This window comes from Callorhinchus milii, unplaced genomic scaffold, assembly GCF_018977255.1.
Source record: "Callorhinchus milii isolate IMCB2004 unplaced genomic scaffold, IMCB_Cmil_1.0 Scaffold1, whole genome shotgun sequence".
Lineage (NCBI taxonomy): Eukaryota > Metazoa > Chordata > Chondrichthyes > Chimaeriformes > Callorhinchidae > Callorhinchus > Callorhinchus milii.
The window spans coordinates 101,691,701-101,923,661 of NW_024704742.1; the positions used below are offsets into that span (position 1 = coordinate 101,691,701).

The window sequence follows — 231,961 nt, forward strand, 5'->3', positions numbered from 1 at the left end:
GTCTATTAAGCAATCTTTGCATTTCATATAACTCTGATCATGTTAGCAAGATGTTTCAAAGCATTTTACAGGAATTTACGTCTCAGAGGGGACCTTATAGAGATCCCCTCTGAGATTATTTCTAATCCCATTTCAAATAAAATTTCAAATGGGATTATAATAATAATCCTTATGTTTGTTATAGTACCTTTCATGTCAGAAGGCCATCCCAAAGTGCTTCACAGGATATACGGTCAAGTGCAGTGACCATGTGTTTTGTGGGCAAATGTGGCAGCCACTTTTGCCCACAGCAATGTTCAAACAATTGTGAAATTGATGACCAACTTTATTTTAGGGAATTGTTGGCCAGAACATTGGGAGAAACTCCCTTCTCTTTTTGAATAGTGCCATGGGATTTATAATATCCACCTGAACAGGCAGATAGGGCCTCAGTTTTAACATCTCATCCAAAATACTGACCTACAACAATGCAGCACACCTCAACACTGCATTAGAGTGTCAGTTTAAGACGATGTGAGTTCCAAGTCCTGATCCAAGTTGTAGGTTTGAACAAGAGGATACATGTCACATAAAGGGCAATTTCGGAATGGACACCAGTATTTATTTACCCAGTGGTTAATTAACAACTAGAACAGCTTACCAGGAAGAGCGTTGAGGCCAGGATGATGGAGTCATTTTTAAAAAAACAAATAAAATGGGCAGAAATGCCTTCTTCATTCAAACCAATATAGTGATTTTGTGAGAAGCAATATTCATCTGGGTCAGAGAGTGCCTGGGTGAAAGGTGTGTGCTTTTGTACTTTTCTGCCCGATTATACTACAGTGGTTGTTTTACATTGCTTCCAGTAGCACAGTAATTTGAAGCAAGAAACCTGCTTATAACGCTCAGTTTGTAATGCTCTTGCTGGAACTGAGCTCAAAAGAAGCAGAGCTTCTGCACGCACGCAAATAAGAAGAAATCATTATCCTGAGCCAAGTTTCAGTTTATTTTCAATTATGAAAGAGTTGGGAGTGTGGCCAATTATGAAGTTGCCTTTTGAAGTTTGCTACTGTTCCCACCAGGCTGGTAAATGAAGGTGCTACCCAAACATCACAATCCAATAAAACTGTTTTAATCCTCAGCATGGTGTAATATTGTCCCCCTATATACCAATAAAGGTCACTGAGCAGAGCAGCAGGAAAACTTTAAGGAAACTGGCATTAGCAGTTTCAGGAAGTGGAGCCCTTGGAGACAGTGTAAATCACTCAGCAGTCAGATTTTATTGATTGACCTTTTTCAATGGAGATTCAGTCCATTGGAATTGACCGTCTCTGAGGTAAGTTTTTCTTTAATGAAAACAATATTTTGTGCCTGCAAGCAGCATTTTATTATTACACAGCTCATTACCTATTTGCTGCCAAGATTGACACAAAGAAACAGTGAGTTAGGAGAGCAAAGAACAAGTTATGAAAAAGTAAATCAACTCCATTATCCATTCATTTCAGCAGTGGCCGTTTTTCATAATATCAAAATAGTAATGTTAAAACTCTTTAAAATTACCTCAAAGATATTTCAATCAAAGCAGACTTCTGGCTTTGTGAAAAGAAACAAACGTGTGCGGAACATGAGGAATGGAAGAAATTAAAGAACTGAAGGAAACAGAGAAGTATTAGTCCATCAATGGCTGGCAAGTCCCCCCGATCAGAGCCTTTACCCTGCCCATTCTACCTGAAGCCCAAAAGCAACTACGCCCCAAACCTGTAGAACCAACTGCCTCAATCCCTCCACTTGCCCCCTCTTTGCCTATCTTTAGATCATACCTGGAACCTTTCCTCTTCGGCCATATCTTCAGTCACCTCCCCTTTCTCCCCTGCTCGGTGTCAAACTTCACCATTGTTCAGCACTCTGAGTCGTTGAAAATTAATTAGCTCAAAAGCAATCAAGCAAAAGTGAAGACTATGTATTCATCCCCACTATCTAATCGTGGTCTCCAGCCACCCATTCACACCATTCCCCTTCCAACCATTACAATAATCATTGTATCCCACAGTGTATTTTACAATCCTGGTCTGTTTCATACCATAGCATGTTTGGTGCACTTTTGACTACATGGACAGTTCACAGGAAATCCCGTTATAACTCCTCTTTGTTAAAGTGTGCTGAACTCACTCCCATAGCTCATTGGGGTGAACATAATGGGTTCCCTTTTACATTGTATCAGATGAAATCCATTTAACTCAGTCACCAATCATACCAACTCTGTAATGGATATCCCTGGAATGTGCAAGTTTGGGGTAAAAAGTGAGGATTGGCGGAAACTATAATGCCGCTGTGCAGACTATTGATCACGTTTGGCCTTTTGGAAGTCTGCAAATGAGAACCATTGCCCTCAATCTAGGCCGAGAACCCCCAACCTTGTTCCTAACCAAATGTTCATCCAGCTGCTTTTTGAAAGAATTAATCAACGGCATCCACTACATTTGTTGTGAAACTGTTTCATATTCCTTCTACACTCAGGACAATGGGTACTATTAATTTGCCTTATAGCATTTTTCAAACCCAATATTTATCACATTTTGTTACAATGATTTTGTTAAACAAGGATTATTAATAATGATCGATATCTTGATGTTTCATGCGGTGACAAAATGCAATCTACTATGTCTTCAACTTTATTCAATAAGAAAATGACTGAAAGACCCACACATTTTGTTGATACATTACTCCATGGTTGTTGCAAATTTATTCTTTGGTTTGCGACAAACAAATAATTTGCACACATTAAAATTTGTGAACAGCTGGTCAGAGAAGCAATAGCAGACATACTATGTAAATGCACATAGCACAATTGAACATGGTAAAATTGCAAGATATTTGGGAGTTCATCAAATTGCAAAAAAAAGATTTAAAAAGCAGCTAAAATTGATCAGATTGAGTTTCCAAGTAGCAAATCATATTCATTGATTCTTTGTACTTCAAATATCCCTCATATTCAGTCATAATCCAGACACCCTACTGTCTAGGAAAACTTCATTACAATAACTGTCAGGAAAAGCAGTCGCAAACAACTTCTGTGAAAAACAGTCCTGAAATGCCATCTGTGAATTTTCTCTACTTGGTCATAATACTGCAAGAATTTTTTTTGTCTGTATGAACTGTTCAACCTACTTTGCAGCAGTGATTCCAAAACAACATTGATACTGTGACATCAGTCTTGCTTTCTAATATTTTATTACTCTTTAGAATGTTTTGGAAATTTTTGCATTTAGAAAACTGTAAGAAAGGCACGTATTTTTCATAATAGTCCAGATGTTTGTTGGATTTCTTCCGCTCGTGTGAGTTCTTTAGCAGATTGATTCCAGAGACTGAGTTTGGGTATCCACTAAGGTTTTAGGAGCTAGGCATACAGCAGTTTATCTTTTGATGGGCAACAAGTAGCAGGCAGTAAGATCTAGACTACTTTGTGCATACTGATATAGAAATGGGAGCCAATTCTTTATAAAGAAAACGTCTTTTTTTGTTTTACAAAGGCATATTTTTCATGGCATTGTTGCTTCACATGTGAACAGTTTTCTATATTGTCAACAGAATGTTCAACATTAATTTGGAAGTGTACATTTGGCGGGCGTTTATATATTCCCATCGTCCAGCATTTTGTTCACACCATTACAAATTTTATGCAGATTATTTTTATAAAGTCCAAAAGGATTGTACAGTGCAGCCAAGAACTCACAATCCGCAAAGTGATTAAACACATGATTGATACGTCCGTGTGACTTGGCAGTCAAATGGCGCTGGATGACCTGGTGCAGCATGTCCCTGCATTCGTTCAAAAGTTTGGACAGAACATTGCGGTCAAAGGTAAAGTCAACCTGATGGAAACTGACAATTGTCATAGCTAGCTGGTGAAGCTTCTTCTTGAACTTCTCCATCAACATTGTCTCTTCATCATTGAACTGGTTATTTCGGAACAGGACTCCCAGTTTTATGACCATCTTGATGAGATTTTTGATGATCTTCTCTGCCTCCTTTTTGTTTTGAGTAAACTCCTTGGTTGTTTTATAAAGCTCATCTAAGACTTCACTGCTGTTGTCATCAACCAATGCTGTTGCTATTGACTTTGAAGCCATCTTCCCAAGTATTTTCTTCTGAGCCTGGACAGCCAGACTTTTGGAATTGAAGACCTCAGTGGCCACTGAAAAAGAAACACAGAAGGGATTAAACACACGATAGAAAACTATGATAAGACCAGGAATGCCTCCAGGTTTTTGTAAATTCAATCTAAATGTGTACAATACAATCTGCTCTTATTTCACAGCTTTTAGAAAATAGGACATAAGTTTGCGTTGTAAACCACAACAACCAAATTGCATTTGCATAGCACCTTTCACATTGGGAGGATGTCCAATCAGTGTTTCGGACCCGAGCTGATGGTCGGGATCGGGGAGTGGGGGAAAGTAGGTGACCGAAGACACGGTTGAAGAGGAGGGTCTTGAGATGGGTCTTGAAGGAGGCGAGGCGGAGGTACTGCGGGATGGAGTTCCAGAGGGTGTAAAGGGTAATTTCAGGACAGTCACTAGAAAGTTTTACTTTACCAAACGGGTAATCAATGACTAGAATAGATTGCCAAGAAGGGTGCTTGACATTGAAGGCTAGGGTACTGGACTCATTTAAAAAGCAGCTTAATGCAACCATGGGGAGAACGGTAGGGTGGGTTTTCTGGAGGGGTGCAATTGGATCGGCCAAAGGAACCTTCTTCATCTAAACCAATCTTGTGATCTTGTGTGATCTATTTTTTATTTTATTTTGCAGGTGTGCAACACCATTGACTCACCGCCACACATTGTGTTACACTACTCATTCAATTCTACAAAAACAGGCCACCTGGGTTAGTATCCTGCTGGGTTAATTCCTTTTCTGCCCATTTCCACTCCTGAAGATACTGACTCTTGGTGCTAATAGCAACTCCTCCGAGTTCATGTGTGAACCCAGGCAGTGAGTACAGTATGAGTATCAACTGTGGGAACACTTCAGCACAGCCAAATCTGATCCCTACCAAAAGTCAGCATCATTGGATCAGGAGCAGGAGTGGCTAACATCTCCCCTGCCGAACCCAGTGATGTTGAGTTCAATTGTTGTAACCCAAATGCTATTTCTGAGATGAGGTAACAGCACAAACTATCCGTCAGCACTTCAAAATGGTAGCCAATGTGGGAAAGGCAAAATAGCCGACTTCCAGGTTACTGCCAACATCATTTCATTTGCGCAAGTGCCATTGACCCCATGACATTTTCGTCAGGGGCTATACGGCACTCTGAAGATTCGAAAGATCTATTGCCCACTCTTTAGACTTATTGGGTTAGGTAAATGTGGAGGTCCACACCTCAATTGCGCTATAAGTCAACCTGTGTTATAATGAAGCACAAACCTAAGGTTCCCTGTAAACTCTATGTTACCAGTAGCTAAATGGGCAGAACTTGACTTCTGGTTTCCATTCTACCCATGCAGAATGTTGTGCTCACTGTGGAAAGATTACAGACTGGAATTATATTTCTTCGGTTAATGTGTACTTAAGGATAACTGTAACTCAACAAAACCTTATTTGCTAAATGGAACCTTAAATCCAACCTCAGGAAAAGGTCCCACAGCTGCAACTCAGATCAGTTTGAATGATCTTACAAATTGAGGAAGGATTTTACTTGCATAAACTTATTATAGTATAATCTCAGTTGCCAAATCTCATTTCACCTATCTTTACTTCCTGATATTCAGAAACGAAAGATGTAATACACATCAATCCTAGTCTTTACACACAACACTGTCAATTTTAGGCACCACAACAAGAATGTTCAATATATTTTCCTCCTTGCTTAAAGCTAAAGTATGTTTTTATTTAGCAGTTTGCTTGAAGTTGGTGCTATGCTGACAAAGGGAAATCAAGGGAGTTACATTGCATTCCACACACCTAATAATATTCCCTCCAAAACAAAACAATAATAATTTGGTCATTTTCAATCCACGACTGTTTGCGGGACACTGCTGTGCGCAATTGGCTGCTACATTTCACCCACAAATATATGGTCAATTCACTTTACAGCATATTCTGTGAAGCGCTTTGATAGGTTGAGAAGATGTGAAAAGCGCGATATCAAATGCAAGGATTATTATTAGTAGTAATAGTAGCTGTCTATTTCACCACTATTACTAGTGTCCAATGTTTTATAATTCTGTTCATGCACAGAACATCCAATGCCATTGTGTTACATACAGGAATGGCATCTTTGTGTGCAGAATGAGTATCATATATCATCAGGATTTATCAAACAGGAATAATGTACTTGGAGTGTGGTTCAGGCATCAACACCATCATGTAACCCCATAGTGCAGCAGGTAGCATAATATTACCAGTCATCTGTGCCTGGAGCAACTGCAGGCTGTTCAATTGGAATATCAGCCTGACCCTGTTGGCAGCACTTTCTCACCTCTGAGTCAGAAGGTTATGGCTTGAGCCTCATGTCAAGGTTTTGAGCTCGCAATCTATGCTGACATTCCAATACAGTGCTGGGAGAGAGTACATTTTTGGAGATGTTGTCCTTAAGACATTAAACCAAGGTCCTCTCTGCCTGTTCAGGTGGATGTTAAGAATCCAATGGCATTATTTGAAAAGAGAGGGGAGTTTCCCCAGGGAAGGGATATTCTACAGATTAAATTGATCATTCATACCTTCATAGCTGCTTATCAGATATTGCTGTGTGCAAATCGACTGCCACATTTGCCCACAAAATACACAGTTACTACACTTTACAGCAAATCCTGTGATACACTTTGAGACATCCTCCTAAAATGAAAAGCGCTATATCGATTGCAAGGATTATTAAATAGTTGTTACTAATGAAATAACCCAGAACACTACACACATCATCGATTGAGCAGAGTTTGTGGTGTTTCTAGCAATGTGACGAAAAGACACACTTTACAGATCTGAAAGCCTGTATTACAAAAAGGTAATTTGCGCAACTGCAAAACCATAGAAATTTACTGCACAGGGAAGGTCATTTGACCATCATGTTTGTGTTGGCTTTTTTAAGAGCAATCTTTTCAATTCCATTTACATATCCTTTCTTTAAACCCTTGCAGTTTACCATTTAACACAGTTTATTTGCAACTAGTGTCTGTGCAACATTAAAGACAGAAAGATAGGACCAGATAGGATATAAACTAGCTTTTATGAATCTAATCAGTAAATCAAACAGCATCTCGTACACAATAGTATCTTATTTATCATTTTCTGGCAAGGCTGGGGTCAATGGAGCACCTGGTCCCTCGACCCCATCCCTACCCCTCTCCTCACCTCCCAGCTCCACCACCTCACAGACATCATAAACCTGTTCACTGGCACCATTCCCGCCCCTCTAAAAATGGCTGTCACCACTCCTATCCTCCCTGGATCCATCCCTGCTCTCAAACTACCACCCCATCTCCAACCTCCCTTTTGTTTCCAAGGTCCTGGAACGAGTTGTTGCTTCTCAGCTTTGTTCCTTCTTCTCCCGCCACTCCCTTTACGGACCCCTCCAATCACGTTTCCATGCTGTCCAATGCACAGAAACAGCTTTGGTCAAAGTGACAAATTACATTTTGTCCATCTGTGACCAGAGCTCCCTCTGACTCCTCGTCCTCCTTGACCTCTCTGCTGCCTTTGATACGTTGAACATTCTATCCTCCTCCACCGCCTCTCCTCTCACCTCAACCTTCATGGTTTTATCTTGAAATGGTTCAGATCGTACCTCTCACACCATCTCAATTTCATTTCCACAAACGGTTTCTCCTCTAGTCCCCGCACCGTCTTGTGCGGCATTCTTCAGGGCTCTGTCCTTGGTCCCTTTTCAATATCTATATGCTCCCTCTTGGTGACATCATCCGCAGACATGGGGTCAACTTCCACATGTATGCGGATGACACCCAACTCTATCTCTGTGCCTCCACCCTTGACTCCAGGACCACTGTTGTCCTGAAAGAATGTCTGTCAGACATCAAGTCCTGGATGAGAGCTAACTTTCTACAGTTGAACGTCAACAAGACCGAAGCTCTCCTGATTGGCTCCTGTCAGAACCAGCACACCTCAGGAGCTGACAGCATCACCATCCAAGATGCACACTCCACCTTACTAAGCCAGTCGGGATCCTTGGCATCTTGTTTGACCAGCAAATATCCTTCCTATTACACATCCATGCCATGACCCGCTCTGCCTTCTCCCACCTCCGGAACATCACCCGGCTCCGCCACCGTCTCACACTGCAGGCCAGGCTCGACGATGCAAATTCCTTGCTTGTCAGCCTACCCAAGTCTTCCCTCCATGGCCTGTAGATCATCCAGAACTCTGCAGCCCATGTCCTCTCTCGCACCAGGCTCCACGACCCTATCACCCCCATCCTCGACGGACTCCATTGGCTTCCCATCACACAGAGCCTATATTTCAAGATCCTGGTCTTCACCTTCAATGCCGTCCAAGGTCTTGCTCCCCATTGCCTCTGCAACCTCCTAACCCCCTACCAATCTGCCCACTCCCTCTGCTCAGAGGGCTCCGGACTGCTTCTCGTCCCCCACCTCGCCCACCCCACCATTGAAGGTGGGCCTTCTGCCACCCAGACCCTACCCTCTGGAACTCCATCCCGCAGTCCCTCTGCCTCGCCCCCCTCCCTTGTCTCCTTCAAAACCATCTCAATATCCTCCTCTTCGACCGTGCCTTTGGTCACCCTCCACCCTCCCCAATCCCGACCCCTAGCTCGGATCCGAAACACTGATTGTCCAGCACCTTGGGATGTCCTCCCGACATGAAAGGCACTATACAAATGTAATTTTGTTGTAGTAATTTCTTTAGCTCTAGTTTATCGAAACTGGAGGTGAAGGGCAGGGAGGAGTTGGCAAGAGAGATTAGACAAGATTTTATTTAGGGAAAAGCACAAGCGTTAACTTGATTCTGGTTCTGTGCTGCAACATTCTAGGAGGAGAAATTTCACAAATCAGGGGAACTGCACTTGATACCAGTAAACCTGTCTTTTTTTAAAACTATTTTGTAGCTAATAATTCTAAAATTATTGGTCTCCAGGACACAATGAGCTCTTGTGGGTAAAATCTGTGACTGGGATATACGCCTGAATTCCTTTTCTATTGTCTGACTAGTCTGTGGTATGACACAATAGATGAATTTCACAATGGAGATTTTTGTTAAGAGAAAAACAAACACTTATTGATACACACGTCTTCAAAGTGGATGACCCGAAACCACACACAGAGTTTACACACCCCAGTGACTTATTTTGCATAACAATTTGTGGCAACATAATAGGTTTAAGGTTCCATTCCAACAATTTATCTCTAGAATTTCCATGTGTAGGTGGGATGCATGGAATTCTGTTTGCTTTGGATACTCTTAAGCATGGTGATGGGTGTCCTCATTTGTGTCCGGAATTAGGTAAACAGGATGCATCTCCCCAGGGAGAGAGTTCGCATTCAATTCTAATACATAGGTATTTCCATATATGTAGGTGGGGAACTCTCAGTTTGGTTTGGGTACTCTTAAATATAGTGATGGGTTTCTGGATGTGTCAGACACCCAGCTGACTAAAAAAAAACATAGATTTACCGATTCCAAACAAGATTCCTTAACAAGTTAAGCTTGTTTGCAAACTTCATTCTGTGGTGTCAGTTCCACCCCTTTCCCTTGAGTAGTAAAACAATCAGTGCAAAATGGGGAATCCTTCCAGTAAGCAGATTTACATTACACAACTCAACTCCAAAACAATCTACTCAGGAGAAGAGTTGACCATCATGATTTCTTTTTCTTATGGAATCCCATTAAAATTCTGCATTTTAAACCCCAATATGTGTGCAACTAGCTGCCGCTTTTCACCCACAAAATACAGTGTTTACTTTACAGAAGTTCCTGTGAAACACCTTGAGATGGCTCAATGACCTAATAAGGTACTATATCAAATGCAAGGATCTGTATTATTATATGTATGAAGTGTAGAACAAACTTATATTTTTCTTCTTCTCATTCCTCACACTACAGAAAGGGGTACTGATTTAATGCCTAACAGACAAACTGTGTTTAATCTGAAGTGCTAGTAGAAAGATAAAAAGAATAAAATTTGTAAGAGTACCAAAAATATGTCATGCATTTTCAATTACACGTGACCAATGTTACTGATCAAATTCTTTAATGGAAAAAGCATGATGCATACTTCTGTAACTGTATTTTCTTCCTCTGTGTCTATTTAGGATCTGTAGAATCCCATTTCAAGTAAATCAAAACAATATTTTAATGTGACCTTTATTCTCTGATAAAATACCCGACATTTCACAAGATCCCCAGCTCTTGAACATCTTAAAGCATTTTGCAATGTTTCTGTGACATGCAGTGATGATGTTTTTGCAGAAGCTTGTTGTATTCTGGAGAATTTCAGCACAGGTTAAAGCCAAGGTATGAGGACCACCGTGTGCCCTTAGGGATACTGTTTGAGTTTAATTAGCTAAAACCGCACAGCTTACCATTATAGAGCACTGCCGAGCTTCTGCTACTTGCCCAGCTAGGGCCATCCAACCCATTATAAGTACTCCAAAACGTTACTCCACATGAATAAATACAAGTTGTTGTTGTTAGGGCTTTGGCTCTCAGGGTTAATAAGAGCAAAGCAGGAAGAATCCCAGCCCTGAGTGGCTTATGTGCTTCTCAAAATTCTGCCAATGCGTCAAATTGGCTGGTCCATCATTAACTGATCCTGGAGTACTGCAGACCTGCTGAGCTCTGGTTCCATACCACAGAGATAGCTACCTACACAGGATTGACTTGAATTGCACTATGAAGCATATTATATTATGAACATTTGTTATACTGTACAGTTGATTCAACACTACTTTTTCCAGTCAATTGAAGAATGTGTGTGGCAGCTTGAATATGTATAAAAAATTTTAATTTAGAAATGACTACATTACATCTGTACCCATCTGATAACAGCTGTTACTAATCTCAACTAAGATCCTTCCTCACAGTTTCACGAAAAGCAGAAATGAGATTTACCACAAACCCTTGTGACTCAAGTGTCCCATTTGTCAGTTAAACATATCAATGGAATGACACTGTGACAGTCTGCCGCTGAAAGGTCAGTTTAACTAAAGTTTACAGATAATGCATTTCAAAAATGGGAAATGCTATTCAGCCTGTGGAGACAGTTTGCCAATTTATTTTATCATTCCAGATCTTTTAATTTTCCTATTTTCTCTATAAACAATAATAGTCTTACTACCCAAATATCTATCTGATGGAAACTGAGTTCTCATTCTCATTCACTATCCTCAAACACTGCTCAAAGTATGTTTGAACTCAGACCATGTGAACAAGCTTGACAATGATGCACACCTAATATTCCTTGTTCTGGCTGGCTAACAGCCACATGCTGACCATGCAATTGTGTTCCAGCACAAGTTGCAAGAGGAAAAGGGAAGTAGAGAAGGGGAAAGGGCAATATCCTCAGTTAAGTTTACATATGCAGAACAATCTTTTGAAATCATAGACCTCTAATGAGGAAAGGGTCCTGTGGTAAACTGGAAGTCTGTGGACGTCAACGTACATGTACGGTCTCCCTATTTACTTCCAGTTTCTAATTTAACAAGTTCCGCATTAGAGAAACAGAAATATTTATACAGGGGCAGTCAATTCTGAAGTATGAGAAAATAAACAAAAGGTAAAAGAGAAAGGAAAGCCTAAAGGAAGAAAACGGAGTCATAAAGAAGTACACATCTCACGCTCCTATTTACTGGGTGAGGGTGTCTTGTATTTCTGCAATCTTTGGGACTCATCTCTTCATACCCTCAGATGTTCCAGTGAAGTCTCTAATGGAGAGAAATGGGGTGGGGGTTGGAGGAGAGCATTGGGTCATGTATACTGGAATGCCCAGCTCAACAACAACAAGTTGCATTTCTATAGGATCCGTCACACAGGGTAGAGTCTTGGTTCGCTTATCAATATCATATTTCGACACCAAGCCAGGGAGGAAAGGGGAGGTGACCATACACACAATTAAGCTGAAGACGGGCAAAAAAGGGGCAGGATGACGTAATTGAGACAGGACGTTCCAGAGGTCTGTGTGTGGTGGCTGAAAGCATGCTTGCCGATGATGGAATTGAGTGGTTGAGGGACATGCAGCAGGCCCAAGCTAGTCGAGCAAAGAGGTAGGATAGAGGAGTAGGGTGTGAGCAGGTTTGAGAAGCAGGGAGAACAAGGGCATTACGTAATTTGTAGGTGAATGCTGATTCTCCATCCAGAATTATAGAATCATAGAATTTTACAACACAGAAGGAGGGCATTCGGCCCATCGTGCCTGTGCTGGGTCTTTGAAAAAGCTATCCAATTAGTCCCACTCCCCACTCTTTCCCCACAGCCTTGCAAATGTTTCCTTTTCAAGTATACATCCAATTCCTTTTTGAAAGTTGCTACTGAATCTGCTTCCACCAGGCTTTTAGGCAGTGCATTCCAGATCGTAACACCTTGCTGTGTAAAAAACTTTCCTTTCATCTTCCCTCTGGTTCTTTTGCCAGAGAAGGTACTTTAAACACAAATTAATCTCTCCAGACATTTCTGTAAGGTAATGGCTGGTCTGCTCTTTATTTGCCCTCCTTTTACTTGATGTTCTCCCGACGTGAAAAGCGCTATATCAAATGCATGGATTATTTGATTATTATGTTCAACAGTGAATGACAAAAGTTCCACTTCCACATCATTGACATCTTTCCCCTTGATAGCACAAAAACACTCGAGTTACTTTCAGAACAGCAAGTGAACACTTAAGTCACTTCTAGAACAGCAAGTGCTTTAAAACAATTTGACCAAGATGTGCTTTTATAGCAAAGTCCCACACTTGCCTCCCTGGCAACCACATATACATTTTCCCAGCAGGAGTAGCTAAAAGGCGATTAGAGATGAAAGCCTAGATGATTGTTCCCTCTGTAAACTAGCAGTAATGTGGCTTTATAGCTACACTACTCAGTGTCATATTTTGTAATGTTTTTACCCATTGAACCATCAGGGTGGTGGGGGAAAGAAAGGGCAACTGTATATTTAGTTTTTAAAGCTGCAACTGCTAGTAAAATGTTACATTTTTCAGTGAACTTGCTAATACAGTATCTGTCAGGAAGCCAAATGGATCAATGAACAAGCATGCTCAAGAAACTGGGTGCTAATTCATAACTAAAAATGAAAGGAAACACGGAAACAGCTGAAAGGATTCAGTGCACATGTGGGAACCAATAATAATTTAAATAAAATTAAATGTACTGTATATAGCGAACATCACAGTAATTTAATCTGCAAGTATCTGATGGAAGAGACTTAGTAATATCTATTCTAGATGATGGTTTTTGGTCTTGTGTTGGCTCAGTTGGTAGCACGCTCATTTCTGAGTCAGAAGGTTGTGAATTCAAGCACCACGTCAAGCACTTGGAGCTCATCTCCTAGACTGACACTCTGGTGCAGTAGTGAGTGAGTGCTGCCTTAAAGGAAGTGCTGTCCTTCGGATGAGATGTTTTTGGAGTCCTGTAGCTCAGTGGTTAGAGCACTCGCTTTGCAAGTGAGAGACCTGAGTTCAATTCCAGGCAGGGCGAAACCTTGGGCAAGTTTCCTTACTCCACACGCCTAATAATAAACCCTCCAAAACCAAAAACAATAATAAATTGGTCATTTTCAATCTACAACTGTTTGTGGGACATTGCTGTGCGCAATTGGCTGCCGCAGTCGCCCGCAAATATACAATCAATTCACTTTACAGTGTGTTCTGTGAAGCGCTTTGGGACGTCCTCCTGACGTGAAAAGCGCTATATCAAATGCAAGGATTATTATTATTATTAAACCAAAGTCCCAACTCCCTGTTCAGGTGGACATTAAAGATCACATGGTACAATTCAAAAAGAGAAAGGAGTTTCTCCTAGCTGAAATCCCCCAGATGAAATTGATCATTCGCTTCATGGCTATTTGTGGGACATTGCTGGGCACAGATTCAACATTTGCATACATTGACTGTATGACTGTCACATTCGCCTATAAATATACAGTCATTATATTTTACACTAAATCCTATCAAGTACTGTGAGACGTTTTGACAATGTGATAAGATACTATATTAAATTACTGTTTGAATGATATATTTTATATTTGTCAATCTATAATAATAAATAATAATAATCTATATGAAATATATTCTCTTTTTGGTTACAAAATGCATCAAACATACTGACCCATTTTTGAGAAATTTGGCCTCAAGTTCCACTGCGCGTTCCTGAGGTCCCACCCAAGTACAAAAGTGAGGTAGCTAAGTAACTTGTTTCCCATCTAAAGCGAGTCATAGATTGCAAGGCCTGGCTCACCAAACGCAAAACTCGATTCATATAACATAGAGCAACACTACCTACAAAATACCACATCTTCTTTTCTGCCTAATACCCTGAAGACTTCAAACATAATTTTATTTAACACCGACCACTTTTCTCAGCGCTGTGCCTACCTGCTGACATTTGCTGTACCAGTGCTGATGTAATTAACATGTACCTGCTCCTTCTGTAACCAATTCAGAGTTATTAATGTTCATTATGCGCTATGTGGTGTTAAACGTAAAGGAAATTATAGGTTCCCTTAATTATTTAAATGTAGAAAATGGGTTAATTCTACAATTAATAAATCTTTTTTATAGCTGTTACATTATTAAAGGAATTACACCTGGCATATAACAGAGTATTGCGAACAGTTTAATGTACTAAAATTATTACTGTAAAAAACACAAAAGGGGGTAGAAATTATGTTTTTGGTTGTGGTTTAATAAGGATCAAAGTGGGGAGAGGAGAAGGAGAGAATATGTTTCACATGAAATATTGTGTTGAAATTGGAAATGTACTTCAGGCACCTCAAGCCAAAGACAGTAAAAATCTGAACCAAATTCCCTTAGTATAGCAGGCTCTTTGTGACAAATATCCACCATAAACATTCATTACAAAAATCTTCAGCTAACTTGAACAACATTTAAGAAGGAGCAATCTATTTGAGACACGTCTGACAATGTGTTTCAAGCACCTCATAAAATTCCAGGCTGCAAATGAAGCAAAACTAAATGGGGTTGCCAGATACTTATCCCGTACTACATAAAATAAGTCTTTCTTCATTGACTATATTAAAGTCTTTTTCTTGGCTACTAATGTTTTATGAAATTATTCAGCATTGCCTATTTTTTTTCTTTTTGCACTCATACTTGTTTGTCAGCTCACTTCAGTTGGTAGCACTCTCGCTTCTTTTACCAGAAGCCCTACATCAGAACATGGAATGCATATAGTCTAAGCTGACACTCTAATGCAGTGCTGAGGTGGCTGCATTTTTGGAGGTACCATACTGTATGTAAGTCATTAAACAAAGGTCCCATTTGTCTGTCCAGGTGAATGCTAAAGATCCCATGGCACTATTCATAAAGAAAATAGAGTTTAACCTGGTGTCCTGACCAACAATCCCCCAAATAAAATTGGTCACTAACTTCATGTACAATTGCTGTGTGCAAATTGCCCACTGCACTTTATAGTATATCATGTGAAGTGCTTTGCGATGTCATGAAGACGTGATAAGGCATTATATAAAATGCAAAGATTATTATTATTATACTGACCCAGATTCCAACATGCTGCTTCAGGAGAGCAGGACAATTTGTAACAGATTTTCAGTGAGCCACCAGTAACATTGCAGCATTTCAGCTGACACTCTCATAGTCCAGAGTGAAAGACCGTCTCCTAAAGTTTCATTTGTCCTCCCTAATATCTCTTCCAAATATGAAACTATGGGAGGTAGAATAGAAAACACAAAACGGAATGTATTTTTTTGTGTGTTACCCAACAAACAAGCACGATTATGATCTTAGAAATTCTCTGTAAGAAAGGATTGCAAAATACTATTGTCAAAGCAAAGCCTTTGATTATGATGGATGGAGTTGTGAAGAGGTTAGAATTCCCGCAGCTAGAAGGCTGCAGCTGGTATTTTGTTCTTAATTTTAAATGTTCTCAGGAATACTTATTGAAAGGTTATCCATAGTCAACTGAATGAAGCAAAATCTTTATGCAATCTCATAAGCAATCATACTGGCAAATAGGGTTGCGTACTTGTTACACACTGCTGTCATACTGATATCCCCCATTGAAAGGCAATAACGTTCTGAATGTAGATGCATTTTTAGCCTCAATGGACACTTCTGATCATGCAGAAATTCTCAAACTGGCATTACATTCTGGTCATTGTGTGGTTATGTTGGAATATGGCTTGTGTTGATTAATTATTGTTCTATTCTGCTAAAGCTTTCCTGCATCAATTTCTGTCATAATTGTGACATTTAATTGCTTTTAGTAGAAACACAATACTGTATTGTGCAGTTCTGCTTCCACCCTCTGGAACTCCATCCTGGAATCCATTTGTCTCACCCCCTTCCCTTGCCACCTTTAAGGCCCATTTCAAGATCGACCTTTTGGACCGTGCCTTGGTCATCCTCCCACCTGCACCCCCCCTTGCCCACCACCCCTCTTGATTCCAATTCCCCCACTCAGATGTAAACTCTTGACTGTTCAGTGGCCTTGGGATGTCCTCCCAATGTGAAAGGCCCTATATAAATGCAGTTTGTTATTGTTGTTGTACATACATGCCACCCATTCAGAAGAGATCTGGCACATCCCATTGCTGATGAGGGATAAGTGAAATGTTCATGTTCATCTATCTAAAAATTAAATTGCATAATCCGCACTGTATTTTGCCAGTAAAACTATTTCATTGGAATTTGGTGCCCGGTGGATCAGAAACAGTAGGGAATTCAAGATTTACCATGGTATTTACTAATCTTTTTGCAAAGCTTGAAGTTAGACCCTATTCCCCTTGTTCCATTATTGGACTTTAATCACAAAGGAATTTTAAAATCATTGCCTACATATACCACACAAAACAACAACAACAAGATTTAATTTATAGAGCGCCTTTCACGTCGGGAGGATGTCCCAAGGTGCTGGACAGTTGGGTCAGGACCCGAGCAGGGGGGAAATGGTCAGGGTGATGGGAGTGAAGGGAGGAAGCGAGGACGGGGTAGAGAGTCGAGAGGGGAGCTGAAGGCACGGTCAAAGAGAAAGGTCTTGAGACCGGCCTTGAAGGAGGAAAGGGAGGAGGCGGCGAAGGCACTGGGGGATGGAGTTCCAGAGCCTGGGGGCTGAGAGGCTGAAGGCCCGGCCAACGATGTTAGGGCGGTTGGGGCGGGGGATGTGGAGCAGACCGGAGCCAGAGGAACGGAGGGTACGGGCAGGTAGGTAGGGGGATAGTAGGTCGGAGAGGTAGGAGGAAGCAAGGCCATGAATGGCCTTATAGGTGAGGATGAGGATCTTGAATTCGATCCTCTGGGGGATGGGAAGCCAGTGGAGGCGAGCGAGGGTGGGAGTGATGTGGTCGTGAAGCCTGGTGCGGGACAGTACACGAGCTGCAGAGTTCTGAATGACCTGCAGCTTGTGGAGGGAGGTGCCGGGAAGGCCGGCGAAGAGAGACTCGTTCACAAACTGTGGTGACTGGGTATCAAGGGCATGGACATGGATTCAGAATTGGTTGAAGGGAAGGAGGCAGAGAGTCATTGTTAAGCCAAAATGGGGGAAGAATTAAGTGTAGTCCCTCAATGATAACAACTTGCATTTAAATAGCATCCTTGATTCTTGTAACATCTTGGAGGACTAAAAAACCTCTTAGGGGTTTGTAATGGATCCCTTCCTGTTCCTTGAAAACATTAATTCATACTGGATTCACAGATGCAATCTATAGTTGAATTTGCAGATGAGACTACGTTAGGGGGATATGTGGCACCAAAGATCTTACAAAGGGTACACCACCAACCAACACTGAATTGGAGTGTCAGCCTAGACTATGAGTTTGCACCCCTGACGTTGGGCTTCGACTCACAACCTTCAGACTCAAAGGCGAGCCAGGCTGACACATAATTTTGAAGAGAGATGCCCGTGGACGTAAACAAGTGTCAGGGACCAAAAGTAGCAAGCAGAACCCAAAAGATGGAACCTCATGGAGCAGATCCTATGATGTTTAACATACTCAGAAAGGAGGACCTTTTATTTCTTCTCTAATACCACTGGTTTTACACATACTTTCCCAGAGAAGGCTGTGTCCATCTCCACCTAATGTAAGAACAGCTGAGATACCCATAGCATGAAGTTCACTTACGGACCTCAAGTTCCAGAAAGGAATGATTAGTGGTAGGGGGCTTCTGCAGCGAAAATGATGGCACTTACTTCGAACCTCTGGTACGAGGCAATGTTTTTCATTTCTCAATCTTCAACAAGTAGAACATATCCAGTTAAATTAAATCTTTGTGGAACATTCTTTTAATGTAAAATCAAGTCTGATTTAACACTGGATCAATCATTTATAAAACTATGTAAGAATGTCAGGAATCACTGACATTCTAGAAAATTTAAAAAAAGATAAATTATTTAATTTAAGCTCAACTAGTTTCACTTTTAATCAAAGGCAGCACTGAAGTCTGTGACTTCACTTTTCCTAAAAATCTTGTGGTTTTCATACCGTGGGGGCAACAACAAAACCCAGTTCTCAGCACTGTGAACAGAAAACAACTTCACACACACACACATGTGCATGAGTACTGCCGGTCTGCCTCTATGTTTCTTCTGATATGGAAGAGCAGATTGAACAGTCAGAAAACAAGATGAAAAGCAAGCCATTGTGTTCCCAAACTTTTAAACGCCTCTGTTGAAAAAGCCAAGTTAAAAAGCAGATTACACAGTGTTCTGGCACAATAGAAAGCACAGAATAAAGGACTGAATTCTGTAAGCATATCTCAAACCCATTTATAGAGTTCACTAGCATCAGAGGCACCACTTGATTACTTTTATTTTGCAGTTTTTCAGTATCTTCTCCATGGTTGCATTGTTCAGCAACACAAATTCATCATTTAAATAAACTTCTGCCAACTTCTTAACTATTCTTGCGGATTTCCTGTAAATCAAAGGAATTACTTGTATCTGCTATAATTCCTCTTAACTTAACAAACCCATATACAGTCATGTCCTGTGTCCCTTTCGCAACTCAGAAGTATGCAGTCATAGTGCATAGGCAGTACTGAACAACTTTTAGATGAATAGGCAAACTGAGGCCTGTCAGTCTATTCGGGTTGATGTTAAAGATCCCATGACACTATTTAAAAAGAGGAGTTTTTCCCAGTGTCCTGGCCAACAATCCCCTAATAAAATTGGTCATTCACTTCATGGCTCTTTGTTAGATATTACTGTGTGTGAATCGGCTGCTGTGATTCCCTAATTAAAAAACAGTTAGTGCACTTCATAGTAAATCCTCTGAAGTACTTTGGACACCTTTCCGACATGAAAGGCTCGATAACAAATGCAAGTATTATTATTGTTATCCTAAAATCATAGAAATAACAGCACAAATAGGTCATTCGGTCCATTGAGCCCAAACTGGTAAGTTCTAGTTTGTGCACTGGATATAACTGCTCTGATCCTAACTCCCTTCTCTTTCGTGGTGCTCTTTTCTATTCTTCCTCTTCGAACACTTATCCATCCTCTTTATTCCACAAATTACCAAGAAAAATAAAGAAAAACAATTCACTGAAAGTCCTGTCTGGCTGGTTGTTATTGGATTTTTTTTAATTTTAAAAGACTTTACAGAGCATTAAAAAGATTATCGTGTTACACAGCAACATTAGCTGAGTAAGAAAAGACTCAGTTGTTTTGTTAAATGCATCAAAAGATCTACACGAGTTCCTGAAAATAAATAGCCAGATTGTCAGAACACTTATATCTGAAAGGCTTTCTTATTTGTATTACTTTCACTGTACTCCATTTAAATACCAGCTGTAGGCATAACCCTTTTCCAGAGTTACAGGAAAAAAAGGCACTAAAACAAAAGACCTTTCATTTGGAACACTGCCATCACGACTCCAGGCTCGTAATACCAATCTCAAGTCTGACTCTTACTTAGCAGTGGCTACATAGGCACTTATTTTACCAACTGATCACAGACAATAAAATGTTCAAATGATTCCTGTGCAGAATCCAGCTCCCTTCACAACTATACCCGCTTATCCCCCTCCATGCACACATACTCACACACAGAAAAGCTGCCTCTCTATTAATTTCAGGTACTGTGGCTTAGCAGCAATAAATTTATCAGAAACAATTTCTTCTTTAAACCCTTTTGGTGCAGCCTATTTAAAGCAGAGAGGACATACCTTCTTTTGGTTCATCGGTCTCCAATCCCATTGTCGAACTGATATTACACTCAGTTGAGATATTCGCCATATCAACCTTGCAAGCTTGCTGCTATCACATCAATCTTTACATGTACACTCAGAGGAACAACTAAAATGACCAAAAGAAAATTCCTTTAACCAGTTTCTAAGGAAGTGGGCAAAGATGCAATGTTGCCTCAGTTATGTACGTCTGCTTCACTTCATGATTTTAAGCAATCATCCCTCCCTCTAACTCACACAGGGTGGAGTCAACTTGTCTCCTTTCCAAGTCCCCTTTCCAGCGAGCGATAAGACCGACAACTGTACAACAGAGGCCAGCAGGGGTATATACCAGTCATTGCTTTCCTTTAACAGTTCTCCTATTGCAGTACAAGATTCCAGGCGTCTGCAGTCACCAGGGGCAGGACTAGGGGAAATAAATCGCATTCTTTTACAGCTAACTCAAACCACACCTATAACCACCACAAACTATTTGGAAGGTATGCTGTGACTCCAGAGCACAGGAGCGTTCTCACACTGAATCAGGAAGATCTTGAGAACTAAAGCGCGGTTGGTTTTGTTGGCTTTAACATCCCAGAGGTTTTACTACAGAATGGTTACCAGTCCAAGATTTTTTTAAAAACAATACCTTAAACTATCTGCCCCAAATAGCATATTGTGGACATGCAGGAAAATAAAACGAAACACTGTCATATTTTCATCAGGGGAAAGGAGGGGTAAAAACGGTTGACTAGTAAAATAGCTCTTTTTTTAAGATCACTTACATCCTTAAAACTGAGGCTTCACTGTTGTAGCAGATTTGCAAAGTTCACAAAATCTAAATACCATAGTATTAATACAATCATACAATCACAAAATTCAGAGAAGTACGCCACGAATAAGCTTCAAACAGACAAATTCCTCAATAGAAAATTGAACATAACAAGTTTTTATGAATTGAAAAAAATGAAAGTTAGGATCTAAATGCCATGGACCAGTTGTTGAGTTTTCAGTAAGTTAGCCAGCGGCTATCATTACATTGATTACATTACATTACCGTAGTGTAGTAGTTAGCACGTTTGCCTCACAAGCGAGAGGACCCGGGTTCGTTTCCTGGGTGGGACGGGGCGAAACCTTAAGCAAGTTTCCTTATTCCACATGCCTCTGTTTACATAGCAGTAAATGGGAACCTGGTTGTTAGTCGATTGGTGCTTCACTTTCCGGGGGTAATAATTTCTCCAAAGAAAAAATTATAATTTGATCACTCAATCTACGACTGTTTGTGGGGCACTACTATGCACTATGCCTGCCGCGTTTTATTATTATTGTAATGATAAACATTAACCATTGACAGACCTTCAAGATAACTTATCAAAGCTCCACTTATTTTGGTACTAAATTAGCAAGTGGTTCAGCATGGATTCTGATTCATGGCACACACTTATTTGAGGACTTTTCAGGTTTTGTGAGGGACAAGAACAGGAATTAAAGGATTCAAGAAAAAAGAACTGCTATTGTACAAAAAAGACTTTGGAATTACAGACCTGGGAAAGATTTCTGGAGAAAAACAGGAGAAATTAAAATAACCTACAGAATACCAGCTTTAATTTTTAGACTGAGTTAAGAATGTAGTATGACTCGCTGCAAATCATAGGTAGCAAATCATACTAAATCATTAGTAGCTTCTTTATTTGTCAATCCAAACTCTCAGGAATCCACCACTCTGAAACACCTATTTTTTCCCACTCCCAGTATCCCTTTATACGTCCTGCCTGTCCTCTTATCGGCCCTTTGTTAATTGTCCATTTACTCTTAAATGAGTATCCAACAAAGAATTATCAAATTCTACATTCTCTGAAATGCTGCAATTTTTTTCCCCAGCAACACAGGGTTTCAAGTCAATGCAAAAATTATTGATAACTAAATCTAAATCAGACTGAATCCTTATCCTCTTTGCCATCCTTTAAAGATTGTCGCTGGCAAGTACCAGAGAGCGATACTTTGAATGACGCTGTGATTTCCGGTATCAAACTTAATCACTCAATAGGACAACCAGACAAGATAACTCAGCAATATCATTCTGAAGGTCAAACATTATGTCTTCCTATGACTCTGACTGACGAAAGTGAGAAATTCTACTTTGTTTTAGCATCATGTACCCTGCAGTGTAATAGAATAATTTGTGATTTTTGCGTAATAAATTCTATGTGTGAATTTCATGAGGGTTTTAGAAATTTAGTCCAGGAGAGAAAATGTCCCATTAAAAAAAAACTATTAAAATGTGGTCCATACACCTACCAGCGCAACAGAGAGCCATACAGCACACCACTGACACTTATATTAGCCGCAAGAACTAGTCATCAGGGCTGCTCCATAACATACTCAGCAAGGTGACTCCCTACCACAATACATTACTCATACCTTGCTGTGTGTACCATATACAGGGGAACCAACAAGTGAATGTTTGAGATTGTGTTGCAATGAAAATGCTGCAATAACTATAGAATTAAAAAAATAAGCACCTCACTGTGGAAATCTTAGGAAAGATTCAGACTATCGTTACAGCTGAACTGCTGTAGAGGAAATCCTGATGATAGGAGCCGGAAAGCCACAACTGTAATGTTCTACAAGAGGATGTTGAACTTGCCTCTTGTATCTGCAGCTCTGAGCTATACAGGCAAAACTTTGCTGAAAACTGGCCTCTCGACTCATTTGAAAACTATTAACTCTGTAGATTACCTTTACTCATTTTCTGACAAGAATTATTCATTGAAATAAATTTGTGGCAGACAAATACAGCAACCTCCTCCCTAAAATCTAAGTAGGTCAGTGAACAAGTGAATTCGAATTTTCTATCCCACGTGGGTTTTGATCATTTGTTACACCCAACTGTTCCAGTTTTTTCTCTTCATCCAACATTACTTTGCAAGGTAAGGTGAATGAGATAGCTTCAGAGGAGGAGCTAGTACCATCACAGACACAATTGGCTTCCTTTTTCTGCTATAAACAGTCCATGAGCCTATAATACTGGTCGCTCCTTCCCAAATGATGTAACACTTTGTCAATGACCTTACCAGCAGCCTCCCTGCAAATGGGAGGGGTAGGGAAATAATCTAATAAAGCCTTTCTGAAAGTAGAGTAAAAATCTCAAGAAAGTGAAGACGGTAGTAGATTGACAAAACACTTTAATCCAGATTTCACTACACCTTTCAGTTGGATGAGCAGTACTCCAGTAGATACATTTTATCCTGTCAATGAAATAGAGTAAGAGTAAGAGTAAGGCTGCAGATTGGAACACAGAGCAGTGGCTGTACAAATTGATGTGTGTTTGATGTCAAGGAACGACATTGCAGGTTAGAACTTCTGCTTCACTTTTGCAGGTTTGTGAAGACAGAAAAAGGTCCTATTCTAAAGCCTCAACCATTCTATATCCAGCCACCAGGAGGTGTACAATGTCCCTTTTTGTGCACACACACACACACACACACAGATAGTACAGAAGCAATCTGGTGAAACTTTGGTATATGATGTGATGATTATCAATTCAATGTAAAGAAAGCATTGTATTTTTACAGTATAATACAATACCTGAGTGAGAGGGTTTAGTTAATTGGAGAAAATTGAAAAGTTGAGACTGTTTTTATTGGAGTGGAGAAGATCTTACAGGTTTCAAAGTTATGAACGTTTGGTTAAGATAGAATAAATTTAAAAAGGCTTTTACCATTAATTGGTGAGTCAAATAGCTTCCTTTTGTCCTATGAACATAGCAATAGATACAGTGCCCTTCATGGGGTAGTATCTCGGGGGGGTTAACAGCAGTGTGGCTTGACATTGAGCTGGAAAACGATTTGTGGCAGACAAATACAGCAACCTCCTCTTTGACCGAAGGCACGGTCAAAGAGGAAAGTCTTCAGGTGTGATATGAAGAAAGGCAATGAGGAGAAAAAAAGGAGAATGAGGCAAGGGGTTACAGATATTCAACGCATAGTGGCTAAGAGCACAGCTGCCAAATGTGGAGCAGAGGGGATGAGGAAAGTATAGAAGATCCAAGCCAGTTAAGCAAAGACAGCAGATAATGGAGTGGGGTCTGAACAGATCTGAGAGGCAGGAAGGTGCCAGGGCATGAAATGATTTGAAGGTAAAACCGAGGTTGTGACCAGATTTGGTGAGTCTGAGGGATAAGCAGGGAAAGTTCAGGAGTTCAGAAACACAGGTGACAAGACATTGAGCCAAGGAGGGTGGCTTCCGTCATGTCCATGTTCAGCTGCACAAAGTCAGGATTCATGCGCTACATTTAAGATCACAAAAGAGTTCTTAAATTGAGAAAGATAACCAGGATAAACTGGATTATTTTTTAAACAGAAGATATTTCGAAAACAGAATACTCTACCTAAAAAGTCAACTGCAGGGGTATGGGGAAAGGGCAGATAAATGGGAGTGAAAGGATTGTTCTTAAAAGAGCCAGCGAGGACAAGATGGGCCAATTTGCCTTCTTTTGTGCTGTAAATTGTTATGGTTCTACCACAATTGGCTGCTGAAGCCGAACCCATAATACAATTAAGAAGGTTAATGGCAAAAGGACTGGACAAATGGGAATAGAGGAGATATCTCTAATGGAGGAGTTACACCAAACTCAGAAATGATGGACTAAATGGCTTCTTTCTGTGTTGTACATAATGTGTGATTCTATTCTACAAAGATAGATTTTTTAAAATAATTTATAGGAATTGGCCCATCATTTGTGGAAAAGTTTTAAGGTGTGGTCCGCAAAAGCTGTGCCCTTTTGACATAGAACGGTGTGTTTTAACAAGTTTTTAAAAGAATGTTATTTGGGAGTTACCGAGTTGAAGAACTCAGTGGTGGACAAAGGAACAGCTTGGATACTGAAGGTGTTTTCTACATCTGGAACTTTAGTAAAGCATCTTCTTGGTGGAGTGCGTGAACGATAACAGTGCAGAATCTGGTTACACTGTAACTTCACTTAACCCTTGATTCTCTGCCCTACTAATAAGGAATGTTAGAGGATGAGGTGCCCCCAGGCTTTTCATCAGCAATTAAGCCAGTTATTGAATTTTAGTTGGTAGGTGTTTTGGAAATGGTCAAATTCCTTGCTCCTTATTAAGCCACGTTTAAAAGGCCAAATTTGCAATAACATATCCGCGGGCCATTACTCAAGATGGTTTCAAGGGATTTGTTTGCAAATGTTAGAGAAAAAAATACTACAAAATATTTCATTTTGTTTCCAACTATACTATTACGACTTTCCATTAGTACCATTCACCTTAATTTTTTCAACCACAAAGCTTTTCGAAAATCCATATACACATCCACAGAATTACCTTTGCAATTCTCTTGGTTATTTTATCAAAGGTCTCTATTACATTTGTAATAATAATAATTCTTGCATTCGATATAGTGCCTCATCATGTCTTCGAGACATCTCAAAGCGCTTCACAGAATATACTGCAAAGTAATTTGACTGTACATTGTGTGGATGAAACGTGGCTGCCAATTGCACACAGAAATGTCCCACAAAGTCGTGAANTTTTTTTTGTGAAGGGATGCTTACCCCTGGAAAAGCAATCCGCCAACTGGGTTCCTAGTTACTGCTAGGTAAACAGAGGGGTGTGTAGTAGGTGACCAGGTGGAAGCGCGAACAAAAGCCATTTGCAAAAATGTAGTGCTGGCGGTTTGTAAGGTAGGACTCGAATCAAGCGAGTGTGTCCCACTGAGGTGGCTGATGGAGGACAGGCGGTGGAGGAGGACTGTGTCTGTATGATGGGAAGCCAATGGAGTAGGGTGAAGATAGGAGTGATAGGGTCAAGTTTCAAGTTTCCTTACTCCACACATCTCTGTTTACCTAGCGGTAAGTAAGAATCCGGTTGTTAGTTAATTGGTGGATCACTTTTCCGGGGGTAATAATTCCTTCAAAAAAAAAATAATAAATTGGTCACTCAATCCATGACTATTTGTGAGACACTGCTGTGTACAATTGGCTGCTGTGTTTCGCACACAAAATATGTTGTTTGTTGGGAGTGCTATTTGCAGACAAGGAAAGGTTTTCCATTCTTCCAGTGGGCAGTCTTATGGCTCTCTAAGTGGCAGAGGGTCAGAATGATGGTGCAGTTCCTCAGAGAGTCAGAGTGGAGAAACTGAAATTCTATCAGTCAACCATTGCAACATTGCTGGACTTTAGAAATTCCTGTACTTTGAAGTACAGTTAACACCACACAGAGTAATTTTGTTCATCAGTTGTTCAGTTGGTTTATGACACGCCAATGATTTTTATTACTGTCCAACCATGAAACCAGACTCCATGCTCTAGTGAGGCACAATATAAAAAAGGCTACTACTAACATAATTTCCTGTGTACAGCTATGTTCAGGAAGCACCAAAGGCACCACAAAAACTGTGCACTACTCAAACATCATACTGGAGGCCAACAATAACTCCAAAATCCTTTTCTCCACTGCCTACCACCTCCTCCGTGCACCCCCTCAAGCACACTCTATCATCACATCTAACGCCAAGTGCAAAGAGGTCATGGACTTCCTTACCTCTAAAATTGACAACATCCGCCTGGCTGCTTCATCACTCTGCTCCATGACGCCTACCACCACCGCCATTCCGTCACCCTCACCCACCCTGCCCTCAGCTCCTACCAGAGCCCTCATCCTACATTCATTTGCAGCCATCTCCCCTTCCTTCCTCTCATCCACCATCACCACAATGAAACCCACCATCTGCTGCCTCGACCCACTCCCCACCCAACCGATCACTCAGCTCCCCATCCTCTGCCCACCGCTGGCAGACACTATTAACCAGTCTCTCTCCTCAGAATCAGTCCCACTCGCCCTCAAACCCCAGTTATCACTCCCCCTCCTTAAAAAACCTACACTTGATCCTTCCAACCTCGGCCACTACCAGCCGGTCTCAAACCTGCCCTTTCTTGCCAAAGCTCTGGAATGCATTGTTGACAACTAACTTCACGCAAACCTCGCCCTCCACACCCTACTCGAACCCCCCTCCAGTCCAGTTTCCGCCCTGACAACAGTACAGAGATAGCGCTCGTGAAGGTCACAAATGATATCCTCTCTATCTGTGACCAGGGCTTCCTCTGCCTCCTCATCCTCCTGGATGGACCATCACACAGAGGATCAGAGGATACAGTTAAACAACAACAACTTGGATTTATATAGTGCCCTCCACGCCGGATGGCGTCTCAGAATGCTTCACAGTAACGGATCCCGGGGCCGAGCCAGGGGGAGGGGGAGGAAGGTGACCAAAGGCGCGGTCAAAAAGAAAGGTCTTCAGCCGAGACCTGAAAATGGGAAGAGAGGGGGCAAGGCGAAGGCAGTGAGGAAGAGAGTTCCAGAGCCTCGGGGCATAGTGGCTGAAGGCACAGACACCGAGGGTGGAGCGGAGGACTCGGGCGACAAGGAGGAGGCCTGACCAGTTCAAGATCCTGGACCTCACTGTCAAAACCCTCCATGGCTCCGATGAGCCTTCAGGCACTCTGCCCCCATCCTCTGGAACTCCATCCCGCAATCCTTCCACCTCACCCCCTCCCTTGCCTCCTTCAAGACCTATGTCAAAACCCTCCTCTTCGACCGTGCCTTCAATCACCCTCCTTCCCCCCCACCCTCCACCCTCCTCAATCCCAATCCCCAACTTGGGTCCAAAACACTGATTGCCCAGCACCTCCTGATGTGAAAAGTGCTATACAAATGTAATTTTGGTGTTGTTGTTGTTGCCCAACATTTCGCCCTGCCGGGAATTGAACCCAGGTCTCTCGCTTGTGAGATGAATGCTCTAATCACTGAGCTATAGGACTCCAGTCACTGTAGTCACTACATTTTGCAGTAAATCCTGTGAAGTGCTTTGAGACGTTCTCAAGACATGAAAGACGCTACATCAAGTGCAAGAATTTTTTTTAATTTTATTGTGTCCAACGATCCTTCAGATAAAATCGGCCATTCACTTCATAGCTGTTAATGGAACATTGTGTGCAAATAGGCTGTTGCATTCACTTACAAATATAGTTACAACACTTTACAATGAAAAACCTATGACAAGCTTTGAGACCTTTTGACAATGTGGTAAGGTGCTCTGTCAAATGTAAGGATTACTATTATTGTTAATTTTTATTATAATTTCTATTCTTATTTCCCCCAAATGTCAAACAATCTGCTCCAATACACCTCCAATGCAGTAAATCTGTCATTTAAGTAATGGGCAGATTTGAAAATCTAATTTTAATCAATTAATATAGATGGAAGTTACAGATTCCCTGCTTCGTTAATAATGTAAATTATATTACACGACCAATTCCACATTTACCCATTTGGCAAATGCTCCATGTTAAGACTTAAAAGCATAATGCAAAATAACACTACAGTTTTAATGGAGCTCCACATTTCAATGGATATTCTGAAGCAGGGCATTTCTTTTATGTACAGTTCACTCTTTATAAAGTGCTACAGAGCAGCTATAATTTGGCAATAAATAGCCAATAACCGCAACTGCTTGACATCATAAATCTCAATGTGGATTAGAATCCTGGCCATCTGCCATAAGTAACTGCTACAAAAGCATTCTTGCTCCAAGAGTTTCTGAATTTCAGAATCCAACTTATAAACCTTTCAAGAGCAGAATTCAATGGCAAGTCCCCACATCAAAACAAGCAAAAAATATTTCCTGGACTTGATTAACAGGACTCTGGGGCTTCACTGAGTGAGCATTTCCATATATTCTGTTCTCCAAATGTTAAATCTGAAGTGATATTTGCATACCTGTACATATGGTAGAGATTCACTCAGTCCCTCAGGAGTTTTTTTTAAGATCTCGGAAGAAATGCACCCTTTGCAAGACTCATGGGTTTCGGACGCATAAAATCAATGGGCGATAATGGCCACTGATGGCTCCTTTTTCAACATTGTAATGTTACGTTTCTGACTGCTTGGCACATTTGCAATGCAAAGCTATAAACCGTGTTATAAAGCAGACACTTTGCACAGCATGCACCTCACTCTGTCACCTATATAGAAACCCATTAAATCAAACTACATCATAATTGTATTACTTTTTGTTGCTTCCTTCGTAGATACAAATAAAAGTTTAATACCACTGGCAAAAAATATATATATTTAAAAAGTACACACTTTTTATATTTTTTATTGAAAACATGAATACACAAACTATTCGCTTACAGTAAGTGTGCCTAGTCATCATTGCAAGGACAAACTGAAGGAGGAATTTACAGACAGCTAAGTGAAAGCAACGGAAAGAAATTGGTCATGCTACTAAGTGCAGAGACGAATGGTATACGCCCCTATAATGGTCTTTTTCCTTTCTAACCACAACCCATCAAAGACCTCAACTCACTACAAGAGGAATTTCCTCTGTCTGCATTTTCTACCATACTCTAAGACAGCAAGCTTCATTTGCATCAAGTGTCACTTATTTGTAAGATTAAAGGAAATGCTCAACAGAAAATTATGCCACCATCTCTACACACACTCATGCTCCTTTTGTCTGTCCGCAAATTGACCAACACGTATCTGTATTATACTTCCAGCAATGATACAATCAAGCCATGTTTTCTAAGGCTATGTTGCATATTTAGTCGATTGAAAATTACCTTGGATTAAGCTCAATTAGGTTCCTACTTACTGCTAGGTAAACAGAGGCGTGTGGAGTAAGGAAACTTGCCTAATGAATTGTTTAACAGAATACTGAGTTCAACACTTAGAATGGTTCCCATTATTTTGGAAAAGTACACTGACAGCCAGATAAGAATCCACTGTTCCTCAGATTCATTAAGACTAAAAGCATTGAATCTGTACTTACTCAGAATTACAACTTGTACTTACTCAGAATTTCACATCAGCAGTTCAGCATAGTGAAGTGGTTAAATGCACAACACAACAACAAATTACAATTGTATAGCGCCTTTCATGTCAGGAGGACATCCTATGATGCAATGTTATGTTAAGCCATAAAGTCGAGTAAATTTTTGAGGGGGAAAGCGATGATAAAAGGGAAAAGTGGCAAGGCTGCTCACTCTTGGATTGCTATTCAGCAATACATGCTAGACTCGTGCATGATCGATTTCAAGACAGTATTTTCCTCAGATAAGATGCCTCCCTACAGATGAATAGCCTGCTGACCCTCAATGTCCAGCCTCAAGCATGAAGACTGCACCACTGGATGAGGTACAGTACCAAGTATGAGTTAGCACCATCAACAGAGAAGAGATAAGGAAGGAAAATAATGGAAGTTAAATTTGCTTTTTTGTTTGTTTAAGCATATTTTTGTGTACACTAATATATTAGGTTGAGTTCCATGGTGAAGCAAAGGCAAATGTAACAACGACAGATCCACTACACAAATGTGACTCTGGTGATAATGAGAGCGCAGAAAGACTGGAAGAAAGTGTTCTGAGGCATCAAATAACAAGTCAGATTTTCCATAATGAATCCAAAGTCCAGCAAAGATGATCTTGCCATTAGGGTAAGACTTGCTGACTTACACAAAATAAACCAAACCCACAAATAATAAATAAATGTCTTACTTTTTGGATCACGCAGATGTCCCTATAATAGTGCTATACGATGTCTGAAGGTCACATATAAATATCGATCTGTATTCGATGGTGGTGTAGCCTGGGACTGAAAGATAAAAAAAATGAACAAATTAGTTGCTAAATATCTGGTACAATATGTTATATTTGAAACTGCAATTTGGAATTGGAATGGAATCTCTCTCTTAATCTGGTACTCTTTGTGAGATTATTACTACACTTTGCTATAATTTTTCAAAATAAACAGTTGGAGGAGAAATAGCTAATTAAGATTTGAAACTTACATTTTGAAAGAAACAGCTGAAAATCAGAAATGAACAGTACAGTTAATATCCCCAAAGGCTTCCAACACTAGATGGCAACAACACCTTTGGTGCACTTCATGTCCCAAACAGCAGAGCAACATATTAATGGCACAATTATTTTGCAGAAAATACATTACAACATAATAATAAAATAATAATCCCTGCTTTTGATATAACGCCTTATCACGTCTTCGAGACATACCAAAGCGCTTCAGGAATTATTATCCCCAGAAAAGTGATCCCCCCAACAACTGGGTTCCTCTTACTGCTTGGTAAACAGAAGCATGTGGAGTAAGGAAACTTGCCCAACATTTCGCCCTGCCAGGAATCAAACCCAGGATTCTCACTTGCAAGATGAGTGCTCTAACCACTGAGCTACAGGACTCCACAAAGTACCATAAATTAGACAAAATTGAGCTTGAAATATTTGAAACTCGTTTCAAAAGAACCGTTTCACCCAAGTGCATTTTTATAGTGCCTTGCTATATGTGTGTCAGCCTGGCACTTTCGCCTCTGAGTTGTGAGGTTGTGGATTCAAGCCATGAGATGAATGATCAAGTTATCAGAAAACATATTAGCTAGGACTCCGGGAGAAACTCTTTCAAACAGGACGAAAATCCACATTAAATATTTGACTAATATACAAAGTTTTCCAAAGCATGCAAGGATACCATGCATCTTGTCACAGGATAGGGCAGGAGGCGGGGTGGGAGGCCTCCAACAGACCAGAGGCCTCTGCAATGCATCTGAACGTGGTGTCAGGTGTCAGGAGCGCAGACATGTATATTCTTACTAACTCATTGCCTTTCCATGCTTTTTTTTAATAACAGATCCAGAGAGATATGTACCCGTCGTCTGAGATGAAGTCAACGATTTTTTTAATACAACAGTTCAAAAACTTCAGAGAAAACAAAAAGAAGATATCACAATTGGGATTTAGTCTTTCTCTATATTAGCCAATACACTTAGCTTTAGCTTGGGAGGGAGAGGTGAAGGGTAAGCAAAAGTCCCTTGAGGCTGAGATGGTTACAATGTGATGTGCTTTAGTAATAGAATATCACATTCAATTTCATCTTCTAGCGGTCTCAGTAGTGGAGTTCTTGAGCACAGCAGTTGTACGGTGCTCTAAGGCAAAGTTGATAACAGAATGGACAGCCTAGTTTGTTGGCAGGATTTAGAGGGGATAGACAGGTCACTGGGTTAGGGATTCTTCCCACTCAACTCCTGTTAATCGTACCCTAACAAGCAAAATGGCCACAGCTTAACGAACGGTGAGAAATTTGCCAGACACTGTTTGCAACAGTAAATTGCGCAACTTTTGCTGGTTAAACTCCAGTAGTACCTCAACACACAATCTGAAAACCCAAGCTCTTGCCAACCTGCACCTAATACTTTCCAGAATTCTCCCCTTCAGGGAGATAGAGTACATTCAATTGGAGACAAATAGAAATGTCCATGCATAGGTGACATGAATATGTGGAACTATCAGTCTAGTTTGGATATTCTTAAGCACAGCAATGGGTTTCCACATGAGTCAGCCACCTGACCACCCCCCCAAATATTTGAATGTTGACAAGGTAGAAAAAAAATGGCATTTTGTCATCGCATATAACTATAATTACATTTTTTCATAACCAGTGTTAATAAATATATAAATAATAATAATTCTTGCATTTGGTATAGTGCCTTATCACATCGTTGAGCTGACTTCACCGAATACATTATAAAATGGATCGACTGTGAAATGCGGCAGCCAATTGCACACAGCAGTTGCCCACCAACAGTCGTGGATTGAGTGACCAAAATTTTAAAAAATTTAGAGAGATCCCTGGAAAATGATCTGCCAAGTGACTAACAATTGGGTTCCTACTTACTGCTAGGTAAACAGAGGCATGTGGAGTAAGGAAATTTGCCTAATGAATCAAATCCTGGTCCTCTTGCTTTCGAGGCAAGTGAGCTAACCACTCCATTATGGGACTCCACCGCAAATCTGAATCACCCAAGTGCAGTTTTAATAACATTGGATTCAAGAATAAAAACATATGTGGACCCATTCAGCCTTCACCTCTAGCTGTAGGATCCAGAGGGTGAGAGTGAAAGATGTTGAGTTAGTAAAGACTGAGGGTGAGCGAGATCTAAAAAGTGTAGAAGAAAATTAATTATTTGTTAATTTGCAATTTTATTCTGGTTTCAATGTAGAATACTATAGCTTGTACTTTATTAACTCAAACTCTAAAATGAAATCTACCCCCAAGGTGTGCTAAGCCCATGCTTACAGTGTATGAATGCAGCACCACAATACTGCACTATTTTCCCATGAATGATGAATGGCCGATGTCTTTAGTTTCACGAATGAGATCAGCAATACACTACATGCACCCCAGATTGCAATCATTCCTGCCAGTCTCCTCAAATTTCGATGTAAAATCAAGTTGCTTGTGGGATAATCATTGGTTATTCAATGGGTCACATTATTTCAGTAACACAATTGGAACACTGTAAAATGATTTCTTTCTACTCAGTGGCTAGCATACTCAATGCATTTCTTGAGGTTTTCCCAGTCGGCTCTATGAAGCACTTCCTCCCAATGTGAAAGGCGCTACAAATGTTAAATACTTGTTTTTTTGTCAATTATGTTTATACTCCATGGGCTTTTATTAAAAAAAGAATGGTTGAGGCGGTTAAGTGAGGTTTGCAATGGCAGATCTGTAACTGTAGGCAACAGAAGTCTCTTCTTCAAAAGTCCTGGGCCCTAATCCCAGATTTAAACTCTGCTACTCAACAGCTTCCTGGCCACGATTACTCATTGGAACCTCTTTAGTAAATTAAAAATAAAAGCAATTTCCAAACACCAGCCAATATAAACAGATGGCTATGGGACAAACTGTCACATTCTCCAAACATGAGATCTGCAGAGAAAGGAGTACTAGACTGACAAACCTTATTAATCCATTATATATACACAACACATATGCTGATACACATTATATCTAATGCCTTCTGTAGACCACGTATTGGTCGTTGATCACTGACCAAGTATTAACGTACATGGCTATTTGTGGGACATTGTTGTGACCAAGTTGGTCACCATTTCACAAGTAATTCCTATGAAATCCTTTTGAGACATCTTAACAATGTGATAAGACGCTTTAGCAAATGCAAGAATATTATTATTATTATGCAACTGGAATGGAAGACCTGGGGAATTTTTGCAGGGCCCCGACTGGGCAATTTAACATAATTTATCTGTAGTTCTGCACTTCCACAAAACAACAAAAGCCAAGGAATGGTGTCAAGCAACTAATTACATTGTCTACAACCCATTCATCGCTCATACTGGAATGCTTTTCAATACCTATTTATATTATGAAAATACAGAGTGAAATATTTAAAAGGGTTAGCAATTGATACATGACAAGTCTAATAACGTAAGGAATATACAGCACCTGAATATGTATAAAAGCTGCAACAAGAGGATACTATTCAGCCCAATCCTTTTGTGCAGTCAAACATATCACAAACTTTCATAGCTGCTTGTGGGACATTGCTGCGCACAATTAGGCTGCCGCGTTTGTCAAAAAACACACAATTACTACACTTTACAGGATATCCGAGCACTCCAAGACGCTGTCCAACATGAAGGCCACTGTATAAATGCAAGATTGTTGTTATTATCTGATGAAGCGCTTTGGAACATCCTCCCGACGTGAAAGGTGCGAAAGCAAATGCAAGAATTAATATTATAAACTCTAACCTTCTAGTTTCCCAGAGGGAAAGTTCAAAAAAAGTTCTCCCTGACAAAGATGATTGAAAAACCCTACAAAATACTAGGTATTAAAGTATTCAAAGTACAAAAGAATTCCACTGGAATTCCCCTGTGTGTTTGCATAAGGTTTACAACTGTTTTGACTGGCCAAGAGCACTCATTGCTGATGAACTATTCAAATTGTTGCAGAATGCAAACTGGCAATTCACAAAGGGAAAGTGCACAATGTTTTGCTTAAATGTTTAGAATTCCATTGGGGCTTTTTGCTATATGTTTTTTTGTGATCTTGTGAATAGAGGACCTGGACAGTGGTTAGTCAGTGTATGGTATTAAGCAGCTATAAATCACCACTAAAACATTTCAAATAATTATTTTCAGGACAATCTTACTCTCCCATTCAAACAAAGGAGCTCATTTACAACATCAACAACAACAACACATTACATTTGTATAGCGTCTTCACATCCTGGAAGTGGGAGAGAAACATGCTGATGTAGGCAAGATGATTATCCAAAGGGATACACTGACAGAGGGGAAAAAGAGAGAAAAATCTGAGGGAGAGCCAGCTCACATCAATAGAACTTTTACACAGCATTTTGTCAACTGAAAATGTTCATATCGGGGATAAAACAAAACTCTTTTTTAAAACATACAGAAAAAAGAAAGACAAACAGCAACAATATATACTTCATTACAACCAGGAAATGCAAATATCTGGGCACGTATTGATAATAACAACAACAACAACAAGATTACATTTGTATAGGGCCTTTCACGTCAGGAGGACATCCCAAGGCGCTGGACAGAGTACAGCATTTCAGACCTGAGTTGGGGTCAGGGAAGAGAAGGGAGGGGGAGGGGAAGTGGGGTAACCGATGGCATGGTCGAAGAGGAGGGTTTTGAGGTGGAACTTGAAGGATACTAAGGAGGGGGCGAGGCGGAGTGATTGGGGGATCGAGTTCCAGAGGTTGGGGGCAGAGTGGCTGAAGGCTCTCCTGCCAATGGTGGGGCGGGTGGGTCGGGGGACGTGGAGCAGCCGGAGCCGGCTGAGCGGAGGGGTTGGTAGGGGGTTAGGAAGTCACAGAGATAGGGTGGGGCGAGATCATTGAGGGCTTTGTAGGTGATTATAATAATAATAATAATAATGCTAAGGCAAAATGTTGCAGATGCTGGAAATCTAAAATAAAAACAGAAGCTGCTGAGAACACTCACAGGTCAGGCAGCATCTATGGAGAGAGGAAAGTGAATTAACATTTCAGGTCGATGACCTTTGAATGGTCACTTTGCTCTCTCCATAGATGCTGCCTGACCTGTGAGTGTTTCCAGTAACTTCTGCTTTTATTTTATAATAATAATGCTTAACTTAGTATAGTGGCTTTCATGTCAGGAGGCCATCTCAAAGCGCTTCACAGGATATTCTGTAAAGCGCATTGACCGTATGGGTTTTGTGGATGAATGCAGCAGACAATTCGTGCACAGCAATAGAATGAGTTCATCAGTTCATTCACCAGGCATCATACATACACATGCACTGTTTACCACTTAATAATCCTTTCCTTTGACATAACGTCTTATCATGTCGTTGAGACGTCTCGAAGCGCTTCACGGAATAAACTGTAAAGTGAATTGTAGGCGAAACGCGGCAGCCAATTGTGCACAGAAGTGTCACACAAACAGTCGTGGATTGAGTGACCACATTTTTTTAGTAACAGTTTTCAAAATTGAAACACATTTATAAAATAACAGTGATCATTCAGAAGCTTATTTGCTCACTTGGAAAGATCTGAGAAGTGCCATGCAATTGGCTTAAAATTAATACACACCATCCTTTTGTTTCATTATAACCGTACAATACCAACCTGTGAAGGTTTGTGGGCCCTAATTGCCAAAAGATCATAATTTCAACATGTGAATGTAATTTTTTTCTAGCTCCATTTTAGATTTCCCAGCTTAAAATGAACCGTTTGTGCATTTTACAGTCAATCCGCTTAATTTCAAATTCCTTTAAAGTCAGCATTGTATTTCTATTCAAAGATTTTGAATGAGCCCAGTATTTTTAAAGAGATGATTTACACAAATATCTTAAATCTATTCGCAAAGCCCTACATTTAGGGAATGTATTTGTAAGAGTATGTACGAAAGGTACATTGGAAAAAACATTTATAATAATAATCTTTGCATTTGATATAGTGGTGCCTTATCATGTCATCGAAACATACCAAAGCACTTCACAGGATTTATTGTAAAATGCAGCCATCGTGTAGCAAATGCTACTGCCAAATTGAGCACAATGACCATGACATGAACTCGCTTTACTTTTCAAGGAGTGTAACACGATCTTTAATGTGCACCTTTTATTGAAATGTTAACAATTTTATTGAAAGAAAAATCATCACAGAGAGTAAGCTTCAGTAGAGGTGGCGTTAAAAACTCCTGTATGTACTATAATTAATAGTCTGTAATAACCTCGAGTACCAGCAAATCAATTATCAAAGTTCATAAGCTTCTACCTCCTTCAAACTGTACAATTAGTCCAAAGTTTCTTTGGTTCTGTACTCCACTCACAGAAAAATCAGATCAGAACAGTGTAACACTGGGGAAAATTCTGGGGAAAAAACCTTCCTCAGTTATATTCTGCCCGTTGTTTGTGTTACCAATCTGATCATAATACTGGTTAATAAAGGTCACATACAGGCCCAGTGAGGCAAGTGAAAAAATATCCACTGGTCTTGTGACCTGGTCTCGGGCTGGATTTAAAGCTGATCAAGGACTTGATGTGAAACATCAGTCATTCAGAACAGTCACAGACGTAGAATTAAGGACAGTCATAGATGGGTAAAAGTAGGTATCATCAGCATTTGTTCACCTACAAAAAAAACAGTAACTACACTTTACTGTGTATCTGACAAAGCACTTTGAGACTCCTGACATGAAAGGTATTATGTCAAATGTAAGGATTATTTTTACTTATGAATTAATCATGAACATCTCTTTTTACTGGTAGGGGATTCAAGGAAAAATGCCATCAATTCATGATTGTGATACGGTGTGTAAAAGGAGAATTTCTGCTTTCACATCTCTGCTGTTAGAGCAGAGTCTATGGTTCTATCGTAATGGAAGCTAGTTCAATGTTTGCTGATGATGTAACCAAAGTGCAGCATGTAAATCAGAAACACAAAATGACAAAGGATAGAGCACTAATGTATTTATTATATGAGAAATGAGTTGGACAGTGAAATCAACACCTAATGAAGCCAAACTTACATTTACAACAGATGACTTTGGAGGCTCAAGTCAAGAAGTCATTAGAGGAGCTGTATTCATTAGAATAATAATAATATTTTCATTTGATATAGTACCTTTTACTATATGGGACACTGCTGTGCCTGATTGGCTGCATGTTTCGCCCACAAAATGTACAGTCTATTCACTTTACAGTATATTCTGTGAAGCGCTTTGAGACGTCTTGAAGACATGATAAAGTGCTATACAAAATGCAAAGATTATTATTATTACCTTTAACATTTCTCCTTTCTCTTTTCAAATAATTCCACAGGATCTTTAGCATCCATCTGAACAGGCAGAGAGGACTTTGGTTTAACGTCTTATCTGAAGGACAGCACCTCTAACAATTCAGCACACATCCAGACCTGCGTAGGGTCAAGGGTTTTCAACCAGTCGGCTACCGCTATGTGGCGCTCTCATGCACAATTAAAAAGACAACAGGAAGGAACGATAGAACTGCTATTGAGCCAAGTTGAATATGAAGCCAGGTGCTCAAAATATTTCTTGCATCTCAAAAAATATATGCACTTTAATGTTTAAACTGTGATAAATATCGTTGCCACCACTTATTTTTGAGCATGTGTGAGAATCTATCTAGAGGTGATCAACCAGTTGGAGACCTTTGACCTACAGATCATATGAGTTCAGAGTCCCAATGTGAGGCTTGAACTCAAAACCTTCTGACTCAGAAGCAAGAGTGCTTCCACTGATAAAGCTGACACACAGGCTGATTGTATTGACACAAATAGGAATGGAACTAGTAAACATGGTGCAATGGAGCTGGGCTATGAAAGTTAAGTAGGACAATGGAATTGTTAAAAATGTGAAACACAGTAGAGATCCAGGAAGAATTTGAGACACAGCAAGTCTAATTCAATCAGACAGGATGTCATTGTTGACTTTGTGTTTACTGGTGCATTGTACCACCAAACAGTATTGTACAGTAGAGTCAAAACAGAGCAACAGCATCTATACCAAAGAATGTAGAATGAAAATTCAATCCTGGACTGCGTTGATAAATCATTTAAGATCGAAATTTCCAAACATTCAGTACCTAGAGGTTGATGCCCTGGAACTGCAAGCAGAGATGTGCTTCATCTGCTGTAGCAATAGACAGCTTGGGTTTACAAAGGATGGTACACACTTCTGAAGGTCATTTAAGGTTTAAAGCTCCACCTAGTCCCTTCTATATACAGTCAATTCACTTTACAGTATGTTCTGTGAAACGCTTTGAGGCGTATCAAAGATGTGATACTGCATGAGAAACAGTTGTGGAGGCCAGGACATTGGATGTATTTAAGAAACAGATCAATGCTGTAATGTTAAGATGGTAGAGTTGATATTCTGCGATCATAAGAACAAACAGACTGAAGTCACGTCTCTTGTGATTCTGTATTGTAATGAGTGAAAAGAGATCTTTTCTGCTAGGAGCCATTATCAAATTATACACAGAAAATAAACAAAAGGGAGCAAAGAAACCCTTCAGCACGCAACACTGGCCTAACTCAAATCATGACACATTGCAAAGCCACCTCTAAACCTATTTTCACTCATTTATTAATTGTAAAAGAGCAACATACACAGGTGTCAGTGTCTCGTGGGGCAGTGCAGATCAGGATCCCAGCTGTAGCTCAGGGTTCGCAAATCCACAGACAAGTTTGTACATGTAGCACAAAAGAAGTTTCTAAAAGTCCCCAAGGACAAACTCTTAACACTTCAGTTTTCACTAAACGATAGCAACAATTCATAGCAATTGATAACACATAGCTATCTTAGGTCACCCAGTCAGTTGAGCACTGGACCTGGACCTGGAGCAATGCAAGGATTATTATTATTATTATTATATTATTATTTCCCCATTTCACCAAAACATGGCAGAATTTATAATCCCTTTCCCCATCTTTTCTCATCTCTCGATACCTTCCTTTCCAAGTCTCTAACTTTATGGCTGTCTGAAGCTACATTCCCATTGTACAACAATGTCTGTTGTGGTGCTAGCTCCCCCATTGGAACCTTCCAATCACATCCTGTTCCCTGCTTCATACAGGAACTGGTTTCATGCAGATGGTAGTCACTAAAATGGGAAGTATTCTTATAACATCTTTCAATCATACATACAAGTACCATAAAACAGCAACCAATAGATAATAATGTATGCAGTGGGTAGTCACTGTTATTTTATCGAGCATGGCCAGGTGGAAATGGGATTTGGGTGCCAACAGAAAAATTATTAAATTTTTAACATGCTTTTTTTTCAAAGAAACTTCTGCCAAAGAATTTTATGAGGTTAGTCAGACATTGAGCTGTGGTTGAAGCAAATAGCATCAATGTATTTAAGAAAAAGAATGCATACGTGAGGGAGAAGTGAATAGAAGGATATAAGAGAAGGGAATAGGAGGGGTGGTGTCCAGTGTGGAACAGTTGAGGTGAGTGGCCTATTTCGTTTGCATCACTCTATGTAACACAAAGCCTAAAGCTAACTTCAGAGAACTTAGATTTCACAAGTTTGCAAGACACGTAACATTGGTGATGCCAGTGCCAACCGAGTTTCATTCTTGTCAAGTTTCAGCAATTGTAATATAATAATAATCCTTGCATTTGATATCGTGTTTTATCACACCATCGAGGCATCTCAAAGCACTTCACAAGATATACTGTCAAGTGGAGTGACTGTGTGTTTTGTGGGCGAAACGCAGCAGTTAATTGCGCACAGCAGTGCCCCACAAACAGTCGTGGATTGAGTGACCAAATTATTTTTGTGAAATTTGAAGGGTTTATTACCCCCCGGAAAGTGATCGGCCAATCGAGTAGCAACTGGGTTCCTACTTAACACTAGATAAACAGAGGCGGTGTTCATTTTCTTTTTTTTTTTGAAGGGATTATGTTTCAAAGCGCTTCATTCACCTTGAGAGGATTTACTACAAAGAGTGCAATTGTCGGCGAAACGTGGCAGCCTGTTTTGCACCTGTCATTTGTCAAATAGACAATTAAAAAAACTGGAACTACTTGTACAATAAGCATTATGTCTCCTTCTGAAATGTGTATGTACACAGTTTATGTAAATCTTAAAATGCTTTTTTTGAAAGCAACAGTAAAGCCATAAATATTTCAACAGCAACTCAGTTGATTGCATGGAGGATAATACAGAACTAGCAGATGATGTACTCAATTCAGCTGAGGAAATTCTGGCACCATTATATCTGTGTACTGCTAAAGTAAGCTCCTCAATTGATCTACAGTACTACCCTATCATTTTCAGACTACATGCTTTAATCCCTTACATCCTGTTATTCTTTAGATATGACAAGTTGAATGCAAGGTACTGGCAGTATTTTGTAGTCAAGTCACAAAGATTTGATGAACAGCTTAAGCCCCCACTGTAGTTTGAATGACAAAAGTGAAAGAGTAATAATGATGGAATGACATAGATTTTAATGCATGGTATCAGATGTATAGGATTGCAGTTATAGTAGTTTGTTTTACTGCAATGGCATTGTAGAAATCAGGTGGTGTCTGATCTCTGGTCTGTTTTGAGTTAGCCAATTATGCCCAGGAGGCAGTGGGGCCCATTCAGTAACAGAAGAGAAAAAGTAAATAATAATAATAATAATCCTTGCATTTGATATAGCGCTTTTCACGTCTTCTAGACGTCCCAAAGCGCTTCACAGAATATACTGTAAAGTGAATTGACTGTATATTTGTGGGCGAACACGGCAGCCAATTGCGCACAGCAATGTCGCACAAACAGTCGTAGTTGAAAATGACCAATTTATTATTGTTTTTTTTGGAGGGATTATTATTAGGCGTGTGGAGTAAGGAAACTTGCCCAAGGTTTCGCCCTGCCTGGAATTGAACTCAGGTCTCTCACTTGCAAAGCGAGTGCTCTAACCACTGAGCTACAGGACTCCACATGTAAAGATATCTGCCAAGCTTCCTACTTCTGATTGATATTCAGTGCCCCCTGTCGGAAAGTGCTTGTTTAAATATTAGGTTTACCTGTGTAAAGTAACGTAAAGAACTGTAGGTTGGATGGAATCTGTAGAACCATACATAAGCCTGAGTCCCCTTCTTTTCCTTATTTACGTGCGCTCTCTTGGTGATGTTATCCACATACATAGGGTCAACTTCCACATGTATCGTGATGACACCCACATCTACTTCTCCTCCTCCAGCTACAACTCCAGGTCCACTGATGTTCTGTCAGCTTGCTTGTCAGATATCAAGGCCTGGATGAGAGCAAACTTCCAATAAATGCAATTTGCTGTTGTCGTTGTCAGCGAGCCCACCCAGAGGCAACGAGAATCACACTTTCTCCTGCTGCTTCTATTTCTGTTGCCACTGGAGATAGGATGAACACCCACCTCAGTGTGAATCATAGAATTTCTACAGCACATAAGGAGGTTGTTTTGCACTTTCACCTACAAATACATAGTCATTATACTTTCCAGTAAAGAGCAGCACTTTAAGGCATTGCGACCCGCGCCCAAGATGTTTCAACAAAGTGATAAGGCGCAATATCAAATGGAAGAATTATTATTATTTATTGTACTCATGCCGACTATGAAAGATTTATCTCTTCAGTCTCACTCCCTTGCTCTTTCCCCGTATGCATTCACATGTTTTCTTTTCCAAAGCTATTTAAAAGCTATTAATGGATTCTGTTTCAAGCACTGTTTTAGTAGGGATTTCTATGTTCAAAAAGTGTTTTAACCTCTTCCTTTGCTTTTATAATGATCTTGAATTCTTGTCCTCTAGTTACCTATCCATTCTGCGGTTTTCCACCCCAGCAAAATGCATTTAACTCAATAAACTATTTGGGGCAATGAACATCTTTGCAGCCTTATATAATGATATAATACCTTTTCTTATTGGCAACAAAACAGCAGGAAAATACAGAGCTTTTGCTTTTAAAAAACAGTAAAAAATCAGGCTGATTCAAGGGAAATTCAGCCTGGGTATAACACACTTTTTCAAGAATTACCTTCTGTGTTATTTCAACACAATCAATATGATTAGGGATGAAAAACTGAACTTTAATGGATGTAGAGGTTCCTGTCCAGGATGCAAACGTACCAATTTCCACTTGCATAAAAAGCTTTTACGGATCCTTTCAAAGGTACCCAAATACAATATGGCTTCAAATGCCTGGTCAATGCTCCTCTGTGTGTTCTGTACACAAAAGAAAAGACTTGATCAACATCTTGTGATCACGGAGGGGACGTTTCATAAGATACATTTCAGGTTATCATTTTAACTTGGGTTTGTTTCCTCAGTGAGCAAGATAATCTCTGAATTCTGAGTGCTATATCCTGGTACCAGTAATTGTGTTTATCCAAGTTTGTCTGTTGGAATTACAAAAACAATGCAAATAATTGATGGAAAATCTAGTTTCCTGATATAATGGCCACGGCCAAACAAATGCTGAAGGTGTGGGGGATGTCCTGTTTATTGCTAACCAGATCAAATTAAAGAACTTTCCTGCCAAAATAATTCCCAAGGCAATCGTTTCCAAATCTTGGAAGCTTTTGGCAACAGTAACATCCGAGCAGCGCACAATTTTCCTTGAATCTGTCTGATTATTTCAAATGACTTCATTGAAGTGCATTTGAGTAAAACTGTCCAATCCACTGGATAGTCAGTTTCATCATTAACCCCCAGTGTTACCTCAGCATATGATAACATTAGCATCTTTATTTAAAAAAAGTAAAAAATGGAAAATGCTGAAACTGAATAGGTTAATTGGTCAAGAAAAGAGAAAATTAAGTTAATAATTTGCAGGTGACCCTTTGTGAAGAATTCTCAATGAAGCGTTAACCTTCCTCTAAAATATGAACCCACTGTCTTTCAATGCTGCATTTAGCTTATGGACACTTGAGAAATAGTTCTTAAGTAGCCAAGACAAAGGGCCTTCTGCATCCAAACTAATCCTGGGGTCTTGCAAAGAGGTTGGGGGATTGGGGGAGTAAGCAAATCAAATGGGTAGGGAGGTGTTATGAAAACTGGTAAGGACTGTTGTGCTGGCGATACAGAGTTTTGTGCGAGTGAAAATCCAGGATCAGTCATTTATATTGCTGCACAGGTTCCAGTTGCTTCCATAACCATCTGCAGGGGCAGTGGCACAACCTAGGTTATCTGATGGTATTACATTATGATGGTATTGCATTAGCATGGCAAGGCTGGAATCAGGGCTGTGCTATCAGTTATGAGGTTGATCATCGGGTGATGCATTTTCCGATTTTGGTTCAATGTTCAATGTTCCAACATTCAGACTTTCTACATTCAGTTTAAATCACATAACCCAGCAGAATATAATAAAAACTTGTCTTTCACATTAACCACACAAACAAAAAGCTGTTTTCTATTCACAAGTAACAAAGGATCCTTGCATATGAGTATTACTTTCTGTACACATCCTCCTTTCACACACACTGCAAAAATAATCATCTCACTTGACAGTAATTACCTGTGAAGTGATTTGAGGCATTTTGACATGATTAGGCACAATGCAAAAGCTTATTCTTTCTCTATCACCATGATGAATGAACAACATGTGACAAATCACTGTAAGTCATAGCTGTTACAGGTAGAAAAGGTTCAAATTGTTTATTGGTGATCCATGCAATATTTTCTTTAAATTCCATGCTATCCAGGGTTTGGCAGTGTGTCTGATTGATGTGTAATTGATACTAGGACTTTGAACTCACATAGTTCAGGCCAATGGTTCTCAAAGACTCACTGGCGGCCACAGTGTGACTTTGTGTAATCTGTGTAATCACCTCTTTGAGCCAGCCAGCACGAGGAGAGAGGGAGAGAGCACACCCTGCCTGACCAGCCAGCACGAGGAGAGAGGGAGAGAGCACGCGCCTGCCTGACCAGCCAGCACGAGGAGAGAGGGAGAGAGCACACCCTGCCTGACCAGCCAGCACGAGGAGAGAAGGAGAGATCAAGCGCCTGCCTGACCAGCCAGCACGAGGAGAGAGGGAGAGAGCACGCGCCTGCCTGACCAGCCAGCACGAGGAGAGAGGGAGAGAGCACGTGCTTGCCCAACCAGCGGCCCGCGCTACCTTTGCGATGTTCCCTGGGAGCTGTCGTTTGGCAGCCGTCTCTGCAGAAATGGGTACAAGGCACGCTCAAACTACAAGGGCTGACATTTGCTCCGATCCACACAGGTACACACTCTCTCTCACCCCCAGGGCAGAGGGAGGAGGGCAGCCACATTTAAGAAACACTGACGCTGGAGGAACGCTGCATTGTCAGAGGTGCCGTTCTTTGGATGAGACATTATACCAGAGACGGTCATGTCTGCCTGTTCAGGTGGACAGTAATGATCCCATGAACTATTCGAAAAGAAAAGGGAGTTTCTCCCTGTGTCCGGGTCAATAATTCCGCAAATAAAATTGATTATTTACTATAAGGCCATTTATGGGATATTCTTGTGTGGACTGCTATGTTTGCCTACACTTTACAGTGTATCCTGTGAAGTACTTTGCGGTGTCTCCCAGTACGAAAGGCACTATACCAAAGGCAGACATTATTATTATAAAAACAGAAATTGCTTTTCACTCAGCAGGTCAGGCAGCATCTATGGAGAGAGGAAAGTGAGTTAACGTTTCAGGTTGATGACCTTTCGTCAGGCAGAGCTTATTATTGAGTACGGTTCAGAGCGATTGTGGCTATTCCTGGTAAAACTGGTTACAGAGTGGCTGCAACTTTGTTAAAGATTCCGGATAAGAACCACCACTGTTTAACCTTCACAGTTCTAAACATCATAATTTCCAGAGCCAAATTGTTGTCCATTTTGTTCTATGGTGGTAAAAAACCTAAATTACACATTCTGGTGGCTAAGTTCTGCAAAGAATATTGGTAGAGTTGGCAGGTCTTCAGAACACCAACCAGAATTGCTATTGCGTTATATATACTGTATAAATATTCCCAGAGAGTTGTTTGTATGTGGAATGTTTGGCCAAGTGGAGCTTTCAAGAAGGAAGTAGACTGGCGCATGAAGGAGAAAGGCTTGAAAGGGTACGGGGTAAAGCAGGTGGTGGGATTGAAGTGATCTCCTTGTTCTATGAGCCGGTGCAGACTCGATGGGCCAAATGGCCTCCTTCTGCGCTGTATATTTCTATGTTTCTATAGAGAGAGAGGCAGACAGAGAGAAAGAGAGCAGGCAAAATTATTAAGCATCATAAATGATGGCTGGGTGAGCCACAATTTCATGTCAGGTTTAAAATGATGGCTTTTAAACAACTTGAATTGTGTCCTCATGGTAAAGAATACCATACAAAAGCATAAGACGTAAGAGCAGGAGTAGGCCATTTGCCCCCCCAAGCCTGCCCCGCCATTTAATAATATCATGGTTGATCTTCTAACCTAATTCCATTTACCCGCCCTATCCCCATATCCTTTAATCCCTCTATCCTTTGGAAATCTATTAACCTCAGTCTTGAATATGTTCAAGGACTGAGCATCCACAGCCTCCTGGGGTAGAGAATTCCACAAATTCACTGAGTGAAGAAATGTTTCCTCAACTCAGTTCGAAACGGCTGACCCTTAATCTTGAAACTATGACCCCTAGTTTTAGATTCTCCAACCAGGGGAAACAGTCTCACACTGTCTACTCTTGTCAAGCCTCATAAGAATCTTATATGTCTCTATAAGATCACCCCTAATTCTTCTATGTTCTAGAGAATATAGGCCTTGTTTACTCAACCTATCCTCATAGGTCAGTCCCCTCATCCCAGGAACCAACCTAGTGAATCTACGCTGCACCCCCTCTAAGGCGAGTATGTCCTTTCTTAAATAAGGAGACCAAAACTACACACAATATTCTAGGTGCGATCTCACCAAGGTCTTATGCAACTGCAGCAAGATTTCCCTACTCTCGTATTCTAACCCTTTTGCAACAAATGTCAACATGGCATTAGCCTTCCTAGTTGCTTGCTGTACCTGCATACTAACTTTTTATGACTGGGGTACAAGGACACCCTCTGAACACCAACACTACCTGGTCTCTCCCCCTCCAGAAAATAATCCACTTTTCTATTTTTGCTACGTAGGTGAATAACTTCATGCTTCCCCACATTATACTCCATCTGCCAACTTCTTGCCCAGTCCCTAGCCTGTCTATTTCCCTTTGCATTCTTTGTTTGTCATCCTCACAGCTTACTCTCCCACCTATCTTTGTATCATTCGCAAATTTAGATATGTTAAGTTCTATATCCTCATCTAAAGCATTGATATAGACTGTAAATAATTTAGGCCCAAGCTCTGATCATTGTGGCACTCCACTAGTCACATCCTGACAATCTGAGAAGGACACGTTTATCCCTACTCTCTGTTTTCTTTGTGTTAGCCACTCTTTAATCCATGCTAATATATTACCTTTCATTCCATGGGCTCTAATCTTATGCAACAGTCTTTTATGTGGCACCTTGTCGAATGCCTTCTAGAAATCCAAATACACCATATCTACTGGATCCCCCCTATCTAACCTGCTAATTACATCCTCAAAAAGCTCTACAAGATTTGTTAAACATGATTCCCCTTTCGTAAAGCCATGTTCTGCCTAATCATGTTGTGATTTTCTAAGTACTCTACGACGACGTCCCTAATTAAGGACTCTAGAATTTTCCCTACCACCGATGTCAGACTAACTGGTCGATAGTTCCCCATTTTTGTCTCCCACCATTCTTAAATATCGGTGTTACGTTTGCGACCTTCCAATCACTGGGAACTATTCCAGAATCCAGGGAATTTAGGAAGACCAAAAATAAAGCATCCACTATCTCTGCAGCCATCTCTTTTAAAACCCTAGGATGCAGACCATCAGGTCCAGGGGATTTATCGGTTTTTAATCCTAATAATTTCTCTAGTCGTGAGAGATTACAGGCACTAATCTCATTATTATTCCCTACATAAATTCTTCCAAGAATAAAAAAGAATTACAGTGCTGCCATGAAAATAGGATTTATGTTGAGATGTATGTAGGGTACCATGTCAAACACTTGACAATAAACCCAAGTATAACATTAAACACCATTTATTCAGTAACCGATAGAAGACTGAATTACCATCTCATAAATTGAAGGCTAATAACCAGCTATACTTCTATCGTTTGCCAAAAAACAGGCATAAATTGTCCTAGTGGACTCATCATTTCATGTAAAGTACTGTGTGGACATTTGCAAGTCTGCCAAACGCCTTGCAATAGATGCATTGGAAATGTGGAATACTCAGTCTGGTTTGGATACTCTTAAGCGCAGTGATCCGTTTCTGCACGTGTCAGCCACCTGGCTGACCAAAAATAAATTTTAAAAATCTTATAATGAATAGTGTCAACCATACATCCCATGAAGGAAAACCACAGTTAACAGATTCCTCTAGATAGGAAACAGATCACAAACTGACACACTGGGCACATCCATGGAAGATAAATAAAGCTATCTCCTTGCTGGCAGAAAAGTGAAGGGGATAAAACGGAAACAATTATCTTTAATTATGAATCTATTAAAGACCTGAGACATCAATTGTACTGGATTGGGTCTTGGGCCAATTTTAAGTTTGTGTCGGAACTGTTCCTTCATATAATTGGCTCAAATAAATGGATCACTGATATTAACTACGACTCAGCCCTCAGCAATTTGTGAGACAAGTGAAGATTTGAACTAAACATTACATACAGACAAACAACACTAACTTTTCGGGTGACGTATTACCAATAGTCACAGTTATTAAGAGCATAACAGCAACAACAGCAACAAAATTACATTTGTAAAGTGCCTTTTACATCAGTAGGATGTCCCAAGGAGCTGAACAAAGTCTGAATGAAAATGGTACAGTCTTGCAGTGATCACCTTTTNAAAAAACTCTAGAAGTTCTTTGATTATGGTGAAATAGTGAAGGCAAAACATGTGATTATCAGTATGATGCAAATTAAATGTCACTGTGAAAAATATGATTGTTAATCTATTGACAGTGAGTTCCCAAGAGCTGCTGAAGCAGAGTTTCAAAACCTTTAAGTTACTGTCATTGCATTATTCAGAGACCTGAAATCTCCCCTAGTGTTAACCTAAGACCAATTGTGGAAAATTCTTCAATTCAATCTCAATTTGGAAACCGGTTCTGTCTAAGAAGTGCAGAAAACCGTCTTGCAAATTAAAACTATATGTAAGAATTTTCTGTAATTCTTTGTCATCTTAAACTGTATGAAAGAAATCATCAATTTGCACTTTTTGAAGTGCCTTTGACACAGGATCATGTCTTGAAGCACTTTACCAACACAGAATGGGAGCAAAGAAAATTGCCTGAAGACACAAAGAGTTGGTATTTAGAAGGGTTGTGAATGCAGAGAGGATGCTTGTGAGGCAGAACGATTTTGGAAGGGAATTGCAGAGAGCTTTTAAGTTAAGACAAGGTGATTTTGGAGGGATTTTGATAGCTGAGCACTGCAGTGATTCAGAATATTCAAATTGTGTATTTTATTATGGTCTGCTGTGCTGCAGATGAACCTGATCTATTCTTCATTTCCTTTATTCTCCAGTTATGATAAGGAGAGGTTTGTTAACAGATGCAGAATGGAAAATGCTGACAGAGATTTGGTTCCAAAGGAAATCTCCCCATACAACATAGATTAAGCCTATTGTTGAAGCAAATAATAAACTAATGTAACATCGAAATAACCCCAAATAAAATTGGTGACAAATGTAAAAAGAAATGTTGAGAGTAAAACTGACTGCCCAGACCAACTAGGTTTATTATGAAACCAGGAGTTGGGATGCAAAATTCTGGATCAGTTGAAGTCTGTGAAGGGTGAAACCACAGAGATCAGCAAGAAAGCTTGTATATTACTGATAAAGGGCATGGATAGGAGTTACAGAACTCACCAGCACCCTCCTGTACTGCACCCATCATTTCACCCTAGCCAAGCTGCTCTGATTTTCTGCCCTGCAAGTACATCAACATACACAACAACTTGTATCTTACAGCATCCTCCTTGTTTTTAAAGCCCGTCATGGTCTGTCTCTCGTCCCATTATATCAAGTGGGTGGTGGGAAGGCGAGGTGTGGTGGGAGAGAGATCAGGACACAGATGGATAAAGTGATGACTAAACTGGATTTAATTTCCAGCACTAGAATGATTCTGCACATCCTTAACGCAATAAACTCAGCAATAAGATAACTGTACAAAAAACACCTAAAATTCTCTGCTCTGTGTTTTTTACAAAAAAAGTGATCTAATTTTCTTGTCAAGATATTAGAGGTATAGCTTAATATATCAGGCACAGTTTTACTCATATGAGTGGGCAGCTTGCAGTGACTGTACACCAGATGGATCAGACATCAAATGAGTTTTTCTCTGCCTTTGCAGCAAATGTCTGCCGAATATTTTCTTTCTCTTCCAAGTAGTTGAACCCTGTGCACCAGATGACGATTAATATAAAATCTCACACATGTTAGCAATTACCTTATCTCTCCGGGGACTGAAATAGCCTCAGAAAGAAAGATACTGATAAACTGCACCATTTTAACGATGGGCTTTGGAGGTTTATTTTTTCAGCTGAATCCAAAGGCTGATTTTTAAATATATTTTTTCTTCCAAAACAATTTGCAGCGCAACATTGTATTTAAGCTTCACAATTCAATCCACAAGATGTTAGCAACATTTTCTGTGCACATTTAAAGGAAGATGGTGGAGCCCTGTAGCTCAGTGGTTAGAGCACTCACCTCGCAAGCGAGAGACCTGAGTTTGATTCCCAGCAGATCAAAACCCTGGCCAAGTTTCCTTACTCCACACGCCTGATAATAATCCCTCAAGAAAAAAGAATAATAAATTGGTCACTTCAATCCACGACTGTTTGTGGGATACTGCTGTGCGCAATTAACTGCCGCATTTCGCCCACAAATATACAGTCAATTCATTTTACAGTATATTCTGTGAAGCGCTTTGAGAAGATGTGAAAAGCGCTATACAAAAATGCAAGGATTATTATTTATTATAAGATGATCCCAATACAGATCAATGTGTCAAGATCGGGCTGTCATCCTTGACTGTGCAATGCAGCCTTGCAATAAATGTATTTGGAACATTAAGTCTGCATTACTTAGGAAGGTTTTTGTAATATAACCTGATCAACTGAAAGCTGAGATGCAACCATGTGCTAATCCAACGATTATACTCTTCTGGTCCACTAAACCCAATTTAAGCAACCTGACAATGACATCATAGTGCTGCAGACAGACTTTGAATTATGCTCCAGTTTATTCCTTTGGTGTTCAAATGGGAATTCCTGATTTTTAGCAATTAACAAGAATCTACAAAGAATTCACACAGCGCTGATGTTCCCTTTCACCCTGAGCTGAGTTTCAAACCCCAAACCCAATGGGCCAGTTGTGGAAAAAAATCTAGACCCAAAATTCCACCTGATCCTAGTCTGTAAAACCATTTTGTCACTTAAAATGTAAAATCATAAAGAGATGTAGAAAATTCTTAAATTTACTCTTAAATTGGAAGCTGATTTTCCACAATTCTTAAATAGAACCAGATTCCAAATTAAGGCAATTTGACAATTTTTTCACAATTGTGCAACATCTTAAGTTTTAAGACAAGAAGGCCTTATGGGCTACGATTAGGTAAAATTTCAGCTCTCTTATCCTCACCAATTCTTGGCAGAGTACTGGACCTTTCAACGCTTCTGGTAGGCAAAGTAAAAGTACAGTTTTAATTTCTTGGCAACCACAGCAGCAAAGAACTCAATGGTATTCATTCCTACAGGAAGCTGCAGGCTACATCAGCAGTCTGGACATTGAAACCTCACACTGAAGTAAATAAATAAATAAAATCTTTGTTTAAAAACTACACTGCTACATTCATGATCTAACGAGTAATGGTTTAATGTATACGTTGTTGGTTGGTGGCACTTGAATTACTGCGACAGTGTTGGTTAAGTCTGCGCACGGATGGAGCTCAAGCACTGTGATTGTCATCCCCAAAACAATACCAGGTCATTTGTTATCATTCTCATCGAATTAGTTCACCTGCAAATCTGATCTCAGATCAGATCCATTTTTCATCGCTCAAACCTTAAAAGCAGAAACTCAGCATTTCGAATCCTCAATTTGATTCTGTTTCTATGGAAAACAGTTTTATGGGAGGATTAAGCAGGCTTGGTTTCCCTCCCTGGGGGTGGGAGTGTGGTATTGGAGGCTCCACGTTTGAAAGAGGATACTGTACTCTGTACTCTGATATAGCGCCTTATCACATTGTCAAAACATCTTAGCTTCACCAGATTCACCAGATTCCACTGTAAGGTGTAGTGACTGTATACAGCAGCCAATTTGCACACAGCAATATCCACAAAGAGCCAAAACATAAATGACCAATTTTATCTGAAAGATTGTTGGTTAGGACACTATTCTCTTTTCAAGTATTACCATGGGATCTTTAACATCCACCTAAATAGGCAGACGGGAACTTCAGTTTAATATTTCAGCCAAAGGCTGGCACCTCACTCCGGGAGCTCTCCCCAGCACTGGAGTGTCAGCCTAGGCTGCTGAGTCGAGGACTTCAAAGTCCCACATCAAGCAATACTGGACAATTTAGAGTTGTTGGGTAGCTTTGCATTTCCTGAAGTATTTCAGAAGTAAAATATTACTGTATATGTAAAGTGAAGCATGATTGCAATATTATTACAAAAAGTACTACACGTGCAGATGAATGTTCTGGGATTGGCCTGGTCTCCAAAAGCTTTCCTTTTCAGGCTGTGACAGGCAAAACAGAAGATGTATGAAGAAGGGAAAATATGACTGACTGGTGATCCAGTGCAAAGCCTGAGAAACCACTCCGGAAAATATGTTCAAAATATGTGCTGTGAGTGAAAGAAAAGTACAGACTGAGGTGAGCAAATTCTCAATGAGACAGTGAGTGCTGTGCTACTTGGGTTGGAGATTGAATGAAATAATGAGGAGTGCTATTTATTGAGGGAGAGGCTAGTATTGTGGGGGTGGATGAATGTTTTGCTTCATCATGTTTGGGACTCAGTAGTTAAACAATACTTTAGAGATAATAGTCACCAAACTTTACAGTGAAGCCCTTTTGCGATAGCCAATTTAACCAAATGCAAATTTGTTACAATAATAATAATCCTTGCATTTGATAGTGCCTTATCACATCTTCAAGATGTCTCAAAGTGTTTCACAGAATATACTATAAAGTGAATTGACTGTATATTTTGTGGGTGAAATATGGCAGCCAATTGTGCACAAACAGTTGTGGATTGAGTGACCACATTTTTTTTCTGAAGGGATTATTACCCCCGGGAAAAGCAATCTGCCAATCGACTAACAACTGGGTTCCTCCTCACTGCTAGGTAAACAGAGGCGTTTGGAGTAAGGAAACTTGCCCAACCTTTCGCCCTGCTCAGGAAAATTGCGAATGTCACCCCTTTATTTATGAAGGGAGGGAGAAACCAGGAAACTATAGACCTGTCACTTTAACATCAGTCGTAGGGAAAATACTGGAATCCATCATCAGGGACAGAGTGACTGAACAGTTGGACAGGTATGAGCTAGTCAAAGAGAGTCAGCATGGGTTTGTGAAGGGTAGGTCGTGTCTGACTAATCTATTTGAATTTTTTGAGGATGTCATTAAAATGGTTGATAAGAGAGCGTCTATGGATGTCGCTTATATGGACTTTCAAAAGGCATTTGATAAGGTTCCACACAAAAGATTACTAGCGAAAATGGAAGAGCGTGGAGTTGGAGATAACCTTGTGACGTGGCTTGGTAATTGGTTGGGAGGCAGGAAACAGAGAGTAGGGATAAAGGGAACATTCTCTGATTGGCGGGATGTGACAAGTGGTGTCCCCCAGAGGTCTGTACTGGAACCTCAGCTATTCTCCATATATATATATAAATGACTTGGATGAAGGAATAGAAAGTTCTGTACCCAAGTTTGCAGACGACACTAAGCTAGGAGGTTGAGTAAGTTGTGTAGATGGGAGTAGGAAGTTACAAAGGGAATTAGACAGATTAAGTGTGTGGGCAAAGCTGTGGCAGATGGAGTTCAATGTAGGGAAGTGTGAGGTCATTTATTATGGACCTAAAAAAGATAAAGCAGAATATTTTCTTAAATGGGCAAAATTAAGAACTGTGGAGGAGCAAAGAGATTTGGGAGTCCATATCCACAAATCACTTAAAACTAGTTCCCAGGTGCAAAAAGTAATCAAAACGTGAATGGATTGGTGGCCTTTATCTCAAAGGGCCTGGAATAGAAAGGGAAAGAAATGATGCTTCAGCTGTACAGAGCGTTAATCAGACCCCATCTGGAGTACTGCGTTCAATTTAGGGCACCACACCTCAGGAAAGATAAATTAGCCCTGGAGGGGGTGCAGCGCAGGTTCACCAGAATGTTACCAGGCCTAAAAGGGTTAAGTTACGAGGAAAGGCTGCATAAACATGGATTGTATTCCCTTGAGTTTAGATGGTTGAGGGGTGATTTGATTGAAGTATTTAAGATGATAAAGGGATAGGGTAGATAGGCTAGATACAGAGAAGCTATTTTCTCTGGTGGGGAATCCAAAACAAGAGGGCATAGTCTTAAAATTAGAACTAGGCCATTTAAGAGTGAAATCAGGAAGCATTTTTTCACTCAAAGGATGGTAGAAGTCTGGAATTCTCTCCTCAAAAGGCTGTGGATGCTGGATCCATCCACACCTTCAAGAGTGAGGTTGATAGATTTTTGGTAGATCAGGGTTTCGAGGGATATAGGGAAAAGCGGGAAATTGGAATTGAAAGGATTAGTTGAGGTACAGATCAGTTATGATCTAATTAAATGGTGGAACAGGCTCGAAGGACTGAGTGGCCTACTCCTGTTCCTATGGAATCAAACCCAGGTCCTCCCGATTGCAAGGCGAGTGCTCTAACCACTACGCTACAAAGAATGACACCTCTGTGTGCAGATTGAGTATCCAGGTATCATCAGGATTTATCAAACAGAAATACTGCACAAGGGTTGTGGTTCAGGCATCAACACCATCAAGTAAGTATTCACTATAGTGCAGGAAGTAGCATAATATTATCAGTCATCAACAAGAATAGCTTCTTCCATAAGAGCTGGAATTAAATAATACAATTGCAGATGTTAGCAAATACATAAAACTGTGTTTTGGTCTTCTCTTCCAAATGGATTATTAGAAATAAACTTTCACTGTGATCTTTGTTCATTGGGATTTCCCCTGGAACTGCCCTGAAAGCTTCTGCAAATATGTGCGGTAAGACATGCTTCTGACAATCAATGCCAAACCATGCAGTGTGTTGTCTTGTAACACTTCGTAATCTCTGCGTGTTTAAACATCAAACCACTGACTACAACAACAACAACAAAATTCCATTTATAGAGTGCCTTTCACGTCGGGAGGACGTCCCAAGGCGAGGAACAGTTGGGTCAGGACCCGAGCAGGGGGGAAATGGTCAGGGTGAAGGGAGGGAAGGGAGGGAGCGAGGAGGGGGTAGAGAGTCGAGAGGGGAGCTGAAGGCACGGTCAAAGAGAAAGGTCTTGAGACCGGCCTTGAAGGAGGAAAGGGAGGAGGCGGCGAAGGCACTGGGGATAGAGTTCCAGAGCCTGGGGGCTGAGAGGCTGAAGGCCCGACCACCGATGGTAGGGCGGTTGGGGCGAGAGATGTGGAGCAGACCGGGGCCAGAGGAACGGAGGGTACGGGCAGGTAGGTAGGGGGATAGTAGGTCGGAGAGGTAGGAGGGAGCAAGGCCGTGAATGGCCTTGTAGGTGAGGATGAGGATCTTGAATTCGATCCTCTGGGGGATGGGGAGCCAGTGGAGGCGAGTGAGGGTGGGAGTGATGTGGTCCCGAAGCCTGGTGCGGGACAGTACACGAGCTGCAGAGTTCTGAATGACCTGCAGCTTGTGGAGGGAGGTGCCGGGAAGGCCGGCGAGGAGAGAGTTCCCATAGTCCAGCCTAGATTAGCCAAATGCTCCACTTTATACATTGATTTTAAAGACATTTCCTATAATCCTATATCTCACCCACTGTACATGCTAGGTACTGTCATTTTCCTGACATTTGTAAACAAGTGAAACTGACTGGAAAGAAGAGAATGCAGCAAAGCTTTGCAAAAATTCACGCAGTAAATAGCACAAGTCAGTCAGCCATAAGGGCTATCTTAATTTGTTTATAAGCTGTATATTCAGAGCTTGAGTGTTATCTAAATGATTTGTGGCTCACTTTAGGTAGACTTATCATACTTATCTTTACAGGGCTTGAGTGATCTCAAATGGTGAAGCCATATATCCACTAGCTGAGCATGAAACTATCGAATTTAAACACCTACCCTGTATTAAATGAATAAACTTTTTAAAAATAAGCACTAGATTGTTGTGTCAACCATACAAACCTGCCCTGCCCTGCCCCCAAGTAAATTAAACAACAAACAAAGAGGGGTGTGTGTGTGGAATTATTGTGGATTTTGCAACTCTGCAGTGTTTCAAAAAGCCTTCTCTTTCTGGCTTGTTGTCAGATGAGCCAATGCCCCTTTGGCGCATGATAATCGTGCAACTATTTAAGAGGCGTCATGTTGTCTTTCTTCTTCTTCGTTCTCTTACTGGAATCAACGCAGAACCTTGAACCTTCAGTCATTCAACAACAATAAACCAGCTGTCAGCCTGGCTTAGTTGGTAGTATAGTTGCCTCTGAGTCGGAAGGTTGTGGGTTCAAGTCCCATGTTGGGACACTGTGCTCACATAGTCTGTGCCGACACTCCAATGTGGTGCTGAGGGTGTGCTGCATTGTTAAAGGTGTGGTCCTTTGGATGAGACGTTAAACCAGGTGGGCATTAAAGACCATTCTCTATTCAAAAAGAGAAAGCAGTTTCTGCCCATGTCCTGGCCAACAATGCCTCAAATAAAATTGGTCATTCATTTCACAACTGTTTATGGCTTCCATTTACCTACAAAAATACAAACACTACTTCAAATGCAAGCATTAAGAATATTATAACTATTGCATCTTTCACGATAGAGGTTTGCCTCAAAGTGCTTCACACAGCCGACTGGGAGCCTGAGCTGGGAGAGAATGGTCCATAATTCACTACTAACGTAGATACTTTCAACTCATCTTAAGTGCCTTCAGACCTTTAAAGCTGAGTCCTGGGATATGAAGCAGCAATGTAAGAGTTTACAATTGTCATTCTCAGTGAGCAGCTTACCAGAAACCAGACACCTTTATTTCAAAGTTAAAATTACACTCACTACCTTTGAGGAACCCCACGTTAGTGGAACTGTCTACAATTCGTGTTTCACTTTAACCAGTTTTTTTACTGCAGGGCATTTGAATCAGAGACCTCAGTTTTGTACAAGGAGAAAATGTCGCATTTCTTCTTGAATTTCCTTTGAGGTGCTGTGTTTTGAGACCTACGGTTTGAACTTAATCAGATTCAGTGTTGCATAAACCGAAAGCCACAGATCATTCTCCTGAGCTAGGATCAAAACTACTTCAACAGAAGAGTGGGGGGGGAGGAGGTGGGCTGAGGGTGAAAGACATAATTACTAGAAGTATGATAGAACTGCACAATATACTGTGTAAAACTACACTATGTCAGATGTATAGTATAAGCTGTATAATCGAGCTGTAGTATACCTAAAACAAGTTTGACCATTGTATCAATTCAACTTTTCAAAATATCTTTTCTGAGCGGTCCATTTCCGTTCTAACTGCACTGTGCTATTTTTTTGCACATACAGTATCATGTATCCCTCACTGTTTTTAGGTTTCCAGCTGTTCTTATGACCATGCCACTCATACACACACCAGCCCCAAGTCAAAGGGCCACATACAGCACACCTCTGTAATGTACCCCAGAGGAGTCATGACTTTAGATTCACTGAAAATTGAAATTCGCTGTATGGTTAAGCAACCCTGTTGGTAGTCATGCTTGAGACTTGCTCCAGGCATTTCTAGATCCACTGAATTCCATTTTCAATACAAGTCTGCAGCTCACTATAAAACATTTGCTGTCGATCCTTGAACTGGTTTATAGCACACTTAACAATGACTGGAGTGTCAGGAGAGAAAACAAGATTGCAGTTTTCATGTTAAATGCTGTTTTAAAAACCGACACAAAAAAAGGAAGGAAGTGGCTGTCAGGAAATGTGCTGAACCACAACACATTTCCTACTGAAAACCCAAATCACACTGGAAAACTGGTTAACGGGTTATGTGGCTAAACCATACACAGTTTCCCTTTAAAATAAAAGCTGTTTCATATCTGTAAAGCAACAACAAAAAAATGACATTTGCAAAGCGCCTTTCACGTCGGGAGGCGCTGAACAGTTGGGGAACAGGACCATATTCAGGTTTTACAGCCAGTCGATTATGCACTGAAGTATTTAACCACAACTCATAATCCAGAATCTTCATGGGATTTTTAAAAAAAATGTTTGCAATTTTTTTGCGGAATGTACACCCTCTAGGTTTGAGATTGTGAGTTGTTGAATTGATGCAGTCGTAGTGAAGTTCAGATGTTCTGCTTGTTTTGTTTCTCTCCCACTTTAAAAAAAAGTCACATCTTCCCATTCAATCCTAAACTAAAGTTAGACCAGCAAAATCAGATTGCTTCAATATTCTATGAATTGGACATTTTTAAGGTACTTACTGATATGTTGAAAACCTCAGGAACATGTGGTTGATTTATACAGATAAAATGCACCAGTAGCAATGCAAATCTGCAAAATAAAGATGTTAGTAGGTGGCCTTTTCACATTAGTAAGGCACTGGGGGGTGGGGGGGAGGAAGGTTGAGAAGTGTTGCAAAACAGGAAGAGGTGTGCAAACAGAACAGGAAACAAAGATCCTTGCAGTTGGTATCAAACATCCAACCTCTCACTTTAATCACAATGTTAAAAGGATCAGTGCAATGCATATTTGCCAATCAATCTGTGAATAACAAGAACGCAAGAACTACAGTTCACACATTGTCACAGCTACTACTAAAGTTTATTCATCTCCTCAAACATAAACCATATTACATGTGCCTTCTTTTGTTTATGCACAATTTTAAAACATGCAGCTCTATAATAATAGTCATTGCATTTGATATAGTGCCTTATCACGTCATTGAAATGTCTCAAACCACTTCACAGAGTATACTACAAAATGAATTGACTGTATATTTTGTGGGCGAAACACGGCAGCCAATTGTGCACAGCAGTGTCCCACAAACAGTCATGAATTGAGTGACCAAATTATTATGATAAAAAGTACATTGTGACTTTATGATGCACTACTGGATAATTCTGAATGTGGAGACGACTACTGTATCATGATCAACAAAAGGTTCAAACATGATCAGCCACATTGTCTCTGTAAACCAGATTGACCAGAGGGTTCACAATAAAATATCTCACTTCCAACAATGGACATGTTCTGTTCATAGCACATTCACCAGTGTCATCTTAAAGAGTAAATTGATTACTTTCTTCCCACTGCATTTATTAATCTCAATAAGAAACAATCTTAAAAGCAGAAGGAATTCAATACTTTATTAGGTTTTGTGAACCTCCCTAACTCTCTGGAAGTATAGTTTATGGTTTGTGTGTGTGTTTTTTTTGACATATTTGACATTGATCCTATTACTCATTTCAAATGAACATATTACTCAGTCGGAAAGTTTTTAAATGGTTAAAAGAAAGTAAGTTATGTGACAGAAAAGATTCACTAAAAACACTGCTGCAGGAAGGGATAAAAGAAAGAAGTGTCCACACCCTATTTTGATGGTGACATGTTTTGAAACACACCTAGAACTGCAAGTTTCAGGTGAGTCACAAATATAAACGTCAGATTTAAGACGGTTTGGCAAAATATTATTTACCCATCAAAAGACTGAAAAGGGCCACAATCCTCATCCATTGGAAAAAGTCACAAAAGAACAGAACCATAAATATCACACAATTGTAACCAACCTTTCTCCTAAAATGCTTTTTTAAAGAAATAGTTTTTTTGAACAGTGAGCTCGGATGATATAAATGGGGAAGAACAGTAGATCGGGTTAAGAAAATAGGTCAGGCTTGGAGCAGGTTATGCAGTTACAGCACTAAAGAGTTAAAATGCAATGCACACAGATGGAGCCACACACTGTTGGGAGCCTCCTGGGTTAATGACCATCATTACCAATACAATTCTGTTTCCTCCCCAGCTTGGGCTCAAGAACTCACCCCAGACAGTTTCCCAGATGCAACATTACTACGCTAGCAATGTAAAAAGAGACCAAATTTATTAAATTGTTGTTTTATTCTTTTTATATGAAAAAAAACAGAAGAAATCAGCCAAAATTGAAGAAATGCACATAGTTAGAAGAAAACTAAAAAAAAAAGATTTTTTTCAACAAAACGACTGTAGAGGCAGAGCCACTGGAATGTTTACAAGGGAGATATTTGGGAAGTTAGGGTATGAAGGGACGTGGAGTAAAGGCAGTAAGAAAACAAAACAACAAAATTACATTCACATCGGAAGGACGTCCCAAAGCGCTGGACAGATAAAGGTTTGGACCCAAGTTGGGGGTTGGAATCCAGAGGGGAGGAGGGAAGGGGTGTGTGGCTGGGGGTGCAATACAATTTGAATGTATATAGTGCCTTTTATGTAATTGGGAGGACAGCTAAAGACAATTCTGACTGGACATCACTACTGAGGGTAGGAGTTGAGGGGAGTGACGAGAGGAAAGGTGAAAGCACATCCAAAGGGGTATATTTTGAGACATACCTTGAAACAGTGGAAGAGAAGGAGCAATTCTGAGGGACCAGGGAATGGGGTAACAAACAAGCAGCAAAGTGGCTGAAAACCTGCTTGACAACAGGTAGAACGAGTCGGGTAGAGTAAACCAGATTTGGCCGAGTGAAGGGAACGAACAGATTGGTAAGGGAGAAAGAAGTTGCAGAGATAGGGTAAGTCTAGACCACGGAGGGATTTAAAGGTGAGAACAAGGATCTGAAAGTCAATCCGCTGGGGGATGGAGAGCCAGTGGAGTTGAGCAAGGAAGGGGTGATAGGCTTGCAGACCTGGTATGGGAGAGAACACAGGCTGCAAGTTCTGGATAGTCTGTAGCTTGGGCTGGTAAGAGCTAGGGAGTTTGGCAAGCATATCGACCCTGGACCTGAAAAAGGCATGGACGAGGGTCTTGGCGGACCGGGATAAGAGGCAGAGTCGGGCAATGTTACGGAGGTGGGGGAAAACTGAGGCAGTGAGAGCACTGATATAGGGTTTGATTGACAATTGGGGGTCAAAGAAGACACCGAGGTTGCGGACAAACTCCTCCAGATGGAGTGTGCATTCATGAAGGTTGATGCTGTCAGCACCTGAGGTGAGAAAGCGCTGATGGGAGCCTAACAGGAGAACCTCTGTCTTGTGGCCAAATGGGATTAAGAGATCTGCCATGATCTAATAAACAGGTGCATCAGGCTAAATACCTCCCCCATTGCTATCTTCCTAACAAATCACTGATATAAGAAAATCAACATTGGTGAAAGGTATATAGTGAACTAATGATAATCCTTACATTTTATATCAGATTATTCAAACAGGCGAGTCAATATGTTACTCTCATCCTAAATTAAATATTTGGATATTTCCAATGCTGGGGGTGCACTGCATTGTCTGAGGTGCTGTCCTTCTGATGAGGTGTTACATTTAGATCTCAACTATCTGCCTGTTCAATCGGATTGTTAAAGAACCCACGGCTCTATTCAAAGAGAGAAGGAAGTTTCTCCTGGTGTCCTGGCCAACAACCCTCCACTGTCTGTTTATGGGAAATTTCTGTGCACACATTGGTTACGAATACACAGTCACTACACTCGACAGTAATTACCGTGAAGCACTTTGAGATATTTTAACATTGTGTATCAAATGAAAGGATTATTACTACATACACTCGTAACTCTGACCTCCAGCAGTTATGTTAAAAGAGCAACTCCTTGATATTAATATGTGTCATCTTATGTTTAAAAATGGAACAACTGTCGGAAGATTAAATATAAATATATAAATAGAATGAATAACTGTAATCATGATTTCCACATGCTGTCATTATAAGTACAAAGAACCACAAAGTATTAAAAACCATGTGTGTTGTAAACAAAAACTGAACCAAAAGATATATTTTAAGTAAAGTTAATATTTGGGTTTAAATGTCATGAAGTGTCCTCGGGGAATCCAGTTAAAAATCACTGCACAACAGACCAGAGTGTGGGGAAAAAAGAGGTAGTAAGCTTATTTTAAATAAGATTTCTAATGAACTTATTGATGTAATAATTTCAAATAGGTGGAGGCAGTTCTGGCTGACAGGCTCAAACACGCAGTAGAGATATTACTTTTTTTAAACTCATCCAGTCAGAAGATATGTGTTACACTGTTGTTTGGAAACTGTGCAGAGAGAAGAACAAAAATTCAGCAACTCTGACCACAGACCACACTGTCTCCTCTTTGCATTTTGACTCCTCTCTAAAATTTTAATTCAATCTGCAAATCTCCAGCATGCTAGAACACGCACAAAACGTGTTAGATAGGCTGTCAGTTAAACAGGACAAATTGGATAGATTTCTTTCAGGAAATAGTATCTTGGGATACAGTATATAGTTTAGGACATTACATGTGATTGCGACTACCAGGATGGTGGAAGGCGAACTGGATGGACCTTAGTCTTCTTTTGTCTACCAATTCTTATGGTCTTATGGCATCCTGGACCCATTTTCTGAATTTCACCTGGGTATCTTTAAAAGTCAGGATTTATCCTCCTTGAATAGTTTTAAAGAATATTTGGGAGCAGAAATAAAGTCTCATCGACCGGTTCATTAAAAAAGTATAGATTTAAAGATGAAATCATTATCTGAAGTAAAACCACTTGGAGCAGAGAAATATATCACCATGTGTAACACACACAAGTCCAATTTTGCAATAAAGCTCTTCAGTTAAATGAAATATTGATGATACATTTTGATTTAATCTGCTAGCGATCTGCACAATATCCCTGCAGATCATTTGATCTTGAATGAACAAGTGCCGACAGTGGTTACATGCTTGCCTTGGGCCTTATTTGACTGAAACCCCATTCAGAAATGTCAACAATTTAAATGCAACAGAACACCGAGGTGACAGAATAGAAACAGATTGCCAGTTTATAATGTTACATGTGAGTGATGTTATTCTGTGGTTCAGGACATTTAAATCTAGTTCCATCGGGTCCTACTTCCCAGATGTGGACAAAGCTACGTGGTGTCCTGTAGCTCAGTGGTTAGAGCATTTGCCTCACAAGTGAGATACCTGGGTTTGATTCCCGGTAGGGCGAAACCTTGGGCAAGTTTCCTTATTCCACACACCTGGTAATAATCCCTCAAAAAAACAATAATAATTTGGTCACTTCAATCCAGGACTGTTTGTGGGACACTGCAGTGGGTAACTGGCTGCCGCATTTCATCCACAAATATACAGTCAATTGTAAAGTGAATGCTTTGTGGGCGAAGTGTCACACAAGCATTGAGTGACTAAATTACTTTTTTTGAAGGATTATTACCTCCGGAAAAGCGATCTGTCAATCGACTAACAATCAGGTTCCTTCTTACTACTATGTAAACAGGCATATGGAATAAGGAAACTTACCCGTTTCATCCTGCCCAGGAATCGAATCCAGGTCCTCTCACTTGCCAGGCGAGTGCTCTAACCACTGAGCTACAGGACTTCAGAATACCCAAAATAACCATGATTGATGAAAACTAACAATTGCTCTAAATGAAAAACGAAACACTTGGCAAATATCAACGACAAATTACATTTGTTTCATACTTTTCACGTTGGGAGGACGTCCTAAGGCACTGGCATGTCCTCCCGATGTCTGAGCTCCAAATAGCCACACAATGATAACTCAAACACGGCAATGTTCAGGATCTTTGATGTTTCAGCCACTACAAAGAAGGGTAGCATGAAATCACACTGCCGAAGTTTAAGATCTATCCTTATTATTAACTAACGCAACCCACATCCAGAGTACATGAGAAGACAAAGTGAGTACATTCAGATCTGGTCCCAACCCATGTCCTCAATTTCCCAACTCCTCATTTGTGCTATTAGGATCCAACTGCAAAATTGGATAACAGTAGATAACAAGATCTTCACAGAAAATGTTGCTTTGAGCATGCGTCTAGCGTTGCAAACTACTGTCCCACATATGCAGGATTAATTGTGCCATGCACTGCATTGTACAAAACCACAACAATAGACACGATGAGTTTAGAGAGGTCTTATGGTTTCATTTCTCAGCCTCTGTGTGGTATAAAGCCCATACATGTCTGCTACCAGCAACCCAGCTTTCAAAAGCAAAATGTTTCCAATGGATGAAGCAAAAGAAAGCACTTCGACACACTGAATCAAATAAAGATTCCCAACTTGATTCAAAAAGCATGATGAGGGAAGAAACCCTGGCACGTGGTCATGTCATGATCAAGCACATAACTGGCCAAGAGCAACAGAAGTCACGTAGCACCTTCGCTAGAGTCCTTCTCTGTATCTGTTTCGCAATTAAAGACTGAAGCCTCCATTGTCTGCAGAGACAAAGATCTCATTCAGATGCACATGACATAGCTTCAAAAAAAAGCAGCTCTGATAGTCATTAACAAGCTCTGTCTCTATACAAAATTATAATCTTTTTATTACAAGCTCATTCAGGATGAATGTATAATGTATTTATCTTAATAAGAACATTGCCACTGCTTAATCCCTGGACTACAGACACCATCAAAGCTGCTTGTATCATATCATCAGCTCATCAAAACAAATGTGGAGGAGTAATGGCTGACTGTCATTCCTCGAGCGGGAACTGATATATTCCCTCGACTCTTAACTTAATGTTTTCTGAGCAAAAAATGTAGTCAGAACTGTAGTTTAGAGCTATCCTCCAATGGTTCGGTGGCAGAATGCACTACAATGCTGTAGTACTGAGCGACACACATAATTGTACACAACTCCTAAATTATTAAAAACTAAAATTCTGCTTGGAACGCATAAACTTCAGGAACAATCTTATCAAATACTCATGATTCATACATTAATGATGGGCCAGGGAATTACACAGAGATGAGACAGGGGATATGCATACATTCAGACCATTAAGGACCTGTCTTTGAGTTAGCTGATCACAGCCAGTGAGTGACAGATGGATGGCAAGTTATGTGGGTTTAATTAGTCAAACTCCAGCAGTACTGCAACACACCATTCTCTGGTCTTCAAGCCTTGACTCTTGCCAACACGCACCTCATACTCAACTGGATTTAAGTAATCAGAGTGCATCGTCTCGAGTCTCGATGATCATAAATGATAAGATAACAATACATATTTATATTGTGCCTTTTACACTGGGAGGTCATCTTAAAGTGCTTTAAATTCCTAAGATTCCTAAAATGGTAAAATTTGGAATGAGAAAAAGCCACTCGGGCCACCAGTCTTGTTTTTTTTCTCTGATCACCACATTCCATCTTCTGACTCTCCCACACAAACTCTCAACAAAATACTCAAGTGAAAATTCCAGAATTGTTATCTCACCTACAGGTACAGCACGCAGCACTGATAAATACATCGCCTCCCATGTCATGACATGTCCATGATCTCAGCTGCTCAGGGAGCAGGATGTTCCACACAGCCCTCGATCACAGTGACCTGAACTAACTCTCATAACTTTTATTCCCATTCCTAACCTTTACAGTATATTCTGTGAGGCGCTTTGAGACGTCTAGAAGACATGATAAGGTGCTACATCAAATGGAAGGATTATTATTATTATTATTATGATCCTTCTTAAAAGAATACAGTAGAATCTCCATTATAACGCAGTAGTTCGGGGTCCATAGAATCCCAATGAGCTTTGTAACGGTGTGTGATCGATGGTCAGTGCTTCTCCATTGTGACTGATCACATGAGTGTGGATGTCACTGCGTATGCCCTGTTCACTGTCTGACTTTGCCATTACTAAATGCCCAACTTCCAGGTTATCAGATCACCGTCGGTGTCACTTCCTGTGTGCTGCATGTGGCACGCAGGAAGTGTCATCTGTGATGCCCCAGTGACCCTGGACTTGGCCAATTTGTAGTGTGCAGGAAGCCAGTCAGTGAATATGAAGCTGGCTATCCCACACACTCAAGACAACACGGGTTCACAGGGCAATTGTCCAATAAGCCAACCAGCATTATAAGAGGGATCCTATAATGCCATTCTACTGTACTAACTGCTTTTGCTGGGAATCTATTCTAACTTTCTATACCACTAAGTGTGTCTATGGGGGAAGGGGGTGTGGGCGAGGGTGTGTGAGGGGGCGGAGGCTTGTGGATTTTTTCTCATTTGAAATAGTTTCGTAATTCTAGGCCCACATCCTCTTGCTCTGTGCTCACAATTCAAGTTAAAATAACCTTCTGCATTATTCAATAACCTTAGCATTTTGAAAACGTGGTATGCGTTTCCTGTACATTTCTGACAAAAACAATTTGATTTCTGCAAGTCTCCCCTCACAACTTAGAGCTCTAAATCATAGAATCACCTTACTGCTTTTCTAAGATCTCTCAAACATTTGAATGGTTTACAGTCTTCCATGTGTTCAAACAGTAAAAACATTTTATAGATCTAGAGATCAACATAACCCACTGATAAAAGATACTAATTTTGTATTTGGAAGTTGAGCATCACAAAGGATAGCACTGTATCGATGGGTTGTTGTAACCAGCAGACTGTTTATAGTTTCAAACAATGGACAGAGAACATAAGAGAAGTCTCGTTTCAGGAACACATTTAAATTGCCAGAAATGAACATAACAAGGTTTCCTAAGGATCAAACATTCAGTTCTTGAAAGAAAAACATTATTCTACGCTGTACGATTAGAGTGAGATTGGATTTTTTCATAAAAAGCAAATTACTAAAAACATGAAACTCACCGTGCAGTTCTCCTCTGGGGACAGACTAAACTGCAAGGAAATTAAATTTGGTTCTGCTGGTTTTAATTGCTGTGACACAGGGGTGGTGATGAATTGCCGTGCTGGTTTGCTCTGCTCAATGTTTATTTTTCATACACCTGCACAGTTTCAGTGTTATCATTCAGAGAGAAAGCAAGGGATCTCCATCAGCAACCAACAATTTATTAGATTATAGACTGGTGAGGTACTGCAGACCCAGCCACAATAATCTTACAGTCTGCATGCTGTCCACAACTTCTATTTGTTGAAAAATTCCCACCAAGGAGAGTAGGAACCTAAATAAAAGATCAATCATTTCCAGCAGTGAGTGTCCATCATTAAGTTTGCATCTAACCTGCCCTTCTCTTCCCTCCCCACCCTGGATAAAACACCCTGTGAAAGCGTAAATTCAGAGTTATGCAACCAAATATTGCATATGCGATTGTATAGATACAAAGTGTTGGGTAGATAAACTTAGTTTGTATCCAAATGCAAACTATAACATTTTATGTTGGTATGTAAAATCACTATAAAATCAAGAGGAGTACATATTGCAGTGTACCTTCCGAATGGCCAATTTTATCAATGGAATCAAGAAAGCAAGAGAAATTGGTGTGTATGAACTCTTCCCCTCAGTAACTGTTCTATTTCTCTAAACAATAGTTACAAGAAACCTCAAAGACTACTTTTCTGCTCAGGGACTATTTAAAAAGAGTCATTGACATTTTACTCCAGTCTTTGGAAAGTCTTTGGCTCTTTGGAAGAGCTTCATTTATTGTAATAAGCAAATCCACTAAAGAAAATCAACACTCATGAGATATCATGTAATAATAAAGTAATAATAATAAATAAATTAATAGTAATAAAGTCAATTCACTTTACAATATATTCTGTGAAGCGCTTTGATAAGGGATATCAAATGTAAGGATTATTATTATATGAAAGAAACAAAAATCAGATCTTTTAGACATTCACTTACAATTCAAAAGGGCTCCCTGTGGAGAAACATTATTTTACATCTTCCCAAGAACTTTAGCTGAGCCAATTGGAAGCCTCATTCAAAACTTCAAAATTGTATGTTTACTTTTCAAATATTATTTTTTTGTATAAACGACTCAGATTTAGTTTGTGGCCAATCAGATAATTCCTGCTGATAAACACAATCTACAATCACGTTTTGGTTGCCAGCTCTTCAGAAAGTAACAATAAAACGTAAAGAGATCATCAAAGCAATAACAACAATTTGCACTTACAACAGCAACAGCAAAAACAACTTGCATTTATATAGTACCCTTCATGGAGCATAATGTCTCAAGAGTCCCTTACAGTGGTGGAGCTGAATGCTGAGCAAGAGAAGTGGGGGAGGTGAACTGTAGGCGTAGTTGAAGAGGAAGGTTTTTAAAGACGGATAAGAGTGGGGACAGCAATAACTTGCATTTATATAGGGTCTTTCCCGCAGGATAGTGCCCCAGAGCGCTGCACACTCTGGATGAGACGGAGGGGTTCAGGGAGAGAGTTTAAGAGGTTAGGAGCATAGTTGCTGAAGGCTTAGTCATCAATGGTGCCATGAAGATGGCAGGGGATGGACAGCGGGCCTGAATAAGCTACGGTGTGTGGGGGGGGGGAGGGGGGTAGGGAGTAGAATGGGATAGGAGATCACATATATATAGTAATAATATATATATATAGGTGCTAGGACATGAAGGTATTTATTGGTGAGGGTGAGGACTTTGAAATCGATCCACTGGAAGACAGGGAGTTCCTTTCATGCAGGATGTACACCTCAAAGGGCTTTGCAAAGATTCTGGGGAAATCATTGAGCAAGGAAAGAGGGGCTATTTGGGATACTGATCAAAGATATCGGCAAATCAATGTCTTTAAGAGGGTTTTGAAGCCAGAGAGTGAAGACACAAGACAAAGGGATTTTGTGAGAGTTCCAGAGAACAGTAAGATGGGATACTACATAAATGCAAGTTGTTGTAATCCTACCTGATGTTGGTAGGATTAAGGACTGCAGAGTTTTGAAGGAGATGAAGACTTTTTGAATACAGAGTTTAGAACATGGTGCCATCACACTAAAAGGAGGTCACATCTGGCCAAAGAAATTTACAATACTCACAGATGAGAATAAGCAAGGAAAAGTGTATCTGAAAGATTTGACTGGTCACCAGCTTTAGCTCCTTTGTAAGTGCTTGACCTATGCTGAAAGGTTATGTTTGGTCTACCAGTATTTAATGTATACAGTAAATTAAATGCACATGTTGAATCCAGCAGAAAATTAAGTATGTTAATATTATTAATGAAATAAATCATTTCCTTATGAGCCATGCATACGATTGTCAAAGGGATAAAATATTGCAATGTTATTTAAACTAAACTAAAACAATTTAAACAAATGATACTGAAAATTTAATTAACCAATAAGTAAATAAGCCTTTGTCCAATAGCTCAGTGGGTTAAATGTACCATGTGGTGTGGTAAGAGATACACAAATCAGGAAGATTTCACATTCAATTCCTGGTCTGTGCTGAGTTAGTTGATCTCAGCAGGATAGCAGTGGGGGCACTAGATTTGGGCTGAGTGGCTCAGTTTAGTGGCGGGAGTGGGGGAGACAGAAAATTGCAGAGGACTCCTAGTCATGATCAATATCATGTGACTCCTCCCCTGCAAGGCAGTAGATGTCTTTGGACATAAAAGCAGTGCAAATATTAGCCTTGACTGTAATGCCTCCTCCCATAAGGAAATGTACGGGGGCAGATAACTAGTATTTTAGAGATTTTAGATTTTAGTGAATTGTTAAAAATAAATATATATAAAAATCAGTTTTGAAACTGGTTTTGATTAAGTTCCTTTTAAGAGCTACAGAAAACTAATTTTTTGTGAAGAAAGTTAAGACTCAATTCAATAACTGGCCCAATTCTGGTTGCTCTAAACAGATTAAATCAAGAACCAGGAAAAAATTCACTCCAGTAGTCTGCTGATGCTTATTGTCAAGGCTCAAACATTGATCGCCACTTAATAATAATCCTTGCATTTGATATAGTGCCTTGTCACATTGTTGAGACGTCTCAAAGCACATCACAGGATAAATTGTAAAGTAGATTGAGTGTATTTTGTGGGCAAAACTGGGTGAGGTATTGGAAAGCTGCTAGTACTTACTTGCCTTGCCAGACTGCAGTATGAAATATTCACACCGAGCAGAGGATTGGAATTTTTTAAAAATCTCAAAGGAATGGGTTTAATTGTTGATCTTCAGGATTCAGCTTCACTTAATGTCAAAATGATCTATTATGTGCTAACCCCCTTATATATAAACTGATATTAGTGAACATTCAACTGGTTTTACATTAATCAAAATGTTGCTGGGGCTCCAAATGTACTCTCCGTCTGATTCCCACTACCCCACAGGCAAAGTACCCCAGAGAATCTGATAGTGTAAATAACGAAACCAGGAACAAACCCAGTCTGCAAATACCACATTGGATTCAGCTCCAAACCTCGCTTGATCTTGAATGCAAACCTTTTAAAATTAATTGCGGACTTAATAATAATAATTCTTGCATTTGATATAGCAGCTTATCACCTCGTTGAGACAACTCAAAGTGTTTGACACAAAATATTGTAAAGTGGATTGACTGTTTATTTTACGGGCTAAATGTGGTAGCCCATTGCGCACGACAGTGTCCCACAAACAGTTGTGGACTGAGGGACCCAATGTTCTTTTTAAAAAAAAGGATTATTACCTCCAGAAAAGCAAATCGAAAAAGAAAATTCGAAAGAAACCAGAAAGGCATCTCCAAGATCTGTTTGGTGCCCATCGTGTGTGTGTGTGCGTGAAATGAAGGTGCTCTGAGGTGTTGGCTTACAGTACATACCCAGCGCCCGCAAAGTGTTAAAGGAGGGCACACCTCAGCCAGGTACCCCCCACTACCCACCACCCCCACCCCACACACCCTCAACATCTGTCACCTCAACAGCAGCCACACAGATCAGCACATATCCAGAGCAGCCCCCCAGCTCTCAGCCTCTAGCCCCCCAGTCCGCCCCCCAGCCCCCCCAGCCTCTAGCCTCCCAGCCCCCAGCCTCTAGCCCCCAGCCTCTAGCCCCCCAGCCCCCCCAGCCTCCAGCCCCCCAGCCTCTAGCCCCCCAGCCCTCAGCCTCCCAGCATCCCCCAGCCTCTAGCCCCCAGTCCGCCCCCCAGCCCCCCCAGCCTCTAGCCTCCCAGCCCCCCAGCCTCTAGCCCCCCAGCCCCCCCAGCCTCCAGCCCCCCAGCCTCTAGCCCCCCAGCCCCCCCCAGCCCCCCCAGCCTCTAGCCCCCAGCCCCCCCAGCCCTCCAGCCTCTAGCCCCCCAGTCTCTAGCCCCCCAGCCTCTAGCCCCCCAGCCCCCCCAGCCCCCAGCCTCTAGCCCCCCAGCCCCCCCAGCCCTCCAGTCTCTAGCTCCCCAGCCTCTAGCCCCCCAGCCTCTAGCCCCCCAGCCCTCCCCCGCCCCCCAGCCCCCCAGCCCCAGCCCCCAGCCTCCCCCAGCCCCGTCCTCAGCCCCCAGCCTCTAGCCCCCAGCCTCTAGCCCCCAGCCCCCCCTCCCCAGCCCCCCCCAGCCTCCAGCCCCCCCAACCCCTCAGCCCCCCCAGCCCCCCAGCCCCCCCCCCCGTCCCCAGGGCTGCAATTTACATTATCAATTTACATGATAACCCCGTCTGCCATTTACATTATCTATTTGCATGAAATAGAAAAAACATGAGAAGGAAACTGTGAGTGAGTGAGAGAGTGAGTGAGTGAGAGAGTGACCATAAGCAAAGCAACTTCTTGCACTTCACCTAAACGTATTATATAACTGCAAAGCGAGCCATGCCGGGGGGGGGGGGCATGCCGGGGGGGGGGGGGGGGGGGGGGAGCCATGCCGGGGGGGGGGGGGGGGGCCATGCCGGGGGGGGGGGGGGGGGGGGGCATGCCGGGGGGGGGGGGGGGGGCATGCCGGGGGGGGGGGGCATGCCGGGGGGGGGGGGGGGCATGCCGGGGGGGGGGGGGCATGCCGGGGGGGGGGGGGGGCATGCCGGGGGGGGGGGGGGCCATGCCGGGGGGGGGGTGGGGGGAGTTGTATTGCCGGATTGCTGCACTGGTGTGAGAGGGGGAAAGAATTGCTGAGACGGATCGTGCAATGAGTAAGTAAGTAAGTTAGTAAGTGGGGTTGAGTTTGGCTGCAATGTCAGACTGGGGTCTGAGGACAAGTCAAACAGTAAAGAACTTACACTGTGGTCGCTGTCTGCAGCTCTCTCTCTCTCTCTCTCTCTCTCTTTCCTTGTCTCTTTCTTCAGATCTGGACCAAAGTTCTCCCCTAACAACAAACCATTGCAAGTCAAACATCCACTGCAAACACAAAGCAACTTCAGAAAAAAAAAGGGAGAAACCAACACCCCCCAAAACACACACACACACACACATACACCAACACACACACACACCTCTCGTCACTCTGTAAAGTTTTGACAGCGGAAACTCAGTGCTGGGAACTGAGAGACACACAAGCAACCAGTCAGCAGGAGTTTGGTTTGAAAAGAGATTTAGGGAATGCCCAATGCGGTTTCTCAGGCGGGCCGATGGCCGGCAAATCAGAGGATGGGGTTTGAAGGTTTCGCCCCGATTTGCGAAATTTCTTTCACTTGAACCATCTCAGACCACAAACTTGAGCGCTTGTATTACTTATTCAGCTCACGCAGCCACCCGAGAGCGAGCGCGCTGACTGGAGACACGGAATCGGGATTTAAGCGATGTTTCGCTCGAAATTGAGCGAACTGAGTGCTTGGTTCAAGCAGGACGACTTGCTTTTGTGGAGCGGCCGTCACACAGGTTAGCGCCTCAGAGCGCTGAAGAGTGGTAGAGCTCGTAGCTGAGCCAGGGGGAGGGGGGAAGAGGGGAGGTGGCCCGTAGGCATGGCGGAAGAGGAAGGTCTTCAGGTGTGACCTGATGATAGACAAGGAGGAGGCAAGTGGAGGGATTGTTGAGGCAGAGAGTTAATAGTAATAATAATACTAATCCTTGCATTTGATATAGTGCTTTTCACGTCGGGAGGACGTCCCAAAGCGCTTCACAGAACACACTCTAAAGTGAATTGACTATATTTGTGGGCGAACGCGGCAGCCAATTGCGCACAGTAGTGTCCCATAAACAGTCGTAGATTGAAAATGACCAATTTATTATTGCTTTGTTTTGGAGGGATTATTATTAGGCTCTGTGTGGAGTAAGGAAACTTGCCCAAGGTTTCGCCCTGCCTGGAATTGAACTCAGGTCTCTCGCTTCCAAAGTGAGTCCTCTATCCACTGAGCTACAGGACTCCAGAGTTACCAAATCTAAGGGCGCAGTGGCTGAAAGCACGGCCGCTGATGGTGGAGCAGAGAGTATGAGGGATACACAGGAGGCCGGAGCCAGTTGAGTGAAGGGTGCAAATAGAGGAGCGGAGGTGTGAGCAGGTCAGAGAGTAGGGAGGTGCCAGGGCATAAAGTGATTTGTACTTGAGTGTGATGATCTTGAAATCCATTTTCCAATAGAGAGCCAGTGGGGCCTGGCAAGGACTGGGGTAATGGGGGTGCAGAGTTTAGTACAGGTGAGTATATAGGCGGTGGAGTTTTTAATTAATTGTATTTTATGAATGGTGGTGCTGGGGAGATCACCGAGAGGCACTAGAACCTGTCAATTGTTTTCAAACCAGTGACAGAAGAGACGTAGACAGACAGAGAGAGAGAGACGTACGCGCAGACAGAGAGAGAACTATACATTGACACAGAGAGTGAGAGAAAATATTCACACAGAGACAGGGATTTCATACAGTTACACAATTTAAAACAGGATGTCTATGTGAGTCTTACGGGTTGTTTCTGGATAGGAAACACAAAAATGTTACTTATGTGGCCCGGGAACGTTTCTCAAATCTGGCATCCAGCCTTCAGCAACCAAAAGGTTGGACCACCCTGACCGAGACCATGAATTCAATGTTTCAAACCAGTAACAGGAGAGACGAAGACAGACAGAGAGAGAGACATACATACAAACATATAGAGACAATCTTGAACCCACAACCTTTTGACTCTAAGGCGAGAGTGCTAACAACCGAAAGAAGGCAATACCCTAAAGATGTTTATAAATATATAGAGGGTGTTGAAATCAGTAGGCGATTCAGTAGCAAAAACGAGTGCTATAAAGCATCTAGCACTACAGACGTTTTTTTTTAAATCTTAATTTAAAGATTTCAAAACTCCATTGGCAGAATTTACTTACAGCTAATTTTCGAGTTGACTCTTCCAGCAACTCAAACTGCTGCTAAACCTCATCAACACAGCAACAAGTCATCTGAACTCAGAAAGGCGGCTGGTAATACGTTACACCCTAATCACACCTGTCAAACAACAGTATCATTTGAAGCACCAGCGGAAAATAATATATTCCACTTGCTAATCTGCCCTGAGTATGAACCCTTTGTTTACTCCTAAAACAAGTTTTAATCCAAAAATGCAAATAAAGGCAATAAAAATCTGTAAAAAAAATCTTAAGACAATCAGAGGAGACCACAACATCTTCCAGAAACAACTTGCATTTATATAACGCCCTTCTTGCTGGGTGGCATCTCAGAACACTTGACAATGGTGTAGTTTAACACCAAGATGGGAAGAAATAGGAGGTGACCGTAGACACAGAGAACAGTTGGGATCACAGCACAACTCCAAACATTTCCTTCACACCTGATTGCCAGCAACAAATGCAAGCGATCCTGCTGCCAGGTAACTTACGTGGGAACCAAGAACACATTCTGAAAGACATTATGGACATACAGCGCTGCTCTGGCTGTGAGGAGGTTGTGTCAATCGGCTGGACATTGTGTTACGGAAAGCATTCCAGAAGCCAAAAAGAGCAGAAGTAAGAGAATTTATTTTTTCCCCACTACTAGAAAAGAGAAGTGAATTTCTCTGGGTGTCCTGGTACCAATTCTCCAGATAAATTGATCATTTACCTCGTGGCTTATTTACCTCGTGGCTATGTACAAATTCGCTGTGTTTACCTGTAAAATTCACTACACATAATTACTGTAAAAAAAATTCTGGATAAGGTGCAATAAAATACATTTTCTCTATTTCGATTGTTTCACCCATCATAAGTTCATCATTGATTTGCTCCACTTACCTCAACTTCTTTACCCTGGGTGTCAGTCTCGTCATTGAGTTATTATTTTAACTCATCCTCACAGGAATCCACATATATCTGTTAAAAAGTTTTCACAGCATAGCCCCCTGCTGGAATAATTAAACTGCGCATTTGACACATATAGTACACCTGAAGTCAACAGTAATTGTCCATGTCAACACATGGTATATTGACTTCCTTGACAGGGAGTGTTGAGTGGGGAGGGGATTTGAAGGGATCTTTCACTCCCAAGTCTGGAGGTGGTGGTGGTTCAGCCTCCTTTATAAATGTCACTTTGCTGTTGAAGGCAGAGAAGTAGCAAAAACATGGTCACCAATGAGCTGAGTGACTCAAGGGTTCTCACCTGCTTCTGTACACGGTGATGAAGTAGTCTTGATACTACTGGCCTAAATTGACCCACTCATTGATAAAAATAATAACAACTTGCACTCCTATAGCACCCTCCCCCACACAGGATAGCATCTCATTGTGCTTAACACGGCGGAGCCTGACTCCGAGTGGGGGTGAGGGGGCCCTAAGCACGGTCGAACAGGAAAGTTTTCAGGTGGGACTTGAATGAGGAGAGAGAGGTCATAAGGCGGAGGGATTGAGGGAGAGTGTTCCAGAGTTTGGGGGTGTAGCGGCTGAAAGCACGATCTCCGATGGTGGGGCGGAGGGTGCGAGGGACGAGCAAGAAAAAAGAAGTAGTGTTGCTTTTGCAATGCAGCAGCTTAACATTTCAAAAGTTTTTGAGGCGATAAAGGGTATAGTCTACCTCCTACTCGTGTCCACAGCCACATTTCCTGCCTGCAGGTAGACTCAATGGTTAGCCTGTTCTACAGGCAATCAAATGCAATTTTCACATTGCTGGCCTCCAAAAAGCTTCCCTAATCATCAGAAAACCAACTCGCAAACAGAAAATGCAAGATTGCGAACAAGTTTAGAAATGTGCATGCACAACAACTTACAATGCCCTGACATATCAAGACATCTTCTCAAATGAAATTATCAACATACATAACAAAAGAATTAGAATGTCCACATCGTAATATCAAGGAGACGTGAGGTGGAGCAGTGTGCATAAAGGAGACACTAGTTTCTGGTTTCTTTGGCATTCTTCTAATTTACCACCCCCAAAATCCTCCCCCACCTTCATCTCTGACATTTCCACCCTTCTAGCTTCCCTGTGCCTCTGCTCTAACCGCCTCATCATCCTAGGCGACATCAACCTCCACTTCATCCCCCTTTGCTCCACCTCCTCAGACTTCTCCTCTCTCCTCTCCTCTTCCAGCCTCTCCCTCCACATCCACTCTGCTACCCACATACATGGCCACCCGCTCGACCTGGTGATCACCCAGAGCCTAAGCGTTTCGGATGTCACCATCACTGACAAGACCATTTCTGATCACCATTTCATTTCCCTCAACTCCCATATCTGTCTCTCCACTGCCTCCAAACCTACCACCATCTTCTACCGCTCAAGGAAGATCTCCCGCAATCCCTCTCCGCTGCCTGGAGTCCTCTGAACTCCTCCCCCTCTGGCCCACCTCCCGCACCAACCCATCCTCTGTGTTTACTCTCCTCCACAGCACCCTTTCCACCATACTCGATGCCCTTGTCCCCCTCACCTCCCGAACTGCCTCCTATTCCCGATCCTCACCCTGGTTCACCAGTCACCTCTGCTCGCTCAAGGGCCAGGTGTGGGCTGCTGAACACACTTGGCTCAAATCTGGCCTAACGGTCCACCAGTACATCTGGCTGGACCTCATCAAAACCTACCGCTCCGCTCTTGCCTCGGCCAAATCGTCCTTCTATCCCAGGTTAATCCTGGAGGCGAAGGGTAACCGCAGGCTCCTGTTCTCCACCACCAACCAGCTCTTCCGCCCTCCCTGCCACACCTCGCAGATTCTTTCCTCCTCTCTCACTGCGAGGAAGTGCTGGACTTCGACTCCAAAATCGAGGAAATCCGCTCAGCTGCCACTGCGCCCCCCCAACTTCCACCCCCTCCCTATCACTCCCCCACACTCCAAGCACTACACATCCCTCTTTCCACTGCTTTGAACCTGTCACCCCCTCCTCTGTCATCACCACCATATCCTCCATGAAGCTCACCACCTGCTCCCTGGAACCCATCCCCACTCCTCTCCTTAAATCCCAGCTCCACCTCCTTCCCCCACTTCTCGCCGACATCATCAACTTCTCCCTGTCATCTGGCACTGTTTCCTACCCCCCTCAAAACAGCCACTACTTTGAAGAAACCTTCGCTTGACCCATCACAGCTATCCAGCTAACGGTCCATCTGCCACCTCCCTTTTCTAAGGTACTTGAGAGAGCTGTCGCCTCCCAGCTTTGCTCTTTCCTCTCCTCCCTCTCCCTCCATGAACCCCTCCAATCGAGTTTCCGTGCTGGTGAAACTTCTCTGGTCAAGGTCACAAGTGACATCCTGACCAGGGCTCCTTCTCCCTCCTCAACCGCTCCGCTGCCTTTGATACTGTGGACCACTCAATCCTTCTCCACCGCCTCTCTTCCCACCTCAACCTTCAAGGTTTTGTCTTTGACTGGTTCAGGTCCTACCTTTCAGATTTGTCCTAACAGATTTGTAGAGTATGCTTGAGAGGCAATACAGCTCATCTATGGTGTCGAGACAGCTAATTGAATTTGTAGGTTTAAATCTTTATACATTAAAATCACAAGTGCAAAGTAATTAAAAATACTGTGATATTTGTAATGGGATGGGGAAGAAAGGGACAAACCAAAGACATCAAAATTTATGGTATTCATCAACAGATTTTTGTTTTATCTGATCATGATTGGAATTTGGAATTTTATAATTCATGTAACAATACGGCATAATTCAGGTTTTGTCCTGAAAGGTAAATCCAAGTCAACTTTTTCTTTTGATATCATGGAAGAAATAACTGGTAGTCATTCAGTTAGGATGTTATAATGAATGATTTGACCTTTTCTAAGATCATCAGTTTCAGTCCATCTTGTTTCCTGCTCTTTAATGTCAAGTTACAAAAGATATAAGTCTTACATTGAATGTTCAGATAATATCCCGATTAGAAAGATTGTACCAAACACTTTGCTTTTCTACTATAGACATTTTATTGTAACAATTATACACGTTAAATACAACATGATTAACATGATTTAAAAAAAAATTCACAAAGGCCAGCTACTGAGGATCTGCTCACTTAAGTGCAGTGTTCTTTCAAAGTGCAATGTAATGGGAAGTCCAATTCTACAGATTGAAAGATCCGCTTGGTGAATGAAGCCGAAAAATACCACAACATAAGCACAAAATGAGCACAAGTAATTTGTTACTTGGATTATACACGGGCTCTTCTATTATTTCAAGTAAAAAAAAGTTATTTTACTTGCCGAAGATGTTAAGTCCAAATACTCCTAGCATGTGGGAGTCTTAATTACCAGTTTGTGCAGTATTTTCTTTGTAGTTGGTTACTATGGTATACAGTATAATATAGGCAAGTAGGAAAATGGACAAAATAGGTTTCTTGTGAAGTTTCATCTATTTTCTTCTATAATAAAATATTAGCATATTTTATTGCACAATTAAAATGATCGAGATTTATTTCTTCAGTACTCTTCAATTGTTAGCACTTACACTGGTAACCCACTACTATTAAATACACACAAACTCTTGGTTATCTGAAGGATAAAATTAAATTTTCAGCGATAAATGTTTGTACGCAAACATCTTTAGCGACATAAAGATCAAGGAAAATATCCTGAGCATATAAACAAAAAAATTAACTAATACAAACCAATAAGTCCTTCTTCATGTGCAGACTAAAAATACTATTAATGCTTGCATGTAATGACCATTTACAAAAGTATCTGCAAAGCAAGAAATAGCTATGCATAGTCATTAAAATTTATAATGCAACATGAAATTATGATGATTACTAAAGTTACAATTACACTGACTTCATGCTTAGTCCTACTAATCCATACAAAGTGAATCCATTACAAAACCTAACATCGAATTTCAGTCCTCTTTGTTTAGCAATACATAAAATGTTTTATTGTTTCTATACCCAGGTTATCTCCCATAAAACAATGTGCTGCTATTCACAATAAGTGAACTTATTACAAATAGGAAATGTTTGCACATTTTCTTCTTTACATTAAATCATTCTCAGTTCTGCATGTACGTGACAAAACCAATCAATTTAGTGGATCTACAAAGCTTTGTTCTAAAGTATTTTTAAAATTATTTCTGTATTTTGGGCTGTACTATACAAGATTCAACTTGTATTTCTGTATACCTTCAATCAGGATTTGTAATTTGATGAGGAAATAGCTGCTGTTTAACCAGCAAAAGGTAAAATTATCAACGATTTCACAATATCCTTCTAAATACCTTTGATTAGCCAAATTTATTTTTGATTTTTAACAAATAATTATCTGATATAATATTCAATTTAACAAGGAACAAGACAGTTGGGATAAAACATGAGTTGTGATATTTCTGGACCTAACACAAAAATTGTCACAATGAAAGAGTGGCAAAATGTATGAATGCTCCACACAACAGACTGTACAAGTTTACATCTATGTTTCGAAGATATGCCCATTGCCTGATCTGAGCCACGTTTCTTGTAGGGTGAGGTAAGTGGGGTCTCCTTGGAGTTGAGTGGGCTCCAAGGTGACATGCTTGGTAATGGAATGTTGGAATCAAGTCAAAGTTCCTCAGCCCTGCAGGTCTGCAGGACCTCCGAGCACTGCTGATGGCAGTCCAGCCAGCCAGCCTCACCAGCAGAACTTGGGAATAGGGATCCTTCCCACATGGCTCCTGTTAACTTCCAAGGCAAAGCCCTAATGGATAGGGTGGTCCTAGCTGGACAGTAGCAGGCCAAACTATTGGGTTTTAGTTGATTCAACTCCAACAGTACCCCAACACACAATTGGGGGTCCCCAAGCCTTGGCTCTCACCAGCCTGCACCTAATGGAATGAAGTAAGCAGGATGTGTCTCTCAGGAAGAGGGTTCATTACAGACACAGGGAAATTCCTATGTGAAGATGCAATATGTACATGGCTCTCAGTCAGGTTTGGATACTTTTAAGCAAGGTAATGGGTTTCTGCATGTTCCAGACAAATTAACAAATATCAGAAAGGGATCAGGTTTCAGACTTGTTGGTCCTGGTGTGGAGCAAAGCAAAAAGAATATTTGGTTGGTAAGTATGCAGTTCACCAGTGTGAAGCCAGGCAACTATGATCAAACATGTCCAGCTGGGACCCTGCCTTTGTACCTCATAGGGCTGAGGACATTTCTACATTCCATTGTCTCCAACTATCGACAATGTCTGGTAGGTGGACCTACCAGGATTGAGTTAGATGTGTCCCTCTGATACTAGTCAACTCCAGAGAGACCACATTTTCCTTCTGCCCCCTCCCCAATTTAGACATGGTATTTATTTGATTGAGCTTGAGAAAATTAAGGCTGAATGGATCCACCTAGGTTCACATCCACAGACTTATGGTCCCCAAGATCAGTGTTCAACCAGTCCAACTGTCTGGTCAAGACAGCCAAAAAAGCAGTTTACTATCTTGTACATGTCATATGAGCTACAGGTAAAGCTCAGGTTGAGGATTTTGGTTCAGCGTTTACCAAAAAAAAAGTGATAACTTACTTATGCTATCTGCCTGTGGGGCGATGACTATATTATATCAGTTGTATAGATTACAAGGTTTTATTTGAACTGTTTAGCATTCAGAATGCCAAGCAACAATTTTAAATCCAGTGTGGCTTATTTTCCATCAAGCACTGCATTTAAAAAAAATCAGAAAACTGGTATAATTCTGAATATTTACAGTGAGCAACTCTGAATTTCTTTAACCCTTTCCATCCAAGGGGTGCCAAGATCATTCTTCAATGCAGAATTAATCTTCAATTTCATTTTTATTTGTCTGGTCTATTATTCAAAATAGAATAGATCAAAAGGTTTTCCAAGTCTCATGAATAATACATTCACATTCTTTTAAGAATTTTACATACATAATTTAGTAGACGTTTTCCCCAATTTGTGGTTGAACTGCCAAATGCATTGGAATGGCAAGGATGTAGTTTTGTGCTTGTAATTCCTTCCATGGAAACTTATCAATCTTGGCTAATATATAATATCAAGGTGCTGATTATGGGCTAGATGCTTCAATGCAAGGTGAAAAGTAAATTCAGACAGTGAGGAACAGCCCTGATGGGATGGTGTGATGGTTAGAGCTACAGCTAAAATCCCGTTCTGTGCTTAGTTTGCTGTCTCAGCCAGGGATAGGGAGAGGGAAATCTTCTAGGGTTTCTGCTCCTGGTCCATCTACAGCATCATTTACTGGTAGTGTACATAAATGTGACAGCTGAGGAGCAGAGGTCAGGCTTCACTGTGCCACTTCCAACATTCACTGCCAACACTCACTGCCAGTAATTGCCTTTTGGGCTGGGTGTCAGGAAGTGCCCATGGATATGCACTCAGTATGAAGATGGAAACAGGAGCAGAGATATATCAATGGGGAGAAAAATAGAAAAATAAGGACACTATTCTTTTTTAAAAAGATGGCTAATAACTCTAATCCTAGTTTGAGAACACTAATTAATGAACTGTTAGAGTGGCACTGGTAGAAGCTTGTGTGCAAGTTAACTGCTGTCTTTCTGGTTGGGAAATACTCTGATGATGTAGGAGAGAAAATAAAATTGGAGGTGCATGAGTAGTGCCCACAGTTTCCAACAATACTGGTTTCCCAACCTCAGATGTGAAGTAGGGAGCCAGGCACTTCCCTCTGGGAGAGAGAAAACCAGAGAGATGTAGCAGCCAGTAGTCAACTCAGAGCACCGATGGTTGAGGTATGGAAACAAGTGCTTGCTTTTCTGCTTAACTGTAGTTACAGCACTGCCTGCTTGTACTATTGGGTGCACAAACCGAAAACATGATTTTAATCATTTTAATGTTAAAGACTTGTTGGAAGAATTGTTCATTCTTAATTTTAGTGGATTTAAAATGGTTAAATCTGAATTACAGCTCTGGTTCATGGCAGAACAAATTTGTATATTTTTTACCTTCAACTTTATAGTAAAATGCTGTGCAAGATTTGTAATATTCTGACTTGCTGCCCAAACTCTTAGAACACTAGCTCACATGTTAAAAATAGAAGCAGAACCTAAATATTTATAGCTTGTATTTCAGGGGTTATCTACGGCAAATCAACAAGGAACGGTCACAGTTTCAAATATCATACAAACTCTAAGACGAGCGTAAAAAAGATAATTGTATTTTATACCTTTTGATTCTTCTTCTTAAAGCACTGTACATATTTTGACACTTCAAAAATACCATCAGCCTGTCTCAAGAAAGAAAAGCCTTTTAGCAGCAACATGTTTTACCTTCTTTGTACAATAAAATTACTTCATATATTTTGACACTTATTTAGATTCAACATTTCTTAGCTCTAATTATTCTTGAAAATTCATAAGCTGACAATCTTCTTAAGGCATCAGTGCATTAAGAATTAAAATATAAAGAAAAAAAAACACTTCAGCTCAAAAGGGATCCTCTTTATGTGGCACCAGTGCTCGATACACACCAATGTGTTACACAAAATATTTTATACAGGTATACCACTGAATATAAACTATAAGGGACTGTGCTGATAATGTCAATATCATAGTATAAATTTAACATCATTTTGCCAGATATCTAGTTTTCCACTCCCTGTGCTGAAGCGATCTGGCAGGATTCTCATCTTCATTGTCCCATCAGCTCCACAAGAGAACATATGATTGCTTGGTCCAATCTCGATTTGCATGACTCCTGTTCCTATGTTTCTGAAGATTGACTGGCGAGAGTGCTCGCTTGCAAATGTGTGAAGCACTTTTTGAGTGGAAAAATGCCAGACCTAAAAGTAATATCATCAAGTCAGCATAAACTAATAAGCAGCAAAGGTATACAACAAATATTCATTTTAAAAATTAGATTATAGCTCCTTTCTCCACTTTCTAAATATTTTTCTTCCTCTTATCTCGTTCCATAAATCAACCTTTTTTTGTATTCATCATAGGATGTGATCTCTACTCATCATGGGATTTTTTGCCCATCCCCAATTGCCTTGAGAAGGTAGTGGTGGGCTGTCTTTTTAAACTGCTTTAATCCTTACAACTGAATGGTTTGCTAAGCCACTTCAGGGGCCATTAAGAGTCAACCATGTATATTGGATGGAGTCACGTGTAGGCCAGCGTGGGGTAGGACATTAGTTTTTACAAGAATTGGGCAGCTTTTCAATCTCAAATTTAACTTAAATTACAGAAATGCCTTAGCGGGATTTGAGCTTTTAAAGTTTGGGTTATTGATCCAATAATACCAGTATCCTTCAGTCTCCGAAATGGGGCCAAGTTGCCTCTGTCTGATAGTACTGGTCTCAGTTTACAAGAAGGTGCAGAAGTGAGGCTTGTTCCAAGTCATCCATGTTTCTGTTGGAAAGTGCCTGGCCTATGCACAGCACTACTCCACAGTAATACTTCAGTGGTTGACATGGGGTCTGTGAGCACCATTTCATATTCCACTATTCCATGAAGTTTTTCATGAACAAAAAAACATTTTAGATTTTCTCTGATAACAAACGTTTATAAGTACTTCCATTGGGCAAAACAATGTGTGAGAAAACCAAACTGGGGGTGGGCGCAGCGGCATGGTAAACATAATTCATGGCATAAATCAATAAATATTCAATCAAGAGAATGTCTTTTATTGCCTGACCATGAAGGTCAGGCACCATTGGTCAAGATAGTAGAGAATTAAGAGGAGTAGGGGAGTAAAACAACCTGGGGATTCAGATCCACAAATCTCTAAAAGCAGCTATACAGGTAAATAATGCTATATATATATATATACACACATATACACACACACACACACACACACACGAGTCTTGAGCGTTATATCCAGAGGGATAGAATATAAAAGTGAGGTAAATTTATATAAAACCTTGGTTAAACCACATTTGTAGTTTTGTCCAATTCTGGGCTCCGCACGATAAAAATAATATAATAGCAACAGAAAGAGTATAGAAAGGGTACAGCATATGTTTACTAGGATGATACCAGGGCTGGCAGGTTACTGTTATCAGGATAGACTGGATAGGTTAGGTCTTTTTTCGCTGGAGAGAAAATGTTTAAAGGGGAACCTAATAGAAATATTAAAAATTATAATCGGGTTTGAGAAGGTTAACATAAATTGGCTGTTTGCACTAGTTGGGGAGTCTGTAAACGATGGACACAACTATAAGATAGTCATCGGGGGATCTAAAAGAGAATTTAGCAGGAATTACTTCACACAGAGGATTGTGAGATTTGGGATATTGCTCCCTGAAGTGGTGGTTGAATCAGATATTGTAGATACATTCAAGAGAAAGCTGGACCTTCACATGAGGGCGAGATCAAAAGAAGGGAGTATGGAAGGGAGTGAAGGAATTGTGAAGACTCTTGTGAAAATTAAACACCAGCACAGCCTAGTTGATCCACGTGGCCTGATTCTGTGCTGTACATTCTTTGTAAATCTTTGTACTCAGATTTGCAAACAATGAAAATGTGATGAAGTAAAATTAGTAAATGTTCCAAAATTCATTTGTGTTCTCAGGATAGACTGGATAGGTTAGGTTTTTTTTCGCTGGTGTGTATATATAGCATTATTTACCTGTATCGTGCAGAGCCCAGAATTGGACAATGTTCACATAAATGATGAAGCCAATATAAAAACTTTTTGTTATTAACTCAGTGAAAGCTTATAAAGGTGTAAAAGCTTGGCTGAATTTGTAGCTCAGCTGAATGCTGGAATGCAAAAATATAGATTAAATCACTCTCTTGCCTCTGGGTGCTAAGGTTGTGGGTTCAAGCTACCGGATGAGACATTTAACTTGAGGTCCCAACTACTTGTGTAGTCGTGGCTGGCAAAAATTCTATGACACTATTCAAAAAAAGTGTTTCTCTGGGTGTTCTGACTAGCAATTGGTCATTACAGCTGTCTGTGAGTTCAATTTGCTGCACTTGACTTAATTACCTGTGAAGCACTCTTATGGTTTCAAAAGGAATAAGGTAGATGAGGGGCTTGCAGTTTGGGGAACCAAAATAAAAATTGATGAATAAATGACAGATGACTAGCATGGTAGAAGCTTAATGGGTAAATGTACAACACAATATACATTTATATAGTGCCTTTCATGTCTTTCAGGGCAAAACCTTGGGCAAGTTTCCTTACTCCATATGCCTGATAATAATCCCTCAAGAAAAAAATAATAAATTGGTCACTTCAATCCACGACTGCTTGTGGGACACTATTTTGCGCAATTGGCTGCCGCGTTTCACCCACAAAAATGCAGTCAATTCACTTTACAGTATATTCTGTGAAGCGCTTTGAGACATCTAGAAGACGTGAAAAGCGCTAAATCAAATTCAAGGATTATTATTATATCAGGAGGATGCCCTGAAGCTCATTCAGAGCTGGAAGGGCCTGCACATGCAGGACATATAGAACCATAGAATCCTAGAAATGTATGGCACAGAAGAAGGCAGTTCAGCCCGTTGTGTCTGTGCCAGGATCCGGCACAAGTATAATGTAGCACATATCTTATATGGAGGACATATAATAATTCTTGCATTTGATTTAGCACCTCATCACATCTTTGAAACATCTCAAAGCTCTTCACAGAAGATACTGTAAAGTGAATGGACTGTATATTTTGTTGGTGAAACATGACAGCCAGTTGTACACAGCAGAGTCCCAAAAACAGTTGTGGATTGAGTGATCAAATTATTATTATTTTTTAATTAATTTTTTTTAAAAAGGAAAAATTACCCCCGGAAAAGCGATCGAACAATTGACTAACAACTGGGTTCCTATTTACTGCTAGGTAAACAGAGGCATGTGGAGTAAGGAAACTTGCTTAACGTTTCGCCTTGCCTGGGAATCGAACCCAGATTCTCTCGTTAGCGAGGCGAATGCCCTAACATTAAAGGACTCCAACATATGCAGGACACTTTTGACAAATATATGAAAAGAAAATCAAAAGGTATGGGAAGCTAGCACCTTTCTGCTAAAAGGTTACGCGCATAAAATTTAGGTTAAAGTTATTTCAGATGGGGTTATATTTTTGTTATTTCTAATAGATATTTCAAAAGTTAAACAAAATTATGCAGACCAAATCTTTTGCAATACTTAAGGAAAAACAATATGTATAGCTATGTTCCCAGCAACTTCTGTTTTTGTATAGCTATGCATATTCACTCAAGATATTCAGTTTCTGTGAAATCTGTAAATATGCTTTTCAATTTTCATACCTTCATGTCACCCTCAGAAGACCCAGTAATGAAATATTCCTCTGTTGGATCCACAGCAATTGCTTTGACAGGCGATTCGTGGGCATGTAAGGTCTGACAGAACTGTCGCTGACGTAGATCAAATATACAAATCAAACCTTTTCTTCCTCCAGATAGCAAAAATTGATGCTTTGGTGCATACACCAGCACTGTGGCTCCGCTGTCATGGCATATGAAAGCTGGAATGCAAATTCTTATATTAAAACACAGGGACTTCCAATTGACTTATTTTGTGTGTAGTCTGGTATTTATGTAATATAAGAAACCATGCAATGGCTCAGTTACCAACTGATTCTAATCTTCATTCTGGAATCTATATCCTTAGCAGCCTGCAATAGGTGCTTTGAGTAGACTGCATCAAAACTTTTGTAGACTTCAGAGCTGTATTCTATACTATTCTCTTGCCAAGTTGGATAAACGTGCATATGAGACCATATGGTCTCACCAACCGATAATTGGAGAACTACATCTATGTTGATTTGTCATCTTAAATTCAATTTTTAGAAAGACAAGTGGAAACCAAACTTGCATTATAAAATAATTTTTGAAAACAGGTTTTATTAAAACATCAAACTTTTGAACTTACCATGAACTAAGTTATTACTTTGTGGCACCAGCGTATCCCAAAGACAGACATTCCTAGAGGGGAAAAAAGTTTGAACAGCAATTCAATGAAATATCAAAAGCACCTCATAAATACCTAGATTCCTACTAATCTTTCAAACACTTGGATTTGTAAACCCTAAAGCTCCTTTCTCAGATACATGCTTAGCTGTGGAACTTAACACNTTTTTTTAACAATCACATGCTTTTTTGAAAGCAATTCAACCGTGGCTAACTAGAGCAGTTAGGGAAAGCATCAAATTAAAAGAAAAGGCTTATAAAACTGCCAAGAAAAGCAGCAAATCTGAAGATTGGGAGAGTTTTAGAAACCAGCAAAATAAAATTTAAAAAATTATTAAGAGTGAGAAAAAGGAGTATGAGGGTAAGCTAGCCAGGAACATTATGTCTAATTGTAAAAGTTTTTACAAATATATTAAGAGGAATAGGCTAGTGAGGGTAAATGTAGGTCCACTTCAGTCAGAGACGGGAGAAGTTGTAATGGGAGATAAGGACATGGCAGAGTCCCTAAATGGGTACTTTGCATCTGTCTTCACCCTAGAAGACACAACGTCTGCCAACAATAGAGATGCATCAAGGGGATAAGGACAGGGAGCAACTTTTTCATTAGTAGAGAATTGGTGCTAGGGAAACTGTTAGCACTAAAAAGTGACAAAATCTCCTGGTCCGGATGGCTTGCATCCCAGGGTTTTAAAAGAGGTAGCTTATGAGATAGTGGAGGCCTTATGTCTGATCTTCCAAAATTCCTTGGATTCTGGAACAGTCCACATGGATTGGAAGATCGCAAATGTCACACCACTATTTAAAAAAGGTGGAAAGGAAAAGATACGGAACTTTTGGCCAGTTAGTCTCACATCAGTGATAGGAAAAGTTTTAGAATCATTGATTAAGGATGTGGTAGTGCGGTATTTAGAGGAGCACAATATAATTAAGCCAAGTCAACATGGCTTTACAAAAGGGAAGTCATGTTTGACAAATCTCAAAGTTTTTTGAGGATATTTCCAGTAAACTAGATAAGGGTGAATCAGTGGATGTGGTCTATTTGGACTTCCAGAAGGCATTCGATAAGGTGCCACATAAAAGGTTAGTCCAAAAGATAAGGGGCCATGGAATTGGGGGGAGCATATTAACGTGGACTGGGGAATGGTTAACGGGTAGGAAACAAAGAGTAGGGATAAATGGGTCCTTTTCAGATTGGCGGGATGTGACTAGTGGAGTGCCACAAGGATCAGTCCTTGGGCCTCAGCTATTTACCATCTACATCAACGATCTAGATGAGGACATCGAAGTTAATATATCTAAATTCGCGGATGACACAAAACTAGGAGGAAGTGTCAACACAGAGGACGACATTAAAAAAATGCAGCGAGACATAGATAGGTTAGGTGATTGGGCAGGTAGGTGGCAGATGAAGTATAATGTAGGGAAGTGCGAAGTCATCCACCTCGGTAGCAAAAACAGTAGAGCGGGTTATTTTTTAGAAGGGGAGAGATTGGAATGTGTTAGTGTCCAGAGGGACTTGGGTGTCCTTGTACACCAATCACAGAAAGTTAGTCTGCAGGGGCAGCAGCAATTAGGAAGGCGAACGGTATGTTAGCATTCATTATGAAAGGATTAGAGTATAAGAGTAGGGAAGTCTTGCTGCAACTGTATAGGGCCCTGGTGAGACCACACCTGGAATACTGTGTGCAGTTTTGGTCTCCTTATTTAAGGAAGGATGTACTTGTCTTGGAGGGGGTGCAGCGTAGATTTACTAGGTTAGTACCAGGGATGAAGGGGATGAGTTACAAGGATAGACTGACCAATTTGGGCCTATATTCTCTAGAATATAGAAGAATCAGAGGGGATCTTATAGAAACCTATAAGATCATCAAAGGGCATGATAGAGTAGATAGTGGGAGATTGTTTCCCCTGGTTGGAGAAATTAAAACCAGGGGTCACAACCTTAAAATCAGAGGCCAGCCCTTTCGCACTGAGTTGAGGAAGAACTTCTTCACTCAAAGGGTGGTGAATGTATGGAACTTACTACCCCAAAGGGCTGTTGACGCTCAGTCCTTGAACATATTCAAGACTGAGACAGATTTCTTATTGCAAAAGGGATTAAGGGATATGGGGATAAGGCAGGGTCAGGTTATTAGCTGGAAGAAGTTACCCCCACAATCCCTAACCGCTGCCTTGGAGTCCTCTGAACTCCTCTCCCTCTGGCCTTCAACTCTCATTGACCCCTCTTCTCCTCTCACCCTCCTCCACAACACCCTCTCCTCCACACTCGATACTCTTGCCCCCATCACCTCCCGTACTGTCTCCTACTCTCGCCCCCCCACCCTGGTTCACCACCCACCTCCGCTCACTGAAGAGCCAGGTGCGGGCCGCTGAACGCACATGCGTCAAATCTGGCCTTACGGTCCACCGACAAATCTGGCTGGACCTCCTCAAAATCTACCACTCCACTCTAGCCTCGGCCAAGTTGTCCTTCTACTCCAGGATAATCCTGGAGGCGAAGAACAACCCCAGGCTACTGTTTTCTACCACATCTCGACTCCTCCGTCCCCCCCGCCACCTCGCGCAGGTCATCTCCTCCAACCTTCACTGCGAGGAGATGCTGGATTTCCTTGAATCCAAAATCAAGGGAATTCGCTCCGCGGTCACTTCCCCTCCAACATCCACCCACCCCCCACTCCCTCCGTCCCTACACACATTCGTACCCGTTTCCCCACCCTCTGTCACCAAACTCATCCTATCCCTGAAAACCACCACCTGCTCCCTTGACCCCATCCCCACTCCTTATCTCCCAGCTCCACCTCCTTGCCCCACATATCACAGACATCATCAACCTGTCCCTCTCCTCTGGCTCTGTTCCCATTCCCTTAAAAACTGCCACCATCACTCCCACCTTGAAAAAACCCTCCCTTGATGCGTCGCAGCTATCAAGCTACCGGCCCATCTCCAACCTCCCCTTCCTGTCCAAGGTCCTGGAACGAGTTGTCGCCTCCCAGCTGCGCTCTTTCCTCTCCACCCATTCATTATTCGAACCCCTTCAGTCGGGTTTCCGTGCTGCCCATAGCACAGAAACTGCCCTGGTCAAGGTCACCAATGACATCCTGACCATCTGTGACCAGGGCTCCCTCTGCCTCCTCGTCCTCCTCGACCTATCGGCAGCATTCGATACGGTCGACCACGCTATCCTCCTCCACCGCTTGTCCTCCCACCTCAACCTTCAAGGCCCTGTCCTTGAGTGGTTTAGGTCGCACCTCTCCCACCGTCTTCACTTTGTTTCCACGAATGGCTTTTCCTCCAGAACCCCGCACTGTCTCGTGCGGTGTCCCTCAGGGCTCTGTCCTCGGTTCTCTCCTCTTCACCCTCTATATGCTCCCCCTTGGTGACATCATCCGCAGACATGGGGTTAACTTCCACATGTATGCGGATGACACCCAACTCTACCTTTCCTCCTCTACCCTCAACTCCACGACCACCGATGTCCTGACAGCCTGCCTGTCCGACATCGAGTCCTGGACGAGAGACAACTTTCTTCAGCTCAACGTGCGAAAACCCGAGGCCCTCCTGATTGGCTCACGTCAGCGCCTCCGCACCTCAGGCGCTGACACCATCAGCATCCAAGGCTGCACTCTCCACCTCTCAAAGCCAGTCAGGAACCTCGGGTTCTGTTCGACCCTGAGCTGTCCTTTCTCCCTCATATCCGCGCCACAACTGGCACCGCCTTCCATCACCTCCGGAATATCGCCAGACTACGGCACTACCTCACCCCTCACGCTGCTGAAACTCTGGTCCACGCCTTTATCACCTCAAGGCTGGACTATGGGAACTCTCTCCTCGCCGGCCTTCCCGCACCTCCCTCCACAAGCTGCAGGTCATTCAGAACTCTGCAGCTCGTGTACTGTCCCGCACCAGGCTTCGCGACCACATCACTCCCACCCTCGCTCGCCTCCACTGGCTCCCCATCCCCCAGAGGATCGAATTCAAGATCCTCATCCTCACCTACAAGGCCATTCACGGCCTTGCTCCCTCCTACCTCTCTGACCTACTATCCCCCTACCTACCTGCCCGTACCCTCCGTTCCTCTGGCTCCGGTCTGCTCCACATCCCCCGCCCCAACCGCCCTACCATCGGTGGCCGGGCCTTCAGCCTCTCAGCCCCTAGGCTCTGGAACTCCATCCCCCAGTGCCTTCGCCGCCTCCTCCCTTTCCTCCTTCAAGGCCGGTCTCAAGACCTTTCTCTTTGACCGAGCCTTCAGCTCCCCTCTCGACTCTCTACCCCCTTCTCGCTCCCTTCCTTTCCTCCCCTCACCCTGACCATTTCCCCCCTGCTCGGGTCCTTACCCAACTGTATAGCACCTTGGGACGTCCTCCCGACGTGAAAGGCGCTCTATAAATGGAATCTTGTTGTTGTTGTTGAAGTTAGATTAGAAGATCAGCCATGATTGAATGGTGGGGCAGGATCAAAGGGCCGAATGGCCTACTCCTGCTCCTACGTGTTATGCTATGTTGATCGGCCTGTTAGCCAACATACGTGAAAATCCATCACCATGTTTTAAAGTATCCAATTAGACGGTTTTGGAGATATGCCATTTGCACCTAGAAATTTCCCGGTGTGTTGAATGGAACGTGCACTCTCTCCCTGGAGGGTCACACCCAGTTTACTTAATTCTGGAGAGTATTAGGTGCAGGTTGGCAAGAATCAAGTCATGGCAACTTCAGAGTGTTCATTGGGGCACTGCTGTAGTTTGTTCAGCTAATCAGCAGTGTCCTGGAGTGCTGGGGATCCGCCTGATTTGGGACCTGGATTACCAAAACCGCCAGAGGATTAATTCATTCTAACATTCCATTGCCAATTATATCACATGGAGTCAGTTCATCTCCCTGAACTGGACGCCTACTTTATGTCACATTCTTTTTTCCTATGGTAGAAATATATTTCTCTTCTAAAATGGATACATATCCAATATATGTATGACTAATCCATTTTAGAAGAGAAATATATTAGTGGCTCCATTATAATAACAAAAACGTGCATTTATGCAGCACCCTTCACGCAGGATTGCATCTTAAGAGCGCTGCACAATGGTGGGGTAGCATCTTGGAATGCTGCACGATGGCAGGTTTGGACACTGAACGAGGAAGAAGGGGGACGGGGAGGTGAGCATATGTACAGTCAAAGAGGTACTGCTATAGATATCAAGTCTAAATATTACTATGCTTGTTAGATTTACTTCTACAAATAGTGTATGTCTAAAGCAAAACATCAAAATCTAAGACAAAATCTCCAAGAAAGTGGCTTTTTATAGTTTCAAAATATTTTTTTAAAAATGGGTCAAGTATAAATGTAAAATCTTTTGTGTAACAAATTATTTAAGTAAATTTGTAAATAAGTATTTTCAGAACTTAGAGGGCTGAAAGAAAACAGTTGTGCACCACAGCAACTCCCGAGGGCAGCTTTTCAGGCATATACTTACTAGGGCGATTTCCTGTCCCTTGGTAATTTTAATGCCAACTTTCTGCCTTTTGTAAACAGTAGGCTTGGCTTCAAGAATACTTTGGATAGTGTTAATGCTGATTCAAAATACTGACATTTAATATGGTGTTAAATATTTTATGCCAGTGGTATAAGTCTCAAAAGTTACCAATATTTGGGAGAGGGGAGAAGAAAGTGGGTGGGGTTAATTCTAGACACTGTAAATTTCACCACACTACTGGAGATATTAACTCTCACCAGCCACCCTAAGGATAAATTAGTGCAAGCTGCTTTAACACCTCTCACATTCCTGCCAATTAAATTGCACAAACTATACTGATGTAAGTAAAAAGATTGTGTACTAACATGTAGTTTTCTCCAACAATGTGGTGGAATTTACAGTGTATCTGGAATTAATTCCATCCACCCACCACTTTCTTATCTCCCCTACACCAAAGATTGGCAACTTTTGAGACTTTTACCCCACTGGCATGAAATATTTATCACCATGCTGTACATAAAATGTTTTAAAGAAGCACCTTAACAATACACCATACAAGCTCAGTTGCAAGTTGTCTTACCTATTGTCACTGGATTGTCCCGCTGTTGCTATTAAAGTAGAAGAACTAACAAAAACAAAATCATTTGCAGTTTTGTTATGGCACTGCCAAGTCTGAAAAATAAAATATTATTCAAGAAATTAATACGCAACTTATTGTTAAATTGTGTTACATAAAGAAATAAAAAATGCACAAAAGATTAAGGCAATAAATTAGCACTCCGCTCACCAGGTAAGGTTTTGGCGTGACTCCCAGTGCAATTGTGTTTGATTGCCACAAACTCAAGAATCCATCTCCATCAACAATACCGAACTGGTAAAAAGATACAAGGGGTTTAATTTTATGCAGTCTTAAATAAGTCAAACATTAATTAGTTTTGCTTTACAATGAAATTTCTAATCCTCAATAGAAATAGATTATTAAATATGTCATAACATAATATGCTATTAAACAATTTAATTTCTTGAGACTCCAATCAAGACAATCAAAGGTCACATGCTAACGGCTCAGTGTGACGGAAACCATAAAGTTTTACTTTGTTAATCCACCAGACAAAACACACAAATGCACAAAAAAAACTAATCACAGCATATCTTTGAGTAAAAAGCATCAATGGAAAAAAACATGATCTCTTGGTCTCTTATGGTCTCATTTCTCATATATTTTACCTTGTTACCCTGATGATTAAATCGTATTCTGGTAACCCTGGAATTGCCAGAAGATCGGAAGCACGCTATCTGATGTGAGTGACCCCATTCAAACATCCGAACACTTCCATCTTGAGCACCCGTTAGATCTAAATCATTTCATAAAGGATTGTCAGTTCAACAATTAGCATTGTCCAATACTATTTTTAAACCCAATACAGAACAGGACTTGAACCAGAGACCTTCTGATTTGCATGGTTTAGTGAATGTACTAAACCAGCACTTTTACCCACTAGTTCTGGGGGAAGACATCAGCTTTACTATTAAAAGCTATTGACACGTCTTCATTTCACTGAAGCTAGTCTCGGTTACAAACATCTGAATTAATTTGAATAAAAAAAACATATAGCTCACTATTGTCCTTCATGTCATAAGAGCAGAGGAAATTACATTCAATTATCATGGAATCTGTGAATACAAGGCAGCAACATACTGAGGGTTTGAGATGATTTTATACATCGCAAAAGTAAAGGTTATCCCCTGTGGAAAACTGCCTGGCCTCCTATCCCCTGGTCCCGGCGGTGCGAGAAATTCTCAGGTGTCTGCCTGTACAACGTGTGCCATGGCCACGGTTGGGCAACTGTGCGGCGGTGAGAAGTCTCAGTTTCTTCAGGTGCGGAGACGCCACTTAAAAATCCCTCGCCTGAATAATGGCCAAATGTCGCTGCCGAGCGTCACTTCTGGGCGCCATTTTGAAACTTGTCCGGGCCAGGTAAATATACTGTAACATCACTTCTGGGCACCTGTTTCAAATCCACCAGGATAGGATAAGTACATGCAATTATCTTCTGCTACCTTGTTCTCCCTTCCCTCCTGGTCTCTGGCACCTAAGCCAAGACCACCATCCCACCTCTTCCCCCTCTCACCCCTGCGCTGTCTCCCGTGGCCTGATGCTGTCCTGCTGATCGCTCACTCCCGCTCTCTGCAGGTGCATTTTGGCTGCCACCCCGACCCAACCCGCTCCCCCTGGAAATGCTGCTTCTCCTAACCCCCTCAATCCGCTACTCGCACTCTGTCCTTCTCTCCCACTGCCCTCCCTGGATTCTCTCTCCTGGACTCCACCATTATCTCCAGCCTGGGCATGCTCCACTGGGACCATCGTGGCTCCCGGTGTCGGTTGTCCCAGAACAGCCACCCCAATTGTCCCATCGCTCGCTCTCTATGGACCAACCGCCTCCGAAAGACAAAACATCCCTTCACCTCGCTCATCCATACCCTCCGCAACACTGCCTGCTCCTCAAAATCCATGGTCACTTTCGCCACGACCTTAAGTCCTCTCTATAACACTCTCCCCATCACCCCCCCAGCAAACCTATCCGCATTTCCCTCCAAAAAGTCCGCTCCCTCTCTAATAAAGCCCTTACTATCCATGACTTCATCCTCGATGAGCACATTGATATTCTTGGGCGTATGGAAACCTGGCTCTCCCCTGGTGACCCCGTCCCCCTAGTTGAAGCCTCCCCTCCTGGCTACACCTTTCATCACACCCTCCGCCCCAACCAAAATGGCCACCTCCTCGACCTCGTCATCGCACATGGCCTCGACATTTCCAACCTGTGCATCACGGACTGGGCCATCTCGGACCAATTAATCATCTCCTTTTCCTCTCGCATCCCTCTCCCCTCCATCAAGCCCTCAATCATACTTTTCTGCCCATGGAAAAGGCTTCCTCCCAGGACCTGCACAAAGGCTCTCTCATCATCTTCAGATCTCCTATCCCCCTAGCCTTCCACCCGCAGCGACCCTGAAGCAGCCGTCAAGCTTTTCTTCTTGCTTCCACCTAGTCATCTGTGGGGTACCCCAAGGATCCATCCTTGGCCCCCTTCTCTTCCTCATCTATATGCTCCCGCTCGGTGATGTCATTTGCAGACACGGGGTTAACTTCCACATGTATGGGGATGACACTCAACTCTACTTTTCCACCTCCAGCTGTGACCTCCCTACCCTGATGATCTGTCAGCTTGCCTATCGGACATCAGGAGCTGGATGAGTGCAAATTTCCTGCAGTTAAATGTCAAGAAGCCATACTCTTTGGCTCCCGCCAACATCTTCTGTCCCATGTTTCCGACGTCCTCAACCTATCCGACCTGTCCTTAAAACTCTCCGAACCCGTGCGCAACTTAGGCGTCAGGTTCAATCCCCAGTTATCCTTCCTCCTCCACATCTGGACCCTGACCAGCACTACTTTCTTCCACCTCCGCCACATTGCCAGTCTCCTACAATATCACACCCCAAAAGCTGCCGAAACTCTTGTCCACGCTTTGTCACCTCTCGGCTGGACTACTCTAATGCCCTCCTCCCCTATTCACAAAATTCAGCTGATTCAAAACTCCGCCGCCCACATTCTCACCCGCACCAAACTTCATACCCCGATTGCTCCAGTCCTTGCCAAACTCCACTGGCTCCCAGTCACAGAGTGGATCGACTTCAAGATCCTCACTCTAGTGTTTAAATCCCTCCATTCCTTGGCACCCCCCTATCTTTCTAACTTCCTCTCTCCTCACAGCAGTACCCACTGCCTCCGCTCTACTGGGTCCGGTCTCCTCGGTGTCCCTGAATCCTCCGCTCCACCATCGGTGGCCGTGTCGTCAGCTACTATGCCCTGAAGCTTTAGAACTCCCTCCCTCAACCCCTTCGCCTCGCCTTCTCCTTCCCCATCTTCAGGTCGTGCCTGAAGACCTTCCTCTTCGACCGCGTCTACAGTCACCCTCCCCCTCCCCAGGCTCCGCCATTGTTAAGCGCTCTGAGATGCCGCCGGAGTGGAGGGTGCTATATAAATGCAAGTTGTTGTTGTCCCTCAAATGACATGGCTGAATTCGAGATTGAGAAATTGAGCTTGGAAACAAAATACATCCCATGATACTCACAGTAAGGTAATGTTGGATGGGAAGCCATCCTCCTGGCATTATTCATAGTCCGTTTGATCATCTGCCAAAGGGACAAGCAACATGTTATATTATTTCAGAGTTTTGATGTACAAAAAACATTTAAGATATGAACTATCAAAAAATGCCAAATGTGATCAATGATGAATGCCATGCGATATTTAGATCTGATATACAGAATATGAAGTTTCTTTGATAAATGGAAGCTAAACCTGATGAAAATGATTTTTGAAGAAGTTTTGTTGTGGTAAAATAATGCTGAAAGTACCAGCAGAAATAGTAAGTCATGCCTTACACCAGCCACTGAGCTGTGTACTGTCACTAAAACAAAAAGGATGATCTTGCTAATACAACCATTAACTACTTCCCACGCCACATCTCTGCACCTTCAAAGCTTCTAACCACCATGTTGCCACTCAACATTATCTTCAAAGAGAAATTACTACCATACTGCACCAAAACACCAGTACTGCACCAAAACATCAGTAGTTTTTGTTTAGAATTTATTAAAATAAATTATGAAACTGAAACACAGATGTTGAATGAAAAGGATAGAGCATAGGAAGCGGAATAGGTGGTTTGTTCCAAACATACAGAATCTGAATAACTTGACATTTGCAGTCTCCTTCACTCATGCAACAACACACTATATTTGAAGACTGCTAATTCAGTATTCTCCTGTTTATTGTACCAGTCTTTTTTTTCCCCAAAAGGAGTCATAGTGATTCAATAGATTATACAGAACTTTAATTTGTAGATTTTAAAAACAGTTAATAATAATAATAATCAGATCTATACAAATTCAATGTTGTCTAATTGTATTTGTAACCTATACATGGGTCAATTTTTTGAGATAAGAGAGGTTTCTCTATGTATATTAATTAAACTGAAAGACTGGGTCAAAACATGTTTTACAGGAGGGATTCAAATAAGAATGCATATATTGAACTGCCCATTAAAGACATCTGGTTAAGTAACCAAATAGCCCTAATGCAGGATTCATGACTTTTCTTGTTTGGGGTATTAAGAGGGCAGAACAACAGCCATACACAAGTGAAGGGAGTGCTGATACAAGACAGAATTCTGACTGAGACAAAACAGCAGAACAACTGTCTAAGATTAATTCAAAAGTGTTCTAACAGCTGGCACCTTACCTGCTTTTTTGAAAAATCCTTTCTGATTCCATTAAACTTAGCTGTTTTTTCCTTAACATTCAAAGATAAGCAACAGAGGGAGGAGCATGTAAATAAAGCAGAAGTGAACAGAATCTTATAACTGCTGTACAGTGGAGTGTTAGAATTGAAGGGAAGAAGCTCTTTAAAAGCTTTCAACTTCATAACTGAGAAGCCATCATTAGATTTAAGTTCAAATTTCAAACAGCATATTTCAAAGATGGTAGATATATAACTGAGTTGTGGGGGTCGGATACTGTTTTTATTGGATAGTTTTGCAGAAAAGGCAAGGAAAGAAGGCAAGAAAAGGAAAAGAATAAAAGGAAAAATAGATGAGCTTCTTAAATGCCAATTTACAGTGAGGTTCAAATGTATGCTTGGCATTGGCTGTTTTGTGGCTAAATTAATAATAATCCTTGCATTTTATATAGCACATTATCACATCTTTGAGACATCTCAAAACGCTTCACAAAATATACTGTAAAGTGAATTCCAAATTATTCAAAATTTTGAAGCAAAATTGGTCATAATAATTCCATATTTAAGTAGATTTTGATTGTTGCATTACCGTAAGTTAGCAAAAGGCCAATTTCAGTCCAAACAAGCAGGTATTTTCCCCACAAATTTAAAACGAGCTGAAATGTAAGCTCAATTTATTGGTCAGAGAATCCAACACTTCACTGAATTTCAATGCAATCAAGTACATTTAGGTTTATCTGACAGGAAGAGACAGGAACACTCAGAATGAAAACAAGAAAAACTGAATACTGGACATCTAAACTAAAATCAGAAATGTTGTATATCCACAAGTTAATCAGCATCTGAAGAAGAAAGATTTCCAGGTAAGATCCATTCACTTATTTGTCTCATTTAAGATGTTTATTGAACTGATCTGGATTTTCATCATTTCTGGTTTTACAACTTAAAACTGAATTCTTTCAAGCCTGAAAAAATGTAAGCAGCATTCAAACATAAGTGTACAACACAAATATTTTACTCCTTTTGCCTCAAGATTTTAATTGCAAAATTGAAGCTTTAAATGGCCAATTAAAGAATTAAAACTTGATTTTGCTGATATTTCGGTTACCAGTATGGTGTTTTGATGGAGCTGCCAGTGATTTCGTACAATTCCTTAAAGCATTCACTGTGTAGTTAGATATCAAATAGAACTTCAGCCTTTGATAATCATATTGATTACAGAAGTGAGCGAGAAAAGCAAGAGGCAGTCAGACGGTTTAGTAAGGTAGTCACATGTCCTTGCCCACTATGAAAGAAATGTACAGGAGTGAGGGCCAGTTATGATTGTGAGGCTGTGATTGAGCTCCTCACACAGATCACTGCATTAGTAGTTCATTCTGAAAACAATTATCCCAATAGATTCAGTGACAATAAATTGTGTGAACTGAATGGGAACAAGGTGCAAGAACAGAGAATCTCTCATGCGGAATCATCTCAATGACGCTACCAGAATCGTTTAGGCAAATGGATGAGCATGTCCATACAACATGCCATGAAAAATCTGAAATACCTTCGCTGTCAACTTAATAGCCTCCTTTACTCTTTCATTTGCAGACCTGATTTTCCAGGAAATGCATGCAGATTTTACGTAAACCTAATAACAAAGGAGACAGCTACCCGAGAACAGATGTTGACAATATGGCAAGCCACTTTCTGCAAGTATTGCCATAAAGCTTTTAAAATGCACCAATACTTTTAAAGGAAGAAAACAAAAACAAAATGAGTCCAAAAGGTGAAAAGATGCAGTATGTATCTGAAATTACATTGTTATGTGAGAGCACATAACAACAACAACAACTTGGATTTATATAGCGCCCTTCACGCCGAACAGTGTCTCAGAGTGCCTCACAGTAACGGATCCCGGGGCCGAGCTAGGGGGAGGGGGAGGAAGGTGACCAAAGGCGCAGTCAAAAAGAAAGATCTTCTGCAGGGACCTGAAAATAGGAAGAGAGGGGGCGAGGCAAAGGGAGTGAGGAAGGGAGTTCCAGAGCCTCGGGGCGTAGTGGCTGAAGGCACGGCTGCCAAGGGTGGAGTGGAGGATTCGGGGGACAAGGAGGAGGCCAGACCCAGAGGAACGAAGGCAACGGGCACTGTTTTGAGGAGAGAGGAGGTCAGAGAAGTAGGGGTGTGCAGAGGAGTGGAGGGATTTGAAGACAAGGGTGAGGATCTTGAAGTCGATAAATATAGCTAAAGGGAGAGAAAATAACTGAAAATGTCTCCCAGAGGTGCTCTCATACATAATGCAAAAATAGGTAAAATAGGCAAAAAAAATGGCGCGTTTCCACCCCAAATCACATATAGATTGTTTTCAGTTCTGACAGGCAGAAAAATCCTGAGTGGAGATTATAGAAATATTTGGAAAGTGAGAGTTTCTTACTCACTGCTATGGTCTTTTATGTTCAAAGCTCTAGTTCCACAAACCTCAGAGAAAGCTAAGGGAAAAATACTGGAACACTGATTTTTTTTGTAACATTATTCTTACATTAAACTCTCCCTCCCACTCACACTTTGACCTCTCCATCCATGGCCTCCAATGAGCCACAGCGCAAACTTGAGGAACTGCATCTCATTTATCTTACATCTCTCTGGCCTCAAAATTGATTTCAACAATTTCAAACCATAACAACTCACCTTCCCCCTCCCCCTGTTCTGTGACCATTACCACATCATCTGGGTCTCAGACCCACCTTTTCTCTCCTTGGTCTGCCTATTTTGTTGCAATTTTTGCCCCCATTTGTTTTTAGATTATTAATACCTCTTTAACCCATCATCCCCTGTCCTCTATCCCATTTTTTCCTTTGTCTTCCTTGCCCTGCCTCCCCACTCTCTGTTATAGCCCTTAAAAGCCTCTCCATTGCAACATGCCCCCAGTTCTGACAAAGGGTCGTGGACCCGAAACATCGACTCACTTTCCTTTCTCCATAGATGCTGCCTGACCTGCTGAGTGATCCCAGCGACTTCTGTTTTTGTTTCAGATTTCCAGCATCTACAGTATTTTGAGTTTTGATTATTTTCTATTTCTATTAAGAGTACTACCAATAAAAAGGAGTTGCATAAGATTTACTTTTTTAAAATCTGATGACTCGCCTGTGAAATGTTAATTCCAATATCACAAGTGATGTCCTGATATGCAATAGTTCTATATTTTTGTGTTCAGTCTGATATTGTGGAGTCCTGTAGTTTAGTGGCGAGAGCACTCGCCTCGTAAGCGAGAGGACCTGGGTTTGATTGCCGGCAGGGCGAAAAGTTGGGCAAGGTTCCTTACTCCACAAGCCTGTTTACCTAGCAGTAAGTTGGAACCCGGTTGTTAGTTGATTGGAGGATCGCTTTTCCGGTGATAATAATCCTTTTTAAAAAAAACATTTGGTCTTTCAATCTATGATCGTTTGTAGGACACTGCTGTGCGCAATTGGCTGCCGTGTTTCACCCACAATATATATGGTCAATTCACTTTACAGTATATTCTGTGAAGTGCTTTGAGATGTCTCAAAGACATGATAAGGCGCTATATCAAATGCAAAGATTATTATTATTAGCTCAAATCAGAAATCACCCTACGGCTCCACATTTAACCCAAAAGTGGCACAGACATTTACTCTCTCAAGCCTTGCTTTCTTTTTTAGGGCCACAAATTGCAGAGATTAGAATATAAGAACATAAGAATTAGGAGCAGGAGTAGGCCATTCGGCCCCTTGAGCCTGCCCCGCCATTCGATAAGATCATGGCTGATCTTCAGACCTAACTCTAAATACCTGCCCTATCCCCATATCCCTCTATTTTTTAAAAAATCTATCAGTCTCAGCCTTTTGAGGTAGTGAATTCCATAAAATGTTTCCTCAACTCTGTTCTAAAAGGCTGACCCCTGATTTTAAGACTGTGACCCCTGGTTATAGATTCTCCTACCAGGGGAAACAGATTGATGGGAGCTTGCCACTAATGAATCCTTATCAATCAGTAAGCTACAAATTTACCTTTTTTTCCAGCTGTTGGTAAACTTACCAACACTGGTAAAATAATCCATGTGGTTGGTATTCTAGTAGAAAAGTTAGTAGTAAAAATAACAATGCAGACTTCAGACTCACCACAGATGCCCCTCTACCGGTCTGTGTACTGCCTAGCCAAGGCATGTTTATGGGGGTACCAGGAACACTGGGAGTGTAAGGCGTGCTGCCCTGGATATCACTCAAATCATCTCGAGTATGAACCAGCAGGAAATCATCCAACCTTTGAGTAAGCAGGAAAGGATTTTTTTGTTTAAAATGAATATCTGTGTAATTTTTACAACTTTTCATAATTAGGGATAAACATTTTCCCACTGGATAGAAATCTTGCAGTGTTTTCTCATGTCGTACATAGTCAGTTATGATTGAGCCTTTGCAGTCTAAGCCAGAACACTCACGATTCGTGCATCATGTGGACCACTTCCTCTCAGTATTGACTTGCTCTGATATCAATCCTCTCTCTGGTCCATTACCAGAAGCTCCATCAACTTTCCAATACACCAATATTGTTCCTTTCCATCAGACCAAATTAATCATCTTTTTCTCACTCAGACAGCAGGGAATTAACTTGTTCTGATATACGTACTTTGATTCTTGATCCAAGTCGTCTTCCACCCATGTGTAGATCTGGGTAGCCAGGATTGCAGATATATCAAGCTCCTGGATATCATGACTAGTGGCTACTGCTATGCAATTCCGATTAGCCTAAAACAAACAGGACAGAATCGGTTAATCGTATTAGAACTCTGAGAATAGAAATAGATGACAATTTTTTAGCTTGCAGCAAAATAAATTGAGTTAAATTCACAGCAAAATAAGCATTTTAGGTATCATAAATATTATATCTTTATTTTTATGGTAAATGCTCATGTATATTTTACAGCAATCATTGGACAGACTATAATGTTTTGACATATTTATTTATCAAACTATATATTCACTTACTTTATTAATGGCAAATGCTGTAATTATGTCAGATTCCTTATGTACAATCCTTGTCCTCCCACCAGGGTAAGCAGAATCAGTTTCCATCTGCAGAAAACAGTGGAGAAAATAAATTAATTGGAATAACATTTGTTTCCCTACAGTGTCATGCTGTAGTCAAACATTAAAACTACACAACATATGATCTCAAAGATAATTGCTTAAAAAAAATCTACAGCAGCTTTTCATCTGCCTGCATAATGAGGATATAAATTTGCAATTTCCTGATTTTAAAAACGTTGTGTAGTTTTGATGTGAATACATTACAAATGTACAATACAGCGTAAAATTGATACCCAGCTCAATTTTACTTAGGAGCAATGCTATTTTTCACCCCATTTTTTTCAGTTCATTTCTGTGCAGCACCAAGTTTTTTCTTTAAAACTTTGCCTTAGTAGTGATAAAGCCATACTTTTGCCTCAATTGTCCAGCACCGTCATCTATAGTTTAATAAACTTGGCAGCTCTCCCAATTGGACAATATGATATGATACTGTCATTGAAATTACCCAATAAAATTTAAGCACCGTGTGCAAAATATATCCACATTACCAGAAAAAGGCAATGAACTATTTTCTGAATTAGAGGTGGCAGAAATTGAATTTGACTTCCCCCATATTCTTCTTAGCTAAATGATGCCTTTTTGTAAAACGTGAAGATCAAAACTGAATCTTTCTAAACATTGGACAACACATGTCATCTTTATAGTCTTTAGTACAATGTATCAGTTTATGACACAAAAGTTTTATGTTTGAATTATGGATTTCTCAGAATACCACCAGTCCAAATTGTGGCAATCCTGGATGGAAAATAGCAATTTTACACCATGGCAGGAATTCAAGAGCACTTGTGTCAAGATAAGTGCTTACACCAGAGAAGAGAAAATGAAGCCCACCATTTCTCCAATTTACACTCAGTGAACACTTCTCTAGGACACCAAGTAAGAACATTTACATTCTCAAATACACAATGGTGAAGTGGGACTCTGGCAGTTTGTGTATTTAATTTACTGTGTGGTCTCTCCAGGTACTTAAGCTTGGATCATTGAGATTTTAAATTTATGACTTTTTAAGAACATAAACAATTTATAGATCAATCGGATCAGACGGTATTTGCCCAGCTGCTGACGTTGTTCTACGACAGAACTGCACTTCCTGTGGAGATCACTATATTCAGTGCCAGAGCAAGCGTATGAACACAAGTTGTACCTTATTGGTGTTAGGTTGCTCCGTCATAGTATTTCTGACTGTTTCACTGGAGGTCTCTACTGACTACATCACACAGAACAACCACAAGACAAATGATTTAAAAAGAAAATGAATTAAGCATGAAAGAGAAAACATTTTCTTGGTTAAAGATTGATTGCTGTATATCAAACAGGAAGCTAAAATGATTAATGGTCCGGTAATAGATGCTAAGTACAGGCATCAACACTCTTCTCATTTTTGAAAATCCCATGGGGTACTTATTATACTTTTAATTCACATAAAGTAATCTACCAGATAAAGTCAGCTTTTTTAATATTGGATACATGTGTAGAATTCTGTAGCTTGAATTTTGCTTGGAAGGTTTGCAACTAATCAAAAACATTTTTAGGGTTCCCTAACCTTATCAATTCACATTATAAATTTGCCATTTAGTAATAACCAGACGAACGAGAATATTTGTATGTAATGACTATTTTAAAGTTGCAAGAATGTATTGTAATCAAAGGTGTTCATAATCTGCAAAGCAAAGCTCACTGGCTCCAAAGACATTTGAACACAAGGTTTTGATTCATTTTCTCAAAGGTTACTATATCTCATTTTATATATAAAAAAGTAAGTATTGCAACTTTAAAAGAAAGTGTAAGAAACAATTCTGTGTCATGGTTTTGATGTGCACAGCAGAGTATGAACTTCCCTTTCAATGCTACGATTACAACGCTCCCAAAAATACTTTGTTTTGATTAGAGAAATTATTTATACAGTACAAATCATACTTCGGACTCATTCAATAAGTACATTTTCCCTCTAATTTCCTGATTCTTCAGTTTTTCAACTTGTGCAATAGTTAGAACGTTTTCCAAATGGTAATCCTGAAACGTCCAGAAGGCTGAAGCTTCAGCATTTCAAACACAAGCTCATTATCTCCTTTTGCATTTTCCTTATAATAAATGGCTCCATATAACAAACTGCATTGATGCTGAAAACATGAATGCGTAATTTAACATGAGCGTGATTTATTCAACCACGAGTAACATTGAGGACCTAGATGAGAACTAAAACTATGATGAATGATTAGTAGATGGCAGAAATAAATTGAGTTTGAAACAGCACAGAACTTGTATTTACTGCAGCAATACAGACCTCATTTGGACCTCTTTTCTTTGTGAAAATGTTTCTAATGAAGGTGTCTTGAACTTCCTCCTGTTTCAAGAGGTATTGCCAAAGTCTCTTTACAGGAAGTGCAGAATGGTGCTTTGACCTACATAAGGAAAGTATTCACAGATATTTACCTAAGTATTAATGTTTCAGCAGATTTTTTTTAAGTGATTCTAGAACACAAATTCAAATGTATGCTTCTACCCCCTTTATCAGAATTACCTTGGATTTAATATATTTTATATACCAACTATATAATTTTCCAGCGACTTGGGACATCCTCCCGACGTGAAAGGCGCTATACAAATGTAATCTTGTTGTTGTTATAAATCGGTAAAATGTACATTCAAATAATAATGATAATAATCCTTGGTTTTGATATAGTGCCTTATCAAGTCGTTGAGACTCAAAAGCGCTTCAAAGAATATCATAGAATTATACAGCACAGAAGGAGGCCATTCGGCCCATCATGTCTGAGCTGGCTCTTTGAAAAGAGCTTTCCAATTCAATCCCACTCCCCCGCTCTCTCCCATAGCCCTGCAAACTTGTCCTCCCCAAATAATTATCTGTTTCTCTCTTAAAAGTTGTTATTGAATCGGCTTCCACCACCCTTTCAGGCATGCATCCAAACACATCACTGTGTGAAAAAATTTCTCCTCACCTCCCCTCTGTTTCTTGCAGCAACTATTTTAAATCGGTGTCCTCGGGTTACCAGCCAGCGGAAATAGTTTCTCTGTGTTCACCCTCGAATCCCCTCACTTCTATTAAATCTCCTCTAAACCTTCTCTGCTCCAAGAAGAAGAATCCTAGGTTCTCTAGCCTCTCCTGATAAATGAATTATCAGGTACCCTCATTCCTGGAATGATCCTGGTAAATCTCCTTTGCATCCTCTCCAATGCCTCGACATCCTTCCTAAAGTGTGGTGCCAGAACTGAACACAGTTCTATCAGAGGCCTAACTAGTGTTTTATAAAAGTTTATCATAATTTCCTGACTTTTGTATTCTATCCCCCTATTTATAAAGCCTAGTAACCTGCATGCTTGTTGTTTAAAAAAACAGCTTTATCTACCTGTTCTGCCACCTTCAAAGATTTATTTACATGAACACCCAGGTCTCTCTGTTCCATCACCCCCTTTAAGATTGTATCATCAGCTTATATTGCCTCTCCTCATTCTTCCTTCCAAAATGCATTACTTCGCATTTCTACACATTAAACTTCATCTGCCACATGTCTGCCCATTTTACCAGCCTGTCTGTCCATTTGCAGTCTGCTACTATCCTTCTCACTGTTTACTACTTTTCCTATCTTAATAATAATAATCCTTGCATTTGATATAGCGCTTTTCACGTCGGGAGGACGTCCCAAAGCGCTTCACAGAACATACTGTAAAGTGAATTGACTGTATATTTGTGGGCGAACGCGGCAGCCAATTGCGCACAGCAATGTCCCACAAACAGTCATGGATTAAAAATGACCAATTTAATTATTGTTTTTGGTTTTTTGAGGGATTATTATTAGGCGTGTGGAGTAAGGAAACTTGCCCAAGGTTTCGCCCTCTGCCTGGAATTGAACTCAGGTCTCTCACGTGCAAAGCGAGTGCTCTAACCACTGAGCTACAGGACTCCACAAATATCATCTACAAACTTGGAAATTGTATTCCCTATATCCAAATCCAGGTCATTTATATAGATCAAAAACAGCAGTGGTCCCAATACTGACCCCTGGGGGACACCACTGCACACTTCCTTCCAGTTAGAAAAACAACCAATTACCACCACTCTCTATTTTCTGTCTCCCAGCCAGTTCTGTATCCATGCTGCCGCTGTCCCTTTAATACCGTAGGCTTCTAATTTGCTTACAAGTCACTTTATCAAACGCCTTTTGAAAACCCATATAAACTACATCAACTGCATTTCCTTCACCCACCCTCTCCGTTACTGCATCAAAAAACCATCAGGTTTATTAGACATGAGTTGCCTTTAACAAATCCATGTTGGCTGCCCTTTATTAATCCATATTTTTCTAAGTGAAAATTTATTTTGTCCCGGATTATAGTCTCTAGAGGTTTCCCCACTACTAAACTTAGACTGACTGGCCTGTAGTTCCCAGGTTTATCCTTCTGCCCCTTTTTGTACAGGGAAGTAACATTTGCAACCCTTCAGTCTTCTGGCACCACCCCGATGTCCAAGGAGGACTGAAAGATTGTGGCCAGAACTTCCGTTATTTCCACCTTTACTTCCCTCAGTAACCTAGGATGCATCCCGTCTAGACCGGGTGACTTATCTGCCTTGAGCACTGATAACATTTTTAGTACCTCCTCTCGGTTTATTCTTACCTTATCCATTTCTCTTCCCTCTTCTCCGATATTGTGGTATTGGCTGCATCCTCTTCGTTTGTGAAGACAGATGCAAAGTACTCATTCAGTACGTCAGCCATGCCCTCTGCCTCCACAAGAAGATTTCCTCTTTGGTCTCTAATTGGACCCACCCTACGTTTGACTAACTTTTTATTTTTTATATGCTTTTATGCTTCCCTCCCCTCCCCCTCGCTCGCCTCCACTGGCTCCCCATCCCCCAGAGGATCGAATTCAAGATCCTCATCCTCACCTACAAGGCCATTCACGGCCTTGCTCCCTCCTACCTCTCCGACCTACTATCCCCCTACCTACCTGCCCGTACCCTCCGTTCCTCTGGCTCCGGTCTGCTCCACATCCCCCGCCCCAACTGCCCTTCCATTGGTGGCCGGGCCTTCAGCCTCTCAGCCCCCAGGCTCTGGAACTCTATCCCCCAGTGCCTTCGCCGCCTCCTTCCTTTCCTCCTTCAAGGCCGGTCTCAAGACCTTTCTCTTTGACCGTGCCTTCAGCTCCCTTCTCGACTCTCTACCCCCTCCTCGCTCTCTCCCTTCCCTCCCCTCACCCTGACCATTTCCCCCCTGCTCGGGTCCTGACCCCACTGTACAGCGCCTTGGGACATCCTCCCGACGTGAAAGGCGCTTAATAAATGGAATCTTGTTGTTGTTGTTGTTGTTGTTATAAAATATCTTAGGGCTCCCTTTTATGTTACCTGCTAATCTTTTCTCATACAATCTCTTTGGCCCACTTATTACCTTTTTCAGTTCTCCTCTGTACTTCCTACAGTGGTAGCTCAGTGGTTAGAGCACTTGCCTTACAAGAGAGACACCTGGGTTCAATTCCAAGCAGGGCGAAACCTTGGGCAAGTTTCCTTACTCCACACGTCTAATAATAATCCCTCCAAAACAAAATAATAAAACATCCTGGAGTTCCAACATGGCAAACATTGTGTATGCAACAGGTCTCAGTTGCCCTGCCATATTTCCAGACATGTTTTATTTTATTTTAATATAACTATTATATATTTTATAATTATATACCTCTTTCCCCCTCTGCACAGAATTCCCACTCTCACCAAATTCCTTAACAAAGTTCTCACTCTGTTGCACTTCATGCTGCTAGGCTCTCTGCTTAAGCATACTGTAAAGTGTATTGACTTGTTTATTTTGTGGGGGGAACACAGCAGTCAATTGCGCACAGCAGTTTTCCACAAACAGTCATGGATTGAGTGACCACCCTTTTTTAAGGAATTATAACCCCAGAAAGCGATCTAATATACAATAAAGAATATGATTTGGACTTGAAATGCATGCTTACTTGAAGGGTGTATTTGAGGGCTCCAGCAGCATTTTATGGAGTAGAATAGCAGGTCCAGCAGACACTGTGCCATGCAGGGTGATGAAGTCTGGAGGAGGGCCACCAAACAATTCAAGCCGCCGAAGCAACACTTGCTCCCAACGCTGAAGAGTCTTCAAAATAATGTGGCAAATTGGGGAGCAAACAGGAAGCTCTAAATGTGAATCATAAAAAAAGATTATTAGAACATCCCCAATTGAATGTGGAAAAGTTAGTAGAGGTAAAGTTGTTTAACTGAATCAACACAGAGTCTGCCAGACCCCAGCACAACTTTCAACACTTCGAATTCACCCACTCCATCAGACTGAAATTTAATTGTACAAATATTTGTGCATTATTCAGATTACAACCCATTATGTTGTGAATTCACAATATGAGGCTAGATTATGGAATTTGCTCTCTTCTGTCATTCAACAATAACAACAATAACTTGGATTTATATAGAGCCCTCCACACTGGACGGTGTCTCAGAGCGCTGTACAGTAATGGATCCTGGGGCCGAGCCAGGGGGAGGGGGAGGAAGGTGACCAAAGGCGCGGTCGAAAAGAAAGGTCTTCAGCAGAGACCTAAAATGGGAAGGGAGGGAGCGAGGCAAAGGGGGTGAGGAAAGCAGTTCCAGAGCCTCGGGGCATAGTGGCTGAAGGCACGGCCGCCGAGGGTGGAGCGGAGGACTCGGGGGACGAGGAGAAGGCCAGACCCGGAGGAGCGAAGGCAGTGGGTACTGTTTTGAGGAGAGAGGAGGTCAGAGAGGTAGAGGGGTGCAGAGGAGTGGAGGGATTTGAATACAAGGGTGAGGATCTTGAAATCGATCCTCTCTGGGACAGGCAGCCAGTGCAGTCTGGCAAGGACTGGGGTGATTGGGGAGCGAAGTTTCGTGCGGGTGAGAATGCGGGCGGCAGAGTTTTGAATGATTTGGATTTTATGAATGGCAGTGGATGGGAGACTGGTGAGGAGGGCGTCAGAGTAGTCCAGCCGAGAGGTGACAAAAGCATGGACCAGGGTTTCAGCGGCTTTTGGGGAGAGGTATTGGCGTAGACGGATGATGCGTCGGAGGTGGAAGAAACCAGTGCTGGTGAGGGACCGGATGTGGGGGAGGAAGGACATTCGTCACTACCTTCAGAAGAGGATGGCTGAAGAGAAAGATTCGATTTCCTATTGTGCATCAACATATACAAATGCAGACTCTTACCTGAAAGCTCCAGCCCTGCCATTGGGTAAAAGTTTTTGATATTGCGTAACACCAATTGCACCATAGCAAATCGCATCAGTGACCAGCTGAACATAACAAGAAATGAGTTAAAAAGAGTTAACCTTCCAAAGAAAATCACAACTAAAACAGATTTTTTTGTTACTTAGGATATAATTCGATTGAAAAGACAGCTTGTAACAGTATTGAAACATGCTTAAAATAGAAAGGCATATCTGTGCTGAGTATCTCAGACACGTTTGCAAGGGACGTCTAAATTGGTCCCTGCCTGCCCAGGGTTGTGGGGGGGGGGGGAATACCAATCATCGTTCTGGATTCTTGTCTCCTTTTAGCACCGTTTCGCCCACAAAATATACAGTCAATTCACTTTACAATATATTCTGTGAAGCGCTTTGAGATGTCTCAAAGATGTGATATATCAAATGCAAGGATGATTATTATAATTATTACTGGTTATGGAATGGTTAGACTTGACTGGTGCCCTCTACAGTTGAGTGGCCTGCTGACCCTGACCGTCAAGGCTCACATCTGAGCAAAGGCCACTTGGCTGGGTTAGGGTTAACCCTAAATGGAACTGCATCTCAGCATGAGGAAGCTGATAACCAGAGCAGAGAGGCAAATGCTAAATTTTAACCACTTCTATCCAGTCATTCATTGGTCTCCAAGTTTCCAGAAAAAAAACTGAGTGTGATCAATATTTTGTAACAGCTCTGACCATAAATACTGAAATTAATCCAATGGTTCATCTTTGCACTCTCAATTGAGCATCTTTTTTTGAAATAAGGAGTCTCAAATTCCATGCAGTACTCAGATGTGGTTTAATTATAGTCAGATACAATTTTCAAATTGTTTCTCAATACACATTACCCTCCTAAGCTATACAGTCCACCTATTTTTTGTTTGCTTCCTCAACTAACTGGGTACACTGCGCTAATTTTAGTATCCACCTACCAAAACTCCAATGCCATTTTTTTCCTGTTCTAATACCTGAATTAAATTTAAATTCATCCTATAAACCACCATTTCACTTGTCAAATCTTATAACTTTACATTTCCCATTCAAGTACCCAGGCTCTCCAGATCACTGAAGTTTTGCAACTGTTTGCCATTACTTTCCACTCATTCCAATTTGGTCTCACCTGCAATTTTACACCTGTGACAGAACAATAATCGCCAATTCATTTATAAAATTATCTTTCCATGTACACCACTATGTGTTGTTTCCACAAAATAGTTAATTGCCTTGAATACATTCCCATCTATTCCATGTGCCTGAACAGTAACTAGTAACTGATTAAGTGGAACAGCATCAATTTCTAAAATCCAAATAAAGATGGGAAAATATTTTCGATTATATCAAAGTCATTACTGTGATGAGTACCTGAAAGAATTAGGATTGGAGTGTTCCTGTAGTTGTGTGTCTGTAGCAAAAGCATCTTCTTCCTCTTCATCACTGTCTTGGCTATCTTCTGAGTCATACTCTATTATGCTTTGTAATGGGTGAACAAAGGGCTAGAAAAACAAAGTTAACCTGGTATAACAACTACAACAACTTGCATTTATATAGCACCCTTCATGTGAGGTAATGTCCTGGAGCGCTTGGAAATAATACTCTACAACTATTGAACAGGAATTTATTCTGAACGGAAATCAGAAGTACTGAAATATCTGGCTATTTTTACCTTATCTTCCTGGGTTTTCAGAAAATATTACATTTGGTAAAAAAAAACAATCAAAACTGATTTTTTTTTGTTACTACAAACCCTGCTTACTGATGGTAAAGCAAGTTAATGGATCAGTTAAATTATAAAATGAATGAGCGCACAAATTAAATACATGATCCTTCAGCAGTCATCCTCTGAAAAACATTTTGAATATAAAAGGCAGGAGAATTCTGAAATTTGGATGAGTGCTGTATTTATAAAATCTAAAAACTATCTCAATGTGAAATCAGAAATGTCAATTTCTGCATACAAAGTCAAAATTAAACAAGAGACAAAATATAAACATAAACATATTAACATATCCGATATCAATCTGTATTTGGTCAACACACACACAACTAAATTTCAGTATGGGTGGAATTACAAAATATCAAGGGGCAGAAAACACTAGTGGAAGTAGTTTATAGATCCCCGAACAGCAGTCACAATACTGCGCAAAGTATTAACCAGGAAATTAGAGGAGCATGTAGCAAAGGAAATACACTAATAGTGGAAGATTTTAATCTTCATATAGATTAGGAAAACCAAATTGGCAAAAGTAAGTTAGAGGAGTGTTTATAGAATGCATTAGAGATAGGTTTCTAGATCAATATGCTGAGGAACCAACCAGGGAACAGGCGATCCTGGATCTTGTTTTGAGTAATGAAATAGGGTTAATCAGCAATCAGGAAGTTAAGGCTCCTCTAGGGCAGAGTGACCATAACATGATGGAATTTAGCATTTTAAGTTAGAGAGTGATGTAGTTAAGTCTGAAGCAAGGGTCTTAAATTTAAATAGAGCCAACTTTATAGGTATCAGAGAGGAATTAGCTAAAATAGATTGGGGAATTAGATTAAAGGATATGACAATAGACCAGCAATGGCAAACCTTTAAAGATATAGTACATCATTCCCAGCGATCTCATATTCCTTTGAGGAATAAATATACCATAGGAAAAGTGGTTCAACCATGGCTAACTAGAGCAGTTAGGGCAAGTATAAAATTAAAAGAAGAGACCTATAATACTGCCAAAGAGAGCAATAAACCCAAGGTTTGGGAGGGCTTCAGAGACCAACAAAGAAAAACTAAGAAACTGATTAGGAGGGAGAAAATGGATTATGAGGGCACACTAGCTAGGAGGTAAAGACAGACTGCAAGAGTTTTTACAAATACATAAAGAGGAAGAGACTATCAAAGTGAATGTGGGTCCATTACGGGCAGAGACAGGAGGAATTATAATGGGGGATAAAGATATGGCAGAGTCATTAAACAAATACTTTGCTTCTGTCTTCACGTTAGAAGACACGGAAAACTTACCAAAAATAGAATCAAGAAGCTAATGTTAGTGAGCAACTTAGGGAAATTAAGATCAGTAAAGAATTAGTACTGGAGAAACTGTTGGAATCGAAATTGACAAATGCCCCGGACCTGAGGGCCTGCACCCTAGGGTTTTAAAAGAGGTGGATGCTGAGATAGTGGATGCCTTGTTTTTGATATTCCCAGTGATTGGAAGATCGCAAACATAACACCACTATTTAAGGAGGATGGGAGAGAGAAGATAGGGAACTATAGACCAGTCAATCTGATATCGGTGATAGGGAACATTCTAGAATCCTTATTTAGGGACGCTATAGTGGGGTACTTAGAAGACCATAACATGATTAGACAGAGTCAACATGGCTTTACAAAAGGGAAGTCATGCTTAACAAATCTTTTAGAGTTTTTTGAGGATGTAATTAGCAGGTTAGATAGGAGAGAACCAGTAGATGTGATGTATTTAGATTTTCAGAAGACATTCGACAAGGTGCCACATAAAAGGCTGCTACACAAGTTTAGGGCCCATGGAATTAAAGGCAATATATTAGCATGGATCGAAGAGTGGCTAACGGGAAGAAAAGAGAGTAGGGATAAACGGGTCCTTCTCAGATTGGCGGGATGTGACTAGTGCCACAAGGATCAGCGCTTGGGCCTCAACTATTTCGCTTTGGGATGTCCTCCCGATGTGAAAGGCGCTCTATAAATGTCATTTTGTTGTTGCTGTATTTACAATTTATATCAATGATCTACACGAGGACATAGAACTTAAAATATCTAAATTTGCAGATGATACTAAGCTAGGTGGGAGAGTAAGCTCTGAGGATGACACAAAAATATTGCAAAGGGATATTGATAGGCTAGATTAGTCGGCAAGAAGGTGGCAGATGGAATATAATGTGGGGAAGTGTGAAGTTATTCACCTAGGTAGTAATAACAGAAAAGCAGATTATTTTCTGGAGGGGGAGAGACTAGATAATGTCAGTGTTCAGAGAGAATTGGGTGTCCTTGTATACCAGTCACAACAAGTTAGTATGCAGGTACACAAGCAACTAGGAAGGCTAATGGCATGTTGGCGTTTATTGCAAAAGGGTTAAAATACAAGATTAGGGAAGTCTTGCTGCAACTGTATAAGGCCTTGGTGGGATCGCAGCTAGAATATTGTGTGCAGTTTTGGTCTCCTTATTAAAGAAAGGACATACGCGCCTTAGAGGGGGTTCACTAAGTAGGTTCACTAAGTTGGTTCCTGGGATGAGGGGGCTGACCTATGAGGATAGGTTGAGTAAACTAGGCCTATATTCTCCAGAATATAGAAGAATTAGTGGTGATCTTATAGAAACCTATAAGATTCTTAAGGGTCTTGACAGGGTAGATGCCGTGTGACTGTTTTCCCTGGTTGGAGAATCTAAAACTAGGGGTCATAGTCTCAAGATTAAGGGACAGCCTTTTCGAACTGAATTGAGGAAACATTTCTTCACTCAGAATTTATGGAATTCTCTACCCCAGAAGGCTGTAGATGCTCCTTGAGCATATTCAAGACTGATATTGATAGATTTCTAAAGGATAGAGAGATTAAAGGATAAGGCGAGCAGATGGAGTTAGGTTAGAAGATCAGCCATGATCTTACTGAATGGCAGGGCAGGCTCGAGGGGCCGAATGGCCTACTACTGCTCCTAATTCCTATACATACATACAGACACACACAGTGAATATATGGAGTGGCTGCCAAGCTTTTTATTTTCAATGTAGGGAAAGGTACATCAATGATTTTTTTTGAAAAAAGGAAGTCATTACCTTTGCTATAAAATAATCCCAGATACTGAGCTCGGGTGGGATGAACTTCTCTTTATAATTTGGAAGCTCCTGGTTGACAATGGGAGAGGCAGATACCTCAGGTGCTTTGAACTCTCTGCTTTCTGATTGGGACGTCAAGAGTTTGAAGCGACTGTGACGTTTATCTTCAGGAGGAGCAGCAACCACTGTAAATGAAGCATTGAATGAAAAATGTGTAATGTGTTCCTTCAGTTATTGGCCTTCTTATACTGAGAACCATTTACATCACAAAACAGGCAGAATTTATGGATCTAATTCCGTAATATAGTAATCCATTTTTCTTTTTAAACAGACAGGCTCTCATTAACAATAATATTAATGAAGGCATACGTGAGTAATAACAGTTTAAAAGATTTCTCCAGTTTTCTAAATCAAACACATGAAAACTCCTTATGCATACAGCACAATAAATGTACAGCCTAAGGTGAAGCTCATTCATAGCCAAACCTGTTAATTTGAGGTAAATGCAAGCACATTGGATATAAACTCCATTCCACAGCAGACAGAAACACAGTCTTGATTGTATACCATTTAACATATGTTTATGGATTACAGTTAATTTTATAATCAGAATAATATTCACAAACAGGAACATAGGAAAACAGGAGAAGGCTATTTAACCAGTTGAGCACATTCTACCAGTTTATCAGATCTTGGCAGATCTTCTAATCCCAATAACCATTCTTTCATCACACCACTCAATACCTCTAATACCCAAGTGTCTATGTGTCCTTTAAATATCTCTATTGATTCCACCTGTGCAGCTTTCTGGGGCAGAGCATTCCATACCTTTACATAAGAACATAAGAAATGCGAGATGAAAAAAAGACTAAGGTCCATCTAGTTCACCTTCAGGTGGTTGTAAAGGCAGTTTACAACACTCTGTGTGAAGAAACACTTCTTAACTGCAATTCCAGGAGTCTTGGTTCTGTTTTTATGGTTATTTCTCTATGTAGTGGTCCTACTACCAAAGGGAAGAACTGACCTCAAGACATACCTCTTTGACCATGGTTTTGGTCATTCTTCTCTCACCCACAGCTTGAATGACAGCCAGCAATCGGAAGGGCTTTGAGACATCCTCCTGATGTGAAAGTCTCTATGTAAACTGTATAGAGTAAGTCACCCAATACCTAACTATCAATTCCTTTTCTGATGAAGGGTCGTGGACCCAAAATGTTGACTGAATGAAATTGAGGTATTTAAAATATCTCAATTTATATTTATGGGGTTATACGCCTCTGCTCCAAGGAATATAATCCCACACTATCCAGCCTATCACAGTCAAACCCTTCCCTCCCAGTCTAGTTAAAATTAAACTAGTTGGTCTTAGATACTTTCTAAGACTAATGAATCCTTCCTAAGTTTGGATGTCTAAAAATAAACATATGAAGTTGGATAAGAGCACTGTATAACTGGAGAAGTAACAATGATTAGGTCCTGATAATAATACAAACCAACATCCCATTTGTGTTATTGTCTGCGGTTCCCCACCATCAAATTAGATTTTAATAATCGAAACTTGAACCCCAAGATCTGTCTGTTCATTTACGCTTCCTAGTGCTTTTCCATTTAGAAAATCCTCCCAATCTTTATTCTTCTGCTCCAATTGTACTCCCTCATACTTTTCAAAGTAAACCTCTTTCATTGTTCTGTGGCGGGAGAGCCTTCAGCCACGCTGCCCCCAACCTCTCGAATTCCATTTCCCAATCACCCCACCTCAACCCCTCCTTAGCCTCCTTCAAGTCCCGCGTCAAGACCCTCCTCTTCGACCATTCCATCGCCCACCCCCTTCCCCTCCCTTCTCCCCCCCTGACCCCAGCTCAGGTCTGAAATGCTGTACCCTGTCCAGGCCTTGGAACGTCCTCCTGACATGAAAGGTGCTACACAAATGTAATCTTGTTGTTGCTTAATCAATCAACATTTCTTTGCAATTTTCCCCTGATCTCTTCACATCAAGAAAAAAAATAAGCAATGTTGTGTGATAATACTAAGTCCTATTTTTTAAGCAGCTTTCATCACTCAATCATTGTTCCATTAAAGACTCTTAAGTGAAAGCATCAGTGACAAGACACAAAATATGCTATTGAAGTGTTGACAGTACATGTGCAAAATATGCTGAAATGATACCATGCACCAAGTCCTTTTTATTTGACATTCAGCTAACATGGTTTCTATAATCTATTTTCGGTTTAAAGAGAACTTCCTTGCATGCGAACAAATGGCAAACCTTTTACAATTTCCACTGTCTAAATAACCAGTCAGCTTTACCTGGAGATCTTGAGTTAGTGAAATATATATTTTTTCAACGTGTTAGTTGAAAATTAAACCAATCCTTTCCAAGCTGCAGACATGCCTAGTATTTACTTTGCAATGCAACTACTGCAGCTGTAACACAAATATAGTAGGCATTAGTACTTACTCACCAACCTCACCAGTAACCTGAGCTATATCAGACTCAGATACACTGAATTGATAGGGATCAAGCTGGAGCTCTGGGTGAGAAAATTCCCTTACCGTATCTTTATCTTTGTTGGGAAAGCAATGAAAAGGGTGTGAAAGTGAAGAAATATATAAAACAAACAAAACTAGAATCAGAAACAAAATAATTTTTCTTTGAAAGCAGGCAATACAATATCCACTTTAAAAAGTGCATGCAAATTATAATACCCTAGTAGTTTAAAATCAGCATTCTTCCCACTTTGGGATATTTTCTGACCATTGAGTCTGGCAGCCAAAAAAGAGAGATGAGTTAGTGCCCTGCACAATCTGATGAGTGTCTATCCTGCTCTAACAGTCAGCAGAAACTCTTCGTACATTCAACCTAGTTTTAGGACATAAGAATTTGCTAGGTGAAAGTAGATCAAGGTCCATCTAGTTTGCCTTCCATCATCCTAACAGTCGCTTGACATGTCGTGTAGCAAACTATATGCTTTGTCCCGAGATATTATTTTCTAGCAGAAATCTACAAAAAAACATTTTCTGCTTCCACTGTCTCCCAAGGAAGCCTGTTCCATAAGTTTACTATTTGCTCACTGAAGTAGTGTTTCTGCAGATTTGTTCTGAATTTACCCCTTAAATCATAGGCCATGTCCTCTGGTTTTACTGTTGAGTACGAGATAAAACGTATGGTTTTATGATGTTCTACATTATCTATTCCCTTTAGAATCTTAAATCATAATCGTATCAAGCATCAACCTTTTCTTCTCAGTGTGAATATGTCCACCTTATCTAATCGCTCCTCATAGTCCAGTCGCTCCATCTCCTCAATCATTTTGGTTGCCCTTCTCTGTATCTATCCTCTCAATTGCTGCAATATCCTTTTTATATTCCAGTGACCAGAACTGCACACTGTAGTTCAAGTGCAGTGATTTATAAAGTGACAGGAATACCCCACTATTTTGGTTCAATAATGCCCTTTTAATACAGCCCAGCATCTGGTTCGCCTTATTCACTCCTACCGAGCACTGTTGCGATAGCTTCAATTTATTATCAATCAGGATCCCAGGTCCTTTTCATTTTCCATACAGATTATTTTCTAACCATTTAAATAATAGTCCCTTCCTGGATTTTTTTGTCCCAATGTGAAGCTCTTTCCATTCCTTCCTCTACATTAAATTTCATCTGCCATCGATCTGCCCAATTCCCAAGAATGTTCAAGTCCTCCAGTAACCTATCCTGTTCATCTTTGCAGTCGACCATAGCTTTGTGTCACCTGCAAATTTAGCCATTGTGCTTGTGACTCCTAGCTCCAGGTCATTTATGAAGATGCCAAATTAAAGAGGTACCAAAACAGACCCCTGTGGAACTTCACTGGTAACATTCTCCCAGCCTGATGACATTCCCTGTACCACTATCTTCTGGGTTCTATCAGTCAGCCAATTACAAATCAATTGTAAGATACTGCCTCTGATTCCCGCTTTCTTTATTTTCAGTACCAGCCTTTCATGAGGAACTATATCAAAGGCCTTACTGAAGTCCAGATATACAACATCCACTGTCTTAGCCTTATCAAGCTCCCTTGTCACACAGTAAAGAAAAACAGTAAATTAGTTTGGCAGGATCTCCCTTTCTTAAACCCATATTAGCTATCTTTTATCATATTATTACTGTCCAGATGCTCCATGGTCTTATTTTTAATAAAGAGTCTCCATAACTTGACCCAAAACAGACGTTAAACTCACTGGACTGTAGTTTCCTAGGTCATTTCTGCTACATTTTTAAAAAAAGGAGTAATATCTGCCTTACTCCAGTCCCCAGGCACCTCTCCAGTATCCAGTGCTTTCTGAAAGATTTGTGCCAGAGTTCCTGCAATTTCCTCCCTTGGTTCCTTAAAAATCCTCAAATGCAATTTATCCGCCCCCATGGGATTTTTTTACCTTATGTTTGCACAGCTGTTTGGCAACCATGTTGGTAGTTATACGTATTGTGTCACAAATTGCCTCTGCAACACAACTGAGTTCTCTTTCCAGATCCAATAAATTTCTTATCTTGTATTTACTAAAACCTGAGGCAAAAAACTTACTTAGTAACTTATTTTTAACACATGAATGCATTATTTCGGACCGACAGTTTTTTCTATGTTTGACAAATAAACTTTCTCACAGTATATGCCATCCAGGTAAGACATAAGACCAGAATACGAACAACTTTGTTTTTCTTTACTCCTGCACTTCAAATTGATTTGCCGAACTATCTTTTCTACTGGAAGTGAAATATCACATATTGGTAATTTTCAGTGCTCATCAACGTAAGGAATAATTACTTTCCCAGATTCCAGTACCCATTGTTAGATCTGTTACGTTCTTTAAAGCTAGCCCTAGTAAAGTCTCCTTTATTTATGCCTATTTCACAGACTATGAGTATACATGCTTCCATTTCCAATGTCAACTATTATCTCGTTGACACTGTTAATTTAGTACTAATATATGGCATTTTTTATGCAGTTTTGTGCTTTGTCCTTATTATCATTACAAACTAAGTTCAGATTGCCCCGCAACTCATTCCTGACTGATCGAGAAGTGCTGAGGCTTTCATTCCAAATAGTCTGTTTGGAACTAAATCTGATCCCAAAGATGAAAGGCCAGTATTTTTCCTCCTTCCTATCATATTACAAAATGAAATAGAGGCTTGAAGAGGTATGCGGATAAGGCAGAGTAGTGAACACCTTGCTTTAAAAGCTGGTGCAGACTTGAGTAGAATTGCTTCCTTTCTTTGCTGTAAATTTCTATGATTTAATGAAATAGTCCTTCTGGGCAGGACCCAAACAGCAAAATTAATACCTTTCAGCAGATGAATCCAATTTGATGGGCAATACAGAAACATTCAGTTAATATGTTAAAAAGGTGTCCAAATTTGCTCAGTAATAAGACGTTGTTTCAGAGAAAAATGACTGCATCTGTAGCCACGATATTCATAAAAGGAATACTTACAATGGACCAGGACTTCAGAAGTTAGACTTTTCAAATTCATTCATGGTTAGACTTTAGTTAAAAAATATATTTTGTATTTACCAGCTTAAATCAACTTGTTTTGCCTGTAACTAAGCGAAAACTATATATTTTTTCTGATAGATAAGCAGGAGCACAGAATCACAGCATCTACTTGCACAGAAATGAATCAGGAATGTTGGCTGAAGAGAATGCTAGAAATGAGATGGCGAAGAAATGACAGGAGAAGTACTTATATTATTCTCAATGATAGAAGTAAACAAAATCCATCAATATTTAACTCAGATCCCCATGATGATTCTAGAATTCTCATTGAAGGATTATCGATTTATTCAATTTCCCCTAACTCAATAAAAGAACTTGAAACAGAACCATATATCATCAGTTATAAATAGATTGAGCATGCTTTTCTTCCACTCTGTACACAGAGATTACATTATATCAAAACACTAGTCTAATGCAAAAGCCCATTAACTAACATGTAATGCTAACTCACAATGATATTAATAGAACTGGGTTAATTGTTTAAAAAAGCAATAGTTTTTTTTCAAATATTTTCCTTTCCTTAATTCAATTTGTTTCCTTGCAACTACAATAACTTCCCCATAAGGACTTGAAATGAAACATTTATCCTTTTTGACAGAAAGATTTATTTTTCATAAACTATTTCACCCTTAACTTCTTTCAATTAATCATTTTTCACAAGTATTGGATTCAGCAGATAAACTCATGAGAGAATATTATTGGTAGTAAACCAGGCATGTCTGTTCCTTTAAAGATATAGTATCTTTGCTTTTGCAATACCCACTTGCCCACTTTTCTTTTACATGTCCGATCAAACTTTCATACAGGGAATCAATTATGCACCATTTGTCCACCATGTGTAAAACATGCCCTTAATTATGTAATTAACCAACAAAAAGGATTGATTAAATTTATAGTTAATAAAAACTTTTTATTGGTCAAAACTATTATGGATCCCCAGATTTCCTGCTGTACATGTACATGGTGCATCATAGTGCAAATTACATCACCCTGTAAAATGGATTGGATAACTCGTTCTGTGACAGGATAGGGCAGGAAGCCACGGTGCAGCCCTTCAATAGATCAGAGACGTCTGGGATACATCTGAGCATGTGCCCCCAAGCTCCTCCGAGTGCCAGTCACAGTGCCCCCTTGTGGCTAGGGAAGACCTATGCCGAACGTGCCACTCCGGATAACTAGTCACTGAGGCTATTCCCCTTGGAGTGATGACTCCAGATTAACTGTAATAATATTAAGTCTAACAAATCTTCTGTGACATTTTTTCAATTAAATTTTAATTCCAGTCCTGAATCCCCCTATAACCAAATTTGTAGTTATGACACTGGGGTGTTCAATATTGTATTTTCAGATTAGCTTAACAAAGACTATTTTACCCATTTTAAATTGTAGGGCAACCTCTGGGATTCCATCCCCCAATCACTCCGCCTCGCCCCCTCCTTAACCTCCTTCAATTCCCTCCTCAAGACCCTCCTCTTTGACCATGCCATCGGCCATCCCCCTTCCCCTCCCCGACCCCATCTCAGGTCTTAAATGCTGTACACTGTCCAGCGCCTTGGGACGTCCTCCTGACGTGAAAGGCGCTATACAAATGTAATCTTGTTGTTGTTATTGTAGAATGACTTTTGTTACCATTGTTTGTATGGACCCAAACCAGTTCCTGAACCTGTTATTTTAAACCATCAGTTAAAACACCACTCTGGTGGGAATAATTTGTCGAGCAGCAATTCTTTAATGATTTCACATTGTGACCATGAAAGACTATTTAGCTCGTCAATCCTATTCTACCATTTTATTAGAACACGGCAGATCTTTTAATAATTTCCTGCTTTTCTCCATACCTCTTAATACTCTTCCCAAAAAACTATCAGTCCTTTCAAAAGCACAAATACTGCATTTATAGAATTCAAGGGCAAAACACCTCATTCTTACACCCTTTATATGAATAAATAATCCTCCTATTAACTGTTTTAGCTCTTACTTTAAGACTTTTCTGTTTTGAATCCATCCTGCAGAGGGAAGAGTAATTCTCTATTATGCTTATCAATTCCCTTTATGGTGTTAAACACCTCAATCAGATCACTCCTCAAATTCAACCTTCTCAACTCTAGAAAGTATAACTCCAGTCTACTCAGCCTATCATTATACTATTGCATTGAATTTAACTGAAGAAGTCTTTGGCTATATTTTTCAGTTCAGGACCAATTGTTTGGCAATTGCTCCCAACTTGTTGAACATACATTGAGATCCAGACATTAATTGGAAATACTGGAAGACTTTACTGAGCCATGAAGAGAACTGACATATCAGTAATAAATGTTGATGCCTTCAGCAAACTGATTCCCAGGTGCAACATTTACTGATCCCCTGATCACCAAACAGTTTAAATTTTTTGGTAAAATAGAAAAACATAGACCATAACCAGAATATTTTTCTGACCTTCTAAGTACCAGAAACGGCAAAGTTCATTGTTTAAATAAAACAAATCAAAACATTTCTAAAAAGGTTTGGTGCAGCTGATACATCTATCTTCTATATATATATAAAATATAAATAAAACAATAATGTCTGTGCTTCAAGGAGGATCTCAATAACCAATTGCCACAGAAACATGATTTATACCTCATCGGAAATATCTTGCACCTGGTAGTTGAGATGGGCATATTTGTTTTCCGGTATTTCCTATCGTTCATGAGTTATTTTCAGTTTGCATTTTTCGCTGCAGTTACACCTGCTGGCCACCGAGTTAAAGTGGGGCTGGGCAACGTACGTCACAGAGCATCGACATATGTACGCACACACTGCAGTTAGACTCGGCGGCTGCGCCGGCTGACCGTGGCGCTGTGGCATCCTGCATCACAGAGCACGCACATAGCCAAGCAGTGGAAACAAATAAAGAACACAGACGAAGCTAAGACATGGCAACAACAACAAAATTACATTTTTAAAGCGCCGAGTCCTCCCAAAAGGAGTCCTCCCAGATGAGTATAGATAAAGATGAAATGTCTGTCTGTGTGTCAATTTACATTCATACTGGATCCTTTGGTTGTAAGTGTAAATGCAAGAGGTGCAGCTAGTATATGTGCCGAAAACTATAAAACACCATTCTGTGTGTGGAATAGCAATCACACACATCACATGGACAAATGGTGCCATAGTTAGAATGCCTAGTCTATTATTTTATCAACAAGGGCATGTAAACTTACAAATTCTAATATTACAATAGGATTGTGTAGATGGGCAGGCAACTTAACTTTTTGTTTGCTTTGATTTTAAAAAAGCCAGTTACATTTAAGGCAAAACATGTTAGAAATTTAGGTTTAATTTCTCATAAGCACACCCAAACACAGATCAAAGCCAGCAAGGGATTATGAAAGACTAACAGAACCCAAAACTGTAAGGAGCTTTCGCAGTATTATTCTGGGTTCCTCGGTGCAGGCACTATATTAAACACTCAAGTTCCATTAGGCTTGCCTGCTGCACTTGCAGGAGAGTCAGGATTGAAGACTGACAGAGCTTTTGAAAAACGCACACAATCCATGGAGTACACTACTAGCTGCCGTGGGCTATGCTCAGGTGAGCACCTTCCTGTCAAAATAGATGAGCACAAGTGTCAAGACTTTACTACTGGACAATATATGAAGACAATACACTGAAATAAATATAAACACAAAAAAACACAAATTACTATGAAACTGCACCTTAAGCGTACTTCTGAGTTAGTGATACTCACAAGAGAAAACAGTTCAAAACTTAAGACCATTAAGTTGGAAGAATTTTTTTTAAAAAAACCTGAAAGACCAGAGTAAATGTGGAGCCAAGGCTTCAGTGATTTTTCATTTGTTTCATTCAGAGACATGCTAAATTAGAGAAAATAATAATGATCAATTGATGAAATGAAGGGCTTTAAGGAGATCATAAGAATCGGATATCTATAAAATCATTATTGGTCATTACTGCAATGATGTTGATGATTTGGTAAACACAACAGTCATTTGCATCATAAACATCATAAACAAACCTGGGGAACAGCCACAAGATGAACAGCCAATTTATCTGGAGAGTTATTGGTTAGGGCACCAGGAATTCCTTTCTTTTTTCAAGTAGTATCATAGGATTTTTCACAACAGGCAGATGGGAATTCAATTTAACATCTCATTCAAAAGTTGACACCCCCAACAATACAGTACTCCCCCATTAATGAACTGGACGGTTAGCTCAAGTCCTGATTGTAGGGTTGATTCCACAATCTTCTGGCCCAGAGTCAAAAGTGCTACCAACTGAGCCAAACAGACGCATTAAAAGACACATTTTAGGAACAGAATTTATCATTCTACAGATGCTACAAGAGAAAACTTGTAGATATATTAAAAAATCGCCATCAAGGCAATTTTTCATCCAGTAATACAATGAGATAGAAATTGTTTTCAGTTTTTTTTACTTTGTGTATAATATTGTCTTGATTATTGAGAAGTATACTTGCAGTTAATATATAATAAAACTGAAATTTTATACAAATACCAATCAGTGCATATTTTTTGGAAAAAAAGTTATGCCACACAAACCTGTACTATGTGTAGACTGGCTGTTGCTTTTCACAGGAACTTGGGCACCTCCACCAAATACTGCAGCCCACATGTTGCTGTTAAGAGGATGAGCTACAAGTCGGAAAAGCTCATTGCTGGCATGTGTTGCCAGGCCATGAGCAAAAAGACTGAAGTAAACTGCAGTCAAGACCTCACACAGCAGGACTGCTAATTTGGGCCTGTCTTCGTCCCCAGCAGAATTTAATAGGTGGATTAACTGCTTTATACCTGCGGATCAAAATATTGGGATTAAATACATACAGGGATCTCAAAACAAACAAAAAAATACATTATTGATCCTACTCTTTCACCCATTAATAATGCTCCTCAGACTCTTTTTTTGCCTTTCAACAACATGCATTTACGTAGCAATTTTCATGCAGGATAGTCCTGCAAACTCAGAGGAATCCTTAATCAAAAGAGTGAAAGGTAACAAGGAAGCTGGTGGATACATTGAATTGTAGGTCAAAACAGGGAATCTATGGAACCAATGTAGCAGGTTGAATTATTCTGTAAGTTCAAATTCCAGACAGAAGGCTTGAACCCACAACCTTTTGACTCAGTATTAAAATGGTATAATAAAACAGCAAAACTGCAAAATTAATCAGCCCCCAAAAAGCTTAAACAACAAACTGGTACTATAATGAAAGTAGCTGGGTACTCTTCCACAAAAAGGATCTATGTGCACTTTGAGTTGAAGAAATGTATATTATCTATAAATATATATATATATATGTGTGTGTATGTATATATGCATATATATATACATATATACACACACACACACACACACATGCATGCATATATATATATATATGCATATATATATATATATATATATATATATGGGTGGAAAACTGGGTTAAACTTTTAGAATAGTGCTATGGGATCTTTAATGTCCACCTGGACAGGCAGACTGGACCTCAGTTTAACATTCCATTTGAAGGACGGCATTTCCAACACCACATTGCACTGGACTGTTAGACTAAACAATAAGCTCAAAGTCCTGACTTGAGGCTTGAAGCCACAATTCACACACAAGAGGCCTCCAACTAAATTCAAATTGATAGTAGCTTGGTGGTCAACTTAATCAATTTAACTGACAAGCCATTTACGTTTATGTGGAGGTTGAATGAACTGTATTACCAGTATATTCAACTATATATTGGATTCCATACCAAACAAAATGATTAATAATGAATACCTGGCCACTGATGAGGGGATGTATTGGGAGACACTGTGCCATCTAAACTTGCTGCTCTGTGTGAGCGTTGCTGTGTAAAGAAAAAGCCCTGATAGACCATTCCAGTGAATCGGTTTGCATATGAAGAACTGAAAGAAAGGTGAGAAAGGTTTCTTCATTAGAATATCAACTGGTTTATTACTTCACATTGTTTACCCATCCATTACATCATTTTTGTTTTACTTAACAGCCTCTCCTTCATACAGAATATTCTGCTAAATTTGGAATTCAATTTCTTGGCACTAACTTTGTGAAGGAGGAGACATGCAGATATATGCAGAATGACAGAGTTCATATATGTGCAAAAAATTGTTTGGTGCAGAGGCCGTATATGCAAAATGAATTGTACACAAAGAAGGGCCAGAGAAGTGTGTATATATGTTTAAAAAAAGCTAAGAGAACAAGAAAGCACCTAAATAGGAATAGAAGTGGAGAATATGTAACACAATGAGAAAGAGCTTCATTATGCAATGCTGGGAGAGGGAGTGGAGGAAATAATGTTTTGGAAATATTTCCTGGAAACTAGACTTTCATTCTTGATTTCTCCATCATTGCATAGCACCAGCATTTCCACTTACCTGTAACTGTGGCCATTGCAAAGACACTGATAGAGGCATGCAGAAAGAGAAGCTGCTACAGTGTGCATTACGTATATCTAGAGAAGAAAAATTATTAAACATCAAATTCAGGTCAGATGAACCATGGAAGATATTCATTTTACTATAACATGAGCAAAACAAACTTCTACCTAAAATACATTACAACAACAACAAGATTACATTTGTATAGCGCCTTTCACGTCGGGAGGACGTCCCAAGGCACTGGACATTTCAGACCGGAGGTGGGGTTGGGTGGGGAAGGGAGGGGAGGGGCAGGGGGGTGGCCGATGGCATGGTCGAAGAGAAGGGTCTTGAGGCACAAAGCTTTAGTTACAAGATGTGTAGTGGTAATGCTGCTAACAGTTATTGATATGAATAAATACTAATAATGATGTTTCAAATACTATTATACTATTCGGTTATTTAGACGTTTATTACTTGGAATCTAATTTACAGATCTAGGTGCTAACTCTGAAAATAGATAACTGGCGAATGTGTAATATTTACACAGCAAAAGTAAGAGCTTGCTAAGAGCTTATAGCACCTTATAATAATATAATTATAGTTCTTGCATTTGATATAGCACCTTATCACATCATCAAGATGTCTCAAAGCTCTCTCTCTGCCTTAGCAAATTGGGAAAAAAAAGAGCTACAGTAGCTTTTCCACTGGTAACAATCTTTCAATACTGTGAAAACATGAATAAGGAAGTAATAATATAATCCTCGCATTAGATTAGCGCTTTTCACATCTTCTAGATGACTCAAAGCGCTTCACAGAATATGCTGTGAAGTGAATTGACCGTATATTTATGGGCGAAACACGGCGGCCAATTACACACAGCAGTGTCCTACAAACAGTAGTGGATTGAAAATGACCAGTTTATTATTGTTTGTTTTCGAGTGATTATTATGAGGTGTGTGGAGTAAGGAAACTTGCCCAAGGTTTCGCCCTCTGCCTGAAATTGAACCCAGGTGTCTCGCTTGCAAAGTGAGTGCTCCAACCACTGAGCTACAGGACTCCACAAATAAAGACTGTTCCAGATGTAGTAAAAGTGAGACTTTTGCCAACAGGACAAAAATGAGATTGTATACCAGAACTTAAATTTGGCACGAGGTAGTAAAAATAACGTAACTGACAAACAGTTAAGAGTTAACAGTTAAGCTTCTCACATTGTTCTCTGTTGAAACTGAATAGGCCCTAAATTGATGCACAAATGATTAATTGTTTTTTCTAAATCTATTTGTACAATACAGACCCTTCCATTCAACAACAATTCCAGCTCTTTGCTGGAGTTAACCCTAATAACAATATCATTCCAATATCTAAATGAAAATTCAACGCTATGTAGTTCGCTCTGTTAATGATTGTGAATTGGCAATTTTATGGAGATAATTATTGACAAGTTATTGAACACAAAGTGTGTGTCTGTATAACGGGAGTTTTTAAACCAAGCATTTTAAAAAAAAAGAACATTCTGCTTCACTCTGACAAAACTACCAGCAACACAACTTTGTCAAAATACACAGGATACATAATTTTGTCTTTGATCCTTGCTGTTAGATCTAATTTCTCAACAGCAATGCAATGACATTTCTCATTTTTACCTCAGATTGGGAATGTTATCTTGTTGTATGCAAAATGGCTGTTGTACTTTTCTACAAACAAAAACCCACCACACTTGACAGTAATTACTTGTGAAACACAGATATTTAGAGGCGATAGAGAGCTATCAAATCCAAAGAGCAAAACCATCTTTGAAATAAAGTTTAAACGTAAGATGACTGACATGAGCAATAGGCTTTACCTTTGTGTAAAAGTATACTAGAGGGCATAATTATAACTTGAAACAAATGCTCCGAGTGACTAAAATCATCAATAGATTTCTTTTTATAGCTAAATTTCATATCAAAAGTATTGCAAACAGTATAGCCATTATCCATTTGTCAAAAATATGTACATTTTTAAGTATGCAAAATATACTGTGATCAAATAAATACCAACCTGACTGTTTTTGATGTCTGGATGTGGAGGAGAATCAAACTCCACAATGGTGTGCAGGATGTCATGTGTAAGGTTACTCAGATGGAGTACAGGGTTGGCTACAACTATTTTTGCACTTGCCGTGCTAGCAAATAGGAGCGGTATAGATGCAGGTTGTAGCAAAGGATTAGCAAACTGCTTCACAGAATGTTCCTAAATGTAAAATATCAAAATAAGTGGTTAGTACTGAACTAGATACAATCTGAAAGCCTGCTCTCTGCTGTTCTTAAAAAGAACTGCAGAATAAATTAGGACAGAATTTGAGAACTTTTAAAAATTCTGCAAGATTTCATATTTTAAGAAGTGGGTCTTAAGGCTACAGCCACGACATTTTTCAGACTTCTGAAGTTTTGAAAACTGAATACCTCTTAATGCAGCAGAAGTATTCCACTTACAATTCTTCACATCTATCCCCATAGGATGGAGGAAAAAAAACTGGCAAGTCACCTGCATTATTCTAATTTAATTTGTAGCTGCTGGTTTAAGCGAATAGAGCATAAAGGCCCGGAAGCAAGTCCTCTGCTTACTTTCTCGGATTGGGAATAATGTATATTTAAATGTTATTTTTACAACACATGAATACCTGCTGTGATTCCTGTAAAAGAAGAATTAACTCCATCCTGACTGATGCAAGACCACCACCATGAGACCCATGAAGGCTGCAGTAGCTAAGAAACATTCGCAGAAGTGGCTGGTTTTTCCGCAGCCACAGCCGCTTCCGTTGCAAATAGTCTTGCTGTCGTATTGCTCTTTCCTGGTCATACATTTCATTTTCCGTCTGTTCATTGGTTGTCATTTTATCCAGGGTTTCTTCAAAACCATTTTTCAAACCATCCACATCAATATTATAATTACAGGTCTTCTGTAGAGCTAGAATTTCTCTCTCCAGCCAATCGTACAATTGGTAACGAAGTTTGCCACCATCAACCTCATAACCCGTGGATAATGTACGCAGCTCTGTTGTTAGTATCTTTAAGCAAGCTCCAAACTTGAGTTGTGCTGCTATTACATCTTTTGATGGACTTAAATAATCATCAGCATCACCATAAGAGGAGGAAAAATGTGTATTATTGTGATGTTCTTCTTTGGTTTTCTCTGCAACCGGGTATTGTAGCGTAATTTCCTTCATTGCTAAGCCAGGTTCTTCCTCTTCATCTTCCTTATCGCTGTCCCATTTTAGCTCCAAAGGCTCTTCTTCAATAGTCTGAGAGGAGCAACTCCAGTCAAAACTAAGAGACGAATCCGATTGTCCACTTGACATCCAATTTGAAGTGGCCTTATGTCCAAAACCATTTAAAACTGGAAGGGACCTGTCCAAATCAAAAGATTTTTGCTCCGATTCTTCCACTGAAGATGACAACTTAGTTAAACGAGAACTTCCTTTGTTCTGTGAAGCCTGCGACTTCATGTTGACTGCTGGCATTTTGGATAAGACTTCAAGGGCTAACATGGGACAGCCAGCTTTAAAATGTGCATTTGCAGTTGTAAAGAACAGTCTTCTTTCAACCAAACTGATCTTATCGGCCAGGCCACTTTCCATTGTTAAACCCATATGGGTGGCTGTCTTCTCAGAGGAAGCAAAGTGCCGTCGCATCAAAAGAGGATGGGTGCGCAAATAGTTGTAGAAATTAAATACTCCAGGGTTACATGACGCAGAGTTGTCGCACTCTTCTGAAAGAGACCAAAGGAATATTAATGGTTATATTAGTAGGTCATTAATGTTAGATTTAAACTCTTTTTTTAAAATCACGAATACAGTTCAGTTTAACAATTTTCAATAATGGCTAATGGCTTGTTCTGAATTTTTATTAATTTTAACATATATTCAATAAAAAGATTATTTCACTCCCAGCAGCACAGGATTATTTGATCACCATTTCACACCTCCAACCCCTCTATCTCACTCAAAGTTTCTCTAAACTTGTCTCTCCGTAACTCTCTCTCGCATTCTTGGTAACGTCACACTCATGTGTGCAATTTTGCAATTCTCATGCAAGCATGTAACTGCATTTTTGTCACTGTCGCTCAGGTTTTGACTAGTCTGCAATTATGAGACACATAGCAATTTTGAAACAATTTAGAGCAAAAAGTTCAAAATAATATATTTTCAATGAGTTAAATTAACAGCAACAAATGTTTTGTTGGAATATACTATGTTAGCAAAAACACAGTATAATGCAATACAAATTTAACAGAAAAAGTTACGTTTCTCTTTGCTCAGTACCTGTTGTTCCATTGCAGTCATCAGTTTCTCTCATTCCTTGCTCCAATAGAGTAGTCAGAGCATTTGTGTAATCTTCTAATATCCAATAAGCCATACTCCGAAGGACAGGATCAGGGTGCATGAAAGATGGGTTCAATTCTTTACTCTTCGTATCAAATCCCAGCAATCTTCGAAAGAGTATGGATTTGTAGGTGGATGAAACTTCAAATTCAGATTCATGCAAGCGGGATATTACAAGAGCTAGTTGAATATCATGAAGTCTTTCAAGACAAACCTAAGGGAAAAAAGTCGATTTCATCCTTAACTATGTGAAAATTCAGATAAGGTGATTATTTCTTTAGTTGTACAATACTGAACTGATATCACACACAAGAGGAACAATATTCCTGATAAACTATGCATGTGTTCATGTGTACACAAAACTTTGTATTTGGCACTCTGTTCCCATGTTACCATTTTTAAACAGAAATACTCAAGATCACCACTAGTGGACCAGCTATCCCGAGTTAAACTGAAGCAGTCTGTGCTGAGGTAGCTGATCTCAAGTCACTGACAGTAGATGGTACAATTAGCTTTAGCGCCTTGAATTTAAAGAGGGGAGCTCGGGTTATTCTCCTGATTGATCAAGAGAGAGCAGGATTACGCTAAATTGCGATTCCTTGCTGTACCATGGTTAGTTTTATCCTCTCCCCTCAATCATAGTCAAACAGGTGGTCTTATTTCATACAATTCAAGAGTGTGAATGATTTGAACTATTGAAATCAATTTTACAGCGACTTATTTGAAAGAAGTTTAAGTGCAGACGTTGTGGAAAACAATACTAATCCTTACATTTGGTATGGCGCCGCCTTTCATGTCGGGGGACTCAAAGTGCTTCACAGGATATACTGTAAAGCTGACTGTGCATTTGCAGACAAATGTGACAAGCAATTCACCACAGCAATGTTTCACAAACAACCATGAAGTGAAAGAATTTTAGCTGGGGAATTGTTGACTGAGGAGAATTTCCCTTCCTTTTCAGGAGGCGTTATAGGATTGTTCACATCTGCTTGAGCAGGCAGAGAGGAGCTTGGTTTAACATCTCATCCGGAGGATAGCACCGTCAGCAATGCAGTGCACTCCCAGCACAGCATCTGAGTGTTCGCCTATCATATGCAAGTCCAACATTCCAACTTGGGGCTTAAGCCCAACTTCTGATTTAAGAGGCGAGAGTGCAACTAACTAAGCTAGACTGACATCTTAAGGGTCCATCTGGGCAAAGTCACAAATACTCAGCCTGATTCGAAGAAGTATGCAACTCATGACCTTACAGCTGGTATGAAACTACTCCTAACTATTCTAAGTAACTTATACAAATTTTAAAATTCCAATGGAAAATGTATAACCAGTTTGAAAATATTTTGTGTCAAGTTTTGAAGTTCAAATCCATCATGTTCCATTCTACAATTCAGTTTACCAGTGCCACAACCTTATCTTGCATTTTCTAGTACTTGTACTTGAATTAAGTTTAATACTTAACAGTAAGAAATTTCATGCTGGAATATAAAAATTGCATTTGTAAAACAAGGAACCTCAAGTAAGTTTGGAGTTTAAAGCTGGAATTATAGTTTAATTATTGTGCTAGCATTTCTTCGCTCATTTGTCTTTTCTTAACAAAAAAACTATCAACTTTTGCTGAGGTTTTTGTTCATCATGACCATAATTTTGGTGTGTTAATTCCATAAATTGCAATTTACTGTTGGTTTACCTCAACAGCATCCTTAAGAGAACCAGCCAAAAGGAAGAAAGCTGCTGACTGCTCAAATCGCTGTTTACCCAATAAAGCAAAGGCATTCTTCAATGCAGCCTTTCTCCATCTGTCATCGGTGAAATTCTTTCCAAAAAACTCTGTCATTTTTTTGTCTTGAAGAGACCTGCACAATAGCAAAACAAAACAATAATTATTAGTAGTATTAGGCTTCTAACCTAAGTACTGGTGAACTCCATGTATTCAATGCTTTGGTTGGTTTGCTTCGAGCCACTCCTCTTTATAGTATATTCCATGAAGCACTTTGAAACAAATCTCCTGACATGAAAGGTGCTATATTGATGTAAGAATTATAGTTTTTATTACTTGCTATGAATTTCTCTCTCACACACATGCACACACACACTATGTATATATATATATAATAATAATAATCCTTGCATTTGATATAGCGCTTTTCACGTCAGGAGGACGTCCCAAAGCGCTGCACAGAACACACTGTAAAGTGAATTGACTGTATATTTGTGGGCGAACGCAGCAGCCAATTGCACACAGCAATGTCCCACAAACAGTCGTAGATTGAAAATGACCAATTTATTATTGTTTTTGGTTTTGGAGGGATTATTATGAGGCGTGTGGAGTAAGGAAACTTGCCCAAGGTTTTGCTCTGTCTGGAATTGAACTCAGGTCTCTCGCTTGCAAAACGAGTGCTCTAACCACTGAGCTACAGGACTCTGTATATAGATACAGAGAATAAAAGATTATCAGGAAGATTCATCAATTGATGTATGTTATTTGAAATGACAGAAAATTATTCTCAGAAAAAATGTGCACTTAACATTGTACTTTGAATAGATTGTAGACTAGAGTGAGGTGGCTATGAGGTCACAAGTGACTCCTGTTCACAGTACATAAATGACCTGGATTTGTAGATTCAGCGCAATGTAGTTAAATTTGTGGAAAACTGTGGAATCAGAAGCGGCAACCAAGATCTTGTGAAGAGAGCTTGATAAGGGTACGCAGCTGGGCTGATCACTGGCAAATGAAGATCAATTCAGATAATTCCAACATATAGCATTTAGGATATAAAAATAAGAGGTATATTGACCTCCTTGTATGGGATACAACTTGCCTAGGAGGAAAATAATAGTACCTAATGATAGTAGTTGACTTGTCACTCATAGCACATGTGGCAACAGTAAATAAGGCAAACAGGATGTACTATAATCCTCTAAAGTCATAGTACAGCTCTCAAACTGCACCTGGAACATGAAATACTGGGTAGAATTTGTGTTGCAAAATGCAATTTTGCTGCCCAGTTGGGAGCAACCAGGTTGATCCCCACTTAGACAACAAGCTAAAAGAAATAACTGGATCAGATAGGCTTCTTTAGCATTGAGAAGAGATGCATCAGAGGAAATTTATAGAGATATAAGATGGGAAATATTTTAGAGTAAAGTATGCAGCGGCAGCAGGACAAGAGATCACAAGTTCAAGATAGTCAATGGCAATATCAAGACAGACTGCAAAAAGTATTTCTTTACATAGAAGGTAGCTGGGATTATTACTGGAAAGGTTAATAGAGACTATGTTGCTGGACACATTTAAGACCCAGCTTCAGGTTATTCTGGAAATATAAGATAAATGAACCAAGGGGCATCCTTCATCCACAACTCATCCAATCACATACTTACTCCCTTGTCACTCCACCTAGCAAGATGAGTGGATTTAGCATGTGGATTATATTATTCATTTGTAAGACTATTTTGATGGAGAAATTCTCTTAACTAATATTTGTGCTTTTCCTTTTCTCATCATTTACTATGCTTCCACAATCTGTAAATGAGAGCCCCTGCTCCCAAACAATACTACTATGACTTGACTGCTGATACGTGCCAAGAACAGGCTGTTATTTGAAATGATACCACAAGTTTTCAGAGGTTTAATATATTGGACAATGAACCGCCCACTAATACTGGTCATGAAAATATGATTGATGAGAAGACATGAAAGCACTTCATCTCTAAAAAAAAGTTGATTCATCAATTCCAGGACCCAGCACAACTGGAATTTATTTTCAAAAATACTTACACTGTTTGCTAATATAAAGTACAAAATACTTCTTACCATCAATGCCTTCAGCTACAAAAAAACACAGGCAAAACATATTTATGCTGCTGAGGAACTTGACAAACTCCTATGATATTGCTGAGGAACAAAACTCAGCTGTATGATTCACATAAAACAAACTCACCTGAAAAGACCCCACAATATAGCCTTTTTCTTCATTGCAAGATAAAATATGGCTGCATCTAAGGGATCATTATTTCTTTGGAAAGCGGCTTTGGCAACCTACATTAAAGAAAAACATACATTTACGTTACTGTAATTGTTACTGAATAGTAATATGTACTCAAGTTCCACAGAAGATTTAGGTATAATAAAAACACACAAATAAAATGTTAACTTCACTGTTGATCCCTTACAAATGTATTTTGAAACCCATAGTCAAATTACGTCAGAAACAACTCCCGTTTCTCAGTCCAAACAACTGCAAATCCGAAAGGTTTCAGATCTCTAGATCTTCAGATTTATAACACCCTTATAAATAACTTTCATCTACTAGTGCCTTTCACATAAGCTAACTTCCAAAAAATGCTTTACAGAGATGGTGCTGGACAATGAGCAGGGAGGGTAGAGAAGGAAAAGGTAATCACAGACATAGTTGAAGAAATGATAATTAATAACATATATACACACACACATTTATGTTAACTTAAATGTCTTAAAGTGCTTTACCAAATATAAATGATAACAAAAAAAAGAACGTTTGAGGCAAAATAGGGCAACTAATCTGCCCCGCAACATCCCATGGACAATAAGATGCGTAGTCAATTCATTTGAATTTGGAGCAAATTGGTTTCAGGAAGAGAATAAGCCAGATACAAGTTTCCTTGCTTCTTTGAAAAGAGTAAGAATAACAGTTTTTCACTCCACTTTATGGGGTGAAAGTCAAATCAGTCAAAAAAAGTCATCCAAATTTCATTGTTAAAAACTGAATGTCATTGATTTTTTTCATGGTGTGTATCCCAGAACCCACCTTGTTGCACTGTCAGTACCAGGAGTACAAAAAAAATTCTATCAGATTTGCTGTCTCAAATTGTAAAAGTTCAAAAAAAAGTTTTTGTATTTTCCACCCCCTTCAATTCTCCACCCTCAACCAATTTGCTATGTTTTTCGCCAGAAAAAATAGACCCCTTAGAAAAGAACACAAACCTAAATTTAATAACAGCATCAAGAAGTGAATGAGATTATACATAATACAAAATGTTATTTACAACAACAAAATTACATTTGTGTCGCGCCTTTCACGTTGGGAAGACGTCCCAAGGTGCTGGACAGAGAGTTTTAGACCCGAGCTACGGGTCGGGATCGGGGAGGGTGGAGGGCAGGGTGATTGAAAGCACAGTTGAAGTGGAGGGTCTTGCAGGAAGCAAGGGAGGGTCGATGCGGAGGGACTGGGGGATGGAGTTCCAGAGGGTGGAGGCAGAGTGGCAGAAGGCCCGCCCGTTAATAATGGCGCGAGCGAGGAGGGGGATGTGAAGCAGGCAGGAGTTCGCTGACGGAGGGAGTGAGCAGGATGGTAGGGGGTTAGGAGGTCACAGAGGTAAGGGGGAGCAAGACCATGGAGGGCTTTGAAGGTGAGGACCAGGATCTTGAACTGTATCCTCTGTGTGATGGGAAGCCAGTGGAGTTGGGGGAGGATGGGGGTGATAGGGTCGTGGAAACAAGTGTGGGAGAGGACACGGAGACACATGCATTTTAAGGAGGGACAAGTTGGGGAGGTCGACAAGCAAGGAGTTTACATAGTCAAGCCTCGATGTAATGAAAGTGTGTATGAGGGTTTCGGTGGCCTGCGGAGTGAGACAGTGTTGGAGCCAGGCGACGTTGCGGAGGTGGGGGAAGGCAGAGCAGTTCATGGTGCAGATGTGGGGTAAAAAGGATAGTTGAGGGTCAAACAAGACCCCAAGGTTCCAGACTGGCTTAGCAAGGTGGAATGTGCAACCATGGATGGTGAGGCTGTCAGTGTATGAGGTGTGGAGGCACTGACGGGAGCCAATCAGGAGAGCCTCGGTCTTGTTGATGTTCAACTGAAGAAAGTTAGCTCTCATCCAGGACTTGATGTCTGACAAACATTCTGACAGGAAAGCAGTGGTCCTGTGTCAAGGGTGGAGGCAGAGAGGTAGTGTTGGGTGTCATCCACATACATGTGGAAGTTGATCCCATGTATGCAGATGATGTCACCAAGAGGGAGCATATAAATATTGAAGAGGAAGGGACCAAGGACAGAGCCCTGAGGAACGCCGCATGAGATGGTCCAGGGGCTAGAGAAGAAACCCCTAGTGGAAATGAAGTGGAGTCGGTGGGAGAGGTATGATTTGGACTAGTCAAGGACAGAGCCATGAAGGTTGAGGTGAGAGGAGAGGCGGTGGATGAGGATAAAGTGGTTGACATTGCTGAAGGCAGCAGAGAGGTCAAGGAGGACGAGGAGGAAGAGGGAGCCCTCGTCGCAGATGGACAGAATCTCATTTGTCACTTTGACCAGGGCTGTTTCTGTGCTGTGGGCGGCACAGAAACCTGATTGGAGGGATTTGTGAAAGGCGTGGCAGAAGAGGAAGGAGCGAAGCTGGGAAGCAACAACTCTTTCCAGTTCCTTGGAAAGGAAATGGAGATTGGAGATGGGGCGGTAGTTTGACAGTAGACATGGGTCCAAGGAGGGTTTTTTTTAAGGATAGAAGTGATGACGGCCATTCTTAATGGGGGCCATTCTCAATACCAGTGGAAAGGGAGAGGTTTATGATGTCTGTGAGTAGAGAGGCAAGGAGGTGAAACTGGGAGGTAAGGAGAGTGGTAGGTATGGGGTCGAGGGAGCAGGTGGTCGGTTTCATGCAGGTTACAGTGGTGGGGAGAGGAGTGGGAGACAAGTTCAAAGGTGTGGAGGGAGGGATGGGTAGGAGCTGGGGAGGGAGGGGGAGATGGGGAGGGTGTAACAGATGGGGAGGGTGTAACAGATGGAATGGCAGTGGCAGCTGAGCGGATCCCCTCGACTTTGAATTCGAGGAAGTCCAGCATCACCTTGCAGTTGGCATTTGAGGTGAGTATGGGCGAGGCATGAGATTGTGGGCAGAGAAGCTGGTTGGTGATGGAGAAGAAGAGCCTGGGGCTGTCATTGGCCTCCAAGATTATCTTGGATTAGAATGACGATTTAGAGGACGTGAGGGGGGGAGCAGTAAGATTTGATAAAGTCCGGCCAGATATACCGATGGACCGTTAAGTTTGATTTAAGTGGTCAGCGGCACACACCTGTACTTTAAGGGAGGGGAGGTGGCTGGTGTACCATGGTGACATTCGTGATTAGGAGACAGTTTGGGAAGAGACGGGAGCAAGGGAATTGAGAAAGGAGGAGAGGGAGATGTGGAGAAGAGTGACCGAGGACTGGGGTCATTGCAGGAGGAAGCCCAGAGGGGAAGGCATTCAGATGACTCCAAGGCAGCAGAGAAGGAGGGGGGGGGGGAAGATTTTTTTCCAGGGGCAGTAGGAGATTGAGGTGGGCTGGGTGGTGGTCGGAAGAGGGATTGAGGAGTTAAGGAAGATGAAGTGATGGTCCGAGATCACTTTGTCGATGATGGTGAGATCCAAGACGGTGAGGCCCCGAGTGATCACAGATCGAGGGGATGACCGTGGATGTGGGTTGCTGAGTGGATGTGGAGGGAGAGGTTGAGGGAGGAGATAAGGGAGGAAAAATCAGTAGAGGCAGAGCAGGAGGGGGTGGTGAAGGTTGAAGTCGCCTAGGATGTGTTCGGAGCAGAGGAAGAGGGAAGATAGGAGGGTAGAGATGTCAGGGATGAAGGTAGGGGAGGGCTTTGGGGGGGCGATAGATAAGGAGAATTTTGAGGGAAAGATTGGAGCGGGGTAAAGGATAAGGTGCACAACGGAGGGGAAAGCTGCAGAAGAGAAAGATAGGCCGAGCAGGGAACGGGAGATGAGAGGCACCCGGCCACCACAGAAGTAGGTCAAGTGATATAATGGAAGGTGTAGCCGGGTGGTGTGGCCTCTATCAGAGGGAAGGTGTCGCCTGGAGTGATCCAGGTTTCAGTGAGGCCGAGAATGTTGATGTTTTCATCGACAATGAGGTCTTGGATGGTGAGTGTTTTATTGGAGAGGGAGCGGACATTTTGTAGGGCGATGTGGAGGGGACAGTTGGTTGCGGAATGTGGGTGCGAGGGGGTGGTGAGAGGGAGGACTGACAGGGAGGGTGGGGATGTGGATGAAGGAGGAGAGGTTGGCCCCGGTGGTCAGGGACCGATGGGACTTGCGGCGAGAATGGGGATCGGGGCAGTCAGAGTGGCTGCTGTTAGACATCCAGCGGCGACTCCCATGGTGGGCCCGACGGAGGATTTGCAGGCTGGAGCAGAGGCAGGCTGTGGGACGGTGGAGCAGGGATAGGAGTTGGGGAGTGTGGCAGGAGAGGACTGAGGGGGAATAATGGAGAGTGGAGGACAGGGATGGGAGCATTATGGAGAAGCAGCTCGGGTCAGTGGCAGCAGCCAAAATGCACACACCGAGACTAAAAGCGAACGGAGGAGGGGGTCAGAGAGGCATGGTTAGCCTGCTGGTGTGGATCATTATGGGGAGCGGGGACAAAGTTATTGTCCCAGTGAGGCGAAGTAAGTTGTTATGAATACTCACACATTAGTATGTTGTCAACACAAACAAAATGCAAAAGCAGTTATTTCTATCATTTTAAACTTCTAAAAAAAAGTACACAGTACCTTCTCAATGCATTTGCGAAGTGTATTGTTGCTGCGCACCCACCAACCGACTCCCATGGCTCTAAGCTCTGACCAGTGAGGATCTCCTCTCTGTATTGCAGGGATCATGCTTAATAGCTCTTCCTCAGCTTCTGAATGAAAGGCCCAGGCAAAATGACAAGTAGACAAACCTGTGATAAGGAAGAGGTGATCATTATCCCATGTTCATTCACTGAAGGAATTCAACTCTAATTTGAATTATTTTCAAACCATTGTTTCAAAAAACAATTGTATTCCATACTAATACTGCAGACGATTTTAAACTAAAATCTTTCACTATAGAACAACAATAAAAGGTCCACAAAGTTAACAACAGAAATAAGGCACTAGAGTTATGGTTTAAAGCTGAACATGAACAGTTCTGTTTTGATCACCTTTCAAGGAGCTTGGTTATCAATTCCATTGTTCACAAAAGATCTTTTGAAATGCTGAAATAGGAAACCAAATACTGTACCTTTTTTATGAAATAGAAACTGTTCCTTCTGATGGAAACAGAAATTTTACAGTAGTACAAATCATTATTACTTTTCTAACTGTCAGCACTTTTGGATTTCAGATTCCTTTTGGTATAGGAATTCCCATAGTGTCCGTTATAAAAATAATTGGATTTCAGCAGAGCTGTCATTTAGCACTATGATCAATTTACCTTGCCGAAGAAGTTGTGCCCGATATACTGGAGGGAGTGATGTTGAAAGGAATGTATGCAATCGCATGGCTAGGAGAAATCTCAATCCACATTCATCAAGAGTCTCTCCACCTGAATACACAAGATAGAAAATATTTTAATCTTTATTAGTGAATGAAATAATTTGATCAAAGAAGCATTGTGAAGGAGATATACATCAGCTAACATTGCCAGATTTGACATTAAGTATTTTAGATTGAACATACCTAGCAATGCACGCTCCCACAAAATATAGTCAATTCACTTTACAGTATATTCTGTGAAGTGCTTTGAGACGTCTCAAAGACGTGATAAGGCACTATATGCAAGGATTATTATTATTTTTCCTAGTTTTTATAGTTAATAGGGGATTAAAAAGGAAAAAGAGATTCACAAACTTGAAATATATTTTACAAAATATTACATGCATTTAAAATAGAATTTTGTAGCTTTTATTTAAAGGTTGATACATTACAGTATTCTATAAATATTTATATGAATTGCCCAAGCAGGTTAAATATAACTGAAAAGAATGTAAAACGGAACAGTTTTGATCCATTTCCATGAAGTAAATACAATGCAGTCCCATAGCAGATTTAACTGAAACTGCCTAATTTCTGCAATAAAATAATAAAAAAAAGCGAATTTCCAGGTCACCTCAACATCGTTTTCTACTTTGCTGTGCATGCGCTCTTTGGTTTGTAGGTGACATTAGCGGCAACCTGATGACCCAGAAATTGACTTTTTTTTAAAGAGAATAAGAATCTTTTTCACTGGTCACTGGTGACATCACTTCCTACTTTTCGTAACAAAGCATTCAGTGGAGTTGACAGTGACCAGGAAGTTGGCCATTTTAGCGTGAAAAAATGTAGTTTAAAATTTTAATTTCCTTAAATAAAAAAAATGCACTGCATCAAAAAAAGCTTACCTTGGGCTCTTTCTCGGCTTTCTCCGATATCTGTGCTGATGGTTGCAACAGTATCTGCTAGTGCCATCAAAAACATCTGCTCCATACTGGTAAGTCCAGGTAGACTGGAATGAAGCAAATGGCTAGATAGTACTCGAGCATGTTCGGGTCCAAAATAGGTAGGACTGTACTGAGAAAGATCAATAATTTTGGATGCATAGACATCGCCAAAGACATCTAAGAGACTTAAATCTTCTGTACCAACAGAGGTCTCAAAGAGTTCATCATAGTTGTTTCCTGTTGACTGATATTTATTTTTCTTCCTAAAATTAGTTCTTTTGCTAGGTTTTTCAAAGGTGGTATGAGAAGTATCTTCATCAGCAGCTAGAAGTGCACACAGAGGAAGAGGAGGAACAGAATCTATTTCCGTGTAATCAGGATTTTCATTTTTATTAGCAGTTAAGGGATCTCTTGCGGTGCTGCCACTTGCACTGATGGTCAAAGATCTAAGACGACGCTCATGGCTAGTTTGAACGTCACGAGGAGTGATTACTTCTCCTGCAATACATTTGACCAGATGAGACAAAATGGCTTTGGCTCGTCTGACCTTGCCCAAATCCATCAACTCCAAAAGCTGCAAAGGATGATATTGAGGCAGAGTGGGGGATAAATTATGAGATGCTTCAAAGAGGCCAGAGTCCTCCATCTCAACACTCCAGTTATATGGAATCTTTTTGCCACAAAATTTCTGAGCAAGCCCAGTCATCGATCTGGTCAGTGTTCTTTTGTACAGGCTAGGATTGGAACCACTAGCACAACTGTATTTTGCAAGGCTAGCTATTGAAGGAGTGCTACCAATATCAACATCAGTGACTGTTGTGTCCAATTTATCAGGTGGTTGCCATTGTGAATAAACATGCATTTCACAATCCATCCCCACCACAAGAATGCCGTCACGCACCCAGGAGAGGGAAACAGGCAGTGATAAAGATCCGTCTACTGAGGACACCAGGTCCACGCTCCTGAGAAGCACCCATCTAGATCGAGAGACTTCCTTGGCACTGTCCCACAAAGATAATGCAACAAAAGCTGGTGCTTCTTTCTTTGTCTGATCTTGTACTAATCCAGACATCTGTCCGTACATTATAAGCTTGGATCCAATTCCTATAGTTAAGATATGAGATCCATCTTCTTTGGAGACCCAATCTAAGTGAACCAAAGGTTTTGAGTCAAAAGCCACATGACTGTCATTGATCAAATGCAAATCTTCTTTATTATAAACCACTAAATTGCTATCTATACTGACTCTTGGGTCCAACGTTGTACAACTATGGCTAAAGTCATCCAAGTGGATTGTCTGCTCATGAATCCACTGAGAGCCTCCAGTGGACTCGCATTCAAATATTCCAACATGCATGGTGAAGTGCTTACTGGAATGACCATTAACTGGTATTGTCTGTTTGTAAGCCACAGCCAGCCGGCTTGTGTATGAACAGCTTACATCCACTGGCCTCCCTGGTACATACACGGCACTGCTGCTATGAAGTCCTTCCTCAATAAGCAGTGGCCATTCTTCCCAGGAATAAGCCAAGCCACTCTCCCCAGTGTCCCCTGCTGCAGAAGATACCAGTTGTGAAGAGGCTCGACAGCGCCAGAATCGAACCTTTCCGTCTGAGCAGGAAGTTGCTAAAAGATATGGTGCTAAGCAAGATGGATGAACTGACGAAGAACTGAGGTGTCCTGCATATAAAAAAAAGCAATGAAAGAAAATCATTACAAAATGAAACTTTTTAAAAATCTCTGACCATCAGTTTCAGCACTACAAGTGGTTAATAAAACCTTGATGGCTAATAAAAATGAAAATGAGGTATCAGGCTTACTCAACACCAACTGTTTAATCCAGGTCTTCAAGTGCAGGGCCTTGGTAAAGAGACAGGCTCACCATGAAGCCGTCATGACCTTCGGGGTGCTGAGAAACATTCAGTGAAAGCTGGAGCCTTCCTTCCTCTAACTGGGAAAGCTACTTCGCTTTTTTTAAACAACAAAACCACCTCACTTCTTGCTCCTAAACTTTGCAAACGATACAAAAGAAACCCTTCCATTGCATACCCAGGAGCTCGAAACCATGAAGGTAAGTGTGTTAGGGGGTCTTCCACACCACAAGCTTAACCTGCATTGGGACTTTCCTATCATAGGAGAAAGGAACTGCCAGAGTGCCCTTCACCCTTCTTGTGTGGTTCCGAAGTGTCTAATTAAGTCAGTGTATACTGCAACCTCCTAGATACAGATATGTCAACAATTGGGAGAGATATCTCTTGTATCTTTCAATCAACATCTTCACTGTCCCATCTCAAGCTGTATATTTATAATGCTACATGGTGAAAACTACACACAGATTGTCCAGGATCTCCACAATGAGGTCTAAATGTGGTCAGGCCAGTCTAAAACTGTTAACCCACTAAACTCAATGAATGGAGCTGCTCCAGCTCCTGCCTGTGTTCGAGAGGTTTGGTTGGTTTCAATACAACTACAAATCATTTTATACAAACTATACAAATTCTATTTTAGCAGGAGTAATACGGGAAAAGGTACTCTCAAATCTTTAAAAATAACTTTAAATACTGTAGATTTAAATAAGAAATGTGTACAAATGATTCCTACCATATTGAAATTTCAGAGTTGCATAGTCACTTGCAAAATACAAAAAAGACACAGATGCCACACTTTGACTATTATGTTCAAACTAACCTGCAGATGGAGTACATCTAATAATCTCCACTCCTTCTGGAAGAGGTAATTCTTGACTGTAAACTCTTTCTGAGGTAAGAGTCAGTCTACTGGCACTTTGTAAATTTGCTTTGCAAGCTTGATATTTTTTAAGAAAAGGAGATGGTGATTTTTCAGGGATGGAGCTATCTGGTTCTGCTGCAGGTGTCGGCGAGGTTTCAGGTGTGTTACCTGAGGTTAGGGGTGGGAGAAAGAGAAACACATTTTCATCCATCAATAATGCTACTGTATTGATCAATTGCATTCCATCATAAATGAAGTAACATTATACTCCCACAGTTAAATAACATACTCGCTTGTACATTTAACACTTTATATGGAATCTCCACATACACGACATATCCCATGAACTGCTACTCTGGAGGAATGGGTCAAGGGATAAAGTAAGTTTTGTTCTTTAACTCTGAAATAATTTTGATTATTTTTTCTTCCTCTTTCTTCCTTTTTACTAAAACCACTATAACACCGAATAATAAAACATTCATTTCTCCATTTCTGTTAATGGGAATATAACCTGCACATATGAGCTATTAGTGATATGGTAGGGGTATGAAATGCTCAAATAGTTCTTGGGATACTTAGCTTCTGGACTGAATAAAGGAGAGATTCGTATAGAAAACATTTTGGAAATTCTCTCAGTTGAGTTTGTGGGTCAGGGGAAAATTATGTTAAAATTGCCCCCCCAAGAGGTTAAATAGTTGGAGTTCATAATAGGGGTGATTGTATTTGGTATGTGAAAGAAATTAGCCAAATGAATTAAATGGCCTTTTCTAAAACTATAAACTATTTTTATTCACTTGGCAATTTTTGCAACTCTTTGGGAGATGTTTGATTCCCTTTTGCTTCTGGAACTAAGGGAGGAAGTCGCAAAAAAAATCTTTCAAAAATCCCTGAATAATGGAGAGGTGCCAGGGGACTGGAGAAAGGCAGATGTTACTCCTATTTTTAAGAAGATAACAAAAGTGATCCAGTTAACTACAAACCAGCAAGTTTGATGTCCATTATGGGTAAAATTATGGAGACTCTTATTAAAGATAAAATCATGGACAGAAATGAAATCATAAATGATAGCCACTGTGGGTTCATGAAGGGAAGGTCCTGCCAATCTAATTTACTGTTTTTTCTTTGCTGGTGTGACATGGCAGCTTGATAAGGGTAAGGCTGTGGATGGTGTATATCTGGATTTCAGTAAGGCCTTTGATACATTTCCTCTTGAGAGGCTGGTATTTAAAGTACAGAAAGCGGGAATCAATGGAGGTATATTACAATGGATACGCAATTGGTTGACTGGATGAATCCAGAGGGTGGTGGTACAGGGAATGTCATCAGACTGGGAAAATGTTACCAGTGGAGTTCTATAAGGGTCTGTTTTGGGACTTCTTTTGTTTAATATTTTTATAAATGATCTGGAACTAGGAATTGCAAGCACAGTGGCTAAGTTTGTAGATGACCAAGCTAATGAAGGTGGTAGATTGTGAAGCTGAACAAGATAGGTTACAGGAGGATTGAACATATTTGGGAATTTGGCAGATCGATGTTAGATAGAATTCAATGCGGAGAAATGTAAAGTTACTTCATATGGGGACAAAAAATCCTGGAAGTGACTATTACTTGAATGGAAGGAAAACAATATGTATGGAAAATGAAAAGGACCCGGGGGTCCTGATTGACAATAAATGTTCATGCTGTAAAATATTAGGTCTTTTTTAATATGGAGAACAACTTCTCAACACAATAATACAGAGCACCACCAAGTGACAGAAAACAAATACGACATATTGTTATGTAATATCTTTGAAACAGTATTCCTTTTAGTAGCTCCAAAATAAACTACCAGCCCTTCAACTTCTTTAAAGTTTTGACCATGATCAATGCACATATTAGGACTGTTTGCAAACTCTGAACAAAGTAGGAAAAGCTACAAAAACATAAAAACATAGAATAAGAAAATGAAATCTCCCCCGAACACAGACCAGGTACAATGTACAAATTTTATTTGATCGATTTAATCTCGAGAAAGGTTATCATCCAAAACACTTCCATAAAACCCAGTGTTCTTTTTGCGCTGCTACAAATACTGGAACGGAGATGGTGGGTATGATAAAGAAGTTCCATATCTAACAGAACTGCTCTGCCACATTAGCCATAATGAGTTCAGTACCTTTAGATGTGGATTATTGGATGGCTACATTTTGTTTCTAGTTTCCACTCAGGGTTTGCTAGATTAATTTAAATGAAAGCAGTAAAACCAAGACAGACTCTTTGAATGTACCTTCTCCTTTAGATCCTTCTCCGTGGAACTTTCTAAAAGGAATGGGTTAAAAGCAGTTACACTACTTTCTGACTCAGAGATGAGAGTGCCACCAAATGAGCTCCGTCTTCCATACAAATTTAAAACACATTTAAAATTTTTTAAACACAAGAAAATTTCACTGAATTTATATAAAGTGCAATTTGTCACAAAAATAGGTCTTACCCACAGAGACCTGAACAGATTTCAGGTGTAGATGCCACATGTGCAGGGCTGAACGATTATTCTGTTTATGCTCTATTACCACCAAAAAGAATTTCTCTGAAAATCCTTCCTGCGGCTCTCCTGAAAAGAAATAACATTTTCAACAATAGAATAACATGTTGGATATTGTAGAATGTATGCGGTTAATAATCCTTTAAAAAAATAAGTTTGATCACTCAATTCACAACGGTTTATGGGACCCTTCTGTGTGCAATTGGCTGCCGCATTTTGCCCAAAAATATAGTCAATATACAGTATATTTCGTAAAGCACTTTAAGACATCTCAATGCAGCAATAAGGTGCTATATCAAATGCAAGGATTATCATTATTCAGTAATTATTGCATATATCATGAGTGTGAAAGACCTATTTCAGTTTTTTTTTCTCCAAATTGTATACCAGTCGATATTCTACTGTATGGCCATTAATTCAGACTTAAAATAAACATTTTACTTATAATACACACAATGTACTTTTTAAAAAATCTGTACAAATTGATATTTGATTTAAGCATGAAGCAGCTGTACCATTCATGCTCTGTTTGAAGTTTACTGTCAGCAATGCTAATATATCACAGTGTTTCTAGCATGCTGCACATAGGTGCAAATAAAAGCAATGTCATTTTCAAATTTATACAACTTTTATGAAATATCGCCAGAGGCTTTAAAAAAAAGGTATCTGGAGAGAATAAACCACTTTACTATGGATTTTCTGCTCTATTCATTTTGTCATTTTTTCTCCTGGAACACACTGAACTTTCTTCAGCTCAACGTGCGAAAAACCGAGGCCCTCCTGATTGGCTCACGTCAGCGCCTCCGCACCTCAGGCGCTGACACCATCAGCATCCAAGGCTGCACTCTCCACCTCTCAAAGCCAGTCAGGAACCTCGGGGTTCTGTTCGACCCTGAGCTGTCCTTTCTCCCTCACATCCGCACCACAACTGGCACCGCCTTCCATCACCTCCGGAATATCGCCAGACTACGGCACTACCTCACCCCTCACGCTGCTGAAACCCTGGTTCACGCCTTTGTCACCTCAAGGCTGGACTATGGGAACTCTCTCCTCGCCGGCCTTCCCGCCACCTCCCTCCACACTGCAGGTCATTCAGAACTCTGCAGCTCGTGTACTGTCCCGCACCAGGCTTCGGGACCACATCACTCCCACCCTCGCTCGCCTCCACTGGCTCCCCATCCCCAGAGGATTGATTTCAAGATCCTCATCCTCACCTACAAGGCCATTCACGGCCTTGCTCCCTCCTACCTCTACGACTTACTATCCCCCTACTTACCTGCCCGTACCCTCCGTTCCTCTGGCTCTGGTCTGCTCCACGTCCCCCGCCCCAACCGCCCTACTATCGGTGGTCGGGCCTTCAGCCTCTCAGCCCCCAGGCTCTGGAACTCCATCCCCCAGTGCCTTCGCCGCCTCCTCACTTTCCTCCTTCAAGGCCGGTCTCAAAACCTTTCTCTTTGACCGTGCCTTCAGCTCCCCTCTCGACTCTCTTCCTCCTCCTCGCTCCCTCCCTTCCCTCCCCTCACCCTGACCATTTCCCCCCTCCTCTCTCCCTCCCTTCCTTCCCCTCACCCTGACCATTTCCCCCCTGCTCGGGTCATGACCCAACTGTGCAGCGCCTTGGGACGTCCTCCTGACGTGAAAGGCGCTCTATAAATGGAATCTTGTTCTTGTTGTTGTTGTTGTTGAACCAAATGGACAGAATTCCATAAGCAATGGCCACTCTCCAGTACCACAATGTCACAAAAGAGGTTCAGATGAAGAAAGTCCTTTGGTCCATTTGATGGCATTCTTCCAGAATAACTATTCTATTGTCCTCTCATACAGCATCAAGCTGCTTCTTCAATAAGTCCATTGTTGTATCACCGTTCCAGCTGATTTTGTTTGGTCAGCTGGGTGTCTAACTCATGCATTAGAGATAGTTTTCTAGTTTTCTAAAACAATATGCTGAGGAACCAACCAGGGAACAGGCTATCTTAGATCTTGTGTAACGAAATAGGGCTAATCAGCAATCTGGAAGTTAAGGCTCCTCTAGGGCCGAGTGACCATAACACGATGGAAGTTAACATTAAGTTAGAGAGTGATATAGTGGAATCCGAAGTTTAAACATATAATACATAATTCCCAGCCCAGCGATCACATATTCCCTTGAAAAATAAAAATACCTCGGGAAAAGTGGTTCAACCTTGCCTAACTAGAGAAGTTAGGGAAAGCATAAAATTAAAAGAAGAGGCCTATAATACTGCCAAAAAGAGCATTAAACCGGAGGATTGGGAGGGCTTTAGAGAACATCTAGGGAAAACAAAGAAACTGATTAAGAGAGAGAAAATGGAATATGAGGGTAAACTAGCTAGGAACATAAAGACAGAATTGTAAGAGTTTTTACAAGTACATAAAGAAAAGACTATCAAAAATGAATGTGGGTCCATTGCAGGCAGAGACAGGAGAAATTATAATGGGGAATAAAGAAATGGCAGAGTCATTAACAAATATTTTGCTTCTGTCTTCACGTTAGAGGACACTGAAAACTTACCGAAAATAGAGGGGAACCTTGAGGCTTATGTTAGTGAGGAACTTAAAGAAATGAACATCAGTAAAGCAATAGTACTAGAGAAATTGATAGGATTAAAAAACGACAAATCCCCTGGACCTGATGGTCTGCATCCTAGGGTTTTAAAAGAGATGGCTGCAGAGATAGTGGATGCTTTATTTTTGGTCTTCCTAAATTCCCTGGATTCTGGAATGGTTCCCAGTGATTGGAAGGTCGCAAACGTAACACCGATATTTAAGAAGGGTGGGAGACAAAAATGGGGAACTATTGACCAGTTAGTCTGACATCGGTGGTAGGGAAAATTCTAGCGGCCTTAATTAGGGACGTCGTCGTAGGGTACTTAGAAAATCATACCATGATTAGGCAGAGTCAACATGGCTTTACCAAAGAGAAATTATGTTTACCAAATCTTATAATAGTTTTTTGAGGATGTAACTAGCAGGTTAGATAGGGGGGAACCAGTAGATATGGTGTATTTGGATTTCCAGAAGTCATTCGACAAGGTGCCACATAAAAGGCTGTTGCATAAGATTAGAGCCCATGGAATTAAAGGTAATATATTAGCATGGATTAGAGAGTGCTAACAGAAAGAAAACAGAGAATACGGATAAATGGGTCCTTCTCTAATTGGCAGGATGTGACTAGTGGAGTGCTACAAGGATCAGTGCTTGGACCTCAATTATTTACAGTCTATATCAATGATTTAGATGAGGAAATAGAACTTAACATGTCTAAACGTGCAGACGATACGAAGATAGGTGGGAGAGTAAGCTGTGACGATGACAAACAAAGAATGCAAAGGGAAATAGACGGGCTAGGTGAGTGGACAAGAAGTTGGCAGATGGAGTATAACGTGGGGAAGCGTGAAGTTATTCACCTCAGTAGTAAAAATAGAAAAGTGGATTCTTTTCTAGAGGGGGAGAGGCCAGATAGTGTTAGTGTTCAGAGGGTTTTGGGTGTCCTTGTATACCAGTCACAAAAGGTTAGTTTGCAGATACAGCAAGCAACTTGGAAGGCTAATGCCATGTTGACATTCGTTGCAAAAGGGTTAGAGTACAAGAGTAGGGAAGTCTTGCTGCAGTTGTATAAGGCCTTGGTAAGACCGCACGTAGAATATTGTGTGCAGTTTTGGTCTCCTTATTTAAGAAAGGACATACTGGCCTTAGAGGGGGTGCAGCGTAGGTTCACTAGGTTGGTTCCTGGGATGAGGGGGTTGACCTATGAGGATAGTTGAGTAAACTAGGCCTATATTCTCTAGAATATAGAAGAATTAGTGGTGATCTTATAGAAACCTATAAGATTCTTAAGGGGTCTTGACAGGGTAGATGCCGTGAGACTGTTTTCCCTGGTTGGAGAATCTAAAACTAGGGGTCATAGTCTCAAGATTAAGGGACAGCCTTTTCGAACTGAATTAAGAAAACATTTCTTCACTCAGAGGGTAGTGAACTTGTGGAATTTTCTACCCCAGAAGGTTGTGGTTGCTCAGTCCTTGAACATATTCAAGACTGAGGTTGATAGATTTCTAAAGGATAAAGGATTTGGGGATAGGATGGGTAAATGGAATTAGGTTAGACGATCAGCCACGATCTTATTAAATAGTGGGGCAAGTGGCCTACTCCTGCTCCTACATTTCATTGTCTGAAATAATATCTCGATATAATATACAGTTTGGAACATGACACGTCATGCGACCACCAGGATGGTGAAAAGCAAACTAGATGGACCTTCATCTTCTTTCGCCTAGCAAATTCTTATATACAGAAATTCATCACTTTGCTTAAGAGTATCCAAACCAGGCATGACAGCTTCACGTGGAAATTCCCGTGTATGGAATGTGCACTCTCCCTGGAGGTATCTAATTCAAGAGAGTATTTGCCCCGGCTGGCATGAATCAGGTTTGGGGACACCAGAGTGTGCGTCAAGGTGGTGCTGGTGACTAACTAGCTAAAACCACATAGCTTGCCATTGAAAGCACTGTCTGGCAATTTTCTAGCTGCTTCCAGCTGATGATTACTTTAGGTGGAAAGAAATATTTCCTCTTCCCCGTCTTAAACTTGCCCATCACAACACTGAACCTGTCGTGAACACTGAACACTGAACCACCTCTTGCATTGGCTTCAATTACCCTCTGTTCATTTACCCATTTTATATACAGTACACTCTGATAACTCGACCCTGGCTTAACTTGTCACTACCACTTAAGTCATTATACGGTCGATATCTTGGTCACCTTTATTCATTTATAATACACCTTACTCAGGACTTCAGATACCTGGTCATTGAGCGTTTTTACCTTGGAGTGACGGGTTACTAGGAGTTTTAAGGTTGACTTCTGAGATGGCTAAAGGCTGATGAGTCCTAGTTTACCAGGTTATCGCAGGAAATAGATCTGCAGTACTCTTGGTGCAGGCTACCCAGATTACTGTGGATTTAACAATATAGCTCGCTTATCTTCTTTATTGCCTACTAACACTGTATGAACATGGTGAGTAATGAATCAATTACTACCCCACTAGCTCTGAGACACTACCCTGCATGAAAAGTGCTATATAAATGCAAGTTGTGGTTGTTGTACCCCAAGTCTCTATCAGTTTGTAAGCTCTAACCTATCAATGAGATGTTTGTGCCTTCAATTTGAAACAAAACACAAGTAAAAAAGTTTTTCCAAAACAATAAAAATGTTGCAAGATAAACAATAAAAGCACTAAAGTAAGCATGTTAAACCAGTTTATAATTGTTTTTGATTGTAAGAGAAAATTAGGTACCTGAAAAAGATCTCACATTATTGAAACGTGATAGAATTACGTAAATTAAAGTAAATCTAAAGATATCCTACCTATGACATGCCATGAATGATGGAAGGCGTAAAGTCAACATGTATAAAGGAACAGCAACAAAAGCATATAAATAAAGGCATGGTTGACATTTATTCTTATAATTTATAGCAATGTATGCATAATAATCATGCACTTATTTGTAAATTGCAAATTTATACAGCCAAAACCTTCGTACCTGCTTGCGGCTGTGGGTCTGTTTCCTGAGAGGGATTTCTTTTATTATGCTGCATGCTGTTGTTTTGATTAACTAGAATGAAGTCTTCCTTAAAGACATGAAGCAACTGTGTCTCCTTTCCATACTAAAATAAGAACAATGTCATGTAAGGGATGCACAACAGCAATTTCAAATACGGTATCATCAAAAATCAAGCTTCAATTAAATGAAAGGTTGTATATCCACACATTACACAAGCAAAATTAAACTTCAAACAATATGTTTATCTAATATTCTAGTGTCAAATTCCTTCCATGACAAGTGATGGACATGTAATCACTGGAATATCATCTTGGTGGTATAAAGTTCAAAATACTCTCTGTGTACAGGCTCATTTTATTTTTCTGACAATTTTCTCCTGCTCTACTAAAGACATTCAACTCCTTTTTCTTTTTTCTGGGATAGTAATAATAATCTTTGCTTTTAATATAGCATCTTAAGATGACATCGCGATGTCTCAAAGCGCTTCACAGGATATACTGCAAAGTATATTTTGTATTTTGTGGGCGAATGCGGAAGCCAGTTGCGCACAGCCATGTCCTGCAAACAGCCATAGAATGAGTTACCAATTTTATTTAGGGGATTTACTGGCCAGGACACCTAGAGAAACTCCCTTGTCTTTTCAAATAGTTGGCAATGGTATCTTTAACATCTACCTGAACAAGCAGACCGGATCTCTGCTTAACCTCTCATCTGAAGGACAGCACTTACGACACTGTATTGGAGTGTCACCTATGTGAGCTCAAATCCCAATGTGGGGCTTGAACCCACAATTCTGTCTCAAGAGGCGAGAGTGCTACCAAGCCGACACAAGTAGCGCTCCACGGGCATTTGGTGTTCTAGAATACCTTGCTTAAATGGCCATTATGTATTTGCGAGCTTTAACAGTAAAACAGCTGGGCACTGCAGCAAGTCAAGTGGCATCCAACTTCCAGAGGTGTTCAACTTCCAGCAAGATACCAATCAATAGCAAATAATGTTTAGGGAAGCTTGGCCAATTTTCTCAGGCTGAAGCCAATTACAACACCCTCAAATTCTGTCCACTTAAGAACAGACTGGCATTTGAACTTGCAGTTTTCTGGTCTGCATGGTTTTGTGCTCCACTACACCTTTGTCCACCTAAGCCGTGGGAAGCGGAGGGGAAAAAGTAGAACAATTTTGAAAGGATATGAAAGTATCATATCCACAATTGTGCTTTATTAAAACTAAAATGTCAAAAAAAAAAGCCAGGCTAACATTATATTTTATTGAAGTCCTGGTGACAACACAAACTGGGATTTAGATCATTTACATTCGCAAGTGTCAGAAATCAGTGAATCAAATAGAATCAAATAGGATGTGAATACTGGATACCTCAGTTTTGCAGTTATTGATGGAATGAATGATTAACACAAAAATCTTTCAGATAGTTACATTAGAGTTGGATAATAAATTACTTACAAGCTCAGTGATGGCATTTAGCTCTATAATACAGCCCGGTCTTGCTGTCGACTGCTGGCTAACGATGTTGAAAACCTCTCCAACAAACCTCTGCAGTGAAATATTAAAAAGGATGAATTGCTGTTCAAATATATTACACTAAAACTTGCACTGATGCTCCAAACTGAAAGGAAACTAAATACAAGCAATATTTGGAATTAGGTTCACAGAGATAATTCTGCCAGCTGTCAAGTATTTACTAGATTTACATCATGCACAAATTACCATAAACTGGTGGTGTGAGATGATCGGCATCTTAATAGCAAACATCAGTAACAGACTTCTGCAGGAATCTTAGTCTACTGTCTAGAATTTGTTTCTCCCTCTAATTTTCTTCCGGTCTCTGAAAGATAGACTCTTGGGGCATTATTCCAACTGTTTCGTAATCCTGGTTTCCATGATACTGCGAGTATCAAATCACATTTGAGCACTTTCTAGCATGGATTAAGAGAGTAGAACCTCTCTTAATTATTAACTTTCAAAGCATTGCTAAATGCTGCAATTTATAATTTGGCCAAGACCCAGCACAAAGAATTGTAAAAACATTAATGGCCATAGAACAAATATACCAAAATTGTCTCACAATTAAAACAACAATTCACAAGATTAGTTAAAGTCAATTGCTTTAAGAATACCTGAACATCTCTGCTCTCACTCTTTCTTTGATCCCTCAAGCTCTTGAGACATAATTACAGAACAACTCCCTGTCAGATATATATGATAAATAGTACATTTTAATATTCTTCCTTTATAAATGTGTCTGAGATCAGGATGAGTTCAGATGTGTTGCTTTCAGGGAAAGAATGACTTCACGAATTGCTGAAGGCGTAAAACACCCAGCAGATATCGTAGCATTCAGTGATATTTTTTAAAAAAACTATGAAAATTCTTGATATTTAACTGCAAATCATATCATGATAAATTTGCAATAAAGATATCATAAATCATTTGTACTTCAGTGCAAATAATGTGCATCAATGGGAGTGTATAAGTGATTTCTAGGAACAGACCAACTGATGTTAGCACACGCATAGTAAGCCAAATAATGAACCCATCAAATATAAACAAAAGTATTGCAATGCTTTAATCTAGAATTACCAGAATTAGCAATTGCATTAGTGTGCTTGTAAATCACATGATTAATGTACAACAGTGCAACTAATTTACAACAACAAAATTACATTTGTAAAGTGGCTTTCATGTTGGGAGGATGTCCCAAGACACTGAACAGTTAGGGATCCAGACCCAGGCGTGGGAACAAGGTTGGGATGAGGAAGAGGTGGTAGGAGGGCGGCTGAAGGCACGGACAAAAAGGAGGGTCTTGAGTCGTGCTTTGAAGAAGACAAGAGAGGGAGCAAGGCGACGGGATTGTGGGATGGAGTTCCAGAGGGTGGGGGCAGAGAGGCTGAAAGCCCAGCCACTGATGGTAGGGTGGGAGACCTGGAGCAGACCTGAGCCTGCTGAGCGGAGGGAGAGCACAGGTTGATACGGGGTCATCAGGTCAGAGATGTAGGAGGCAGCAAGGCCGTGGAGGGCCTTGAAAGTGAGGACGAGGATTTTGAATTCTATCCTCTGAGGGATGGGGAGCCAGGCGAGTATGGGGGTGATGGGGTCACGGAACCTGGTGCAGGAGAGGACACGAGCTGCAGAGTTCTGGATGATCTACAGCTTGTGGAGGAAATAATTTATTTCTGCATTCAGCCTGAGTGCAAGGAAAATAAGATATATATACTAAATATCAAAATGAATAGTTATTCAAGCAATGTTAAAAATAATTAAGATTTTACTTACAGAAATTTCTGGATTAGAAAGCTCACTTAAAAGTTTTTTAGCATCAATAACAGATTGGTATAATCGTAAATAACGGCCATCACTTGCCACAAAGCAAGCACTTGGAGAGTTGCAGTATGCACCTAAAAACAACAAATATTTTGTCACAACATGCAGCTGGGCACTTATACTTTCTGGAAATTTATTCTTCAATGCAACAAACATATAGTTCTACATTAGTTTTTATTATTCCTATGTGTACATCGACCTGCATGATCAAATGGTCTAAAAATGAGTGACAATGGGTTTCAGCAAATGGAATCATTTTAACATTTTTGGGGTCAGCTGGGTGTTTGATATAACAATAACAAATTGCAAGAGGGGGTGGAGGTGGGAAGATGACTGAAGGCACATTTGAAGAAGAAAGTCTTGAGGCAGAAATGCATCATAATAATAATTCTTGCATTTGATATAGCGCCTTATCACATCAGTAATATGTCTCAAAGCATTTCACAGGATACACTGTAAATAATGCTTAAGAGCATCCAAACCAGGCTAAGAGTTCCACATTGGCATGCCACTTACATATGTCTGAATTCCACGTCTGAAATGGAATGCACATTCTCTTCCTGGGGAGTTGCTTCCTGCTTAACTAATTCTGGAAGCAATTGGACACAGTTTGGAAACCCCAGATGTGCATTGGGGGTATGACTGGAATTTAATCAGCTAAAACCACATATCTTGACATTGTCTGGAAAGGTTCCTGCTACTTGTCCATCTAGGACCATTACCCCATTAGGGCTTTGGCTTTCAGGATAACAGGAGTTGAGTGTGGAAAATCCCTTCCTCCAGTCTTGCCAATAAATCAGGCTGGCTGGACTGTCAGCAACAGTATCTTGGAGTTCTGCTGTTCCAGTTGAGATCAGCTATCTCAGGACACACTGGAAACATGTTTAACCTGGAGCTACACTGGCTGGAACCTTCACCAATTGAGAAAACGAGAAGCGACTTTTCAAGACCCGCAAAGCAATACGAATTGTGTAAGAAACTCTTACCAAGGCAGTAACTTGGGATGAGGGTAGGCAGCCAAGCCACATTTGAAAATGCTGAAATGTGAAGAGAATTGATTCGGGCAAGCTCAGATACTCCTCCAGAGTACGACAATGGCCCCACTGGATCAACTCTCCACAGAATTAGTTCACTGTATATAGAACTAGAATCCTGGAATGTAGTCAATGTATTGCTCTGTCTCTGGTATCTCGACTGTGAACCACTGAGCCTTAGGCAGTCAAAACTCCTGTTCTCGTGCAGACTCTCACCATCCGGTGTTCGCAGTGCATTGTGATACGACGTTGTCAGGAGCAATGGCAGAACTGAATGACAAGCTAAATCATTGAGGTGAAAGCGATGACCACAGTATCGCGATTTGTGAGACACACTGAGAACAGTTGAAAATGCAGACTCCTCTGCAAAGCTGACAGTCCACTGGTTCAAGGACCCATCTGCATGCTTTGAGATCATAAGCACACTGGGTGTGAAAATGCTCAGTTTTAGACTACCAGATGATTTATTCTGGCCAGCAGAGATTAGCATGCCAGATGTAGAGTGGCTCAATCCAGCAGGCTTCTGTTTCCCTTGTTCGATAGCGAGGTCTACATTTTTGGTGCAGGCATACATCACTACACTCTTGCTGAGAGAGTTTGCATCACCAGTTGGGAATGCAACAGGAATTCTAGAGGCGAACGAAACCTAGAAAACACAATAGTGCAGATTTAAAACTATTCAACATCTCTACTTTTTTGCTGAATTTAAGGTACGGTTTATATCATTGATGGTTAAGTTCATCACCATTGAACAAACAAGCTGCACTACATCTGTCAAATCTTTACAATTCACCCTAATGGAAGGAATGCAATGAAGTCCAAGTTTCAGTGACAAGATGGCATAAAACTGGTTTTGTTTTAATGGGTAAAGTAGGCACAGTATTTTTAGGTTTGTCACACTCTTCTATTTTATACACTCAATTGCCTTATCGCCTACAAGGCAACACAAATGATGGCACTCAGAAATCATGTGCAGCTCATAAAAAATAGTTAAGGGAGTGACAACGAAAACTCAGAGGACAATCTTGAGCTTTGAGTTGTGGGTCCCTGAGAAAGAAGACTACTTACATGGATTGGATCCAGATCTCCCAGTTTATGACATGATTATTTTTAATACCAAACCTCCAATTTAGCTATTAGGCTACAGTATACAGTGTGAGATCCTGACAGCCTAAAGATTATATAAAAGGATTTAATTTGAGCCTTAAATTCCTCAAATTCCAGTAAAGGGATATTTTTAATTAAAAGGAGTAAAGAAGACTCGGTCTAAAATGCAGTCAAATTTCATTATTGAAATGATCTATAAATAATTAGGGCTCACAAATATTATGGACTGCTTAGCTCGGAAATGGCGTTTGCTGATTGATGAGGTCGACTCATATTCCTTTTGTAATCATCTTGCACTCAGACAGTAAAAAGATTAAAATGTTTTAATCAAATGACAGATTAAGTATTCATTTAGAGAAATGGAAATTGAACTCGAAGCAGAAACACAAAATAAACACAAAAAGATTAAAATAATGGTGGGTCAAGATATTTGGAACAATGAAAAAATGTAAATTTCAACACTCCACAGAAGAATTTTTTTTCTTGCAAATAAAGTATTTGGTTCATTAGAATATTGCCACTGAACCAAAAGAGAATGGATCACTTTGGACGCTGTGATTTCTTTCATGTTATAATGGTGCAAATGTATTGCGCACATCTTTATTAATGGGTTAATTAAGAAGAAACTGGTAATTCAATCATGCACAAGTATAATAAATTGTTGTTTTACCTGCACCTGTCGAAACATCCCAGGTTGGTATTCATCCAGCCAGTCCACATGCCACACTAATAAAGAACCATCCACGGGATGAATACTGAAAAGCATGTCTGCATTCTTATTCCATTCTGCGAGCAGCAATTCAATCTTATGATCAATCATGGCGGCTGGGAGAGGTGTAAGGCCTGACAAAGTCTTTTCTCCAGTATTTTTCTCTGAAGGTACAGGCCTCATAAATCCTTTAGGAGGCTCATTATTTTCATCATTTTCTATGGAAAAGAAATAACGAGTTAACACAAATTCTACCTAAAAGCATTCTTGAAACTTAAGTAATATATATTTATACATCCCATTGTACATTGAGTTTTAATGCACAGAAGGCAAATTATTATGGAAAGCTAAGATCTGCTTTTGATTTTTAAAATAAATGGATGAGTTTCCCAACGCTTAAAATTTGAGATATTCTCAACAAACTTTGAGGGAGTACTAAGGAAAGGTAGCACTACCTCAATAACCATAAACCAGCTTGAGGAGACGACATACAATAATTAAGTTCCAGTTGTAAAGCTGCTATACATATTTTAATTTTATAATAATTGTATATTTAAAAGGGATATTGATTGTTATTCTGGAAAATTCATTCAAGACCTTTACATTGTGACTATTCAATTTGTGACTGTTTGTGGGATATTGAGCTGTGCAACAATTTGCCCACAAAACAGTCATTCTGGAGTCCTCTAGCTCAGTGGTTTGAGCACTCGCCTCGCAAACGAGACAAGAGTTCGATTCCCGGCAGGGTGAAATATCCACACACCTCTGTTTACCTAGCAGTAAGTAGGAACCCAGTTGTTAGTTGATTGGCGGACCGCTTTTCCGGGGGTAATAATTCCTTCAAAAATAATAATAATTTGGTCACTCAATCCACGACTGTTTGTGGGACACTGCTGTGTGTAATTGGCTGCTGCATTGCGCCCACAAGATATATTGTCAATTCACTTTACAGTATATTCTGTGAAGCGCTCTGAGACGTTTCAAAGACGTGATAAGGCAATATATCAAATGCAAGTTATTATTATTATACTTTAATGTATATCCTGTGAAACCCTTTGGGAAGTCCTCCTGCCGTGAAAGACGCGTACAAAATATAAAGATTATTATTGTTAATTCCTAGGTAGGAGATTTTAGGTAAAAGTACTGCCTGATGCAGCACTAGGCCCCACAGACCCAAAACATGTAAAATCTATTCAGAATTCAGAATTCAGATTTGTTTTTTATTAGCTGACATTTAAAATTGTAAAAACAAAGTTGAAAGTGTTAGTTTGCGGAAAGCAGCACAGTACACAATACCTGTAACCTATAACTCAAGAACACTTGCTGCTGTTTCAATTGGACCTTAAATCAGATCCAAATTTTTGTTCCATATGTGGATTCTAAAAATACCAAAATTGATCTTAATAATGAGATTTACATTGTAAGATAAAAACTACAGGTTGTTTATTGTAGTTCGTTGTTGAAATGCAAATAGGGCTGAGTGTACACACTTCTTTCTGAGCACTGTGGTTAAATGCATCATTTAGTGTAAAGAAAAATCTAAAAACATGAGGAAGGAGCAGGGGAATGGGATTAAATAAATCAATCTTTCAAAGAGCAAATAAAGGCATGATTCGCCCCCCACTTCTCTCCATCCTCCCTAATCCCAACCCCCAGTTCGGATCCGAAATTCTGACTGTCCAGCGCCTTGGGACGTCCTCCGTGAAAGGCGCTATAAAATGTAATTTTGTTGTTGTTGTTGTTGTAGTAGTACAGAATTTTAAATCTCAGCGAGGTCCCAGGTTGATTTCTTGGTCTGAGTTAGCAAACCTCAGCGGGGTGATAGTGAGGGGGTGCAACAATTGGTTTGCAGGTGTGCATATTTGTGCACAGCAGAGAGAGGATTCCTGCTCTTGAGTGTGCAATTTAGTGACTTTTGCTGGAAGTGCATTGTGTACATTATGGAGATTGGGTAAGGATGAGTTTGACTCGACTAATGCTTCAACAATCTAAAAGCTGCTGATGCTCATTGCCCAGCTTGACGCATGAAGGAAAGTTAGTTTGCAAAGGTACAAGAGGGCTGCCAGTGCATAATCCAACACAAGTTACTGGCCATATAGAGGAGGGTTAAGAGTAGAAACCAGAGATAAAAAGATTCAAAAACAGCCTATATTATTTGGTAATGTATTTAATTATAAAAATGGATTAAAGTAATTAACATATATCTGACAAGTACATAACATCAATTCATCACAACTGCTTCGATCTCATCACAACACTGTATTGATTTGCCAGTGGTGCTAGAAGTTAGTTTAAGAGACAGTACAATGATCTCCCAGATTGTATTAAAATTAACGAACATGGGTATAAAAAAAAGTCCATTGGCATCTCTAAAAGATTTAGACAAAGGAATAACCATGATAGTGTTGAATATAACATAATTTCTAAAGTGTTGCTGTGTATTTATATGAAGGCTTGAATGCCAATTAGTTGAGTACATTGTAAATCTTAAACGCAACTTTCAGATTACATTATTGAACTTGTTAAGAAATTCACACTTGTCTGGTTCTACTAGTCATGATATATTTGGAGTGTAATGACGGATATTCATTTGAATGGAATGGTAGTGAGGAAGATTTTCCAACCCAAAACACATCATCTGAGCAGGTCTTGGCAGGACAGTCAGTCAATCTACAAAATGGGTTATCATCTGGACCAATAGAAAGTGCCGGCTTATTTCCAAAAACTTGCGGGGCAATGTGCAAATCCCTGGAAAATTGACGGGCGTTTTTGATAAATTTTGCAGAAAATGGCAGGGAGTTAATTGGTACTATTGAGGTACATATTTAATGCCAACCTACATTTTTTCACTTTATTGATAAAAACTAAACATGAGGAAATAACACATATTAGATTGTTACAAAAAAAAATTAATTGCTTCTTCAACAAAAACTGGGTGGCCTTTTTTTTTGGGTGTGGGTTGGAAAGGCGTGGACCAGCGAGGCTACAGGAGCTCTCAGGGCCCAGCACCGCACACAGATCCAGAGAGAAAGAAGCGCGCGCACACACACACACACACACAGAGGGAGAGACACACTTGCAGACACACAGAGAGACACACACTCACAAACACATGGAGAGACACACACAGACACACCCATAAATATACAGAGGAGAGGGAGAAATAGACATACACACAGACACTCATAAACAGAGAGAGACACTCACACACACACTCACAAATGCATAGAGACATATACACAGACAATCACACACACACTCACTCACACTCACACAATTACAAGCATGAGGCTTCCGAGTGAAGCTCATTTGCCTCTTGCGCTGCACCACTCATGTGCGTTCGGAGACGTTCCACCCACAGTGACATCAGGTAAAGAGCTGGGAGGCCCGCGGGCCACAAACTACATTTATAGCGAGTTTGTAGCGGAGGAGGGCGCCTGTGTTGGATTCCACGGAAAAAGTACTGACGCACTTTTCTATCGGCCCAAGTTATCATCCAATATAAATCATTCCAATACACCTCTAAAAATTCCATACATAATTCATGTTCTTTAAGTGAAATGAATGCTATACCTTCATCAGATTTGTTCTCCACTTGTCCAAAGTCCTCCGTCCCAGACTCTGGGGATTGTTGCTCCAAGCTTCTACGAAGCTGTTGTAAAAATACTTCCATGGACAGTGAGAAATGCAGCTCTTTGTTGTTCAACCAATGAACTACAAATGGTCCATTAGTTTCTTCATTCTCGCCTAAACTCAACGAAGTGATGGAGGGCAGCAGTGGAATGTCTGCACAATAGGGGAATTTAACAAGTTCAAAGGTTGAGTATCAATGCAATGAGTAATATTAATAAGCCATCTCCATTTTACCATTTAATTTTCACTTTTTCCTCTCTGACGACTCTCTGCAGAACAAGGCAAGGATAACCTCGTTCCAGGTTTCTGTCATTCCTAAAATTATTGGCTCCACTATTTTTAAACGGTTAACATCCAGAACTGAAGAATGTTTGGGATGCTGAACTGAAATTATAGTACGTGCACTGCTGTATTTAAATAACATCTTAGATCATGAATCATTCCCTACCTGTTGCTGGATTGATACTAGCCGCTATGTGAAAATGACACAGTGAATTTGCATGCACAGGTGCATTTCTATGAACTTCATGTGCATCTTGCTGGTGGGGTAAATACCCAGAATTTGCAACATGCCCAGATCTTCTTCTTCCTCTTCGAAGTTGTTTGATGTTCAACTATAAAAGCAGAGAAGCTGAAAGTTACAAAGAAATAAATGTGCACTATACATTTTAAACAGCTGATAACAAGCGATCAATGTGTTCCACATTTTTTTGGCAGAGGAGAAAACATTTACGATTAAAGGCAAATGCTCTTCCTTGCATACGATTGCAATTTGTACCTTATCCCGACTGGGAACATTTCTCGTGAGGTTGTTGGTTAAAATGATTGATTCAGAGCACTGAGTGTGGCCTTCTCCAGACAGCAAACTGTCACCCGGAAGTATAGTCTCCGCCCAAATCCGACAAACATTGTCCTTGCAGCAGGTCAACAAAACATCGCAGTTAGAACCTCTGCATTGGAAGAGAATACACATCTGAATTAATTGACTAATGATGAGCATTTCACTGAAGATTTAATCAATGCATTTGTAACTAAAATACTCTAAAACTCAGTAATCTTAATAATCAGTAATGTTTATATGATCTCCTAGATGCAGATGTAACAGTCACTTTTTCATTCCTAACAGATTTGAAAGATAATTGCATTTTTTGCTTTAGTAAAATCCATTTCTACTTTAGTTGTGCGCTGCCACATTTTGCCCACAATATATACAGTCAATTCACTTTACTGTACTATTCTGTGAAGTGCTTTGAGACGTCTCAAAGATGTGATAAGGCACTATATCAAAATGCAAGGATATAAATGCAAGCATTTACTTAAAACCAAACTAAATTTTGCTCAAGATGTTATAGGTTAAAATTCATTGGTTGTGCTTGAGAGAACATATTCAATAATGAAAGTTTTTAATGCAAGAACTTTAGAAAACTGTAGGTGCTGCTTTCTGGAATCAAACAGGCAGGTGCATCAAACATGAGGACCTTAGTTTAACTTCATCTAAGTTAGCACCTCTGATACGCAGCGCTCCCAGAGTTTTACATTGAAGCAACATTGTACACAATGAGCTCAAGTCCTGACACAGGAAGGCTCGAACCCGTAACACTTTAACCCGGAGACAACGATAAAGAAGGAAAAAAAGTTGGGCGCATTAAATAAATTTCATGGAAAGATAATATTTCAAAGCAGTTAAATCAGGGGAAAGGGTGCATGGAGAGATGTACATGCTCTGCTAATGTGTTGCTAAGTCTTGGAACCAGCACCTGCAGCAGACTCATTTTTTCTAGGAATTTTGCTAACCTTGGCATATACTTGCTGGTCTTCCGCCAGGAAATACCTGTCACAGCTCGAGGATGGGCTAAGTACACGAATGAAAAATCTATGTCTCCTTCCCGTTTGTCCACTGGAATGAAAGGCGTCATCATAGCTGACTGCCAGCTACTGGTATTGTACCACACCTTCACAAGACAATCATCCTGAGAAGAAAAGAATCACGATGACTGTCAAAAACAGCTTTCAATGGTGGTTATAAAATATACACCTCTTTTCTTCGGTGTTTTTTCTCAGAACAGCTGATTGCTCATTTGTCACCATTTTGAATTTACTACCTGCATTTAAACATTTAAATGTACTCAAACATTTAGTTAACATACGATGAAAGTTAACCTTTTTAATTAAAGGCTATTTTGTTTTGAATGGGTCCATTACTACAAAATATATTTTTTGGATATTTTTCAAACTCCTGCTGAATTGCAGAAAAATAGATAATACTTCTAGGTGAACAACTCTGGAGTTGAACACTGTAATAAGAGATTCATAAAATGTCAGGATACTTCTTTGATCATATGCATACTGGAAAACTGGATCTCCCAGTATCAAAGCAGAATTCTTGTGCTGTTCACTTTTTTTAGTCACACAATGTCATAGGTAAATTTGAGGGAGTTGGCCATAAACAGCATTGTACATTCATGCGCGGTGAAATTCCCGATGACAGAATACAATCATAATGCCACATTACAGAATCATTCACAATTAAATTCAACAACAACAACATGCATTTTTATAGCGCCTTCCACAGTGGGTGGTGTTTCAGAACGCTTAGCAATGGCAGAGCCCAAGGATGACCCGTGGGGGGTGGTGGTGGTGATGGGTTAAGGTGAACGTGGGCGCGGTCAAAGAGGAAGGTCTTCAGGCACGACCTGAAGATGGGAAAGGAGCGGGCGTGGGGAGGTGGTTGCTGGAGGGAATTCCAAAGTTTCGGGACGTAGTGGCCAAAGGCCCAGCCACTGATGGTGGAGCAGAGGATTCGGGGGACGCGGAGGAGGCCGGACCCAGAAAAGCGGGTACTGGTGTGGGGAGAGGTTAGAGAAATAGGGGGATGCCGAGGAATGGAGGGATTTAAACACTAGAGTGAGGATCTTGAAGTTGATCTGCTCTGTACGGAGCCAGTGGAGTTTGACAAGGACTGGAGTAATCGGGGTACGAAGTTTGGTGCGGGTGAGAATGTAGGCGGCGGAGTTTCGAATGAGCTGAATTTTGTGAATAGTGGAGGAGAGGAGACCGGCGAGGGGGGCGTTAGAGTAGTCCAGCCGAGAGGTGACAAAGGCATGGACATGGGTTTCAGCCGCTTTTGGGGTATATTGTTGGAGACGGGAAATGTGGCGGAGGTGGAAGAAAGTGTGGTTAGGGACCGGATGTGGGGGATGAAGGATAACTGGGGATTGAACCTGACACCTAAGTTGCGCACGGGTTCAGAGAGTTTTAAGGACAGGTCGGGTAGATTGAGGAGGTCAGAACCGTGGGACAGAAGACGTCGGCGGGAGCCAAAGAGTGGCTTCCTCTTGTTGACTTTTAACTGCAGGAAATTTGGGCTCATCCAGCTCCTGATGTCCGAAAGACAAGCTGACAGAACATCAGGGGATTGGGGGTCGCAGCTGGAGGTGGAAAGGTAGTGTTGAGTGTCATCCACATACATGTGGAAGTTAACCCTGTGTCTGCGGATGTCATCACCGAGAGGGAGCATATAGATGAGGAAGAGAAGAGGGCCAAGGATGGATCCTTGGGGCACCCCACAGGTGACCAGGTGAAAGTGCGAAGAAAAGCCATTTGCAGAAATGTAGTGCTGGCAGTTTGTAAGGTAGGACTTGAACTAAGCGAGTGAGATCCAACTGAGGTGGATGATGGAAGACAAGTAGGATGGCGTGATCAACTGTGACAAACTCGGCGGAGAGTTCCAGAAGGATGAGGAGGCAGAGGCAAACTCAGAATGGGAATAGCAAATGGAATGCAACTCCTCCATACAAACCCAATTTGCATGATTATGTTTGTTGTCGTACAAAATGTCAGTCTCACAGATCCCAATCAGTCTTTTACTAAAATATCTCTGTATATTCTTATAAACTCCTTCCATGTCTGGTCAATGACCCTCAAGCACTAAGCCAAAGAAAACATGCAAACTAGGAAACCAGGTGGTACTTTGAAGGAACAAAATACACATATTTTAAATAAAAACTACAGGGCCTTTTGCTTCAGTGGAGCGGAAAGGGCAGACACCACACTTCCTAAATACACGTAGAACATGTTTACTTTGCTGCTGCTGGGTTTGAAGTCACAAGCAAGTTGGCAAAATACATGAGACACATTGATATTGCTGGAAGTTGTTTCAAAAATAAATGGTTTAGCCTATGTTTTCAATGCATCATCAATCGAAAGCAGACAAGGATTTGGGGTTGGCAGCAGCTGAATGTATTATTGTATCACTGGGGAAGGTAATGGCGCCCTCTGGAAAATAACCCTGCAGTATATTTTTTTTAGAGACTGCAGAGATTTTTGATTGCTAAAAATTTGTGATATTGCATCACAGGTATAATATTCTTCATTACATACTGTTCAAAATCTGATTTATCTGCATCATGGGTGAACTTTATCCCATTTAGATATGTCATTTGCATTTCAGCTGAGTTGTGCATCAATTATGTTGGCGAGTGATTGACTCTGCAAATATGAAAGCTTATTCTCATAAATATCTATCTTTTGCAAATGTCATCCGCAATTTGCTCAGTTTTCTGTGGGAATATATTGAAGCAAAGCTTGTATCACATAAGGAGCAGAGCTCAAAATCTATTTTCACTGATTTACAACAACAAAATTACGTTTATATAGCGCATTCCACATCGGAGCTACATACCAAGACACGGGACAGTTAAGGGTTTTGCACCTGAGCTGGGGGTTGGAATCAAGAGGGTAGGGGGAGGGGGGCACGGAGGTGGGAGAGTGGCCAAAAACATAATCAAAGAGGAAAGAAAGAGGCAGAAAAGCTGAAGTTCCAACAGCCAATGGCGGGGGATATGAAGCAGACCAGAGGGAGGGAGGAGCGAGGCCGTATAGGGCTTCAAAGGTGAGGATAAGGATTTTAAACTTTAAACTTGATCCTCTGCAGGGTGCGGGGGGGGGGGGGGGTGAGTGGAACCGGCAAGGATGTGGTTGATCAGTTCACGGAGCTTGGCACAGGAGAGGACATAAGCTGCACAGTTCTGAATAATCTACAACTTGTGGAGGGAAGAGTCAGGAAGTCCGACAAGCAGGGAGATAGTGTTGTCAAGCCTGGATGTGATGAATTCATGAATGAATCTCGGTGGCCTGAGGAGAGAGGCAGTGGCAGAGGTGGGCATCGTTGCGGAGTTGGGCAAATTTGCAGAGGTGGGGGAAGGCAGAATGGGTCATTTCAGTCTTTCCACAAGCCAGAACAAGTATTTCATGTTTATAAAGATATATAAGAGCATACAAGCTCTCCAAGACATCACCCTACATGAGGGGCACTATGTAAATGCAAGTTGGTAGTGGTTTATTAAAGTTGTTTAATTTGAACAGACGCTAAATTAAAAATAAGCCCATCAAATCTAGCAATACTAAATTCCTGTTGGTGGCACTGCTGAGCTATTAACAGCATCATCAGTTGAATACTGTTAAAAATGTAATGCGTCTCTATTGACCCCAAAATTATTTTTTGATGATGCTAATACAGCAACCAAATACAGATTTGGTTTTATTTTTGACCCTCTGAAGGTGCTGCATTTACATAATTCTGAATCATGAAAGCTTCTACAGGCTAGATTTGGAAATTTCAGCAGCTGTCTGATGACTACTGCTTTATGAAACAAATATATAGAGAGAAAAGATGCTAAGTGGGAGAGGGAAGAGACGAAATATTGACAATTTGCTGTTCAGTCTTTTTGATAAATGTTCAAAGCATTTATACATAGTATAACGCAGATTTGCATTGCAAATTGCCAAAGTAGTCTTTTTAACTAAATCATTCACCACTATTCCAGGTGTTTCTTGCATTCCTATTTTAGATGTGGTTAAAAAATCTGTTTCATACAAATAAGCTCTCCTTGAAAACATCAAATAAAGCTCCCAGGCTTCAAAACCAAAGGTTTACTCGGTCCTGAACCAATACACGAAAGTAACAAATGCTTGAGGGACTAATGAACATTTTCTGCTTAGATCCAGTTAAAATCTAATTATTAAACAACCTTGGTTGCATTCCTTTTAACGACACAAGTGCTCAAATCTGTCCATTTACTCTAATGTCAATGTAGATTCACAATGTTGATGGTTAGTCAAGTCACAATGAGTTTTCAAATTTATGCTCAGGATTTCATTGACGATATCTTGTTATCCTATCATTAAACTCACAGGCGGTAGAGAGAGAGATCAGATGTGTCTGACAGATGCAGAAACTCATCATTCTTAAAAGAGTACCTAAACTAGACAGTGTTCCATGTAACCTATCTACAGATGGAAATTCCCATGATTAGAATTGAATGCACATTCTCTACCTGAAGGGACACATTGGGTTTACCTAATTCCAGAGTACTAACCAGCTGAAGCTGCACAACCTGCTTATCCAGCTAGGACCATCCTACCAAGAGGCTTTGGTTTGCAGAGATAAAAGAAGCCGAGTAGGAAGAATCTCTGCCTCTTGTGACAGGTCTTTCCAAGGTCTGCCAATGAGCCAGCCTGGCTGGTCTATCATCAGTAGTGCTCTGGAGTACTACACACCAGCCTGGCTCAGGAAATTGCTCAGCTCCAAGGAGACCCCGCCTCCCTCCCCGGAGATCCTGTTTACTTCCCCCAAGTAGGAGAGAGAAGCGCAAGGTTGAAGTATAAGAAAGCATGACTACAGATACTTCCAACTCTTGCAGCTTTCTTGCGAAGACATCAAGATTTAGTACTGATAAGATTAAAAAAAGTATGGGTGCTATTTCTGTAGATTTTACGAGAGCTATTGTAAAACTACCACAAATATAACCATGAATTTTAGTTAAGAGCAGTTAAAAATGCTGAGCGTGAGGATCAAAAGGGCAGGAGCTGAGGGCAACATTGTCACTAAATACTTTCGCACCCATACGTGGAGCAGACATGTTTCCAGGTAGATGTTCTTAAAAACTGCTTTAACTGCAGTTGGGAGAGAGAAATGGGAGGCAGGCAGGGAACACTAAATGTGGACATATTTAATGTGACTTTGTTAGTTTTCAGATTGAAAAACACTTACATATTTGAGTTCAAATACTGTAAAACCAAAGATGATTGAAAGAAAATGTAACTCTTTGTATCACTCTCAAGCTGTGAACATTTTTAAACCAATCAGTAATACGTGTGCCATTTAAGCTTCTTAAAATTTTCATCATAGCCGTTTCAATTTAAAGCAAATGCCAGTGAATCAGACATCTCAAGAAAAATGTCACATACCTTTCCTGCAGTAGCAAAAAATTCACCATCAGGAGAAACCTTTAGCAGGTGGATAGGTGATGCAGTTCTGCAAAAGTAGATAAAAACTTTTAAGCAAACCAATAGTTAAATGCTAGAGTTTTTTCCCTTCAAAAAATGTGAACACTATACTTAAGTATAGAACAGGTTGGCCCACAGACAGGAGTCTGCACAGACCTGCTGATAGCATAACGATTAAGCTCTATTTTCAATCAGTAAATGAGAATCAGTATTTTAAAACAATCTATTTCTTCCCTCTAAACCAAGAAGCACAGTAAATGAATTAACCTTCATTGCTTATATAATACTAGCATCGCACTAAATTTGACTGCAATGTAAATTTGTTAGTTGCTGGAAGCATTGATGCAGGAATGACTATGTATTCCTCCTTCCCATTTGCTTCCAAACAAATAATTACTATTGCAACATAAATGCATTTTAACCATGCTTGTGGTTAGGTAAATGACTTGATAAGTAAGATTCATAGAGAATGCAGTTAATGAATACATAATTACCAACCACAAAATAAATCCCTCCATTGATTATCAGACATGATTATGTACCCTATTGGTGTGGATTAAGTTCATAATCATATTTCCAAAAGTATTTGAGATATTCTTTTAGAATAAAATTTAATTAGTTGAACTAACCACAGTTCCTATTTTTCTACTGACTGTTTCGATAACTAACCCAAGAATGTCAAGAAAATAATCAAATTTTACGCTTAGAAATTTAGAGAAATAAAGTGGTAAAATCTGTGCTAGAACTAGCTGAATTCTAGTAAACCAAAATTGTCAAAAAGTTGGTATTGTGGTATCATTCCACTAACAATTTGCATCTGCAAATCCTTTTACATCAGGATGCATAAATGAATAGCTTTTGCTTGGTTTCCTTTTGCTTTCAAATAAATAACTATGACTATTGTGCTATAAATCAAACAGTGAAGCCTCCTCACTCCTCTTCTGTGAAAGGCGGCTGGAGTATACTCAATAATACTAATCCTTACATTTGGTATAGCACTTTTCAAATTTGGAATTACAAATGCTGAAGGAAAAAATGTTAAATTTTTTGTGAATTATTCTTTTAACATTATGCTGATCTTCATTTGTATGCCCCTTGAAAACACCTATTGATTCTAGTCAGAAAACACAGAATGTTAGCATGGTCCAAAAAAACCTGCACCTCAGCCTCCCTAGGTAGCCTTCTGGGGTATAATCTGAAAATGAAGCAGTATGTGGGCATTTCAAAATGAGAGATGATGCAATAATTTGGGAAGATGGAACCACATTTTTGATTAATAAATGCCCCTGGGAAAATATAAACTCTAACCTGGTCACATATTTGATTGATTGCAGAATAGCTAATTCTATTTTCTAAGGATTCCTTTTCCTCATATCATGTATGTGATGATGCTGTGTGTCATGTGGTAACTTAAAAGCCATTTTGAAAACCAAGGACAACATTGTGGCACAATGCTCTCTTACTTGGATTCCCAAATGCATCTCCAGTCACTGATTTCATTTGGATCAGTCTCATCTGCAGCCTCCTCTTCAGTCGCACACATTTCTAGATTCACATTGGACCAGAACTGTAAAGCGTTCGAACCAGTCAAGAGGCGAATTCCTAAAATATAAGAACATTAGTAGTTTCATCAGCTCTTTTTCCGTTGCATTCTATTCAAAACCAGAGTGCTATTCCAGGAGAAGGTTGAAAATTGTAATAGGGGGGGGAGGAGGTGGCCGGAAGCACGGTTGAAGAGGAAAATTTTCAAGCGGGACTTGAAGACAGGGGGCAAGGTGGAGGGATTGAGGGAGAGTGTTCCAGAGTTTTGGGGTGTAGTAGCTGAAAGCCCGACCTCCGATGGTGGGGCAAAAGGTGTGAGGGACGAGCAGGAGGCTGGTGCCAGTCGAGCGGAGGTGCCGGGTGGTGGATTGGGGAGCGAGGAGGTCGGAGAGATAAGGAGGTGCCAGAGAGTCAAGGGATTTGAACACGAGAGTGAGGATCTTGAAGTCGATCTGTTTGGTGATGGGGAGCCATTGGAACCTGGCCAGAACTGGTGAAATGTGGGTGCAGAGTTTGGGCCAGGTCAGTATGCGGCCGGCATAGTTCTGAATGAGTTGGATTTTGTTTGAATAGTGCAACTGGGGAGTACGTTTGAGTAATAACGCACTGTAGTTGGTTAACTGAGGATTAACAGGAAGCAAGGACTCAAACAGAATATTATCATTTCATTAAAATAGCACAATGAAATAGGGTAATTTATGCAACATTGGGGATGAAGTTCATGTATGCACTTGCCTCAGGCATTGCACATGCCTATGACTAGAGCAAACACCAAACTAAGGTAATTATAGTGGTAATTAAAAACAAGTTAAGTTGAGAAATTTTCTTTGTTGCATGTAACTCATGAACTAAATTGTTAATATAAAACTGATAGCATAATATATTTCTTACCTTGTGTATCCCATGCTAAATTGTGTGCCACCGACTGTAATAAAAGTTGGCCACTTTTTTGCCACTGGTGATTTGGCTGTTGTGAACAAACAAATGAAAGACATAAATATTCAACCCCCCCAGTTTAAAAGTTCACTGTTGGTTTTGCAATTTTTTTTAATGTTCAATTATTTTAAAATCCCTAGTAAAAATGTTAAAAACTTTAGTATGTCTTTAATGTTGTCTACTTTTTAATCTGAACTCTAAATAGACTTCCCTCACTAATGATTTCACAAGTTGAATTCCAGTCATGTTATAGATATTATATGGAAACACCATTGAACCAACTCAGAGGCCGCATTATAAGCAAAGTGCATTTAAATGGCCGATTTCCAGGCAGTCTGGTTGGTGCCGAATTCACTGTGAAATAACATCAACAGCACTGGGAGAAGCAAGCAGGAAGTCAAGAGATATACTCCTTGTTAACTCAGTCCTAATATATATTCTTGAACTTCTGTTTACACTGAGTCACACCTGCATTACCCATTGCCCTTTGGGCAAGTTCGCTCCCCTTTTTATATTGCGCTCATAGAAAGATTTACAAAGCATGGAAACAGGCCCCTCCGCCCAACTCTTCCTTGCGGGTGTTTATATACCCTCCCATACCCTTCTCCATCCTGTGTCAATCAAGTGTTTGCACCTCTGCTAATACCATAGGAAGTGATGCTGGGCAGTGCACGCACAGGAAGTGATGTCAGCAATGCTGCCCAAGCACAGCAAATAACACAAGTGGTGACCCAACAACACGGAAGCTGATCATTTTCTGCGTGGGAATCTAGCTCGTCAGTGCCAGAATCTGGATCCACAGGACACCGCGGATATAAGCAAAGCTATACTAAAACAGGGGTGACAGCATTATAATGGGGTTGCCCTGTATCTGTTTAATCCATAGTTGACAATAAAATCCACCTCAGTAGCTCACGTGATAAATGGGAGCAAGCTCAATTTGGCAACAACATTTATTATAATTTCTATAATTATAATAAATTAATTATAAACTGTTCACCATTGAGAGTGAAGGGTGAACATTTAGAAATTATGCTTATGCTGTCAATTTAACGATAGATGATGCTTGGTTCGAAAGAGACTATTTTAAGGGTATCTTTCCCTGTTTCTACCCTGAGAGCCTAAAATGGGGGAAAAGAATTACTTCTAGAGGTATCAAAGATAAAAATAGGTACATTGGTTGCTCTTTCAACATTACCTCTTCTAATAATAATTCTACATAAATGTCAAGAACTAAGAAGCTTAAAGTTCCAGATTTGCCAATTTGTCTCCTTCCCATAAGTCGATGATTAAAAATATTCATATAATATAGAAAGATTATCGTGTTGGGAATGTAATTGACCAAAGTTAATTGATCCTGAAGGTGCAGAGTAAAGTTGACTGACACTCAAAGTTCTACTCTGGTACTAGCCGAAGCTGAAGCTTGTATTGGTTGGCAAACACAGCTAAAATCCTTAATGTGATGTAAAATGTGAAGAAATATTCACAAATATTGAATCCTGTTAGCAACCAGATGTGTGCGTCGCCAATCGTTATGAACTCAGCTCCGACCTGCCAAGAAAGAGATCAAGTCGGAGCAAAGTATCCAAGGGTTTCCAAGTTGTACATTCAGTTTTTGGTAGTATTCAATACTTACAAATTTTTTGTGCCTCCTGTAATTTAGACTCCAAGTCCCACAATCTGTTACTGAGACCAAACCCTCCCTTTCAGGAAAAAGAAAATATTCAAAGAAAAAGTCTTCATCTGAGTTTTCTGCAGTCTCAATTATCAAAAATTTACAGACTTCAGAGTTGCCAATCCCTCAGCATGAAGCTGGCACATCAAAAACTTTCAAGACCATCTCAAGGGCCTCTAAATTATCATTTAATCCAAGTTCACTACCAAAGCAGAGACAATGACCAAATCTCTGATGTATTAAACCTCATCAGAGTTGTTGAAGTCCACGTTAGACTCTCAACTGTCTTTTCTTTCACACATCCAAGCCATGACCTGCTCTGCCTTCCCTCACCTCCGTAACATCGCCTGACTCCGTCACTACCTCACCCCTCAGGCCGCTGAAACTCTTGTTCATACCTTCATCACCTCCAGGTTCGACTATGCAAACGCCCTGCTTGTCAGCCTTCCCAACTCCTCCCTCCACAGGCTGCAGATAATCCAGAACTCTGCAGTCCGTGTCCTCTCCCGCACCAAACTCCGTGACCCCATCTCCCCCACTCTCGCCCGACTCCACTGGCTGCCTATCCTTCAAAGGCTTCAGTTCAAGATCCTGGTCCTCACCTACAAAGCCCTCCATGGCCTCACCCCACCTTACCTCTGCGACCTCCTAACCCCCTACCAACCCGCCTGTTCCCTCCGCTCAGCCGGCTCCGGCCTTCTCCATGTCCCCCAACCCATCTGCCCCACCATTGGCGGGAGAGCCTTCAGTCACTCTGCCCCCAACCTCTGGAATTCTATCCCACAATTACTCTGCCTTGCCCCCTCCTTAGCCTCCTTGAAGTCTCGCCTCAAGACCCTCCTCTTCAACCATGCCATCGGCCAACCCCTTCCCCTCTCCTCCCTTCTCCCTCCCAGACTCCAGCTCGGGTCTGAAATGCTGTACTGTCCAGCGCCTTGGGACGTCCTCCCGACGTGAAAGGCGCTATACAAATGTAATCTTGTTGTTGCTCCAGCACATAATGGTTGAGCAGAGGCATGAAGCGGATGAGACCTCCCAGGGTCACAAAACAAAAGTTCTGTGACAGGTGTTCGTGTGGAGGATTGGTCCTTTGGCTGACTATGACCTTTTTCTGTGGCAGCCCTTCCACCGATCTAAATTGCTTTACTCAGATTTGGACTGCAGGCTTAATCTTGAAATGTCATCTGTAGTCAGTGAAGGTACATCATGTTGGACCTTCACCCCCTCCCCTCCCAATGATTGGTTTCCATTACAGCACTTTAAGCATTTTGTGTAACCTTCCTGAGAAACAAGGACAGACTATACTCTCTTAAAATTGTGCATCAATAAACAGCTGCACATATAGTATGGGTTACCATCTACAGCTGGGACTATGCTTCAACTCAATATACAAACTTTAAAGCAGACTTTGTTCAGACCAAAATGCTCTGAAAGGTGAAAAAGAAACTCATTAATAGAATGAAATATTCTTCCTTCCCCCAAAAATCCACAAAGATTCAGGCTACACACTGAAGCCAAAATGATTTAAGCACAACTAATATTTTCCTATTAAATATTAAGAAGATACTTGCCAAGTAGAGAAAAGCTGTGGTTCTTATATAATGCAAGAACACAGAAAGATCATGTGGTCTCACATGGTGTCAGTCAACAATGATTTAAAAAAACAAGGTCTCATGATTTCCCACTCCTTTAGATGAGGAGTTTCATCTTAATGTGCATGAAGAATAAATGCATGAGAAAGATCTGATCTCTGAAAAAGATCTGTAACTGATGAGAAAAACAAGTTCATGATGACTGATACATCTATAGAGCGTGGGAATGTTAGCAATGCTGCGTATATTTGCATCTGCTTCCACAGAAATAGACTAAGTTTTATTGTCAACACAAATCACCCCTGAAGGACATTATTACTCTACATGTACACTAAGATTACTCCAATTACTCTAATTAATATATTGGCAATGCTGTGAACTATTACAAGATGCCTGGATGACATGACATGAAGTGTTCTTAAAGGACCATCTCTGCCCTCAAACTTTCAAATTAAATACGTTGGCTATGTGTGGAGCAAGTAGCCTTCATATTCTTCAATTAGAGCAATAGATGCCCAGAATTCTATTTATATACGGAGAAAATAAATTGTCTTGACCATATCTATAGAAAGATCTTATTCTGCAACTGCACATGCACATTTGCACATTGCTTTTAGCACCAACTATTTCTTGCATTGCTGAATTTACCAATTCTATTAACCCCATTCAATCAGATCCAAGGGAAGGCAGTCATCATTTTATAGCTTTTGTTAAATACGTCTCTCATTGCTTTCAATATGAAAGTCTGTGGTGAGCAGATTAAGTCACAAAATATTATCGAGACAAAAAATGCCATTTCTTTCAGACATGTCAGTAATGTTGGGTCAAAAATATAAAAATGCAGGAGCACAGGACTCGGTGCGAATAAAAAGACAAATTGCAGATACTTACTTTAGAATATTTACCTCTCCGATTTAAGAGAGGCACAGGCTCAAAAATGCAAACCACATTTCCATAGGAGGCTGCGATCTGTGGATGGAAAAAAACATTTAAATGACTATGATAATTAGTTATTGATGGCTATAATCCCACAAATGCTTTTGTTTCTTCCAAAAATGACCAAACTGAGATCAGATATCTAAATACAGTTGTTAGAAGGTTTATTCAAAGTCACTGGTCAAAGCAGGAGAAATAATTTTTTTTAAATAATCCATTTTTTGGGGGAGTTAGAATTTCCAGAGGACATGATCTTCAGGGAGCTTTGTATGCAACAAACATTCCTTCTGATATAGGTGAAAGGCAAATGGTAGTTAATACCCATAGCTATTAGCACAGAAGTGACAAATTACGGACACAACTCTGTCAGTCAGGTTTTCGATTTGACAGACCTAAACAGAAAGGCACACATTTTATTAGGTAATTTTCCATCTTCCTTTTGTTAAAAAAAGCATGAAAAACTGAATTCCATAGATTTATTTGCTTTTCTCTTCTCAATGCGAGCTGATATGAAAACAATGCAGCTGGTTACCAGCTTTCATGGATCAATACAAAGACTCAAATGTGCACAATTTTAATTTTCATTGAATTTAAAACGTGAAGCAGCATTATGTTTTGATCTTTAGATAGGCATCTCTGCCATATAGAAGTAATCTATTTAAACAAAAGGTGCTGAATTAGGATCAGGACAATGTGTTAGAAATATATGCATCAATTGACCATTTTAAACAGGATTTAGAAGAAATGGGATTAAGAAACAAATCATGAAATGTCAAAGTGAAGAGAGGCCATAAGACAAGATGCTCTGCTCCTACCGATCACAATTTTAGCCCAATCTTTAGTTTATTTAGTTTAATCATAAGAATTCACTCTCTTTTCAGCTGTATCTCATTCACTTAATGGCTACAGAGATTTCTTTTGATTTTAAAAACTAAAATTCTTTCAATTGTGGGAAAGCGGGAAAAACAGTAGTGAGTTTTATTAAGAAAAAAAGTAAAACTGAGAAGGACCATGGGAATGACTAGAGGTGTTATACTTCAGATGAAACTTTAAACAGAGCCTGTCTGTTCAGATGGATGTTAAAGATCCCATGGAAATATTCAAAAAGAGAAGGGAGTTTCTCTTGTTGTCCTGACTAACGATTCCCCAAATAAAACTAGTCAATTACTTCATGGAATTACGCACTTTGACACATCCTCCAGACATGAAAGGTATATAAATGTAAATTGTATTAAAATGTACATGGGACATTTCTGTACTCAAATGGGCAGTCGCATTTGCTTACAAATATTATCACATTTTACATTAAACTATGTGAAGCTCTTTGCATTGTTTCAACATGTTGAGGCATTATATCAAATGCAAGGATTGTGTAAGTGTTGAGGAAAGAAATTATAATAGTCTACTATTTTGTTGAAATGATTCATATCAATCACCAGAGCAATGCAAGACATACAGGGTGACCAAAAAGTTGTGATAACTACCCTATTATGTAAAATAAATATCATAATTTCTTGATGACGTATTAGAAAATATAATATCAAGCCTTTTTATCACCCTCTATTAGCCCTCAAAATCAATCTTGCTAGCCTGAAGATGCACAGCTCTTAATGCTAAAATCTTTAGGGGATCCTTAATTATATAAACTTACATTGAACTTTCAAAATTCTTCTGAAACTGCTGCAACATAAATCTGATTTATACTGCAAACAATGCATGAATTTAATTTCTGAAACCATGCTACCCGCAAATACTAAATGCACTGAAAACAAATGAAATATATTTGAGTTGAACTCTATGTTGCCAAAATCCAGGCTCAGCAATGTTGGTGGATTGACTAGTAGTGTTCCTTCTAACTGCTGGTCCACACCAAGAAGGTTTTTTTTTGCTCAAGTTTGTATATGCAGCAAATCTTTTTTTAAAAAAACTATATTTCAAAAATACACTGGCAAGAATGCATCACATGGGGTGGGGAAGGTTGAAGAAGTAAATGCGTTTCCATGGTCAGCAGGCATGTGTCTGAATTGGTATCAGCCTGAGTTTAATCAAAGGTCATATTAATTTGTAGAACTACTGTATACATAGAACACAATACTGCATATAATAAACTATGATTTTATACTGAAGACAGCATATGATAGGATAGATCTGATCATATGATAATATGATTTGCCAACCATCTGCAAATACTTTTAAAGTCATTAGCTTTTGACAGGAAATTTCTTCTAAAGGCTTCCTTAATAATCATGCCAATTTGAACTTGTGCTATCTTTATTTGGTCCATGTAAGAGTCAACATGCATACAATTATAGAAGCTACAGGAGGAACTACAAAGCACTTAGAATAAGTAAGCATGCTCGGTCTAAAGTTTTTTTTATAGGTCAAACATTGGCCTATTTATGAAATCTGTCAGCTTCATTACACAAAAGGAAATGCGTTGCACAAACCATGCATTGTGACCTCAAAACATTGAAAAAATCTTGCAATAATTTAGGTACCATCAGCAAAATGGATGCATCCTGTCAGAAAACAAACCACATCAGTGATGCTAGATTTTCAGCCTTTTTCATGGAGGAAAAATACTGAAAATAATTAATGCAATTAAACATTTGAAATACTTAAATCAGCTGCAAAATCACTGTAAGATCACAGAATCATAGGATGTTTACAGCTGAGGAACCCATTTGGCTCATTAGGTTTGTGCTCTCTCTCCACTGCAGCCATTTGCTCTTCTCTGTCGTCTTCCATATGATTTTTCTTCCAAGTAATTGTCCATGTAACAAGCTATTAAATGGTCAGTTTCAACTGACATTAATGGTACTGCATTCCACATTGTAATAAATCTCTGTGCAAAAACATTTCTACCCCCTTTTTTTTCTTGTGATGATCCTCAGTTCATACCTTTTTTTGTTATGAACTCAAAGATCAAAGTGAATGGTCTCTTATTAAATAAATCTGAGGACATCAACCTCGATTCTCCTTCACCTTGGCTTCAGCAAGAACAGTCAACTTTTCATATCTCACCACATTAACTCTCATTCTTAATATAACTCTTGTGAATCTCCACTGTACTTTTGCCACTCCTTCAATGCTCTTTTCTGTAATGTGGTGCTCAAAGCTGGACACAATATTGAAACTGCAGCCTAACTAACAACATGCATGTACATAATAATAATAATAATAATCCTTGCATTTGATATAGCGCTTTTCACGTCGGGAGGACGTCCCAAAGCGCTTCACAGAACATACTGCAAAGTGAATTGACTGTATATTTGTGGGCGAACGCGGCAGCCAATTGCGCACAGCAATGTCCCACAAACAGTCGTAGATTGAAAATGACCAATTATTATTGTTTTTGGTTTTTGAAGGGATTATTATTAGGCGTGTGGAGTAAGGAAACTTGCCCAAGGTTTCCCCTGCCTGGAAGTAGCACCCTTCACACCCGATAACGTCTCAGAGCACTGAATAATGCAGAGTTGGATGCCAAACTGGGGAGAAAGGGGAGATGCAATCTGAAGATGGGTAAAGAGGGAGCAAGGTGGAGGCATTGAGGCAGGGAATTCTGAGACGCTAACCTATGTGGAGGGCGCTGTATAAGTGCAAGTTGTTGTTGTAGCCACTGAATATACATTATTTTCTTGCAAACTGTATCCTTGTCCATTACAGCACTTGCCATCATCTTTATGTCCATCAAATGATAGAATCACCAGAATAGAGGATTCAACATCCTCCATTAGATAGTAGGCAACAAGCATTTGCACTAAACATTTTTCAAGTTTTACAAATTCCAGAGACAAATCTCACTAAATAGTACTGGAGTTCCAAGGGTTCAACAAGCTACAACTTTGTTTATAAATTATGGCATCTCCCGCCTCCGACTATACTTCACACCCAACATTGCTGAAACCCTCATCCATATTTTGTCATCTCCTGTCTTGAATCCAACGCATTCCTGATTCATAACCCTGCCACCTGTACCAAACTCTGCATCCCCATCACCCCAATCTTTACCAGGCTCTATTGACTTGCTATTGCAGAATGGTTCGATTTTCAAGATCATCACACTCGGCTACAAATCACTTCATTGCCTACTTACTCAGAAAGTAGTAAAATTGGAAAAATTCTGCAATAATAATAAGGCTATATTGTAACTTTATTCTATAGGAAGTCGCAAAACTTCCTTTTTTTAAAAAAAAGCTCATTATTTTGCTTGGCAGAAGGAGGGGGTAGAAAAATAATGTTCTACACTCATAAAAAATGTAGCACATAGTCCTGGGAAATCAAGCATATTAAAGTGAAAGATATTAAAACGTTCAATTTGAGCAACTAGCACTAAATCAAACACAGCAATGCAGTGTAAAACTCTCTCTGTTCTGCACTAACCTTAGAAGAATAACCTCAGGTGGCACCTGTGAGAAATTTTCATTAACACAAATCATATTTGTGGCCTCAGAGTAAAATTCAGAGTGAATTACGGATAGCTGGATGGCGTGAACTCTGAAACATGAGAAAGTAGGTTGAGAATAGGCTAATTAATTTTGCAGGGCCCTTGCAACTAGCTGAGTATTTCCAATCTGGGATGGATTCAAACTCAAAGTGATGAAAGGTCACGATCACTCAGGTTGACATCCTGATCAGGGACATCATTTTTCAATCAAACTCCAGTTTGCACCCAGTCTTAAGCATTGAAATACAATGTTCAATCAGGTCCATAGACAGGTCCAACCTTGGGCAAGTTTCCTTACTCTACACGCCTAATAATAATCCCTCCAAAAAACAAAAACAATAATAAATTGGTCATTTTCAATCCATGACTGTTTGTGGGACATTGCTGTGTGCAATTGGCTGCCGCGTTCATCCACAAATGTACAGTTAATTCACTTTACAGTGTGTTCTGTGAAGCGCTTTGGGACGTCCTCCCGACGTGAAAAGCGCAATATTAAATGCAAGGATTATTATTATTATTATCATTTCTCATGTTCCTGCCTTGAAAATTAAAATTGAGTTTTATATCTGTTTATGAAAAGCTAATGAATGGATTTTAAAAAAAATTCCTAAAACACATTTACAAAAAATATTATCCATAATCAATGTTAGAAAAAACTGCAAAGAATAGTATGTATTAAACTAATTCCGCCCAGTTAATTATTATTGTGGAACTTTTATGAATTTGCTTTTAGCCTGGAGTTTAGTCTCCTTGCCAGAATCCTGAATAGGAACCTTAAAATTACGGAAATACTGTTCTTGACCTGGGTATGTCCCATTTGACCAATACCAGTGTCAAAAAAATGAAAGATATTTCATTCTATGTAATCTGCATCTATCACTTCAATGGGCACAATAATTCAATGAAAATATATATTTTTTAATAACATACATGGTAAATGGGAACATTTTACATCAGTCAATTAAAGAAATTACACCACTGAAGGAGGCTGATTGACCGTCACTGGTGCTAGCTCATCCACTGGAGCTCACTTCTCTAATCACAATTCCTGGTTTCCCTATTCCCTTTAAATTATTATATCATTATTAACTATGCACATTCTTGACTTTCTCTATGACAATCGCAGCTAGTTACTTTGTTGTTTAATAGCTTGCAAGAAGTACTCTCATTCCATGAATCCCGTGTCTAATCTTCATGAAACAGTCAGTTGCAAAGCATTAATCCAAAATAAACAGCTCTGTATTTGATATCAGATTGTGCTGGACTTAGATCAGAGACAATTTAAAAATGTTAATAATAATAATCCTTGCATTTGATATAGCGCTTTTCAGTCTTCTGGACGTCTCAAAGCGCTTCACAGAATATACTGTAAAGTGAATTGACTGTATATTTGTTAAGATGACAACCAAGGTAATTTTCTCCTCACTTTCGCAACAAATACAAACCGAATATCAGAATTTTACAACAGAGACTGATGTAACAAGTTAGGATTTTATAAATATATGTGGATATAAGGTAAATATATATAATTCAGAGGATAATGAATCCACAACAAACTCTATTATGACAGAATAATTGTTAATGCATATAGACATTTTACTTGTGAGAACCAACCCCATAAGTGAGAAGTGAAAGGATTCCAAAAAGGAAGCATGTTACACAAGCAGAAAACTCAGGAAACTCAAAATGACTGGTTATAGGAAGGAAATGGAGGAGGGCATCCAATTTGATTTCCAATGGATGGGAAGATTGTGCTCTTAAAGAGATACATCTACATCCAAGAGATATCCTTCAACATCTACATGCTCCCTCTTAGTGACATAATCCGCAGACATGGGATCAACTTCCACATGTAAGCGGATGACACCCAACTCTATCTCTCTGCCTCCATTCTCGACTCTAGGACAACTGCTATCCTGACAGAATATCTGTCAGACATCAAGTCCTGGATGAGAGCCAACTTTTTCGAGTTGAACGTCAACAAGACCGAGGTCCTCTTGATTGGCTCTTGTCAGCGCCTCCACACCTCAAGTACTGGAAGAATCACTATCCATGGTTGCACGCTCCACCTCATTGAGCCAATCCTTAACCCAGATGTCTCAACTGCCCTTTTTCCCCACATCTGTGCCTTGACCCGCCTTACCTTTCTCCACCTCCGCAAAGTCACCCGCCTCCACCACTGCCTCGCCCTCAGGCCACTGAAACCCTCATTTCTTCACATCTAGAGTCAACTACGCCAACGCCCTGCTTGTCGGCCTTCCCAAATCTTCCCTCCAAAAGCTGCAGATCACCAAGAATTCTGCAGCTTGCGTTCTCTCCTGCACCGGGTTCTGTGACCCCATCACTCCCATCCTTGCCCGACTCCACTGGCTCCCATCCCCCAGAGGATAGAGTTCATAATCCTCGCTCTCGCTTTCAAGGCCCTCCACGACCTTGCCCCACCCTATCTCTGTGACCTGCTGACCCCATAATCAACCTGTCCGCTCCCTCTGCTCGGCAGCCTGTTCTATGTCCCCCAGTTAATCCATTCCACCATCAGCGGTCGGGCCTTCAGCCTCTTTGCGCCACCCTTTGGAACTCCATGCAACATTCCCTTCACCTCACTCCCTCGCTTCCTTCAAGGCACGTCTCAAGACCCTCCTCTTCGACAGCGCCTTTGGCCATCCTCCTATCCTCCATGCCCTCCACCCACCTGATCCCAACCACATGCCCCCTCCCCCGCTCAGGTCCAAATCCCTGACTCTGCAGCTCCTTGGGTCATGCTCCCGACGTGAAAGGCACCATACAAATGTAATTTTGTATTGTACATCAACTAACAGCAGTTCTTGTTTGAGAACAGCTCCCAAATGTGGAGCAGGTCAAAAGAACATACAATTTCTAAAGCGACACAAAATGTTCAGGACTGAAAGGACTATCGAACTTAATTACACAACTGTGCTGGATATCATAGGCAGCAGAAAATCAATTCACAGCTAAAATAGTAACAGATTGCTATATCCGACAAAAGTACTGTAACTGATACCAGAGGGCTGTGCTGGGCAACCTATTGCTCTCTGAGGTTGTACCAATATGAATAACTGGTGAATATTGTGGTCAAATTCAAAAACTGCTTAAAATTCTGAATTCAAAATTGCAATTGATAGGTTGAACTCTGCGCTGCCCAACTCAACTGAGGATACCCTATAAGACTCAGGTACCTCAGTCCGTCAACAGTGGGGATTGAGTCATCTCTACCATAATAATAATAATCCTTGCAACAAAAACAGAAGTCGTTGGGAACACTCAGCAGGTCAGGCAGCATCTAAGGAAAGTTTCTCCATAGATGCTTCCCTTTCTCCATAGATGCTGCCTGACCTGCTGAGTGTTCCCAGCAACTTCTGTTTTTCTTTCAGATTTCCAGTATCTGCAATATCCCAACATCTATCTGCAGCTATACAAATGTAATCTTGTTGTTGTTGTTATCACATCGTGGAGATGTCTCAAACGCTTCACAGAATATATTGTAAAGTGAATTAACTGTATTTTAGCTGGTGAAACAAGCCTAGTCGAACTTAGTCAAACAAAGCATTTTTTTCACATTTGGAAGGTGCTAGAAAATTGATTTAAAAAAACAATTATTTGTATTTAATTATGCGGCGGATTAAAAACTGTATTTACTAAAATGCTTTCAGAATAGCAAGATACATATTATCTACAATTTTAATGTGGAAAAATCTCCAAAATATTCAGTATTGGCACAACCATCAATTTCATACATTTGATTTGTTTCAGGGCTTCACTGTACAGCATTTACAAATTCTAATCACTTATTGCCCAATTGTAAGTTTAGTTTTCATCTTTTACAAAGTTTCCCTTCAATAAGCTTTTTTAGTAGTTTCAACACAGTTTACAATATACATAAGGCATAATTTTGCAGATCATATTTGATTTATTTTACAAAGCAGTTTTCAAAAGTGCTCATTAAAAACTAATCATGTGTACACAGATGCAGCTCCTACACAAGGTTTAACATATTATTGTTCTGCAACAGNTTTTTTAAATAGTAAAGGCTGCACAGTACGGATAAGGTCTCCAAACAGAAATACTCTTCAAAAACAAGGTATTTTGGGCTGCAGGTCATCTATCATGGATTCGATTTGCCTCACAAATACCATCCAAAGAATTTAATTTATTGAAGGAGCATTCAGTTCAAGTCAGTTATCTTCTGGTATTCTAACCTCTTCAAGTTGTAGAATTTGCAGATGTACAAGATTGCATATGCACAGTGATTTGAAAGCGACATACACGACTCCGGGACATCACCCCATATGAAGGGCGCAATAAAATGCATGTTGTTGTTGACTCTTTCTGGTCAGTAAACCATGCCCATTTGCAAGCAAAAGGCTGTCAGCTCAGCAGGTAATTTGAATGCCTGAACTGTATGACTGATACGAGTCCTTAATCTGTTGACGGCTAGAAATAATGGTACAATGTGCCATCAGAGGAACATTTTCTGTTGGTGCCATTCGGGGACATTACCATCACATTCAGGTCACAATTCTGCACTGCTACAAAATAAATGCACATTGAAGTAAAAAATATAGTGATCCTGGAAGTGGTAACAGAGCACAGGAAAATTTTAAGTTGCAAAACATTATAATTCTAGCATTGAACATCTGTTTATTTGAACTGAAGAAGTGTCTGGTAACCAAATAAAGCTCAGTTGCACTTCAAAGAAAATATTGAGGGGTAACTGAAGGTCACAATAACTACGAATTGCTCCATTCTACTTGACTCCAGTTAAAGGCGGAACTTCAGAAAAGGAGGCAGCATTTGGCTAGATACTAATACATTTTAGTCTACAATTTTGTTGTGGAAAGTTTACGATCAAAGCTAGACCGAGTCCTGCTGTTTTATAATAAGGTTGGAAAAACTGCAAGATCAGTTGTGGAGGAGAAGAGAAAAATTGAATGCCTGACTACAGAGCTCAACAAACTCACTCAAGTTGATGAGGCTAGAGTGGATTGAAAAAAAATCAGTTAATAGGATAATCAAGATACAGCTTCAAATTTAAGAAGCAAACAGAAGGATAATTTTCAAAAAGCATCAGCCATGAGAAACAGGCATTCTAATAATAATTGCAATTGATATGGCACCTTATCGCATCCTTGAGACGTTTCAAAGTGCTCCACAGAATATACCATAATATGGATTGACAGTATTTGGTGGGGGAAATACGGCAGTCAATTAAGCACAGCAGTGTTCCACAAAATGTTGTGGATACCAACTTACTGCTAGGTAAACAGAGCCGTGTGGAGTAAGGAAACTTGCGTAAGATTTTACCCCACGTAGGAATTGAACCCGGGTCCTCTTGCCTGCGAGGTGAGCGTGTTAACCACTACTCTTCGGGATTCCACAACATTACATATGTTACAAATTAACTCAGAGTGCTTAGAAGCAATTTTTTTTAGACAGACTACATACCTTTCCTTGCTGCAGGGAGCAATCAACACATCCGACTTGTATATTTCCATGTTTTGCGCCCGGTATAATCTGAAGTCTTTCAAAATCACTACCTAAAATCACAATATCACATCCTGAAGCGTAAGCCTGCAAAAAAGAGAAAGAATTGTTAACAAATGCTAACAAAAAACATTTTAAAAAACGAATTAAGAATATTCACAATCTGATAACCAAGGTTACCAAACTTGCCTCATCGTGTTGATGTAAAAATTAATTTGAGGCCTGATATATAGCTATATATATATATATACCGTACACAGCACAATAATTTACTTACTAGGCTCAGTCTTTACTTGCAGATAATTTTATGAAATGCTGCTGTAATGTTTTCACGGCACCACACAGCAGAGTATATGTGTGATACAGACTGTGCTGTACATGGATGTGGAGAGATCATAGAATCATAGAATCGTACAGCACAAAAATAGGCCATTCGGCCCATCGAGTTTTTTCGGTTCTTTGAATAGAGCAATTAACGTCAATCCCACTCCCCAGCCCTTTCCCCATAACCCTGCAAACCCGTCCTCCTCAAATACCCGTCCACGGCGTTTTTAAAAGTAGTTATCGAATCGGCCTCGACCACCCTTTCAGGCAATGCGTTCCAGATTCGAACAACTCGCTGCGTGAGATGTAATTTTAAAAGTAAACCATTCAACCTTTATTCTCTATATATTAAACATCTTCAAATTGTTTTATATTAAAATGTATTGTTTTTAAACAAAGCTGCAGTGTATTAAATGTTTACAACCTTTTTTAAGAAATACTTTGCATTAAAGTGGGCACAATAAGAAAACATACATTTTCTGCTAGTTTTGGACATCATTATTATCAATCAATACTACATTTAAAGGTTTCGAAGCCTACTATGTATAACCATTCATTCACTGTCACTATTTGCAAATGTTCAGCAAGTATTCAAAACTACCAGAGAAAAAAAATGTTTTGTATTTTGGAAATTGTGTGGTACTGAGCATTGCAACTAAATGAGAAGAGCAAAAGTAATGAATGTGTGCACTAGCTGAGAGTCTGAGATAAAAAAAAACAGTTAGGAGTCAAACAAGTTTAGCACTGGAAAGTCAGCCTAGTTTACAAGCTCAAGTCCTGATATAGGGTTCAAGAGTGAGGAAGCGAAGAACTGACCCAAATGAACACTGCAGAGTAAAACATTGAATGAGTAATTGGAACAACCACCTAAGGAGCTAAAGAAGAAAAGGTCTCCATGAAAAATGAGTGGGATGGAAATAGCTCAATTAGAAAAACAGTATCACAAGTGGCCACATACTGTAAGATATAAATCCATTCAAGCTTTGCAAAAAAAGATTCATAAACAAGATGGAAAACAGATTGCATCAAAGAAACAAACTTCAAGAAGTTTACCAGAACGAGGAAAAAAGGAAAACAAAATGACTAATTTAAAGATATTTCTTTGAATAAGGTTTATTTCGATATTAGGTAGAATATGGTGTATTTCCAAGAATGAACTTTAGAAAACAACAACAATAAAAACCACAACAACAACAACTTGCATTTATATAGCACCTTTCACAGTGGGAGAATATCCCAATCTTTCAAGACAGATCTGATTGAGATCATTCAGGAAATTCACCGAAGTTTCTTATTCTGGTTATTCTCAGGAAAAATTTGAATCCGATTACTACGGCACAGGATTGATCAGCTTTTACATCCACACGTTTGATTGCAACATAGATTCACTGAACATTGAAAAAGTGAAAAAGCAGAAACAGAACAGGAATCTGGACTGCATCCACTGTACCATAAATGGCAACCATGGCCACAGAAATTGATCACAAGACATGAGGATAGGATTTAAACTTCAACTTGAGCCAATCATGAACATGATTTTCTGGTGCCATGACATTAGCACCACTTTCTGATACATACTGACATTTTCTGGATTGGGTATACAGATATGAAGATATTAGACAGAGGTCAACCTGTGAAAATGCTCACTACAAAAATGTTCTGCATATAGAACCACTAAGTGTTTCAACTTGATACTCAGCTCGTGCTGGGTATAAAAATGATTTTGCTGAAGGTTTTTCCAGATAACAGAAGTGAAAGTTGGACTTTAGCATTTACTCAACTTGTTTGTCTGACATCTGATCGGGAGGAGGTAGAGAAAGACAGTGAAATGATTAATTAATTCAATCAATTCTTTAAAACATATTAATTCAAGAAGTTAAAAGAAAAAAATGAACTAATGCATTCAAATGTTGTAATGTCCACCCTCACGATGTGAAAGCGCTACATCACACAACAGATTATATAGTTATTATAATATGCAACACTTTCTCAACTCCATCAGAACGTTGCCTGACTATGGTATAATAATTGATTTGTAGGTGACCATGTGCTTGATGGAGAGGGATGTATAGGAGCCGGTTAAGCTGAATGGCTACATTTTTGTCTGCTTCAATTGGCTTGGAGATTGCACAACTTTTCACCCCAAAGGGCTGTACCTGGTGTGGTATTCTGTAGTTGATATAGGACCTGGAGTTGATGAACTTATCTTCGCCTTGTTGGGACACACCCTAAACTCTTCCCCCATTTGACTCGCAGCACAGGATGATCTTTTAATCACACCCAGCACAGATGTTACTGTATATATACACATGTTGTACTGTAAATGTCTTAAATCAAATGGCTGCAAATACTTTGTGTTGCTAAATTATCTGGGCATTAGTGCTAGTTCAAACAATTTTTAAAATGAGTGGAAATAGGTTACTCTTCTTTGGGAGATTTTTTCGCCCAGCACACCCGATGGGGTCTCAGAGCATCTTAAGTTGCCACATGGGGTTATGATGTAGTGGCAATAACGGAGACCTGGCTCAAACAACGGCAGGAATGGGAGCTGAATATTACTGGCTTACAATGTATTCAGGAGGGATACGGAAGGAAAAAAAGGAATATGGAAGTTACAGTTTATTCAATGCAAACAGACTAAGTTAAATATTTGTGCACCGTGTTTGAATTGAAAAGTTGATGGATGATGGTTTATTTTTAATTAAAATGCTGAAAATTTGAATCAATCAATTTTGTTTAAAACCAGAACCAAGTTGAAGTCTTTGTCTCTTCCTGTATTTGTGAACTCCATGCAAATTGTCTTAGTGTAGTATCTGAATCTACCATAGTCTGGTTGGTCATTTGTGTGGTTTAAATAGTGATGTCAAATCCTCAACAAGAAAAACATGATCATAATCTGGTGTCAGTAAGCATGGGCGCTTTCTGGCTTAGTGCCTGTTCAATAAAAGCAAGGGAGAGAAAGTGCTGCGCTGCATCCAATTCATGTTACCCAAACCCCTGAGGAGTACTCAATGGGGATGTTGACAAATTCACAAAATGTGGTAAAAGTTAATTTTCTCCAATTTTCCTATCCATCACCTTGAGGAATGTTATGGAATATAATGCTGAAAAGTGTGAGCCAGAGTTTTTCCTGTTTTTACTAAAACACTGTGTGTTCATGCTGAACTATAATTTGCATCTTCATGTCTGAAACCACAATAAGTTAAGACACATGACAGATTTTAACCAAACCCAACTACATTTAGTATTTCAGAGGTTACATGAATGTTACTACAAAACAAAATGAACAATAATGTCAATATTTTTTTAAAAAGAGCATTGCACAAAATCTGTGCGTTTACAAATTCTGTAGACACATTGATGGACTAAGATGATGACTGGCAATAAAATAATGCAATGATACAAATATCCCCACCCAAACATTTGTAAGAACCCAACAAATACAAGGATGTTTCACCCTACAATTTCTCATTTCTCCCTCCTCCCAGTAGGAACAAATGTATGTACAGTGTAAACTAGCTTGGTTCAATTGGCAGCATTCTTTGTTTGAGGGTCTGAAAGTTGTGGGTTCAAGCCCCATATCAGAATATAATAATAATCCTTGCATTTGATATAGCACTTTCACTTCTTCTAGACGTCTCAAAGTGCTTCACAGTTTAGACTGTAAAGTGAATTGACTGTATATTTGTGGGCAAAATGCGGCAGCCAATTGCGCACAGCAGTATCCCACAAACAGTTGTGGATTGAAAATCACCAATTTATTATTTTTTTTGAGGGATTATTATCAGGCGTGTGGAGTACGGAAACTTGCCCAAGGTTTTGCCCTGCCAGGAATTGAACCCAGGTCTCTCGCTTGCAAAGTGAGTGCTCTTAACCACTGAGCTGCAGGACTCGTTTAACATGTTTTATGAGACGAGTCTGGACTATCTGTACTGAGACCTTTATTAATTGTATTGCGAAGTCAGAGAGCAATCAGACACACCCTAAAGACAACACACCAAGACAGAGTATAAGTTACAAGAATGAGGTGGGATTTTGATTGATGGTGATTCATTAATCTAACCGAGAACACACTCCATTGTAAACCCAGCGAGAAATACGAGTGAATTCCTGCTCTGTTGGCATTGCTCCATTGTTGAGGCTCAGGTAGTTGGGTACCTGGCTACTCGAATGGCTTAGTTTGATGTTTTCTGGCAATGATCACACTTGAAGTTTGTATCATTGCTCGTACAACACACATGGATCGTTGTTTAGTGATGTGGAAGTCTTCAAATAAGATGGAAGACTTTGATTGGACCTGACCTGGGTAAGAGACTAATGAGTGATGGTGGAATAAAGCATATTGTCTTCAACAGGAAGGGTGACTTTCAGCTTCTTGCCCCCCCCCCCCCCACCCCGATTAAACACCATGCATCAAACACCTCTGTCACAAGTTTGAGCATCAAAGCCAAGGGTGAAATGGAAACTGTGGGCAAATTGTCTGTGTCTAAGACACCTAGGTAATGATTCTACTTCCATTCACCTGTGAATATGAGCTCAAATGAATGATTTACTCATGCCGGAGGCAGTGCTGAAGCATTCCTCCTTATTTTAGGAATCTATTTTAGGAAAGGAATCTGCAGCAATTTATTTCCAGGCAACTTCGATTTTGGCTCATTGGGTTAATGAATCACCCAGACGAGATCCCCAGTGTGTTCTGAGTACACCAATTTCAAATAAAACAATAGAAGAGTGGCATTATGCATTCACTGATTTGCAACTCTGGTGCTGTTTTCAAAACATCTTTGTTGGGAGTATTAACACTTCACTAGGAGGGTATTCAGAAATTCACTTCATTCCCTGCAGACAGCAAGTGGCAGTTGACACACAAATTTGTTCATGAGAGTGCTGTGTTGCAAGAGGTGCCATCCTTTCAATTAAATGTTAAATTAAGATCCCCAAAGTGTTTCAGCTAGATACAAAGGCACTATTTCAAAGAACAGACGTTCTCCATGTATGTCCAACATCATCCAAATTCACCCCCCAAAATTGTACATATTCAAGACTGAGATAGATTTCTTATTGCAAAAGGGATTAAGGGATATGGGGATAAGGCAGGGTCAGGTTATTAGCTGGAGTTAGATTAGAAGATCAGCCATGATTGAATGGCGGGGCAGGCTCGAAGGGCCAAATGGCCTACTCCTGCTCCTACATGTTATGTTATGCATCATTGTTAGTGGGGTTTCGCCGGCCCTCTTTCCGCTTCGGCATCAAGCTCCGCCACTGTTAAGTATTCTGAAACACAACCATGTGAAGTGCACTATATAAATACAAGTTGTCTTTATTGTCTCATAGATTAGTCACATTCTTTTAAATCCATTATGAGAAAAGGATTACGTTTACCATGATAAATGTCTGGTAATAATTAACTCCAGGAACCCAACAAAAACCTCTACAAAGTGGCTAAATACTACGTTGAAAGTAAGGAACTAATCATTATCCTATAAATTTCAGTACAACAAGATGTATCATTATTATCAGCACTAAATATTCATAGGCAGTATGAACTGATCTGTAATTAAAATCTGCACTGACAAATAAATCACTTGTTTCCTTCTCCAAGAAATCCAAGATGATGTTTTTTAGAATGTTTAAAAAATGTGCTTCATCTTTATTTATGCATTAAGTCTGCAATAGGTTGCTATTCCACAATAAATGGTTTTATTAATGGCAATGGCATAGTCATAATGCCAATCTCGCAGCACCAGCTTCAATGACAAATTCTCAAGGCATAAATAAAATAACCTGTGCATCAATATTCTCTACTCAGCATTTCACTTCCAAAAATAAGTGATTTTACTTTATCATTTACTTCATCTCCTGACCACTCTATCCTCTTCCACCGTCTCTCCTCTCACCTCAACCTTCATGGTTCTGTCCTTGTGTAGCTCAGATCTTACCTCTCACACTGTCTCCATTTCATCTCCACAAACAGCTTCTCCTCTAGCCCCCGCACCATCTTGTGTAGTGTTCCTCAGGGCTCCATCCTTGGTTCCCTCCTTTTCAACATCTACATGCTCGCTCTTGGTGATGTCAACCGCAGACATGGGGTCAACTTCCACATGTATGCGGATGATACCCAATTCTATCTCTCTGCCTCCACCCTCGACTCCAGGATCACTGCTGTCCTGACAGAATGTCTGTCAGACATCAAGTCCTGGATGAGAGCTAACTTTCTCCAGTTGAACGTCAACAAGACCGAGGCTCTCCTGATTGTCTCCCGTCAGCTCCTCCACGTCTCAGGCACTAACAGCATTACCATTCATGGCTGCAAACTCCACCTCACCAAGTCAGTCTGGAACCTCGGTGTCTTGTTTGACCCTCAACTGTCCTTTCTACCCCATATCCGTGACATGACCCGTTCTGCCTTCCCCCACCTCTGCAACATCACCCGGCTCCATCACTGCCTCACCCCTCAGGCTGCCGAAACCCTCATTTATCACATCTAGGCACAACTGCGCTAACTCCCTGCTTGTCAGCTTTTCCAACTCTTCCCTCCACAAACTGCAGCTCATCCAGAACTCTGCAGCTCGTGTCCTCTCCTGCATCACCCCCACCTTTGCCCGGCTCCACTGGCTCCCCATCCCCCAGAGGATAGAGTTCAAAATCTTCATCCTCGCCTTCAAGGCCCTCCACAGCTTTGCTCCTTCCTACTTCTTTGGCCTGCTGATCCCATATCAACCTGTCCGCTCCCTCTGCTCAGTAGACGGTGGCCTGCTCCACGTCCCCTGCCTAGCCTGTCCCACCATCAGTGGTCGGGCTTTCACCCTTTCTGCCCCCACCCATCCAACATTCCCTTTGCTTCCTCCCTTGCCTCTTTCAAAGCGTGTCTCAAAACCCTCCTCTTCGACCGCGCCTTCCGTCACCCTCCACGATCCTGAGCTCGGGTCCAAATCCCTGACAATCCAGTGCCTTGAAAGTTCTCTCTACTGAAAAAGTTTACAAATGATCTTCATTTGTGAATGGCACTTTGCCAAACTGCACCTATGAGCACACAATGTTCTCAACAGGACTGAAGCTTTCAAATGTTATCAAGCAAATAAATGAATTCACTGATATCATCATATAGCCGAAATGAAACTCGGAACATTTGTTGACCGACACCATAGCTCAGTCACACACTAATGTATTTATCTAGGGCAGTCCATGATGTACTTTAAATGTCGAATTTGCAAACATTTAAAGTTATCTGTTCTTGACACAAGGCTGTGACTGCTGCATTGTTGGGAGGTGACGGCTTTCAAATGAGAAGATAAACCACATTCACTAATTCAGAGATGAACCAGAGCAATGCAAGTCCCAAGTGATGCAAAATACATTTAGCTACATACTGTATATGCATGTAGAGAATATACAACCAAAAGTGCTCTCATACCAGCCTGAATCTCCCCGAGCAGCAAACTGATTAATTCTCACACCCTATTTATTCTATTTATTCTAATAAATAATAGAATAAATATTTATTCTATTTATTCTAGATTGCGCTCTTGCTTCTGCCAAATCCTCCTTCTACTCCAAGGTTATCTTGGAGGCAAAGGACAACCCTCGGCTTCTCTTTTCCACCACAAACCATCTCTTCCGCCCACCTTCCCATGCCTTGCCCATCCTCTCCTCAAACTCCAACTGTGAGGAGATGCTGGACTTCCTCGAATCTAAAATCGAGGGGATATGTTCAGCCAACTCTGCCCAGTCCACAGCCACCTCCACATCACATCTCCCTCATGACCCACCCTCCACCTATCCCCCCCTATACTCCTTCGACCCTATCTCTCCATCCTCCCTCAACACAACTGTCCGCAAACTCAAACCCACCACCTGCTCTCTCGATCCCATCCCCAACATCTCCTTGTCCACCGGATCAGTTCCCAGCCCCATCTTGAAAAAACCTTCCCTGGACCCATCCCTTCTCTCCAGCTACCGCCCCATCTCTAAACTCCCATTCCTCTCCAAGGTCCTGGAACGAGTCGTCGCGTCCCAGTTCTGCTCCTTTCTTGCTCGCCATTCCCTCTTTGAACCCCTCCAATCCGACTTCCACACTGCCCACAGCACGGAAACAGCGCTGGTCAAAGTCACTGATGACATTCTGAACATATGTGATCAGGGCTCCCTTTGCCTCCTTGTCCTCCTCGACCTCTCTGCCACCTTCGACACTGTCGACCACTCGATCCTCATACACTGCCTCTCCTCTTTACTTAACCTTCGTGGACCTGCCCTTGCCTGGTTCGATTCCTATCTCTCTCAGTCTCCGCTTTGTTGCCTCTAATGGTTTCTCCTCCAGTCTCCGCAATGTCACGTCTGGTATCCCCCAGGGCTCCCTATCCTTCAGAGGATCCAGTTCACAATCCTGGTCCTCACCTACAAAGTCCTCCACGGCCTCTCCCCACCCTACATCTGCGACCTCCTAACCCCCTATCAACCCGTCCGCTCCCTCTGCTCAGCCGGCTCCGGCCTGCTCCACGTCCCCCAACCCACCATTGGCGGAAGAGCGTTCAGCCACTCTGCCCCCAACCTCTGGAATTCTATCCCCCAATCACTCTTGCCCCCTCCTTAGCCTCTTTCAAGTCCCGCCTCAAGACCCTCCACTTCAACCATGCCATCGGCCACCCCTAAAGTGAAAGGCGCTGTACAAATGTTATCTTGATGTTGTTGTTGTTATGTAATCCTGGAGATGTCCACAATCAAGTCAAGTTTCTACCAGAAAGTTTGAGTAAAATTTACAACTGGATAAATTAACCTCTTTGTTCCGTCAACAGGGATAATTTATTGAATTTAGAATGAATCCTTAAAACAGGAATGTTCTCATCCTTAAATTTTGGGAGTAGTTTTATACAGTAATCTTGTACATAATTGATCATAAGGAAGTGAAGTAATTTCAATCTGAAAACTGGGAGAGTTTCCAACTGTGGATAAACTTCCCAAAGTATACAACACTTTAATTAGTGTTGTATAATCCTGGGATGCTATTTCAATGTTCGACATCATAATCTGGAATTTTGCATCTCAACTACATCATCTCACCAATTGAATTTTTTTTTAACTTCAAGCTTTGGTTTGCTCATAGCTGCTTCATTTTTGCACTCGTTGCCATTCACTTGGAATTTTATCTGTAAATCCGATCTTCACCATCTTGCAAAAATAAGATGTAGAAATTGTTGCATTCTTCTCTTCAGTCTTGGCCACTGACCAGATTTCAGTGTCATGTAGAAAGACATTGCTCAACAACAACACAGAGTAACCTCATAATAAAGTGCTTATCGGGTCTTGGATTATAATAATGACTGATTTCTTAGTCATTAGGTAGCCACTAAAGTCACTTCCAGCATATTACACACTAGCTTCCACGCAATGTCAGGAGTCAGTCATCATGTCTTGCACACTGTACATGGAAGTATGCCATATTTCCAAGTAACTGGGAGTCCACAGGAAACTCATATTCTCAGCGAACTCGTGCTTTAGTGAAGCACTGAATCACAGTCTTCCTATGTTTTCCAAACTAGTAGTTGCATTTAATGTTGCACCTTATGTCATCAAAATATCTCAAATTGCTTCACAGAATTTATAGTAATTACAACTGTAGTTTTGTAAGCAAACTGCAGCTCATTTGGGCTGATGCCAGTTTCTCCTTTAAGGCAGCAAATTTTAATGGGGCTTGAGCGTCATCTAATATAGAAGGTAAATTATATAATGGCTGCACACCTGAAATTTGTATAAGCATAAAATAGTAGTCAATTTTTCATGATCAACAATCTCCTGCTGGAGACCACACACCAGAGATGTATCTTGTTTTGTCACTTGAAAGCAGTAATGGTCAAAACTAGAGGCTGCTTTGCTAGATAAAAGTATCTTCCCAGCCAGGACCAGTTCAAGCTCACCCTTTAGAGAATGACTGACATTGAAACTGGATTCCAGAACAACAATATCTTATTTCAGTCTAAACCGAAGGGGTAAGATTTCCTTCTTTTTCCATGCTGCAGTAAAGTCCTGCTTGCTGCAGATCGGAAGTGAATACTGTAGCGGCAGTCTCCATCAGTATTAATTGAGATTATTTTCTGTTCCTTCGCTTCCTCTTAAGAGTACTTCACTTCCATTCCCCACAGCGAGCTGGAGTAAACCAACTCTCTGTAGAGAATTAAGTGGAAGGTAATACACTCTCCTATCTTGCCTGGACTTATTTGGAATCAACACTGACATCAGAAGATTGGGAACTGCCAGGACGTTTTTGATTTGCTTTCAGTTACCGTAAAATGCATAGCTACAGAACAATTGCCAAATTGGTACATTTGAAAAGGCATTGTACAAGTCACTAGATTTTTAAATCCCAAACTAGATTTTTAAAGTGCTAGCATTTTCTCGGATGGATTACGTGAGTACTCTTAACATTGCTGGTTTTAAAAAAAACTACAATGTAACTGCACTGATTGATTGTTGTGGTACTGATTTATCCAGAATATGAATAATAGAATAATCCTTGTAATAGATAGCAAAATGTTGCAGCAAAATTTTGGATTAACTGGAGTTTATGGATGGTAAAACTAGGAAATGTGAGTTCAAGTAAGGTCAGGCAGGATTAGAACCAGAAGAATGCAGTCTCATGGAGGTGGTGGTTGGAGAAGAGGCGATCAAGGAGAACGGAGTGGTCAACAGTGGCAAAAGTGTCAGAGAGGATGAGGAGGACAAAGTGGCAGAGGGAGCCCTGGTTACAGAGAGGGAAAACTTTGTTGATGACTGATGAGGGCCATTTCAATGCTACGGGCAGGACAGAAGCCAGACAGAAGGAGTTTAAGCAGGAGTGGAAGCAAAGTTGAGTGGCAATCCAGAATGTTGGATAGGAAAGGCAGGTCGGCGATAGGTTCGTTGTTAGACCGTTTGGAAGGATTGAGAGGCTTTTTTTTGAGGAAGGTGGTTATGATGGCAGTTTTCAAAGGGAGAAGGATAGGACAGAAAAGAGGTCAGGTGACTATAAATGATTGACTCTATTCAAATCAACCGGGATGAACTGAATGAAAATCCATTGTATAATACTCCATTTCTATTTGTTCTACAGTACACAAATGGGAAGCAATTCATCTGGAAAATAAACACACACACGACTTTAACTTGTTTACCAAGAAATTCTAAAGAAGGAAAAACAACCTGAATTTTGTTTTTCAGTAGAATACTGCGTATCTACAAACCGCGTAACAGTCCATTCACTTATCTATATCGGACATCAATACAGAAATTAACTCAAAGCTGCAATACCAGCAAAGAAAATCTAGTTCTGCGGAAGATTACAAGTACTGAGATATATGTGCTTAGTGCAATTTACAGGTATCGAGTTCACAAGATCACAGATTCGACCCATTTGATGTCATCCTTCCAGAATACCCACCCTACTTTCTCCCAGCACAGAATCGAGCTGTTTTTAAATTAGTCCAAAGTCTGGGCCCCAACCACCCTTCCTGGTAACCTGTTCCACGAGTTAATTATACATTCTAGTGCTGTTCTGAAATTCCCCTTAGAAGTCCTCAATTAGATACAGAGAGAGAGAGTCGGAAACAAAGGCAGAGAGAATTAAAGAATAGAAAAAGAGAAAGTCAGAGAAAAAGACAAGGCAGATACACAGAACGTTTGAGACCCAGTGAGACAGTTACCAGTATGGTACTATGGTGACAGTTTTTGGTTAGTACTGCAGCCAATTTGTATTGTGATGACCAATTATCTGCACTGTTTCCTTATCCACAGATACCAATTTGTGAGGGTAACCATCACTTTACTGTACTCTGAATTTTTGGTTAGCATGATCCAAACCTTAAAGCTCTATTCCATACAAATTCTCAATTGACAAGGCAGAGGTTCAGTAAGCTAAAAAGCCATTTTCACACTCAGTGCCCATTTGTTTCAATCATCTTCAGCAGTTGGTGATTTTACATTTTCTATCTAAATACCATAGATACATCTCCCAAAGCTGCGCGTACCTAGCATCTCGGGTCGATGACTTTTAAAATCAGCTTAAATAACTAATATATTTGTATTGCACACCAATGCAATCCAAATACTGTGCTGGCTTTCTGTAATCTATCTAAAGTATAGTATAATAGGATAACAGAATACCATCCAAAAGGTCCTGCTTTAGAAGACAAATGCCACAAACTGGTTGCAAGATCAATTTAATGTAAAAATGGCTCAATTCAGTATTCTAGCTACCATTTAAGAAGACACTAAATAGTCTTGAAATAAAGGTCATGAGTACAAAAAACATGATTTAATTAGAAGCATGATCATCACACTAACCAACACTATCTAAAATAATATTGGAGTCTAATACTTGTATGATTATGCTTTCTTAATTTTTATTGTGATTTGTTTTGCAATGGACTAACAATAATAACAACTTGCATTGATATCGCACCCTTCACGTGGGATAGGATCTGGGAGTACTTAATCGTACAACTGTGATGAACGAGGATTTTACTTAAGTATTTTATGTTCTTATTCTGCTAGAAAATAATCTCGGGATACAGTGTACAGTTTGGGACACGACATTTCAAGCGACTGCCAGGATGGTGGAAAGGGAGCTAGGCAGACCTTGGTCTTCATTCGCTGAGCAAATTCTTATGTGGCACAAGTCTCCCTGCAGGAGCTGGTCTTACCACCTGCAACTGGTGTAAAACCAAATTTTGAAATGTCAGTATGAAAGGCAGTTTGGTGGACTGACTGAATACATTTTAAACTTCAAAGTTTATAACCACAGAAAAGAGCTGAAAGGGAAATTTGCAATATCTGTTGATATATTCATTGACATTAAGATTAATGTATATTCAATATTCTGCATTAAACCCTAGCGAATGAAGAGTTAATGCAAGCAATAATTACCACTCATTTTAGTGCTGTTGCAGATATTGTAGCGCTAACAACAATGACTGATACAATAATGTTTACACAAACAAAGCATACACACCTCAATTCTACCTCTACACAAAGACCAGAACCAGTTCAGTCAGAAAATATTGTTTGCATAAGATCAGAACCTAGCTAAATCTAGTAAAATATACATTTCAAAACATCAAGGCAAAGCAAAGCCAGGGGCGATGCTTGTAACTATCATAGTTTCTCTGGGAAAACATGATATGATATTCTGTATGTATAAACACATACATTTATTTATATATGAGAGAGAGAAAGAGACCAGTCTTGCTGAAAACTAATACAATCTTCCTGTGATGTGAAAACATGCTGCTTCACACATCTGAAAACAAACCATTAATCTTCTAAGATCCCTTTCTTTCCAACAAAACACACTCCAATAGCAAAAGAAACCAGCTTCAAATCTGAACCAATTACAAACAATTTAGATACTGCAATAACTCACCAAATATCCTTGGGTTCATTATATAAAATCTCTGTGAACATCAAGCCCCATTTAAGTTCACAAGACACCGTTCAAAAAGAGGATTTTCAACAGCCAATAATTCTCCAGATATAGTGAAATTCAATTTGTGGTCACCAGTTGGACCACGCTGTTTTAGGTGCTATATAAAATACAAGAATAAGTTTTTTTTAACCAGTATTGTATAAACAACAACAACAAGATTCCATTTATAGAGCGCCTTTCACGTCGGGAGGACGTCCCAAGGCGCTGAAGTCTGTTGCCAACCTTTCAAAGATCAAGAATCAAAAAGGTAATGCATCTACTAATAAATAATCCTTTTATTTAATGTAATCACTTTCATGTCAGGACATCTCAAAATGCTGCAAAATACAGAGTCAACACGTCTCAACAGCATTATGAGGCGTTATATGAAATGCAAGGATTATTATTATAGAATTACAATGACTGTGTATTTTCGTAGGTGAACGTGGCAGACAATTTGTGCCCAGTAATGTGCCACAAACATTCATGAGTGATTGGCCAATTTTATCTTGGGGATCGTTGGCCAAGACACCAGGAAAAACTCTTCAAATAGTGCCATGACACCTTTAACATGCAGCTGAACAAGCAAACTAGACCTCAGTTTAACATCTCATCTGAACGACAGCATCTCAAACAAACTATAAAAAAACTATTTGTTGTTTCGGTATAAAATTAGAACCAGTACATCTAAAATTCATCATACATTTGAAAGATAAATTACTTTTTAGTTCCTAAATTATTTAACCTGGAGGTTTTAAAAGAGAATGATCAAAGAGAATGTTCAAAAATTAAGTGACATGACATTTCAGGATTTTTCAGACAGCCACTATTTCTAGGAAGCAATGCGAAGAGATCTGATAAGACAATGTCACAGCAACCATTACAGAGAATTAACCAGATCTTTGTCACTGCATCAACTACATCAAGTAACAGTGCTGGCCTCCTAACCAGATGGTTCTTCTGGGAAGATATAGTGAGTGAGGCTCCACAGGGTTTGCATTAGAGCTGGTCTTATTTATGAATGAATCTGCATTTTTATGGTGCCTATGAAGTTGAAATGTCTCAAAGTGCTTTGTATTAATTAGTCGTATGCAAAGAGTGACCTTTGTCAGCAAAAAAAGAGGCAGCTTTGGGAGAAGGACAACAAAGTACTGTTAAGTATCATAAAGATATTTATACAATCCTGTTCAGCTGAAGTGAGCAACCAATATACACATTACTAGAGGTACAGTGTAAGCCGTTTAAAGATTGCTCATTATTATAAAGATTGTTCAAAGCTTTGCAAAAAGAGCTTTGAAACTCATGCACTAGCCCTTCTACTGTAAGTTACTTTCTTCTTGCATCAGATAGTCACACCACTCTGTAGTTTATACTGTGAAGTGCTTCAAGACAATGACAATGTGATAAGATGCTCTATCAAAAGGAAGGATGATTATTATCTGTGATCCTGAGCTTCCCTCCTTTAACTATCTCTGATGCTCTGACCTTTTATGTTCACTCTACCCTTCTCATAACACTGAAAACCTTTTACTTTCTTCCTGCCATCCCTGGAATCACATGGAAATTCACACTGAATTAAATTGCATTTTGCCCATGTTCAATAATAATGGGGGAACATCTCAAAGCAGTGTAGGAAAAACATTTTCCCATCATACCTTTCCCCCAGCACTGGAATTAAAATTAGAAAAATGCCTCTAGAACAAGGGTGGGCTATTATTTTGGCTGGCGGACCACTTCACGAATTTTGGTAAGCTTCGCGGGCCACACACTTAATATAGATGCAAATGCTTAACAATAGCTCAAAATCAAGTCTTACACTTGTACATGCATAATAAAGTCTATATAATTGACATTCATTAAAAATAGGTTAAATAAACTCATTGAGCAGACATTTATTCAATATTTATTCATTTATTCACATATTGATGCGAATGTGAGGAGCTCACTCAATGGGAAGAATGAAAGCGCTGACAATTGAAATCAGGCATCGTCTCTGTTGTTGCAAATGCGGAGTACTGCTGCAAGTTGATCATCAGTCATCACAGTCCTATGTTTTGATTTATTGAATTTCATCACATAAAATGTCTCCTCGAATATGTATGTTGATCCAAACTGCACAAGCATCCTCTGGGCATGAGGCTTTATTTTTGAAAAGGTATATTCATTAAGAGAGGCGTGAAAACTGGGAAGTGGCACTGATTTGAATTGCTCCGCAAGCAATGGATCACATTGTAGGTCAATAAGCTCGAGTTGGAGGTAAATGGGGCTTTGTCAACATCAAATGAGAAAGGTGAAGAGACCAAGGACAAGTCATTTTCGATCAAACTGAAATCCTGGAATCGGCGAGAAAATTCGGCATGTAAGTCAAGTAGTGATGAAGTATACTTTTTAAGGCTTTGATCTCAATTAGTAATCTGCTGTAAAGTTGGAAAGTGGGTGAACAGCCTGTTTCCTATCTGGCGCAATAAAATAAATAATTTCGTCATAAATGACTCTTTTCAAGACCTTTCCTAAACTAAGTCATCTTACATTTGTGCGATACAGAACATCCGTGTGCTCGGATTCCAATTCCTCAAACAGAGTTACAAACTGCCTGTGGTTTAATCCTTTTGCTTGAATATAGTTGACCACTTTCGTAACTGTGTCCACAACATTGCTTAGTTTAAGAACATTCTTACAGAGGACCTCTTGGTGGATAATGCAGTGTAGAAAACCAATACTCTGTTCTGGATTTATTTCTTTGACTTGATCTTGGGACATCCTCCCGATGTGAAATGCGCGATACACATATAATCTTGTTGTTGTTGATCTTGAATTCTTTTCAGTAATCCAACATTTTTGCCTGTCAGATTTGGGCTTCCTTCGGTGGTCACATTCACCAATTTTTTCCCCTCCACCCCTTATGTTAAGATATACTTATTTACTGCCTCCAAAAAGTCTTCTCCAGTTGTCGTATCTTTCATTGACTGCATTGATGCCAATTCTTCTGTGAGCTCAAAATATTTGGTGATATCTTGTATAAAAATTATCAACTGGGCTGTGTCTTTGACATCCCAACTCTCATCGAGCACCAGTGAAAACATGCAAAATTGCTTACTTTATTTTGTAACTGCAGATACAGGTTCTCAGAGATATCCTCGACACGTCTCATAATAGTTCACCTTGACAAGCTAATGTTTTCGAACTGTTTTTTCTTGTCTGGGCATAAAATCGAGGCAGAGTCAACCATACATTCCTTTATAAATTCTCCTTCAGAGAATGGTTTGCTGTTCTTGGCAATTTTGTGTGTAATCACGTAACTCACTCCTGTAATCTCATCCTGGTACACAAAGTGTTTTGTGAAAACGCTTTGCTCTTTTTGCATTCGAACAATCATCTCATCAGCTTTCTTTCCTTTTTCTTCAGCAGAAACGTTCTTATATTTGCAAGCATGTTTGCTCTCAAAATGGCGATTCAAGTTGTAGTCTTTGAGCACTGCCACACTTTCTTTGCAAATTAAGCACACAGCTTTTCCACCCACACTAGTAAAAAAAATATTTAGAAGTCCATTCTCTTTTGAATATTCGGCCTTCAGGGTCCACTTTCCGCTTCTTTGATAAACTCATTTCGAATTAACGTCCTCTTCAGTGAAAAGTATGCCCACGGTTGCCACATGCGTGTTTGAAAATTTGCCAATCCGTACATTTCTGACGTCAGCCTGATTCAACGGTTATGGGATCGTGCAAACAACTAAGCAGTGTGATTGACTGATGTTCTCGGTCAGATTCAAATGTGAAATTTGTGCGACTTTCTGGGACTGAACGAACTATAATTTTTTCTGTCGCTAGACACAATGACGGGCCGGATAGAATCATTTGGCGGGCCATATTTTGCCCATCCCTGCTCTAGAAGAACAAATAGAAAAATAAAGCTAATCTTTGGATGCGTATTACAGACACATTGTAGTCCTATCTTCAAAGAGTTACATTTCAGTCAGTTGACTATCATTTGGGTTACTAATTACTTTTATATTTACCCATAAATTACAGTCCCTAAACAGAGCAAACTAACCAGCCCTAAATCTTGCATGAAATTTGAGTACTTTTTCGTCCTATGAAATAGTCAGAGAAAAACAGGACCCCAATATGTATATATGTTACGTTAAAGTTGGGAAACCGGGGATTTTATGAAATCCCTGAATTTTTTTAGTAAAATTGTGAAACCATGGAATCACTGAAATTAGGAGTCAGAAAGTGACATTTCATTCAATGATGAGTCAAATGCTCATTTATTAACACAAATGAGCTTCTATGACACCAGGAATTACATTTTCGCTTTGCTTTGAAGCATTTACATTGATTGGTCTGACATTTCTTCTGACCATTGCAGTTACACTTCATAAAGCCTTGTCCACCACAAGCAGACTGTGCAATGACAGCTTCACGGAGTGACACTGACTTTTCCTGGTTGACCCAGGTCTCTGTTAAGAATCGTTGTGGCCAGAGGTCAAATTAGTTCCTGGAATAGTGACCCCTCAGGATGTCGGCTTTCACTGCTATCCTGTACTGATCAGTATCTAAATCTCTATTCATAATAACACCCAGGATCACCATCCTCTCTGCTTGGGCTACTTGTGCCATTACAAGAAAGAACAGCCAGGAGATCAAGCTCATTTTCCAGTGCAGAAATCACCTCTGTTGGCAGTAATGAATATGTTTGCCAACACAAGCCTCATTGACAAACATAGCAGCACGACAGGAGCAATTTATTCCTGAATGGTGAGCAGAGTTGTAAATGCCTCAAAGCAAAGCAAAAATGTAACTCCCAGTGTCAAGAAGTCTCACTTGTGTTAATAAATGAACATTTGACTCATCAGTGAATGAAATGTCACTGGTTAACTCCTAATTTCAGTGATTTAATGGTTTCACAATTTTACTAAAAATTGTTGGGATTTCATGAAATCCTGGGTTACATAACTTTACTGTAACCCAGGCTGCTAAAGCTGTTCCAAGCATGTTTTACCTTTAAGCGACAGAACTGACAGATTCTTACTTCCTATAGAATAGTTACATCATGTTTAAACCTCATATATATTTAATTTTCCAGGCACGAATGGGGAGCACATCTGTATGCTTGCCTTTTGCCCTATCTGGAATGTTACTATATTTGAAAGAATTGTTAAATCCATGAATCGGATCATGATGGAACAAGAACACTGCTACTCCTCTCCAGCTCCCACTTCTACTTCCTCTCTTAACCTAGTATCCCAAAGACCCCAAGGTACCAGCCCAATATGAGCCACCCAGGTCATTTGCCCACATACTACCTAGCTATAGGCCAACTTCCCCCTTTCCCAGCTCAACTCTCCCACTGACTTCAGATATAGTTTAAGATAGTCTGCTGCATGTGAGCATTGTATAAATTCTTCCATATTTGGCACTACACGTTCAAATGCTACATCAGCAACTCATAAAATGAGCTGCTCTTAATCAATGCCAAATATGCATTCACCAATACCTACCATATATTCAGCAACGTTGAAATGAATCAGAATATTGAGGCATTATAACACCCCCCCCTGCACCATACAAACCAGTAAACCACTTATTAAAAAATCCAAAAAGGAATAAATACAGATGCTTCGCATTATTTAGTATTACATATTTTCTTCAGATGATCAGAGCCAACCAAGTACAACCAAGGTTGATCATTGGCAAATAAGATTAATTCTTGCATTTGATATAGCGCCTTATAAAGTGGACAAACGCGGCAGCCAATTGCACATAGCAGTGTCCCACAAACAGTCATGGATTGAAGTGACAATTCATTATTATTTTGGGGGGGAAGGAATTATTATCCCTGGAAAAGTGATCCGCTAATCGACTAACAACCAGGTTCCTACTTACTGCTAGGTAAACAGAGGTGTGTGGAGTAAGGAAACTTGCCCAACATTTCCCCGACGGGAATCGAATCCAGGACTCTCGCTTGCGAGGCAAGTGCTCTAACTACTGAGCTAAAGGACTCCACAGATCAAATTCAACTAAGTATAAGATAGTAAAAACAGAATGCACATATATTCCATGAACAGGTTAGAAATTTCCAGGGGGAAAAGTTGAAAAAGACCTAGAGTATTAGTGAACTTGTCACTCACCACGGGAAACTGTAAAGCAGCAATAAGCAAAGCAACAACAACAACAAGATTCCATTTATAAAGCGCCTTTCACGTCAGGAGGACGTCCCAAGCCGCTGCACAGTTGGGTCAGGACCCGAGCAGGGGGGAAATGGTCAGGGTGAGGGGAGGGAAGGGAGGGAGCGAGGAGGGGGGAAATGGTCAGGGTGAGGGGAGGGAAGGGAGGGAGCGAGGAGGGGGGAAATGGTCAGGGTGAGGGGAGGGAAGGGAGGGAGCGAGGAGGGGGAAGAGAGTCGAGAGGGGAGCTGAAGGCTCGGTCAAAGAGAAAAGTTTTGAGACCGGCCTTGAAGGAGGAGAGGGAGGAAGCGGCGAAGGCACTGGGGGATAGAGTTCCAGAGCCTCGGGGCTGAGAGGCTGAAGGCTCGACCACCGATGGTAGGGCGGTTGGGGCGGGGGACGTGGAGCAGACCAGAGCCGGAGGAACGGAGGGTACGGGCAGGTAGGTAGGGGAAGCAAGGAGATTGCCAGGCTATATTACCCTATCAATTGAGTTCAAATATGTTCATACTGTGGAAGATTCTGGTTAGTTTGGTTCCAAAAGTACTAAGTACAGGTTTAAGGACTTTTTAAGGTATAAAAGATATGAACTGGATTGATATAGTAAAAATAATAATAAAATCAATATTTCCAAATATACCAATGCAATGTGCACAGGGTTGTGAAGGGCACTTTCAGGACAATCACCAGGAAGTATTTCTTTCCACAGAGGGTAATTGACAGCCGAATTGGGTTACCATGATTGGCGATGGAGGTCATTGAACTCATTTAAGAAACAGATACTGTAACGGAAAGACAGCAGGTAGGTATTACGGAAAGATGAAATCAAAGGGACCTATGCATTTTCTTCATCTGATCTCTTATGATCTTGTTTCTTGGATAGAAACGTCTTAATCTTAATTACAACACTCATCCAGCAATAAATATTCCAGTCAGGATTTGGCATACACTCACTTTAATGGTTTCTATAACCCAATTATATCTTTTGTCATAGACGGAGATCCCACCAATCAATATATTACAGTATATTCTGTGAAGCAATTTAAGACGGCTCGAAGACATGATAAGGCGCAATATCAAATGCAAGGATTATCATCATTGTCCTTGCACTTGACAGTGCCTTATCACATCATTGAGAAACTCAATGTGCTTCACAGGAAATATTGTAAAGTGGATTGACTGAATATTTTGTGGACGAAACATAGCAGCTCGAGGCACACAGGAATATCAAACAAACAGCCATGGATCAGCGCCTTGGGACGTCCTCCCGACGTGGAAGGCGCTCAATAAATGGAATCTTGTTGTTGTTGTTGTTGATTGAGTGGCCAATTTTATTTGGGGAATTGTTGGCCAGGAGACCGGGAGAAACTCCCTTCTCTTTTCGAACAGTGTCTTTAACGTCCACCTGAACAGGCAGTTGGGACCCTGGTTTCACTTCACCTATGACATTACAACACAATCCCAGCACTGGATTGGAGAGCCATCTTAGACGATGTGATTCCAAGTCCTACCATGGGGATTGAACCCATAACCTTCTGAATCAGAGGCGAGTGTTACCACTGTAGCAGGCCTCTACACAAGTAACATTTATCTAAATGTTATTAGTCTACAAAGTAGACTTTAGATTTGTCTGAATTTAATTCAGTCTGAAAAGTATATGATAAAACCAACACAACTTGAAACTAGCCAGGAGACATAAGATCAACCCCAATCAAAATGCATGAGGAGGGAAAAGGGCAGATTGTGCACATCAAAATAATTTGATGGCCCTGCAGTCCCCAAATAGTACCGTTCTCTTGAAGATGCTTTCCATTCTCCCTTTGCTAAAGAAATAGTACAAAAAAGGAACAACGGCTGTTATTTGTAAGGCATGGTCAAAGAGGAGAAGAGGAGGGTCTTGAGATGGGTCTTGAGAGAGGCAAGGGAAGGAGCGAGGCCGAGGGACAGCGGGATAGAGTTCCAGAGGGTGGGGGCAGAGTGGCTGAAAGCTTTCCCGCCAATGATGGGAAGGGCGACCCGGGGGACGTGAAGCCGGAGCCCACTGAACGGAGGGAGTGGGCATGTGGGTAGGGGGGGCTAGGTGGTCGCAGAGGTGGGGGGGGGGGAATGCTAGGCGGTCGCATAGGTAGGGGGGGCTAGGGGCTCGCAGAGGTGGGGCAGGGGGCTAGGCGCTCGCAGAGGTGGGGGGGGGCTAGGCGCTCGCAGAAGTGGGGGGGGGCTAGGCGCTCGCAGAGGTAGGGGGGGAGCAAGGCCATGGAGTGCTATGACGATGAGAACCAGGATCTTGAACTGTATCCTCTGTGTGAGGGGGAAGCCAGTGGAGTCGGGTGAGGATGGGGGTGAAAGGGTCATGGAACCTGGTGTGGGAGAGGACATGAGCTGCAAAGTTCTGGATGATCTGCAGCCTATGGAGGAAGGAATTGGGCAGTCCAACAAGCAGGGAGTTGGCATAGTCAAGCCTGGATGTTATGAATGCAAGCATGAGACATCTCGAAGACATGATGAGGCACTATATCAAATGCCAGGATTATTATTATTATTTAAAACAAAGTGGTTTTGTCAAATGGGCACTCTTGGAGTAATTTTAAGCTTTAAAAGTTCAAAGTCTTTTCGAAAACAAACGAATCAGCGATTTAATTTTGAGTAATGATGGTACAATATCGCCATTCATTAATTTCAGTGGATTAAAAGTTAATAAATACAGTGCAGGTAGTGAATAGGCCAAACGCCTCACTTAAAAAAATCTTTGTGTAATTATTTTGTGTACATATCGTAAATAGCTGCTGTGACTATTGTGGATGTGGAAAAATTCCAAGGGAACTTCTGCTTACAGTAGATGCTGATTGTTTCAACCACAACAAAAAGTGAAATCATGTTACAACAACAGAGAGAGCTGATATAACTCAGCAGGTCAGGCAGCATCTATGGAGAAAGGAAAGTGAGTCAACATTTCAGGTCCACGACCCTTCATCAGAACGTCATTGGGTTCTGACGAAAGGTCGTGGACCCGAAATGTTGACTCTCTTTCCTTTCTCCATCGATGCTGTCTGACCTGCTGAGTTTTCGCAGCTCTCTCTATTTTTGTTTCAGATTTCAGCATCTGCAGCATTTTGTGTTTTGTTCATGAGTGAAATCCTGCTGATGGGCAATCAATCGGATTTATCAATCGGATAAAGTCATGTACTACTGTTTTAGCCCTTTACATAGAAAAAAGGAAAATCTAAAGAAAGACTGGGCACGTCAACAAAGGAAGGCCTTTTTCCAAAGTAGTACTGCTTTGAATATTTCTACAGAAAAGCATTTGTGCTAACCTGAGTTAACTCAAACTGGACAACATCTGGTTAAATAAGAATTCACAGGATGATTTTTTTAGGTCATCATTACAAATGCAATTGCTTGCGCTCTTTCCTGAACAATGGTAAATTGAAATTTTTACACAGGCTGTCTGAATCTTAAGCCTGAAGCTATGACAACAGGAAGTCTGAAAATAATAAACAGCAAGTCAAGCAGCATCTATGGAGAAAGGAAAGTGAGCTTGACCTGCTGAGTGTTCCCAGCAACTTCTGTTTATTATTTTCAGAATTCCAGCATCTGCAGTATTTTGCATTTAGTCTAAAGATAATGTTGCAGGCTAACACAAATATGTTATTCAATTGCTGAAGTTGAAAGTATGATTTTATACTATATCTCCAGCACTGTCATCAGTCCTGTATCACTAATATTAAAGTCAGAATTTTTTGCATACAACAGCAAAATCACATTTATATAGCGCCTTTCACATCAGGAGGACATCCCAAAGCACCGGACACTTGTATTACTAAGTGATGTTTTTGCTGGAATATGTGAAATTGTTCCCCTCATCTAATAATAATCCTTGCATTTGATATGCAACAACAACAGTCCATTTGTATTATGCCTTATCATGTCATTGAGATGTCTCAAAGTGCTTCACAGAACATAATGTAGAGTGAATTGACTGTAGATTTTGTGGGCAAAATCTAACTTTGTTTCTTTTACCAGACAGTTCAGGAACTTCAAGGTTACTGAGTTTTGGAATGTAACTATGAGCAGAAGGTAATACTGAGTAACTTTGCTGGTGCAATGGACAGATTTTTAGGGAAAGAAATCAAGAAATGTTATTTGTTTTAATTTTTAAGTCTCAGTTAATTCAGGATTTGCTTTGGCAAACAACTATTTCACAAACTTGTGGTAGCCGTGTGTCAGTGCTGAAGTCTAACTATTGAGAAACTGGGAGCAAATAATGCTGCTATTGATGAAGTCCAACTTCAATTCATATTTCATCAGTTAGTTGTTAATAAGGATGACAAGAATTTCTGCAACCAAGTCATACTTCCTAATATATAGTATTCCCAAAATTGTCAGTCTTGTGAGCCTAAAAAAAATACTTGAAAGTGTTTCCTTCACTTATAGGAATGTGGTGGGTTTTGATTTTTCCCAGTGACACCCAGCTCCACCTCTCCACTTGCTGGAGTCCTGTAGCTCAGTGGTTGGAGCACTCGCTTTGCAAGCGAGAGACCTGAGTTCAATTCCAGGCAGAGGGCGAAACCTTGGGCAAGTTTCCTTACTCCACACAGAGCCTAATAATAATCCCTCCAAAAACCAAAAACAATAATAAATTGGTCATTTTCAATCTACGACTGTTTGTGGGACATTGCTGTGTGCAATTGGCTGCCGCGTTCGCCCACAAATGTACAGTCAATTCACTTTACAATGTGTTCTGTGAAGCGCTTTGGGACATCCTCCCGACGTGAAAAGTGCCATATCAAATGCAAGGATTATTATTATTATTACACTCTCAATTCCAGGAATGCTACAATTCTGACTGAAAATGTGCCAGACACAAATCCTGGTTGAGCTTTAACTTCATTTCAGCCAAAGGTATCTTGTTTGGTGCTCAATAGAACCTTCTTCCTTTAACTTCCTTAGCTTCAACTCCATTAACCTCCCTTTCTACTAACTCTTAATGAGTCAGTGCAGAACCCTGTAGTCCTGCTTGACACCCATCTCTGCTACAAAACCTTATATCCAAGGCTTTGACCAAAACCCACTTTTTTTTTTAAAATGCACAAAACACTGCATTCCCATCTCACTCCTCCTATACCAATCCTGATAGATTGCTCATTCCTCACTCCTGTGTCTCAGGGAGTGCAGTGCCCAAGTTAACAGCCAATAGCCATCTGGAACTTTCTTCCAAAATCGTTTTACCTCACTTCCGTGCTCTCTGCCTCAGAAAAAGCCTCTTAAAACATTTTTCCCCATGCTTTTGGTCAACATTCCCAACCCTGCCTCTGGGTGCTCTCTAACAAATATTAAGCACTTGAAGATGATCATTCCAGCTGACAAGCACTATATCAGTGCATGCTGTTGTTCCTAAATAGGTCACAGGGTGAAAAATCTCCCAGTATCATTATGCATTGCAAAATCAACATCTACTGCTCCACATTCGTGGAGCAAATTCATTCACAGTAAATTTATCTGCAACCTCCATCGGATGCCTCCTCCTCCTACGGAGAACTTGCTTGTGTTGAGAATATCTCAGTCACTGCAATACAGAATGACGTAGCGCAGAAATGGTTCATTTGGCCCAACGAGTCTGCACTGATGCTTTTCTCATTTTCCACATAATCTCACTGTCCTGCTCAATTCTCATACCCTTTAATATTCCTCCTTTCCAACTATATAGCCAATCCTCCTTTTCAAGAATCATGGACTCTGCTTCAACAACAATCTGTGGCAGAAGTCCAAAGTCAAACTGCCATCTGCAAAAAAGAAATTCATTCTAACCTCTCCTTACATTATTTTTATAATTATTTCATGAATATAATTCCCATTCGTAAATTATATCTATGTCCTTGCTAATTCCGGCACTAGTTTATTTGAAATGGAAGTCTGCTATGTTCTCACAACTCAAACTACATCATCTGACAGTCTAAATAAACCACATTTCTGTTACTTTCATACGTGTCTGCTAAGCATCTGAATCAACAACAAAATTACATTTGTATAGCGTCTTTCATGTCGGGAGGACGTCCCAAGGAGCTGGACAGTTAGTGTTTCGGATACGAGCTGGGGGTCGGCATTGGGGAGGATGGAGGGCACGGGGGGAAAAGCAGGGTGATCGAAAGCACGGTCGAAGAGGAGGGTCTTGAGATGGGTCGTCAAGGAGGCAAGGGAGGGGCAAGGTGGAGGGACTGTGGGATGGAGTTCTAGGGGGTGGGGGCAGAACTTGGAATCAATTCCTAGCTGTAAAACCTGAAGCCTTGCAGCTGACTATACAAAGATGGGGTCTTGTAAAAACATTCTGTCCCTGTATTTAAGGTCACAAGGTTAAATTATTTTAAGAAATGACAAGTCATGTGATAGCCTCTTGGTGAATCAGAATTATTACATTCCACAGGTACGCGCACACATCTATCAGCGCCTATGCTGCATTCATGTGATATGTACCGGAATTGTTCAGTTTAAATGAGGATGAAGCAGTGTTGAAGCCTCTGAAAAATATGGTTTCAGGAGTACAGTATTGTGATTTACACTTCAGTAATATAAATGTGAGGCTGATAATTACATTGAGATGCTCCCCTCCCCTATGGTTCCACAGAGCTCTCAGGTTGTCCAGGGGTTTGAGCGGATATTTTATTATTAAAGGGTCAAACACTCAAAATTGATCCTCAGTGTCCTGTTTAACTCTTCCTATTCAAGGCAGAGCTGCACAACATCTTACATTAAATACCAGCTCAGCCCCTCACACACTCGGCTCGTACCGTCACACTTGTGGCACACGCGCACTCACGGAGGCAAAGCGCTGCACACACACTGCACACCGGAGCACACGCAGTGCACAACTGTGCTGCACCAGAGCTCACCCACAGTGTACATCGCTGCACACACACGGCACAGACTTGTCGGGAGGGCCGCCTCTCCCCCTCTCCCCCTCCGACAACACAATTACATTTGTACGCAACACAACACAACACAACACTCACCGTGAAGGGCTCCTCACCCACATTGCCCACAGAGAAGCAGTTGTCTCCCGGGTTGACGGCGCCGGTCAGCACCTGGTGCAGGTTCATGTCGGTGTCGGTGTCTCTGCCCCTGTGGGGCCGGGCCGGGGGGCTGAGCCTGGGCCGGGGGGCCGGCCTGGGCCGGGGGCCGGGCCGGGGGCTGGCGCGGGCCGGGCCTGGGGGCCGGGCCTGGGCCGGGGGGGGTGACCTGGGCCGGGGGGCCGGGCCGGGGGGCTGGCGCTGGGCCGGGGGGCTGAGCCTGGGCCGGGGGGCCGGGCCTGGGCCGGGGGGCCGGGCCGGGGGCCGGGGCCGGGCTGGGCCGGGGGGCCGGGCCTGGGCCCGGGGGGCTGAGCCTGGGCCGGGGGGCTGAGCCCGGGCCGGGGGGGCCGGGCCTGGGCCGGGGGGCTGGCGCTGGGCGGCCTCTCTACCCAGTGCCCCCGCCGGCGGCGGCTCCGCTCATGTCAGAGCGGCTGTGGCTGGTGGAGCGGCGTCACGGGGCGCTTGTGCGGCCTCGGGGCCCAACTGCGGCCTCGCAGTGTGTTTACGTGGCGGTGTGATGTGATGGCGGAGGGAGGGAGGGCTGGTGGTGGTGGTGGCGGCGGCGCCGTCTCTCTCTCTCTGTCACTCTCTCCGCAGCTGTCGCCTCAACAACCTCCGGCCTCCATCTTCCGCCCACTCCAGTCTCGCGAGACTCGCCCACCCACCAGACACAAGTCTCGCGAGATTCGGCCCCGCGCCCCGCCCCCTCCCCCGCCCGGCGCGCTGGTCACGTGCTGCCCGAGAGACTGCCGGGAAAGGGGCGGAGTCAGCGGCAGTGACCGAGCGACAGCGTCACTGAGTGTCTGAGAGAGTGAGTGTGAGACTGAGAGTGAGTGTGTGTGAGAGTGAGTGTGAGACTGAGAGTGAGTGTGTGACTGAGTGTGTGACTGAGAGTGAGTGTGAGACTGAGAGTGAGAGTGTGACTGAGAGTGAGTGTGAGACTGAGAGTGAGTGTGTGACTGAGAGTGAGTGTGTGACTGAGAGTGAGTGTGTGACTGAGAGTGAGAGTGTGACAGAGTGAGTGTGAGACTGAGAGTGAGTGTGTGACAGAGTGAGTGTGTGACTGAGAGTGAGTGTATGACTGAGAGTGAGTGTGTGACTGAGTGAGTGTGAGAGTGAGTGTGTGAGTGTGTGACAGAGTGAGTGTGTGACGGAGAGTGAGTGTGAGACTGAGAGTGAGTGTGTGACTGAGAGTGAGACTGAGAGTGAGTGTGTGACAGAGTGAGTGTGAGTGTGAGACTGAGTGAGTGACTGAGAGTGAGAGTCTGACTGAGAGTGAGTGTGAGACTGAGTGAGAGACTGAGAGTGAGAGTGTGACTGAGAATGAGTGTGTGACTGAGAGTCAGTGTGTGACAGAGTGAGTGTGTGATTGAGAGTGAGTGTGTGACTGAGAGTGAGTGTGTGACTGAGAGTGAGTGTGTGACTGAGAGTGAGTGTGTGACAGAGTGAGTGTGTGACTGAGAGTGAGTGTGTGACTGAGTGAGTGTGTGACTGAGAGTGAGTGTGTGACTGAGAGTGAGTGTGTGATTGAGAGTGGGTGTGTGACTGAGAGTGAGTGTGTGACTGAGAGTGAGTGTGTGACTGAGTGTGTGACTGAGAGTGAGTGTGTGACTGAGTGTGACTGAGAGTGAGTGTGTGACTGAGAGTGAGAGTGTGACTGAGAGTGAGAGTGTGACTGAGAGTGAGTGTGTGACTGAGAGTGAGTGTGTGACGACTGAGAGTGTGACTCCCACACACACCCCCACACACCCAAACACACACTCACACACCCCCACACACACCCCCACACACACACACACCCACACACACACACCACCACCACACACACACACCCCACACACACACACCCCACACACACACACCCCCACACACACACCCCCACACCACAACCGCACCCCACACATCACCCCCCACATACACACACCCCACACACACCCACACACCCAAACACCACACACACACCCCCACACCACCACACACACCCCACCACACACACCCCACACACACACACCCCCACACACCCAAACACACACACACACCCAAACACACACACACCCCCCACACAGGACCCACACCCCCCCACACAGCCCACACCCCCCCCCCAGCCCCCCCACACAGACCCACACACCCCCCCCACACAGCCCCCACACCCCCCCCCCACCCCCCCACACACCCCCCCCACACACCCCCCCCCACACACCCCCCCACACACACCCCCCCCACACACCCACCCACACAGCCCCCCCCCACACAGCCCCCACACCCCCCCCACACACCCCCCCCCCCCCCACACACCACCACCACACACACCCCACACCACACACCCCACACACCCCCCCCCCCCCACACACACCACCCCCCACACCACACCCCCCACACAGCCCCCACACCCCCCCCCACACACCCCCCCCACACAGCCCCACACACACCCCCCACACACCCCCCACACACACACCCCCACACACCCCCCCCACACAGCCCCCCCACACCCCCCCCACACACACCCCCCCCACACACACACACCCCCCCCACACAGCCCCCACACCCCCCCCACACACAGCCCCACACCCCCCACACACACCCCCCCACACCCCCACCACACACCCCCCACCACACAGCCCCCCACACCCCCCCCACACACCCCCCCACACAGACCCACCCCCCCACAACACACACACCCCCCACACAGCCCCCCCCACACAGCCCCACACCCCCCACACACCCCCCCACACAGCCCCCCCCACACAGCCCCCCCCACACAGCCCCACACCCCCCCACACAGCCCCACACACCCCCCACACACACCCCCCCACACAGCCCCCCCCACACAGCCCCACACCCCCCCACACAGCCCCACACACCCCCCAACACAGCCCCCCCCACACAGCCCCCCCACACAGCCCCCCCACACAGCCCCACAGCCCCACACACCCCCCCAACACAGCCCCCCCCACACAGCCCCCCCCACACAGCCCCCCCACACACCCCCCCACACAGCCCCACACACACCCCCCCCACACCACACCCCCCCCACACAGCCCACACACACCCCCCCCCCACACAGCCCCACACCCCCACACACCCCCCCCCACACAGCCCCACACCCTCACACACACACCCCCCACACAGCCCCACACACCCCCCACACACACACCCCCCCACACAGCCCCCCCCACACAGCCCCACACCCCCCCCACACAGCCCCACACACCCCCCAACACAGCCCCCCCCACACAGCCCCCACACCAGCCCCCCCCACACAGCCCCACAGCCCCACACACCCCCCCAACACAGCCCCCCCCACACAGCCCCCCCCACACAGCCCCCCCCACACAGCCCACCCCCCCCCCCACACAGCCCCACACACCCCCCCAACACAGCCCCCCCACACAGCCCCCCCACACAGCCCCCCCACACAGCCCCACACCCCCCACACAGACCCACACACACAGCCCCACCCCCCACACAGCCCCAGCTCCCCCCGCCCAGCACCACAGCCACAACCTGCCTCCGGCCAAACCCTCTCACTGACCGTGTTTAACTCTCACTGTCCGTCGCCGTGTTTCTCCGCCAGATCCTCCTTCTACTCCAAGGTTATGTTGGAGCAAAGGACAACCCTCGGCTTCTCTTTTCCACCACAAACCATCTCCTCCGTCCGCCTTCCCATACCTCATCCATCCTCTCCTCAAACTCCAACTGTGAGGAGATGCTGGACTTCCTCAAATCTAAAATCGAGGGGATATGTTCAGCTCCATCTTCTGGCCCATCTCCTGTCCGATGTCATCAACCTCTCCCTGTCCACCGGTTCACTTCCCACCCCCTAAAAACAGCCGTTATCACCCCCATCCTGAAAAAACCTTCCCTGGATCCATCCCTCCTCTCCAGCCACCGCCCTATCCCTAACCTCCCATTCCTCTCCAAGGTCCTGGAACGAGTTTTCGTGTCCCAGCTCCGCTCCTTTCTCTCTCGCCATTCCCTCTTTGAACCCCTCCAATCCGACTTCTGCGCTGCCCACAGCACGGAAACAGCCCTGGTCAAAGTCTGTAATGACATTCTGAACATCTGTGATCAGGGCTCCCTCTGCCTCCTTGTCCTCCTCGACCTCTCTGCCGCCTTTGACACTGTCGACCACTCCATCCTCATACACCGCCTCTCCTCTTTACTCAATCCTCACGGTCCTGCCCTTGTCTGGATCAAATCCTATCTCTCTCACTGTCTCCACTTTGTTGCCTCTAACGGCTTCTCCTCCAGTCTCCGCACTGTCACGTCTGGCGTCCCCCAGGGCTCTGTCCTTGGCCCTCTCCTCTTTAATATCTACATGCTCCCCCTGGGTGACATAATAATGATAATAATAATAATAATCCTTGCATTTGATATAGCGCTTTTCACGTCTTCTTGACGCCCAAAGCACTTCTCAGAATATACTGTAAAGTGAATTAACTATATTTTTGGGCGATCGCGGCAGCCAATTGCGCACAGCAATGTCCCACAAACAGTCGTAGATTGAAAATGACCAATTTATTATTGTTTTTGGTTTTGGAGGGATTATTATTAGGCGTGTGGAATAAGGAAACTTGCCCAAGGTTTCGCCCTCTGCCTGGAATTGAACTCGGGTCTCTCACTTGCAAAGCGAGTGCTCTAACCACTGAGCTACAGGACTCCTGTAAACAGTTAGTTCACTTTACAGTGTGTTCTGTGAAGTGCTTTGGGACGTCCTCCCGACGTGAAAAGCGCTATATCAAAAATGCAAGGAAAAAAAATGCTACAGGGAGCAGGTGAGGAACCAATTGTAGTTGGCCATGTGGGAAGAAATAACATAGATAGAATAGAAGTAGATAGATAGACGTAGACCAGCGGACCTTCTTGCTAAATTTAGCGCATTAGGAAGGAAGCTAAAGGGAAAGACTTCAATTGTAGTATTATCCGAAGAATTACCTGTACCATGTGCTAGTGAGGAAAGATAGAGGGTAACTAGGCAGACCACTGTGTGGCTAAGGCATTGGTGTAGGGAGTCAGGCATTCGTTTCCTCAAAGAATGGGGCACCTTTTAGAATAGGGGTCATCTATACAGAATGGATTGGCTCCATCTAAACATAAGGGGAGTTTAGGTGTTGGCAGGCTGGATAGATAGTTTAGTTAGGGAGTGTTTAAACTAGGGGTGGTTGAGGTAGATTTAAGAGAGCACCCAAACTGATTAGGGAAAACCTTAAGGCATACCAGTGTCACGGGTCAAACTTCAAAGTTTGGTGAAAACCAAACAAAAAATGCTTATTAAGTAAATGGGAAAGGCAAAAAAATAACGGAGCTGTAGTTGCATTAATACAAGAAGTCTAATAAATTAGATGCGTGATCTGGAAGGTCTTGTAGGGGTTGATAGATTGGACATCATTAGCATCACAGACATGGTGGAATTAATCCAAACAGTGGGATACGCATCCTAACTGTTTAGGAAGGACCGTATCGGGAGAAGAGGAGATGGCACTATATATAATCTCCATTATTGAGATACAAGTGAGAGAGGATATAAAGAAGGAAAGGGCAGACACAAACACACTTTGGGTAGAATTATAAGATGGTAACAGAGGTAAGCTATTATTGGGGGTCTGCTATAGACCCCCAAGCCAGGGTGTCCTGCCCCCAACCTCTGGAATTCTATCCCCCAGTCACTCCGCCTCGCCCCCTCCTTAGCCTCCTTCAAGCCCCGCCTCAAGACCCTCCTCTTCGACCATGCCATGGGCCATCCCCCTTCCCTTCCCCCCCCCCTCCCGACCCCAGCTCGGGTCTGAAATGCTGTACTCTCCCAGCGCCTAGGGACGTCCTCCCGACATGAAAGACGTTATACAAATGTAATGTTGTTGAAAGCCTCGATCTGGAACTGTGGGATGAGATAAGGAAGGACACTAGTAAGGGACCAACCATAGTAGTTGGAGATTTTAACTTAACCAAAATTAATTGGGATAATAATGTGTCTATTGGTAAGATAGGAAAGGGATTTCTAGAGTTAAAGGAAGACTGTTCTATGACTTAGTTTGTAAAACAGCCAACAAGAGGAGATAACATCTTGAATTTGATAATGAGCAACCAAATCTCTGATAAAAAGCTGGGAGAAGCATTAAGCAACAGCGATCACAATGCAGTCACATTTGATATCACAAGAATTGGTGAGGTTGTAAAACCCAAACAAAACTGCCAAATTTCAAGAGGACTGACATTGTGTGCTCGAGAAGTCTAGTCGGAGTGGGCCTGGCAGGCTTAAATATGGCAATGGAAGTGGAGGACCTATTGAGTTCTTTCAAGGAGGTGGCTATGAAGGCAAATGAACAATGTGTATCCATGCAAAGTAAAGATATCAAGCTTAAAGGCACTCCTGCCTGGTTGGATGGGGTTGCAAAGCAAATCATAAAGAGGAAAAAAAGCATTTCAAGCCATGAAGGAAAATGCATGGAAAAAGTCGGATTCAATACCAGAAGGCATGCCAGCACTGCAAAAAAGGCAAAAATGGCAAAGAAAAGCTTTGAATTAAACATGGCAAGAAATGTGAAGGATAATAAGAAAATGTTTTTTAGTTACATTAAGAGTAGAAGAAAAACAAGCAATGGAATAGGCCACTGAAGGCCGGTTCAGGAAACAACATGATGCTGCAGGGCTGCAATAGTGTTAAATACATTTTTTGCACCAGTCTTTACCAAAGAGAAGCCGGATCACCTATCTGATCTGGAAAGAGAACTCAAGGATGTCACAGAGAAAAATTGTGACACTATTCATATCATTACCAACATGGTTGCCAAACAGCTGTGTAAACTTAAGGTAAATACATTTCAGGGGCTGGATAAATTGCATCTGAGGATCCCTGAGGGACTAAGGGAGGAAGTCGCTGAAACACTGGCACAAATCTTTCAAAAATCACTGAATACTGGAGAGATGCCGGGGGACTGGAGAAAGTCAGATGTTACTCCTATTTTTAAGAAAGGTAACAAAGGTGACCCAGGAAACTTCAGACTAGTAAGTTTGATGTCCATTGTGGGTAAAATATGGAGACTTATTATGGATAATATCATGGAGCATCTGGACAGAAATAAAATTATAAATGATAGCCAACGTGGGTTCATGAAGGAAAATCTTGCCAATCTAATTTACTGGATTTCTTTGATGGGGTGACGAGGGAGCTTGATAAGGGTAAGGTTATGGATGTTGCATATCTGGATTTCAGTAAGGCATTTAATACATTTCCTCTTGAGAGGTCGGTACTGAAAATAAAGAAATCAGGAATCAATGGAGGTATATTACAATGGATACACAATTGGTTGACCGGACGAACGCAGAGGGTGGTGGTACAGGGAATGCCATCAGACTGGGAAAATGTTACCAGTGGAGTTCTATAAGGGTCTGTTTTGTGACCTCTTGTTTAATATTTATATAAATGATCTGGAACTAGGAATTGCAAGCACAGTGGCTAAGTTTGCAGATGAGACCAAGCTAATGAAGGTGATAGATTATGAAGCTGAACAAGATATTTACGGGAGGATTTGAACATATTTGGGAATGGGCAGATCAATGGCAGATGGAATTCATTATGGAGAAATGTAAAGTACTTCACATGGGGACAAAAAATCCTGGAAGGGACTATTATTTGAATGAAAGGAAAATAATATGCATGAAAAATGAAAAGGACCTGGGGTCCTGATTGACAATAAATTGAAGCTTTCCCAACAATGCTCTGTGGCAGTGAATAAAGCAAACCAGATGTTGGTATGTATCAAAACCTCAATAGCAAACCGAAATAATGGGGTAATCCCGCCACTGTGAGCAAATAGTGAACTTGTGGAAGAGGCTCCCTAGGGAGACAGTTGAAGCAGGAATGGTGATTCTTTCAAACACAGATTTGATAGTTTTCTTTTAGGAAATAACATTATGGGTTATAATAATCGGTAGTTTGGGATATATGTACATGCGACCGCCAGGAAGGCGGACTAGGTGGACCTTGTTTTTTTTGTCTAACATTTCTTATGTTCTTAGGTTCCCACTTGATCAATGGGATCTTGCTCTGCTAGAAGGATGCATGTGTGTGAATGTTGGGTAAATTAGATTAAACAGAATTACATTGAAACTTACAGCACAGAAAAAGATCTTTCAACCAAACAAATCTTTGCTGGTGTTTATACTCCTCTTGAGCCTACACCCCTCTTAAACCCTTTGTTTTAACAAAACTGGATAGATAATTGGGAAATAAGAGTATTACAAGATGTGAAGAAAAAGCAGGGAAATGTATTTAAAGATCTGCCAAACTGTAATACAAGGTGGAGAGGGCCAGTTGTGTGCTATGGTTGGTTCCTGTTCCTCTGTTCGAAAAGGACAGTATTGGCTGTGATGCCTCAAACAGTCATTGTACGGGCTGAAGATTGAAGACGATTGATGAGCTGAGTCTTAAAGGAGGGGAGGAATTTGTAGGGAGGAAAAAATATCCCATTTATTCCAGATAAATTAACATATTGGCCACAAATCTTTTATCAGAGCATAGTGATAAACTGTTGTTCTTTCAGTTGCTGATTTACCTGCTGTGAATTTCCAGCATCTGCAGTATTCTTTTTATCAAGCACTTTGGGACATCCTCCCGATGGGAAGGTGCTACAGAAATGTAAATTTTTATTGTATCTTCTATAGCAGGGATTTCCAACTGGTCCATCATTGCAAGATAAAATAATTAAAATAATCCTTGCATTTGATATAGTGCTTTTCACATCTTCTAGACATCCCAAAGCGCTTCACAGAATATACTGTAAAGTGAACTGACTGTATATTTTGTGGGCGAACGCGGCAGCCAATTGCGCACAGCAATGTCCCACAAACAGTCGTGGATTGAAAATGACCAATTTATTATTGTTTTTGGTTTTGGAGGGATTATTATTAGGCTCTTTGTGGAGTAAGGAAACTTGCCCAAGGTTTCGCCCTCTGCCTGGAGGTGGCGTCTCACATTTTCTAAATAAAAGCAAGAGGCAGGAGTGATATTTACAACAGTTTAAACATCAAAGTTCATATTTTTATTTCAAGATTCATGACGTTCTTTGTTCATCTGACTTCGTTTTCAATTTGACTCAAAAATGATACAATTCTATTGCTCCTTCCTCTTGTCATTTTGATCATGTGCTACATCGCCACCTCGTGGCCATTAACTGGTTGAAGACTCCTGTTAAATGGTTTTGGCCATCCAGGTGTCTGACACATGCAGAATCCCATCATAATACTTAAGAGTATCCAAACCAAGCTGAGAGTTCAAAGCATCCCACCTACACATGGCAATCCCAGAGATAAATTGTTGGAATGGAATGTGCACTCTCTCCCTGGAGGGTCACATACTGCTTACCTAATTCCAGAAAGTATTAGGCACAGGTTGGCAAGAGCCAAGGCTTAGGGACCCCACTGGAGTAACTGCTGGAGGGGTAACTGCTGGAGGCTAACCATCTAAAATCACAAAACTTGCCATTGATATTGCTGTCTGGAAAGCTTTCCTGTTGCTTGGCCAGCTAGGACCACCCTACCCATTAGGGCTTTGGTTTGTAGGATTAACGGAGACACTTGTCTGGGGGAACCCATAGTTTGTTTTTTTGAAAAACTTGCAGACAATTCTATCTCACATATCCCTTCATTGAATTCTTTACCAATAGCTTCCCAATTCCCTCTTGAATGTGTTTATTTTAAGATTCAGCTTCCATAATTTGCTCTCATAACACAGATGTCCAATTCCAGCAGTTAATTTAGTTGCACATTTCTGTATCCTTCCTAGAATCATAGAATCATACAGGACAGAAGGAGGCCATTGGGCCCATCATGTCTGTCCGTCTCTGAAAAGAACTATTGAAATGAATCCCACTCCCCTGCTCTCTTCTCATAGCTGTGCAAACTTATCCCCCCAAATAATTATCTACTTTTCTCTTAAAATTTCTAATCGAATTGGCTTCCACCATCCTTTCAGGCAATGCATTCCAGATCCGAACAAATCGCTGTGTTAAAAAAGTTTTTCCTCACCACTCCTGTTTCTTTTAACAACTATTTAACAACTATTTTAAATCGATGTCCTTGGGTTACTGACCCACTCACCAGTGAAAATAGTTTCTCCTTGTTCACACTATCGAATCCGCTCATAATTTTGAAAACTTCTGTTAAGTCTCCTCTTAACCTTCTCTGCTCCAAGGAGAATAATCCTAGCTTCTCTAGTCTCTCCTCATAACTGAAGTCCCTCATTCCTGGTACCATCCTGGTAAATCTCCTTTGCACCCTCTCCAATGTCTTCCTAAGGTGTGGTGCCCAGAACAGTACCCTAGCTGAGGCCTAACCAATTTCACAATGTCTTTGCAGCAATATAGATATTAGGGGTTGCACTGGCTGAGTTTAGTATCACTTCATATGACTTGTGCTTTATATCTTCAGCTGACAACCCAAGATTTAGCTTGTTTGCTTTACTGGTGTCACAACAACAACAACAAAATTACATTTATAGAGCACTTTTCACGTCTGAGGATATCCCAAAGCGCTGAACAGTCAGCTGTCGGGGCTCGAGCATGGGAGAGGGATGGTGTAGGGGTGAGGGAAGGCAGAGAGGCGGGAGGGAAACCAAAGGCACGGTGGAAGAGAAGGGTCTTGAGACCGGCCTTGAAGGAGGCAAGGGAGGAAGCGAGGCAAAGGGACCATGGGATGGAGTTCCAGAGTGTGGGGACAGAGAGGCTGAAAACCCGGCCACCGATGGTAGGGCGGGTCGGACGGGAGACATGGATAGGCCGGAGCCTGATGAACGGAGGGAGTGGGCAGGTTGGTAGGGAACACACTGCAACTACAATGATAACAAAAGCAACAACTTGTGGGGGTGGTGGATTGGGGAGTGAGGAGGTCGGAGAGGTAGGGAGGTGCCAGAGAGTGAAGGGATTTGAACACGAGTGTGAGGATCTTGAACTCGATCTGTTCGGTGATGGAGAGCCAGTGGAGCCTGGTGAGATGTGGGTACGGAGTTTGGTCCGGGTCAGTATGTGGGCAGCAAAATTCTGAATGAGCTGGATGTGCAGCTGAGGAGACTGGAGAGGAGTGTGTTTGAGTAAACCAGGCGGGAGGTGATAAACGCGTGCATGAAGGTTTCACCTGCATTTGGGTTAAGGTACAGTCGGAGACGGGCAATGTGGGGGAGGTGGAAGAAACCGGACCTGGTCAGGAACCAGATGTGGGGGAGGAAGAACAGCTGGGGGTTGACCAGAATGCCTAGATCATGCACTGGCTCGGTGAGTGTGAGGGAGAGCCCAGGGAGGTTGAGTAGTTTAGATCCGCAGGAGTGAAGACGTTGACGGGAGCCAAGGAGTATGGCTTCCGTCTTGTCCACATTCAGCTGCAGGCCCTGATGTCTGCCAGACAAGCTGATAGAACATCGGCGGACCTGGAGTTGGTACTGGAGGAGGCAAAGTAGATTCGTATATCATCTACATGTGGAAGTTTACTCTGTGCATGCGGATGATATCGCCAACAGGGAACATATAGATCAGAGAAAGAAGAGAGCCAAGGATGGAGCCCTGAGGTACCCCGCAGGTGACTGGGCGGGGGTGGGAGGAGAAACCGTTTGCTGAGATAAAATGGAGGCAGTTGGTACGACTCAAACCATGCGAGTGTGGTCCCATTAAGGTGGATGTGGGCGGAGAGATGGTGGAGGAGGATGGCATGGTTGACTGTGTCAAATGAGGCAGAGAGATCCAGGAGGACGAGGAGGCAGAGGGAGCCCTGGTCACAGATAGAGAGGACATTGTTTGTGACTCTGATAAGCGCTGTCTCTGCTGTGGGCAGCGCGAAAACCAGTCTGCAGGGGCGAGTGGAGGGAGTGGTGTGACCGAAGTAGACCTGCAACAATGCATTCCAGGACTTTGGCAAGGAAGGGTAGGTTGGAAATGGGATGGTAATGTAAGAGATTAGAGGGATCGAGGGTGGATTTTTTGAGAAGGGGTGTGATAACAGTGTTTTTAGGGAGTGGAACAGAGCCTGAGGAGAGAGACTGGTTGTCCGTGTCAGCCAGCAGGAGGGAGAGGAGAGGGAGTTGAGTGACCAGCAATTGGGTAGAGAGTAGGTCAAGGTGGCAGGTGGTGAACTTCATGTGGGTCATTGTGGTTGAGATGGAAGAGGGAGAAATGGGGGAAGAGAAGTGTAAGGAGGGGTGAGTGGCAGGAGCTGTGGCATAGGGAGAAGGTGGTGTGGATAGTCTGGATGGGGTGGAAGGGGACACGGGGTGGGGGTGGACGATGCAGACCAGCGGATGTTTTCAATCTGAGGTTCGGTGTGTGTATGTGTGGCGGTGAATCGTGAGGCCGGACGGAATTCTGCCATCTGCACTCGAATGTCCGGGTTTGTGTTTTGAGTGACCGGAGATGCCTGTTGTACCAGGGGGAGTGGGTGGGTTTGGAAACAACCCAGGGGAGCCAGGGGATTGAAGGTTGTGGAGACACGGTCATTCAGCAGCTTGATGGATGCATCAGGATCTCTGTGGGTGGAGGGTCAGAGGAAGAGGACGTCCGAGGAAGAGAAGGCATTTGTCTGGGAAACTTTTTTCCGAGACGGAAAGAATGGTGGAGGCTTGGAAGAGGGGAGGGGAATGTGGGAGGAGAGGGAGATGAGGAAGTGGTCCGAGATGGCCTTGTCCGTGATTGACAGGTCGGAAATGTCAAGGGGCCATGTGCGATGTCAAGTGGCAGTTGATGTGAAGGGTGAGGTTTAGGGAGGAGAGGAGGGCAGTGAAATCCGAGGTGGTGCAGGGGGAGTTTAGGTGGAGGTTGAAATCACCCATTATGAGCAGGTGTTCAGTGCAGAGCGACAGGGATGAGAGGAGAGAGGAGATATCGGTGAGGAAGGAGCCAGGAGGTTGGGGGGGGGGGGGGCGGTAAACTAGGAGGATTTTGAGGGAGAGACAGGAGGGATGGTAGAGGGTGACGTGTTCAAAGGGCAGCTAATACGCCAAATTTCAGTGAGTTGATGAATACATTCTTTATGTGTGTTAGCCTGCCTCAATTGGTAGCACTCTCGACTGAGTCGGATGGTTGTGGGTTCAAGCCCCATGTTAGAGTATAATTTACTGGCATTGATTATTGAAATATAGTTTTTGCATTTTTTCAACATTACAATAATGCACTTTGTAGACTCTAAGCATTAGAAGCAGTGTTTTTCTAATTGCATGTGATCTCAATATTAAACCTAAATATTGGAGTCCTGGAGTCCTGTAGCTCAATGGTTAGAGCACTCGCTTTGCAAACGAGAGACCTGGGTTCGATTCCCGGCAGGGCGAAACCTTGGCCAAGTTTCCTTACTCCACACGCCTGATAATAATCCCTCAAAAAAAACAATAATAAATTGGTCATTTCAATCCACGACTGTCTGTGGGACACTGCTGTGCACAATTGGCTGCCGAATTTTGCCCACAAATATACAGTCAATTTACTTTACAGTCTATTCTGTGAAGAGCTTTGAGACGTCGAGAAGACATGAAAAGCGCTATATCAAATGCAAGGATTATTATTATAAACAGGTTACAAAAAAATCCAAATTGTTTGTCTCTGAATGTCTAATGTTTCTTCTTTAAGATGGCAGCTCTTTTTTTTGCTTCACTTTGACAAATGATAAACTTTGTTTCTAGGCTTGGAGACTAAGCAGGATCCATTCAGGAGATTTATAGGAACGGTGAGGTTAATTGGACCGTATATTGGAATGGCAAAACGATCGAGGGTAATTTATAAAAGTCACATTTGGGACCACGTGCTCTTTTTCCTAATGAACTTTACTTGATTCAAATCTGGGATAGTTCTGATTGATCCTCTGGCCCTGAGGACTAGTTTCAGGCAGGTCAGTATTTGATGTGTGGTGTAGAATAGATCATGACGTGATGGGAGTCACAGCTGGTGTGGATCAGGCAATGCTTTGACTATCCTTGTGTATAATTAAAAAATGTCAGATCCTTTTGGATCAATATCATTTTACAATAATTGCATTAGCAGTCGGTCTCCTCATTTTAGACTATCAAGAGTATCCAAAATGTATCTAGTCTGGAGCGAACAGAGATTGGAAAGTACAGTATTTATTTTCAAAAAAGAAAGAAGGGAGTTTATCCTTATCAACAGACCTTCCGATTAACTGGTCATTCACCTCATGGCTGTTTGTGGGACCTTGCGATGTGCAAATGGCTGCTTGTGTTTGCCTAAAGTCACTTCATTAGACAGTAATTATCCGTGAGGTGTATTGTGACATTTTGACATGATAAGGTGCTATACATATGAAAGTGCCCTCTTGTCAATTCACTTTACAGTATATTCTGTGAAGCACTTTGGGACGTCTAGAAGACGTGAAAAGCACTATATCAAATGCAAGGATTATTATTATTATTATTGTGTTGAGAAGTCCAATTGATTTTGGTCAATGCCAATAAATCTATTACAACCCCTCTCCACAGTAGAACTAGATTTAATTTCTGCCAGTTGTAATATAGGTTTAGGTCTCTCACGTAAGTGTGTTCTGTGTCAGATACTGAGAATTTTGCCTGTCAGTCATTTCTTTAGACCCTGCTGTGTAGAGAAGCCACAGTGGGATTTCTTTACATACTCTGTTTTTAGTCAGTGCTGCTGAATGTCTCTGCCACCAGTCACAGTCTCTGGTGAGGCTGCTTCAAAAACCTGGGTTACCCTGGTGCAGTTAACTGGAATTAATTCCTGTGAAAGAAAAGCATAAACTGTTCTGTTAGTCTATACCATCAGTGATTTACTACAGCAGCCGTTAGGGACATCTGTTCATTTGGCCAATTCAATATAATATATCTGCATCGAATATACATATTTAATTTATAAATCAAAGTTAACTCAGAAAAGCAGTGGTTTTCCAGCTTCAGTCTTTGGCTGTAACATAAAGGCTGTTCTGTAAAGTACATAATGTCACCAGTTCTGTGGTGTTCAGTGGGAGAGCACTCACCCTGTAAGCGAGAACACCTGGATTCGATTCCCAGACAGGGTGAAACATTGGGCAAGTTTCCTTACTCCACATGCCTCCAGCAGGAACCCGGTTAATAATCGATTGTCAGATTGCTTTTCTGGGGGTAATAATCGATTATATGTATATAAAAAAAATTGGTCACTCAATCCACAACTGTTTATGGAACACTGATGTACACAATTGGCTGCCGTGTTTCTCCCACAAAATACAGTCCATTCACTTTCAATCTATTCTGTGAAGCGCTTTGAATGTCTTGAAGATGTGATAAGGCGGCACTGGTAATGCGTATTCCTTTTGAACCAGATAGAGAAGTTGCCAAATTACTTAGTTTAAAAAGGAAAATCACTTGGTTGTAGATTGAAGAACTGTATTTTCACGTCTGTCAATCAAAGATTGCACATGGTTTTCGAGAGATTTACAGAAGTGGCGAGAGTTGGGGTGGAGAATGCTGCTTTATTCTTAGGCTGCATTCAGGACAGAGCTTTCCACTTTCCAAAAAATAAAATCTGAAAGATCTGTATTCTTCAGCTTCAACTGAAATAACTTAGTAAATATGCAATTCATTTTTTCAAAATCCATTTTGTAACAGGGAGAACTTGCTTTGCTTTATTGAATGCTTTTAGAATGAATGGCAAAATAACACAGTTCTTTTTTAAAATTAATTTAGATGGCATGTTTTTTAACATTACTTTCTGATGTATTAATGTTTTAAAGGAAGATTGGTATTTAAGCAGCAGGTTTAAACTTTTTGAGGCAGGATTTAAAAATCTTAACGTTTCTGGCTTTCTGTGTGATTATTGCTTGAGTTCCAGATTATTTATTTCCATTTTCTTTCCCCATATTGTGAACTTGATGAACCATATAGGTCTGCAGAGATGAGGTGAATCAATACATAGCAGAGATGAAACCTGAGACCTTATGGGCTGCAGGGATCTGGGTTTTGTACCTTATCAATGCCAAACAATTTACATTTTTATAGTGCCTTTCATGTGGGGAGCATGTCTTAAAGCGCTTGATAATTCTGGAAGGATGTTTGAGCTGGAGATGGGAGGAGAGGGAAAAGACGACCGAAAACATGGTCAAAGAGGATCTGAATGCAAGAATGGGGATCAGGTAGCAAATTGAACCACTTGGATTTTGTGACGATTTTCATGCGGTGGGCATAGGAGCTAACGCGTCACAGGCACGATTGGCTGAATAACCTTTTGTGCTGAAATTTCTTATTGTTTCTTATCTTTCACAATTTCACTGTGACTATATGGAATTTAAGGAAAGAGGCCTGAATAGTCTACTCAGGACTGTAATGGTTTGACTGATAAGTACTGTCCTACTAATAACATGTAATCAAAGCTGCTTGTAGAGTAAGCCTGTTTTGGAGAAAAAGGAGCATTTTAATTACCTAGTCACTGCAGTAGGTTTTCAGCCTTAGTCCACCATCTGTAGCTAGCCTGAAGATCTGTCATGTTTCTTTATATTAGCGATGAGCAAGCAGCTTGGGTTTGTGGCTTGTCCAAACTGCAAATCTAGAGCTCCTGTTGTCACCGCAGTGTGACAGTGCAGGTTAAAAGCAGGTGGGCCTGGAAGAATAAGCTTCCAATATGTGAGATCCACACTTCCCAACCAAAGGACAATCACCAGTACTACTGCACTAACTAATCCAATGCGTGGGTATAATGCAAACGCAGGTGCATACTAGTAGCTATTTGTTTTTTTAAGAAAAAGTCTTATCAGGCTGTACATTGAACTAATTCTTTTCACCTAATCTTTTTCGCCCACAAAATGTAGTTAATTCATTTTACAGTTTATTCTGTGAAGTGCTTTGAGATGTCTCAACGATGCGATAAAGCGCTTTATCAAATACAAGGATTATTATTCTCATAATCCCAGGACCAACTCTGGAAAATCATTTTATTTTGAGTATTATACATTTTGGAGGAAGGTAGGGATATGTAAATTGAGTTTCAATTTCTATTAATGGAATATTTATAACTAGTTTGGAGATATTGTCTTCCAGATATTGCCCTTGGTTTGGTAGCATATTTCTCAGGTGCCTCCTGTGCTATGCATGCAGCAGTATTGAGTAGTCTTGAGAATTAATGCTTGCTCTCAAAACATATCCAACCTTCCAGCGTGCCTGTGCACACGGATGCACCCTTCCCCTCCCCAACTTGTGAAACAATTCTGAGCATCAGATTGATATTAAAAATAGAATATCAAAGATTACACATGTTGGTTTTGTGTTGACTGAAGATTTGGACACGTCTGATTTGTCCCAGTTGACCTTTACTTTCGAATACTAACAACTCTTATTTTCCTCTCATTATTCTAGCAAAATGAATTGACAGATTAGATAGTGTACTGCACTTTTCAAGGGATTAAATACAAGGGAACATATTCTTACATTTAGAACCAGCACAGTTGGAAACAAGTCAAAAAATATTCACACAATGTGAACCCGTGGCGTGTATTGCCCCAGTAGAGAGAGAATCGATTGGGTTCTTTCAAAAGGAGATAGATGTTTGGGAAGTAGATGTTTAAAAGGGATGTGGGGAATGGTATTAAGAGCTCTGCCACAATCTAATAAAGTAATGGAACAGGCTTTATCGGTTGAATGGCTTCCTCATTATTTTCTTAATTGTTTCCTTCTATGGTGAATAGAACTGCATAGACAAGAAGCCTCATAAGAACATAAGAAATGTTGGACAAAAAAAGACCAAAGTCCATCTAGTTTTCCTTCCACCCCCTTCCTGGCTGTCACATTCACATTTGTGCCAAACTATCTATGCCTCTTTGATAAACATCAGTGGTTATGCAATGCAGTGGCATATAACGTGAATGGAGATCCAGATTTAAATAAACAGATTATCTCCTTTTTTAACTTCTACCTGTCTTTGAATAGTTGTTCCTTCCCAGTTAGGTCGCCCTCCACCACACATGATTCAAAAGTATATACGTGACCTCTTCCCAGGCCTCTGTTGATTGTGTTTTGAAGCTGGTTGCTGGAAAATGGTTGAGACACACTTCCTCTTCTTTTCTTGCCATGGAGAATAATAATCCCTCCAAAACCAAAAACAATAATATAAAAATTGGTCATTTTCAATCTACGACTGTTTGTGGGACATTGCTGTGCGCAATTGGCTGCCGCATTCGCCCACAAATATACAGTCAATTCACTTTACAGTATATTCTGTGAAGCGCTTTGGGACGTCCTCCTGACGTGGAAAGTGCTATATCAAATGCAAGGATTATTATTATTATTATGGAGAAGTGTCAGACTTCTATTCATACCTTATCAATAGTCGAGCAACTGCGATAAGCAACTCTGAAAGTGGAGGAATAAAGTCAGAACGTACTGGAGATACCTGCCAGGCAACTCAGCATCTGAAAAGGGAAGCAATGTTACTCTTTCAGATGCTGAGTGGCATGTTGTGTATTTATGGCATGTTCTGTTTTATTTCAGATTTCTAGTATGTATTTGCACTTTTTAGGCAGAGGGTGGAGAATTTCTGGTGCAATTCCACGTTCTGCCACTTGGTGGCACCAGATGCTTGTGCTCCAATGTGCTGTCCTCAAGCCTATCTAATTGTGAGTGTTGTTTGCAGCAGAGATATCAGTGTTTGGAAACTAACAGGAGAATAACATTGTTTGTATTAATTATAATAC

At 41.1% G+C, this 231,961-nt stretch overlaps 2 protein-coding genes across 8 annotated transcripts; both read right to left on the reverse strand.

The window, feature by feature from the left end:
- Positions 1-2,686: 2,686 nt before the first annotated feature.
- Positions 2,687-72,722, reverse strand: tnfaip8 (TNF alpha induced protein 8). Of its 6 annotated transcripts, NM_001292333.1 has the most exon segments (5): positions 3,126-4,174; positions 30,877-30,973; positions 58,901-58,970; positions 72,470-72,555; positions 72,683-72,722. In NM_001292333.1, coding segments are annotated over 2 exon segments (567 nt in total). In that variant the 5' UTR covers positions 30,878-30,973; positions 58,901-58,970; positions 72,470-72,555; positions 72,683-72,722; the 3' UTR covers positions 3,126-3,608.
- A 5,668-nt stretch (positions 72,723-78,390) lies between these two features.
- On the reverse strand, positions 78,391-213,354 carry LOC103181121 (dmX-like protein 1). Of its 2 annotated transcripts, XM_042333817.1 has the most exons (45): positions 213,248-213,354; positions 186,283-186,408; positions 176,328-176,405; positions 172,125-172,200; positions 171,155-171,293; positions 169,653-169,719; positions 164,199-164,374; positions 163,183-163,354; positions 162,853-163,018; positions 162,345-162,557; positions 158,733-158,989; positions 156,908-157,601; positions 155,874-155,995; positions 154,044-154,133; positions 152,565-152,688; positions 146,954-147,073; positions 144,439-144,648; positions 141,712-143,430; positions 140,766-140,876; positions 140,081-140,250; positions 135,502-135,599; positions 133,248-133,413; positions 131,501-131,774; positions 129,860-130,947; positions 129,238-129,429; positions 127,213-127,289; positions 126,596-126,723; positions 125,371-125,619; positions 115,278-115,462; positions 111,848-111,978; positions 110,449-110,534; positions 109,221-109,413; positions 105,538-105,655; positions 104,398-104,460; positions 103,152-103,238; positions 102,793-102,911; positions 102,288-102,429; positions 98,170-98,220; positions 96,998-97,058; positions 94,092-94,219; positions 93,652-93,735; positions 93,445-93,536; positions 87,360-87,412; positions 86,735-86,952; positions 78,391-83,301 (listed from the first exon to the last, which is right to left on the reverse strand). In XM_042333817.1, exons 1-45 carry the CDS (start codon positions 213,332-213,334, stop codon positions 83,068-83,070), a joined length of 9,234 nt encoding a protein of 3,077 aa, XP_042189751.1. In that variant the 5' UTR covers positions 213,335-213,354; the 3' UTR covers positions 78,391-83,067. The 2 variants fall into 2 exon arrangements, with proteins under 2 accessions (XP_042189751.1, XP_007895555.1); XM_007897364.2 differs by lacking the exons at positions 98,170-98,220; positions 104,398-104,460.
- Between the last annotated feature and the right edge of the window lie 18,607 nt (positions 213,355-231,961).

Bases quoted from the DNA above. Each gene is read 5' to 3' on its own strand.
- tnfaip8 (XM_007897357.1), bottom strand. From the start codon at position 20,373: ATGGCGAATATCTCAACTGAGTGTAATATCAGTTCGACAATGGGATTG. The intron at 4,175-20,303 runs GTATGTCCTCTC...TTTCTTTTTCAG, and splicing joins GACCGATGAACCAAAAGAAG to TGGCCACTGAGGTCTTCAAT.
- LOC103181121 (XM_042333817.1), bottom strand. From the start codon at position 213,334: ATGAACCTGCACCAGGTGCTGACCGGCGCCGTCAACCCGGGAGACAAC. The intron at 157,602-158,732 runs GTAAAACAACAA...TGTGTTTTCTAG, and splicing joins GGATGTTTCGACAGGTGCAG to GTTTCGTTCGCCTCTAGAAT. The intron at 135,600-140,080 runs GTACTGTGTACT...TCTTTAATGTAG, and splicing joins TTCGCAAATGCATTGAGAAG to GTTGCCAAAGCCGCTTTCCA.